The sequence below is a fragment of the Gopherus evgoodei genome, chromosome 1 (genome assembly GCF_007399415.2).
Source record: "Gopherus evgoodei ecotype Sinaloan lineage chromosome 1, rGopEvg1_v1.p, whole genome shotgun sequence".
NCBI lineage: Eukaryota > Metazoa > Chordata > Testudines > Testudinidae > Gopherus > Gopherus evgoodei.
Genome location: NC_044322.1, coordinates 253,300,924 through 253,528,029, shown reverse-complemented (window position 1 = coordinate 253,528,029; position 227,106 = coordinate 253,300,924). Strand labels below are relative to the sequence as shown.

Genomic DNA, 227,106 nt, shown 5'->3' with positions numbered 1-227,106 from the left:
CCCATTCTGATTCTGGACTTGTTTTTAAAAAGTTCGAAGCTGTTCATATGTTCCTTAGGCATTTCAGCTGCCACCTCTGCTAAGGGTCCATTGAGCTGAGGCCTCAGCTCTACTATGTACTGGTCTGTAGAGATGCTTTACCCAAGGCAGGCCCTTTCAAAATTTTCTAAGCAGGCCTCAGTATCATCGCCTGCCTTGTAGGTGGGGAATTTTCTGGGATGGGAAGTGGTACCTGGAGAGGGGTTGCTAGGGTTGTCTGGTGTATTTTGCATAGCCCTTACCCTCTCTAACTCCAGTTCATGCTTCCTCTCTCTTTCTTTCTCCTTCATTGCTGTCTTGTGGGCAGCCTCGTTGGCTCTCTCTGCTCTTTCAGCAGCTTCTTTCTCGAGTTGTTTTAATTCGAGCAGTCTCTTATGATTCTTTTCATTCTCTTGTGCTTCCAGTCTGGCCAGCTGTAGTTTGTTAGCAGTGTCAATGGTTCTCATTTTCCTGCTTTCTTGTGTTTGGTCACACCCCCTCTGCAGTTCACCGAAACTTGGATGCACTCAGCTCAGGGGCCGCTTAGTTAACAGAGACTTTCACAACATTCAATGTTTAGCCTTTTTGTGTTTAACCTAGCTATACAGGAGACCTAGAAAGAAAAAAAAACAATCCAGCCTGTGAATTCCTTTGCTACTGTAACTTGATCCCCCTGCCTTCAGGCAGATTAAAAAAAACTCTTAACAAGAAAAAATTGTTCTTTTAAAATCCTGCTGTACTTTTGGTTCAAAAATCATCCCACTGATCTGCCACAATGTCAGGGTTCCTTCCCCACTCTGAACTCTAGGGTACAGATGTGGGGACCCGCATGAAAGCCCCCTAAGCTTATTTCTACCAGCTTAGGTTAAAACCCGGTACTCTGACACCACCAAGTGCTTTAACAAGAAATAGAGAAAGGATCACTTGGAGTTCCTCTTCCCCCAAAATATCCCCCCCAAGCCCTTACACCCCTTTTCCTGGGGAGGTTTGAGAATAATATCCTAACCAATTGGTTACAAAAGTGATCAATGACCCAAACCCCTGGATCTTTGGACAATAGAAAAATCAGTCCGGTTCTTAAAAGAAGGGTTTTATTAAAAAGAAACGGTAAAAATCATCTCTGTAAAATCAGGATGGAAAATAACTTTACAGGATAATCAGATTCAAAGAGCTCAGAGGAACCCCCTCTAGCCTTCGTTTCAAAGTTACAGCAAAACAGGGATACCTCCCTCTAGCAAAGGAACATTCACAAGTTGAGAAAAACCAAAGATAAACTAATACGCCTTGCCTGGCGGTTACTTACAAATTGAAATATGAAAGACTTGTTCAGAAAGATTTGGAGAGCATGGATTGATGTCCAGTCCTTCTTAGTCCCAAGAGCGAACACACCCAAAAACAAAGAGCACACAACCAAAAGCCTTCTCCCCGAGCCCCCAAGATTTGAAAGTACTTGTCCCCTTATTGGTTCTTTGGGACAAGTGTCAGCCAGGTTACCTAAGCTTCTTAACCCTTTATATTTAAAAGGATTTTGGTGCCTCTGGCCAGGAGGGATTTGATAGTATTGTATACAGGAGGGTTGTTACCCTTCCCTTTATAGTTATGACAGCTCCAATTTCCTCTTTAGAGCAACTTCTCTGTATCTATATTTGTATCTCGCTCTGTAGTGATTTCGGCAGAGATACTCACATGATCAGTAGCAGGACCTAGGGTGCCAGTGCCTCCAGTTTTCTCATTAGAATTCAGTATCTTCCCCTCTCCTAGGCCCCCATCCTGCAGACACAGACCCACGTGCTAAAGCTAAGTGTTTGCAGGATCAGGGCCTATACATTCACACAGGGATCTAGAACATTTCCTGATCCATTTATCCGGGTTGGACAATACTCGGTGCTGAGCACCCTCAATTGCCATCAGTAGTAGCCCATCAGGTGGAAATTGAGGGCACTTGGGAAGCAGCAGGAAGCACCCAGCCCCTGGCCATGCTGGGCCTTCTGAGAGACTCTATAGGTTCTTTTATATCCTTTACCAACAAAATCCTGCTTAGACTCTAAAAGGGAGCTGGCAAGATCATATCTACAAATACTCAATGACTCCTGATGGAGGCGGGGAGCCCAGAGAAGTCTGGGCAATGTTTAAATGGCCAACTGTGAATGGTAGTTCCATCGGCCTAAGCCATAATACAGGAAGTCAGGACTGTATTTTATAAAGCAGGGGGAAAGAGCTGATGTTCTATTTTGGAGTGCATTTTTCTCCATACAACCACTGACCCGTAGGGCCAGAGCCTGATCCATTATACCAGTCCCTTGGGCTGCCAGTGCCACATAAAGGGACTTTAAAGCTGCTCTAATTGGGCTGCTGGGAATTTCTCCAGCTTGGGGAAAAGCTGTGTGCTGCCCCTTCCCAGCCCCAGTACTCCCAGTACAGGGGACAGATCCAGGCTGGGACCAGAGGGCTACTGTGTTCTGTTGATCTCTGGCTGGTAGAACAATCCTTTGGAGCTATTACAGCCAGTATAAGTTAAAGAAGTTACCCTGGGAACCAAACTGGCCTACAGCACCCTTGGGACTTGGGGGAGCATGAAGTAGGGTTGCCACTGAGGCCCCACCTTCTGCCCTGCCTCTTGCCCCCAATGTTCCACCTCTGCTCTGCCTCTTCCTCCCAAGGCCCCACCCCTGCCCCACCTTTTCCTCCCAAGGTCCCACTTCTGCACCCTGCCAACTGCACAGGCAACCTGGCCCCGAAGGCAGCTGCTGCTGCACTGCCTCTTTCCCTCTGCTTAGGGTTGCCACAGATTAAAAAGGAATGGACATCGGGGCTTGTCAAATGGCACCCAGACACACAAGCTGAAATCCAGACTGTTCGGGTGAAAACCAGACAGGTGGCAACCCTAGCATGAAGGTGTCCCTGTGGCCAAACAAAGCATGGCCAGATCTAAGGATCAGAGACCTAGTTCCAGTATTAAACATGAGCATGCTAGCCACGGTCAAAGCACTTGGCTTTAATCAAGAGATGGGCTGATGCAGCAGTAAGGTCCCACCTGGGCACAGAAATAAGCCTATTCTTGTCTCACTTATGACAGGAGAGTCCAGCTCTATGTCTCTAGTGGGGCTAGATTTAAGATATAAGAGGGATAAGTCTGACCATCAAGGGCTTCTCTTAAAGATGTACTGCTTTAAGCCATAGCACTAAAGTTCAAGTGGTACAACCCACACTAGCATGAGTGCAGTTATACTGGGATAAAATGGCTTATATTGGCATCACTTATTTCTAGATGGGAAAGGGAATATACTGACATTTGTGGAGCTGGTAGAAAATACTAATTAGAAAACGCCTAAACATTTTGAGGAAACATATTGATTTCACTACATTTTTCAAATGGAAATGATCAGCATGTTTAAAACTTTTATGTACTGTAAAATCAAAACAGGTAAATAAGGGCCAAACAAAATATTTTGGAATATTTCATTTTACGAAAAATTCAGAGATTTCTACTTTTCATCTTGATTCGGGACAAAATGAAAACTCAACATCTCAGAATTTCCCAAGGGATGGGAATTCCATTTTTTACCTAGTTATACTAGTATGAGGCACCTTTGTACTGTTATAACTGCATGCACACTTGGAGTGATGCAGGTACAACTATTTTGATTTAAAAAAAAAAAATCTCTTCGCCCAAAATAGCTATAGTAGTACAAACTCTGTGCATAGACCAGGCCTGAGAAAGGCCTATCAAAGCTGGAATACACTCACTGCTCTCTAGCAGCTCCCTGGGGATGAGGGAGGCAGTCCCAGATCAGATAGCGCATGGATGCACTGGTTGTGGTGATAACCAGAGGCATTTTGAGGCACACCATATGCAGACTCCTAACTAGCATACCTGCAAACAATAAGTACATGAGAGCAAACAGATCTCTGCATTTCAGGATTTCTTTTCTGGAGTTCCTAAAATGCAAAGGCAACTCTAGGGAATAAACAGCATGTACATGAAGTTCACAGCAGCTACTAAATTGGGGAAGTCAGAGAAATAATAAAAAAGGGACCTACGAACATAGAGGTAAGAAACATGGGCAGGAAACAATAAAATGAGATTCAAGCTGGAAAATAAAGCCAAGCCTCTGAGATAATATCTTGAAGCACAGCTACGCACAGGGAGAAACCTAGAAAACAGTAATTCTGAAAGTGGGGCTCAGGTTGGGGGTTCAAAGGGTAGGAGGTGGTATTTTACAAGCTTCACCCACAAAATAAACTCCACCCACTTGAGCCACCAAAATGAGGTGCCACTCACAGTAGACTACAGATACTCAATATATGATCATGTGAGTCACTTTGCTCCAATGAGCTCACATCCCCCTCAGTACAACTTCAGTATGCCCATTGGCTCACTACAGGGATTCTCAAACTGAGAGTCGTGACCTCTCAGGAGGTCATGAGATTATTATGAGGGGGGGTTGCGAATTGTCAGCCTCCACCCCCAGACCCCACGTCCCCTCCAGCAGTTATAACAGTGTTAAATATAAAAAATATGTGGTTTTAATTTATAAGGATGGTCACACTCAGGCTTGCTGTGTGAAAGGAGTCACTAGTACAAAAGTTTGAGAACCACTGTCTTACTACATCATTGGGCTTTGCTCATCTGTGATTGTAGGGGGGAATGCTCGTGGTATCTCCCAAATGCCACCCATTTGTGACATCAAAATGAGGCATCATTTGCAGGGAATTGTGCAGATCTGTGATCCTCCCTCTCCTTTCCTACATGAGTAATGAAATAGTTAAGGATGTTGAAATTTAAATTCTCATCACTGGGCATCTTACATTATCACCTCTCTGACATGAATGAGAAAATTCTCACCTCTCAGAGCTGTTGTTCCAGGCTCTGTTGCAGAATGATTTGTATATTGGTAACACTCGATTCTCATTTTCGAGTTTAGAGGTGCCAGTAGGGTGTATATGGGCATACTGGTTGTTTCCGAGCCCTAGCTGGAAGCACCTAGCAACTATAATGGAAAGTAAATCAGACACGAGTTTGCAAACAGACTTGTTAGCAAACTAAACCCAATGCAGTTTTGAGCTGTGTACACAAAAATATTATGTCCTGGACTGGGGAGGAATAGTCCTTCTTCAGATGGCTCTGCTACAACCACATGTAGAACATTAAATTCAGTTCTAGTCACCTCATCAGGGTGTATTATCTTTTCCTCAGCATGTCCATGGGGCAGAGGGAACCAGTGTATGGTTTGATCCCACTCTGCCCATTCTAAAGGTTCGGCTGCCTTTGAGATTCATAGTGCTGTTTCCAGTGATAATTTACAAGTTGCTTTAGATGGGAGGACCCCATCCTTGGGGAAGGATTTTCCTGCACCATTTGATGTCAGAAAGCACCACCATGTCCCCTTGTAGGCTGTCTCAACAAAGAGGCCGAGAACAGACTGGGCCACATTAGAAGTGATCCCTCCTGGTCCAGCATGAAGCAAATGGAAAGAGAGCAGTTTGAGAAGCCCAAAGCACTGTTACGCATGCTTCACCTATTCTATGGAGTGGGGCCTCGGTTTCCAAGGGTGCCACCCAGTGCCTATCACACTGAGGTGCTGTCCTCTGGAGGATCACTCATCTATTTGGAGCCCATTCTCAGCTTGCCAGGCACACTACGTGCCTGCCAGACATGGGCCATGAACTCCAACACCCCTAAGGGACTGATGCTGAGCTTGACAGGCTAGTATTTACTCTGCCCCTTCAGCCCATGGAGGCCTTTGTTGTTTTCCATTGGCTGACAATGGGAACAAGTTGTATCACAGCAGTTTTCTTCTAATCTCCACTCTCTATTCACCTCTTGCCAAATGGCAGGGCTCCTCTGCCTCCAATTCTCCCTGCTCCTTTCTTCTTCAAGCAGGTGCAGGTTTTAGTCAAACTCTTTGGATCTATTTTTCACTCTTTCACCTGTCTGTTTATTCATGACATGTCTTCTAAACAATCAATCAGCTTGGGGCCTGGGAACTCCCTTCCTGGCATACAAGAGACACACTGTGGGTGTGGAAGGGAGGGGCTGCCTATAGGAGGCATGCAAACCTTTCCCAGGGGCAATATCAGTTCCCTGGATCTCGTTTGTGGAAAAGCAGAGCCATCCCAACAAGCCCACAGAGATACAGCAGCCCATCCCAGTGCTCAAGTTCCTGGGAACCACTCTCTGCCCTCAGCAGGTGCCAACAGTTTCATGGCTGCATAGATACAGTGCTGCCATCTCTTGTGATTTTATCACAAGTCTCATTGTCACGTTTTTCTGGAACCCCCCAGCTCCTAGAATTAGTCCTAAGGGCATTCTGTGCCAAAAAATTAAAAGTTCTGTGCCCTAAAATTAAAAATTCTGCAAATTTTATTTATCAAAATAACACTACATAAACACGCCACTTTCAATTATTTTGGTAATTTATTTCAAAATAAATATCAGCATGCATGTCTGGAACAATACTGACACAATAAATCCCCCAGGAACGGAGAGTTAAAGAAACCTCTATGACAGCCCAGTTCCTGTTTCTCTGCCCCCTTACCCTCCCCCACAGGGCCCAGCCAGGTGGGGCCTGACACCCACAACCCCTCCTCCCAGAGCCCAGCCATGGCCCCCATCCCCCCAGCCAATACACCTAAATCCCTTCCTCCCTAGATCCCAGCCATGGCACCCAACAGTCCAGATACCCACCCTCTTTCCTCCCTCAGAACCCAGTGATCCAGAGGGAGAAATAGCCTGATGCTCATTCCCAGGCTTGCACAGAGTTTCTTGTGCACCGTTCTCTCCTTCCCTGAGGGCATGCTGGGAACTTCAGATGCCAGGAACCCTCTAGCTCCCTCGCACACCCCCAGCTGCATCTTCTATGTGTGAGCTGGGCTCTGCTAGGTCCAGCAGCCCCTAGTGATGACTAGCAGCTCTGCAGCCCATTTCTGGGGAGATGGGGAAGCAAATTCTGCGCAGTGTTAATTTCTGCAAAATTCTGCATTGTGCAGTGGCGCAGAATTCCCCCAAGAGTATAGAATCATAGGATTAGGGGAGACTCAGAGCATTCATTTAAAAAGTTTCTAATTCCACGGGTTGCAGAGAAAAGCTTGGCAACGTCACCTGAGTGCACTCGAAATGTTCAGAAACCAGAAGGCAAAGAAAAAGAACCCACACTTAAAGTGTTGTGATTCTGGGGGCCCGGCTCATGATTTCTGAAGGCTTGTGGCATGGCATATTAATAATGCACTGACCGCGGCTATTCGTCCCACTGGGACCACAGGGACTTCACAATTATTAGCAGGGGTAGAACCCAGATCCTTTTGCTGCAAAGGCCCCTCTAAAGATATGTCTACACGTCACACGGGAGGTATAAATTCCAGCTTGAGGAGACATATCCAAACCAGTTCCCATCGAGCTATCACGCTAAATATGGAGTGTAGCCACAGTGGCACACGGTGGGGTGCTAGCTGCCCCGGATACAGGCCTAGTGTCTTGGATGGTCACACATTGACCCGGCTAGCCTCTCCCATGGCTTGCACTGCTGTGGCTACTCTGCTATATTTAGCATGCTAGCTGACTCAGAGCTGGCTCGGGGTTTGTGCCCTTGAGCTGGATTTACACCTCCAGCTCCACATGTAGGCAATACCCTAACCTGAGGTAAAGACAACTCTGGTAACTGTGCTAGCGTTAGGGCTTATAGCCACCGTGGGCCTCAAGGACAACACACGCACACACACGCACGAGCAGGCCCAATGCTCTAGCTAACAGAGGGCACACAGCAAGCAGTACATCCAGCCGTGCCCATAGACACCCTGCAGCACTGTCCTAGCAATAACAGCAATTCCTAGGAGCCTCTCCTGGCCTGGCGGGCACAGCTCTCTCCCCATCAGCCAAGCTGCCTCCAGAGGTAGTAGAGTAGCTGCAGAAGTCCTGGAAATGAGGTCAATTTCAGACAGCACCCTTTACCCCATAGTTAATGTCCCTCTTGATCCACCAGCAAAGCAAACACTGGGGACGCAAACAGTGGCTCTCAAATACCATTGATGCAATCTAGGAAATTACTGCATTCAAACAGCCAGTGCTGACATAAGGGTATATTTCTCCCAAGTGTTCTTTAGCACATGTACTGCCTCCTCCACAATCAAGTGGGGCTATCAAGGGACAACTCTAATGTCTTCCCCTCCCCCACCAATCTTTGCACCACTGGATGGCTGGGCACAGCGCACAAGATTCTCTGCTGGTGGTCTAAACTTCCTGCCTCACCTGCACCTAGACTTCAGCCAACCTCTGGGAAAAAGTGCTCCATGAGTGAGGCGCACTCGTGTACCTGTGTGGAGCTAGATATGCAAGCATGCATGCACATAGCCACATGCACACAGACATGCATGTTCACACACAGGAAGTCATACAAAGACCTATGCAAACACAAGCACACTCATATACAGATGCAGCAGAACCTGGGGATTAAGAGGGGCATTCTGATTTTCTACAGTGCAGCGAGGAGATAGGTCAATAATCAGCAAATGCTTACACTACACCAAAATAAAGTCCATAGTGGAGCAAGAGACATCTGAAATTGTGACCGCTCCACACAGTTGTGTTGTAACCCTTTGTTATGTGCATCATGGTGCCTTTAAGCAAAAGCTGGGAACAAATTCAGCTTCCTTTCCAGAAGGAAGGGGGCAGTTCTCTTGGGAGTCAAGCCACAGTCAAAACCAGCCAGATGTTGCTGGCAGCTGATGTTCACTAATGGGGAGCACAGGAGGTTGTTCTGGAGCACTAGGAACCCTAATGGGGAGAATCAGAGCCAAATGTTCACCATCCAAGGAGAGGCCTGTTTCACAGAATACACTGCTTGACAGACATTCCCCAGCTAAACAATCACCTGCTAAGAACCAAAATGCAGCTTGTAGTGAGGCGGAGCTAGGGAGCTCCAAGCCCGCCCCTCAGAGGGTCAGGCGATGACACGGAAGTATAAAGGTTCGCCTTCAGAGCTCACTAGTGGCCCAGCAGCTGGGGAGGCCAGACATCTCCAGTCTAGCCTGTGCCTGGGAAATCCCTGCAGCCCAAGGTGCAGGCCAGGACTGGCCTGACCTGCGCTCGCTATCTGGAGGAGTTGCCAGACCTGCCACTTGCCCACTACCCCGACAAACCCATGGTGCTGGACCTCCCAGACGATAATACCCTGACCCAGATATTACCCAAGGGAGAGTTTGGAAGTAGCCCAGGGGCAGCTGACCCTAGTCTGGCTGCAGCACTGCCAGAGCCCATGTCAGAGTGTGTTGCAGCCAGGATCCCCACTGACACAGCAATGGGTCTTCTGCCGCTGCTAGGGCCCTGGGCTGGGACGCAGTGGAGTGGGAGAGGCACATCCCCCCTTCTGCCCAATTCGTAGGTGGCAGCCTCCCCCTTCTCCTAGGCCCTTTGGGGGCTTAGGCCTACTGTCATTGCTCAGCTCTGCCTGAGCTCCTGACTCATTACTGCTTATACCATATACGGTCACGGCTCAGCCCTGCCTGAGGGCCTGAGCTCCTGACTCATTGTTGCCCCGCCCTGATCTAGTGCCTAGGCTTATTGCTACTGTTTATACTGCCCCTGCTCAGCTTCTGCCGCAGGGGCTTGAGTGTCTGATTCATTGCTGCCCAGCCCTGACCCTGGGCCGGGGTTTATTCCTATTGAACTGCGGTTGCTCTGCCCTGCCTGAGGGCCTGAGCACCTGACTCATTGTTGCCCCGCCCTGACCCAGGGCCTGGGTTTACGGTGCTTATTCCAGTTGCTGCAAGGGCTGCTGAGGGAGACCCCCGCGGACAGACTAATTCCCCCGAACATCAACTGTGTGTAGTGAGCCTGTGTGGCTCCCCGCCGCCCCGAAGAGGGTCGAGCCCTGGCTAACCCTTGTACACAGCTGTATCATTTCCCCTGCATATGATCTCTACCCCTGAAGCCAATACACCCACACACACACGTCCCCTACCACAGTTCCCTCCTTCAAGAAAAGCTGTCATTGCAATCGATTAGCAAGACTCCTGCATTCATGCTTTTGCTAATAAAGCTGGGGAAATAATGGTTCACCTGAGGAGCAACACAGCTGGTCGCCCAATTGCTTTGATCCACAAGGCAAGAGATATTGGGATCATACATGATATTTCCCAGGAATTTGTTTTTTTCCATAATATCTTATCTGCTAGCAATTCTGACAGTGCCACAAAGCACAGAAGCTTATTTTTGAATATGCTGCATTTTCTTCCCCTCCTGCAAGACTCAGACCCTTAATAGAAACCTTCTAGATTTTGAGATCAAGTGGTAACACGCACACACACAGGGCTTCCAAAGCCATGACGGCTCTAGAATTGAGTGTTTCTGGTATTTCTTTCCAGCCTGAATCAAGGGAAGCAACAAGTAGTGAAATCTCAGTCAGAGAACACAGTGCACGTCTTCCGTAGAACATGCTACATCTACTCTGCTTCGCAAAACGACAGCTGTGCACACAGATAGACTGATGTCTTAGAAGTTCAGCAGCGCAGTACGAGTTACACAGATATATCTGTCACGGAGTGTGGGGGGGTCCGGCCCTGCACCCCTCTTCCTGGGACCCACAGTGACACTTAGCCAGCCAGTAAAACAGAAGGTTTATTGGACAACAGGAACACAGGTTACAGCAGAGCTTGCAGGCACAGTCAGGACCCCTCCACCGAGTCCTTCTGGGCTTTCAGGGTGCTTGGATCCTAGCTAGGATCCCCTGAATTCCGCCCACACAGCCCCAAGCCCAAACTCCAACTGCTTCCCTCCTGCCACTCCCTTCTTTTGTCCCCTTGCCGGGTAAAGGTGTTGACCTTTCCCCTCCCTTACCTAGCTCAGGTTACAGGCTCTGGCATCGTCCATCCCCTAAAGTCCTCCCCTGCTCTCCCACTCCCCACACAGACAGTCCCTAATGCATCACATCTCTCCCCCCTTCGAGACTGAACTGAGCAGGGTCACTCTGCCCAGTGACCTGGGGAAGTTCAGGGTCCCCTCTCCGGGACAATGCATCTGCTGTCAGGTTGGCACTTCCCTTCACATGGACCACGTCCATGTCATAGTCCTGCAGGAGCAGGCTCCACCTCAGGAGCTTGGCGTTGGCTCCTTTCATCTGGAGCAGCCAGGTCAGGCGAGAGTGGTCGGTGTACACGGTGAAGTGTCGCCCAAAGAGATATGGCTCTAGCTTCTTAAGGGCCCATACCATGGCCAGGCATTCCTTCTCGATGGCCGCGTAGCTTTGTTCCCGGGGTAGCAGCTTCTTACTCAGGTACACGATGGGGTGTCTCTCCCCCTTTTCATCTTCTTGCATTAACACCGCCCCCAGTCCCGTGTCTGAGGCATCAGTGAACACCATAAAGGGTTTGTCAAAATCTGGGTTTGCCAGAACTGGGCCACTAACCAGAGCCTCCTTCAGCGCCCGGAAAGCCTCCTGGCACTGCTCAGTCCAGATCACCTTGTCTGGCTTCCCCTTTTTGCACAGTTCAGTGATGGGGCCGGCTATGGCACTAAAGTGGGGCACGAACCTTCGATAGTACCCCGCCATCCCAATAAAGGCCTGGACCTGCTTTTTGGTTTGGGGGGCAGGCCAGTCTCTGATTACCTCCACCTTGGCTGGTTCTGGCTTCAGGCAGCCGCTCCCCACCTGATGGCCCAGGTAAGATACTTCAGCCATCCCCACCTTGCACTTCTCAGCCTTTACTGTTAACCCAGCCTTTCGGAGTCGGTCCAGGACTTGTTTAACCTGGGACACGTGGTCCTCCCAGGTCTGGCTGAAGACGCAGATGTCGTCAATATACGCCACGGCAAAACTCTCCATCCCCCTCAGTAGCTGATCCACCAGGCACTGGAAGGTGGCCGGTGCTCCCTTGAGGCCGAAGGGCAGGGTCAGAAACTCATAGAGCCCCAGAGGGGCGATAAAGGCTGATTTCAGCCTGGCATCTGCGTCCAGCGGCACTTGCCAGTAGCCTTTGGTAAGATCCATGGTGGTGAGGTACCGAGCACCTCCCAGCTTGTCTAGGAGCTCGTCAGGCCTGGGCATAGGGTAGGCATCAGATACGGTGATGGCATTGAGCTTTCGATAGTCCACACAGAACCGGATTGACCCATCCTTCTTGGGAACCAGCACCACTGGCGAGGCCCAAGGGCTGGAAGATGGCTGGATCACCCCCAAAGCCAGCATGTCCCTGACCTCTCTTTCAAGATCCTGGGCAGTTTTACCAGTGACCCGAAAAGGGGAGCATCTTATAGGGGGATGTGACCCGGTCTCCACCCGGTGGACAGTCAAATTAGTGCATCCAGGCTGGTTGGAAAACAGCTGTCGGTATAGATGCAGCACCCCCCTGATCTCAGCGTGCTGGCCCGGGGTCAGCTGATCAGAGAGGGGAATCGCCTCCAGGGGGGAACCCGCTTTGGTCCCAGGGAATAGATCTACTAAGGGGTCATCTCCCTGCCCCTCCCAATGTCCACACACGGCCAACACCACATTCCTCCTGTCATAGTATGGTTTCATCATGTTCACATGGTACACCCGACGGTGATGTGCCCGGTTTGACAGCTCCACCACATAGTTTACCTCATTCAGTTGCTTGATAACCTTGAAGGGCCCTTCCCAGGCGGCCTGGAGTTTGTTTCTCCTCACGGGGATGAGAACCATCACCTGATCTCCGGTGGCGAAGGCACGGGCCCATGCCGTGCGGTTATACCAGACCTTCTGCCTCCTCTGGGCTCGGGCCAGATTCTCCCTGGCCAGGCCCATGAGCTCGGCCAGTCTTTCCCGGAAGGTCAGGACTGACTCTCCCTCAGGAGAGGCCTTCCCCTCCCATTCGTCCCTCATCAGGCCTAGGGGCCCCCTTACCCGCCTTCCATACAACAGTTTGAAAGGTGAAAACCCGGTAGATTCCTGGGGCACCTCCCTGTACGCGAACAGCAGGTGAGGTAAGTACTTGTCCCAATCCTGCGGGTGCTGGTTCATAAATGTTTTTAGCATCATCTTCAGTGTCCCGTTGAACCTTTCTACCAGCCCGTTGGACTGGGGGTGATACGCTGAGGCCCAGTTGTGCTGGACCCCACATTTCTGCCATAAGGACCGGAGCAGGGCCAACATGAAGTTGGACCCCTGGTCCGTTAAGACCTCCTTAGGGAACCCCACCCGACTGAAAATTGTCAGCAGTGCATCTGCCACTGTGTCTGCTTCGATAGAGGACAAGGCCACCGCCTCGGGGTAGCGAGTGGCAAAATCCACCACCACCAGGATGTATTTCTTCCCTGACCGGGTCATCTTGCTGAGGGGTCCCACTATGTCCATGGCCACCTTCTGGAAAGGTTCTTCTATGATGGGTAAAGGCCTCAAAGCCGCTTTCCCCTTGTCCCGGGCCTTCCCCACCCTCTGGCAGGGGTCACAGGATTGACAGTACTGTCGGACATGGGTAAAGACCCCAGGCCAGTAAAAGTTCTGTAGCAGCCTCTGCCTGGTGCATCGGATTCCCTGGTGCCCTGCGAGAGGGATGTCATGGGCCAGGTACAGCAGCTTGTGACGAAACTTCTGGGGAACCACCAGCTGCCTCCTGATCCCCCATGACTCTACTTCCCCTGGGGGAGCCCATTCTCGGTACAGGAACCCTTTCTCCCACAGGAACCTCTCCTTGCAACCTCTCCTCATGGTCTGTACCGCACTAAGGTCAGCCCGGTCCCAGCGCTTCCGCAGCTCGGCCTGGAACTCAGCAGCTGGGACAGGGATGGGGACCGGCTCTTTCTTGCTGGCTGGGTCTGAGGCCGCAGCCTCTCTGCACCGTGCCCCTGGGCGTTCCCCGCTCCCTGGGTTAGGGTCCTGCACCTTGGGTCGAGTACCTTCCCCGTTGTCGGGGTGCAGTGCCCTTTGCCGACTGACTACGAGTCACGACCAGGGCACTCTGGGTGTTACTAGGCCAGTCCTCGAGGTCCCCTCCCATTAACACATCAGTGGGCAAATATCGGTGTACCCCCACATTCTTGGGGCCCTCCTTGGCCCCCCATTTCAGGTGTACCCTTGCCACGGGCACCTTGAATGGGGTCCCGCCCACGCCCATCAGGGTCAGGTAGGCGTCAGGCACCATCCGATCTGAGGCCACTTCCTCGGGTCGGGCCAGCGTCACTTCTGCGCCCGTGTCCCAGTACCCAGTGACCTTCCTCCCATCTACCTCCAGGGAAACAATGCACTCCTTCCGGAGGGGCAGCCCCGCGCCCACCCGGTAAACCAAAAACCCGGAGCCTGGAGCATCCACAGGCGGTACGTTGCCAGCCCCCCTTTCCTGGGAATGTAGCCCCTCCTCCGATTGGGTTTTTACCCAGTCCACCCTATGCGGGTTGGGTCTGCTTGGTCTGTCCCTGAGCTTGGGGCACTGGGCCCGTATGTGACCTCGTTGGCCACAGCGATAGCAGCCCATGTCTCGTGGGTCCCCTTGAGTGGGTCGGAGGGACCTGCCACTGGATGTTCCCATTTTGGGGAGGTTCTCCATAGGACCCCGCTGGGAGGTCCCATGATGACTCTCTCTCTGCGTTGAGGCAGGCTTGCTCCTTCGAGACTCCTCCCTGCCATCCCCTGCCCGACTGTCCACAAATTGGTCGGCCAGCTGGCCTGCGTGCTGTGGGTTCTCCGGCTTCTGGTCCATCAACCACAGCCTCAAGTCGGACGGGCACTTCTCGTACAGGTGCTCCAGTATGAATAGGTCAAGCAGGTCCTCTTTAGTTTGGGCCCCAGCTGTCCACTTGCGGGCATACCCCTGCGCCCGGTTGACCAGTTGTAGGTATGTGACCTCACGGGTTTTACGCTGGCTCCGGAACTTTTTCCGGTACATCTCAGGAGTCAGCCCAAACTCACGGAGCAGGGCCTGTTTGAACAGTTTGTAGTCCCCTGCCTCTGCCCCTTTCAGTCGGCTGTACACCTCCACGGCTGTGGAGTCCAGTAAGGGGGTGAGAACTGCGATCCTGTCTGCAGGGTCAACCCTGTGCAGCTCGCAGGCATTCTCAAAGGCCGTCAGGAAGGTATCTATGTCCTCCCCCTCCTTACGCCGGGGCAGCAAGTGCTTATCAAAGCTCTTTGTAGGCTTGGGCCCCCCCCTCACTCACCGCAGCCAGGGCCCCACTGCTCGCCAGCCGGGCCAGCTCCAGCTCATGTTTACGCTGTTTCTCCTTCTCCTCCCGCTCATGTTCACGCTGTTTCGCCTTCTCCTCCAGCTCTTTCCTCTTTAACTCGAATTCCTCCCGTTTCAGCTCCCTTTCATATTCCAGCCGCGTCCGCTCCACGGATGCCGAGCGTTGCCGGGAGGATCCCCTGCTGGGGGGTGAGCTTCGCTGGGCGGATCCCCTGCTGGCCGGGGGTGTCACGGTGCCCTCGGTATACACTGGGCTCCTCCCCGCCCTTCCCCTAGGCCTAGGAAGGGGGGGTCTCGGGAAGCCCTCGTCCGCCGGCTGACCACTCCCAGCGGGGACAGACACTGGTGCCTGTGCTGCATCTGCCCGGCTGCTTCCCTCAGAGACAGGGCTCCGTTCATTCATGTGGTCTCCCTGCTCCAGCTGGGCAATCAGCTGGTCCTTCCTGAGCCTCCCTGGGTGCAGCCCCCTCTGCTTGCACAGCTCCACCAGGTCACACTTGCGCCGCTTGGCATACATCTTCCTGCTGGGCACTCACAGGCCGGGGTGCTCGCCGCTCCCCACGGTTTCCAGGGGGACCTCTAGTGCACCAGCCCTTCTTGAGGTCACCACCTCTCTGCCAGGGTCGAGCTGCAGACTCCTTCGCCCCTGGGACCGCTCGCTGCAATCCCCCGGGGGACCCTGTTACTGCACAGTCCTTCTCACTGGGCACACACTCCCAGGGGTTAACCACCCCTTCGTTTTACTGCTCCCCAGTCACTTACTGCAGGAAGTGCCGTCCACGGGGTGCAGTATCTCCTGCCGCTGCCACCAGTTGTCACGGAGTGTGGGGGGGTCCGGCCCTGCACCCCTCTTCCTGGGACCCACAGTGACACTTAGCCAGCCAGTAAAACAGAAGGTTTATTGGACAACAGGAACACAGGTTACAGCAGAGCTTGCAGGCACAGTCAGGACCCCTCCACCGAGTCCATCTGGGCTTTCAGGGTGCTTAGATCCTAGCTAGGATCCCCTGAATTCCGCCCACACAGCCCCAAGCCCAAACTCCAACTGCTTCCCTCCTGCCACTCCCTTCTTTTGTCCCCTTCCCGGGTAAAGGTGTTGACCTTTCCCCTCCCTTACCTAGCTCAGGTTACAGGCTCTGGCATCGTCCATCCCCTAAAGTCCTCCCCTGCTCTCCCACTCCCCACACAGACAGTCCCTAATGCATCACAATATCCCCAAGAATTCCACACAGCTCAGTGCAGTTCTTTCGGTTCCTTTCCCCAAGATGTCCAACATCCCATTAGATGAGGATGAATTCTGTCTGATCTCACCTCCCTGGGGCTCCTGTCTTCCTGTAACGCCACGTCTGTCCTGAATTCTTCAGCAGGGAAAGGAGACTAATGACATCATCTATCACCCCAATGCACTAATTAAGTTAGATCAAAAAATCCTAGCCAAAAATCTTGGCAATGTCCTTCCAACCTCAGTTCCTACCAAAATTGTAACTAAGTCCGCAATGTTGCTACTTGGGCTTCCACTGAACTGAAAACAGGCTTGGTCTTTCCTTACACAGTGAAAACTATAATTGGATGTACTCGCCATGCCTTGTTGAAGTGATAAACATATTTGTAGTAGATCCACATTTCTTATCCTAAACCAGGGGTCAGCAACCTTTCAGAAGTGGTGTGCCAAGTCTTCATTTATTCACTCTAACTTAAGGTTTCGCCTGCCGGTAATACATTTTAATGTTTTTAGAAGGTCTCTTTCTCTAAGTCTATAATATATAACTAAACTATTGTTATATGTAAAGTAAATAAGGTTTTTAAAATGTTTAAGTAGCTTCATTTAAAATTAAAATAAAATGCAGAGCCCCCCGAACTTGTGGCCAGGACCTAGGCAGTGTGAGTGCCACTGAAAATTAGCTTGCATGTCAACTTCGGCACCCGTGCCATAGGTTGCCTGCCCCTGTCCTAAACTCTCCATCCCTCCTAGGAAGCTTTGGTTTTGGTTTTGTTTGTTTGGCGGGCGGGGGGGGGGCGGTGCCCATGTATTGCTCACCATATCCCAGAAACTAGCTGAGTGACTGGCTCACATCTTCCATGCATCCATCAACCATCATCCTGAATACTGGCCAGGAGATGTCACAAAGTCAACAAAAGATTCACAAGCTGGGATTCCATGCCGGTGCTTTCCCCTATGGGAGCACATCATTCACAGCCTTTTGCACTAGTTTGGGTGGAGAAGGGCTGTCAAGTTCTCTCTGCTTCAGGATGGATGTGATGAGGTGAATCATCTATTGCACTGCACCAAAAAGTAGGGACACAGCCTGAGATGGAGAGAAGGCAGAAGGAGCCTCAAAGATCTCAGTGATAGCAGTAGAAGAGGTGTCTGTATGCAGGGGCATGTAGATAATGGAGACATCTGCTGACAGTTGGCCTGTGTGATTCTGTCACAGAGACATTTGCTCTGCTAGGGACACTGGAAGAGAGGGCCCCAGAAGAAAGAGTACAGAGAAGTCTGGGGCATCTATTCTCTCCATGCTTGGGTGGCTGACTGAACAGGAGATGAACCTGTTGGAACAAGGCATAGATTCAGGAGACCAGCAGATACCTGGACTACACAGGCTGTGAGGGTGCAAAGAGCAATGTGGATCTGGGAGGACAGTCAAATTGGGGTTGCTTGTGGTACCTACTGGCAAAGTGGTGAGACTGTGAACAGCTAAGATGGAACAAGGGATGGGCGGAGACTCTGAATCACCTGGTACAGTCCCTTCACAAGTAGTTATACCATAACTCCCCCAGATACACTCCCCCGTACCACGGCTGTGCCTGGTGCTCCAAAAGGAGGCTGGTATAGAGACTCCCTGGACTGCAGGTCAATGACACATTGTCTTGGTTGTCAAACACCCATCATTTTCTCCACTGAAATGCTCATTCACACAAGCATCTAGGCGAGAGTCTTAACAACATGGCAGTGGATCTCTGTCAGGCAGGATCCTGCAATGTTGCCAAGCAGTTCATCCTTACCCCTGTACTCAGGACTCTGCATTTTTTAAATTTCTTCTTAGTGCTGCCTAAGAAGATGCCCTGCCTAATGCTGGCTGGGGAGTACCCCCCCAGCATTCACCTCTCTCACTATCTGAAGTCACAGAGATGTCACATGATCCTTTCTACAACCTAAGAAACCATTGGGGAAATTGCATCATATTTAGAATAGCCAAAAGAGCGGTCAGTTTTGGAAAAATCTCCCTCCTTGGGCCCAGAAGCAGATCTAGCACAAACAGCAGAACTCCAGTCAACAAAAAAAACAACAGACGGGGAAGCACTGGAGGTAGGGTGATGTTCTCGTTTATTTTCCATATTGTATCACCATCATCGCCTCTTCTTCTGGTTAAAGGAACTCCAGATTTTTCCCCAGGAATCACTGATGCAAGTGCTGATGGGAGGGGGAGGAGAAAAAGAGGATAGATTTCTTTTTAAGATCAGATGGAAAAGAAGGGTCTGACCTCTTTCCAGGGATTGCTAAGGCAATTCACAATTTTATTAGTCTCAATTTTTTATGCAAACCTCTAATTTTAAAGAACCTGTAACAGAAGAGACAAGGCTCTCTATATTCGCCCCATCTTCCCAAACTATTAAATTCACTTTTCAGGGTAAGTGGCCGATTAGGGACTTCATGAGTGGGGTATTCAAAGTCTTTGCATGCCTATGAGCTAATGTAACATACACGTCTCCCCAGGTGGAGCAGGCAGGCGTAATGGTAAAGTTTCTGTTGATTTCAATGGCAGCAGAGTTGAGCCAAAGTGAGTGCTTGAAAATTGCATATGCTAAATTCTGGTGCATATTCCTACCCTGCTCAGGCTGGGAGACTCAAGTTGCCTTAGAGAAGAGCAATGCAAAGACTTTTGGAACTGGAGGTCTGGAGAGAGAATTTCAAATATAATCAGTTCAAACTCAATCCCCTGCCTTAGACTTGGTATATAGCGTAGATCCCAGCTGGGCTTCTTGATTTTCAAGAGTTATGCTAAATTCACGTGCCTTGTTTTACTGGTTCTTTTATAATGACCCTGTAGATTGATTTCAGTTCCAAGAGTCTTTATCAAGAGCATTCACATTTAACTTACCTGCTGCATCATCACTTTGCCTTTTGGGGGAATGTAGAACAGCTAGGACATTTCACCCCGGCAATGAGCTGGCTTTGTCCATGTGTCCTAGTCACTGGAAAAAAAGACTATTTTGATTAAGCAGACTGAACTAGAACCCTTTCCATGGACCTCTGGACTCCCTCTTTGATTAAATACAACTCACTGGACATTACACAGCAGTAATATTTATATTAATAATAACTTGCACAGGAAAACCCTACAGAGATCAATGGAAAATGAAAATCTCTATAGATTTTTTTTTTGAACAATCCTATAAAATTCAGTGGAGAATAGTATCCCTGCTACTGCATTCTTCAGCAGATTGAAAAACAAAAAAATCTAAGAACCCTACGGAAAGGATTTCATTCTCTATTAAATCCCATTGGTTTTCAGTGTCATTTTTATAGGTCTGTACTAACTTCATATGGAATCCTATTGGTAACATCTCTATTAAATTCTATGGGACTTTTCCATAAGGGCCTTTCCATAGATTTCAAAGTACTTCAAGATATTGACTCTCATACCACCACTGCATTGTAGGGAAGTATTACTCCCTCTAACACAAATGGGGGAAGCTGAGGGACAGTAAGGTTACAAGACTTGCTCGAGGCTGCACAAAACCTGTGCCAAAGTCAGGAACTGAACACAGATCACCTGCCTCCCAGTCCTATGCTTGAACAACCAGACCAGCCCTTCACCCAGGAACAGTCTTTTCAGAAATCCAAGTCATCGGTTGGGGCTTTAAATGGCAACTTGCTGGGGATTACAACAGAGTATGGCCACAGGTCCCACATGCAAATAAAATCCTATAAATGAATCAGAATGCTTCATGGTCCCGTGAGCAATTCTGGGAAACGGAAAATTGGTGCTTTTGCTCTGGGTGCCAGAAATCAGGCTTCCCAGGCCCACCTGTTGCAACCCGCCACTCTGAAAGAGGGTGAATGCTGCCACACGTGCTGATAAATTATGTGCCTTTTCCTTGCACACTATCCACCCCAGGGACTGAAGTCAGAGGGCCCTGACCCTGTTGTTGAACTGCTCTCATATTGACGACTCATAAGAATCCTTCTGAAGAAAAGATTTGTTCAGCCCTTTGGAATTTACCAGAGTTTCAGGCAAGAAAGGACCACCCAGTCTGAGCTCCCATATATAACAGGCCACTATACTTCACTCAGATTCCCCTACGTTGAGCCCAATGACTTTAGTTCAACCAAAGCATTTCAGTCCTCAGGAGAGCACACTGTTGTGTGTCACAGGCAGAGAACAGCAGATACAGAGACGCTACCAATTCCTGAGGCCCCTGTGAGGGCAGGGAATTGATTAGAGGAGAAGACATGCCCAGATGATGCTACTAGGTGTTCCATGCCCCATGTTGCAGAGGAAGACAAAACCCCTCAAGGGTCCCTGCCAGTCTGACCTGGGGAGAAATTCCTTCCCAACTCCAATTCTGGTGATCAGTGTGACCCTGAGTATGTGAGCAAGAACCAGCCATGCACCTAAGTAGATCTCTACACTGCAGGTGGAGGTGATATTGCAGCTTGGACAGACATATCCATGCTAGCTGTAATCCACCAGTACCTAGCACAGCTAAAACTAGCCAAGAAGCCATGGCAGTACAGGCTCCAGTGCGGGCTAGGAACATGTGGAACAACCCATTCCACTGCATCCTCACTGCTATTTTTAGCTGTGCTAGGTAGATTACAGCTCATGCAGTTATGTTTGCCAGAGCAGCAATCACACCTCTGCGTGCACACAGACATAGCTAACAAAAGAGGCTTCTGCGCACCTCCTCAACGCACCAGTCCACCCTGTCTGGTGTCCTGTCTCCAGCTGTGACCAATTGCTGATGCCTCAATTGTGTAAAAATCCTTCTTGTCCCCTGTAGGCAACCATAGATAGCACCTTGCATAAAGTCACAGCTGACACTGTTCCGGGGAAAGGGATTTTAATTACCATTCTGCCCACTTCTTATGGCACCAGCTCTGACCACAACAGACCCAAGTTAACGTCTAAGTCCCCCCATGGGGATGAGGATCCTACTGCCTGGGGAGGCTGGCAATGAGAAGCTGAACACTAGCTATGCTAGGCTGTAGCTCTTCCTTGCACCAGGAATGTGATTTCTGGAATGTGAATCTGGCTGCCTTCACAAATTGGGAACTTCCCAAGCCTCTGGCAGGCTTAGCTGTAAATTCACCCAAATGACATATTTTTGCAATGGTTGCTAATATATTAGCAGGATCTAAAGTAGCGAGGCCACCTTGTGACTACCAGCGGCAATTGCGCCTTTTCTGTTTTGTTTTTGATTAAACACACAATTGGGATATCGGAGGAGTCCCAGTGAGAGCTCACAGTAAGGGCTCAGGGGACTGAAATCATGCAGTAACATATACAAGGATTCGGCTGCAACCCAGAAATTGCTGGGAGACTTGGCTCAATTCCTTTTGCTCTCCTGTTTTGGAACACATTACATGAGTGTAAAAAGAGCATCTGAGCTCGGGAGTCAGGGAGACATTATGGACTTCACCCACCCTGAATATTTACATGGTAATTTACTGCTGAAAGATACTATCTCAATAATATTCACAAATAAGTATTACATTTAAATTGCGCTGCACAGCTCTGCCTGAGCTCCTTAATTCTGACCTTCCAATACACCAGTCACTAGCTGCCATTCCAGTTCTAGGGGCGTAATGCAGATCTGCTAATGCACCTCCATGCTGGCCTGCAGCATCCCCTGCTATTCCAGTTCTCCCTTCCCTCTGCCCTGCAAAGCACCTGAGCTGCACAAACCTCCAGACCTGCCCTAATACCATAGTCCTGACCTGCAAAGACTTCCTTAGTCCTAAAATCAAGCCTCTCCTCTGGAAAAAACAGAAACCCTCTGCCAATGCATTACTCTACGCCTGCTCTTACTGTATCTTCTGCCGTTTCAGTCCTGCATCCCCACACAGCTTGGCCAGCACACCTCACTCCTGCCTTGCAGCAGCCTGTACTCTTGGATTTCAGAGTCACGGATCTGAGCTGCTACATTCCTTTGGGTTTATCAGCTCTGTTCAGGGCCTGATGAAGGAAGAGGCATTCGTGTGGCCTTCCTTGGGATGGTTGTTATAGGTTGGATGTAAGTGCCGCCCTTCATTTAAGATAATTGTAAAATACATTTAAGCTCCTATATGGAGCCAAGTACCTGAAACAACAGAGGCCTCCATCCCATAACATGGGGTGGAGAGGCATGGGTGGAGAGGTTTTGCTGGATATTGGCATGGGTGGAGAAGTTTTGCTGGATATTGTTTTGAGAAGGTTTGTGTGTCTGTGGAAGAGAGAGGCCAAAAGGCAGAGAAGAAGGGAGAATCACAGCAAGGACAGAGTCAGGATAATCACTGGGAATGTGGTCCTGAACAAAAGCTGAGAGAGAGTTTGGGGCTAAGTGCTGACTAGAGGCTTGGAACTGTGAATAAAGACACAATCTCTTATTTAATTCCTACTTTGGTCAGAGAAATGGGACTTTATACATTCCTTGTAAATAAACAGGAATGCCTGAGTCCATCATCAGTTTCTTCTAATAACCACTTGGGTCAAAAAGAGTAACAGTATATAATATTTCTCCAATTCTGGGAGATGAGTGAGGGGAAGTCACATGTAATTTGGTATGGATGCACACCCCATCACCGCCTTGAACCTGGCTTCTTGGGCCACCAAAATACCCATCACCCCTGCCCAGAGAGGTTGTCCTGGCAGACTGGACTCTGTATAGTTCTGGAAACAAACAGCACCTCTAGGAGCAATGACTCCTGGTGTGGAGGGGAGAGTTTCCTTGAAAAAAAGCACAAGAGACAAAACTGAGGCAGAGCCACTCAGACGTGATAAGATAAAGGATTTAATGGAATGAATGAAGAGGTCCTCAAAGTCCGTGTCGGAGAAGAGCCTCTGTGACCCTCCACTCCAGGGCTGAGTCTCTCCTGTCCCACCCACTGGAGCGATGGGGACTCTCAGCTGTTTGAATCAGCTCCTGTGTGTGCTCCCCAGGAGATGAATAAGGTGCATCACTGACTCCACACTGTTCCTGGAGACCCTTCTATGGCAGGCCCTGCTGAGCCCATCAAATCCTCCAACGGAAGAGAGATCAGCTCACAAGTCCTCCTCCCCTCAGCAAGTGGAGAATCCTTGAGTCATCTGACAGCTGGAAGGAGTGTATCAAACAATCCAGGGGGCCAGAGTGGCCCTAACAATGGGACTCTAGCTCTGTCAGCATCAGGAGGCCGGGTCTGGTGGAAGGAAGGGGCTGCCCCATACGCAGACTGAAAGGTAAGTCCTCATCTGGGCAGACCAACTGGCGGAATCTCTGAAAGACAAAGTCGGATGTTGAACAAGGGTGTAGAGGTGGATCCGGCTCAACTACAGCCTCCTCCCCCAAACTGCACCCCCAGCAAACAGCCTCTTTCTAAGTAGCCTTCCAGCAAAGGCAGCACGGAGGGGAGAGGCAGGGAGGAATTTGGTAATCACGTCTGGATCTCAGGCTGAATGATTCCCAGTTCATACACGTAGGCCCTCCCCCTACTGGGACACCAGCCCCTTAAGTCCGGAGATGCCCTAGAATAGCCCCAGTTCCCACATTCAGATATGACACTTTAAACAACAGTTGAAAACCACCTTGGCTGTTTGACCAGCAGCTGGGAATTCCCAGGACTTGTGTGGGACCCAGGGAAAATTCCCTTCCATGTCCCTGACTAGCGCAGTGATGCTACCAAAACAAAGTCAGCCTCCCACATTATTGACCCCAGCTTTTACACCTGAGCCATCTGGCATGTTTCATATGCAGACCAACCCCACAATGCTTGAGAGCAGCAGCACCCAGCCATTGCTTCCTCATAATCAGGGCGGTACACATCCAAAGGCCACTCCTAGGGTGTGCAGAACGGCACTAACCCAGCCTCTGTGGACATCAACAGGTGCTCTGCTGATGGAAATGTCAGCAAAAAGCAGAGGCTTTTCTCCACAGACAGGGAGACAACAGAGGTTACGGACCCAGTTCTTCCTTACAGTCCATTCCCATGCACTGCTCTAGGGAGTGAAAGTTGGTGAAGAAAGCTCGGGGATCCCCAAGTCCAGAAGGTCTCTAAAGCCAGCTTAGAGGAGCCTCATGTCAGGTAGAGGACATTCTGGAGGGAGGTGCATGGTCACAGCACGCTGTGTTCTGGCCCAGGAGAAAAACAGTGCAAGAGCAGCCCTGAGGCTGCTCTAAATTACACCAAATGCTGTGTAGGCACCTGGCTGCCTCACAACACAGGCAGTGTAAAGGTGGCTTCAAGCCTCCATTGATGCCCCCACCACTCTCCATTCCAACAATGAGATGGTGGTGACTCAGCGGAGGACCTAGAGGTCCCAGCATTCGGCCTAGCCTGCATCATACACTGGGATCCATAGTCCCCACGGGCCAGAGCTCCACACCTGAGATGAGGGCAGCCCACAGGCTATCTGTAGACCCCAGTGGACTGCGTTTGGCCTCAGGCCTGCACTTGGTCTCCTATCAGCACTTCCCACAAAGCTGTTTTCCTATGGCATTTGACAAGTGATGGAGAGCCAATAACTGCGAGGCACAGCTAGTTCTGTGTAGCCCTCCAGCCAGCTTGAATTCAATAAAGCCACTAATTCTTTACAGTAATAGACTGAGCTCCAGTAATTTAATTCTACACTCCTGTTATTAACCCACAACACACCAATCACACCTCAACAGGCTGTCACTTTAATATGCCAGTGACCTGTAAAGTCCCCCATCACCCCTCTGTGGCCCAGACCCCACACCCGAAGCAGCAGTCTCACCTCTCTCAGGGAACCCTTGATCATGGAGAGTTTGTAGACAATCCAGAGAGGGATGCAGACCATAGATGAGAGAGCCAGCAGCCAGCCCAGGGTGTCTCCCCACCAGGGGTACACATACTTCTTGTTGTAGGTCAGAGGGGTATATTTAATCAGAGAAAACAGGAAGGTCGCCTGGGGAGGTGGAAGAAGCCAAGAAGAGAGGAAGGGGGGAAGCAATGCCATTAGCCAACATGATTTCCCTTCTGACTTCACACCCACAGCAGGACTTCCTTGGGACAGACAGTCCCTGAGGGGCAACAATCAGAGCATCCATCAGACCAAGTTGGGTGCTGCTGCCCCTTCAATTAGTGTTTATCATCTCAGCCAAGAGTTCATCCTAGCAGCAGTCCCAGACAATCTGTTCCCCACCCCAGTTACTCCATCCCCACTCACGGATGTCCATGGTGATCAGGTAGACCACACAGCAGCAGCTGGGTTAGAACCTTTGGCTTCCAAACCACAGGCTGCTTCAGCTAAAGTGGGAGTCTGCTCGCTAGGGGTATGTCTACACGGCCAGCAGAAACCTGCTGCAGCAAGTCTCACAGCCTGGGTCTACAGATTCAGGCTCATTCTATAGCACTAGAAATAGTTGTGCAGACATTCAGTATCGGACTGGAGCTCAGGTTCTGAAGCAGAGCCTGAGCTCCACCCCAGATGTCTACACAGCTTTCTTTTAGTGGCATAGCATGAGCCTGAATCTGCTGACTCTGGCTCTGAGACTTGCTGCCGTGGGTTTCTGCTGGCCGTGTAGATGTACCGTAGGTGTCAGTAGCAGTAGGGTTCTTACCTTTTACGGATCAGTTGCTGGAGGACAACGTGATGGCCACACTGAGCCAGTGAGCCATTACAACCTGGCCTGCTCCATGGGAAAGTGCTTACTACCTACTCAATATGTCCCCAATACAGGGGTCCCAGAGTGATCCATTTCCCCACTCCAACAACAACCTAAACCAGCCCCACTCCTCTCTCCAGCCCCCAGACCAATGGTCTCCAAGCTCTCACCATGCAGACAGCTGGTGTGATGAAGAGCCAGCAATATTTTGCAATAGGCCATGGCCTGTAACCAATCATGTCTTCAATGTTATCATAGAAATGATCAGCACCTGAGAAAGACAAGGAACGAGACCCTGTTAACAAAAAGGAACAAGAGTAGTGGCCTGCATGGCCCAGAGAAGATACTGACTGACAGGAAGACCCATGTGGAGAGGAGGGAGCTCAGAAATGGAGCATTATGGGTAATACAGATAAGCGCAAATGGGAAATTTGTTAAGGTCGTGGACTTCCTTGCTGGCATGAGGCAGCTTCTCCAGCCAGCTCCCCCAGGGCTCTGCTGTCAGGGAGCTCCCACCATCTAAGTCCCTGGGCATTGAAGTGAGGACACTTTGTGCTACTGTCTGTAAAGGGTTCCAATGTGCCAGGTTTACTAAGGGGATCTGTGGCCTGGTGCTCTCGGGGAGAACAGAGAGACCAGCCCCAGTGACAGGACAAGAGTCCACTCAGGGATTCAGAGTCAGTGAATACTCACCATACACCCAGCCAATACAAAGCGTCTCAAAGATGGCAACAAAGAGCAGGCACATGCCGCTGGCAGCGTAGTAATCGAAGAGCTGGAAGATGTACATCCCACCCTGGGAGGGGCCAAGCAGGGAGAAGAGAGTGAGAAGAAATCTAACTAAGGGATAGGTCAAGCCATTCAGCAGGAGAAAGAACCAACTCAGGTCTTTGGCACCTTCCTGCCCTGCCAAGTGTTCCCCTTATAAGCCCAACCTGGCCAAAACCAGATCTGCACTGGGGACCTCTGTGGAAATCCTGTTTTCCCCAGATCCCATCCCTGCTCTCTCTGCAGCCTCTCGTTTCCAGGAGAGGATAAGTCACTGTCCAGGAGTTTAGAGTTATTTTTAGGATAGTCTGAAAAAAATAAACCTGGTAGTGGGAAATGGGAAGAGAGACCCACAGGTCAATATCTCTAATGTTCAAAAATCAACTCAGACTCCAAATTTGCACCCAGATATAACTGTGAGTGCAATTTTGCAGGCACAAATCATTAAGGGCCCAAATTTTAGCTGGCTTAGTTGCCTAATTCTACAGGCACTGCTACAACACGGGCCTGCAATTAATTCCAGGTGAAAAATTGCAGGTGAAAAATCAGGGGCAGCTTTTCAAAAATCAGGCCCAAAGAGAGACAGAAGGAGCCAGAGAGAGAGAAAAACCCACACACAGGAATCACCCCCTCTCACTGCCAGAAGGGAACCTGGGCCCAATTCTGATCTCACACCAGTTTTTACTCCAGCAGAATTCTATTCACTTCCATGGGGCTAATCCCAGTTTACACAAATAGACATGAGGTCAGAACCAGACCCAGCAGTTTACTGTACACATAGTGCTCATGAGGGTCCCATCAAGTAACGAAGAAGGGGATAAAGATGCTCCAATAGCCTTCAAATGAGATGGGGTAGGGCTTGGTTTGCATGAAACTCTGAAAAGTCCTGACCTTCAAAACACACTCTCACAGGCCAGCACAGAGCAACGGTCCACGAGAGTTTAGGACAAGCAATGAAAGCTGCACTATCCAGTTGAAAGAATATTTAGCGAGGCAGCATGTAAAACCCTGTGCTGGAATTGGGCCACATCATCGCAGAGCAGCTCTTGTAAAATACACCCCGGAATCCTTACTGACCACTCGGGTCAGGACTCCCCTTTAAACTCCGCCCCAAAGCTGCCAACTCCAGCAGCACCGTGTTCACTAGTCCCATGCTGAGATTCAGTACTGAAGTAAGAGGGCAAAGCACCACCTACTGAATCAGTAACACCACTGTTTGCAGCACTTGGGGTGCGCCTTAGAAGTCTCCCATCTGAGCACTGACCCAGCACTGCTTATCTTAGGAGAGCACATAGACTTCAGCCCCAGGTGGAATTCTGCAGCTGGGCTCCTAATCCAGCTACAGGGTCTAAAGTCCTCTTTCTGCCCAGAGGGATTTCAGTCAGATGTGACCGGAGCACCCCACAGACTGTGAGCTACAGGAGGGATGGAGGGAGGGATTCCTGTCTCTGAGCTCTACCTCTGTGAGCATGACCAGTCCTACAAGGTAGGAGAGAATGGAGACAAGCAAGATGAGGATCTCACGGCGGTTTTGCTTCCGGAAGATGGTAGGGTACATGTCGATAACAGCTGTCACAAGGCTCTCCACACAGACGAACTAGGAAGAAGAGAATTCACACACCTATCAGCATGCTTTTACTATGCCAGCTGGCTGGGCTTCATTGTTCCATGGCCTCTTGCTCTCAGGACAGGTTTCCCTCAGCCAGGAGAGACCGCACACATTCAACATTGAGAGCTAGCCCTAGCCGTGCCATGGCTGTCCTGGGAACTTCCATTCACATCCATGCCTCAATCCCTTACTAAGGTCTCGTCCAGACTAGGGGAGGAAAATCGATCTTAGATACGCAACTTCAGCTACGTGAATAACGTAGCTGAAGTCAAATATCTAAGATCGAATTACTCACCCGTCCAGACGGCGCGGGATCGATGTCCGCGGCTCTCCGTGTCGATTCCGGAACTCCGTTCGGGTTGATGGAGTTCCGGAATCGATGTAAGCGCGCTCGGGGATCGATATATCGCGTCTAAACTAGACGCGATATATCGATCCCCGAGCAATCGATTTTAACCCGCCGATACGGCGGGGTAGTCTGGACATGGGCTAAGGGTGTGCAGCTGGAAACCAGCGCTAGGCCATTTCCCAGTCCCCCCACTCGGCGTGCTGCTGAAATCAGCTCACAGCCTTCCCTCCATGCGACAACAGCTGGGCTCTAAAATCCATACCAGTGCCATGCTGAAAGTTCCCACTAGGGGGTGCTGCTGAAACAACCAAAGCCCTGACTCCAGAAGGTATTGCTGGAAACCAGCATCATGGTTTCACAGGACATCTGCTCAGACCCCTTCCCACACAACGGGCTGCAGCTCTTCCTTATGCTGCAGGAGCTGGATGGAAGGAAGAGGCTCGCAGTGAGCATGACATTATTATTATCATAGCACACAGACACTCCAGCTGAGATTAGGGCCCCATTGTACCAAGCACTAGACAAACGCATAGCGGGACAGCTCCTGTGCCAGAGAGTTTACGCTCTAGACAGACCGGACAGGCAATTGAGGTGAAGTTAGTGGCCTAAGGTCACACAGCAGGTCAGTAGCAGAACTGGGAATAGAACTCAAGTCGCCTGAATCCCCGTCAAGGGTCCTGTCCACTGGGCCCGTCCATGTGTGTCTGAGCCTATACTAGATTAAGTGAGAGCTGACTGGGGCGTTCTACTCTGTCTGGACAGGGGAATGTGCTTTGCTACCTCAGAACTTGAACCCAGAACTTTCCCTCACCACCTGGCCATTTATCAAGTGGAATGTGTTGGCTGTCAGTTTGAAGGGAAGCTGGCCAGGCAAGAAGGAAGCACTCGTGTCCTGTCTGTGCATCTGTACCTGGCTGTCCAGTCCCAGCAGAACAACCATCAGGAAGAAGCAGCAGGCCCAGAGTGGGGAGAAAGGCAGCATGACGACAGCTCGAGGGTATGCAATAAATGCCAGGCCAGGCCCTGTGAGAAGAGGGTCATTTATAGTAGATGGCAGGGACCAAATCTAGAAGTCATCAGCTGCACCATCGCCCTGCCAGGCAGTGAGGAAGAGGTCACTAAAGCAGAATCAGGGAGATTAGCAGCTCAGAACTGGTCTATGGCACCCACCCATCTGCAAAACACACTCCACCTTCCCCAATGAATTCACTCCTGGCACTAGGAAGCACCATTCAAGAAACAGTGCCTCCATTGCTGGCTGAAGAAGATCAGAGGAACCAGAGCAGGCTACAGCTCTACTGCCAGGAGTGAGGGCAGACGAGCCACAGCAGGCTTTAGGCTCCACCTCTATGGCTGGGGCTCCCAGATGGTGGATTCCTAATATCCGTGCAGAGCAAACAGGAACTCAGATCTTAATGTTTCATGCCAAAGATTCACACGCCGTAACCACCTTGGGACTCAGTTTATTTAGCTCAGAAAAGCTGAGTTGACCCTTCTGGGATTTGAACCTGGGGTTGCAATTAATCTCGTTTCATTGTGCCTCTTAGAGGGTCAGCAGCTTTGGGACCCACCTTAATCACTATTCTCTGCTCTGCTCTCTTTACAGGAGCTCTTTTGTCAAGGACAATGCAGAAAAGGAGTCCAGGGTCAGTGTTAGGTGACCAGAGATTGTCCCACATTAGCAATGGCCCACTCTATCCTGCACACTGCTCCTCCTGTGCACCAAGCCTACTCACCTGACTCCGCTACCTCAGAAATAGGCACGCCTTGTTCCTGCGCCATGAAGCCCAAGATGGAAAAGATTGCAAAGCCAGCCACAAAACTTGTACCACTGTTCAAAAAACACAGCGCAATGCAGTCCCTGGAAGGAGAAAAGACAAGCATCAGAATGGGGGAACCAGCCAGCCAATCAGACAAGAACATCAGCATGGGATGGGAGAGGGAGAAGCCATTCAAAAAGACGTATCAGTGAGGCACAGCAGCCAATGAGATGAAAGCACCCACATAGAGACACGCACATATGTCTATATTAATCATTTCTATGCAGATGTTTAAGCAGATGTCTTGACAGTGTGCGGTTGTGGATTCATCTGTGGATAAATATAGGACATATGCATCTTCACATCATAACAGTGATGCTGCTTCTTCATCCCACATACTGACAGCCTCAATGTCACAGAGTCTAAAATAAATTCAGAACTCTTTATTTATAAGCATCAACCTGTCTATCTCTAGATCAGGTACCGCTGGCCCTCCATTACCACCAAGTCTGTGTCCCTAATGATCTTTATTTATCCTCAACACCCTTATGAGGCAGGTATTCTGTCCATTTTATACATGGGGAACAGAGGCACAAGGAGACTTGCCCAAAGTCATACAGTGGGTCTGCAACAGAACAGGGAATAGAACCCAGGTCTCCCATGTCCCAAACTAGAACCCTAACCACCATCCTACTTCTTATAGCAGTTGCCATACACAATCAGACCTGTGACCCATCTAATCCAGTATCCTCACTATGACCGTGGCCAGTACTGGATGTACCAGAAGAAGGTGCAAAAAACTGCAGATAGAGTAATTATAGGACGATCTGCCCATAAGGGAAGTTTCTTCCCACCACAACCCGATCAATTAGTGGTTGTCTGATAAGCTGAAACATAAGAGTTTGTATCCTATCTAATGTACCTGTGGATAGTCTCACTGCTTATATGAATGCCTGATTCTTTTTTGAACCCTTTTTTGAACCAGACAACTTCTGTCCCCAAGAATATCTTGCAGCAGTGAGTTCCACATGTTACTCACATTAGGATTTTTGCAATTTTGTTGTATCAATTTTAATTCATTGCTTTTCAGTGCCACTGGCTGTCCCCTGGTGATGAGACGTGATAAACAGAAGCACCCAATTCACTTTCTCTAAACTATGCATTTTGTATACCTCTACCACGTCTTCTTTTATTCACCAAATCTTTAAACTAAACAATCCCAATCTTTTCAGTTTCTCGTCATACTTGAGTCTCCCCATGCCTCTAGTCAGTCTCACTGTCTCTGAACCGCTATGTTTCTGTTCTGTCTTTTAGAGATGAAGAGACCAGAACTGAACACTACATTCCAGGAAAGGCCATACCATTGATTTCTATTAATTTATGGCATTTACTATATTCAGTATTATTACCTATATTCTGATTTAAGGTTTCACGTGCCAGTAATACATTTTAACGTTTTTAGAAAGTCTCTTTCTATAAGTCTATAATATATAACTAAACTATTGTTGTATGTAAAGTAAGTAAGATTTTTAAAATGTTTAAGAAACTTCATTTAAAATTACATTAAAATGAAGCGCTCCCGGACCGGTGGCCAGGACCCAGGCAATGAGAGTGCCACTGAAAATCAGCTCGCGTGCCACCTTCGGCACATGTGCCATAGGTTGCCTACCCAATCTATATCCTCTCTTTGTATAATTTGTAGCCAAGGATTCAAGACATTAAGTATATTTAGGATATAGAGGTGAAATGTAAGTATTAGTTAATGTTTTAACACAGGGCGTACAGGCGTTTAAGATATTCAGTTTAGTGACACAAGGCCTTAGTCCTGAAACAGGTTGACATAACTAGTTGACTGAAAGAGAAATGTGTACCAGCAAAGTGTATGATTACAGTAAAAAATGTGTTAAGAGCTGATGGTCTGGAAACTATGCATCAATAGATTGAAAAATAGGTTGCAATGAGCCAGTTAACACTGCAAGATGCCCAACAGTGACATTTTGCGGGGTTCTCTAATAACCTTAAGTTGCTATATTAATTCATTAACATAGATGTTTATGAGAATAAAGGGAACTAAGGAAATAGTCTATAGAAAATTGGGCATCCCTAAATTAGTGGGATGTGGTAGTATGAAAAAGGAGATTGAATCCCTTATGCATATATATGGGCCTTAACAGACGTAAGCAGAACTCAGGATAAATGAGTGTCAACTTGCCTGTGTGCTGGGAGGGTGATGGGTGGCGAGACATGCATGGGAAGATGGCAGGATAACACCAGGTGACTATGATAGTGATGAAGATGACAACTGACACTCCAGGATCTGCCAGCAGGAGATGTGATGCCAGTCAAAGGGCTAAACACTTTGCCCTCTCTATCTGCTATTGTATTTCAGTGTTTGTGGGACTGGTTTATCTGCAGAGTGGATTTGTTAATAAAGGGACTTGTGATAAATTGCAATTGTTTCTGGTGTGCTTCTAGAGTCTCTGATTCTAATGGAACTGATAATAATAGCCCTCTGGAGACTGAACCTATATTGACCACTACCTTCTAACAGATTAATAAATAAAATTAATGAATCCATCCATCAATAAGGCTATAAAGCTAATGCTGCATTTGCTTTTCAGACCCCCTGCACAATGAGTAGTTTTCTTCATTGATCCATCCACAATAACACCCTGCTGTTTTTCCAGAAAATTTACAGTTAATTTAGGACACACAAGGTGAGAGCAGTGCAAATTATTCATTTGTACATAAATTACTTTGCATATGTCAAAACTGAACAGCATCTGCCATTACATTGGCCAGTCACCTAGCTTGGTTAGGTCCCTCTGACATTCCTCACCATCTTTTATAGTTTTGATTGACCTAAATCATCTTGTTGCTGTCTCACTGTCCACCCCATTTTCCAAATAGTGACTATAAAGAACATCACTGGTCTTGGTGATCTATGGGGCACCCTGCTGTTATTTTTTTTTACCATGTTGCAAATTGACTGTTTATTCCTATGTAAGCCCCAGGCAGAATGTAGGACAGATCCATGAGAAATAAAGCTACCTAGGGAAGATGATGGTATGAAGGACTGGCACCAAAATAAAGAGCTGTTCATCTAGCACAGCTCAGCAGTAAAGGAATGTTGTTACTATTTAATGGCTAGATGGTTAAATGGCTTGAATGGAACACCACCACTTTCTACTTCAAAGGCACCTTCCATCTGAGGCTATCAAAGTTCTTTACAATCTTACTGTGATGTAGGTAATTGTTATCTCCATTTTGCAGGTAGGGAAATGGAGACCCAGATAGATTGCCTGTGTTACCAAGGTCACACAGTAAGTCAGCAGCAGAGCCAGCAAAATAACCCAGGTCTTCCTGTGCTATGCCTCAAACACAAATCCTTTGTTCCTTCCTCTGCCATCCTTCTTCCCCTCAAATGAGATGGGGGCTGTCAGTCCAGTTCTCACTCGACAGGTGTCCATGCCACCACAACTGGCAGTGAACCTAATCTTAAGGGGAGAAGAGACTGCGGCACCGGAGTGTAAGCTCCTCAGGGCACAGCACCACCCATGTCTTTAGCTTTTAGAGAAGCACCATGCAAACCTACAGAGGGCACAACAACAATAAACAAATTCTAATATATTTAAAGACAAGAAATCCCAGTTTAAAGAGTAGTTTAACTGACAGAATACAGGGGACTTGTCTATATATAAATGCAACACTCCAGTTTTTCCCATTTCGTACAATTCATCTGGATACTGTGCTGACAGATAAACATCACATCAAGATAAAAGATGTTCTGATTGGTGAGTGGGTAGCATTCTCGGGCTGCACGAGCCTTTCACCAATGGAGACACGGTTACGAATGCTGGAAGCATCTAATGTGAAAATGACTTGGCTCTCACATTCTTCCCCACCTGCGCACTTCACAAGACTACCAGACAACTTGGTACAATTTAATAGGATTGCCAGTTTCTGTTCAAGGATAGCCCAGTGCTAACTAGAACAGCAGGGGGAAGGCTGCATTTTAGGAGTCAGATGCACTGGCAAGACTGAATGTGGTTTCCAGGACTGGAGTGCCCATGGTTGCTGTAGGACAAGAGTGAGGTTTAGTGAGAGTTGTGTGAGGAACCAGGACTGCAATAGCAAAGAGAATTGCATGGTGAGAATTGACTGGAATGGCAGAGCTTCAGGGGGAAAGACTCAAATCAAATACTACCAGCAAATCATGTGTGTGTGTGTTCTAAATCATAGAATCGTAGACTGTTAGGGTTGGAAGAGACCTCAGGAGGTCATCTAGTCCAACCCCCTGCTCAAAGCAGGACCAAAACCAACTAAATCATCCCAGCCAAGGCTTTGTCAAGCCGAGCCTTAAAAACCTCTAAGGATGGAGATGCCACCACCTCCCTAGGTAACCCATTCCAGTGCTTCACCACCCTCCTAGTGAAAAAATCCACTCACAAGCCTTTGTAAACGGGAGAATGCTTCTGTTTAATGGCACCATAAGCAGAATTCCGCCTCAGAGCTTTTAAAGGGTTATATGTGAGCAAGCAGGAAGCTTAGGTGGGGAAGGAGGACCTCTCACCTGTGAAGCAGCTGGGAAACTACTGAAGTTCCTCCTGAGGACAAATCATGGAGGATTTGGTTTCAGAAACATAGCAGGAGAAATTGGTTTTCAAGTAAAGCAGCAACTGGCAAGAACGCTCTTCTGCCTCAAGAGGAAAGAGAGCATGAGGCACTTCCCTCAAACTTAACCTGGTCAACTGTCTCCTTTGACAGAGCCGTCTGCTATCTGCAAGGGCTCAATGGCATTCAGGGAGAAACATGGATACAGTGGGGATGGGGGTCCCTGAACAGTAGAATCTCATCCCAATTACCTGTAACAGTTGTTGTGGTACTTGTTGTAGCTACCCAAGGCTGTCAGGCACCCCAGGCAAATGGCATAAGAGAAGAAGATCTGCGTGCCTGCGTCCATCCACACCTGCAAGGAAGAGACAAACACAGCTGAGGAGGCGAAAAGGATAACATGGCGGGCAGCTACACAGATTCCAGAAAGTGAGGAGAGAGAGCTGGGTTCCAGAGGCCAAAGGGCTGACCTAACCAGCATAAACAGTGACAGTGAGAAAAATTAAACATGGGATACACAGATAAGCATGTTCTAGAATGTCTAGATACAGCTGGGTTCTAGAGCTGCCATGTACAGGATCTCTTACATTCTAGAGTATGGTCAAAGCACCTACTGGTGTTTAAAGTCACATGTGTGGGAATTCCAAGGACCTTGTAAGGATTCTGATTTTTCCCTTAGAGCTCTTATAGCTCTCCAAACAGTGACAGGAGATCAGATGCCACAGAGGAGACTCCAACTACAGGAGCTAAAGGAGGTTCTCCATTTGCCGTCAGCAGTTTAGAAGCTGACACAGAGCGTGACAGTTATGATTCCATCCACTAGAGGGCAATGTTAAACAGAGTCTGGCAATGTATTATAGTATTACTTGGCTCTGAGGCTTGATGTTAAGATTCAAACCCTTAAAAATAAACTCATGAAAAAAGTTACTTGAAACTGTTACAATAAAGAGTTACTAAACGAGGAAACAGGAGAGAGATTTTAGTCCCTGTCAGCGATCATGAGGTCCATTTGAACTACATTGCAATCACTGTCAAGGACATGTCTGAGTGTTCTAAGGAAGTCACATCATATGTCTGTCAATGCCACCTTTAATCTAAAAGCCTAGCTCTATGCAATCACTGATACCATTCACATTAATTCAAAAGACTTCATTATAGCTTCATGTAGAGACAAACTAAAGAAGAAGTTAATGAGGAAGGAAATAACATAACAATTATTAATGATAACACTGCCTATTTCATACCACCTTTCGCCTTTAGCACTCAGGGAGGCAATGAAAAACAGGATTGGAAGAAGGAAGTCAGTCTTAGCTGACAACACTGCAGAAGAGTTCACTGGGTTATTTACAAAAAGAGAGGCAATGAGGACTAGTTCAATAGGAAGAATGTAATTAGCCAAATTACAATGTAGCCAAGACACGAAGGTCAACACCCCTCCTATCTCTTGCAAGAAGTGCTATAAACTACAAGCAATCAGGGCCTTGGTTTTAGGACCTGATCCAAAGCCTATTAAAATCAATGGAAAGACTCCCATGGACTTTGAATTAGATCCTTCTCTCTCAGGCAACAAGAAAGATGGTCCCCTCCTGCATCTTCTGAGGGCACAGCTGAACCATCTCTCACAACACTTTGACTTTTGGGAAAGCCCAGCCTATATGCCCCAAATCACCTCTCTCTGTAGTTGCTCCCACAAAAGGGATAACTTTGTTCTCTCTCTTTTGTACAAGTTCTCCGATGAACAGCAAGCAAGCCCAATGTAGAATATGAGGGTAGGTATTCAGATCAAAGGTGTGGTTGAATTGTTTCTTTCCCAGAACTCTTCTGGTTCATCTGTTTGTATTTCTTTCTCCCAGGCGATTGTGTGTGTCAGTGTTGATTTGATTCAATTGTCATTGGTGGTTTGGTTGTGTCTTTTTTTAGTCTTATTCCCATGTCAATGTGCATTGTAACGGAATGCTGTGATCCCTTTCTCTGTTGTTTTCTAGAGGAAAATCTGTTCTAGCTCAGTAGGCGGCTACATTAAATGTTTTTCCTGCAATCACCATAAAGTAGCAAAATCTGTAAGGATGGTAGGAAAGGCAGAGCCCTTATGTTAAACTTTCTTTTGATTTCTTCCATAGACTGTTTCCCGTCTGTAAGGGATCCAGCCAAAATTCTCAATCCAACCTACATCAAACTCAGTGGAAAGACTCCCAGTGATTTCATTAGGTGTTATGTTGGAGGTCTATGATCTGTGAGGCCAGAGGGAGATAGCAGGCATGCAGAGGGTTAAAAATAAATCACCCTTGCTATTGTGCAGGATATTGTCTTTTGGCAATTTAAAGTGAACAGATCCCAGTTTAATCAGGTCGAGGCTTGTCTACATGGGGAAAATCAGGAAAATTCATCCAAATTCAGAATTAAAGTGCCCTTAATTCGATTTAGTTTGTGAATTAAGATAAACTGAATTAATGGGTTTTAATGTGGTTTAACTAATCCACTTTAAATTCACAACTTTAGTTAATTTGGATTAATTTTCCTGAGTGCCTCAATGTAAGCAAGACCATAGCTTTATTTTGGATGTCCAGTGTTAGAGCTTTGGGTTACCATCACAGCTCAGTTTGAATCTCATCCCACCAACTCACCATATTGGTTGTATTTTTTAAAAATCCAGCCAGCCAACAAAACTGTTGATTGCATAATAGAGATCAGTGCCACTTACATATTACACTATCCATTCACCTGTGCCCACCCAAGACAGAGCCTCATAAGCAGGAGCAATCACTGAGCCAGGGCCGGCCTTAGGATTTATGGTGCCCTAGGCGAGATTATTAAACTGGTGCCCCTGTGCCTGATCTGCTCTTAGCAACACAAACATAAGCTTACAGTATTGGAAAACTTGCCACATTCACGTTATTAAAACCAGTTTAACTTAATTAAGCACACTGTTATGCTGATGGACTAGCACTAAAGAAGCAGCACTCTAGAAAAAATTCTGATAACAGAATGATGCAAATTTTTTTTTAATTTATCAAAATTTTATTGGAAATTTATATGAAGAGGTATTGAAACAAAGATTTGTTTTTAATTAAAAGCAATCTTTCTGGCTTTTTTGGCTGCAAAATCAGTAATAATGTCATCGTATGACAAAGACAAAGTCGTGTCTTGTTTGATTGCAAGAATAGCAAGACCAGTTAAGCGTTCCTGACTCATTGTAGAGCGGAGATAGTTTTTAATGAGCTTTAGTTTTGAGAAACTCCATTCTCCTGATGCTACTGTTAAAGGAATTGTCAGTAGAATACGAGTGGCAATGTACACATTAGGATATATGTCAACAAGTTTGCGGGTATGAATAAACTGTACAATGTCCATCACCGATTTTGCATGTGGCAACATTGATGACAGTGTACTCAATTCTTCGTACAGTTCAAGTCCATTTAAATCAAAACTATCACCGTGTTTCAGGAGGCTCTCTAGGTTCTTGCACTTTGTCATTAGTTGCTCTTGTTTTCCTATTTCGTTGAATTTAGTTATGTCATACAAAAATCCAAACTGTTCATGGTGTACTTGCAAGGTATTAAACCTTTCATCAACAGCAGATACTGCTTTATCCATCACAACATTAAAAAATTCAACCTCAAATTTCTTTTCTGGATTGTCTATGGGCATGATCTGCTGTACAGATTCTTCACAAAGAAGTGTCCCTGGCCTTTTTAACTCATATTAACTATGTATTTACTTTATGAAAGTTGGAGAAAACATTGTGAAAACGTAAAACATTGGCTGCCCAACTTCTGGGCTGGCAAAAGTTATACTGACTCACAGGGAAAAAAAAAAGCAGGAGAATCTTAGTACAACATATGGTCACTCTATACCAGGGGTTGGGTCGGCAACCTTTCAGAAGTGGTGTGCCAAGTTCACTGTAATTTAAGGTTTCTCGTGCCAGTAATACATTTTAATGTTTGTAGAAGGTTTCTCTCTGTGTCTATATTATATAAATAAACTATTGTTATTATCTGAGGTCTTGGCCACCGGTCCTGCTCAGGCCACTGCCAGCTGAGTAAATGAAACCCCAAACCGGCAGTGGGCTGGTGGCTGGAACCCTAGACAAGGATCCCAGGTCCTGCTCAGCCCGCTGCTGGTCTGGGGTTCTGACCACCAACTCCTGCCAGCCAGGATCCTAGCCGCCAACCCCCACTCAGCCCGCTACCAGCCTGGGATTCTGCTCACCCAGGCTGGCAGGAGGCAGAGTGGGTCTGGTGGCTGAGCTCCTGACTGGCAAGGGGCCGGCAGCCAGAACCCTGGAGTAGCAGTAGGCTGAGTGCTGCTGGCACCCCAGACTGGCAGCAGACTGAGCCACTCAACCCCCCATCGGCCCTGCTCAGCCCGCCACCAGCCCACTCAGCCCGCTGCCGGCTGAGTGAATGGAACCCCAGGCTGACAGCAGGTTGAGTGGTTCTCAGCTGGCCTGCTCAGCCCACTGCCAACATGGGGTTCCTTGGGGGTCCCCAGGCCAGCAGCAGATGCTGAGTGGGGCTGATGGCTGGTATCCCAGCTGGCAATAGGGCAGCAGCCAGAACCCCAGAGCAGTGATGGGCTGAGCCACTCAGCCTGTTGCTGCATACCATCAAAAATCAGCTCACCTGCCACCTTTGACACGTGTGCCGTAGGTTGACGACCCCTGCTTTATACACTAGTAAGGAGATGAGCATATTACAGTTGTTGGAGGGCGCTTATCAGGAGTAACAGGCTATAGGAAAGTCAGTCAACATTTTTTGTTTCTCTGATGAAAACTGGCCCACTTCCTGCCTCAAACCAAACCTGTCACTAATAATTGTCATCAACTTAATTTTCTGTTTTTGGCCAAGATATTGATTTTTTTAAAAAAAATATATTGATATTGGATTCAGGATTGTTAGCAAGAATTTTTGGCAAACAAAGTTTTTAAATGACAATCTAAATGGCAACACAGTACTGCTTTCATGCTTGGCTCACCCCCCAGCCCTCTGGTCCAACAGCTGCAGTAGAGGAGGAGATAGGTGGAAAACTGCAGGACCCCAAAATCCACCTCTTGGGGTGCAGAGTGGCAACAGCAGCAGCAAACCCTCAGGTCCAATCACACGCCAATGGGCACCACCACCAGCCTTATGGACCATGGTGAAGTTAGCACAGCATCTGATCTCAGGGACAGGGTACCCATGGAGCCACAGCAGCTCATCCTGCCCTGTGCAGCTCCACCCAGATGAGATGGATTGCTGGCAGCTGCCAGCCTGGGGGAGAGGCGCTCCCCAGCTAGGGTGGCCAGATCCAGATGTCCTGATTTTATAGGGCCAGTCCCGATATTTGGGGCTTTGTCTTATATAGGCACCAATTACCCCCACCTAGAGTGACCAGACAGAAAGTGTGTAAAATCAGGACAGGGATGGGTGGGGGTGGGGGGATAAAAGGAGCTTATATAAGAAAAAGCCCCCAAAATTGGGACTGTCTCTATAAAATAGGGATACCTGCTCACCCTACCCCAATCCCCTATCCTGATTTTTCACACATCTGGCTAACCCCAGCCAAACCCTGTGTGACATTTCAATTCTGGCTGCCTGCTCAGGAAATGAGTTACTTTCGCTTTCATTCCTCAGCAAGCAGCCAGCCAGCTTCCCCTCCCACCCAGCACTTCACCCAACCTAGCCCTGACGGAGGGGAGGGAGGAGAGAGAGAGGGCTGCTCCTGGGGAGGAGGGAGAAAGGAGGGGGTGCTCCATGGGGCAGGGGGAGAAGAATGGATGTTATCGGAGACAACAAAGGATACTGGTTCCAGAGCCACAGAGCCTGCCTCACCTCAGCCAGGGGGAAAGAGTCACACTCACAGGTGAGCTCCTTTCCCAACCCCCACCTCCACCCCCTCCCAGAGACCCCAGCAGCCAATCCCATTCCTCAGACTGTGCTGCATTCGGCTCTCTCTAGGACCCAGCAGCCCTGCTTCTACACTGTCTGGGCTGCCTGGAGAGTGGTGCCCCCAGGCAGTGTGAGGCCCTACGCAGCTGCCTATTCTGCCTATGCCTAAGGACGGCCCTGCACTGAGCACTTGAGCAAGGGGCTTCATTTCACCTACAAACTGCCAAAGGTGAAGAGAGCAGCCCTGCCACTTCGGAGAAGTGCTTAGAGAAAGAAGTACTTGCCCTAGCAAGAGGTAATGCTTTAATCAAAACACTCTGTGTTGAAACTAAGGCAAACAAACCTTAAGCTTGGCCTATGAGCAGGAGATACATCTATTCCCCCAAGGCCCTAGCCCGGTGGTTTTCAACCTGCAATCCAGTCAACACAGAGCTGTAGCCTATTTGACCAGAGCCGGCTCCCAGTTTTTTGCCACCCCAAGCAAAAAACAAAACAATATTTAAAAAAAAGCTGGAGTGCCGCTGCCAAAGCAAAAAAAAACCAAAAACACAACAACAGAGTGCCTCCCCTTGAGAAAGGCCACCACAAGCGCATGCTTGGAACGCTGGTGCCTAGAGCCAGCCCTGCGTTTGACATCCTCAGGGCCATACGGTAGTCCACAAAAAAAATAAAAGTGTTAATATTACTCCATCCTATAAGCATCTATAAACATATGGATCTACTGTAAATCAACGTAATCAGAGTGAGCACCAACTCAGATTATAGCTACCTTTATTCTCATTGTAAAATGATAAATGTGTTTCTTGAGCCAGGGGACATTCCATTTGTGGTTTGAAAACAGGTCTTCTCGGTCTCACTGAAGCTTCCTGCTGTTGCTCAAGCAGGCTGCTTAGGCCTGGTCCACACTACACAGTTAAATCGATTTAAACAGCGTTAAATCGATTTAACGCTGTACCCGTCCACACTACAAGGCACTTTAAATCGATTTTAAGGGCTCTTAAAATCGATTTCTGTACTCCTCCCCAACGAGAGGAGTAACCCTAAAATCAATATTACTATATCGATTTAGGGTTAGTGTGGACGGAAATCGAAGTTATTGGTCTCATTCCTTTAATGTAGCTACTCAGAGTGCACCGCTCCGGAAATCGATGGTAGCCTAGGACCATGGATGCACACCACCAAATTAATGTGCCCTAGTGTGGATGCATAAAATGGATTTTATAATATCGGTTTTATAAAACTGGTTTTAGTAATTTCGATTTTATGCTGTAGTGTAGACGTAGCCCTAGTGTGTGTACGGTTCTGTGATGAGGTCCCCTCTGCCTTCCCTCCATTTGTGGTAGTCTCAAGTTCTCCAGATCTCTTCCACAGGTAAAACCACCTCTAGTTCATCATGAAAGGTGCCTCTCTACACCTGATCCAGAGCTATCCTGGGAACAATATTTCTTGCTGGATTACACAGATCAGGAGTTAATTTAAAAACAAAAACAAAACCTTCTCTCCTGCAACTGCTGAGTTCTCTCTCCCACAAGGTCTTCGGAGAAATATATTTTTTCAAACAAAAAATTCTTCTGTATGTTTGACAAAAATTCCTTGTCATTTATTAATTTTATGATAGTTGGTCATGACCTTTCACCACATCATAAAAATTAATTTTAATTAATTTTTTTTAATTTAAATTGGATTTTTTTAATTTAAATTATAAGAAATTGTTCTTTTAAAAGATAAACCTGTTTAAAATGAAATCTGAATTTAGTAGAAAAGATGCTAAAGCCTAAACATATTACAATCTATTTAATACTTAAATACAAAATAAATATGCTGAATCCATGGAACCTCTATCAAAGACTTTTAACACAAAGATGTTTTTCTAGATAAAGAAAGAATCGGGGGGAAATATCTAACTTTTGAGATCAAACTGTATAAATAGGCACAATAGGTCATGTACTATATTAAGGGTTTGATCATGTGAGGGACACAGAGGCTACTGGATTCAAGAGACTGGTAAAGCCATCACAGGTTTTGGGACCCTGCCTGTGACTCCGAGAGACATCATCCTGTATTTCATCAGGCTCTTTCACTGAACCCACGGGCTCATGCTTTTATTTCTCATAGCTTCTCCCTACCTGAACACTGATTGGCTCCGTTCTCAAATTATGAATATTTATGTATTCATCCACCATGGAAACGCACTCTCCAGCTCATGGAAGAACACTGAAGTTTATATATCCAAAATATTTAAGGTTGTTTTGCTTAATTAAAATAAATTTTATATGCTGTTTTGTGTATGTAATTAAATTCCAGTTACCATCCTAATGTAGCATGACAGAAATCATGAGCAAAAAGTGAATTAGCAAGTAAATGAGAAATACATCATTCACCATTTTCTAACATACTTAAAAATATAGAATAAGAATCTGAAAATATTAAGCTATATAATTTCTTTTAAAAATGAATATAGTTACAGTGCGCCCTCCTAGGTAGCAAAAATATGTACCAAATCTGGTTTAAAGGCTCTTAAAATATGGTGATTTACAATTAAATAATGGTTAGATCAACCAATGAGAATACACTTGTCTTTAGCAAACAACTGAAGTACAAATGCAACAGCCAATTAACATTGCTGATTTAAATTGAGGCTTCCACTTCATTTATATCAATCCACCTAAGGAACCTGACTGCTGCTAAAAGAGAGCTCTTTGCACCCAATTTAAGAGAGTACAGCTCTTCCTTGGATATCATTCCCAAGGAGAATGGTACTGTTTATGTTGGTGTTCAGAAATCTCCAGCCTCCTCCCCACCTGGATATTAATTTGATTGTTGAATGTAATTTTCTAAATTGTCAAGTTTATTTAATTCATTTTCCTTCTATGCTTTATTTACTCTTGTTCACCAAAGTAACCTCCTACTCTGTTTTCAGCTTGAGCCTCCAACACCTGAGATGCAGTTAGCCACAAAGGTTATAACCTGTTACAGGGCACTTCCTCTCTTACTTGCCCCTACATAGATTTAATTTATTATAAGTACTGGACTTTAATAATATTTTGCACTGAAATAGCACCTCCTTTTGGAATATCTCAAAGCATTTTACAAATAACAAAAGGAGCTGTCTCAAAGCAAAATGCTATTACCATCCAATGCACAGGTAACCCCCACTTGGAATTTGCCAGCTCCCGGAACTCTGGGCTGAGCCTCTAGAGCAGTGGTGGGCAACCTCCAGCCCGTTAAGGTAATCCACTGGTGGGCCGCAAGATAGTTTGTTTACATTGACTCTCCACAGGCATGGCAAACCGCGGCCACTGGGAGCTGCGGGCGGCCACGCCTGCGGACGGTCAACGTAAGCGGATTACCCTGACAGGCTGCATGTGGCCCGCAGGCCACAGGTTGCCTACCACTGCTCTAGAGGGTCCTACCACATGGACTACAACAACCATGGCTATTAGAGCCCTCTGACAGCACAGGGATGGCCATGGTTAGAGATGGGACATTGGATGAGGAGGGCTAGGTCCCTGAAATGGCACTGAACATTCTCTCTCTCTCAGGTGCTTGGCTGGCTGGTCCTCGCTCACATGCTCAGGGTCTATAACTGAAAGCCATATGTAGAGTCAGAAAGGAATTTTCCCCCAGATCAGATTGGCAGGGACCTTGGGGTGTTTTTGCCTCCCTCTGCAGCATGTGGGTGCGAGTCACTTGCCAGGATTATCTGGGTACATCTCACTTAATCATTTCCTTGCCATTGCAGGGGCCTCGGGCACTTTGGTCTCTCCTATTCTCTGCCCGTGGCACATCATAGTCTAGGCTCTTGTGGGGCTGTAAAACTTTGGTCTAATTTCAGTTGTTCAGGTGCTGGGTGGTGTTGGTGGCCTGTGATATACAGGAGATCAGACTAGGTGAGCCAGTGGTCCCGTCTGTCCTTAAACTCTATGGCTATGTCTGCACATATGGTAATGTGTAGAGTACATGCACTGCACACACACCTAGCATGAGTACAAACAGCAGAATAGACAGGGAGGCACTGCTTAGACAAGCAGAGTAAAGATATGCCAGAACCTCAGGGTATGTACCCTACATGGATCTCCACACAAACGAGCAGTGCCTCCCATGTCTACACTGCTATTTTTAGCCTGCTGCTGGAGCCTTTCCCTGCATCCACACTGCAGAATGACAGGGCTCGAACTCAAGTCACAATGGGACTCAGGCTCTGACCCACCAGGTCCTAGGACACAGGTCCTGAGTACTTGCTGACCCAAGTCAGACTGATTTGTGTGTGGACAGAAGGGGGGCTTGGGCTCAAACCTGAGTCAGAGCCTCTGGTTAGTGTGCACATATCCGTAAAGGCCAAGATCCTGGGACTAGCCAGCCCTGTGTAATTAGCCTTGTTTTGCCACATCTTTGCTGAGTGTAGGACTTAAAAAGAGAGGAATCCCAACAGTTAGGGGCTGGCTGCCGAGAGGAACAGTTGAGCTGGGTTGTAGCTGGAGCGCAGAGACACAGGAGTAGAACTAGCTGCTCTAACATGCCCCTGAAACAAGGGGCCAGGCTCCAGGGCCATGATCCATACAAGGAACAAGGAGCTGAAGAGGAGCCCAAGAGAGAGGAGAGGCTCAAGCCCTGAGAGGGTTGAGAGATGTTTTGATAGTGTTTAATTTTGTTTGTTATAGGGAGAGGCCCAGAGAGAAGCTCTGGGACCTGCTACTCTGCTAAAGAAGAATGTGCTTCTTTGGAAAGACTTTGCTGCTGGTAAAGGGACTGTGGTGATACCAGCTTTGGGTCTCACCAGCTATAGCTGGACTTGGATACCCCACAAAGGGACTGAACTTCTAAGTGACAGCTGGAGGACTAGGCCCCACAAGACCTAGTCAGAGGCGAACAGGAGGCAGTGGTGACCGAGGGAAAAGCCCAGTAAGCCTGCACCCAGCTACTCTGGGGAGGGGCATGAGAACACAATCCAAAACCACTTTCACTGGTTGCCTGAGCTGCCAACATTTCTTTTGAATTAGCAAACTTGCTTTTTTGACATAGCTGGACATATGGGGCATTCAAAGAAATTCTCCTGGGGGCAATGGGCCGTCTTAATCAGCCATCATAGCAGGATGTAAAGCCTTTAATGAAGGGGCAAGCTGGGAGCATCCTACCTCCCAAGTTGCCACCTTGAAAATGTCTGCAGAGATCTGCTCAGCTCATAGATTCCAGAGTGGGAATAGTGCCTGCACTCTTCTGCCTAGTCTCTCTAAATGCCTTGTGCAAGAGCGGCCTCCCACCCGCCCAGGACTACAATGCAAGGTTTAGACCACCAAAATGAGAGATGTAGTGATACACTGACCATCATTACCCCTCCCATACAACTATCATTTCTCTCTGTCCCCTGGCCCTACCTCCCCAGCTCGCTCTGCAGAACTGCCTTGCCCATCTGTTCCACTGAACTCTCCTCTCATAATTTCCTCTCGCCTCTTTTCCCTTGATGCTCTTTCTGTTGCAGAAAGCTGCTGACATCCAGAGGCTATCCATGCCCTGTGGTGCTGGCAATGCGGCTAGCCAAAACTTCACAGCAGCAGCAGGAGAGTAAAATGCACACCATCAGCTGCCACCTGGCCTCAGCTTGTCCTGTACATGGTAGTGGCTCGTATGCATGCTCATCAGACAGCTGAAGTGCTGAGGGCTAGAAAGACTGTACAGTGTCTATTTGGCTGCCACCATTCCACAAGACTAATTGGCCACGTGACACATCTGTCCCAACTGGATGACAAACTTTATAAAAACAGAAGAAGAGCAAACAGCATCATTTCCCCCACAAATCTCTGTTCTTCATTCACAATCAGATTTTCATCTTGCCCCAGACGTTTGTGGGAACAAAAACCTGCTTGACCCTGCAATTGTGCAGAGCAAAGGCCATGGGCAGAGAGGACAGCCCGCAGGAACTGGAGCACCAGGCTGTGCACACTGCTTTGCAGCATGGCCTGGTGGATGGAAGTTGGGCCTGGATTCTGTTCCTGACCGTCTCTGATTCAGTGAGAGACACTGAACAACTCTCCTGGGTCCAAATTTACAAGCAAGGCCTCTGATCTTTGGGAGCTGTGTTTGAGACACCTAGGGCTACAGTGCACCTTTTGGGCACAGCCTTTAGCAAAGGGTGGTGTGCAACGCAACACCCCAGAGTAGAATTGAGGGGGAAATCACACAATTCCTCCCTTGCTGCCCTCTCACTCCAAGGTGAGAGAGGAAGGCATGAAATAAGTTACAGCAGCTTCTCAAAAGGGTCCTCCCCTTTACTTTTCCCATCATGCCTGGCCAGGTTAAGGGTATGTCTACACAGGAACTAGACACCCACAGCTGGCCCATGCCAGCTGACTTGGGCTTACGGGGCTCAGACTGTGGGGCTGTTTCACTTCTGTGTAGACATACCCTTAACCTGGCCAGGAACCCAGGCTGGAATCCAGGGTCTAGGACCCTGTGAGATGGGAGGGTACCAGAGCCAGGGCTTGCCTTACCATGAGGCAAACCGAGGCAGCCACCTCAGGTGCCAGACTAGGGGAGGAGGCACCGTCACTAGGATCCAGAGTGCAGAAAATTGTGTCTGCTCTTGGAACATATGTATTCATCGTCTCTGTGCATCTAGAGCAGAGAGGAGTGCTGTGCTGGAGGAAAGAGGGCACAAGAGACAGAACAGGCAGGAGAAAAGGGGAGAGGGAATAACAGAAAGCAGCAGGAGCTGCAGGAAGAGAGAGGAGGAGGAGCCTCTTATGTACCTCTCTAGCACCCCCAGGAGCCTGGACTGATTAACACCAGCTTCTCAGGGAACTTCCTGTTCCTTGCTGCTTCCCTGAACCCACTTGAGGAGAACAGGCAGTCACCTGAAGTAGTAGGAGGCAGATAGGCCCTTAAGACGTTGATATCTTCCCTCACTCAGGCCCTGCTACCAGCCTGCTTATTTGTCCCCTTTAATTGAGTGTTGAGCACCACTATAGCTGGCACAGAACAGCAGTCATGCGTGAAAGAAGAAAATGCCCCTCTGGGGCAGCATTCAGAAAAAGAAAGCAAGCAAAGGAAGCTTTTCTATCTAAGCAGGAAGGAGCTCTCCTGAGATACATAGACACAAATGTTCACGGTGAGCCTTCCAGCCCCAGTGAGGATGTGAGTGCTGAGGAGATGCCTGATCTTCCAGTTAGTCAGAGTGCAGGTGAACTACCAGCTACTGCAGCATCCATATCTCCATCTCAAATGGATGTAACCATGCACATTCCTGAAGAAAAGTGTAGATCAGAGATGAGTGTGGTGGAGGAGCAAGAAACAGCTGCTGCTCAGTTTAGTTCCTTAAGTCTAGATGATCCAGGATTGTGAACCCACTTGAGCAGTAGCCTGAGGGACTTCCTTGTACTGCATGGGCCACAGCAAGTGAAAAACTTCATGTTCCTCAAAGACAATGAAAATAGAAGTTTCCATCCAACATATTACTGGTGTGAAATCCCCAATAGTGACAAAGTGGAGAGGCCATGGCTTATGTATTCAAAAACCCAGAACACTGCATACTGTTTTTGTTGCAAACTCTTCCAGTCTCATGTTCCAGCCACACTGGGTTCTACAGGAACAAAGGACTGGAAAAATCTGGCTAGAAATCTGGCATGCCATGAGAAGGCAGCAAATCACCAGAGATCATTCCATAGGTGGAAAGAGCTTGAGATGAGACTACGGTTAAAGGCCACCATAGATGATCAGCATCAAGAGAAGATTGCATCAGAGTCTCTTTACTGGCAAAATGTTCTGAAAAGGCTCATTGCCGTTGTGAGAACGCTTGCTTCCCAAAACCTAGCACTGCGTGGCACTTCAGATTTGCTGTATGTGCCAAACAATGGAAACTGCCTTAAAATTGTGGAGCTGATGGCTGAGTTTGATGCTGTACGCCAGGAACATTTAAGAAGAGTCACCACCCAAGAAATGTACACACACCACTACCTTAGAAAAACAATTCAAAATGAGATCATACAGTTACTGGCAACAAAAGTCAAACAGAAGATTGTGGCAGATCTGAAGTCAGCAAGATATTATTCTGTTATTCTGAACTGCATACCTGATATCAGCCATATGGAACAAATGACTTTAATGGTACGTTTTGTAACAACAGCAACAACCTAGTGAAAATGTCCCTGAAATGGTGACTGTCAGAGAGCATTTTCTAGAACTTATTGACATTGATGATACTACAGGAGCTGGTATGACAAATGTGCTTCTTAAAAAGTTGAAAGATATGGGAATTGCAATAGCTGACATGAGAGGTCAGGGCTACAATAATGGTGCCAACATGAGAGGAAAGAACAGAGGAGTGCAGATACAGATCCGAGAGTTAAAACTTCAAGCTTTTTTTGTCCCATGCAGTTCTCATTCATTGAACTTGCTGGCCAGTGATGCAGCATCAGCTTCTAGTGAGGCTGCTGAATTTTTTAATGTAATTCAAAGCATCTATGTATTTTTCTCTGCATCAGCTCATCGATGGCAAATTTTGACGCAAACATCCTGTCTGACACTGAAACCACCGAGTGCCACACGATAAGAAAGTCGAGTGGAGGCGATAAAGACTATCAAACACCAAATTGGGAAGATAGATGATGCCATAGTTCCCATTATGGAGCATAATGCTATGACAGAAATTGTTCATGGGAGAACAGTGGCAGAGGGAAGGGAATCACCAGAAACATACATAACTTCAAATTTCTATGTGGCTTAGTGTTGTGGCATGACATACTGTTTGAAATAAATGTTGTAAGCAAGAGACTCCAAGGTGTTGACCTTGATATATCTGGAGCAATGGAACAACTGGACAAAGCAAAGTCAAAGCTAGTCTTACCGGCCAGATGAGGGATTTCAAAATGTTCTGAAGAGTGCACAGAAGTTGGCAGAGGAACTTCACACTGATGCTATTTTCTCACCCATTCAAGAATACAACAGTCACCGAAGAAGACAACATTTTGATTACAAGGCATGGGATAATCCCATAAGAAACCCCAAACAACAATTCAAAGTTGAATTCTTTAACTAGGTACTAGATTGCGCAATACAGTCAGTTGAAGAATATTTCATGCAGCTCAAGGAACACAGCAGTATATGTGGGATGTTGTATGATATTCCAAAACTCCTCGTTATACCCGAAGAAGACCTACACCAGCAATACAGGGCACTAGAGACAGTGTTGACACATGATGACATGTACAATATTGATGTGAGTGATTTAGGTGATTAACTGAAAGCCCTTTCAAGATACATTTCAGTAGGATCAACCCCAAGGCTGTTCTGGAATATATGTGCACAAATAAGATGACCACTCTCTTTCCAAATGTTTTTGTTGCTCTGCGCATACTTTTAACACTTCCTCTAACAGTTGCCAGTGGAGAATATAGCTTCTCTAAGCTGAAGTTAATAAAAACACATTTACACTCCACAACGACACAGGAGAGGCTGGTTGGCCTTGCAACCATCTCAACAGAGCATGAGCTGGCCCAGACTGTGGACCTTCAGCAGGAAGGCACAGAAAGCACCACTTTGATTATTCAAACGGATAAAAATGCCAACGTTAACTTTCAAATGCCTGAACAGCAAATGTAACCTCTCTTGTCTGCATAGTAAAGTGTTACTTCAAATTTTTGAACAAGGCATTTTAAGTTGTTAGTTCTCCTTTATTGGGGTACATAGCAAAGCAGTACCATGAGAGGAGTAGAACAGGAAGAAGGCAGAATTGAGACCTTTCAAAGTTTTGGCCCAAGCGAGGGGGCATCATTTGAGCTCCCCGCCTCAGGTGCCAAAATGTTGTGGGCCGGAGCCTGGAAGTCTACATGGCATGTGCCAGCTGAGAGTTTTCTTTTGCTGTGCAGACATACCCTTAACTTGGCCAGACAGTGGCAGAGGGCATAGCCAGGGCACCATACTCCCTGCCCCTCCTTCTCTGAAAACCAGGTCGTAGGTGTCTCAAATTGTACCCCAAAATCTAAGGCAAAGCAAAGACAGGAGCAGAGCTTGGAAGCTCTTGCCTTTCAGCCCCATGCTCCATCCTCCACTCTAGCCTGTGCTGCCTCTCAGAAAGGCCTAACACAGTCACTCACTTTCTGTACGATGTTGGACCAAGAAATTGGTCCGATAATAGATATCACCTCACTCCTCTTGTCTCTCTAATATCCTGGGACCAACATAGCTCTAACAGCACTGCATTCTGTAAGATACACATTTCACGGTGTATGCAGAGCAATAAGGGCTCTTTGCCTCTGTGAACTTACCAACCACTGGGCTGAGCAAAAGAGGGGCTGGTTTCCTTTACCTACCCTTTAAACCCCACAAGAAAGCAAATATGTTTTTGTTTGAAACTGAAAAGTACAGCTGCTTGTAGACAGGAGGTGGGAGGAGGGAATCCACTCCTTGCCCTTGTTTACACAGCCCAGGAGGCAGAGTTCTAGAGCCTGTCTTTGCTCGGCCCTCTCCCACTGTTTGATGAATTAAAAACAACTAATTGTTCTTTGGATGTCAGCACTGTGGGCAAACTCAGTATGGGGGTGCAGCCACAGGCTGAGTGATCTGGCCAGCAGAACTAATTCCCAGCTCCACAAACTGGAGGGGTTCAAGAGAGATGATGGTGAGGGGGAAGCAAGATAAATACAGCTGTACATCATTCCAATAAGACAGCGCACGGAGGTCCAAAAACAAGAAGAGATGGGGAGCTGTGGAACTGGCCCTTGGAAGAGGAAAGCCAGCCCAGAGCAATCTAGACTGCAGGGCACAAAACCCTGGGAAGAGGAGCAAGTAGCATCCCTTTGCAACGTTACCCTACTGACACACACCTGACAGGTGGCAGGGAAGAACCTGGGGATGCAAAGCAAGAAAGCAAGCAGAGGCTCAGTGCAATCACGTAGCAATGCACGTACCGCTCCAGTGCAGCCACAAGCCAGGCTCATTTCACTGGATACAGATAGATATATGCCGTCCCGCAAGCCCCTACCAATGCACATGGGAGCAGAGATCAGGAGGCCACGCAGACATATGCCTGGAGATACTATTAGACATAGGCATCCACAGAAGAGAGCAGAACATCATGTAAACAAACATCATCTCTGTGCGCACACACACACACCAGCACTCTGCCCTCCTGGGTGAGGCAGGAGGCAAAACACAAACACATCCGCCAATATTCTCTCTCTTTCTCAGAAATGGAAAGTAGGCAGGGGAGGCAACAACCAAACAAGAATGTACAGAGTCAGTTCAAGGCTTGCCGGGGAAAATAAATAAGGGGAACAAATAATATTTACCTGGATCCAGTCATGCTCCTCCCAGCTGTGAAGCAGTGAGGCTCCCCAAGCAGTGACAGCAGCAGCAGAGTGGTGGGGAGGGGCCTAGCTGAAGTGAGGGGATTCAAAATCCTTCCCTTACCATGGGTACAAAGCCCCATGCTTCCCTTCTCCCTCATCCATGTAGCTCAGACAGCAAATTCCTTCACAGCCCTTTGTCCCTAGCAGTGATGCCAGCACAAGGCATGTTTTGAAACAAACCCTGCAGATTCCCACTCCCTCCTGATTGGCCACCCTCTCTGACCTCCGTCCATCCACCAGGTGATGCTTCCCCAGGGCAGCCTAACCCCTCTCCCCCAAGCCACCTTTGCTGTAACCTCCTCTGAAATCTGTCCCCTGATCTGTGCACTGCAGCTGGCAGAGAAGGGTGTGGGCAGGCTGCAAGGAAAGAGGCCAACCTCACTGTTTGGAGGGAGGATGATGCATGATGGGGCGTAGGGTAATAAATAGAGTAGCTTAAGCTAAGATTTTTGTACTAAAGATCAATGCTATTTCTAACAACCCAGAAACAGGCAAAAGTTAACAGAAGGAAGGTAGCGTTATTAACTAATAATGAGAGAGGGGAAAAATACACAGACAAGTTCTTTTTGCAAAATAAATAAATAAAAAGGAGAGAAACAAGCAGCTGTCTGACAAAATAAAATCGACTAGGCAGAGGTTATTAACAAAAATTGAAAGACAGAGGTTTAAAAAAGACAAATGCTTCAGAGCCAGCAAGTTGGGCACATAGGGCCTATACCTGCCAGGGATGGCGCTCTCTGGATCAGGGAAAGCATGGACACATATTTAACCTTATGCCCAAGCAGTCACTCTGAAGTCAGTGGAGCTCCTCAGAGAGCTAAGTGCTTCCTGGGTCAGGGCTGGAGTGCTCAGCCCCTTCCAGGCTTGAGCTCATTGCTAGCCTCTATAACCATGGGAGCTTATTACTGTTATGTTCACCCGTCTTCCTGTTTCTCACACTTTCTTGTTGCGTCTTGTGTCAAGTTAAGCCCCTGTCTTGCCTGGATCCTTGGGGAAAGACATTTTAACTGTGACGTGTCTCATCAACTTCACTGGGACTCTGGGCAGCAGTAAGTGTTCCCTGATGTGGGTGTCTCTGCAGAATCGGGGGCACAGACTGCAAGTTCTTCCTACACAATGTCCTCCTACGTGTCTGTAAATGCCTAGCAGAGAGGGGCCCCAACCACCAACGGAGACTTTTCAGCACTACTGAGCATAATTAATTAGTTTTTATACAAGCAGAATGAGTTCCTGCTAGCCAGAGGGTCAGAGAGAATAGGGAGAATAGAAAGGTCAGTAGTAAACCAACAGTAGATCACAGGTTCTCAGACTGCAGTCTCTGGAACCCTTGCTGTTGGTCCAGAGAGCTAACTGGTCTCTCCCTCCTATCTTCACCTGCTAAGTCACGTGAGAGAGCGCTAGAATAGATTCATGGGCACTGAGGCTAGAAAGATCAACTATCATAATCTAGACTGGGGGTTCTCAACCTTTTTCTTTGTGAGGCCCCCCCCAACATGCTATAAAAACTCCACCGTCTACCTGTGCCTCAACAACTGATTTTCTGCATATTAAAGCCAGGACCAGCATTAGGGGGTAGCAATCAGGGCAATTTCCCAAGGTCCCCCACCATAGGGGGCCCCACAAAGCTTAGCTGATCAGGCTTTGGCATCAGCCCTGGGTGGTGGGGCTTGGGCCCCCGGCTTCAGCCCCATACAGTGGGGCTTCGTCTTTTTGCCCAGGGTCCCAGCAAGTCTAATGCCGCCCCTGCTTGCCGGACCCCCTGAAACCAGCTCACAGCCCTCCAGTGGGCCCCAGGTCCCTGGTTGAGAACCACTGATCTAGACTGTCCTCCTGCTTAACATAGTCTGAATTTTCTAGTTTCAGCTTAAAGCACTGGATTTCATTATGCTTTTGGCTATTAGATTACATCAGGAATTTCCCAGTATTAATTTCCCACGTAACTACGTGGGAAATTATGTGATCAGTATGTTTTCTTGATGCACTTGTTCTATTGAAATGGGCCACCTGCTGTGAAAGCATGAGACCTCCTGGGTTAGAGAGAACATAGGATCAGTAATAAATGAGAAGAGGTTAGATTAATGCTGCCCCAAAAATGGCTGGGATACTCAACTCCTTTTTTAAAAAAGGAAATTATCATTAGAGCTAGTCAAATCATTCCAAATGAATCTTTTGTTTGGTGAATTTTACTTCGTCCTGTTTGCATATTGTCCATGAACAGATCAAGATTTTCTCAGAATTCTTTATTACTCATAATTCTTTGTGGAATTATTTCAGTGACTAGTTCTTGGTCGCTGGCTTGCCTACAAGGAGTCAGTTATATTTGGTTTTTAAATGTAAGCATTTTACAGAGGGAGGACTGAGGTACAGAAAGGTTTTAGGGACTTTCATAGATCCCAAACATGTAAGCCGAGCAGGACCATCAGATCATTTAGTTTGGCCTCCTGTATAATACAGGCTGGAGAATTTCAAAACCTTGCCCAAGATTACCCAGTACAGTCAGTCACAGACCCAAGGTCTTCTAAATACCAATCCGATGCCCTGGCTACTGTACCATGCCTCAACTGTATGTCCTCCTTGGTATCACCCAAAATAATTCCCCTGCCTCCTCGGCAATGACACCTTTCAAATACTTGTAAGTGGTTATCATCTGCCCCTCTTCTGATGTATCATTTGCCCATCAGTGAGGCATCTTGTTTTATTTTCTATAATGATTTGCCACCAACAGTCTGAAGGTCAAAAATAGTTACAGCTTGCAAGAGTGCCCTCTAGAGCCAATTAGAGCCTGCTCAACCTGACTGGGTATCAGAATGGCTAGCAGGAGTCTCACTGTCCTTGCAAAGTGGAGGCTTTTCTACCACACACAGCAGAGATTGGGGTGCTGACCATTCCTTCCCTCATGTGAAAGTCTTATAGAATTTAATTAAAACTTACAGCCTTGCTGTTAAATTCTACAGGATGATTAAAACAGTTATAGAAAGGTGATCATTTTCTGTTGAATTCTATAGACATTTTTCATATAGGAGAAGTATCAGGCATGAAATGAGGAGCTTCCCAAATCCAACATATGGATGGAAACAACCTCTCCACCTGCTGAATTTCATCCCTAGTAAGTTGTATGGGACGTTCCCATACATGGGTTTCCATAGTACTTTCCATCAGGGAGCTTCAAAGTGCTATATTAAAAGGGCAATTAATAAATGTATGTAAATGAGTTGGGAGTCACTGACTTTCACTGGCAGTTGTGCTTCTAGTATACACCAGAAAGAGTTGGCCTGTATAGCTGTATAGTGTAGATGCAGCTTATTCCAGCCAAAAAAAAGCTTTTCCTGGTATAGCTTATACCAGTTCCCTAAGCAAACAAACTTTTCTGCCAGGGTAAGTGGGCCTACACTCTGGCTTTTGCCAGGGTAAAAGTGTCAAAATAAAATCACCCCCTAGCCGACATTACTGTGCTGGCACAAGTTTCTAGTGTGAACCTGGCCTAAGTCACTTGCGGGAGGGAGTTCAAAAGAGCCTAAGTCTTGTAACGTCCTTACCACAAGGGAGGTCACCTCCTTTTAACTGATGCTTAAACAGAGAGCAAAAGGCCACCATTTTCACACGTGGGTGCCTGACTTTAGGCTTCTAAATCATTGTTTAGGCCCATAGTTAAAAGTGGCCTGATGTTCAGAGGTGCAGAGCTCTGGCTGTCACTGATTTGTGCGGGATTTGAGTGTGTTCACTGACTCAGAAAATCAGGCCAGCTTTTACTTAACTGCATGATTCCACGTTTATGCACCCAGATTTGAAAATGTTGGCCTAAATGACCTGTGCAAGGTCATAGAGAATCAATGGTAGAACCAAGCACAGAACCCAGGAGGTCCTGACTCCAACTCCCCAACTGGAAACACTAGAGAATGCCACCTCGCATCCAAAGAAATCCATTCTCCATGCTCAGAGCTGTGCATCAGGGGCTTGCTATAGCATGGCCTCCCTCAGTCATCCCCCTCCCTGCACACTGTACATTCACGCACCTATATTCAACATAAAAAATGCTTAGCCTGGATCGGAAAGAGTTAAAGGGGTTACGAAGGGTTTCGCTGACCTATTTTCCAGGCAGGCACCCTTTAATCTCCTTTGGAGACACCTTCGCACAAAGGCTGGTACAGCAGCTCAGCTGGAGCCAGGATTTAACGTGGAGGAACTTGTCCTGAAGAGATTAAAAACGGCAATCGGGCACTGAACCTTCAGTCAAACTGGCAGGAATTTCTAATCAAGGGAAAGGGGAGAGAGGAAAACAAGGGAGATGGGGAGCAAGATGTTTAGTGGATTGACACCACAGCAGCATTCAGAAGTACTTTCCGCCCATACTCTAGGATGGGGTAGGAAGGGCTGATGACCTCTGCTTTGCCTCCAATGATATTAAATATCACACCATGCCATCAAAAAATGAAGATTGCTAAATCTTTGTGGCTCTGGGGCCTCCATACCCCCTTGATCTGGCTCAGGAGAGGAGAGGAGTTTTACAATGAGTGTCTCCAGAAGACAGAGTTGATTGACTGGTGTCACCAAGCAGCTAAGAAGCTTAGTGGCCCCATCAGTAGTGTCTGAAGCCTACATCATTTACCAATAGCATCAGTCGAGAAACGTCATGGAGAGAAACGGCTTTGGGATTTTAGGAACTCTGCTGGTGAAAACTGAACAGTGAAGTTAGCTTAGTTGGGGGACCCTGATGGTGTCAGCTGAATGCTTGTGAATGTCAAAGTGCATTACATTCACAGGGGCGAAGAGGAGAAGAAGAGAATGAAAAAGGAAAAGGCAAAGAGTAAGTGATGGAGTGGAGAGAAAGAGAGAAAAGGAGAAAGAACAGGGGGGAAATTAAAAAGGGGGGCAAAGAAGGGAACTGGATGGAAGAGAAAGAGAGAGAATTACAAACACATGCACACACCCAAGCAGAGCTCAGCCAATCAGTCCTCCTTCCATCTTACCTGAGGGTCCATGAGACGAGTGAGGTCTGGGTAAAGGTAGAACAGGACGCCCTGCATCGCCCCCGGCAGAGAGATTCCTCTGATCAGCAGAACTACCAGCATGAGGTACGGGAATGTGGCAGTGAAATACACCACCTGGCAGGAGAACACAACAGAGCAAATGTGAGAGGGCAGCCTGGGGAAATGGCCAGAAACCTAGGACACCAATGAAATCTTGCCACAAGGGAAGCAAGTACAGTGCAAGAGCAAGTTAGAAAGGCCAGGATGAGACAGGATCAGCAAGATAAGGGCAGGGAGGGGGCAGGATTACTATGTTTCAGGTCTTCTTTAAAGCAGAATAGAAAGCAATTAACTTTTATTGATTGGTTAGAAAAGTCACAATGTGGCCATTATATCTAGCTGCTCCCCCGTCGACTCTACCTGTGCCTCTCGCAGTGCTGGATTACAGCTGTCGACAGGAGAGGGCTCAGGGGTCGACTAGACTAGACGCGATAAATTGATCCCCCCTAGATTGATTTCTGCCCACTGATCCAATGGGTAGTGTAGACATACCCTTGGTAGTGATCTAAGCACCAGGCCTGGTCTTAGCTGGCATAAGTCAGGCTAGCTCCATTGAACTCAATGTAGTTCCATCAATCTACACCAGCTGAGAATCTGGGCCCTTATTTCTATCTGCTCATTCTGACAGGAAAGCAAAGGAAGGATTCATACCAAGCAAGTCTCTCCCTAGCTAGGAGTAGGCCAGGAGAACGCAATCTAAAACTAACCAGATGGATGCAAACAACAGCAGCTCGTCCTGGTACATCTCCCTTCATGATGAGACAGTCCTTAGGATATCATCAAGGAATCGTCAGTAGTAATAAGAATTAGTCTTATTGTTTGAGGTGAATGTAACCTAGCAACAAATAGCCATTTCAATTCTTTATTGAAGTAATACAGACATGCACTGGGCGCCTGGATGTTGTAAGACAAAAGCCCATTTAAACTGTGATGTCACATCCAAAACCTTGCAAGGCTAAACTTTCCCTTGGCTCTGCTGATCAGACAGACCTGGTAACAAATGGGTTTGTAGGTAGGGGCACTTGTGCCATTCCAGAGGGTGCTATTGTTCCTGCCACTACTACAGTAGTTCACAAGTTGTGATTACAGGTGGAGAAACAGTATGTGGAAATGACGGGTGTGTCTATATCAGTTTCTGGACTGCTGAGTTCCATACTTATGTTAGAGCCAGGATACAGTCAGCAAGTTCAGAGAATGTGATGGTTTTCTGGTGTCTAAAACAAACAACGGTTGTCTTAACATTCACATGCATTCAGGGTGTGAACCTGATACGTTTTTTCAATATTTGCCAGAGCAAGAGGTTTCCAGTGGCCACCATCCTGTCTCCCTTGTACTGAAGCATCATCATTGAGCACTGGGACTAGCAGCTGGCATTTGGCTGAGACAGGGCCACCCAGAGGATTCAGGGGGCCTGGGGTCTTCAGCGGCAGGGCCTGGGGCGGAAGGACCACCCCCGCCACCAAATTGCCGCCGAAGACCCATCCCAGGACCCACTGCCGAAGTGCCGGAAGGACCCACACACACACAGGTCTTTGGGGCACTTTGGCGGCAGGTCCTGGGGCAGAAGGACCCCCTGCCACTGAATTGCCGAGGACAACCCGGAGCGGAAGAAGCTCCGGGGGCCCAGGCCTCACAAGAGTTTTCTGGGGCCCTCGGAGTGAGTGAAGAATCCCGCTCCAGGAGCCCCGAAAAACTCTCCTGGGGCCTGGGGCAAATTCATGTTTCAGCTGTTCCTACATAAAGAGCAATGCTGAACACAGACATCCCATCAACATCAGGACCGAGTGACTTCGAGCTGTTGCAAGGCGTGTTCTAATACTCAGGTAGTACAAAATAAGGGTCTTTACCATTAGGCTTTGTTTTATGCATCATGTGTTCTACTGCTTAGCCTACTTCCCTTATGAATAAGATGGACTTAGATATGTTGGAAAGCCTTTACTTTGGCAGAGTAGTTGCATTCCTTTGAGGAATACTGAAGTCCAATGTCAGTGCTAATCCTTTCTGGGATTTTATGTCTTGCAACTATAACTTGGGTTATTGTGGTACACTGGGGATTGTTCAAACTAATTGCTACAGTAATCCACAACAATGACATACTGTAGTCTTCATTGTTCAACATAAACAAATCAGTGCCCATGGGTTGACATGGTTTTGTTGGCATTTCTTGCAGTATCACTGATGCACTTGCATTTACTATATACTTTTTAAGGCATATCAGACACCTTAAGACATGATGGTTAACATGTATTAGGCCAAAAGAATACATCAAAGTCTCTGTTTGGACTTTTCCATGGCCATGTGCCTAGTGATGTTTATCTCTGCATATTTAGTCTGAATGCAATAGGATAACTGTTTTTTCATCTTCAAAGGTTATTCCACACAAGAGTGAAAGTTCATCTATATGGTGCCTGTATTGCATGATGTGAAATCATTTTCTTTCTAATTTCTCCCCATCCATTCAGTATTACTTGTTTCATTTATTCATCCTTCCATCAGTTACCTCTAATCTTAGCCTGTATGTTGGAAGATTTTATGCACTTGCATACTAACTCCAACATTTGTCTTGACCCAAGTACCAGTCAGCATTAGCATTGGGGGGGAAGGGGTGTATTTTCCTGGGGAATACACAATTTGGCCATTATCCCTCTGCAACTGAAGACCCTGTCTATAACCTGGGTGGTGATGCGATGAGTGGTTTTTTCTGGACTGATCTAAGCAGTTAGTGGTCAGATTCAACTGTGACATATGCTTACATATGCTGACAAAAGGGATTGTACTCAAATACAATTACATGCATGCATGCATGTACATACATTTTCCCATTTGTGCATGCTGTTCTTCTAGTGGCATGAAGGACTTCGATATACAAAATAGTTATTAGCCTTCCTAGAGCAGTGCTGCACCAATTCCCTTCCCAGACCTGTCTGCCGATAGTTGTTATGATCAAAGTAGGAAAACTACTGCATCCGTTTCTTTTATTAGGATCATCAATCATTGGTATTGCAGTGGTGCCTAGAGGCTCCCATCAGGAACTGGGTCCCCATCATGCAAGGCATTCTACACACACATAATGAAGATGATTCCCTGCCCCAAAAAGCTCACAATAGAACTATGTTCTTTATATTTTGCCATATTTCTTATATAAGAATTGCCCCCTCTTCTGCAGGATTAGGTGGTAGTTCCATGTCCTCTACCACAGTGACGTTTGTGGATCTGGATTCATTCGATCTGCCGTAAAGCAATCTCCAACCCATCTTCTGCTGGAATGCAAATCATGCTTTTTCCTAGGTCAGGAGCCCATCTTTTTCTGTCACCTCCAGTGGTGCTGAAACTAGCGGTGCTGGGGCTGCTGCTGCACCCCCTGGCTTGAAGTAGTAACAACAACCCAAATACATGGTTTCTGTCATCAGCACCCCACTATAAAAATCGTTCCAGCACCTTTGGTCAGCTCTGAAGTAGGGAAGGGGAGAAAGGTGTGCATGATGTCCTCCCTTTGAATAAGGAAATACTAGAATGTCATTGATGATGGCTACAGCTCCAATAAATCCTTCACATATTTCATCAGCCTTGCACTGTATTTTATCTCAGGCTCAGATTGTGTCAAAAAGGTAGGTGAAGGAATCCATAGCCACAAAATATGTGGTCTTTTGGATTGACGGTTCAGGACGTTTACTTGACTGATGCTCTGACCTTGCATCCAGGACACTGAAGTAGAGGTAATGACATTAGAAGTAATGTCTTCAAATATTGGCAAAGGTTTTGCAACTCATTTAAGGTCTCAAGGATTGATGCAGGCTCCAAATTTGCCTGTTGAGGGCTTCTGTACAGTAGCTAGCAAGTAAGTCCAGCCTGCAGGTTGTCAATTTAATAATTATCCCTATATTTACTATGTGATCTACTACCTGATTCCAGTGATCAGAGTATGCAGGTGAGGTCTTTCCTGGCCCACAGATGAGTGGGGTGAGAACTGGGGTAAGATAAAAGGAAATGTTTGATGGTAATAGCCCATCTGCTTTGAAGCTTTCTGTGGGAATATCAGGCTTTGCATTCGCATTTGGATCTAGAAATTGCACCAGTTTTAGAAGTTCAAGATCCAAACATGATTCCAGGCTCATAAAATGGTGCTGCCCAAGTGCCCACAACAGATAATTCAGGCTTCATTGTGGTAGTTGTATATCTGCTTTTTAGCTTACATGGGCTCTCTCTTCTAAGTTTTTCATTTAATGCCTGCGAGTAGCTGCTGTTAAACAGGCAGTCTCAATTTGGAGGATGTTTTCTCCGGTTTAAGAATGTATCCAGCAATGTGAACATCTGGGTCTAATGAGAGATTACTCGATGCTTGGCTCAGGCACAATCTTTTTATTTCTTGAACATTATTAGCACTAACCATATTGCTAGAAACCTTGCTGGGATCAGAAACATTGTTCTGTCACACGCTGGTCAATAACATACATGGTCATGTTGAGTCAGAGCCACGTGCTTCTGCAAAGTGATTCCATCTGTGACAATCTTCTCCAGGAAAATGTCCATACTCATGTGTCTTCCTGGATATCCATGCAGAGTTTTTTGTGCCTTGGGATGCATGAGGTCACTCCTGCTGCTTTTAGTGGGGGGTGATTTCAGGTCACTCTTTATCCCTTTCTTTTGGCAACAGGTAACTCCTAAATACTGGCAAAGCATTTTCTCCTTGGATAGGCTTGCGTTCCAGCAGCCACTGTTTCATGCTGGGTTTCTGTACATTGATCAGCCCTAGTTTGCAGTGCCTTAGCATCATGCATGCTAGCAGTAAGGTGTTATAGGCACCTCTGCCTTGTTTCACCAGGCCACAGCAGTAAGTAACTGACTTTTTCTTCTTTATATTTTGCTCCATAGGAACCAGAGAGGATTATCTTCACAAGCTGATTTCCTTTACTCCACCCCTCCCACAAATTCTTAATAGATTTGCCAGCTTCTGAGGCCATAGTGAACTCAGGAAAGCCACTGATATCCATGCTATCGCTCACGGCAAGTGGATTTGGTCAGCTCTACCACCACGTAATGGTTCTGCTTTGGCTAAAGTGCATGAAGAGGACACCATTTGTTATTAAAATCTTTTTATGTCCCTCTGCTCTTGCTGACTCCAAGCATAAAGCCGGCTGGGAATGGTTCAAGAGGGGGAGCAGAAACTAACTAATGATCTTACAAAACATACTACTGTCATTTGAATTAACAAAGATCAAGGAAGCAGGGATGGATGGAGTCAGGCCAGAGTTACACAGCTCTGTTCCAGAAGAGAATGAGTAAGAGAGAATGCAGGCAACCAAGGAAGTACAGGTAAGGTGAGCAGGACAATTAACCGAGACACCTTTATGGTCACAGGGGGGAAAGGGGTGCAGGCAGGAGAGTATTAGTCTCATTACCAAGGGTAAGGGAGGGCTTAGTAGCTGAGCAGATTAGGTCGGGGTGCTTGTCATGGAGCAGAGGAGTTATTCTCTCTTTCCTTGTTAATTCCAGTTTCCCTCCATCCACTGCCCATTATTGCATTCATTATCATTTGCATTTCCACTGTGCCTTTTATTTGAAGATAAGTTGCTTTACAAACACGAGTGAATTATGCCCCATCTTCTGTCAGGTAGGCAATATCTCCCTGCAACACCCGTCTCCTCCCTCTTCCTCCCCCCCGCCCACCCTTGACCTTTGTTAAAGGACCCTGGGGTATGGCTGCCTCTTTTCTGGGCCCTGGTCATGCTAGTTCATCTGCCTGTCCACTTCCCAAACCAGTCATTTGCAGGCACTGCAGACCAGGACACGCCACACTTCAAAGCACTGAGATACAACACTTAGGTGTATAGAGTCCAAGGCCAGAAGGGACCACTGTGATCAACTAGCCTGACCTCACGTGTAACACCAGCCATAGAACTGCCCCAAAATAATTCCTAGAGCCGATCTTTTACAAAAACATCCAGTCTTTACTTAAAAATTATCCATGATTGAGACTCCATCACGACCCTTGGTAAATTGTTCCAGTGACTGATTACCCTCATTGTCAAATATTGACCCCTTAATTCCAGCCTGAATGTAATCTAGTGTCAGCTTCCAACCATTACATCATATTATGCCCTTCTCTGAGAAACTGAGGGGCCCATTATCAAATATCTGTTCCCCAGTAGGTACGTACCTAGATAGACTAATCAAGATAACCCTTAACCTTCTCTTTGTTAAGCTAAATAGACCAAGTTCTTTGAGTCTATCACTATAAGGCTTGTTTTCTAATCCTCTAGTCTTGTGGTTCTTCTCTGTATCCTCTCCAATTTATTAACATCTTTTTTGAACTGTGGACACCAGAGCTGGATACAGTATTACAACAATGGTCGCACCAGTGCCAAATACAGAGGTAAAATAACCTTTCTGCTCCTACTCATGATTCCCCTGTTCTACATCCAAGAATCGCATTAACCCTTTTGGCCACAGTATTGCACTGGAAGCTCACGTTCAGCTGATTATCCACCACAACCCCAAAATCTTTTTCAGAGTCTCTGCTTCCTAGGATAACGTTCCCATCTTGGAAATACAGCCTACAGTCCGTGTTCCATTGTATACATTTAAATCACATTGTTTGCTTGTGCCTAGTTTACCAAGCAATCCAGATGACTCTGTATCCATGACCTGTCCTCTTCATTTACTATGCCCCCAATTTGTGTGTCATCTGCAAACTTTATCAGTAGTGATTTTATGTTTTTTTCCAGTTCATTGATATATATGTTAAATAACAGAGGGTTAAGAACTGACTCCTGCAGGACACCACTAGAAACACACCCACTCAACGATGATTCTCCATTTACAGTTACATTTTGAGACTCATCAGCTAGCCAGCTTTTAATCCACTGAATTTGTGCCATGTTAATTTTATAAAAACAAGATGGGTGAGGTAATATCTTCTATTGGACCAACCTCTGTTGTTGAGCGAGACAAACTTTAGAGCCAGACCAAGCGAGAAGGAGAAGGAAAAGGAGAACAACTCTGTATGGCTTGAAAAATTGTCTCTCTCACTAACAGAAGTTGGTCCAATAAAAGATACTACCTCATTCACTTTGTGTCTCTAATATCCTGGGACTGACACAGCTACAACTACCTGCATGTTAATTTTATATCGTTCTAGGTTTTTTGTAATCAAAATGTCATGCAAAAAATGAAACACCTTGGACATTCTTGGATTAGTGATCTCAGATTGGCAAATAACTCACAAATAATTCAGTCAGGAAGTGGGTGAGCAAGCAGGATGGAAAGGAGTAAGCTGGAGCTGTGTTACCCCAGGAGTAAATTAACTGGCAATCCCCAGTTCTATAACTTGTGCTAGGGTACAGTTCTCTTTGGGGCCAAGGGCAGGAGATGGAAAATTCCTTTGGCCCTGAGGCAGAGGGGGCCCTTTGGTCCTTCAGGGTTTCCTTAGCTATCACCTGAAAGATTTGGAGACTACTCTGAACCCCAGCTGCCAACTGGAGAAGGAATGTTCTCCCTAATCTTTCTGTATAAGTGGGGGACAGGTGGCTGGCACATCACACATGCCCCCAACTAAAAAAGATCCTTTAAGGACATGGGAGAAGCACCAGCCCATGCCAGGTAGCCTCTCCTGAAGACCCCAATGGAGGGAAGATGGCAACTCCTTGAGGACCTGGCCTGAAGGAGTGGGAACATAAAGGGAGAGCACTGGGCCTCCCCAGCAGACATTTATTATAAGAATGGGTCCCAGTGTTTTCTGGAGTGATGAGGTAGCTGGGGGTGGTAAAAGGGAGTCCTCTTTGGGGGCGGGGTCCAAAGACAAGTTTTCTTCTTGGAGGTTCTAATTCAAAGAAACCCATCTGTGCCCATCCTCTGCAGATTCCAGTTCACAAGCCCCTCTGGGAGGTGAACCCTGCTGGGCTTGCCCAGCGCTAGAGGGAGTTGCCAGCTCTCATTGGGTCTGGGAGAGCTGGGTTTCAGCTCAGGAGCTGCAGCACCTTGGACTGCAATGAAGGCGGAGGCCAGTCCTGAGCCAGGCACTCACCTTGCCTGTGGACTTGACTCCTTTCCAAATACAGAAGTAGCAGATGACCCAGGCGAGCAGGAGGCAAAGAGCCAGTTCCCAGCGCAGGCTCCCCAGGTGCTGTATACCAGCAGAAATCTTCAACACTCTCCTCCTGGAAAGGCAAACAGGCATTGAATCTTGCTAAGTTCAGCCGTTAGATCCTCAATGACCAGCCAGTCCTCAAAAGCCCCTGGTGATGCCTTGCAGTTTAGGGAGATCAAGCCCTACCCCTCAACTGTGCACCTCAGGAAAATACAAAGGACATTCCTCAACTGTTTCCCTCTCAGAAATGAAAGGCTCAGTGGGCAGGGTCCCAGCCTAGGGGGCAGGAGACCTGAGCTCTATTCCCAGCTCTGTCACTGACCTGCTTGTGCAGGACACTTCACCTCCATTCCCTCTCCCTCCCTTTGTCTTGTCTATTTAGACTGCTGGGTCTTTGGGTCAGGAAATCTCTTACTACGTGAATGTACAGCACCTAACACAACATGGCCTCTGATCACAGCTGCTGCATACTGCATAACAAATAATAAGATTTCCCTACCCCTCGGAAGTGCTTTAAACCAGCTGGTGTTCTGACATAGATCACAAGGGATCCTACACAAGGACCACCCTCAGCTAATTCCTTCCAACCCCGTTAGGTAGGATGAAAAAGGGTTGGGATCACACAGTATAAAGGTATTCACCTTTAGGAGCCAAAGCCACAAGGCAGCATGTGCCATGCCCAGGACTGTAGAACACCATGTGACAAAGCAAGAGAATAATGGAGATCACTGAGGACCAGGGCTGGCACTTCCATTTAGGCAGCCTAGGCAATCGCCTAGGGCGCCAGGATTATTGAGGGGCACCATTTTGCCGGCAGGCGGCTCCGGTGGACCTGCCACAGTCATGCCTGCAGAAGGTCCCCTGGTCCCGCGGCTCCAGTGGAGCTGCCGCAGGCATTCCTGCAGATGGTCCGCTGCTCCCGCGGCTCCGGTGGACCTCCCGTAGGCACGGCCGTGGCAGCTCCACCAGAGCCGCGGACCAGTGGACCCTCTCCGCAGGAATGCCTGCGGCAGTTCCACTGGAGCCGCGGACCAGTGCGCGGGGCGGCGAAATGGCCGTGCGCCTGGGGCGCTAAAAACACCAGCGCCGGTCCTGCTGAGGACTCTAACTACATAGCAGCTTCCCATGCTGTAGCTTCTGCTACTCTTTCCCAGCTGTGCTGCCCCAGCTGCTGGAGAATGGAAGCTGCTGGCCTCTCCCACAACATCGCTCACACCTAGAGATCAGAAGACGAACCCCTCATCTGTTCTGCAGTCCCAGCCTGCAAAGGTTGGGCCAAGCAACACTCTAGAGCCTCAGCAATTAGAGGCAGGTGAAGCACATGTGCCCTCTCCTGCTGCATTATCCAAAAACTAAAAGATGCACCTCATGGAATGCCAACAATCCAAGATGGGTGATGCACTTGCACCCTTTCCTGCTCCACAGCCCCATCAGCCAAGGACCAAGAAAATACCGGCTCTCCCCATCAACAGCCCCACACAAAGACGGGATCTCACAGAGCCCAAGGGAAATCCCCCTTCGCTTTCTGGCATTTCCCCATCTTACTTATTTTCCTAGTGCCAGCTAAATGGAGGCCTCCTGCATGCATGCAGCAGTGGACAACACAAGGGCATACAGCATGAAAGGACTCTCCTGTACCCTGTCAGGGTAACAGTAACAGAGCATGGGATTATAGATGAAGCGCGCACCAAGTGCAGCTCAAGGGAGTCCCAGAAGGGCACACAGTACAATGCAGATTTGCATCTTTCAAGCAAACATCTATCCTCTTCCCCTGGCCTCTACCCTCCATTTCCCAGCGACTGAGAGCAGAGCCTGCTTCTCCCCTGTATCAGAGGCTGTGACTGAGGAGCTGGAACAATGAAAATTTCCACTCCCATGTGCTGTTGTCCCAATACTACAGAACTGTTCAAAACATTGATTTTAACCTCAGTCTCTTAGCTGCCAGCCACAGGCACAGCAGGGCAAGAAATGCCAGCGCTGCAGCTCACGCTGTACACGTGACAGTCCGAGAGAAGCCACGGGAGAGAGAAGAGAGGAGAGTTAGTGAAAGGCAGCATGAGAGAGGAGAGAAGCTGACTATGGCCAGAACTGTTTGCTTATTAACAAACACATTGACACAGCTCCTCCCTCCCAAAAGGAACCCCCCCTGGCTCCAATGTGGATTACAGAGGTCAGAATCACATCCTGTGCTCAACTGGAGCTGCCACAGGTTGCTGCTCAACAGCACACAGCAGCTCTGCACAACAGTTTGGGACACGCAGGGAGGAACACTGCAGCCATTTACATCTGCAAGGGGGATTTAGGGTCGCCGAAGGGAGTTTACTCCGACTGAAATGAAGCCAAGACACTGTTCTTAGCAATTCCCCTCTTCCCACCACAGGCTATGGAATCTTCAGCGATCACAAGCTCTTGTTTTTACATCTTATACAAACGTCCCCATCCTCCAGCCCACGGTCAACATGCTGGGCTGAGTACTGATGCCAAGGGATAGTCCCACCAGCTGAGTCACCAGCACTGAGTCCTGCAGCACTAGTGTTTCTTGAGGGCCCCCCCAAATTCACACACTGAGAAGGCCCAACCTTGCAAGATACGAGAGGTGTGGCTGCTACCCTATGGATGTCCACTGATCTCACCCCATTCCCAGCTGTAGAATCATAAAATCATAGGATAGGAAGGGACCTCAGGAGGTCATCTAGTCCAACCCCCTGCTCAAAGCAGGACCTAATCCCCAACTAAATCATCCCAGCCAGGGCTTTGTCAAGCTGGACCTTAAAAACCTCTAAGAAAGGAGATTCCACCACCTCCCTAGGTAACCCATTCCAGTGCTTCACTACCCTCCTGGTGAAAAAGTTTTTTCTACTATCCAACCTAAATCTGCCCCACTGCAACTTGAGACCATTACTCCTTGTTCTGTCATCAGGTACCACTGAGAACAATCTAGATCTATCCTCTTTGGAAGCCCCTTTCAAGTAGTTGAAAGCAGCTATCAAATCCCCTCCTCATTCTTCTCTTCTGCAGACTAAATAATCCCAGTTCCCTCAGTCTCTCCTCATAAGTCATGTGCTCCAGCCCCCTAATCATTTTTGTTGCCCTTCATTGAACTCTTGCCAATTTTTCCACATCCTTCTTGTAGCGTGGAGCCCAAAACTAGACAATACTCCAGATGAGGCTTCACCAGTGCCAAACACAGGGGAATGATCACGTCCCTTGATCTGCTGGCAATTCTCCTACTTATACAGCTTAAAATGCCATTAGCCTTCTTGGCAACAAGGGCACACTGTCAACTCATATCCAGCTTCTCGTCCACTGTAACCCTAGGTTCTTTTCTGCAGAATTGCTGCCTAGCCACTTGGTCCCTAGTCTGTAGCAGTGCATTGGATTCTTCCTTCCTAAGTGCAGGACTCCGCACTTTTCCTTGTTGAACCCCATCAGATTTCTTTTGGCCCAATCCTCTAATTTGTCTAGGTCTCTCTGTATCCTATCCCTACCCTCCAGTGTATCTACCAATCCTCCCAGTTTAGCATCATCTGCAAATTTGCTGAGAGTGCAATCCACGCCATCCTCCAGATCATTAATAAAGATATTGAAGAAAACTGGCCCCACGACCAACCCTTGGGGCATTCTGCTTGATACTGGCTGCCAACTAGACATGGAGTATTGATCACTACCCGTTGAGCCCGACAATCTAGCCAGCTTTCTATCCACCTTATAGTCCAATCATCTAGCCCATACTACTTTAACTTGCTGGCAAGATACTGTGGGAGACTGTATCAAAAGCTTTGCTAAAGTCAAGGAATAACACATCCACTGCTTTCCCCTCATCCACAGAGCCATGTACTGTCAGTGTTTTCCACATTACACTAGCCCAGGATGAAATTACAAAGATAACCCATAGAGTAACTACCAGGCCACTTCAGCTTCTCTCTAGAGCGGAAACAAGGGCCAAGTTCATCCCTGGTGCAACTCCATTGATATCCTACTTTAACTCCACTGTGTCAGTGGAGTTTATACCCAGGATGAACTTGACCCGATGAGACAAGAAGAGATTTGGACCGAAAATCTGCGAACCCGTTGTGCTACGCTGAGAAGGGATATGATCGTATAAAGAGTGACCATGAGCAGGTTGAAGAGAAAAAGGATATGGGAGAAAAGAGCAGAAAGAGAAGAGCAGTTGTGCTGTGACCAAAAGGAGAGAGAGAGAGAGAGATAAGACAACAAACAGGTAGATGTGAGAAGAGAATGATCAGAGAATGAGTAGCACAAGAGGCAGGAGAAAGAGCAGTGAAGATGAGGTCTGTTGGCAGAGAGCCAATTCTAACCTCATTTACCCCTCTGGATCCCTCACTGAAGTCAGTGAGACTACATAGGTGTGGGGACAACATTTGGGTGAGAGAGCAGGAAAGACAGGGAGGATCTAAATAAGACAGGATGCCAGAGTATCTTCTCAGGCACACCTGTGTGAATCCAGAGCAACTCCACTGATCTCAGTGAAGTTACTCTAAATTAACAGAACAGTAATCAAGAGCAGAATCTGGCCCATGTTGTTCTCCTGGGTGCTGTCCCGTTTGAAGTGTTGTGAAAACCCTGAGGTGTATAAACTAGGAAGTGCCTGGAGGGGCTGAGAATCGTTGTTGGGGATTGTAACTCCCAGAGGAGTCAGAGAAACACAAGCCTTTCACTTACTCCCAGAACTCGATGACAGGGGAGGTGGCATTTTCAGTCGTCACATTTAGAGAGGCGTTTGCCTTCTGGAATTCCACGCAGTTCTCTGCAGGACAGGCCCAGGGAGAGAGAACATAAACAGATACAGCTGGAATAGCAGAGCCTCTGGGAAACACTCAGGGGTGAAAGTAACTTAAAGGACTTACTGGTATGCAGGGCGGCCGGCCTCTTGGGCAAGGTGTGGGGGCAGCTCTGGGCCCCCATAAGTAACAGGGCCTCAGGCAGAAGGGGTGGGGCTGAGGCCAGACTCCCCCAGCCAGCCCTTCAGCACTGCACAGCCTGCACCACCCCGGGCTCTGGCAGCGATTTAAAGGGCCCAGGGCTCTGGCAGCCCCAGGCCCTTTTAAATTGCCAGGCCCGGGGACAGCTTCCCCTTTTGCTCGCCTTCCCTCCGCCCCCCATCAGCGGCCCTGTCGGTACAGTGCTTAAAGTGCTGATGCAGCAGCACTTTAACATTAGCTGTGTACCAGCGTCCGCTTTCTTATCAGTATGCCAAACCAGTCCACCTTCACCTCTGGAAATGCTACAGATCCCCTTTCCATCCAGCAGCATAATGTTCAAAGGGAGAAAATATTCTAAAATCCCTATTCTTGCTCAGAACAAGAGGTCCTTCCAGGGCAGGGTTGTGGTCCCATTGGCAAAGCAGTGCTGGGGAGAAACCAAGGACTGTATGATGATAAAGGTTAAGTTCCCCTTTTCCCTCCAAGGGGAGGGGTGGGCCTCCCGGGTAGGAACGGGCTCCTATTATTGAAGCAGAGCACAAGAAGCAGAGGGCTGAATTTAAACTGAATTTCTCTCCCGTCCCCACAGCTGCCAGGAGAGGGGAGCCTGGATCTGTTGTTGGAGCAGCATGGGGGAGCCTGCATAACACACCAACTGGTTTGCTGCTCTTATCAGGCATAGTGAAAGGCTGAAGTCAATGGGAGCTGGGGGCGGCTGGCACGTTAGGACATTTTCTTGAAGAGATCCAGCTTATCAAATGAAATTGAGCCTCTTCTCCTCTACCATCAGCAGGACTGATGTTGTGTCAGGTAGTATGGCAATAAACCAGGCCTCTTCGCCACTCGCACTGGCCTCGGTCCCTCCCCCACAGCAGGCTGGCTCTTGCTTTTTCAGGTTAGATGGTATTTGCTGGTGGAAGATTTTCCCGAGCAAACTAATGGGGAGTTGGAGGAGGAGATGAGATAGAGGGGAATTCAGTGTTACCTGTGTTCCATTCGTGGTCACAGCTGCCCCAGGGAAGGTCTATGGTGAACGAACTGAAGAGGTAAAACAAGGCCCAGGCCAGGACAATAATGTAATAGAAATTCAGGAGTACGACGATCACCTGGGAAGCATAACCAATTCCTGCAGAGAGAAGGGCCTCAGTGTTGATAAACAAAGAGAGAAACATGAGCTGGAACAGCCTCAGGACCAGAGCCTGCCACAGCACCCTGCTTCTCCCAGCACTCCAAACCCACCTCTGTCTGTACCGCCCACTGCTCTGGTTCTCTCCCCCTTTCGCCCACCTCCTCAACTCTTATTTTGGGATTTCCATGCTGCAATGTGAATATTGGCATGGCGACCGATCCATCCATCACCATCTTCCCAGTGATATCCAGACTACCTTCCACTGCCTCACATTATCGTGGCAGCCAGTGGAAGCTTCCCTGGAAGACAGACATCCACGTAAAGAAAGCGTTTGTGATCTACTGCACCTGGGGGCTGCAACTTTCAGGGCAGTTGCCAAAAGGTGTCAGGGTTTCCTCATGACCACTGCCCTACCCACATTGCTAAGTGGCAGGAGAATTCTGGCTAGAGTCTGTAGAGACTAATGAGTACAGCAAGGTCAGAATTACACTTTAATGTCACTGGAACCAAAATTTTACCAGCAGAGAAAAGAAAAAAAAAAAGTCAAAGCTATGGAATAATGTTTAAAACTGTCCTGGATGTCAACAACCTCCAAAGGCAAAGCACTGCACACATTGGGGTCCTCTATAGGCCAGAGTCTCCTACACCATCAATTCAGACACAGCTGCTGTGATGTCCGTGGTTCAAGTAAACCACAGTCTATTATGAACTACTCCACATAGGTCTCACTTTAGGGAATGATGCAGGAGCATTTGCAGAGCGGGGCGGAGCAGTGCGGGAGAAGGGTGTTGCTTACAGGTACCCCGAGCAACATCTGTCAGCAGGCATCTCTGTAAGGAGCTCACAATAGGAGAATGGCTGCAGAGTTGTAGCTGTATAAGTTCTCCAAGCCATAGCAGTTCCAGCCTCTGCAGTGTTTTCCTGAAATACTGCCCCTTGTTAGTAAGGGATGATTCCTCTGGGAAAGGGTTAAGCAGGCTTTTCAGGTAACTCATTACTTCATCTCGAGGTAATGGAGAACGGGAGGTTTCCTGGTGCGTGAGCATCTACGAGTGGACTGAGCAGTCCTCAGGGAGGCACTCTAGGAGCAGCCATGCCTGAGGAGATGTGAGCTGCTCTTTGTGTTTTCACTTAATGTAGTAGTTTGTTAATAAAGCCATGGCCCAGGATGGGATGGGATGGGAGTTTGAACTTTGCACAGTATGTGGATTGTACTTCCACAGCAGAGTGAGCAGCCACCTACTAACATAAAGAAATAGAAATTTATCCCACTGGTCCATCTAGCCAAGTGGCCTCATGTACTCTGGTAAACCTCAATTAATTCTGTAGCTATCTCCCTGGCTTTCCACGCCACCTGGTGTTATGGACAGAATATCTTGCAACCGTTTCAGGGAAGTTGGAACATGAAGGTTTTTTACTGAATTAAATATGGAAGTGAGAAATGTCTCTCCTGACATTCAGTTCAATATTACACTCAGTTTTGATTTTGCTCAACCTCACATTTTTAGTTTTCAATGTGCTAAAGTTTTTATTTGAGCAGCAAACTACCAGGTCTGTAGAAGTCATCAGGGGAGAAGCTGGAGGGCTTTAGCAGATGGATAGGAGACGGTTAAGACTTTTGGTAACTAAGAAAGCATTGGAAGTGTTTGGGATACAGGGATAAAAACCCCATTGGATAGTTATGCTAAAATGATGTCATAATTGGGTTTGAGAATTAACACCACATTAAGAAGACACCTCTCAGAGCTATTGTTTCAGGCTGTCTGCAAACTCAGGAAGATGACACGGCATCAATTTAAATGTGAGTTCATAGATTTTAGATTTTCTTTGCGATTATAAGAGTTACAGCAGTTTTAATTATTTAAATAAAGTTTAGATCCAGGAGCACAATTCTGCCTGTGGGCAAATTCCATGGCCAGAGCTCACACCTCAGAGCAGGAAGTGAAGAGGGCCGGTGATGTCATTTGACAAGGAGAGTGAACGTGACCAGAGTTATGGGAAAGGCAAGAGATTTCTTTTCAGCACCATTTTGGATGAACAATAGGGGAGTGAGGGGAAAGTCAAGGAGACTTCTATGGCAATCCTCTAAAGCATCATCACATATTGATGGTGAGAGAGAGGCAGCAGAATACCAGATGAGGTACATCATGAACTGATCTGAGAGGGTAAACACAATTCTTCATGGTAACATCACAGGCACTTCCAAAGAATTTTGCAGAGAACAGCATGGGTATAGTGGGAGGGTCTCTTTTAAGAGGGATAGATGTCCCAACTGTAGTTCCTGACCCTTGCACTACATGTCCCCTCATTCCCCCAACCAAAAAAGGGTTGCGCTCTGAGATCTACTCACCTTCAAAGAGAGGGCAGAGCTTCCGCCAGGCGGTGACCCCTCCCTGGCTGGTGTACTGCCCTAGCGCTGTCTCCAGGAAGAACACTGGGATCCCACAGGTGAAGAGGAAGATGAGATAGGGGATAAAGAAAGCACCTGGAAGATTTAAGCATTGTACATGGAAAAGAAATCATGTTAGACCATTGCCCAACTTAGGCCTGGACTGAAAAATTCCCTCAGGACAAAGAATGCTCCAAGAAGGGTCCCTGAGAAAGGAGACACAGATGGCAATATGGGCTGTAGAGAACACAGGAGGGAAGGGCTAGGATGCAAGAGGCCTGGGAAACATGGCAAAGAAAAAAATCCCTATCAATTTATCAAGGAAATGGTGCTAGCAATATCCCAGTTCACACACAATTACTGCTTGCACAGCCTCAACCATAGTGTGAATGAGGCATTGAAACCTGATGGGGTATAAAGACAAACCTACCAGTTGCCTCAGAAGATTAAAATCTGCATCTGTGGTGAAGAGACCAGATCGCATTACACAAGTCTTGTTACTACTTCAACTGCAAGCTCTCCTGGGCAGGGTCTATGTCTTTACATATATTTGCACAGGCCTACGTGGCCTATGTTCTTGCAAATTTTAGCATGAGTCTCTTGATAGTTTCTTAAAGCCTCAGCTCCTGGAGTCATGCAATTCCATGAGAATCTCAGATTCATCTTTTTATAAATGTTTCTAGCTCTTAGGGTGGGGACAAAAGCTTAAACATGAACCCTAAAGGCTCAAAAGCCAGAAGGCAAATACAAAGAAATTCCAGACACACACACACACGCACACACACACACACACACACGCACTTCTTTAAGAAATCTCAGCATTTTTTTGGAAGCTGATTTATGATTTTTGAATGCTTGGAGTTGGTAATACTCAGGATGCTAACATACAAATATTGGATAAACTCAGCCTGCTCCCACCATTCCACCCAATTTGAGTTTTTGTTCATCTTGCTCCCTGACAGTTAAAAAGCAGAAGCACAACTGAAAGGACAGTAGTACAGAAAGGTATTTCACTCACATTGGGAGCCCAGTCCTGCTGCTACTGGAGTCCATGGAAAAATTTCCCATTAACTACAGTAGGAGTGAGAGGCCCAGGGACCATCAGAACAGTAAGAAATGAATCAGGTCTGTGATTACTCCATGCTGGGGTAATACTTGCCATTGATTCTCCCACTACACAACTGAAGGGAAAGGTCCCAGAGCTAGTCTATCCTCCCTGCTTTATTAATGCATCACCAAAGTTGCTCAATTAATATTACAAAAATAACGGGAAAGATAAACTTTACGATGCCTGCATCAACAACCAGCCACATTGCACAGCTTGTCTATTTCATGGACACATTTAATAGTGAACCCAGAAATGCCTTCTTCCTTTTGCCTCCTTTCCCTCTTCTTGAGGAGTTTTTGAACCATGGCCCATTACAGTGCATGCTTGTAGGCCAGTCTAGAGTTTAACATATGTAGCAGAAATAAATGGGAGATGAGTAGACTCGTGTGGATCAGATGCTAGCAAGTCACCTGGCAGACTCTGAGGGGTCTGCAGAGTCCAACATGACAGTGTACAGTTGAGAAATTCCATACTTTTCCAACAATACAATGAAAATCTCACAGTAATTACTGAGCAAAACCATGACTGGACCAGGCCCAGGGTCTGCAGAGATTAGAACTAATGGGTCAGCCAGACGTCAATGTGCTAGGAAGGCCCTGAAACTGCAAATATTTACCTACATGTGTAGCTTTACTTATGTGAATAGTCCCAGGGACTTCAATAGGGACTATTCACATAAGTAAAGTTAGGCACATCATAAATCTTCGCAGGATTAGAGCCTAAGTCTGTAAGGGGAGATGGGAATATTATGCAGAGCTGCTCCAAAATTTTCTAATGAAAACTTGTCCAAAGATGCCCAATATTGAAAATTTTAACAAAATATTTTAAATAAAAAATTTTCATTAATCAGTTATTGTTTTCAGTTTTCAAAGGAATTGTTATTTAAATACTGTATTTTGATTTAAAACACTCACGTCTTGTGTCTAAGGTGACCAAAAACCTTTTTGAAAAAATATTCCAAAAATTGAAAACATGGGAAATAAAACTTGATTCACATTTTCAATTAAAATGTCACCAAAAAAATGAAACCAGTTATAATTGGTGTATTAATTAATTTTTATTTGTCAATGAGCTCTAATCTTGAATGGTTTTATTTTATTTTAACAGCTTTTCACTTGTTAGTGCAACTTGCAGTGCCAGAATGCTGGGGAGGAATGTGGGGGATGAGAGAGTTACTTTTGCCTAGACACAAATGTTGTACCACTTTAACTATGCCGGTATAGTTATACCAGTACATCTGCCTAGTGTGGACAGAGTTATACCAGTATAAAGGTGCTTATATTGATATAGTTCATTCCTGTATATAGTTTATTCCCCTTCTCTCATAGGAATAGTCTATGGGGGACCTCATTTGTGCTGATACAACTGTGTCCATGCTAGGCTTGTACTTGTATAACCAGATTGGTACAAAAAAAATCACACCCAACCACCTGTGTGTAGACCAGGCCTTAATCATGTCCCCAGAGTTACTAGGTAACAGCATCCTCCTCACTCACAGTAAGTTGATCCACCAAAAGTTCTGAGGATGCAATACTTCTATCTTGCATTTTATTGGCTCAGGCAGTCATCACTCAGTGTCCTGTTGGGGGAATTGGGGAGGTGGAGTTCTGGAACAAGCCTAGACTCTTTCCTTCTCTCTCCTATCTATATAGTTGAATTAAGCTCCTTAACGAAATTTCTTGTTTTTCAAATCTGCTGCTACTTCAGTACAGTTATTCTCACACCACTATATACCCTACCTCCGAGCCAGCTGGCATCCTGCTGACACGGGAGTGGGAACGGTTTTAGGGAAATTAATTTTTTGGCCAGAAAAGTTTTCTAAAGATGTCTTTGGGTGAGCTGCAGGAGCACCACAGTTCCTCAGTGTGTATCCAAGTGGTTCTGGAGTGATCCCATGGCATACACAGAAGGTGCTCCAGTTTACATCACATCAGCATTGGCTTGAGAATGGATCTGGCTGACATCCATTTTATCTAAAGGAGTAATTTGTGCTGAATGAAAAGGGTGAACTTGCTCAGAAACACTCAAGAGCTGTTTCTCTGCCTGGTTCTCCTACTCTAACGGGCTCTTTCAAGGTTTAACACTGTCCCTGTGCACTAATTGCTGCTGTTATTAAACGCCTTCCTCTATCCCCAGGCCAGACCAATATTGTAACTGTGAGAAATTGCAAATTATAATGAATTTCATTCAGCCCTGAATTAGCAAAGCTCCTGCATCTGCTTTTCTACTTGGTCCTGACACTCTGCCATTGAAGTCTGCCCAGGCTAGTGCGGAAGTAGACTGGTCCTTCTGTAGAGGCACTGGGCTATGACACAGAAAGGGGCCACTTTACTGACTGAATGGGAGCCCATAGGTGATGCTTTCGCCTCCTCCAACAGAAAGGAGTTCAGCCAGTCAGATGCTTTTGCTTCAGAATTGCTCTCTCGTGTTTTTTAAAATTCAGTGCTGAGCTAAAGCTGGCCTCTTCGGGTTGGGTTGCTATCCTCCCACACAAAGTTTGAAATATAATCCACATGAATGTAATGTTAGTAAAAGGGGCTGGCTTGACAGCTCTGGAGGCAAACATCCTCTCCTCATGCACAGAACAGGCTCACCAGGGGACAGCAACACCAGCCTCCTCACACTGTCCCCATCCTCAGGAAGGTTCAGCCCTGAGACAGAGAGACCACCTCCAGGAACAAGAGGGGAAACCAGTCTTCATGGCCTTCTCACAGTCCTTGACCTCTCTTGAGAATGCCCTCAAGGCTATTGGTGCCATGTGGAGGATGGTGTCTTTTTGAGGGGGACCTCTGTCCAGTAAGAAAAGTACTGCAGGCTCCTTCACTATTTCACACAGGCTACCAAATGACTCCCTTACCTAGTAACAATAGTTGTCTTGGGCTTCATCCACTTGGACCCTGAGCTCTGGCACTCCCTCTTCTTTAGGATCTCTGGCTATATCTAGTTCAGGGGTTCTCAAACTTTATTGCACCGTGACCCCCTTTTGACAACAAAAATTACTTCCTGGCCCCCGGAGGGGGGACCAAAGCCTGACCCCATGTGAGTCCTGCTGCCCCTGGCTGGGGGACCAAAGCCAAAGCCCCACCACCCTGGATGTAGGAGGCGGGAGGGCAAAGCCGAAGCCCAAGGGCTTCAGCCTCAGGTGACTGGCCTGTAAACTGAGCCTTGCCATCCAGGGCTGAAGCCCTCAGCCCTGGGTGGTGGGACTCAGGCTACAGCTTCGGCCCCAGGCAGTGGGAGTCCAGCTTTGGGCCTGGGCCCAGAAAATCTAATGTCATCCCTCACATTAAAACAGAATTGCAACCCACTTTGCTGTCCCGAGCCACAGTTTGAGAAATGCTTCTCTAGTTTGTCCATTAGTACGATGGCTTCCAATAAACCTAAAGGTTTGCGCATTTTGGTATCCTACCTCAGACTCCCCTTCTACTGCATGGATCATAAAATGACTCACAATCAAGTCTGCACATGTGTGAATGTCAAGTGGCTAATTTCCTGAAGCGTACAACCCAAAGCTCGGCAGACTCGCCTCTGCCTGACCTCCAGCTGACACATCTTCACTTTGCCTTTGTAAAAGCAGCAAAGAATCCTGTGGCACCTTATATAACTAACGTTTTGGAGCATGAGCTTTTGTGGGTGAATACCCACTTCTTCAGATGCATGTGGTGGAAATTTCCAGGGGCAGGTATATATATGCTAGCAAGCAAGCTAAAGATAAAGAGGTCAGTTCAATCAGGGACGATGAGGCCCTGTTCTAGCAGTTGAAGTGTGAAAACCAAGAGAGGAGAAACTGGTTCTGTAGTTGGCAAGCCATTCACAGTCTTTATTCAATCCTGAGCTGATGGTGTCGAATTTGCAGATGAACTGAAGCTCAGCAGTTTCTCTTTGAAGTCTGGTCCTGAAGTTTTTTTGCTGCAGGATGGCCACCTTAAGATCTGCAATAGTGTGGCCAGGGAGGTTGAAGTGCTCTCCTACAGGTTTTTGTATATTGCCATTCCTAATGTCTGATTTGTGTCCATTTATCCTTTTCCATAGAGACTGTCCAGTTTGGCCGATGTACATAGCAGAGGGGCATTGCTGGCATATGATGGCGTATATTACATTGGTGGATGTGCAGGTGAATGAACCAGTGATGGTGTGGCTGATCTGGTTAGGTCCTGTGATGGTGTCGCTGGTGTAGATATGTGGGCAGAGTTGGCATCGAGGTTTGTTGCATGGATTGGTTCCTGAGCTAGAGTTATTATGGTGCGGTGTGCAGTTACTGGTGAGAGTATGTTTCAGGTTGGCAGGTTGTCTTGGGCCTGCCACCCAAGGCCTGTGAAAGTGTGGGATCATTGTCCAGGATGGGTTGTAGATCCTTGATGATGCGTTGGAGGGGTTTTAGCTGGGGACTGTATGTGATGGCCAGTGGAGTCCTGTTGGTTTCTTTCTTGGGTTTGTCTTGCAGTAGGAGGCTTCTGGGTACACGTCTGGCTCTGTTGATCTGTTTCCTTATTTCCTCATGCGGGTATTGTAGTTTTGAGAATGCTTGGTGGAGATTTTGTAGGTGTTGGTCTCTGTCTGAGGGGTTAGAGCAGATTCGGTTGTACCTCAGTGCTTGGCTGTAGACAATGGATCATGTGATGTGGAAGCTGGAGGCATGAAGGTAGGCATAGTGGTCGGTAGGTTTTTGATATAGGGTTGTGTTAATGTGACCATCACTTATTTGCACCGTGGTGTCAAGAAAGTGGACCTCCCATGTAGATTGGTCCAGGCTGAGGTTGATGGTGGGGTGGAAGCTGTTGAAATCATGGTGGAATTTTTCCAGAGTCTCCTTCCCATGGGTCCAGATGATGAAGATGTCATCAATGTAGCGTAGGTAGAGAAGGGGTGTGAGTGGACGAGAGCTGAGGAAGCGTTGTTCCAGGTCGGCCGTAAAGATATTGGCATATTGTGGGGCCATGCGGGTGCCCATAGCAGTGCCACTGATCTGGAGATATATATTGTCATCAAATTTGAAATAGTTGTGTGTAAGTATAAAGGCACAGAGCTCAGCGGCCAGTTGTGCTGTGGCATCGTCAGGGATAGTGTTCCTGACAGCTTGTATTCCATCTGTGTGTGGGATGTTTGTGTAGAGAGCCTCTACATCCATGGTGGCTAGGATGGTGTTTTCTGGGAGGTGACCAATGCATTGTAATTTCCTCAGGAAATCAGTGGTGTCACGGAGATAGCTGCGAGTGCTGGTGGCATAGGGTCTGAGTAGAGAGTCCATATATCCAGACAGTCCTTCAGTGAGAGTGCCAATGCCCGAGATGATGGGGCGTCCAGGATTTCCGGGTTTGTGGATCTTGGGTAGTAGATAGAATAACCCTGGTCGGGGCTCTAGGGGTATGTTGATTTCTTCTGGTGTTAATGTAGGGAGTGTCCTGAGTAGATGCTGTAGTTTCTTAGTGTATTCCTCAGTGGGATCTGAGGGAAGTGGCCTGTAGAATTTGGTATTGGAGAGTTGTCTGGTGGCCTCCTTTTGGTAGTCAGACATGTTCATGATGACAACGGCACCTCCTTTATCAGCCTCTTTGATGATAATGTCTGGGTGGTTTCTGAGGCTGTGGATGGCGTTGCGTTCTGCACGACTTAGGTTATGAGGCAAGCGATGTTGTTTTTCCACAATTTCTGCCTGTGCACGTCGGCGGAAGCATTCAATGTAGAGGTCCAGACTGTCATTTTGACCCTCAGGAGGAGTCCATGTGGAGTTCTTCTTCTTGTGCTGTTGGTGGGAGGGCACCTGTGTATCAGTGCACTGTTCAGTGTTGTCCTGGAAGTATTCTTTGAGTCGGAGACGGTGAAAGTAGGCTTCCAGATTGCCACAGAACTGCATCATGTTGGTGGGGGTGGCAGGGCAGAAAGAGAGTCCCCGAGATAGGACAGACTTTTCTTCTGGGTTGAGTGTGTAGTTGGATAGATTGATGATATTGCTGGGTGGGTTAGGGGTACCACGGTTGTGGCCCCATGTGGCAGGTAGGAGTTTAGACAGCTTACAGTCCTTTGCCTTTGTGTGAGGCATAGGGGCCTTCAATGCCAGTCAGTTACAGGGCTTCCTGCTTTGAGACTAGGGGCGCTGGAACAATTTGTATAGTGAGGGTTCGGAGAGCCATTGAACAAAACTGTAAACCCTGAATATGATGGAAACCACTTCAAACCAGGGGGTGCAACATCATCTGTGCTTGAGACACCACTCCATTGCACACCTCAGGCATGAGGATGCAAGGGTAGGTCATCACACACATGTACCTGGGACACCTCTTCTATCACTTCCCTGTCTCACTTCCAAGCAAAGCCTAGTCCCACCCTTAGCACTTTCCCACACTGATTACCTGTGGCATTGTCACACTTGACTGGCCAAACAGCTTTCACCATTCTTTTCTCTTGGAACCTCCATGTGTTCCTTGTGCCTTGCAGGGGGTTATGGTGAAAGTGCAGTACACTGGACCCCTTCAGATATCTGGTAGCACACTATTTGTATCACGCTCACAGGAAAGACACGCAAAGAGTCTGAAAATGAAGCCCTATAGGCCCCTTCATAGGCTCCCAGACATCTAGTAGTAAAGGAGGATGCTTTGTTAGGTCTGGCAGTCTCTTAGCCTCCTTGTGGCCCAGCCAGCAGTTGGCATCACACACACAAAATCATTACATGACCATTTTTTCTTGCCTGAACAGACTGGAAAATACATGTCACAACCATGATAAGGAACTATGATACAGACTGGTTACGTACCAGGTGTAAAACACAAGGATCTCTGATGTAGTTACAGCAGTGGGGGATGGGGGTAGGATTGCCTCTACACAGGCAGTCGAAGAGTGGTATAATGTAGTAGAGCAAGGACATTTCACAACTGCTCAGGCCTGAGGCCCTACAGACAGGACAACAGTCAGAGGGAGCAGTTACAACAGAGCCAACCTGGTTACATGTTTCCGTTTTGTACTTCAAGAGATTCCTCTTAATTGCATCTCCGAAACAGGCTCAAGTCTCGGTTCAATTTCCCCAATTTGAATCTCATTTTATCCTGCCCCAGGCACAGGCTAGGTCAAATCCTGAAGCCCTTACAGAGTTTTTAATCTAGTGAAGCCGGGGGAATTTGACCCCAATAAAGGACTCTGAGGTCTTACTTTGTAATTCTAGCCTCCCTCTGTTCCTTTGTGTTATTGCTTTGTTCTCACAAATAAGATTCCAGCCAAGCACAAGACCAGAGATGGTGTGTACGTGGGGGTGACACATAGGGAGAGAGGACAGAGGCACACCCCTGCACACCCACACAGACAAGCTTCCCCAATATTTCTCAATCAGAGAGGCCAACGTCCATAGAGAGGGTTTAACCACTTCCAAGGAGCACAACCTAAGCCCAATCAGAGTGAAAAAGGAGGAAGAGTTATTTTTTCATGTTGGACTTGGGTATTGGATACTGAACTCTAAATATTCAAAAGATGATTCTTTGTTTGCAAAGTGGAAATGAGCCAAAAAGAAAGGATAAGTAACAAGCTGCCCTGTTTCACCTAATTCAAATAGATAATTTCTCAGCTATTCTGCATTTCACTTTCCTCTTTCCCAATAAAGGCTGTTTGGCAACCACTTCCTTACTTTATAAAAAGAGTCACCATATGAAATCATTCTTGTTCTAACCTTGGGGGAAGACAGCTGAAGGTCCCAAGTGCAAAATATCCAGTTCAAGTGCAGGTCCAAATTTTTTTTTTTGAAAAATAAAATATTAATTTCTGGTCAACGCAAAAGAAAAATATTTCAAACATGTTTAGTGAACCAAAATGTCAAAAAAGTTTCATTTTGATTTTGACGTTCTTAAATGTTTAATTTTTTTCAGTATAATTGAAGGATGCTATGAAACAAAATGTCCTTCCAAAATGAAACATTTTGTTTTGGAAATGCTGAAACAAACCATTTTGACATTTCCAGGGTTTTTTCCCCCGACTGAAACAATTTATGAAAATCAACCTGAATTCACAAATTGTTTTGGTCAAACTGAATCTGCATTTTCTGTTGAAAAATATTGCACAAATAATTTCACACAGTTTCTGTCCCCAGATGCCAGATTCTGATACAGATTTCAACCTCACCCCAGCCTGTGAGTGTTTGGATCCATAGTTCTGGGTCGGGCTCACCTCTAGCGCTGACAAAATTTGGGAAGTCCACCTCTCTATATCCTGAACTATCCGACCAAACTGGGTTCTCTCTGATAAGGCAGCTTCACAAAGGTTCTACATCACCCACAGCCGTCCCTTTCCTCACAGGACTCTAGCACTTGATAACCAAACTAACAAACACCAGCAACAGGGCCAGGAAGGTGGCTCTGTGAGCTGCTTTTCCCATTCCAGCAGTGACCAGTCTTCACATTATCCCTAAGTACTTCCAGAGGCTGTGCAGGGAGCCCATGGGAACAGTACAGTGAATGAAAGCAGAAACCATGCAGCTAGTGACCTAGATACGTTCCAGATTAAAAATGAAAAACAAGAAAAATCCTCCCTTCCAATCCCCCCTCAAAAATAAAACAACATTCTCAAGTACCAGGTGAAAAGCAGCAAATACCAAGTGAAAGCCAGTGTGAAAGTAGCTAACTGGCTAATCCTCTTCGTGCCAATGGCATGAGAAAGTGGTTTAGTTAGACTCAAGAGACTTTTCCAAGTGAAATCCAGGAGATTTCAGTGCAAGGTCCCCAGGCCACTCACTTTGCCAACTGAGAACTTCCGGACAGTCTGATTAGCAATAAATCACTAAACACAAACGGGGGAAATTCCTTCTCCACAACTTGGAGAAGTTCTCCACAGAAAACACAGAAATCTCTGATCTCTAGCAGGACTTGGGGGAAGAGGAGAGGATTTCAATTTTTCTTTAAGAAAAAAGTCTAACAGCAAAACCTAAAACCAACAATCCACCCACAAAGTGAATTTGCTGCACTGGGGAATTCCCCATAGGGAAGATGCATGAAAATACCCCCCCACAGGCTCATGTATCCGTTACTAATTATCACCTGCAAAGCCCCAAGGTGCTTGGAAGGCAGGTATCTCGCACACACAAAGATGCACACTCCATCTCCCACCTACATCACACTGTGTCAGACACGTTACACATACACATGAGTGTGCACGCATCTCATGTACACACCATCACAGTCAAGCAAGATGATTTTGCAGGGAAAGCAAGCAACGCTGGGGTTCTTCTCAGATGCCAGAGGAGACTCTGAATACTACCTCAGCTTTTTTCCCCATAAAGCCCACCTCACAGACTCTGCTGTCTCTGCACTTGCACTCACCCCAATGTCTCTCCTAGAGACAGTGTACCACTCACGCTGGCACCCATTGACTAGCAATACACACCAGAAGAGAGGCAGATGATAGGATAGAGAAACTAGGCCTGAATCCCCTCAGTAATGCTGCATGCCTGGCACCTCTAGAAAACTGGTGCCCTCAGGGTGCACAGGCATTTGGTTATTAAATGTTCACCTTCATGGCAGACAGGTCCTTTGCTTACAATGGTTTAATACATAAGTGTTACAGGATCTCATCACTGCCACACACACGAGTACATGACAGGCATCCTTGCAAGGCCAGACGGTGATGCTGGGTACCCTCCAGGATGTATACTGCACCAGTGGTTCTCAAGCAGGGGTCTGGGCCCCCTGAGGGGCCGCAAGCAGGTTTCAGGGGGTCCACCAAGCATGACCGGCATTAGACTTGCTAGGGCCCAAGGTAGAAAGCCAAAGCCCCACCCCACAGAACTGCAGCCCAGGGCCCCAAGCCTTGCCAGACGGGGCTGAAGCCTGAGCAATTTAGCTTTGTGGGGCCCCCTATGATGTAGCACTGGGCCTGGTTTTACATGCAGAAAAAGTTGTTGTGGCACTGGTGGGCCATGGAGTTTTTACAGCGTATTGGGGGGGGAAGGGGCTCAGAAAGAAAAAGGTTGAGAACCCCTGTGCTACACCAGGAGTCCTTAACTCAGCAGCAGCTTCCAAGAAATATGCAGATATGCCAGGCCTGCATGTGAAAAACTCCAGCCTGGTCACTGCTGGGAAATTGGCTCTTGGGCATGGACAGCCAGGCCCCAGGCATTTCAGGGAGTAGGTCCCTGGGACAGAGATGTGGACTCTGGAAACCTCTAGGAAACAAGCTTCCTACGTGGACAAACACACTGAGCACTTGCGGGAAATTGGGCACAGACTGATACTCTGAAAAACTGCAAGATGTATGGTGCCAACCGAATACGGCTGCCTCTGCCCCCCAAGGAAATGCATTTCTTGGGAAAGGATAGCACCTCTAGGAATCAGGCCCTCTGTACACACAGGTGTATACCCCTGAAGTGCAAACAAGTTCACTGACCACCTCTTGGAAACAAAGCTCTCAGGTGTGGATAGACACAGAGCAATTCAAAGTGCAAGAGGCCAATGGAGCTTTAAGGCCAGTGGAGAACAACAGAGGGAAATCAGCGGCTAGATGGGGTAGCTAATGTAAGTGGTTAGAGCTAGGGCTGTACTTACCTCCACCATTCTTGTAACAGAGGTAAGGGAACCTCCAGACGTTACCAAGGCCAATAATCTCCCCAGCCACCGATAGCACATATTCCAGCTTGTTGTTCCAATGGCCTCGTTCCAGTGTTTGATTCTTCTCTTCTTCCTTCTGTTTTTCCATGCCTGGATGAGCAGGTATCGTCTCTCCATTGCTAACTGCCCCAGGGACTCTGTAATCCATCCCACCTTCAAAGGATTGGTACCATTTTTCAGCATTATGTTTACAAGTCATTCAACAAGTCAGATTTATAACATCATACTGGATCAAACCAGTGGTCCATTTAACCAAGTAGCCTGTCTTCCGACAGTGGCCAATGCCAGATGCTCCAGAGATAATGAACGGAACAGGGCAATCATCAAGTGATCCATCTCCCATCATCCAGGGTCAGCTTCTGGACATCAGAGACTTGAGGACACCCAGAGCATGGGATTGCATCCCTGACCATCTTGGCTAATAACCACTGATGGACCTATCCTCCATGAACTGATCTAGTCCTTATTTGAACATAGTTATACTTTTGGCCTTCACAGCACCCTCTGGCAATGAGTTCCACAGGTTAACTGTGTTGTGTGGAGAAGTACTTCCTTATGTTTGTTTTAAACCTGCTGCCTATCAATTTCATCAAGTGACCCCTAGCTCTTGTGTTATGTCAAGGATTAAATAAAATTTCCTTAGTCACCTGCTCAGTACCATTCTTAATTTTATAAACCTCTCATCTTATCCCCCTTCAGTCATCTCTTGTTTAAGATAAGCAGTCCTAGTCTTTTTAATCTCTCCTTCTATGCAAGCTGTTCCATACCCCTAATCATTTTTGTTACCCTTCTCTGTACCTTTTCCCATTCTAATAAGTTTTTTAAGATGAGGCAACCAGAAAGCATGCAGTATTCATGGTGCGAGTGTACCATGGATTTATATAGTGACATTGTGATATTTTCTGTCTTATTATCTACCCCTTTCCTAATGGTTCCTAACATTATCTTTTCTGATTACACACTGAACAGCTCTTTCACAATGGCTCCAAGATCTCATCATTTTGTATGTATAGTTGAGATTGTTTTCTCCAAGGTGCACTTACCGACATGGAATTTCACCTGCCATTTTGTTGGCCAGTCACCTAGTTTCGTGACTCTTTGCAGGCAGCTTTGGACCTAACTAACTATCTTGAGTAAAATTCTGTATCATCAGCAAATTTTGTCACCTCATCATTTACCCCTTTTTTTCTGATCGTTTATGAATGTGTTGAACAGAACTGGTCCCATTACCGATTCTTGGGGGACCCCACTATTTACCTCTCTCTCAGGCTAGAGCAGCTGAGGGACACAGACACACACACAGCCCTAGTTACTCTTGTATCATTCCTTACAATTTCTGATAGGGGATGTTATGGGTTTTTCCCCATATACTAAAAGCACCTACATACCTTCAATCTAATGGATTTATTTTGGCTTAAAGGGGTGCTACCTTCTTTATCATCATTTAAAACTGATTAATTTCAAAACACTCCAGTTCTGAAAGTACATCCTTTAAATAGTATACATATTACTCATATTATTAGCTGTGTATATTAATCTAGCACCCAAAGGCCCCAATCTGGACTGAGGTCACACTGTCCCAGGAGCTGTACCAATGTAGGAGACAAGCCTTAACTAATTTTTTTAAAACGTCTTGAAGATATTTTATAAGGGTTTTTCTACTCCCCTATGGTAGTTTATAAGGGTTTTTTCAGCGAGGAAGGTGATTAACTAAATTCGCAGGGAAGTCATGAGATTAACTATACCCAGTTATGTCACATGCACCAGCCACACCACATGCACAAACTAAACAAACTGACAGAGGGAAAAGTGTTTGTTTGTTTTTTTTAGTGTCAGGTGAAGAGATCTTACCAGTGTTAATTGTAAGTAGAGAAGATACAAGTTTTTCAGAGAGAAATGGGATTTTTTTCCACGCTGACAGCGTCCCTTTGGGAGAACAAGAACGATCAGTAAAGTAGGGCTTCGATGAGGGCACAGTGCGAGTTTCCTCTGCGACAGGCTCCAGCAGCTCTGCCTCTCAGAATAGCTGCCTCTCTGCAGAGAGCTGAGTTCTCAGGGATTTAAAGGTGCAGCTTACAGGGGAGGAAAAGGCAGAGCAGTTATGAAATTTATGTGTAACTCAGGAAGGGCAACAGCTGTGAATTCCTCCCGGGCCAGTGCCCCTGCTCCATTCCCTAAAGCCATTGCCCTACAATGTCTGCTAGGTGAGGCTAGAAATGAATAGCTGTGAGCAGCCCAAAGCCAAAGCTTCTATGCTTCTCCCTACAGTGACTCCTGCTAGCAGAGGCTGGGACTGCAGTAGCTGTGGATTCCTTATATGTAATAAAGTGCTTCTGCAGGCAGGAAAGCTCACCGCTGCTTTAATCCTATTTGCTCACTGTCCTGCAAAGTTCCCTAGAGAAAAAGTCTTTACTGAGAAAGACTGGGACTGAATTAAGTGCAAATTCCTACACTGCCAGTGTTTTCAGAATACTGCAGGGAAACATCGACTTGGGGTGCAGATTGTACCATGATTTTGCTGCAGCAATTCATAGGATATTTGTGCCTATTCATTCCCTACAAGAAGTACTAATGGCAGCAAAACGTATCAGCAGAGGAGGAGGAGGATGGCTTCAGGTATTTTGGTACCTTGGTGCATAAGCAAGGATTGCTGAGAACTATTTGAGCAATGGAAGCACATTCCTGCACACAGCATCTGCCATTGATCTCTCCTGTGTCCCACTGAAGGGGCTTGTCAAAGCCCCGTCTAATTCTCTCCTGTACAGCCATTTCTCACAAAGAGCAGAAAAACACAATGACAACAAGTGATATTGCCCCCGGAAGAGTGGGGGTTCTACCCCAGCATGCTCCAGAAGGTGTGCTTGTGTAGACACACACACACACACACACACACACACACACACACACGTAACGAACACTCCCAAGCATCTGACAGCAATTCCTCAGAAGAATAAGGGGAAAAAAAAATTACACACCAGAAAATTATTCAACAAATAGCCAACCACACAGTAACTAAAGGAGTGGGGGGAAGGAAAGCAGAAGAAAACAGTGAGCCAGTTACCTTAAGGGAGGAGCTGTCAAGGATCTGGTTGGAGGGAAATGTGAAGGCAGTCGTGAAAGGTACTGGCTATTTAAAGTGTGGAAGAAAAATTCTGCAGTGGTGCAATTCTACACTTTGCCCAACCCACATTCCTTCCCCCACTCCTCCAGGGCTGGACAACAACCTACACATGACTGATTTCATGGCCATTGCAAAAGGGGCTCTCTCCCCAGTCCATGTGAGTGTCTTACTTTCTCCTTGTGTGGGTGGGTGGGTGCGTGGACGGACTGGCTCCATGTGTACCTCTACCTTGCTTTGTTTGTCAGTCTCTCACCCTGTGTCTACTTCTGTCCCTCTGTCTCTCATTGTTTGTTTCTCCCCCTCTCTATCTACTTCTCTCTCTCTTTCCCTCTGTTACTCATTCTGTGTCTCTCTTCCCCCAGTTCAAGGGACAATAAATGAAAAATTCACACATGCCTGTCAAGGCCATACCAGAGGCAAGTTCTCGTTCCAGGTTGCATCAGAAACAGGTAAGACCAGAACCTAACTTGCAGTGAAAATTCACTGCAGTCTCTATAACACAGATTTAAACCTTCCCTTGGAATGCTAGTGAATGAGCACAGCACTTGGGCAAACCCCAGTGACTTCTCTGCATGGATTTTCCTCCTTATGATGGGGGAAAGTGTAGGGCAATTTTTAAAATCTCCATTATGAATTATTACACCATAATTATTTCACAAGCAGGATATTAAGATGGCAGGGGAAGGCAGCAGGCTCCAATGGTGGGAGTACATTCCACTAATCAATGGTGGGAGTACATTCCACTAATCTCTGCCCCACCCCTTTCTCAGGCCAATGAGCTCTTAACTAGGTGTGTCTTCCAATAACAGAAGATATGTCTCCTTGGTGTCTCACAAGAGAAAGAGCAAGGCATAGCTACAGAACTAGTGAACTGCCACAGATCTCACTCTTAATGGGTGAGACATTAGGGAATATCCCAGTGAAAAATACAATCTAACAATGAAGAGTGTAGTAGTTAAGTAATTTGGACAATGATACAGTGGATTAAAAGGGGGCAAAACTATAGGTTGCATCTGTTACAGACCCACCCAGGACAAAAAAAAGATGGATTATGGAAAATTTCCTGGAAGTTCTTGAAACCACTGTATATTGTACTCACAAGAGACTTAGCTACCCAGACATGTATTGGATAATCAGCGTAAATATGCAAAGATGTTCCCAAGTTACAAAGACAACAACTTTATGATCTAGAAAGCAGAGCTCCAGGCAGAAGAGAAGCCAGTTGGGAGGAACAATGGAGGACAACTGGGAAGTCCATTACCAGTCATAACAAATTATTCAACTTGAGCCAAGTCAGGTAAGAATGCACAGAATGCAGCAGAATAAAGGAAAGCACATTTTCAGGAATTAAAGTATTGAATGAGCACAATGCAATGGAAAGAGGTATTAAAATCCACAAGCACAGAGGAAGGCTTGAGAAGACTAAAACATAACATAATTGAGGCACACCACAGAGTTCTTTTGGGAAAAGAATAAGCAGTCAGTATAATTTGGGTACTAATTCAATAGATCTGAGGATTAAAAACAAAAAAAAAATAGCTCATTGTTGGAAATGGAAGAAAAGAACAAATACCTTTTCCTCATAAGCCTTAACTGATTCTGTGAGTTCAACAACATATTTAAATGAGTTATACCAGCCAAAGGAGTTATGGGAATGAGAAGGGCTTTGAAACAATATGTTGGGATGAAAAAGGTCTGTAGGGAAAAAAGTGGAAAGGGATGAACTCAGAATGGCTGAGATACAGAATGTTTAAAAATGTCTTCAATAAGAAGAATGAATAAAAGAGGTTCAAACAATCAGAAATATGATGGAAATAACATCATAAAAAGCAAGTAAAGGAATACTGGAAAATATACAAACATAGAATAGGTGTGTTTGGACAATATGCGTCCCAGCTTAAGAGACTTATTTAGTTATCAAATTTACCAAGATACTGATACATTTTAAAATAAAGGAAAAGTGGGGAGATACCAGAGGACCAGGGAAAAGCAAACGCGGTACCAATCCACAGAGAAAGGAAAGAGAAGGGATCCTGCAGCTTTGACATACCAGCTCTCATTGTGGTATCTCCCAAGATCATTTTGGTTGAGCCAGGTTATTATATATAAATTATAGTAGACTCACGTCCAATGGGCACATAGGTGCTGTAGTGACAATTCAGTGGGCAGTGCTCTCCCATCTGAGTAACTATTAAACCAATGCTCCATCACGGTGTTAGGGGGACTGTGTTACTTGTGATATTGCCTATCAAAGTCTGACCACATATAGCTATTAAATATCCCATAGTACTCTCTGTAGGATTAAGGGTGTTTGCCTTGATGTCTTAGCAATTTCCATCTCAAATAATTATTCTATTTAAATTCCTCCTGCCATTTCAAGTGGACCTGGTATCTTCTGCTTCAGCCATGCAGAATTGCTGTGTGCTTTTAAACAGCTACCCCACTTCATCTCAGAAGTAACTCATTTCAATGGTGAGTGAAACTGACTACCTCACAGGACTATTGTGAAGCTTAATTATTCAGTGGCTTTTATTCTATACAGGTTCTTATATCATAGTATCTGAGCAACTTCCAGAGGTGCATTAAGTGACATGACTAAAACCTATCACACGTGGTTCATTCGCTTTCATCCTCTCCCCAGGGGGAGAATTGTGTGCACAGCAGAGAATTTTGGTTCAATAAGGGGGTTGTTTTGGGGGCAAAAAGATGTTGTAGGGTTTTTTATTCTTCTCTACAGTCACAGATCAAGTCTGATCCAGGAGTAGAGCTGAGATACCTGTCTGCCATGCACCTGCTTTAGGCCTAAGACTAATGTCCCCTCTTTATAAACTTAGGTTGATTTTATTACTCCTCATTCCATTTACCTGAAGGTGTTTACAAAGATTTTCTCTTAAATCTGTTCCATTAGCAATTGAAGTTACATTGATTGGGTGGTAACTGTCAGCATAACAACAAACAATAGGTTGCACATCTATAGTAAGGTTCAGAGTGGGGGGAGTCAAAGTGCTTCATAAACACTAAGGGCCGGGTTTGCAGAAGGGCTGCGCACCCACCACTCAAAGTGAAATCTATAGGACAAGCATACACGAGCACAGGGCACCCGGCTTGCTAACTGTGTGCAAAGAAAGAAAGAAAGTCTTCATAACTAGTTTCAGGGAAGTCTCTAGCAGGGTGTCACAGGAATCACAGTTAGGTCTGGCCTAATGTCACATTTTCATTAAATGGATAAGAGAAAGGGAACAGTTTATTCATTTGTTTTCTAAAGGACCCATCCATCTCCAGACATCTAAGGTGCTGTATAAAATTAAAGTATAGGTGAATCAAAGCCAGTTATTCAAATGAAACTGCAAAAGGAAAAGAAACCTTAGAGTTGTTTTCTGGGCAAGGCACAGTGACATGAGTTCCCCTCAGCGTCTGCTAGATGAACCTTTGTGTAGGAGAGTGGGATTTTCAAAAGTGCCTCAGAAACACAAGTCCCAGCTACTTTCAGCAGCTCTTATTCTCCTTTATCACTAAGACATTTTCAAAAAGTTTAACCTGTGTTGCCAGAAAAGTGGTTGACACAATCTGTTGTTGGTTAGAAATTCCTGGAATAAAGAAATTGTTCGCTGTATTTTGCATTTGCTCTGTCCTAATTACAATCTATAACATTTGGACAAGGAAGGTTGCTACTCTCCCATTCCCACCTCTCCCTGCAGTTCTGTCCCACTAATTATCAATGTTTTTCATGTGTTTCAGAATTATATATTCATGCAGTTACTGCAGGAGACTTCCCAGATGCCAGGACCAAAACTTGCATTAAAATGATTTGGGTACTGAAAGCCAGGGTAAACGTTATCCATTTCCACTTACCTGAAAACCAACAGAATATTGGTCATTTCAGTTTTTCAAACTCTGCTAGGCCTTAATTTAATGTGTTTGTAGAAAGTAGTAGTAGAAATGTTGCCTATATGTACAGATGGGGGATAATATACTGACCGATATCCTGCCAGGTTATAGGAACTTGCTTAAAATCAGAAAGGCTAAGACAAAATGAATTATACCTAGACAAGGGCATAAAAGGCAAAAAGAAGTAGTTCTATAAATACATTAGGCGCAAGAGAAAGACGAAAGAAAGTGTAGGTCCTCTACTTAAGCGGGGAAGGAAAGCCAATAATGGACAACATCAACATGAGAGATATTTAATGCCTATTTTGCTTTAGTCTTCACTAAAAAGGTTAATTGTGACCAGGTGTTTAACACAATTAATATTAACAAGAGGGAAGGAACACAAGCCAGAAAAAGAAAAGAACAAGCTACAGAATATTTAGATAAGATAGATGTATTCAAGTCATCAGGGCCTCAGAAAATTTACCCTGTGGTACTTAAGAAAGCAATCTCAGAACCATAAGCAATTATCTTCAAGAACTCATGGAGAATATGCTAGGTCCCAGAGGACTGGAGAAGAGCAAACACAATACTTAACTTTTTTAAAATGAGAACAAAGAGGACCCAGGGAATTGTAGACCAATCAGCCTATCTTTAACTGGAAAGATACTGGAACAAATTATTAAACAATCAATTTGTAAGCACCTAGAGGATAATGGAGTGATAAGTAATGGATCTGTCAAGAACAAAGCATGCCAAACCAACCTAATTTCCTACTTTGACAGGGTTACTGGCCTAGTGAATGGGGGGGAGGGGGGGAAGAAGTTGACATGATGTATTTTAGTAAGACTTTTGACAGTCCTGCATGATGTTCTCATAAGCAAACTATGGAAAATGTGATCTACATGAAGTAGCTATAAAGATGGGGGTTGGACTAGATGGCCTCCTGAGATCCCTTCCAATCCTGCTAGTCTATGATTCTATGGATGCACAACCGGTTAAAAACAGTACTCAGAGTAGTTATCCATAGTTCACCGTCAAAGTGGGAGGTCATATCTGTTGGGGTCTCACAGGGGTCTCTGTCCTGGGTCCAGTACTATTCAATATTTTCATTAAATTATTTGGATAATGGAGAGGAGAATATTCTTATAAAATTAGCAGATAACTGCAAGCTGGGAGGGACTGCAAGCACTTTGGAGAACAGGATTAGAATTCAATGTGTCCTTGATGAGTTAATCGGAAATCAGTAAGACACAATTTAATAAAGTCAAGTGCAAAGTATTCCACTTAGGAAGGACAAATCAAATGAGGAATAACTGGCTAGACAGTCTACCACTGAAAACAATTTGGGAGTTATAGTGGACCACAAACTAACTATGAGTCAACAACGTGATGCAGTTGCGACAAATCTCAATCTGGGCTATATTAACAGTAGTGTCATATCTAAGGTACAGGAGGTAATTGCCTCAACTCTAGTTGGCACTGGTGAGGTCTCAGAATATTTTGTCTAATTTTGGGTGCCTGACTTTAAGAAAGATGCAGACAAATTGGAGAGAACTGAGTGGAGCGCAACAAAAATGATAAAAGGTTTAGAAACCCTGACCTATACAAAAAAAGTTGAAAAAAACTGGGCATGTTTCGTCTTGAAAAGACTGAAGAGAAACTTGATAAGTCTTCAAATATGGTAAGGGCTGTTAAAGAGAGGACAGTCATCAATTGTTCTGTGTGTCTAATGAAGGTAAAACAGGAAATAGTGGGCTTAAACTGCAGCAAGGGAGATTTCGATTAGTTATTAGGAAAAACTTTATAACTACAAGGATAAAGTACTGGAACAGGCTTCCAAGGGAGTTTGTGGAATCCCCATCACAGGGAGATTTTAAGAACGGGATAGACAAAGACACTTGTCAGAAATGATCTAGGTGTACTTGGTCCTGCCTCAGTTCAGGGGGCTGGACTAGACGATCTCTGGAGGTCTCTTCCAATCCTAAATTTCTATGATTCTATGTCAGACTTGGGACCAACTGATGGAGGAAGCAGCCATAACAAGCAAATGCGAGTGATTCCTGCCTGAACCAGGACTAAAAACTTACAGAAAGGCATCCTTATTGCTAGCCAGATTTGAGTTTACCATGGCAGAGGCTTAATTGCTCAGGAGCATACAGACCAGGTAGAGGCAGTTAATTCTGTAGGAGTTACTAGTGTAAAAGATCAAAGGATCAAATGGAAGGAGCTGCCTTCCTTGTGAGCATTTGTCTTTATAATTATGTGAACTACCAGAATTCTGAGCCAAAGAGAAACAGAATTTCCACACTGGAGTGCTGCAAAAACCTGGGGCCTTGCCCCACACTTTTGGTCTGGAGACCATGCTGTGTGTACAGGAGATCAACAGCGATAGCCAGAGCTCACTGGCCAATATGAACCCAGACCAGAACACATCGCAGGGAAATTGCGTATTCTATCCGTGGTGAGTACAGAACCAGACAGCCTGCTGCTGAGAATATTCCTGATGGATCAGGTGATTTCTGTGTGTTCTGAGCTGGGTGAATATATCCCCATTGTCTCTAGTCTGAGCCCAGAATTACAGCACACTGGTGAGAATATTCTGTGTGTGAGCAGCGTGACCTTAAAATCAACGTTCATGTTGTAGCCAGTGTGGGCACAGACCCAGAGTCAACTGCTGAGAATAACTGCTCTATCCCATTTGGGAACCAGACCAAGAACACAGTGATCTTTGTGTACATGCTCATGTGAGTGCAGCATCAAAACTGGGTTTTAAAAGAGTGCGCAAGTCTGTATTGTACATGGAAGTAGCAGTTCATGACAGCGTGCATGTGAGAGAACAGGACTCACCAGAGCTTGCATGTGGGCAGGAAGTAAACAGAGTGCACATACACGATTGTAATACTCTATATTCTACCTTTGCTTTGATTTCCACTTCGTATTGTGTTGATTCCCCACTAGAACACCAGCCTTGTCCTCACACCAGCTCCTCCCTACCCCTGCCTTTTCCTTCCATCAGCTAGATACCCCTAGAATCCTTGCTAGTCCCACTTCTACACAAACTGGTAACCTGAATCAACAAGGCTCCATGGCAAGATGTGTGAGCAGTAGCCAGTGTAAGCCTCCCATTCCTCCTGCGGTCAGACACCTCACCACAGGAACATGGACAGGGCAATGTTTGTAAAGTTTCCATAAAAGACAATGAACTCAAGATAATGAACAGTTAACTATTGATGGTGAACCAGAGAGTATGCCTCACACCAAATGTGGGGATTGCGTGCCATGGAAGGAGGTCACTGTTTGGGGTGAGTGGTGGTACACCTACAGTGTAAAGGCCTTCCCCCCAGTGCTGGTTAAGCTGAGCATATGCAAAAATCACCTGATCAATATTTTTTTTTTAAAGGTAAGAAATGTGACCATCTATTGCAATAGGGACACTCCTTTCTTCTGATGTTCTGTTCCTCTACTCTTCTAGACATCAGGATTAAACAAAGGCAAAGACTACAAATGAGAACTGGGCTGTTTACAATAAGAACTAGAGAACAACCACGAACTGGGGTGTTCATCTTCCCACCTGTGAAAGGGAACTGAAGAGTTCTAGGATGACCATATCTCAGACAATTGGGTTTCCACCTATTCTCCTGCTTCTTCCACACAAAGTCTGCAATCAAGTCCCAAAAGACTGTAGCAAAGATGCACAGACAGGGCAGGAAGTAGTGAATTATTTTAAAATGTTTGTTCAGACTCATTTACAGATGCTTGAAAAATGTTCATCGTTAAGTCAGAGGATTTACTGAATGAACAGAAAACTGCCCCAACTACAGCTGTTAGAAACACAGAATTCCCATCCCACCAGACAATCCAATACTTTGACGTGTTTTCTTGCTGAAACTAAATAAAAAGTCAAAATATGAAAAGTTTTCATGGAAAGAAACATTCCAGCATTGTGGAAATGTCAAAATGAAAAAAAAAAAAAGACATTTCAAAATTTGAATTTGAAAGTCAAGTTTCCAATATCCCCTCAAAAAATTATTTTCATCAAAACATTTTCCTGTGAAAATTTTTTAATTTTCACAAACCCCACTAGTTAGTTGGGCAAAATTGTAGATAAAAATCAGACAAAAAACTTTGACCGAACTGGCACTGAAAAGATGACAACAGGATCCTGAGGCTGCCAGCGGAACACAGATAGGAGCACAGTGATCCATGCTTGGTGCAGTATCAGCAGAGATTTCAAAGAGGAGTTACTGAGCTTGGTCTTATCACATCCATCCCTGTCAGGTTCATCAGCGCTTCAGTGCAACCCCTGCATACATCAACTTCCAGCTGCTTCTTGTCAGGAACATTTTGTCTCTGTTATTTTGATCTGACATTTGATTCCAGCTCAAGGCACAGAGATGGGAGGATGGAATAAAAGGGGAGCCGGATACATCTCCTTTAACGCACAGTTTGTCTGGTCTCTTGTGCATGGGAATACTGCAATAAGTGCAGAAAGTAAAAACTCCCCTCACATGTAAAGTGTGTGCTGCCAATGTTGAACGCTCTGTACGGGTTCAATATTTGATAAAGACAAAGCACACAAGTGTTACCAACGCACAAGAGAAACACAGATTCCTAAGGGATCATCAGAGGTAGGATGGATCTGTCCAGGACCAAGTGGTGCACTATGTCTTGGGTTTGATGCCACACCCATTTGTAATTCCAATCCATTCCTGAGCCTTGCTACATAGTGTTGTGCCATCTCTCTTTTTTCTCCCAGGGTTAGGCAGTGTTTCCTCAACACTTTTAGGTGAAAAGTCTTTTATGGTATCTGATAATTTCAGGAAGTCTTTCTCTTCCACCTGCCTGTATATCATCCAGAAAGTGATAAGTACAGGGTGTACAGGAAGTACAGGGCCTGAGAGAGAGGAGCCTCAGCAGGGATCAGGATGGTGTCATAAGGAAGACAAAATAATCCACTCCAAATTTACAGGGGAGATGGCAGTGAAATTCTGGGACCAGCATGTGCAATAGACAGAACTGTCATCAGAAAACCATGCGCAGCATAGCACGTGTGGTTGGAGAGACACTGATATTTCAATTATACATTAAAATACTTGCCTTCAGTCAGATGGTGCCGCGATGCCACTAAATATTACTGTGGAGGAGACTCAGTCTTTGAATTTCCGGCAAGCGAGGGCTGGAGCTCTGAGTCAAAAGACAGTGTTAGTCTCTAGACACTGCTGGAGGTGCAGCTTGACTCAGTTTGCCACCGACAGGAGGTGCAATTTGCACAGTAGCTGTGGAAGATACTGCTGCTTGTTTTCCTCAGCCACATAGCAAACCGCAATCATGCACCCATTATCATACTCAGACACACGGAGGTAAAGGACAGAGGTGTAAAAAAAACCACTGAGCCAGCCAAGCCTTTGAGTATTGGCATTCACCCTAACAGGGATCAAGGGAGACAGAAGAGACTTTGATTGTTATTTACCTGTGACCCCTGCAGTAACATTATCTTTGATGAATCGCAAAAGAGCAAACGACACACCTCTACATCCCAGAATGTGCTGTTGCAGCAGGGACTCTGCTGACAACCCAGAGACTGCACCTGTATCTATCAGTTCCTCTCTTACGAAGGGCAAGATGCCAGTTTCACTTAAGGAAGCTGCTGCATGGTCTTCGCTCATGAAACTAACACAACGCTATTTGGCTAACTCTTGTCCAGTATTCAATCTTACATTCCTGGTTAAAAGTTATTGAGAAGGCTATGCTGAGACAATTCCCAGAGTACCCTAAGTGCCTCAGATCTCCTCAATCCTTGTCAGTCTGGATATAGGATAGCAATTGCACAGATGCCACTGGTTGATGATCACCTCCTGGCAGTGGATGAAGATCATGTGTTCACCCTGACATTTGAGCTATCAGCTGCCATGATACCAATGACCATGAGGTATCACTGAATCACCTGTGGACTGCACCAGCAATTGATACAGCTGCTCTTGGGAAGCTCCATTCCTCCCCAACCAAGTGTTCCCAGAAGTTGGCAAGAGCCACTTGTCCTGAATCAATGTTCTTTCCCCCTTAGAGTGCTGTTATTTGGAGTTTAGCAGGGTTCCATCTCATCCCCACTCCACTCCTGTTTAATGTGTATATATGGCCTTTAAAAGGGTTAGTATGGAAGTATGAGATGCAGAATGATCAGTGTGCTGATAACACTCAGCTCTTGTTCTCTACCATGCCTGATTCTGCCAGTGCTGTTGAACACCCGGTCGTGCTTGGAGATTGGGGCTTGGAAAAAAAGGCAAGCTGTTTAAAACTCAATCTGGATAAGGCTGAAGTGAAGTTCATAGGCAAAGGGAAGTAGTGAGTAGATGTAACACTGATTTCTCACACCCCACTTGAAGGACGTGTCTACCATCAGTCACTCTCATTCACGTTCTGGGACTAGCGTTGGAGCTCCAGCTACCATCAGTTGACTATGGAACAGCTGTGCCTCATAATGCTTTATTCATGTGTCTGGGAACAGGATACTACTCTATTTACTGTGATTTGTGCCTTTCTCCAGTGCAGATGGGTGACCATTGATGTCCTATCAAGGCACACCACTTACCAAGCAGGCCACTACCTTCTACATCAGTTTTAGTTTCCAAGTTGAGTTAAAATGCAGCTCCATGTACAGGGCATTGCACTAATCTAATCTTGATGAGACAAGTATTGCTTTGCTCTATGAAGTCCTAAGATGCTGGGGGGGGGGTCCTATCCTCTTCAGAAGTAGCCTCCCCCCGACCTTTACAGGAAATATTGCCACAGCTGCAGACCAGTGGAGGCACTCAACTTGGCGCTCCCACCACTTATGGTACGCATTCCCTGAGAGTCCTTCCGTTTCAGAACCACTTCTCCACCTGGCACTGAAACAAGTAAGTGTTGATTTTCAGGGCATGCTGCAAGGCCTGCCTTTTTACTCAAGCCTTTAAGAGACGAAAGGAACATTTTAGAATTGGGATTGAATTTTTATTGGAGATTGCTGGTGGCTCTCACTGAAATAGCCCTCATTTCAAAGGCACCCAGAGTAACAGACATCTTTTTATATGTCTCATTAGATATACAGATAGCTGTTTCCTCATTTGTATGTCTGCTGTTCATTTCTTTGCCTTTGGCATGTGACTTTACATTCATTTGTACTGAAACATCTCTCTGCATGAGACTCACTGTTCTGAATCTCTCAAGTCATTGTGCAGTTTGCAGCTGCCATAGTACATTTGTTATCCTCCTGCTCTGGCGTGATTAGAGTTTGATAAGGGTTGAATTTATTCTCTCCCCGTGATGACTGTGCTTGCACCAAGCAGGGATCATGTTGGGCTGGGGTGGGTGGTCTGAGTATGTTCCTATGATTGTAGGAAAGTAGGTATTGAGGGAGCTTGCAATCTTCCCATTTTCATTTTCTTTTCTAAATAAAGGAGCCTCAACTCTTCATAACAAAACAGCCAAAGCTTCTCAGCCTATTTTCCCCCAAACACGTTATAAAACTGATGATTTTAAAAATTGCTTCATTTTCTCAATTAGAACACGGAAGATGAGTGAACTTGTCTGCAAGAGCTGAAGACCAGGAACACCCAAATCACTACACACATGGAAGGAGAAACCAGCAACTCTTGGGTTTCTTTGGTCTTCCTACTGTGTCCATTTTTTAGCAGCCTTTGTTTTATTAACTTATCTGGTGACAAGAGATCGTTCTACCATAGCCGTAATTGGCAAACTAGACCCTTACTCTAGGGCAGAAAACTACTTGTGTCAGACAAAAGGTTTGGACATTTTCTAGTTCAATAGAGCAGGGGAAAAACCTAAGGCAAGAGCTGACTAAGATGACTCTGTCCAGGTTAATTTTTAACAACTTCTCTGTGTAAACAGCTGTGTACGCAAGGATTACCCACCATTAAGGCTGCACCAGCTAGAGCAAGTTGGTACATGCAGTATGTCTTATCATCTGGGTCAAGTGTTCGTGTTTACTAGTCCACATTGGCTGAAGGTGCAGCAGCATCTTTTGGACCTTGAATCTGCCATTTGGAGTTTCCTATACTCCTCGCTGCATTCTAGCAGCCATTTTATCTTATCTGCCCCAGGGTACCATAATGGGGAACGCCGGCCAGGAAATAGCTTTTTGCAGCATCAGTTCTATTAACCCTTCAGGGTCCATCATTTTCCTGTTCACCTAATGTCCCAGGTTCTTTTGTGAATGCTAGAAACACCTATGCAGTCTTCACTGTAATCTTGTGGTTAGACAGGAGAATGAGAGATCAGTCCTCATTTCTATTCCCTGTCACTTTGAGACCATAATCAAGCCAACTTAACTTCACTCTGCATCAGTGCTCCTATCCATAATAATGGGCGTAATAGACAACTATCTCAGAAAGCTGTTGAGAGCCATGGCAACTCAGGCTGGGCCCCCATAACTAAGCAGATTTGGGCTGTCAACATTTAGGTGAGACCTCTGAAGACGACTTAACTGTTGCAAGAAACTGTACTTGTAGTTCAACAGATGGCTCTCTCTTTGTTGGTGCAGAACCAATGCCTAGCATTAGGGGGCTACACAGTGCTGGAGGTACAGCCTTTGGACGAGAGCTACAACCAAAGCCCTGCCCATTTTTGATTTCTAAAGATTCCATGGCAATTTTCATAAAATATTAAGCCCTACTGACCTAAGGAAATTCCTGTTTGGGTGACTGCATTCTAGATACATAAATACTTGCTACAGTTTCAATAGGATTACATATTCTTCACTTTCTGAGCTGAACAGCTGCATAGGGTTGAAATGCACTATTAAGCAGCTGTTTTATTTGAGCCCAGATGTGGTCACATTTCAGCGATGGACAAAGCAATCCCTGTCTTCTGCAATCAGTAGTTAGTATAGAGGAAAGGGCAAGAATCTCTAATGAACAATTCCGGAATAACCTGCAGAGAGAACTTCCTAATATGTCAGTTACGTGATCTGCACCCTGAAGCATAAAGGGCTTAGATTTTCCGAGTCAAATTATTATATATACACATACACACACATATATTGATATATATCAATCATATCACACATACACACAACCTATTTAACTTAACTGTGGGTATTCTCATTAACCACATAAATGCCTAATCCTTCTTTAAACCCTGGTCTCAGTATGGTAATTGTGCAATGGATGTTCAGGTTCAATGCAAAAATTATCCTCATTAAGAGACGCTCCCTCAGTAACAGTTAACTACTTTACTAAACTATTATGGTGTCATCTGTATGTACCAGAACACACAATTTTAGTCATGGCTATTGCAGGTGAGGTTGTTTACTACGTCTGAAAAAAAAAATGTAGACATTTAAGGAAAGTGTATTCCACAGGTTCTCTTTAGATTATGTGTTTTTTTGTTGTTGGTTTTTTGTGGTCTCATAAAGACAAAATCCAAATTACTAAACAATTAGGGATTTGTGAATGTAATTCTAAGCATAATTTTATGGCGCTGAATAGTGCTATCTTCAACTGCTCCTAGTTTCTTCATAAACTTTCCAAGAGAGTTATTGGATCAGGGTAGTTTATACTATCGCCTACCTTCTGAGAGCCATTTTGCCCCGCCCCCCCCCTTTAAAAAAAAAAACAACAAAGTTACACATATAATGTAGGGTAGCTATGGCCTTTTGTCTTGGGTCTGAAAACTTGAAAGCACATCAAATACATTAGGCACACTCCCTCATTCATGAGAAAGTAAGTACATCTAGCATTTCAAAGGGAGTGTTAACCCAAAAAAGCAGCAATCAATAGTATGCCTAATTCCAATAGTTACCCATTGGCTTTTTGTTTACAGTACTCTAAGCCTGCAAGGAACCAGCAGAGCAACTGAACACTCCATCCTCTGGCTGGTGATTCTTCCCCCGTTGGCTCACTTATCCTTTGGAAGGCACTAGGATGAAGATTCTCCATATCCTGGCTCAGAGGAACACGAACATTCACCCTGTTTGCTAGGGGAAACTCTTCAGGGGTCTCTTTGCAGTATAATCACACGCAGTATTGCCTCCACCAAGACAACATATGTTCAAATCATTGGTCTAAAGGAGATGTAGCCATATTTTCCCCACTGTCATGGATTTTAGGAATTATGAAAATGTAAGAGACCTTGGATTTTTATTTTTTTTTTAAGATTTCTTAAACTGAATAATTCTACTTACTGAAATGTTCACTCACTGGTGACAGGTCCTTCTATACGGAGACACTAATTCAGTCCTGATTAAAAGAAGGCAAAGTACCAATCTTTTTAGAATGTAAGGGAAAGTGAGACTTGCCTTAACTGATTTACCAAAATAGTGGGTTAACAAGAGGGATGTTTTTAAAATTTGGAGTTTCTGGTTATGATGGGATGCAAAGAAAGGATATAAACAGGAATGGGAGTTCCTGTTCAGTTTGTGATGCATCACTCACCACTCTTTTGCCCCAATTTAACTGATGCAGTTACTGTACTACCATGGTAGCATTGTCTGAAATGCTTCCAGTTCCACGCGCAGGGCCAGTTATGCAGAACTGCAGGGCCTCAATGCATGGACCAGACGATGGTGTAGGGAGGAGGGGTTTAGATTTATTAGGAACTAGGGAACCCTTTGGAAAACAGGGAGCTTGTACAGGAAGCATGGGCTCCACCAAAACCAAAATGAAACCAGATTGCTGGCACTTAAAATTAAAAAGGCCATAGAGCTGTTTTTAAACGAAGGGCTGGGGGAAAGCCAACAGGTGCAGAGAAGCACATGGTTCGGACAGATACATCCCATAGGGCAAGATCTATTAATGGAGATTCTCTATGCCCTAGTAAGGAGGAGAGGATGGATGATGATAAAATATGAGTAGGATTTGATAAACAGTCAAATGAAAAAAGAGTCCTATTCAATTACATCATGTAATGGCAGACAGCTAAAAAGTGACTAGTTCTTAAAGTGCTTATATACAAATGCTAAAAGTCTAAATAATAAGATGAGTGAACTAGAGTGCCTCGTATTAAATGAGAATATTGATATAATAGGCATCACAGAAAGTTGATGGAATGAGAATAATCAATGGGACACAATAATACCAGGCTACAAAATATATCAGAAGGACAGAACAGGTCATGCTGGTGGGGAAGTGGCACTATATGTGAAAGACAGCATAGTATTAAATGAAGTAAAAATCTTAAATGAACCAAACTATCATAGAATCTCTATGGACAGTAATTCCATGCGCTAATAATAAGAATATAGCAGTAGGGATATATTACCGACCACCTGACCAAGATGGTGATAGAGACTGAAAGGCTCAGGGAGATTAGAGATGCTATAAAAATAAAAAAACTCAGTAATAATGGGGGATTGCAACTATCCCCTGGTTGAGTGGGTACATGTCACTTCAGGACAGGATGAAGAAAAAGTTTCTTGATACCTTAATTGACTGCTTTTTGGAGCAGCTAGTCCTGCAACCCATGAGAGGAGAGGTGATTCCTGATTTAGTCCTAAGTGAAGCACAGGATCTGGTCCAAGAGGTGAATACAGCTGGACCGCTTGGTAATAGTGACCATAATATAATTAAATTTAACATTCCTGTGGCAGGGAAAACAACACAACAGCCCAACATGGTAGCATTTAATTTCAGAAACAAACTGCACAAAGATGAACTAAAAGGTACAGTGCCAAAAGTGAAATCCCTGCAAGCTGCATGGAAACATTTTAAAGACACCGTAAGAGAGGCTCAACTTAAATGTTGACCCCAAATTAAAAAACATAGTAAGAGAACCAAAAAAGTACCACCATGGCTAAACAAAAGAAGCAGTGAGAGGCAAAAAGTCATCCTTTAAAAAGTGGAAGTTAAATCCTAGTGAGGAAAACAGAAAGGGGCATAAACTCTGGCAAGTGAAGTGTAAAAATATAATTAGGAAGGCCAAATATTTTTGAAGAACAGCTTGCCAAAGACCTAAAAAGTAATAGCAAAAAAATTCTGAGTACTCAAGGATGATAAGAGAATGTGAAGAAACTAAATTAATTCTTTTCTTCGGTCTTCATGGAGATTCCGAAACCTGAGCCATTCTTTTTAGGTGACAAATCTGAGGAACTGTCCCAGATTGAGGTGTCATTAGAGGTGGTTTTGGAACCAATTTATAAACTAAACAGTAATAAGTCACCAGGACCAGACAGTATTCACCCATGAGTTCTGAAGGAACTCACATGTGAAACTGCAGAACTACTAACTGTGGTTTGTAACCTATCATTTAAATCAGCTTCTGTACCAAATAACTGGAGGATAGCTAATATGATGCTAATTTTTAAAAAGGGCTCTAGAGCTGATCCTGGCAATTACAGGCTGGTAAGACTGACTTCAGTACCAGGCAAACTGGTTGAAATTATAGTAAAGAACAAAATTGTCACACATAGATGAACATAATTTGTTGGGGAAGAGTCAACATGGTTTTGTAAAGGGAAATCAAGGCTCACAACCTCCTAGAATTTTTTGAGGAGGTCAACAAGCATGTGAACAAGGGGGATCCAGTGGATATAGTGTACTTAGATTTTCAGAAAGCCTTTGACAAGGTCCCTCACGAAAGACTCTTAAGCAAAGTAAGCTGTCACGGGATAAGAGGAAAGGTCCTCTCAAAGATTGGTAAGAAGGTCTCACCTTTTAACCTTTGTTGGTTAAAAAAAAGGGGTAAACAGTGATGTGGCAAAATTTGCAACAATACAAAACTATTCATGATAGTTAAGCCCAATGCAGACTGCAAAGAGCTACAAAGGGATCTTACAAAACTGGGTGACTAAATTTCATCTGCCATTTTGTTGCCCAATGTTGATAAATGCAAAATAATGCACATTGGAAAACAAATCTCAACTATATAAAATGACAGGGTCTAAATTAGCTGTTGCCACTCAAGAGACAGATCATGGAGTCATTGTGGGTAGTTCTTTGAAAACATCCACTCAATGTGCAGCAGCAGTCAAAAAAGCGAATAGAAAGTTGGGAATCATTAAGAAAGGGCTAGATAATAAGACAGAAAATATCATATTGCCTCTACATAAATCCATGGTATGCCCATATCTTGAATACTGCATGCAAATCTGATCGCCACATCTCAAAAAAGATATTGGAACTGGAAAAGGTTCAGAAAAGGGCAACAAAAATGATTAGGGGTATGGAACAGCTTCATGAGGAGAGATTAATAAAACTGGGACTTTCAGCTTGGAAAAGAGAAGACTATGGGGAGATATGATAGTGGTCTATAAAAACATGACTAGTGTGGAGAAAGTAAATAAGGACATGTTAGTTACTCCTCATAACACAAGAACTAGAGATCACTAAATGAAAGGAGGCAGCAAGTTTAAAATCAAGCAAAAGGAAGTATTGCTTCACACCACGCAGTCAACCTGTGGAACTCTTTGCCAGAGGATGTTGTGAAGTCCAAGACTAACACAGTTCAAAAAAGAACTGGATAAATTCATGGAGGATAGGTCCATCAATGACTATTAGCCAGGATGGGCAGGGATGGTGTCCCCAGCCTCTGTTTGCCAGAAGGTGGGAATGGGCGACAGGATGGGTCACTTGATGTTCTATTCATTCCATCTGGGGCACCTGGGATTGGCCACTGTTGGAAGACAGGATACTGGGCTAGATGAACCTTTGGCTATGACCACATCAATTTAAATAAATAATAATTGGAGATATATCTATCTCCTAGAACTGGAAGGGACCTTGAAAGGTCATCAAGTCCAGCCCTCTGCCTTCACTAGCAGGACCAAGTATGATTTCTGCCCCAGATCCCTAACTGGCCCCTCAAGGATTGAACTCACAACCCTGGGTTTAGCAGGCCAATGCTCAAACCACTGAGCTATCCCTCCCCGCAATTTCTCACCCCAAGGCACTCAATGTCCTAAAATGTCTGCCTTATCCTTCTGTGTCTAAACTCATTATTTCATCTGCCAAAGGCCCAGGCCTCCCCCTTTAAATCAGTCACTACCGCCACCACCACTTCCCAGGTATCAGGAACAGACAAGCAGTTGGGTGAAGTTAATCTAGATGAAGCAGACTGAGTTGAATTACTAGTTACTTTTTTGCCTGGAAAATGTTGGCTGGTATCTCAAACAACTAAAGAACCCTCCAAAAACTGAAGTACAAAAAAAGGGACACAGAACAGTCAAGACAGAACACTTGTTTTTGTCAATTTTTTTTTAAATCCCAGCCCAGCTTCTACTAAGCCTGGACACTACTTACAACACTCCTAGAACTGTAGAAGAATGGAAACACAACAGGGAAAGGGGGGCAAGACAGCACAGTGGCCAGCTTCAGACACTCACATACATTAAGCCAGCAAAGACTGGAGTCAGCAAGGCCCAAGTGCCCCACTAACAGGAACAATCCCAAACATGAAGGTAGCACGTGAAATGTATTTACCTATTTAAACACAGGCAGCTGGTTAGGCTAGGATGGGGAAGATAACTGCTAATTCCTTGTACTACAAGGAAGGAATGAAGTAAAAAAAACCAAGCCCGTGGGCAGGTTTTTTGTTTTGTGAACCTCTGTCTCTGTGCTGCTGGTAACAGTGGTAAGTATAAAAAAATCAAAGAAAAATAATCTATTTATAGAACAAGTCAGTAGTCTGAGACATTTAGAAAAAAGTAAAAACAAGTCCTTTTTAAAAAATGGATTTACTAAAACAACTGTCACCCAGGATTACTCCACGCCCTCTGTCCACCGGCAAAGCCAGGGGCAACTTCCAACAGGATCTGCTGCTGATTGTAGGCAAAGCCAGCAGGGAGGGGATCTGCGCTGTGATCAGTATCTGCAGACTGCTTGTTGGTATCGCTCAAGGCCATGCCTGTAGCCTCGTGATACTGGAAATACTTGTGAATGGAAGTTTTCATAGAAGCACATGTCAAGGTAACCCGTGAGGTAAGTGGGCTGTCCTCGTTCCTCCCCATCCCTAGGCACAGATCACCCTGCTATATCTCTCCACCAGCTCCAGCCTGTGTCAAACAACTGTAATATACAGGAGCAGGGAACATTAACAATGCCTAGAACAGGAGAGATGACCCCTGTAGAGAGGGAAAGTGCTCTTTGCTTTCCAAGCTCTGGCACAGATTTACATCTTAACTGATGCTTTGTGGCCCTCCTCAGGATGGGGAGATTGACTTTCCCCGTCAGGGAAATATACATGGTTGGGAAGGGCGGGGCGGGGCTGGGTGTCTTTTTGGTAAACAGAACCAGTGCTGACTTCTGAGACCTTGAGCTCCTTTGTCCTCTAACTACAAAACAGACACTAAGAGCTATTCAGCCACCCCCTTCCATCCCTATAATGTAGTGTGAGCTGCCTGGCCATTGAGGCAGGTTCATTATTCCCATACATTTCCCTGTTGGCTCAGTTGGTATGGAGAGACCACTGGGCTAAAGATAACTTCCAAATCTCTGCATGGACAATACGACTCCATGGGACAACCTGGTAGGGCTGAGAGCTCCAGCTAATGGCCACCAATTCCAGGCCAACCCCACTTCCCGTTTCACAGATGCTCTTTTAACACACCCAAGTGTCTAATCTAACAGCTCCAAGTCTGCTCAGTCTCTGAAGGCAGCATCCACACTCAGCTGGGAACACTTTCATTTAAAATATTGGCTGGAACTCCCACAGAGATGGCGTCTGCATTGATGGTTTGGAACCACTGTGCCTCTGACATCCCCGTTGTACAGAGGAAGCCAGCAACAGGGGACCATCTCTGCTGCAGGGCTGTACATCCTTGGTAATGAGGCTGAGTGGCTACATTAACTTCAAACACCCTCTTTCAATAGGGTCTCGGTGGTCCGTTTTCCCCAAGTCCCAGAGAAACTGAGTAGCTGCTAACTTGTCTCCTTGAGATCTTCCATTGGTAACTTGTAGCTCAGTAAGAACGGGGGAGGTGGTACATGAGCTGGGCTACTTGGGCCCTGCATTGGTTTCTTTGCGCAGTTCATACAGATGTAATCCTCATTCTCTGCCATTTCTGGAGAGACGCCAACACAAACTTGATGAAACCACTCGTCACAGCCACCATCACACTGCACCCAATCTACCTGCAAGAGACAAGATCAACAATACATGAAGAACACAAGAGGGAGAAAGATGTCAGATTCAACTCTCCAGACCAGTGTCAGAAAATAAGCCTGGGACTCTGCTTGGGTAAACAGTCAATGGCAGCTAAAGTCATTACAGTTCTTTGCTAGGACCAAACCAAGGAAGATAGTTAGACAAACTTGGCATTGCCTTCTACAGCTGCATCACTTCACACTCAACCAGTTCTGAAGATGCAGAAGCTGCACGGTTTCAGTGTGGCCTATAGTTTAGGTATGATTTCAGTACAGTTGAGTAGTATCAATAGACCCTGATAAAGGATCACATCCTATAACGTGATGACTCTCTTCTTAGTCAGATGTGGGGAATTTTATAAATTCAACTTGTCCAAAGCTACTTGCACAATACCCAGCCTAAACATTCAGGAATGTTCCTCCAAGATAATCTGTTGTATTTATGTCAATATCTCCTTAAGTACCCAAGAAAGCAGAAACACACAAGTTTAGTCAGTTGCACAGGGCAAACAAAGAGCACTAGTAACACACGCAAAGGGAATGAATTAGCACTATCCTGATTCCTAAGGATCAATTACAATGAAAATGTTGGGGTGAAAACGCCTTTTGAAATCCAGGAAAGCCTAGAATACATGTTACCAGAGGGCAAGGACATGTGACCAGCCCTTGGGAAAGAGCAACGACAGTGCCTATATGGTGACCACTTTTCAGACATAAATAATGTATTATTTTCTTTTTTTGCTGTAAGTATTCTCCCTCCCAGCAGAATCCAACACAGATTACTGACAGTTTCTCATTTAAAACATACTAATTTACCCATTACTCTACTCTCCCCTTCTTCAATCCCACCCCCCTTCTCTCCCCTCCAGGTCACCTCCATGAATTTCAGTCCAGCTGCCTTCATCTAAATAGACAGAGAGGATGGTACCAACTGGGACTCAATGTGCCTCCTGAGAAATGCATAAATCATAACTTATTATCTACCAAACCTCTGTCTACTACAAAGACCCAGTTCTTCTCCTATCCTAGGCCAGGATACTATCAGTGCCATTCCAGACTCCCTACTTCAACTACCTGATCACTTTACACCATGAGGTGTTTTCTGATTTTTATTTTGAAAAATGGAAATTAAGCTCCACTTCTGTCTCCCCTGGTGAATCTTCAGCATAACACACGCTCAAACATAATTTGTCAAAGCCACTATTTGCCTCAACTTTTCTGAACAAAAGCACCTCCTTGCTTTACCTGATCCTCCCTCACTCGTGACCATGCTCCCTAGCCTCCGCAATACTCTGGAATAAGAGGGTTTCACTTACCTCTTTACCTAGACCATCCTCCCTTTGATTTTCCAAGTACTAAAACTGTTCGGTTTGTCTCCTCGACTATGTAAGTTTTCAGAACTATCAGTCACTCTTCCCTGAGGACCTTCAGCAAGGAGCCAATGACATTCACTTGGTACAAAAAGAAACTAACGGCTTTGCTGTTCCCTCATCCTTTCGCTAGAGCTCATTTCGAAGTATTTCTTTTCTCCCTCCTAGACTTTTCATTGCTGGATTCAACCATTAATAATTTTGATCCAGCTGATCAAGCAAAATGTACCATCTACCAGTTAAGTTTGACATTAAAGCTTAACTCCAAATAATGAAGCCCTTTCCTAGGGGAAAAACCTTTGTCCCATGACTATCTTCTATCATTCCCGCTAACATAGTCCTACCTTCGCTTCCAGGCCCAAGCTGGACAACCAATCCTCTTTGACTTGATCTAAGTTTTCTTTGTTCTCACACTGCACAGGCAGTAATAGGCAGACTTGCAATCTGAGGAACCCTGCCAGAATTCATCCCCCCTTCCTTTGACCCTGTCTCAGGTGACATCCTTACTCACTACCAATTGCAATCTTCTCCTTACCGTTTTCTTAAATTTTTACTCTTAGACCCGGGAGGGCAGGGGTCTCGAATGTGGCTGTTAGGCTAGTCTCACTCCAGGAAACAGAAGAACATTACTCCCCTCTTCCTGGTTCCACCAACTTACTCTGCATATCAGGATCTATTTCGAACTGCTCCTTAGTATTCCAAACACTTCATGGAGTTGGTCTACCCTAACTGAGCTCAGATCTATTTATCTGGCTACTTTCTCACTCTGGACTTTCTGATCTCCCTCAATTTCTGTCCACAATTAGGGAGCTTATTCACTGGTGCTATCTTATTTAGCTGAAATTCTTCCCTGCCTCCCCTCAGCTACCAAGTCACTTATTTAATTTTGCCTTAAATCCTTCCCTTATTCTTTTATCTCATGTTCTTCCTCCCCCAACACCTAATGCAAGTAGAAAACTGCAATAGCACATGAAGGAGGCTGTTAGAAGTGGGTATATACTTCAACAGCCTCATGGAGTCTTTTGACACACTGAACCTAAATTCTACAACAAATCCCTCAATTTCTGCAGCACACTGAATTTTTTGCAGCAGCTTCATGTAAATGCCAAAATAGACATTTTAATTCAATTAAATACAAAAATGAATAATACAACATTGCAGAGATTTACATCAGGAAGATGATTTTTGCAACCATAAAGACTAAAGTCTTAAATGAAAGTTTAGATTCTGTGGCCAAATTCTGTAGCTGTGTGGATTCTGCAGCAGAAGAATTTCAGAAAACAAAGGAACCTAATTATTGCATTTGGCCAAGACAGGCCCATCTAAACTTAGCTGCACTACTGCTTCCAATAACCTTAGACCATGTAACAGTCCAAAACTACTGAACTGGTAGCCAGTGGCTGACAAAGTTACCTGACATACTTACAACTCTGATGTTGCCGTACATTTAAGGGAAAAACACCCTCAACTTTTAGAGGAATTTGCTGTAGAACAAAAACAAATCTGTTCAAGAGAAACAAAAGTAAATCAAAACTATTTTAAAAGCCCTTAGGCACCAGCAGGTCAACCATTTTCTGAGTAAAAGCAGATTTTAATTTGAATGTGATAAGAAGAAACTGGAATCAGAAGATTAAGGAACTGCTGTATTAATAAAAAACAACTTACTGGTACATTTATCAAAGCTATTAACTGCTGGAACTCTGCTTATAGGATCACATGAAACTGAACTCAAGATATACTAGAAAATAATTGAAATTGTAATGTTTTTGAAGCAAAGCAACAATTAACTATCAAAACTAACTGAAGGTTTTACTTAAGTTCATAATCAAACTATAGCTTTATCAGTTGAGAAGTTAATGCCTGCAGTTCCAGGAATTTACTCCCGGGGGAATTCTGTGCCGAAAAAAACGGTGACCCACCTTTTAGCAACTGTTGTTCTTCGAGATGTGTTGTTCATGTCCATTCAAAGTAGGTGTGCACGCGCTGCGTGCACGCCAGCCGGAAGATTTTCCCTAGCAGCATCCGTAGAGTCGGCCCGGGAGCCCCCTGGAGTGGCGCCACCACGGCACCCTATAAAGGGGCTCGCTGAGCCTCCACCCCCTCAGTTCCTTCTTGCCAGCACTCCGACAGAGGGGCAGGAGGGTGCGTGTTGGAATGGACATGAACAACACATCTTGAAGAACAACAGTTACTAAAAGGTGGGTAACCGTTTTTTCTTCGAGTGGTTGTTCATGTCCATTCAAAGTAGGTCGCTCACAAGCCTAACCTTAGGAGGTGGGATCAGAGATCACTGCTGACTGGAGAACTGCACTCCCGAAGGCTGCGTCATCCCTTGCCTGGTGTGTGATGGCGTAGTGAGACAAGAACGTGTGGATGGAGGACCACGTGGCTGCTCTACAAATCTCCTGAGTCGGAACCTGAGCCAGGAACGCCACAGAGGAGGCCTGCGCCCTAGTGGAGTGGGCCGTGACCGGAGGGACTGGGGTCTTAGCTATATGGTAGCATTCCCGGATGCAGGTCGCGATCCACAAAGAGATTCGCTGAGAGGAGATCGGGATCCCCTTCATCCTTTCCGCCACTGCGACGAAGAGCTGGGTCGAGTGTCTGAACGGCTTGGTACGCTCTATGTAAAAAGCCAAGGCCCTGCGGACATCCAGGGAACGTAGCCTCCGTTCTTCACTGGACGAGTGTGGTTTCGGATAAAACACCGGGAGAAAGATATCTTGGCCCATGTGGAACTGTGAAACAACCTTGGGTAGGAAAGCCAGATGAGGTCTAAGTTGGACCTTGTCCTTGTAGAAGACTGTGTATGGGGGCACAGATGTTAACGCTCGAAGCTCTGACACCCTTCTGGCCGAGGTGATCGCCACAAGGAAGGCGGTCTTGTACGACAGGTACAGCAGGGAGCACGAAGCCAGAGGCTCAAAGGGAGGCCCTGAAAGGGCAGAGAGGACCAGGTTCAGGTCCCAAGCAGGGGTCGGCTGACACACATGTGGGAAGAGCCTGTCCATACCCTTCAGGAAATGCCCAACCAGCGGGTTCACAAACACCGAGGCACCCCCCTCTCCCGGATGAAAAGCAGATATGGTCACCAAATGAACCAAATGCCCCTGAGCTCCCGCGGGACTTCCTCCACCGCCCCTGCCTCTGTGAGGGACTTCACTTCTTGAATTAGAAGTTGCTCGTGAGATGGGTCCCTGAAGAGGGACAGGGAAGGGGGTTGGTGGAGTGGAAGGGAGGAGAACTGGATGGAATATCCCCTCTCTATCGTGCAGAGGAACCATCTGTCCGACGTGATTCGGGACCAGGTACGGTAGAAGTGGGACAGACATGACCCAAAGGTAAGGGTGGAAGGATCCAGAGTCTCGACTGGTAGGTCGCCCTCGACTGTACCATGGTCTAGGCCCTGATGGTGGTCTCGACTGACCAGACGCCTGGCCGGAGGGGTGGCGTTGGTGACACCTCCTACCATTTCTGCTCCGCCTGCACCCCAGCTCCTGGTGAGTCTTTGGCTGGTATGGGTGAGGGGTTGCCTGTGGCCTAAATTGTCTGTGCTGGGTCACAGGGGTATGCAAGCCCAGCAAGCAAAGCGTGGCCCTCGAGTCCTTTAAGCTATGCAGACGTTTGTCCGTTTTCTCCGAAAGGAGGAGGTCTTGAATTGTCTGCTGGACCTCATAGGGCAGGCCCAAGACCTGGAGCCAGGCTCCCCGCCACATAACCAGGCCCATGGCCAGGGTGCGCAAGGCTGAGTCTGCCGCATCTAGGACGGCCTGGAGAGAGGCTCGGGAGATCAGTTTGTCCTCCTCCACTAGGGCCGAGAATTCTGACCTTGAGTCCTGGGGGAGGAGCTCCGCAAACTTCAATATGGCCGAACATGTGTTGTGACCATATCAGCTTACTATTGCCTGCTGGTTGGCAATGTGGAGTTGTAGACCTCCCGTGGAGTACACCTGTCTACCAAAGAGCTCAAGTCTTTTCGTGTCCCTGCTCTTTGGAATTGACCCCTGAAGCCCTTGACGCTCCTGCTGGTTGGCCGAGCCTACTACCAGGGAGTCCAGGGAAGGATGGGTGTATAAGTGTTCATGCCTTTTAGAGGGGATGAAGTGGCGCCGCTCCGTCCTCTTGGGAGTAGGGGCCAGTGAGGCTGCTGTTTTCCATAGGGTGCGGGACAGCCACCCTGGATGGCCCTGAGGGAGCCAGGATGTCCACTACAGGGTCCGCATCCACCTCAATTTCCTCTGCTTGGATTGCAAGGCTCTGACCCGCTCGCCGAAGCAATTGTTGGAGGATTCGAGTGTCCTCTAGGGCCAGCGCCGCAGCCATGTCCGAGACTGCCTTGTCCGGGGAGGATGACAAGGAGATTACATGGAGAGGCCCTTCCTCCGGTGCATGCTGCCCCTTAGGGTCCTGCAGCACACGGTATTGAGGTTGCAGTGCCGGTTCCAAGTCTAAATGCGGCACCGTGACCAGTACCGGGGTTGCCAATGAGCGGCTTGGCGTATCATGCGGTGCTGGCGGAGCTGCCGGTGCCGCTGCCCAGCTAGGGGGTGCTGAACTTGACAATGGCACAACTCTGCCCAGCGACGGTGCCGGTGGAGGAGGCAGCTGTGCTGGGGCCACCAACGTCGAGGACACCGAGGCCAACCGTGATCGAGGACCAAACACCTGGCCTACCAACTGATGGTAGGCCCAGGCAGTCCAAAACGGCCACTGCGAGGGCAGCTGCCATTGTTGCTGCCACTACAGGTAACGTTGGTGGCTTGCCCCCAAAACCGATCTTCTGCTCCGCGACCGGATGGAGCGATAGGAGTCTGCCTCTCAGTCTGAGGTCTCTGGGTATGAGGACCTGGGGGGAGCAGCACCCGGTGCCAATGGAGAGTGGTGCGGAGGCGGCAGGGAGCCTCTCATCTGGCCTGGTGCCGCCTTCACGGTGCAGTGCGGGGAGGGAGGCGACAGCATGACCGGCTTGCCCCTAGATTGCACTGGGGGACGGACCACAGTAGGCAACTCCCTATAATGTGGGGAGGCCGGCGCCAGGAGACCCATTAGATCTGAGGCCGCCTTGAACGCCTCCGGCGTCGACGGGGAGCGTATGTCTCCGCTCAGGTCCGGGGACTTAGGCTAGTCTGGACTCAACCGCCCTCTCCACGGTGCGGGAGTCAACAGAACCGCCGAGGGCTGTAGCCCAGCCTGTCCGCTTGCAGCCACGGATGGCGTCGGCCTCAGATCCTGGTGGGGTGACGGATCCCTCACCGGCTTCCTTCTCTTGGCGGGCACCGGCGAAGGTTAGTGGTGCCGCACTGAGGCCGACTTCCTGTGACCCGACTCCGTCCAGTGCCGGGTTTTTGACGACTTGGGCTGGGCCCTAAGTCCTGATGCCAGTGCTGGGACGCTCCACACCGAGGATGACGTGCTGGGCACCGCCTCAGCCGGTTCCAGGTCCGAAGGGCCGCCTCTATCAGGAGGACTCTAAGTCTTTGAGCCCTGTCCTTAAGAGTTCGCGGGCGGAAGCCTCTACAGATAGAGCACCAGTCTTTTTGGTGGCTCTCTCTGAGGCACCTTAAACAAGCAGGTCACTCTTGGGCATGAATTTCCCGCAGTCCTTGCAGAGTTTGAACCCGGGGGACCCGGGCATGCCCGACGAGAACAAAGACTCGGGTGGGGGGGGGACCCCCCAACTACAAAGAACTATATACAAAGATCTACTTAACTAACTATAATGTAACTGAATACACGGACTAAACAGTAAGGATAGGACATTGCCAACTTGCTATGCGCAAGAGAAGTTCCAGCTAGCTGTCACCGGCAGTAAGAAGGAACTGAGGGGGTGGAGGGTCGGCGGGCCCCTTTATATGGCATCATGGTGACACCACTCCAGGGGGCGCCCGGGCCGACCTTATGGACGCTGCTAGGAAAAATCTTGCGGCTGGCGTGCACCCAGCGCGCGCACTCCTACTCTGAATGGACATGAACAACCACTCGAGGAATTTAAAATTCTGCAAATTTTATTTGTCAAAATAATGCAATATAATCAAGCTGGTTTCAATTATTTAGGTAATTTATTTAAACTACAATACAATGGATGGAGAATGGGAGTGGGGAGCACTAGAGGAAATCACCAAATCCCCTTGCCTAATAGTAATGTATCTAGGTTTGACTCTATTTCTAGTTATTAATCAACAAATATGTGCAGCCACATGCTCAGTGTTACATCATAGGCAACCGGAGAGCAAATGTTGGCTGGGGAATCAAACTCAGAATTTATATTGGCTACTGACCATATCCAGAAAGGTCAGTAGCAAATAGTTCATGGTGCACATTTTGTTAAGAAATTTTTTCAGTCCAAAAATATAGACCAGTTCTAATCACTGAAGCACTGTACTGTTCTTTAAACCACTCTGGCAATGTAAAGGAGCCTTAAAATTTTTACACCTGTTTTATACTCTTGGGGGAATTCACTAAGACAATGGGAACAATTCACTAAGTGGGCAGGCTGCTACATTCTGCCCTTCCTGAAGAGACAGCCTGCACCACACCTATTTCCTCAGATACACCCTGAAGCCCTGCCCCTCCAGGCCGACCATGTTGCAATAGTGAGCTAGAGGGACAGAGTGTTTCTCTCTCTCTCTCACACACCGCTGGTAGTGATTTACATATTTATTGGCTACTCTGGGCACCTGAACAGACCTGTCTGTGCTGCTGGGAAGGGACATGTAACTGCTCTTGTGGCTTCCCTTTGCTGCCCTGTCAGAAGTAATTTTTCTGCACGAAAGCAAAGTAATCTGTGGAGAACATGAATTCTGCACACATGCAGTGACACCAAATTCCCCCAAGAGTAAGGAATTATAGTCCAGTGTTGGTCATCTTCTATGCATAGGGCTAAAACACTTTTTTAAGTTTTATTTTGTATACATACATATACAAAAACATGTCTGTCTATCCTCCAGAAAATAACAATTCTAAGGAATGTTCGGACTAGCTTAAGAATGCTACACATAATGCTAAGAATATGCTTGTTAGTATAGCTTATATCAAGTTGATTTAAATGAATACGTACTTTATCAGAACGTAAACTCAGAGACACTACTCCTTTGCTAGGAACCTCACTTCCAGTCAAAATGTACTAATTCTGCAATATCATTTATAAGATAGATGGGAAAGAATTAGATATCATCAGTGGAGGATTTTTCTCTACAGTATACTATTTTCTAGCATTTTGTTCAGTTTATAGTTTTGTTTTGTTTTTTAAAGTTCCAAGTAATTAGCTTTTACCACTTCAATCAGGACACTAACTCCACAACCCCTGTCTCAAAATCATATTCATGCAGTCGCGTGTACCCTTACTGAATTCCACAACAACAATTTCACAGCTTCTATTAGGGTTTTCTTGTGGAAAAATTCATTTTATCTAAAAAAAATAGTTTGAATGAAGTTTGATCACCTCCATCAGTTACTCTGAGCCAAAATCAGCTGCTTAGGAGAGCCAAGACCACAACTGGAAATGACCACGGAAGGTAATCCGATCAGTTCCCAAACCACTGTAGATTTACCTTGGACAAGAAAATGGGGCAGTACAGCCTGCATTTCATTCAACCCACTGCCTCATGGCTCACAGGATTTATTTAAGAGCTTTGGACAATTAATTTTCATTTATGGGACTGCATGTCCTTTTTAGACTTTCGTTCAGAAACAGACCAGGACCAGGAAACAATTCTAGCTAAAACACAGAACTAACTCCTGGGGGTCAAGTCAGCATGTCTTCCACATTATCAGCAACAAAGGATCTAGAACAATAGTGGGCAACCTGCGGCTTGTGGGTGGCATAAACTTTTCCATTCAGATGGAAGAATTACTCACCAATTCTATCTCCCCACTCACCCTACTCAAACAGCTTGAGGCAATATAGAGAATGTTGGGTTTAGTTCATAGTCGCTATGCAGCATGCTGATGCTCAGAATTCAATTCCTCGGGCTTGGAGCAGATGGCAGGTTCGTATTCTATGAGCTTCTTTGGCCTGACTGCTCAATATTCTAGAAGTCACACTTGCCTACTAGCCTTCATTATGTTTAGCATATTAACTACATCCCTCACTGCTGCTCAAAGTTTGTTAACCTTAAATAACTCTTAAAGGGGTTTTCATTACCCTCCACCAGTTGCTTAAGGCAAAACTAAATTAGGACTCACCTTATCCTTGCAGGGCCTTTGGCAGTTCTGTGCAGCGCACACAGCATTCTCATCATCAGACTCCTCAGCTCCTGACCAATCATACTTAGACGGGATATCCAGCACCTTTTTCTCTCTTTTTTTCTCTGTGCTCTCCTTTGCCAGCTCCACTTTTGCTGCAGCTGCCTTCTCTCTCTTTTTCTTCCGCTCCTCTTCTTTGGCCAGCTTCTTGGCCAACTTATTCAACTCCTTTGTCTTGTCCAAGGTCAGTTTCAACTTTTTCTTTTTGGGTTTCTCTAGTTTCTTCAGCTCTTTAGATTTCTGCTTCACTTCTCCAAAGAACTGCTCTACTCTCTCCAGTTTCCGCTTCCGTTTCCGCTCAGAAGAATCTCTCGCTCTCATTTTGAATGGTTTCTCATCCAGGCTGTCATCCTTCGTAAAAAGGAGGAGAGATTTTATATATATATCTCAAGAGAATTCCACATGCTACATTCCCATGGTCTGCTGGAGACATCCTCCCACCTTCACCTCCCATTATCCACGTTTTGGGTGCAGAAAGGACCCTGCCTGACCACCTGGCAGGACAGCAGAGTCTGAACAAAGGGGATTCTTTCCTAGCTTTCAGCTTGCCAGAGTAAAGTAATGAATGAAATCAGATTCAACTGTGTAAGAAGAGAAAGTGTTAAGAATCAATGATGGCCTATGGAAAAGCAAAACAAACTAAGAGAAAGGATTTTGAATAAGCAGTTGCTATACTTTGTTGACTTACATAAAAGATATTTGTAGGAAGATGAATCATTTATTCCTTAAGCGTTTGTCTGTTCTTGCTTATTCCCAATCCTAGCTGATCTTGCTTCTGATAATTATTTGTACCAAAACTCTTATTACATAATCACATACTGTTTTTCTTCCTCACAACGCCAGCCTCATTCATTTCACACGTTGGACAAAGAATGAGTCACAGTTGTGTGAAATGGTCTTAGGTCCACTCCAGAGCCCCTTGCCTCATTCATTCCAGAAGTTGCATAGTGTGTATGAATAAGTTATGCATCTTCTGGGAGAGAAAGCAAGCACTCGTGGTTAAACTGAATTGGAACTCAGGATACCTATAGGCTTTCTAAGGGACCTCAGGCAGGTCACTTAATCTTTCTGCCTTTTCTGCATCTGTAAAATGGGGAATAATGAGGATTTCTGACTTCATGTAGATGTGGAGGATAAAATTATTTAAGGTGCATTGATGAGCTCCAGACAACTTTATAGAATAGAGAATTCCTTATTCACTTCAAGTTTTCAATAGTATGCATTAAATGAGGAATGGGGTTACATACTGAACAACGAGGATAGAAATAAATATTGAATAGCTGCCTCATTCCCTGAGCACATCTATCTTATATGCTAAGTAAGGTATGGTTCTTGAAGGAAAACATAGTATGTCATCTAATAAGAATGTAGTGTAATGCCTGCACACAAAAGGGCAGAGTTAAGGTTGTGTGTGCAGCCATAAATTTATTACCATTTGTATTATCATAGCACCCAGGAAGCTGTCATGGATGAAGTCCCCATTGAGCTAGGTGCTGTACAAGGAGAAAGAGTCCGTGCTCCCAAAGAGCTTCCTTAATCATTTTCTGACTTGAGTGCTTTGCTCTGTAACCTTAATATTCCTTTAATATTGTTTTAATGTGGAATGATTTTGAAAAAATGGCCTGAGTGCCAGGAAATGGCTGCCATTGCACCTCCAAGCAAAGTAATTTGTTCGGCAGACACAGCCTATAGCTGTCTAAAGCAGATGAGTTTTAGGTTAACCTTTGGGAAAGCTTGTTTTGGCCAAAACAACTAATTTTAAATGGAAAATCTTTATATGCTCATTTAGTTTGCATAGGTTCTAGCTGAAGGAGTTTTAAAATGGAAATTTGTAGTGAATTTGTTTTAGGCTCAATAACTGCATGGGAAGTTTGATAATAAATAAAGGCACTCTCGCTTTACAAATGATTTGAGGCATGCAGTTAGTCTCTGTCAACATAACTAGGTTTTTAGTACATGGTTTGACTGCAAATGCAAGGCTCCTGTACTCATGCAAAGGAAATGGTTTATTTTGTGACTCCTTTGGATGTAAATAAAGGGCTTGGTGCTAAAGATGTTAACTGTAATGGCAATGGTTGCCTGTTTTTTCCCCCCACCAACCCTTACCTCTGATCTGAATCAGACCTTTACATTGTTCTAAAGAGACACTGGTGCCACCTGTGGCACTTAGAATGTATTTCAATTTAGAATCAGTTCTAGATATGCATCCTGTATTTCTCTCTACCCTTAAGGCATCTTCTTGAAAAAAAGACCTGTTTTTAGAATTCATCACTTGTTGTTTTGTATTTCTCACCTTAAGTAACAATTGGTTCTGCAATACATATGCAAATAGGAGCAGGAGTTTAAGTTGCACAGTTTTTTCTTCTCGTTTCCCCCCCCCCAAAAAAAATTTTTTAATGTGAAAAAGCATGTGTATATACACAATTTCCTTTCCAACCAGTAAAATATTGCACACCTGTAATAAGTGGATACAAAGCTAGACAGTAGGGGCAAGAGTTACTTATTTTGAAATAATTGTCTTCCCACTGTCCTTTTCAGCTGAACCATTCATTCATGACTTCTGAATGCTTTGCTCTGCAATTTTAATTTTATGGTTCGGTGTATGGAATTCCCTAGTTTTTTAGGCAGGTTTTTTTAATAAAAGAAATTCCACTAACTTCTAGACAGAAGTGGAATGTTTTTTACTGTACATTAAGCACAATCAATGAGGCAGGAGTTCTTGCTATAGCATATGGAAAATGACAAGGTGTCTCTGAAAAGACCTGCTGTCAGATGCCCCCCTCGAAGGAATGCTGAGCTGAAAAGAATGATGGAAGAACTTACAAGGGCTAATTAATTATTTAGAGCAAGTTAAACATAGTGGTGAGTGAGGTCTGAGGGTTCTTTGGATCTGAGGCTATTCCTTTGCAAAAAGATGCAAGATGCCAGGGGAAAATCCACTGAAAAATTATCTGAAATTCCATTTAAAAAAAAAAAGTACAACATTGACCCAATTTCATTCTATGCTACAATTTTTCTTCACATCTATACCTCCATGATGTGAAGAAATCTGTCTTCACAGGGTGGATGTGTGGCCTGTAAAATCCGCCAAATATGTTGGGTCTCATCCAAAGATACCTCCAGTAGATCTCCTATCATCATTAGATCTTCTAGTTGACATTTGGCACCAGGTGACAGCTCTAGCACCGGCGGTTCCAAACTGCGAGGTACCAAGGGGCTTTTCCGAGGCTGCTTCCTTGGGGTGCTAGGACCTTTCAAACAGAAGGCAAATCACATAGACCAGACAGGAAGGTGGTCCGAAACAAGACAATAGTGCATTATTTTTCAGTAACAGTTTGAGGGTGGAGAAGGCTCAAACAGACGCTTTGGGCATTGACACAGCCACTAAGCATGAGCAAACAAGAATTTCGTCATATTTCTACTGTATATTCCTTGACCACTAGTTGCCTTTCCCACATAAAGACATGATGCCCTCTGAGCTTACCTGAGGTGATTAGCATTATCATTCACTGGCTGGGGTTCCCAACCACAAGCTCAGAGCCCTCTCAATGGCTAACGCATAGAAAAGGCAATACCTTGAGGACAGCTTTTGGAAGCAGATGAATATGCATGTTCAGCACAGAATGAGGGAGCTGTCCACATGTGTGTCACCACTTCCTCTGATTTGATGGGGATCTCCTCATCACAGAACAAGTTGGGTTCCAGGCTGCTTGAAGATTTCACACTAGCATTATCCTAAAGAAGTCACACAGCAAGAAAAACACAGCTGGAATTTATCTACTGCTACAGCTGGAATTTATCTACTTCGGAGCAGATCCGAATCCTCAACAGCCCAAAGCTTCTAGAACCTGCTTAGAACTACCCTGCCACAGAAATTGATAGTGCCAGCATATTGTGCAATTAACTTAGCTATTTAAGTAATGAGATGGCAGCAGCTCTAGAGAGAGATCATGTTCTATATACACTGAGTGCAGTGGAAGAATGAGTGATTTCCCAACTTTCCCCACAGATTAGTCCCCAGGTGTGAACTCCATTGTCAACAGAATGATATTCCATGGAGGTCCCTGCTTTTGAGGTCTAGGAACTAGGGGTTTATAGACACATGCACAGGTACTCTTTGCACTTCTGGAAGAATTTCAGGTCAGGTTGCGTCCCTGGCAAAGGCTGTCAAATTTGGCATCTGTCTATGGATAAAGAGAAATTCATCAGACAATAGGATCCTAAGGCAAATTTGAAATCAGAAATGCCATGAATTTCTTGTCATCAAGCCCAGGATTTTGAAAAAACAAATATTCAGTGCCTAAATTAGGGCTATTACACTTATTAGTGTGGAACCAAGGACTTTTATTTGCAGTTGAAATCTTCTATACAAAGTTTGACTCCAGATTAAATGACAAATTAGTGGACTGTTTTGTTCATGCTTTTAATTAGGGCTCATTAGGCATTCATGACTCCACATAATGTGTGAAGAAACCAACATGAAACAGGTGACAGAGAATCAGCTACTATATGCCTACTTAGACACAGGTAGTTTGTGGAGTAGCATCTAAAGGCTTTGGTCCACTAGGCACTATACACACAAACAAAAATCCATGGTCCCAGCCCCAAAATGCTTACAGTTTAAGAAGAGGATGAGAAACAACAAATGGATAAAAAGATGTGGGGAGCATAAGGTAACTATGATCAGGGCAATAAGCAGGAGTCACAAAACACCAGCTGCCTGGCTAATATCAAGCATTTTATTAGAATCATGGCATACGTGAATTTTAAGGAGATATTTAGAGAATAATGTAGCTGATTGCAGATTTTTAACAGGGAGTAAATCCCATGCCATCCTTTATGCAAGGAGATGCTTGTGGGAAAATACAACTAGTGAACACCAAAAGTTGGCATCTTTGGCAGAGCAGGGGTGTATAGTTCTATATGAGAGAATGGATAAAAGGTATTGCACAGAGAAGTCATGAAGGAATTTAGAAATGAAGAAAAAATAGGTTTGTGCTTGCTGCGGTGAAAAGGGGGAAGGACTGGTAGGAAAACGTAAACAGGAGGGGGCGACATGGTCTAAGCAATAATTTAAGATATTTGCAGTAGCTTTAATGACAGATTTTAAAGTGGTGGGATGGCATTTATTAAGACCAAAGAGGAGAAAGCTGGAGACAAAATAAACAGATACACTGAGGGTTAGAAGCAGGGACACAGGAAAGGCCAGATCTTAGAGAGACATTATGCAGGAATAAGTGGCAAGATTTAGATATGGGTTGGTTGTGAGAGTCTAGAAAGGACAGAATTGAAGAGGACACAGATTATAGTGCTGAGTGACAAAGAATTGTGTTGCCCATAGTGACTGGGAAAAAAAAAAAAGAAGGGATCAAGAGCTCAAATATCAGTCTTAAAACTGAGTTTTTCATTCCACGTAAGCATTTAAGAGGGAGTAAACTACGCATTAGTGCAACCTGCAGAAAACTCTAGAGTTGAGAAGCAGGAACATCAGAAGAAAAGTACAAATAGCCCTAGAAAAGTGAGAAACACGAGAAGAAGTTGTGATCTTCAGCTTGGGGACAACATCAATATGTCTGGGTAAAAACTCTGAAACATTCAGTGGGAGAGAGAAAGCTGGAAGACTAATGCTCAAAGAGGAGAAAGTGGAGATTAAATCAAATACGAGTTTGCATTACAGGACAAACAAGTCAAAGCAATTTTGGGCCCATCAAAGCTGAAGGCAAGAGTCCACCTCCATCTACAAATCTGATGAAACTGCAATGGGAATACTGTGTCCTGTCCTGGACACCACATTATCAAGGTTGCAGGAAGTCCAGAAAAGAATAATTAAGGGCCTCTTGTGATTACAGTAATCAAATATTTATCGAGTTAACTTCTTTTTGATTACAGTCTTCCAGCCAATTGTGGTTCATCCCATCACATCTAGTTTGACACTTTTAACTGCAACTTTGGTGGTTATCAATATTTGCTGTCAAACTGGGAGGAAATATCTTGAGGGGTGCTGTAAGGATCTGTGCTGGGTCCAGTACCATTCAACATTTCAATTATAAAATTAACAATGACCCCAAGATGGCAGGGGTATGGAGAACAGGATTAAAACTCAAAATGACTGTAATAAATTGGAGAATTGGTCTGTTTATCTAGCTGTGAAATAGTCTCAGTCCCATTGCCCAGGGCATGTAGACAAGACTGATTACAATACAAGTTCAGTATTTTGATGGCAATAATCCTGCATTAACAAGAGGAAGTACCAGATTATCTAACAGGCCTTCCCATATCTAATTTTATGATTCTACAAAGATTTCATTGCCTTTTAAAGTAATCTAATGGAACCTCAAATTCTCAGCATTATGTCTCCTGAAGGAAATACAATGCTGTATCACTAAGGTGACCACCTGCACTAGGAGAACACTGTCTCACATTCTTCACTGAAAACAGTGAGCAGCATCTCAGAGAACAGTTTTACTTTTCATCTCAATATAGTCTCACTGAAAAAACACATAACTACCTACGGTAGTTGACTAATCTCTGCAGTTTTCTCATGAAAATTCTTCTGCAGTAAAACTATTTCTGAAGCCTAAGGATAAAAGCAGTTTTAGTTTCTGAGTCTGTTCCAAGAGCTTAAGTTTACATATAGAACCAGAGCTGTATCCTGACCTCCTCCGCATGCACATATGGGGCAGAGAACAGATGGATAGCAAAATGCCGAAAAGAGATGGAGCACCAGAAAACTTCTTATAGAACAAGGAGTTTTCAAATCCCACTTTCTGCTACACTGTAGCTTGGTGAAAAGCTCCTGTTTTGGGCACTAATTTAATCTGTGACAAGTATATAACGTCTGTGAAAAAGTACAAAATCAGAACATGGCCCCAATCCTGATCTACACAGCATAAAATACAATTCCTCATCTTCTTGTGGCTCCAAATCCCTGAAAACTGCAAGTATCTAGAATTTAGTACTAGAGAAGTGTTGTTTTAAAACTAGTCACACAATACGTTACGGAGTTTTAAGCAAGAAGGCTATGACCAAAAAGGTTCAGCACTCTAAATCTATTATGTACAGAAGAAACCCATCAAACACCTCTAATGACAGGCACAAGGCCACACTATGTATCTTAAGTCTTGTCTACAAATAGAAATTATTCTGGAATAAGGTAGTGTCTGATTTTTAAATGAAACGGCTGCTCTGGGTAAACTGCATGTATGGACACTTGTTTTGGAATAAGAATGCTTTTTCCTGGTTTAGCTTAATCCCCTTCCAAAGGAGACTAAACTAACTTGGAAAAAGGTACTATTATTCCAAAAGGGCAACGTTCACACGTGGAAATAAATCCATGTACAGACAAGCCCTTAGTACCAATGCTGGGTTATTACCTTTATATCATAGCCATATGTCTCCCTGATGTCTTCATCAGAATCTGTTTCTTCATCATCATAGTCCATGGTCTGCCGGGGGGATGACGACACACTCCCTATCACACGGTTAAAAGCTGATTGCTGGAAACTAGTTAGGTGACCCTAAGTGACAAAGGAAAATACAAATGAAGCAGCAAACAAATGGATACAGTAAGAAGCTGCAGCAAAAATCACTGCTGGAAAGAATGATTATACGAAGGCTAGTTGCCCTCCTTTGGCTTCAGAAATAGTCTGTACGTGCATAGCAGAACCCAGGTAAAACTGTCACCATATCTTAAGGTATGGGCAAAAACCTGGGATGATGTCTAAGAAATAAGCCTCAGGGGATTTATTTTTTATCTTCTCCAATCCTTTTGAGAAATACTGGCTTACAGCCCTACTGACTCCTCATTTTATCCAGAGCTGTCAAAGCACAGTCAGTTATAGCACAAGCTTCTTCCTCATCACTACATCATCTCAGTAAGCCTCCATCTTGATATGGAGAAAACATCTTTAGCAGTTGTAGTAGAACACTTGCAGTTCTCCCTGAAACTGCCAAAAAGGCATCAACTGCTTTATGGACAACTATCTACTGGGAACAGTACTAAGGCCAACATTTCATACAGGCCACTCAACTTGCCAGATAGTACTGGCATTTAGATGGCTCAAGTGTCTTATAAATACCTAAGCCTACTGGTAACTTTTGTCATTACCTGGGAGCTACAATAAAATCAGTAACCTAAATGACTGACACCTAATGCTCAACACATAACTTCTTTCTCAACGTGCCCATAGAAGACTGGCGAATCATAGTGAAGAGGTAAAGAGTAAGATACCCCGGCACTCCCTACCTGTAGGTCAGGGTTAGCTGCTGCTTTCTGTAGTTCTGCACTGATTATCTTTTCTGTTTTCTCCCTAGCTGCCTGCTCCACCATGCGCTGGCTGAGAACAGAAAGCTTGGCCAAAGCAGAGGACAGTTCATCAGTGGCCAGAGCCTGCCGTGCTCGGTCCTGCCAGCTCATAGCACGTTCTGTCAGGCACTGCAATGCCTCCCCCTCAGGCAGCCGTACAGGTAGCTTCTGCAGGGATACCAGCAGAGACAAGATGGTTTCAAGTCGAGGCCTTCGAGAACGCATGCAGAGTGGACACAGGAATTTGACTTCTTTGGCCTGCCAGCTAGAGCCCTTCTTCTGGGAACTGGTTTTGGGGAGAGGCACACAACTGCTATGAAACCAGTCTTTGCAGAGTTCACATTGTAGCATGAACCCACTAGCCGTTTTGCGACAGATGCAGAACTTGACTTCCTCTATATGGTCCACCATGGTCATCTTAGCCAGGTTAGCTGCCCTGAGGGCGTGCATAGCTTCGATCTCCTTCTGCTCCCGGTCCTTGAATACAGCCACCTGCACAGCACAAAGAGCGATAGCCGATAACCCTTCACAGCAAATGAACACAAGGTTTTGCTACCAGAGTAACCACCACTGAAAGGCAAGGACATATCAAGAATCTCCTAAGCATAGTGACTCAAAAACCAGATGAAAATGAAATTCTAGTTACAATTTCCTCCCCAGAACCCTGCTATTCCCTGACTTTCTGACGTATGATCAGCACCTAACATTTATACAGTACCGGTCTTCCCAAAAGCTTACACAGCACTCTGCAAACTTAAACAGAGACCCAAGCTGTACCAGGAAACACTTTCCACTGAAATTTAGCCACCTCTTAAGTGAAGCACTGGTCTAAGAGTTACTGCAATGCTGTGTTTTCCAATTTAAATTGCAGGGGGAAATGTACTTACTCAAATTGGAGTCTGGATCAGAAACCCATACTAATGTCCCCTACACCCATTATTCCTGGGGGAATTCTGCGCATCTGCAGATGCACAGAATTCATCTGTCTCACATAATTTTGTATTTCCCCTCATAAAAAACATTTTGCCTAAGAAGTGCTGCAGTTCTGCCTTTTGCCCACCACAGGCCACTGTGGCTCCAGAACAGCCAGCTGCATTCATGCTACGTTCTAGTGCCACAGTGGCCTCTGGTGTGCAAAGGGGGAACTGCAGCATGTAGGCAAAATGCATTTTATGCCGGAAAATACAAAATTCTATGCCCAGTGCTGCAGAATTCCCCCAGGAGCTGAGTTCATAACAGCACCCTGCCTGCAAACCCAGGTCAGGACAGAGTGGGGCACACAGAGCTGCTGGGGGGAAGCAGGGGTCACAGACTGGGGCTGGAGCACAGTCTCAGAAGTTAGTGAGGTGACAGCATAGAGCGGGGGGAGGGCTAGGAAGGGGGGCTGCAGAGACTCATATGGATGAGGGGTGTGGGGACAGGGCAGACGTGCCTGATTAAAGGGAGAGGCTTGGGGTCAGCCAGGATCTGCATGGGGGAAGCATCCCAACACCCTACCAATCCCCTCCCGCGACTCTTCCCCACCCCCCAAGGAAAACCTCCCATCTACACCCAACACCCTCCAGGTTCACTCCTAGGCTCCTTCCCTCTCGAGCTCCTCCGTTATCACTGACTCCTCGAAGCCTTTGCACTGTTTCTGACAGGTACAGGAAACAGTTCTGTACTGTAATTTAAATGAATTACACAAAGTTCTGTATTAATATCCCTCTTGTCAAAAAAAAATAACCAGAATCTTTTTTGGTCTGTATTGTTACAGACATACTTGCTGATAGATATTTTGAAATAAATTGCCAAAATAATTGTAACTGGCATGATTATATTGTGTTATTTGACAAATAAAATATGCAGAATTTTGAAATATTGTGTGGAGAACTTAATTTTTGGGCGCTGAATTTCCCTAGGAGTATCCCACGTGAAAGACAATGGGCTCTTTAATGACCACAAGGAGACAGGGGCTTGGATCTAAGACAAGTCACCAACAGCACAGTGCCCCACTTCACCCTCCCTATGCAATATAATTAGGCATAGGTTTAACACCAATTCAGAAAGAAGAGCATCACCTACTGAATCACCACCACCCCTTCCAGTAGCACCTGGGTATTCCCTAGTGTCTCTCATCAAAGTAAAGACATGGTCTAACCATACTGAATTTGAGATTTGATGGATAATCACTAAGGCTGCAAGTCTGTCATGGAGGACACAGATTCCGTGACCACAGTGACTTCTGCAGCCAGCAGGTGCGACTGACCCAAGGGCTGCTGGAGCAGCTCGGGCAGCCCGGGGCCAGCTACACTGCCCTGCCCCACAGTGGCAGTCTTGGGCCGCCCCACTCCCCCATAGCACCACTGGGCACCCCAGAGTTCCCACTCCAAAGCAGCAGCTGCACCCCTGGAGCCCCACAGAACTCTCAAGATTTAGTCAGGGGAATATAGTACAAGTCATGGACAGGTCATATGGCCGTGGATTTTTGTTTATTGGCCATGACCAGTCAATGACTTTCACTAAAATTACCCATGATTAAATCTTAGCCTTAATGATCACACACAAAGTGGCATAACTGCAGGCTCTCAGCCTGCACCAATTTTCCTCACTCTTTTAGGAAGGAAATCTAGATGATGTCTATTGGGCCCTTACTTTAATTTCTGGTATCATCCAGTCACTATGCAGTAGTCTTATGCAACATTTTTCTTGATTGAAAAATTAAACAAATAAAACACCCCATCAACCCTCCCCCCACCCCCCCAAAAAAAAAGACTAGTACCAGGCAACAAGTGATTCAATCCTATTTTTGCAGTTTGTGTGGGAGGGGGATGGAATAGCTTCACACATATGTAAGAGGGTTTTTAGAACATAACAGCTGCTGTCTTCATTAAAGATCTGGGAGAAACCATAACAGTCTCCTTATATCAATAATCTGATGACCTCATCTACTGGTAAGTGGCTACACAGCCCTTAGTAGGGAAAATTTTGCACACCCCTACCAAAAGGTGGGGGAAAACCTCTCAAATACTTCATCTGCTTGCACCAACATTTTGCTTTAAACAGGTCTGTTTCTTTAACTGTAAAATTCTGAAGGCTACATTATCTGGGTAGAACTTAGTTCAGCTTGGCGCATGGCAGGGTGAAATCTAATCACATCTTTCACACACTGCTTTTTGTGGATGGTGGCAGCCTCATTCTTTTCAAGTATTTCGAAAGGGTTTCAGTTTATGTACATAAATGGTGAATATAGGAGTGCACATTTATTAACGCTTGTTCAGTTCAGGCTTTCCTCAGCAAACTCCCATTCTACCCCAATGCATTCTCTTTCTGAATTGTACTTCTCTCATCTCTCACCGTCCAAATGTGTTTAAAACATCCCTAAAAACACCTGAACTGCTTTTATCAGGCCTAATACTGAGATATTCATTTTAGTGGGATGTATTCAATGGTCCTCAAGATTTCCACAAGGACAAGAACACTTAGCAGGCTGTGAGCTAGTAGTGGTTAAGAGAGACAGGATCTCTCAAAACAGACAGGATACCCCAAGCTGCAGAAGACACCAGCCCTTCTATAGCTTCTCACCACAGACGCAGTGTCCCTGGCTTCCTCCAGACCATCCTCCAGTTCACTCAGGGATTCCAGATCAAGGTCTTTGTCCTTCTCCATTAACTCCTTCACCCTCTTCCGTCTATTCTTACTGCTTCCATAAATCCCAATATCATTCCGGGGGCTCAGAACCTTTAAACACAAAGGCAACAATGTAAAATCCAAGGACACTAGTCAGATGAACTCGCACAAGGCATCAAGCACAAATGAGAACAAATATACTATGGAATGATTACACATCATAGTAGAAACTCTTCTTCCTTCTTCCCACAAAGCACAATTTCTACTCCACCTCCTTAATAGGAATAGCAGAAACCCTCAGTACACAAACTCACCCAAAGGAGACTGTACATGACCATGTCCCTCCTTGACACAGAACTGAAATTTATGTTTGACCCTGCCATCATATGGAGGAGTAACCTATAACTTGTATGCCCTCTTCCAAGGTTGCAGAGGGACATCAACGCCAATTTCCTGGCTCTGATACATAACTGGCTGCTGCTCACCTGTAACAGGGTATAGCTTGAGTTCTTCTTCAAGAAAGTCCTTGCCGTCCGCTCCCTCCAGGCACGGGCTGCTGCTACCTGTGACTCCACCTGTGGCAGGGCATCAAGACGTACTGGTATTGGACGGCCTTTTGCAGACAAGCTCTCCAGCTGTTCCAGATAGGCGTAGTTGCTACAGTTCTGGGGTAGAACACAACACTCTGAACTCCAGCACTGAACTTAATCATTGACCAAACATTGCCCTGAAACCCACCCCCCATCTGACTGATATTTGGATAGCTATTCCTGTGTAATATAAACTTACCATTTAATGGACAATCTCTCATGGAACTGGCTGGCTTAGGGAACTAGTAATCAGATAGCATTTCACCTTGGTTGCTTGTTCAAATCCAACCAGGTTAACAGTAACCCAAAGTTACTAGCTGATGGTTGCTCAGAAGCCCATGTGAAATGAGTTGATAGTTCTCAGTCTACCACCCAGTAAACATGTGACTGCATCAAAAACACAGCACCACTACCAATGGCAGACTCAGCCCAGATGTCAAGAACTGCATGGACCATGGAGCCAACTCCTCTCTCTTCCCTAAAGGTGACCCTCTTAGCCAAGGCTGAGGTACATAGGTAGGGTAGTGCCAAGGGGACACTTGGACTACTGTTGCTCATGTTGTACCTATTCTGTAGATAGAAGACATCTGTCTCCAGGGCAGACAAATCTGGCACTTAATGAAAGCACTAAATACATGTGGAATAATCAAAATTACAAAAAAAAATCCTTTGCACAGTCAGTTCAATGACTTGGACACCTGGATGTACTGAGTCTTGCATCACAGCTATGCATTTCCAGTGGCAATTTGTAGACCAAACAGTATTAAGACCAAATAACGACCTTTACTGAGTTGCATTTGGGGCAATGGAGAAAATTGATGGCCTTTGTGGTTCATGGTGGGGCCCATAAGAAAGGGAAAAAGAAAGGAATAGGTTTCCCATGGGGGAACAAATGGCAGCCCAGAATGAAGAGCAAAGAGTTAAAACATGAAAAGAATAAGGTAAGCAAGTTTAAAAGTTAAAATAAGCTTCCCTTCCCCTCTGACCTCCTTCAAGGACAGAACTGTTAAGAGAAAGGAGCACATGCCAACAGATTTCACTGCCTGCTATTGGCCCTACCTGAATGGCCTCCACTTTGGCTGTCCAGTCTCTAGCTCGTTGCAGGGCTTCTCTCAGTGCCAATATATTGGGCAGGTAAGCTGGGATGTTCTTTGCTTCATTCACAATGCTTTCCAGGGCCATCATACTTTGTCGTGGTCTAGCATGAGAAAAACCTGATTCCAGCCTCATCTCAACAAAGTGTCAGTGAAGTGAAGTCAGGTGGCAGGGCTGCTGTATCACTGCACTGCAGTGCAAGATACCACAGCACTGGTCTTGGAGGGAGCTCTTCACTACTAGATGCCAGCAGAGATGAGAAAGTTGATGGCCTATTCACCACCAAGGTCAGAGGACACTGCATCAGCAACTGACCTCAAATTCAATCTTATGACCTTGACAAGAAGCTGGTGGTGGTGACAATTTCATGAGAGTAAAGAAACAACAGGAAAGTCATTCTGGGAATGCTTAGGTCTCCTCCCCGGGCCACTGCCAACCCCAACAGGGCATAATCTCCACTACAACAGTTCACTACTCGCAGTTTAAAAACTTAGTGAGACAGACAGCATCAAACAGTGAAGAAATTGGCTAGATTTTCACAGGCCCGCTCACCGCTATGTTCTTAAGACAGACAGGATATTTACTTAAGGGGACATTCTCCTTCAAACTAAAGAGGACTTCTATGACATAGCATAGCTACCAATGGAACGCTCACCTTGCCTGCAGGCAGACTTTGGCCTTCTCTTCCCATCTCTCGGACACTGTAAGCAGCTCCTGCAGCTCAGCCATGGCCTTTTCTACAGCATGATGTGGTGCCAGCCCCACACCTGAGTCAATCAGCTTCTTCATCACATCCAGAGTGACCCTCTGAGAGTCTGAGAGGGTCAACCTCACCTCATCCAGCCAACGTGCCTGCTGCAGCTCTTGCTTCAACCGGGGCAGTTCTGGAAGTTCCACATAGAGGCCAGAGCCCATGTCTATCAACATTTGCAGCTTGGAAGAGTCTGGGATCTCATCCATCATGGCTTCTTGAGCACGCTCATGAAACTCCTCCACATCATCCAAAAGGTTCTGAAACAGATGTACAGCAAGCATAGGCAGCCATTAAGCTACAAATATGCACAGTAGAATCAAAGCAAGAGCTGTCCAGCTGGTCAACCAGCTGTTTCAACTTAAAATGACCAGCCACGTACAGGTTCAGAGCTATTCCAGCTATATGCCATCTGGACTATTAAACCATCAACACTCATAGCTGCAGGTAACAGATGATCTAAACTAAACATATACCAGTGTTTGCTAACCAACTCAGGATGGTGGAAAAAGAACCAATAGATGGAAGCTGAAGCCAGACACAAGTCAAATTAGAAAGTTAGAAATCAGGCGTATATTCTTAATAATGAGGGTGATTTACCATTGTAACAAAATAGCAAGGGAAGAGGTGGATTCTCTATCCCTTGGGCTCTTCATATTAAGACTGGATGCCTTTAAGGAAGATATGTTTTAGCCAAACACTAGCACAAGTTATTGGCTTCAGCACAGGAGTAACTGGGTGAAATGTAAGGGGTAGTGATAGATCATCAAGTCAGACCTCCTGTGTAATAGTCTCTTCCAGCTTTAAACTATTCATCTAGTGGAAAATACAGGGGAGGAGGGGGAAATTTGCTTATTTTGCAAATCCATTGGTGGTGGGATTGCGTGGATAGGTGATCACTGTCCCTTTCATCCAATACCTAACAATGAGTAACATTAATGCCAATGTCCACCACCTACTTAAGGGGAACACCTTCAGTTGCAAATAATCTCACTGTTTCAGAGCCCTCTAATTTTCAGAGCGTCAACAAGCTTCTGCTATGTGACACCCCAAATTTGCAAGTTAATGACTTTATATCATGAGCTTTATTGAATGGGACACTTAGGCCTGGCCTATAACAGTTTTGTACTGTTACAACTATTTTGATGAAAAATTAACCCTCTAAGTGAAATAGCTATATCGGTACAACACTGAAGGTGGACATAGTTATGCCAGTATAAATGTGTTTGTTTTGGTATAGCTTACTCCTCTACTCATACAGGAGGAAGCTCTACCAGTCAAGCACATTTATACTGGTATAACTGCATCTATTCTAGGAAGGTTCATAGATTCATAGAGTCCAAAGCCAAAAGGACCACTGTGATCATCTAGTCTGACCTCCTTTATAACACAGGCCATAGTATTTCCCCAAAACATTTCATAGGGCATCCATCTTTTAGAAAAACATCCAATCTTGATTTAAAATTTGCCAGTAATGAGAGAATCCACAACACTTGGTTAATTGTTCCAATGGTTAATTACCCTCACTGTTAAAAATTTAAGGCAACCTCCTGGTTGTCATCTGGCAAGGCTTTTTCTCAATAGAACTGTCACAGATGCAATCAAATACCTAAATATAGAAGTACCAAGAAATATTAAGAACTAGTAAAGGTAAATTTAAATCCTGTACCCTCTCAAGTAACTAATGATACAAATTGGTGGCATCCTCTTTCCCTGAGTCTCTGGAGGAGGGTAAATACAATAAAAAATAATATTCTGCCAAGGCTACTCTGTATTCTAAGTGGCCCACTTGTATATACCCTCCATCTTATTTTAGAAAAGTTAACAACAACATTATTGGAGCCTTTCTGTGGGGTCCTGGTCAATGTCCACTACTAACACTTAAATTCCAACTCCCTATAGCTAAGGGGATGGGGGGATTGGGTTCCCAACACCCCAAATTATTACGATGCTTCTATCGTGTTACAGGTGTAAGCTAGTTCCAAGATACAGACACTCTTATACCCACATGGGTGGGTACTGATGCATCCAATTCCATTGCAGGTCTGCTGGGTTCTTCTTTTTATCTGATGGAGAAAAACAAGGTGCCTACACTGGCAACCGTGAGAAGAGTCTGGGCTATTCTAACTAAGAGATACCAATTTCATCCTCACCATCATACAACAGCATATATCTGGGGTAACCCAGTGTTGCAAATTTGGGGGAAAAAATACAATTTGGAAGAACTAGCTGAGTATGGGAATTATAAGGATTTCCTTTCCTGCAGGACCTCACTAAAAACACCCAATCGATGATTCCCCTTTACTATTACTTCTTGAGATTTATCAGTTAGCTATCTTTTAATCTGTTTCCTGTGTGTTCATTTTATATAGTTCTGGGGTCACAGCTTTTTTTTTTTTTTTTTTAAATCAAATCATGTGAAACCAAGTCCAATGTCTTGCAGAAATATAAAATTATTACAGCAACATTTATTTTTAGTAAATGTAATCTTATCAAAAAAAGTATCAAGTTAGCCTGAAAGGATCTATTTTCTGTAAACACATGTTGGTTGGCACTACTTACATTACTCTCTTTTAATTCTTTATTAATAGAGTCCCATATTAGCTGCTTCATTATCTTGCCCTGGATCGGTATCAGACTGACAAGCCTATAATTATCCAGATCATCCCGTTTACCCTTTTCAGTATTTCAAACATTTATAAATTACCCTTTTTAAAGCGGTACAATTTGTGTATGTAGACAAGGCCTTAGCAGTTTCAGATGCACGTGCAAATGAGCAGGACACAGAAATTAGCAGACTGTTCATATGAGGTAGTTTCTAATGTGTCTGTGAGGCAAAACTGCATTTAAAACAATGCAGATTACCTGGTAAAGTGGGGGGAAATGGTTACTACCTTTTTGTAACTCTTGTTCTTCGAGATGTGCTGTTCATGTCCATTCCATTCTAGGCATGCACATGCCCATGTGCACAGCTCTCAAATTTTTTGGCCTTAGCAGTATCTGCAGGGCCAGCTGTGGCGCCCTCCCTTAGTGCTGAGATCATGCATTGGTATATCAGGAGCCACTATCCCTACGCCCTCTCAGTTCCTTCTTGCTGACAATTCCGACAGAGGGGCAAGAAGGCGGATAATGGAATGGACATGAGCAACACATCTCAAAGGAACAACCATTATGAAAAGGTAGATAACCTTCGAGTGCTTGCTCATGTTGATTCCATTCTAGATGACCACAAGCAGCGTCCATGAAGGTGGGCTCGGAGTTCAGAGTCTTCCAGCAGTGCTCTGCCAAAGCCAGCGCCATCTCAAGCTTGCTAGATAAGTGCATAATGAGAGACAAACGTGTGGATAGACGACCAGGTAGCAGCTCTACAGATCTCTTGAATGGGTACCTGTGCCCGATTCGAGTGTGACATGATTGCCAGCGGAGGCACTTTTCGCAGCTCATCACTCTAGTGAATGCAGGCCTTAATCCAAGATAAAATCCTCTGAGCAGACAGTGGGCGATCTTTCATTCTGCCTGCCACCGCAACTAACAGCTGCATAGACTTCCAGAATGGCTTCATTCTATTTATGTAGAATGCCGGCACTCTCCTGACGTCCCAGGTGTGTAGCCTGCGCTCCACATCTGACGTATGAGGTTTCGGAAGGAAGAAAGGTAAGTATATGTTCTGGCTTGGTAAGTATATGACCTTGGGCCGCAACGCTGGACGTGGTTGTAACAGGACCTTATCCTTGTAGAGGGCCGTATAAAGGTGGTTTTGAAGCAAGCACCCTGATTTCAGATACCCTGCAGGCCGACATTATTGCAACCAGGAACACAACCTTCCATGAGAGAGCAGGAAGCCAAAGGTTCAAAGGGGGGCCCCCCCATGAGTCTCGACAGCACAAGATTCATGTCTCAGGGAGGGATGGGATCACAGACATGTGGCAGAGATGCTCCAGGCCTTTCAAAAACCAGGCCATCATATCATGAGTGAAAAAATCAACCTGCCTTGGAACAAAGGATGGGAAAGCAGAGATAGTGGCCAGGTGGACCTTGACTGACAACATGGACAAGTCTTGGGAGTTTGAGGTGCAGCAGATAATCCGGGATCTCCTGCAGTGGGGCCTGCTTGGCTTGTACATGCCACTCCAAAGCCCAGCGTGTAAATGTTTTCCATTTGGCCAGGTAAGTCGCTCTGGTGGAGGCTTTCCTGTTACCCAGCAAGACCTGCTGAACATGGGCCAAGCAGGCCTGTTCATCCGCACTTAGATATGCAGCAGCCAAGCCATCAAGTGCAGCACTGCCAGGTTCAGGTGCACAAGGCTGCCATGGTTCTAGGACAGTAAATCCAGCCAGAGGGGTAGCTATAGCAGGACCGCTACCAAAAGGTTTGACAATGTGCCAAACTTGTGCTGGCAAGGCCACGCGGATGCTATTAGGATAATCTTTATCCTGTCCTGCTTGATCTTCAAAAGGACCTTGTGAATCAATGGCACTGGCGCGAAGGCATACACCAGTGCCCCCGAGCATGGAATGAGCAAAGCATCTGATAGGGAACCCCTGTCCTTCCCCCAGACTGAACAGAACACGTGGCATTTCCTGTTCTGCCTGGCCGCAAACAGGTTCACCTAGAGAGTTCCCCACCTCTGGGTGAATATTGCTGACCATCTCTAGATGGAGCAACCACTTGTGGCGAGACAAGAAGGTTCTGCTGAGGTGTGCTGCTAAAACACTCCTGGTTCCGGGCAGGCGCGCGAGTACCAGATGAATGGCATGTCATTCACAATATCCTAAAGGCGGAGCGCTTCTTGGCAAAGGACCGATGACCTCACTACACCGAGCTGATGTAATATGTTGTGGTACTATCCATCAGGATCTGCACCACCTTGCCCTTCAGGAGGGGCAAGAAAGCCACGCAGGCGAGGCAATCTGCTCTGAGCTCCCTGATGTTGATATGGAGCGTCAGTTAATCCCACAACCAGCGGCCCTGAGTGCTTATTTCTCCCAGGTGGGCTCCCCAGCCCAGGTCCAAAGCATTGGAGACCAGGGTCAACAACGGGGACACAGAGAACTTCTTCCAACACTGACCCCGGGTTCAACCACCAATCCTAATGTGATCTGGCACACTCACTGCCTGGTGCAGGTCATGCCTGTTGGGGCTATAGACCAACGCCAGCCATGACTGTAGGGAACGGAGATGGAGCCAAGCATGACTGACCACATAACTACACGTGGCCATGACAACCGCAGGCAGGTGTGAGTCGTGGTGAGCTGGTGATTCTTGACATGAGAGATCGCATCCAACGCAGCCTGAAAACAAGCTTCTGGAAGAAAGGCTCTGGCTCGGGTGGAGTCGAGAACTGCCCCAATGAACTCTATTCGCTGGACTGGCATTAAAGGTGGCTGTCATGGTCCTTCAAATGTGATCGTCCCAGGCACTTGAGGCAACTGCTGTGAGGGTCATTTACAGGCATAGGTCTGTTACAATCCATGCAGGGATTAAACCTCAGAGACTAAAGGCATGCCCCACCTGAGGCGAAGTCCCCACTGAAACTAACTTCTAACTACAATTAACTACTATAAACAAACTATTTACAAGACCCTAAGGCTCGAAGTTAGAAGAAATGAAACAGCTAGTCCTTGCTATGCAAGAAAAGGCACTCTGACTAACCACCACGGGCGGCAGGAAGGAACTGGCAAGGTGTAGGGGCGGCAGCGCCCAATATGCCAATGCAGGAGATGGCCCTACAGATACTGCTAAGGCAAAAACTCCATGACTGCGCACGTGCACACACCTAGAAGAACTTCTGCTACAAATGCTGAAGTTGCTTGTGCTCTTGTAGAATGTGCTGTCAGAACAGGCAAACAGGATCCTTTGCCAGGTTGTAATATATGGGGATGCAGGACATGATCCATGACAAAATTCGCTGGGATGAGACAGGAAGACCTTTCATCCTGTCTACAATGGCCATGAATTATTGATCAGTTTTCTGAAACAGCTTAACCCTTTCTATGTAATAGGCCAGTGCAGCTTTAACATTTACCGAGTGGAGCCTTTGCTCTTCCCTGGTTGGCATGTGATTTTGGATAGAAGAACATTAGAGAAAGATAGCCTGATTGCTATAGAACTGTGAAACCACTTTTGGAAGGAAAGCTGGATGAAGACACAATTGGACCTTGCCCTTGAAGGATACAGTGTATGCTTGTTCTAATCTGAGGACACGGATCTCCAAGACTCTTCTGGAAGAACTGGCCACTAAGATGGTCACCTTCCTGGATAGGTAGAGCAGGGAGCAAGTCACCAGTGGCTCAAATGGGGGTCCTGTCAGTTTTAATAACACCAGGTTGAGGTCCCAGGGAGAGATTGGTTCTTCCACCTGGGGTACAACCTCTCAAGGCCCTTAAGAAACAGATTACAGATGTTGTTTGAGAACACAGATTGGCCATTTACCCGGGGATGAAAGGCTGAAATCATGGCAAGATGGACTCTTAACAGATGCCATGGTTAGACCTTGTCTTTCAAGAGCAGTAAGAATAAATGGTACCGATGAGTGTATAGGTGAGACACCCTTCTGTGCAGATGAGACAGAGAATCTCTTCCACTTTGCCAGGTAAGTGACTGTAGTGGATGGCTTCCTGCTCCCTATTAGGACTTTGCGGTCATGCTCAGAGCATGATAGAGCTGAAGGGCTCAGCCATGGAGCTTCCAGGCCAAAGCTGGAGTGACTCAAGATTCAGGTGATGCAAGTGGCCGAGGTCCTGAGAGTTCAATCCTTCTATCGCTGTACCTAGACCTGGTGTTCCCACCGAGAGATTGAGGAGAACGGTGAACCAATGCTAGCAGGGCCAGCCAGGGGCTATCAAGGTGACTCGTTTCTCTCGGTTTATCCTCAGCAGGACCTTGTGTATGAGAGGAATAGGAGGAAAACGTGTAGAAGAGATGAGCTGTCCAAGGAAGGAGAAACCAGGACTATGCCTACAAGAGAGAAGAACTGGAGACACTTCCTGTTGTGCTTTGTGGTGAACAGCTCTATATGGGAAGTTCTCCTCCTCTGGAAAATGGCTTTCACGACATCTGGGAGAATGGACCACTCGTGGTGGTCAGAGAAGGATCTGCTGAGGTGATCCAATAGTTCATTCTGTGACCCCAGAAGATAGGAGGTCCTGAGGTGGATCGAGTGTGCTATGAAAAATTCCCACAAGTGAAGCACTTCCCGACACAGGGGAAAGGAGCGAGTGCCTCCCTGCCTGTTAATATAAAACAACGCCATCGTGTTGTCTGTGAGAACTGACACTTTCTTGCTGCAACATCTGGCAAGCCAAGAGAACTGCCTGAGCTCCCTTACGTTTGATGTGTAGAGCACGCTCTTCCGGAGACCAGAAGCCCTAAATTCTAAGGGAACCCAAGTGAGCACCCCAGCCCATCACTGAAGCATCCATAACAACAGATATAGATGGTTGGGATCGCGAGAATGGGACTCCCAAGTGCATAGTCAATAAGTCTAACCACTAGCTGAAGGAGACTACCACTGACAGGGGAGCTGCGATGACTGTGTCCAAATAGTGTGTGCTTGGTGAGTATATGGACACCAGCCATGCTTGTAGAGGTCCAAGTCAAAGTCTTGCATGCTGCACCACGTAAGTGCACGAGGACATGTAGCCCATGCATGTCAAGCAATTGCTTGCTGTCATGATGGGGTGAACACTGAGGCTCTCTATAAGCATCACTATTAACTGGAACTGTCCTTCTTGGAGGAAGGCTCTGTCTTGAACAGAATTGAGGATAGCCCTGATAAACTCTATCCTCTGAACCGGGAAAGAGGGTAGATTTCTGCATATTCATCAACAGACCTAAATCCTGGAATGTTGAATGGATTAACTTTATATTGGACTCCACCTGGACCCTGGTCCAATGCACTTGGTAAACACTTTCAGGACCACCAACAGGCCAAATGGGAAAACTCTGAATTGGTAGTGCACGTGATTCATAACAAACTTGAGGAACTTTCTGTGTCCCAGAAAAAAAAAATCAAAATGTGGAAGCAAGCATGCTTCAAATCAAGGGTGGCATACCAGTCCCCTGGATCCAAGGAGGGGACGATGGAAGCCAAGGAGACCATCTGCAACTTTATCTTATTCATGTACCTGCTGAGCTTTTGAAGGTCCAGCATTAATCTGAGACCACCGTTAGCTCTTGGGATTAGGAAATAGCTGGGGCCCCTTAATTCCAGAGGAATATCTTCCATGGCTCCCACCCTAAGGAGCCACTGCAACTCTTGGGCTAGAAGTTGCTCATGAGAATAGTGCCTGAATAGAGAGAGGGAAAAAATGAACTGAAGGGTATATTCTATTTCTATCTTGCTTAGCACCCAAAAGTCTGTCTTGATATAGTCCCATGCCCAACAGAAACGGGATAAACAGTCCACAAATAAAGGGGAGCTTGGATCCAGGTTCTGTGCTGGTATGTGGTGGGTGCATAATTGGCTGGATAACCGTACTCAGAGAGTAGTTATTAATGGCTCCCAATCCTGCTGGAAAGGTATAACAAGTGGGGTTCCGCAGGGGTCTGTTTTGGGACCGGCTCTGTTCAATATCTTCATCAACGATTTAGATGTTGGCATAGAAAGTACGCTTATTAAGTTTGTGGACGATACCAAACTGGGAGGGATTGCAACTGCTTTGGAGGACAGGGTCAAAATTCAAAATGATCTGGACAAATTGCAGAAATGATCTGAGGTAAACAGGATGAAATTCAATAAAGATAAATGCAAAGTGCTCCACTTAGGAAGTTTCACATATACAGAATGGGAAGAGACTGTCTAGGAAGGAGTATGGCAGAAAGAGATCTAGGGGTCATAGTGGACCACAAGCTTAATATGAGTCAACAGTGTGATACTGTTGCAAAAAAAAGCAAACGTGATTCTGGGATGCATTAACAGGTGTGTTGTAGACAAGACACGAGAAGTCATTTACTCAGCGCTGGTTAGGCCTCAACTGGAGTATTGTATCCAGTTCTGGGCACCGCATTTCAAGAAAGATGTGGAGAAATTGGAGAGGGTCCAGAGAAGAGCAACAAGAATGATTAAAAGTCTTGAGAACATGACCTATGAAGGAAGGCTGAAGGAATTGGGTTTGTTTAGTTTGGAAAAGAGAAGACTGAGAGGTGACATGATAGCAGTTTTCAGGTATCTAAAAGGGTGTCATCAGGAGGAGGGAGAAAACTTGTTCACCTTAGCCTCCAATGATAGAACAAGAAGCAATGGGCTTAAACTGCAGAAAGGGAGATTTAGGTTGGACATTAGGAAAAAGTTCCTAACTGTCAGGGTAGTTAAACACTGGAATAGATTGCCTAGGGAAGTTGTGGAATCTCCATCTCTGGAGGTATTTAACAGTAGGTTAGATAAATGTCTATTAGGGATGGTCTAGACAGTATTTGGTCCTGCCATGAGGGCAGGGGACTGGACTCGATGACCTCTCGAGGTCCCTTCCAGTCCTAGAGTCTATGAGTCTATGTTGTCCCCGAGCATTCCATCAAAAGGCCTGCTTGGAACTCCCAGAGTGTCGGGGAGAGGAGGAGCATGGACTCAGACAAAGATTGGGGAGGCCTTCATTTCAAGTCTCTGCTCCTCTTCCTGTGAGAGTTCTGTCAGACAGCTGGCAGAAAGATTCGAGAGGCTAGATGAGGTTTATAATGCTTCTTCATGGGTGTCTGGGTATAAAGACCTAGGAACTTCAAGTTAGCCCTGGAATCATTTAGGCCATGTTGCTTGGAAAAGACTCCAAACTGACAGAGCGAAGTGCTCTCAAAGGGAAGGTCCTGCAGAGTCTGCTGGGCCTCATGAGGCAGGCCGAAAGATTGAAGCCATGACCTCACTGATGTCGAGGTATTTGGTGCAGAGTCTCAATGTCTCAACGCCAAGGGAGGTCTTAGCGCTGCCTCCATTAAGATGGACTTCAGCCTAACATCCCAATCTTTTTTAGTGGAGGGTTTAAAGTCCCTACAGATCTTACAGCACTCCTGCATGTGAGCTTCCCCGAGGCACTAAAGGCAGCTGGAATGAGGAGTTGCTCAAAGGCATAGCCTTGTTACAAGAGGCACAAGCCTTGAAGCCCAGTGACCAAGTCATACCCTGGGGTGGAGAATAAAATGGAGAAATGTTAACTACTACCAGAAACTTAACTATATACAATAATAGACAGAAAAGTCCACTGAGAAAAGTACTTGTAAAGCAAGAAAAGTAGTTCCAGCGACCATCATGGGTAGTAAGAAGGAACAGAGCGCGTGGGTCAGCAGGGGGCTTCATAGAGGTGCTCTGAGCATGCGACTCCAGAGCATATCAGAGCTGACCCGACAGATGCCACTGAGGGGGGGAAAAATTCAGCAGCTGTGCACCCTATACTGGAATGGACATGTGCAAGCACTTGAAGAATCCCAAGTTTGAGTCAGCACTTTTGAGTCTACTCCTCAGGCCCAGGAGTGTCATGGCAAATATCTACTTGTCTTAAATTAGAAATTAAACGATGAAAAATCCCATTCAGTCCATCACCCTGCCACTGAAGAACTGTTAATGCACTTTACTGTTTTGTCTGATCTAGTTTTAAATCATCTCAGATGATGAGATTTCCATCATTTCTGTTGAGAGACTATTCCACAACCTTCTGGGAGTAAGTCTTCCCTGCAATTCAATTTAAGTTTCCCTTTAATATCTTCTCTTTACTCTTAGCTACGTCCCCTCAAACCATTCTAAATAGTTCTCCTCCTTTTCTTGGTGTTTACACCCTTCAAATATTTGTAGATTTTTGTTCACCATTATCTCTTAACCAAGCTCAGCACAGTTGGCAGTTTCAACCTTTCCTCAAACCAATGCTCTCTAGCCCTTGACATTTTTCTCTCTCAACCTCTTCCACTTAAGTCAGAGTTTTCCTGGTAATGTGGTGCCTAGAACTGAAAACGGTACAGGCAAGTACTGTAACTCTATTTGTACCCCATACCAGGTGATGCATACATACAAAAGTGCCAGACGGCTTCCCATCCCCTTGGGATTAAATGGGATGATATCACATTCCAAGTGATAAAACAGGAGATTGCAAAATGAATAAGTTTTTGCTCTTTTTTCCATCTGAGTTAAGATCATTTTTCATGATCTTTGTCACCTAGTCAGCCAAAGCACAGTAACAATGCCCATACTCTGCTCAATTGCACCAAAGCAGATTGATGGAAGTCAGAAAACCTTCTTATTAGCTAAGAAAGAAGAAGCTTGGAGAATAGTATACTTCTGGGACAGAAGTGAGGGGAAAAGGGACAGCAAAGAAAAATCAGAAAGGGCAAAATTACAGGAGGGGTAAAATTACCCTGCACTCTATACTGGGAAACTTCACCTGGTGTCACAAAACCCAGTCCCCAAACAATGGATGAAAAACCTACCTTTACTTGTCGGGCCTGGCTAATGACACATGGAAGGCTGAATAGCTGCTGGACAAATGCTTTCAGCTCCTCCACCGTCAGCTTGGTCCGAGTTCTCCCACTATCTGGGCTCAGCCTGCTGTATGAGCAAAGAGATGCAAAGTTACAAACAAGATTAGATGAAACGGGGCAACATTCACTTGAGTGAGCTCCAATCAGTAGAGAATTTCATGACTATCAAGAAGTTTAAGTCTCATCACTTCAGTGTTCATGGGACCGTACATTGAATCTCCAGTCAATTCTATTCACAGGCACCACAGAGCTCCCAAATGTTATTAACAAGGAGCCAGTAAAATCACCGTCATCTTCGCCAACATGCTCGCTGTAATTCAATGACAGTTTCTACTGAAGCGAACACAATGTACCATTACATCAGGAACATACCTAGGAGGAGACACTACTGGCAATAGGTTAGGAGAAGCGGATGTGGCAAACAGAAGTTACTTATCTTACAGAATTTGGAGCTTTTTGAGATGCTTTTGTTCACACAGATCCCACATGCAAGCCTAGCAACTTTTAGCCAGAAGTGTGTCCTTTGGGGCGGCGTATGTGCCCTGTGCACCCTCGTGCCCCCACAGTGAGAGGTTAAGAGGAAGCTGTCACAAACAGCACTCAATTCCTTCACTAATACAGAAATCCAGAGAAGGGCTCCTTATCAGTGGTGAAGAAGGGTGGGTCCTAGGATGTGTGTGGACAAAAGCATCTTGAAGAACTTTGGTAATTGTAAGGTAAAGAACTGCTTTTCTTTACAAGGTAGGTGATTGGAATCCTATTTAAATAATGACTGTAGAACTGCCCTGCCAAGCTGCACATGCAGTCAAGAAGCTATCACAGTGGAGTTGTGATTAATAAATGCTGCTCTACAATTTAAGAAATAAGGACCCCCTGTGAAACGAGGCATAGATGTCAACTTTGAAGAGCACACCCTAACTCGTGAGGGACCAGGTAGTTTACTCAACTAGTGAATTTTCATGCAGTCTGCATCTCATTTAGAAAGTCAGAGGATACAGCCTGCCCCTTATACTTATTACCAAAAGGTACAAGAAGTCAAACTGATTTTAAAAAATGCTTTGTTCTGGAAACTTAAAAAATCGTAGTCCTGAGACCGTCCAGTGTGTGGAGCTTAGTTTCTGCAGGAGAATCATGAAGCTTAGACAAAAACACTGTTATTTGGTTTAAAATAAATTCAAACGACTTCTGGTAAAAATTGTGGACATAGCCTGAGCATAACTCTGCCCTTGTGAATCACATTATACGGAGGGCCAGACAAATCATGAATTTTGTTCACCCTGCTGACTAGTGTGGCAAGAAGGAACAGAGTGGCGGTTGGGACGGCTCTGCCTTTTATATCCTCTCTCTTTAGGGGGTGTGAGGGTGCACAGGAAGCACATGCAGCCTCAATGGACACTGCCAGCTAAAAGATTCTGGGCTTGCGTGCATGAACCTAAAGCAGGATCTGTGTAGATAAATGCTTGAAGAATTCTACTCTATGTTAGTTCCAGCCTCTCACGGCCCAATGGTCCCAGCAAAGATTGGGCTGCCACTATGTCAGATGCTACACAAATATATAAGATAGTCCCTGCCCTAAGAACTTATAGTCTTTTATTAAAAAAAGGACACCTTACAAGAAAATGAACAGAGCAAAGGGCACACATCTGGTTAGTAGTTCATTTGTTTTTAAATAAACTGATTCCTCTCCATCTGTTCAAACAGATGCCATCAAGACAGACAAATTTTGGCACTGTGATTCCATGTGCTCTGGGAATGCTCCTTAACCTGTATGCTTTGAGCAGAACTTAATTGCAGTTTTATTTTTTCTTATCAAATAAAATTGTGCTACAAGATAAACATGCAATTTTAAATCTAATGGATGTTAACTGGAAGCTGAATAAATCTGAAGACTTTGGCTAAGCAGAGTACTAATAATTACTAAATGATTGGAACCTCCAAAACCGAAATCCAAAAAGAAAACCAACAATTGAAGACTGGAGTACTGATTTTGTAAGCCTGGCCACCATGGGAAAGAGGAAGTTACTCTCCTTGTGCAGTAAAGATGGTGCTTTGAGATGTGTCCTTCTATGGGTCCTCCACTATAGGTGTATCTATGTGCCTGCAACTCTGACTGGAGATTTTAGATATCAGCGTCCGTTTGGCCCACACAAGCACTCTCCCTCCAGGCTAACTAGCGCTGCATAGGTGAATCACGTTCAGTTTCTTCTCCACTGCAGAGCCCCTATTGAGCATCCAAAGTAGAGGGGAGAAGGGTGGGCCGCAGAGCACCCGCAGGGACATACATTTGAAAGGGGAGGGACAAAGCTATCGGGGCTATGTTTGGAATTACACCAGACCCGGAATCGTCTCCATTTTTGCAGGTAAGTGCGATGAGTAGCCAATTTTCTACTGTGTAATAAAACTTCTTTCACCTCCTCAGAGAAGCAGATCTATATGTTGGAACGATGAAGCCATGCCTTGAGCCAGAAGATCTGTAGGCTGGGATAGAGGATTTGCCTGTCATACTGGGAGAGGAAGAGGAGTGAGTTGGAAAGGGATTGGTAGATACATTACTAGCTATGCCAGATATAGGTACCACGTTTGTCTCCGCCAGGTGGAAGTAGTCAGTATAACTTTTGCTTTTTCTCTCTTCATTTTTATCAGGACCTTCATCAGCAGAAGGAATGGAGGTAAGGTATATAGAAGGACTTTATCCCATGGGAGAAGGAGAGCATCTCCTAAGGAGCATTTCCCGAAACTGGCTCTGGAGCAATAGAGTGGGCATTTCCTGTTCAGGTAAATGGCAAACCAGTCAACTCCTGGAGCTCCCCAGTGAGAGAATATGCGGTGGAGCACAACTGGGTTCATTTTCCATTCATGGTCCTGTAAGAACTTGCAGCTGAGACTGCCGGCTGTTATCTTCCTGGCAGGTAAGCAGCTGATATGACAACATTATGGCAAATGCACCAATTCCATAGTTATAGTGCTTCCGTGCACAGGGAGACTGATCTGGTGCCCCACTGTGAATTTATATAGAGCACGCACACACGTTATGTTGTCTGTCGTGATTTTGTGTGGTGTCTTTGATTAGTGGAAAAAAGTGTGTGCGAGTATTTCTAACCACTCTTAGTCCTAAGCAGTTGATACGGAGAGTCAATTTTGGGGTGACCATTTGCACTCAACCTTGCAGTTGTTCAGGTGGGCTCCCCAACCTATTAGGAGTACATCCATTTTTAGAAAAAATGTTTGGGGTTGTGCGAATGGGACCTCTGCACAGACGTTCACTGGGTCTTTCCAACATTCCAGGGAGTGCTTGACCTTGGAGGATATTCATATTGATTTATCTAGCCTGTTCTTGATTGGTATGTAGACAGACCTGAGCCATGCCTGTAGACATGTCATGTGAAGTCTGGCACGAGAGATCAAAATGTGCATGCCGCCATGTGTCCGAAAAGCTGGAGACAATGTCAGGCTGTCATCTGTGGGATGGCTTTAACTGTCTCTATTAGTGTGGGCAGGGTGTGAAATCTGTCACAGGAGGAACGCTCTCGCTGCATCAAGATAGACCCCTATAAACTTCAAGCACTGTACTGGACTCAAGGTCAATTTCTGAGTGTTGATTTGTAAGCCCAGTTGTGTGAATGTTTATCATCTTGTGGGTGGCCTGTAGGGCATCGTTCAAGGAGCAGGCTCTGAGGAGATAGTCATTCAAATATGGATAAATCACGTTCCTCAAGGTGCACAGATGGGCCGCTACTATGGAGGAGACCTTGGAGAATACTTTGGGTGCGGATAAGAAGCTGAAGAGAAGCATCCCGTATTGGTAATGATCCAGATGGAAGATAAACCTGAGGAATGATCTGTGGAATGGTTGGATTGATACACTGAAGTAGACATTCTGTAGGTTGATGGCCGAGAACCAATCTCCCTGTTCCAAAGATGGTATAATCCAGGGGTTCTCAAACTGGGGGTCAGGACCCCTCAGGGGTCGCAAGATTATGGGGGGGTCATGAGTGGTCAGCCTTCACCCCCAAGCCCCACTTTGCATCCAGCATTTGTAATGGTGTTAAATATATTAAAAAGTGTTTTTAATTTATAAGGGGGCTCACACTCAGAGGTTTGCTATGTGAAAGGGGTTACCAGTACAAAAGTTTGAGAACCACTGGTATAATCACTGCTGGTGCAACCATCTCGAATCTTTGTGCCTTCACGTATTCGTTTAGTGCTCTTAGATCTAGTATGGGTCACCAATCTCCATTTTTCTTGGGAATCAGGATATATTGGGAATAAAAGCATTTGCCCCTGAGGTGCAAAGGAACTGGTTCTATGGCCCCGAGGCAGAGCAGGTAATCTACAGTAGAACCTTAGAGTTACGAACACCTCGGGAATGGAAGTTGTTTTGTAACTCTAAAATGTTTGTAACTCTGAACAAAAAGCTTTGGTTTACAACTGAACATTGACTTAATACAGCTTTGAAACTTTACTATGCAGAAGACAAATGCTTCTCTTGACCACCTTAATTTAAATGAAACAAGCACAGAAACAGTTTCCTTACTTTGTCAAACCGTTTTTTAAACTTTCCATTTTTTTTTTTTTTAGTAGTTTACTTTTAACACAGTACTGTACTTGCTTCAGTCTCTGCCGCTGTTTGACTGTGTACTTTTGATTCCAGATGAGGTTCGTGGTTGATTGGTCAGTTTGTAACTCTGATGTTCTACTGTATTTCCTGTCTTAGCAGTCTCTTGTGATAAGGGTCTCTGAAGGAGAACAGGGAGGGAGGCAAAGTGGATAGAGTACCCAATGGAAATGATTGCCAAGACCCATCATTCACAAGTTACGTCTTCCCAATTTCAGAGGAAAAGAGCAAGGTGACATCCAAAGAACATGGGAGGTCTGCAGGTCGCAGCTGATGTTGCGGGGAGTGGTCTCCCAAGGCCTTGACCAAGGCGTCAAAACTGATGTTTTGAAGTTGAAGACTGAGATGTTGAGGATTGAAGAGCTGACAGTTTGCATTTCTGAATCCTAAGGCCTCTCTCTATGGCTCATAGCCACATTCTGGTGTTGGGCACTGGAGCGGTTGGGATGGCTGGGAACTGAATTTCCTCTTCTGTCCCAGCGTGTAGATCCCTAGTGAGCATAGGGTGGCTCTGGAGTCCATTAGAGTATGGAGTAATAAATCAATCTTATCCGCAAAAAGTTTGACGCCCTCAAACAAGAAGTCCTCAACTGTGATGTGTACCTCCTTCAGCAGTCCTGAGAGGTGTAACCACAACACCCGTAGCATCATGACCATTGTCGACACTGAGCAGGCTGCTGTATCCACAGCATCTAGCACAGTCTGGAGTGCCATTCTCAGTACCAACTGCCCTTCATTTTTGATGGCCTGAAACTAGTCCCGCTGTGCTTCGGCAGGTGGTCAATAAATGCATTCAGTTTAGCAAAATTCATGTGGTCATATTTCACCATTAAGGCTTGGTAATTCGCAATTCTGAATTGTAAAGACACCGAGGAATAAGCATTCCTACCAAATAAATCAAGTATTTTTCAGTCTCTGTCATGAGAGGTGATGCTGGCCACAGGAATTTACCACATCCACAACAGAGTTGGATTGAGGGTGAGAAAAAAGGAGGGCACATAGTACTTTTTAATCAGTCCTTTTGCATGTTGGTGCAATAGAGGCTGGCATGTACCAAATGACCTTAACAAGAGCTAAAAGCACTTTGTTGACTGGGAATGTGATTCTCAAGGAGGAAGAGGAGGTATGCAATACGCTCAGTAGCTTATGGTGGGTATCTTTCACCTCCTCGAGAGGAATTTGAAGTGTGTATGCCAATCTTTTTGTTAGATCCAGAAATAGCTTTAAACCGTTCAGAATGCATGGTGGAGGGGGCATCACTGCCTTATCTGGGGCAAAAGAAGTAGCTATTCGTCATTGGTGTAACCTCCTCTTCAAGTCTGTCCTTTGGCTCCTCAAGTAGCCTCCTGAGATTCTGGGGCTCTGGATACAGAGGCTGATGGAGACCATCTTGATTTCTGGTGGGAGACATCAGACACCCGAGAAGTATGGTGCCTGTAGGTTGCCCATGTATCCTACTGTGGCCACTGGGGAAAAGGGCATGGGTGGTGGTACCCAAGGTAGCCATATCAAGGGTGTTGAAGCTCGGACCGAGGGTGCAACTGGGAGGGCTCTGGTGTGAGGCTAGTGAGTGGATATCCTCCTGGTCACTGAGTCCTTGCTGGATAGCAGTGGAGCCAACAAAAAGATTGGAAGTGAATGACCAGATGCTGGTGATGATTCCAGGGATCGAGAGGTGCTCGTTATCAGAGCCCTGGTACCAAGAAGCAGGACTCCAGAATCTTTGCTTTTTCAGCACATACTTTTAAAAATTAATAAAAAGTGAATAGAAAAAAAACCTGGTGCCTGACTCCACATTTTCCTTGAAAGTATTAAAAATAGCAGATTTGCTCTGCTTTAACTATTTTTATCTCTGTCTCTTACTTTTTTAAACTATTTTAAAATGTGAGAGAGAGAGAGAGAGAGAGAACTGGTAGTGACCACTATGTTTAGGTTGCCATTAGAAAGGATTCTTGAGAGTCTCTCACACCTGAATTGTTTGCAGGAAACCTGTGATATGGAGGATGTCAGTCCTCAAGCTACAGAAGCTGTTTTCTTTTTCCTTGAAACTCCTTTCAGCTTTGGCTAAGATATAAACTGCTGAAAGTTAACATTTCCCTTCCCTCCCTTGCATTCCTCAGAAAAATTCAGTGGCCTGCCAAATTAATAACTCCGGCTGATACCATCATTGCATCACTAGCAAGGTCGGAACATACAGGGAACACCTGGGTACTGCCGGAAGAGGTAGGCATCTCGGGGGCAGGACAGGGCAATATAGTATCTCTGATGCTGCAAATAAGCAGAGGACTGTTTCCCATTTCCACTGGTGTACTTGACTCACAATAATTTGCACTTACACTTTTATTTTGTTTAACCTTAAATTTTCATTACTTTTACATTTTTGTTGATCTGTCTCTTTCCCTGCAACCTCTTCCATGGTTAAGGTTGCGAATCATTCACAGAGGTCACGTAAGTCACGGCTTCTATGACTTTGTGACCTCCGTGAATTTTGCAGTGCTAGTGCGGCTGACCCAAGGACCACCCCAGCAGCTGGGGAAACCCAGGGGCCAGGCGCACCAGCTGCTGCTCTGGCAGCCCCAGGCAGCTGGTCGCCAGCGCTGCCCTGGAGCAGCAGTCTGGGACCAACAGTGATGGGGCCACAGGCCACCCCCAGCCTGCATCAGAAGCGTCCAGGGGGCCCTGGCTACCCTCTTCCCAGATAGGCGTTGGGAACACATGCCACCGCCTCCCGCTCCCCACCAATGGCAGGGGGCCCTGGACCGCCCCCAGCTGCAGCGGGGCCCCAGGCTGTCCCCCCGCACCCAGCAGCAGTCTTCAAGAGCGCCCCCTCCCAGCAGATAAGATTTAGTCACAGGTATTTTTAGTAAAAGTCATGGACAGGTAACGGGCAATAACAGTCATGACCTGTCCATGTGTGGCCTTATCCATGGTCATTGAATCCCTAATCAGCACCTGCATCCTCACCCCCACCTCCCTCATGCTTCCATAGTTCAGTACAAAGTTCAGCAGCTTGTTTGTCAGCAGAAAACATCTCAGATCTGTGAAAGTATGGTCCTCTACCACAGCATTCCTGCCAGTAACCTGCCACCCCACCATCGGAGAAAGAAGATGGTGGGTTTCTATCCAGCCATGCTGGAAGCCTCAGGGGCCTTCCACTTCAGCATCTGAGTGGCAGGAAAAGGGTATAAGATGACATACATTGAAAAGCTCCTGGCCTTACCTGTGTTTTTGCTTTTTGCTCAGAAGCAGCTGTGCCACCGAAGCACAGGTCTCTGCCTCTTTCACAGCATCTCTGAGCCTGCGGAAGAGATCATTCTCTGGATACTTCCTATCTTCAGCATCCTCCAACATCACTCTCAACTCAATCACATCTGCAATAATAGGATACAAGTAGTCTGTGAGCAAAAATTAACGCCATCTTAGTCTGTTTCACTAGTCCCCAAACAAGTTCCCAACATGCTACCTAGATCTGAAATGCACAGCAGCAATGAAAAGCATCTACCTAATATTTGTGCGTCTTTCAATTAGATCCATCTCTCCACTTCCACTAAGAACATCCCTCCTTTCACATAGCTGGAATATCCCACCTCAATCCAAAACCTGTGTCACTCACTGGAAAAATGGGCTCAACAAAGGGGGGATTCCCCCAAACAAACTACTACAGTGTGCAATTATGGAAGTCTGACCTTTCTTGTGGTTGAGGTTGGCAGCCAGTGCCTCTGTAACTCTACTGACCCAAGTGTCGTAGGACTGTGCTCTAACTTTCACTCCATACAGAAGAGAAGGGAGATCCTCTAATGGATACCGGTACCTGTAGATAAACAGGGGAAAAGTGCAACAGCATTAAACTTCCTGTAGTACATAGTATCAGAGGGGTAGCCGTGTTAGTCTGGATCTGTGAAAGCAGCAAAGAATCCTGTGGCACCTTATAGACTAACAGACGTTTTGGAGCATGAGCTTTCGTGGGTGAATACCCACTTCCTCAGATGCATCTGAGGAAGTGGGTATTCACCCACGAAAGCTCATGCTCCAAAACGTCTGTTAGTCTATAAGGTGCCACAGGATTCTTTGCTGCTGTAATACATAGAACATCAGTTTCTATTCAGAGAGATCAACAGATGAGGGTTAAGAAGCTCTATATTACACCAAGATTTCTTGGCCTCATGGGAAATGAGGCGGCTATCCCTGCTGGTTAGAAAGAGGTAGATAAAAACAACTGCTATATTTCACCATAAGTTTCTGGGTAACAAGACAGACTGCACATGGGAAAGGAAAGACAGGGAAACTTGTGTACCTGAGACACTTTTTCTGCATGGGACAGGGACACAAGTCAGTCGGATGATACAGGCATACAAGCCGCTCAGGATTACAAGAGCAAGTAAGAGCAGACAAGAAGCATGTGGTCCTGCAGGCTGCACACTGACGCTCATCATCTGGAACCAGTTCAAACACCTCCTCTTCCGACATCAGCACTCCCTGACAAAAATTTGACACTTGATAAGGACATGAATCAGAGAAACAGCACACTTTCTTTCAAGAAGTCTTCTATTAACCCTGCACCGCACCAACAGGATGAAAAGCAGGAGCTGCACTCATGGTACTCACCATCTGCACAACTGATTCCCTTAAGCGTGTTTCCTCCTCTGTCATGAGAGTCATTTCCTTGCAGACCATGGCAGCAAGCCCCACATCCAAACACTCTGGATCTGCGGCCATCTTGAAGATCAGCTCCTCATGGGAGAAGACGCAATGACGTCTTAGACGCCGGTAATGATTCACACACTGACGTCCAATGGGAAGCTAGGAAATGCCAAGCAATAACAAGGTCATTATTTGGGTGCATGTTCCAAGGGGCTGTCCCACATCTCCCCATTCTGCCTCCCTCAACAAGAGTTGGAAAAAGGCATACTTAGAAATACATCAACTAAGGAACAGTGTCTTTATGGACGTAACCAATTATAATGGACAAATTGCATCAGTTATTAAAGACAACGTCTCCAGAACCTACAGAATGAGAGCCATGCTTTGCATCTTTTTTTAAATATACAAAAAGCTAATGGACGTAGGTATATGGATTACTGAAGCCCAATGGGTTCATAGACTAAGCAAAAGGAATCTTATATAGCTAGTTACCAAAGTGAGCCCCGCATCTGTATCTAGCTATGCAGTGTCATGAAACAATAGGGGTTTAGAGCTAAAGCTTATAGCACTAAGAACTGCATTAACTGGCCAAACCAAGGGAAAGGGAGAACACAGCTGCAAGCATTTCTCTCTGGGGTTTAGCACAGTGGGCTATCTATTCTACACAAGGGCAGAAAGGACATCTGCATCAGAGAGCACCTCAGAAGCCCTAGCAGTTAACTGAAGTGTGAATTGTAAGGATGAGTTCAGACACATGCTTAAAAGAAAGCCAATATTCATAGTTGTCAATTAGAAGCTATTTAGAATTGATTTGTAAGCCCGTCAAAATGCATTTTCTGTGATGGAAACTCGAATGACTTAACCATAGCAGTGCCAGGTACTGCTGTAACATGTGAAATTACTATCCAGATAAACAAGTTACTAACATTCTCTTAATAAAGGCCAGCTAGCAGAGACATGGACAGATATGTGCAACAGAACGCACCCAGTCTGCAGTGCAGAAGTTCACGGCCTCAGCAAAGTTGTAGCCCTGGTTAAATCCGGAGTGATAAGCACGAGGAAAAGTCACAACAAACTCACCAGCGCACTGATTGGTCCTGTACACCTAAATACAAATCAGGGTGGGGGACAGGAAGAAGAAAACTGAGATCGGCAGCAGAAAGTTAAAATAATTCATAAAAAAGGACACCGTGAAACCATCTCCTTTCACCTGTAGGAGACAACAGGGAATTTAGCTAAGGCAGGATAGATTAGCAGGGTGTTTAACCTTTTGAAAATTAAATCCTCTTTGACAGCCTTATTACAAAAGGTTGAATAAATCCATCAGCAGTTAAGGCCCATCACAGGGCTTGTCCCTTTTGGGATTCAGGTAGGTAGTTTCTCTACTATCAGTTAGTGGATTGTCACTTAACCCTTCATACCACGAAGTTTAAAAGCCTCTGGGAAAAAGAGTACACTTTGCTTTGTTTGGACATCTGCCAGAGATGTAATTTAGCCTACTGAAAGTGAATGGTAGTAACTTAAAGGGACAATTCATATTTTACAAAAAAGTAGATTTTACTAAACCTGAGAAATAGAAATGTTTTCATTATATTTTTAAATTCCAAAGGAATTTAACTACCTTGTACCCCATTGCTACAATTTTGCATTGTAGAGAACCTGAAAATGAAAATGTTTAAAACAAAAGTGAATCTATGAATCCGACTTCACTGATTTTCACTGGCCAAGCTAACTAAGAAGCAAACAGCAAAAGCAGTGTCCAAGACTTTTGAAAATATTTTAGTTTTAATAAGCTACAACATCAATAGTAATGAAGGAAACGAAATCTGTTTACACAAGATTTTAAATTGACAATGTTCCATTAATTTAGTTCGTATTACAATATTTTCTTAATTCCAGATTAAAAAGGGAATGGACATATATATTGCTATCAAGAATAGCCACAGTTATAATTCATGCTAACAAAAATTTTCCAAGAGATACTAAACCTCAAGCTTCAAGACTTAAATCAAACTTAAACTGTTAGAGATCATGATGAGTCCTAATGTGGGCGTTGATTACCTCACATCTGCCTATAACAGGGTTTTTTACACTTCCCTCTGAAGCATCTGTTGCCGGCCACCCTCAAATACTGGACTAGTTAATGGTGACATTTAACCAAAGCCTAGTGGTTAATTACTATTTATTTATTGAATTTAGATATCTGGTTCTTCAACAGCTGATAACACAGGAACAAAAATCAAATAATTATGATGTAAGAACATAAGAACGGCCGAACCAGGTCAGACCAAAGGTCCATCTAGCCCAGTATCCTGTCTACCGACAGTGGCCAATGCCAGGTGCCTCAGAGGGAGTGAACCTAACAGGCAATGATCAAGCGATCTCTCTCCTGTCATCCATCTCCACCCTCTGACAAACAGAGGCTAGGGACACCATTCCTAACCCATCCTGGCTAATAGCCATTAATGGACTTAACCATCATGAATTTATCCAGTTCTCTTTTAAATGCTGTTATAGTCCTAGCCTTCACAACCTCCTCAGGCAAGGAGTTCCACAAGTTGACTGCGTGCTGTGTGAAGAACAACTTCCTTTTATTTGTTTTAAACCTGCTGCCCATTAATTTCATTTGGTGACACCTAGTTCTTGTGTTATGGGAATAAGTAAATAACTTTTCCTTATCCACTTTCTCCACATCACTCATGATTTTATATACCTCTATCATATCCCCACTTAGTCTTCTCTTTTCCAAGATGAAAAGTCCTAGCCTCTTTAATCTCTCCTCATATGGGACCTGTTCCAAACTACTAAATCATTTTAGTTGCCCTTCTCTGAACCTTTTCTAGTGCCAGTATTTTTTTTATTTTTATTTTTTTTTTTTTTTGAGATGAGCAGACCACATCTGTAAGCAGTATTCAAGATGTGGGTGTTCGATCAATTTATATAAGGGCAATAATATATTCTCAGCCTTATTCTCTATCCCCTTTTTAATGATTCCTAACATCCTGTTTGCTTTTTTGACCGCCTCTGCACACTGCATGGACATCTTCAGAGAACTATCAACGATGACTCCAAGATCTCTTTCCTGATTCGTTGTAGCTAAATTAGCCCCATCATATTGTATGTATAGCTGGGGTTATTTTTTCCAATGTGCATTACTTTACATTTATCCACATTAAATTTCATTTGCCATTTTGTTGCCCAATCACTTCGTTCTGTGAGATCTTTTTGAAGTTCTACGCAGTCTGCTTTGGTCTTAACTAGCTTGAGCAGTTTAGTATCATCTGCAAACTTTGCCACCTCACTGTTTCTCTAGATCATTTATGAATAAGTTGAATAGGACTGGTCCTAGGACTGACCCTTGGGGAACACCACTAGTTATTCTTCTCCATTCTGAGAATTTACCATTAATTCCTACCCTCTGTTCCCTGTCTTTTAACCAGTTCTCAATCCATGAAAGGACCTTCCCTCTTATCCCATGACAACTTAAATTTACATAAGAGCCTTTGGTGAGGGAGCTTGTCAAAGGCTTTCTAGATATGCAGTGAATACATTTGTTCTATATTACATTTTATTTACAGCTTTTTGAGGGTCTTTTTGCAAGAGGTTTCTCTCTTGATCGGATGAGCCACTTAAGATCATTTAATAGTGAGAACTCACTAGGGGAAACCTAACTGAATTCTGCTACATCTACACTCACTTCAAATTTCACACTGAAGTCCTTCAGCAGAACATTACCTCCTTCTACTGCAGCATGCTACAGAATTAGATGAAAGACCACCCCTTATTGATTAACTGGATCCGAGGGATCACCATAAGAGTTCTTAAAGCTATTCCAACACCTCATAAGGAAAATCTGTCACAAAGTGAAAGGTATATAAAACAGGCAGTGAGTTACATAGGTATGGAAGAAATTCTCATGTACTACTCACAGGCACACCATGTTCCATCAGCACATTGGGGTTCATGATGGTGACAAGCTGATGCAGGAGATCAGGCTGTGACTCAAACAGTTCAGGAGCCAACTCTCTCATCACCTCCTCTAGTTGTTCTGCTGCATGAGAGGGCACTCCATACCAGGTCTTCGGCTCTCCCCTGACAGAAAACATAGCCCACAATACACATTACCTAAAGGAAACTGAGGATGTCATCCTAACGCAAGGTGTGTCAGCTAAGGACAACTGCACCTGTATTTCCCCTCAGCAATGGCACCTACTCTCAGGCTTCCAGCTCCCCAGACGTTGCCTTTCTTGGGCGCAGATGTGCGTCTCACTCCATTTTGATCAGGGTATTTTCAGGTAGCACAGTTCCCTGCCACACTTTCCTGTGTTATTCCAAGCCAAGACAGGCTATTTAAGCACACCTGCTCACTTTCTCTTCAGAGATTTATAACAGTGATTGGAAACACTTATAAGTTACCACACAGTTCTTTCTATGCAAGCCTATTTTATTCTAAAGGTGGAAGCACTACAGAGAACACATTAAAAACAATAAAAGAGCCTATACACATGCTAATATGCTTACCAGAGATCACCTCAACCCTAATATGGGCTCTGGCTGGAGCAGTCCTTCCAGACTCCACCCAAGGGGTTTCTTTTGTGTTCACAAGTTTATCACAGCTTCAGCTCAGAATAAGCACATTCATAATGTTTAGCCCACTCTTTATACATCTCATGGGGTCTCAGATCTGGAGTTTCCAGAAGCAGGTAATTAGAAGACAATGGGTTTTCTTCCCCAGAGCATAGCTTCAAAAGGATGGATTTAAGTGGATCACATTTGCATCCCCCTTCCCCAGGTACTTCCTAGGAAATCCACTTCACAGGGATTGTTCCAAAAAGCCTTCTGAAGTTCCTAATACCTTCCAGCGATTTCATTAGTCAGTCTCCTAGAGAAGTTATATACATATAATTCCATAACACACACAATTGCATTTTTAATACAAAGGATCCCAAAAGGTATTAAACCTAATTCAATAAAGTCCATTTAGGATTCTGTCAGTGTTACACAAGATATGCTCCAGTGATTTTACCGAGCCTCCCACCGCTCTCCCTTTTCACGTGGCAAGAAACAACATTCTCAAACTCACTTTCTTCTTGGGCTAAAACAAACACAGTGTTCTAACTTGACAATTAAGTGAATTACCTCCAGAACACAATTCATGGCTGCATTTTCTACCATTATCTGACAGAGTACCAGCAGGCACTTTGCCACGAGAAGCCTAGGTGAGAAGACAGATGCCAAATATCATGTTCTTCAAGGAAAGGGTTCCTATTTTTTCCTCCAGACAACTGACTGGGTTTTATCAGACTAAGATCTTAACTGCAAAGCTACTTCCTAACACCACGCACTTACCCAGAACAGAGTTTAGGATGGGTGTGGAACAGCCCAAACTCTGACACTAGCAGAAGATTGCACAACTGCATCAGAAGTGATGACAACAGCACACAAACCTAAGCATTCCAGCAAGGAGATGCAGCCACCACTTTGTTACACATAACCAATTACTGGAAACCACTGTTCTGAACTAGAGAAAGACAGCTGACTTGGATACCTGTGGCGAGATTTATACACCTAGTGACAGGTAATGTGCCTAACATGTTAAATATGAAGGGGGGTTGGGACAAACAGAGTGAAATCCACTGATAAAAACTAGTAACTGCAAAACAAATTACTTGTCTTTCAAGTCTTAGCACCACAATGCTCTATACTGGCCTGAAAGCCCAAGAATTTGTCAATGGTTTTCTGCCACTCAAAATATTATCCACTAATTCAGAAGTGCAAACAACTCTGTCTAAATACCTCAATGTCTGTCTAGCATTCACTGTCTCAATACATTGCAAAATTATTCAGAAGCCAGCCAAAAAGCTAAGAAAAATAATGATTCCTGAAGTCTTCAGTGACACCTGCTAGTAGGACAGAACCAGTCCAACCCCACTAAGCAAACCTTCCCCTTACATCTGCCTGGGCTCTTGAAACTCATCAGCTGGCACCAAAGCGCAGCACAATGATCTGGCTCATGGTATGCTAAAGCCAATAACCGAACTCTAAACAAAACATATTCTGGGCTGTTGGTTACTAACAAACCTACTTCTCCAGAAAACTAAAATCACAGTTCAAAGGCAAGTTGACTGTTACAAGATGTACACACAAGCACACACTTTTCATTTAGAATAGGGGTGCTTCCCACAGCTTACCTCTGAAAACTGCTCCATTATTACTGAGCCTGGACATGGGGAAATTGCAGTATGAGTGGTCTGTTTGCAGTGAATCTGGTGGTTGTTTTTTAAATTAAAATCCAAACACCAAAACATTTTGGGAGAGCCTAACATCAAGTTAACATCATTGTGAGATTCTTATTTGGAAGCAGTGTGAGCACCACTACATCAATATAGAGCTGCTCAGCTATTTGCTCTCATGTAATATACCGTACATACTCGTTCGTTTAGAAGTCAACGCGCCAACATGGTTAGGTAAAAATAGCAAAAACTGTATGACCGATTAATAAGCTGACCTTACATTTCAGGGGTTGGCAAACTTTGGCTCCTGGCCTGTCAGGGTAAGCCGCTAGCGGGCCTGGACGTTTTGTTTACCTGGAGCATTCACAGGTACAGAGCCCCTCAGCTCCCTGTGTCCGCAGTTTGCTGTTCTCAACCACTTCCCACAGCTCCTGTTGACTGGGAACGGCAAACTGCGGACACTGGGAGCTGAGGGCTCTATGCCTGCAGACGCTCCAGCTAAACAAAACGACGAAGTATTAGATATTCAATCTGATGATTCCATAGAGTTTAAAATCATCAAATTTTGGTGTAGACTCATTTATAAGCCAACCCCCGTTCTTTGATGCGTCACTTTTTTACCAAAAATATTTGGCTTATGAACAAGTACTAACTTCTAACCTGCATTATAAAGTAGTTTATCATTCAGCCAATAGGATTGCTTGATTAGATGAGTGCACCACGACTTGCTAAGAAAGGATGTCTGTAGAACAGAATTTTCATTGTTACTGGTGATGGTGTTTAAACATCTACATGTAACCAAAGGGTTAACACTGAGGTGCCTTATACAGTGATATCTGCATCCATCTTTCCTATTAGTGTCAGTCTCATTCTAAGGAAATGAGCTGCTTATCTCTCTTATGGGCCTTTGGTCTCACACAAACAAACATAAGAATGGTTATCACCAGGTACGGGTATTAAATGAAGAACTGCATCAGTTAAGAGCAATCAGGGCAGTGCAAGGAAAGAGGGTGACAGGAAGAGAGATCATACCAGTGCAGGTAATTGATGGAATAGCTCCAGTGGTCCTCAATGTGCCAGCAGAAAGAGGAGAAGCACATCCCTACATACAGCCAGGGCACCTTCATGCCAGAGATATCTGCATTGATATGAGCGAGGACTGACTGTTCCAACACTGGCATGTTATTCAGGTTCCAACCAGAAAGTGCATACTCCTGCCAAAGAAAGAGAGAAAGCTGTGAAGTCAGAAGACCATTCAAAAAATTCTAACAAGCCTAAGGAGAAGGTAGCCCTCAGGATAAATGGAGCAGCCTATTAATTTATACATTAACCTTTGATTGGTATTCTGCCGTGCTGAAGCTTCAGAAGTGGGAAGTATTTCTTTATATCAGGCACTTAATCAAGTCTTCCAACTACTCCTTAGACCTTAATCTAGCAGGACTGCATTGAAGTAATTCTCTCATTAGATACTGGTTTAGATAGAAACCTAAACACGCTTAAGGTACTTTCACTTTTCCCTGTTCTTTTGCTCTAAGTAAAGCACTGGATTCTGCAAAGTGGGTGGCAAATGACATCTGCATGATATCCTGAAGACAAAATTAAAGCCTGGAACACACTTCAAAGAAATCATGAAACCCAAGCCTTACTACATCTTTATGAACCATGTTCTGGGAAATCAGTTACTCAAAGGCCCATTTTACTGCAGAATGATTTATCTTAACCTTCTTTACAAAAAACTGTTTGAAGGGTACATAAATAAAACAGGAGAACTCCCTCACTGTCCTTGCTAAGATCATAAAAACTGCCATACCCAGTCAGACCAGCGGTCCATCTAGCCCAGTATCCTGTCTCTGACATTGGTCAATGCCAGAACTACAGAGGGAGTGTACAGAATAGGGCAGTTGGAGTGATACAACCATCATTCCCTTCCAGCTTCTGGCAGCCAGTGGTTTAGTAACCCTGAGCTTGGGGTTGCCTCCCTGAACATCTTGGCTAACCGTCACTGATGGTCCTATCCTCCGTGAACTTAACTAACTAGTTTTTTAACCCAGTTATACTTTTGGCCACCACAACACCCCATGGCAATGAGTTCCACAGATTAACTGTACATTGTATGGAAAAATTATTTCCTGTGGTTTGAATTAAGCCTACTGCCTATTAATTTTATCAGGCAACACTAGTTTTTGCATTATGGGATAGAGTAAATAACACTTGCAGTGGTAAAAAAGTATAGAGGCAAAAGAACAAGTCACCACTCAGATGATCCCAAATTCACCTCTAACTACAGACATCTCAACATGCCTCCACCAGAAAGACAAAGTTAAGAACTGTGTTCATATATAACATGCCTCAAATGCTCATCATAGTTCCTTCACACTGGACCACATTTCAGGATGGCAGATGTACTGCAGGCTGTCATCAGCAACTCATATTGGCTAAAATTAATTTAAACAGAGCAGAAGCCATGAAAGGGTACTGGGATAACTTGAGTCCTAGTGGTTCTTTTCCCTTTGTTCTACTTATGATAGCATGGCATATGCTGTATGCTGTGAGTATGAGAAGATACAGATAAGAAAAACAACTGAAAACCAATCCGTTTAACTTATCCTCAATAGATTCTAAATATAGAACATCTGGATGAGAAGGCTGAGGTTCTGGTAGTTAACAGAAGATTGAACAGTTCATGAAAAAATCTTGTCAGACTCCTTATGCTGAGAACGGTTCAGAAATGCATGCAGAATACTGCCTTAATACTTTGCATTTCTATCACAACTTTCACCTGAAGATCTAAGCACTTTACAAAGATTAACCCTTGCAACAACCACGCAAAACAGGTGCAGACTGCAGCAAGGAAAAATAATTTGTCAGTCATAGTAAATCAGTGACTGTGCCAGGAATGAAACCTAGGTCTCTTGACTCTAATCCCCCTGCTTTAGCCTCCAGATCACATTTGCCTTAAAGAAATGTTGGTACATTGTAAAAGCTATCACTATTTTCCTTCACAAAACTGCAAAAATCCACATCAATTTCAGTCCTAAATGAAGTGCAACTTCCTGTTCTGCAAAGTTTGGGTCAGTTAACATTTCCCTGTTCACACCTCCTCTTCTGGCATCATCTTTCGACGGCCATCCTTCACAGGGAAACCACTTCCAAAGTCCTTGGATGAGATATCAGCCCCATATTCCACAATGACATCCTCCTCAATGCTGCTCACCAGTCGCCAGAACTCCTTCTCCACCAGCTCAGTGGGAACCATCTGTAAAGACAAAGGCATTCCAGGGCATACAGCATTATCCCAGGGTTAACAAAACAAAACAAAACACCCAAAACTGATAATGTACCTTTCCCAACACCTCACAGATCAGACATTAAATCCAGTCTCCTCCCACACCACACGAGAATCAAATTCCATGGAAATCATATGATTTTTTTTTTTTTTTTGGCCATTTCTTACACCTTATCTACACAAAATTAAATTGACCTAACTTGGGTCAACATACAGCTACCACAGTAATTACTGGGGTTTTTCATGTCCACACTACCCTCCTTCTGTAGGTGGTGCGTGCCTGCACTGACTTAAGTGGGATAGTGTGGGGGACTGACAGTTGTCACCCCCAGGAGGGCAAGGAGAGCTCCAGCTGTCAGCCCTGGAGGCTGACAATCAACAGGCAATGTAAATAATGCAGTCTACATGGACACTGCGTCATCCTAACTACATCGACCTAAGATCTATTCCTCTTGCTGAGGTGGAGTTGTTAGGTCCATGTAGTGTGCCACTCATATCAGCAGCAGCAACATTGTAGTGTAGATGCTTACAGGGTTAGGACAAGGTAAGGAGCCTTACAGGCTTACCAGGTTTTAGAAGCAGTATGTCACATTGTGTAGGAAGGAGTAGGTGGAAAAAAAGGTAGGATGATAAAGTGCAAAGTGCCCAGATATATAGTTCTAGTTAGAAAAATAAACAAATAGCCCCATAATTCTGTAAGAATAAAAGAGTGAGCAAAATGCCCTGCACTCCAGATGTGTCCATTAAGGACTACTACGTCATGCTATGGGGTAATTTTTCACATAACACAGAGTCAACCTGAAGAACTCCTTGCCAGAAGGAAGGTTATAACAGGGTTTTTAAAAGAATTAGATAAGTTCACGGAGAATAGATCCAACAATGGCTATTAGCCAGGATAGACAGGGATGGTGTCCTTAGCCTCTGTTTTGCCAGAAGCTGGAAGTGGGCAACAAGAGATGATTACCTGTTCTGTTCAGTCCCTCTGGGGCACCTGGCACTGGCCACTGTTGGAAGACAGGAACCTGGACTAGGTGGACCTTTGGTCTGACCCAGTATGGCCGTTTTTAAGTAATTTTATCGCCAGGCCAGGTTATGCACATACCCATCAGAAAGGAAGACAGCAACCACAACATATCCAATAATTCAACTGGGTCTTCAGAACAGACTGATACTCGCTGAACAAAGAACCAGACTGTGCATCTATCACAACAAATTGGATAACAGTTGCCCATTTGGCTCAAGCTGACCAATGTCCTTTTCCTCCAACCCCTAAGCTCTCAGCCACCCACAGATTTATAAGAAATACAAGAGGCACAAAGATTCTTTGTTTCTGCTTCATCAAGGGTGCTCCTTTCCAAAAAGGAAACTATTCACTAATTCTGGAGTGTTAATGGGATACCATAAACTTAATCACATTTGTCAGAAACTTTTTTTAATCTATCATTGCTGAAAGTAACACTGACATTATTTTTTAATATTGGCTTTTCTACGTGCTTATCACCACAGTATTTCACAAACATTAATTTAGCTGCACATACCCTATCAGCTAAGGAAGTACTATCTCCATTTTACAGATGGAAGAAACAAAGCAGAGAGATTGTGTGTCCTGCTCAAAGTGTTATGCTACAAGAAATCTACAGCAGAAGCAGTAACAGAACCTAGAGTTTCCATTTCAGTCCTGTGACTGAATCACAACTCCATCCCTAGATTATTACAGCAAAAAAGATTACTGGGGAAACACCTCTCTCATTTGAGGGCTCATATATTGTGTATTACACATTTGACAGATCTTTCGGTATAATCAGACCACAGTCCGTTTCTCCAGTTTGTATGGCTCTCACACACAACATAGGAGACATTTTTATAAACAAGAAAAAGTAGTTTTTAAAAATAAAACTTGATAAGAAGCTGAGGGCAGAGGTATCTGAAACTTGTTAAACCGGCTAGGGTAACAGAGTATACTGGGCCCTTTAAGACCAAGTGCTACTAATACAAATCTTATAGAGCTCAGCTCTTTAAAGATCATCATGCTGGGCGACAGTCCCCAGGAGCGACTGACAAGCAATGTAGTCCCAGAGGCTCATGTGATCATGAGGGTGGGCAGTCAAATGACTGAACTATACAAGAAGCCTATGGGTCAGTTAAGAAGAGGGAGGGTAGGACTTAGAAGAAGGCTATCCAGAGTACAAATATCTGCAAGGAGCAGAAGGTGACTGCAGAGACCAGGAAGTGAAAATTGAAGGGCTCTCCATCAAGAGAACATCAAGTCCAGAAAGTGGGCTGTAAACAAGAACAGAGTTCATAGAATGGTCTCAGGATGAGGTGAAATAAGGAGGAAAGGCTTGAGGCAGCACATCACTAATAGGAGCTCAAGACCCAGTGGGATTGGTTTTGCTTGGGGGCTTCCAGCAAGGGACAAAGTCCTCCTTTCAGCCCTGCATCAGCTGGTTAATCCTAGTGAAGACCACTGATTGAACTCAATAAAGGTGTGAACTCCATTTGATTTATGAACTCTATTTATGACTAATCTGTTCCATTTTACAGTAGAAGATAGACTAGGTCTGAGAATCTGAAACAGGACCATCAACAGCTGAAGAGCCATTCCCAGATGGTACCATGGGGGCAACAGTCTGTGACACTGATTTTATTGACCCTCTCTCAGCAACCCTACCTGAAAGCAGGGAGAAGGGAAAATCTCAGTATGACAAAAGCAGCAGGAAGAAGCATCAGACCTTGCTTTTAAAAGGGACACACACACACTGACAAGAGGAGGGAAGCCCTTCACCAGAACCAGAAGACTGAGCAGAAGGAGTGGAGGGTCAGAATGACCTGGTTCCCCTGAAGGAGGCAGACTAAACCCTAAAAGGGTCTCAGAAGTAGAGGACGGAAGGAAGGAAATGCATTCAGCTCTTTGTTGTTTACGCATAGAGATGTATATTCCCTGTACTGTCTAAGAGTAAAGTTGTGTGTGCGCACATACACACATGTGCATGCGTGTGTGGTTAAAAAGTTCCTTTACAAAACTGGTGCACCTTACTTTATCTGTCATGCATCCCCAAAGAGCTGAATTGAATACCAGAATGTCCATGAGAGCTGATCACTAGGGAAAACGTGCACTAGCTGGTGGGGAGACTTAAGTGGGAGGATGGGGGTAGGGGAGAAAGAGGGTGTCAACACTTGACTTTGAACCCGAGGCAGCTCGACTACAGGATTCCACATCCTAAAGGGGAGGACGCCGGATAGGAAGTCTGCACCCCTGGAGTGTGCCTGAGAAGCAAGAACTAGAGTGAGTGTCTGGATGCTGCTCAAACCCAATGGATATGGAAGCATGTGCAATTCAAATATTGGTTCCAATACAGCAGTCTGGTGACCGTCCATGGAGGGGGTGAGGACGACACTTGGTCAGGTTTGTAACAGGGGACGAAAGACTTGAACCATGCCTGAGTCAAAAGGATTATACAAGGTAAAGGGCTGGAGGAAGAACCCTGTGCCAACAAGGAAGAATAAAATACATTATTTGGACTGCCTGGTTTGCTGAACCCTGAAAAGGGAAGGAATTTAATAGTTTGACCAAAGTACTTTGCTGGAGTATAGGCCTAAGTCACCCATCCATCAGAAGGAAACAGCGGACCACCAGCAGAAAGAGGGGAAACTGAAGGAGACGTGACCAGATGCCAGAAAGCTAAATCATTTGTTTATATATTTCAAACTGATATTGTCCCTTTAAATCAATCATGAGATGCCCACCAAAAACTGTGTCAGCTTCACTTCAGTGCCTTCCCCAATAACAAATCCTGACAAACAGGGATACTTACATGGACTGGCATGTTGAAATAATCAGATTTGAAGTTATCTGCCATCTCTCCAAAGCTCTGGAGGGTGTACTCCCTGACAGCCTGCTCAAATCCAAAGGCCTCACGTGGTTTGTTACATTCCTAGGAGAGGCAATACAAATATTACTCCTGCAACTGATGACAAGCAGCCAGGCTCTTACTGGAGGAGACCAGTGTCTAAGTCAATTTCCTTGGCTAATACAAACACAAAATATTGGTTTCAATTGCTTTCTCCAGATGGGGCAGTTCCTACCACACAACTACCAGTTGGGCAGTCAAACTAACTGCCATGCAGCTTCACCTGCACTACCAAAGGCACTGTCTCAGCACTTGCTGAAGTAGGCAGAACGACAAGGGACAGCAAAGATACTGAGGCAGCCTTAAGCTAAAAGGGGATTATGTGAGATTCAGGCACTAAGACAAGCAGCTGTAGAAGAACTGTCCTACAGCAAAACTTACAACTGCCTTAGTCTTAGTAATGCAGTTAATTGTAGCCATGTCGGTCCCAGGATGTTAGAGTGACAAGGCGGGAGAGGTAACCAACAGAAGTTGGTCCAATAAAAGATATTATCTCACCCACCGTGTCTTAGTAAGTCAGTAGCTGGTTTAGCTGTTGAGAAGATAAGCGTATGTGGAGAGAGGGAGAGAAGGGTAAGAGGGTTTATTCGGATAACTGCTTTGGTATAATAGTTTTATGCTAATTGGTTAGTAACTTGAATCATCTGACATGCATAGATTCAGAGGAGTTTCTTTCACTGTCTTATCCACAGAGAGGGGGCAAATAGCAGCCTCGGTCACATGACAGGCTATTCCACCTTGCCTATTTCCGCAATGCCCCTTTCAACATCAATAGAGCCCTCTGACAGTGTATCTGAACACGCAAACATGCCAGACAGCTGATGGCTAGTTACTTTTTTATTAACACCCTCTAATAACTCAAATCCAATCCCAGCTCTTAACACACAGACTTTGGCTGCCCAGAGAGTTTTAGGCTTCCTCTGGCAGACGCTCTTCTTTATTATGCTACCCAACAGCTTCATTTGCTGAACAAGGGGCTTCTGGAGACTCAGTCACAGCAGCAGTCACAGATCATATCTTGACAATATCTCCAACTATATATAAAACTACACATTCTGCTCCAATGACAAGAGGAAGAAGACAGAGCTTAAAGGGCTGAGCAACCATTGTAAATGGCTCTTCCTAATAGCATGAATAGATGCAGAGAGCTTGAGTAGTTCTCTGTACCTCAGCAACACATTTCGGGCATCTCCAGTCACCCTTTGGCACATCAGGCAAAGGGGGAATCAAGCAAAAAGTGTGGTAGCTATCATCACATCCATCACACAGTAGCAGTTTGTCCTCATTGTTTCCCCGGCCACAAAACAAGCAAACATACAGATCAACCTGTGGAGGAAAAAAAAAAAAAATGGTCAGTGTAATGTTATGATCAGTCTTCATTACCCAGATGCTGCCTTCCATAAGCTGCCTTGCTAGAGTCTTACTAGCTATATAACAGTACACAGTGCTGAAATATGATACTTTGACATTAGGTAACCCTCTCCCTCCCACCCCCTTAGCCCACAAGAGAAGCACTGATAAACCTCCACTGAGCTCCTGCTTCCCAAGGAAGCCATACATCTGAGAATCTGAATAAACAAGATGGTAGGGAGCTAGGGAATATCCATCCAACTGAGCTACAGGGGGAGGAAGGGCATGATCAAGTATCTTCCAGACAGACAACTTGAAGAACTCATTTACTTTAACTAGAAGAACTCATTTACATTAATTTTAATTTGAGAAGATGAGGATCCATCCTAGCTATATGCACAGTGTGAATGCTTTCTCCACTCTCTGCACACCAATGACGGTTAATTCAAATTAGATCTCTGCACAGTGCAGTCTGCAAGAGTCCCCGTGGCTAGATCAAAAATAGGCACTGCATCAGTATCCATGATACAAGTGTAATTATATCTGAAGCTGTTCTCAAATGCAGGGATGAAAAACAGACCAGGCCAGGAACAGAGAAACATTGCAAATTACAAGCTGAGAATCCAAAGGCAAAAGCTACATGCATTGATGCTAACAATCCTTCCCCTTGATCTTTACTCTTCTCTGATTACACCAAGGTAAGATTCCAAGTATTAAAGTAAAAGTGTAAGAATTCATGCTCCAGCACACCACTTCCTCATTTACGGTCTGCTCAACCAGAAAAGCATTGATTTGAAGAACTGTCTCAAAAACCAAGGAGATAACTGCACAATCAAGGTCACAAATTCCCTCCTGCTAGAGCAAGGGGTGGGAAAACTACAGCCTAGAGGCCACATCCGGCCCTTCAGACATTTTAATCCAGTTCTCAAGTTCTTGCTGGGGAGCAGGGTCCAGGGCTTGCCCCGCTTCGGCACTCCAGCCGGGAGCTTGCCCTGCTCTGCACGTGCTATGGCGCCGCATGGATCCCGGAAGCAAAAGCACGTCCGCCCTCCGGCTCCTATGCATAAGGTCAACCAAGGGGCTCCACAGCTCCCATTGGCCAGAAACCATGGCCAAGGAGAGCTACAGCGGTGGCGCCTGCAGATTGAACAGCACACCAAGCCGCCAGGCTGCACCTCCACGCAAGAGCTGGAGGAGGAACATGCTGCTGCTTCCGGAAGCTGCCTGACCTAGAGTGTCGTCTGGAGCCTGCACCCCGATGCCCTCCCATGCCAGAACCCTCTAACCCCACCCTGATCCCCCTCCCACCCTCCAAACCCCTTGGTCTCAGCTCACAGCAACCCCCAACCCACAGCCTGTACCCCCCATCAGAGCCCTCACCCCCCCTTCACACTCCAACCCCCTGACCCAGCCCGGAGCCCCCTCTCACACCCTGAACTCCTAATTTCTGGCCCCATTCCAGACCCCACACCCCCAGCCAGAGCCTTTAACACCCCCCACACACATACCCCAACTCCCAATTTCATGAGCATTCATGGCCCGCCACACAATTTCTATATCCAGATGTGGCCCTTGGGCCAAAAAGTTTGCCCACTGCTGTTCTAGAGCTTGTCACAGAAGTATAGCTTCAGTATCAGTAAAAATCAGCTATTTTTCTACCTAAAATATACTCAAGCCCCTAAAATGTTTTAGAAAACTACCAAGCTGTGATACAATCTAAATACGTTAGTCAGTTACTCACTTACTGTATCTGAAGAATGATTTTTTGTTGAATCATTTATTGGAAGCACTCAAATTTAATGCATTACTTGATCCAAATTCCCCCATTATTCCCATCAGATGAGAGACAACTCAGCTTGTATCTTTTTATTATGTAGCCCAAAAAGCAAGACAGGATGACACTAGTTTTAACTAAGTCACTACAATATTAAGTCTTAAGAAACTGAAACACAATAGGAATGCATCACGTAAGACAAAGCCCTACTGTTATTTTACCTTGTTTAGGAGAGTATGTACACCCTAGGTGTGCAAGCATACAATGCTCCTTAAAATCTCACCATTTTCAATTACACATGCTTGACAGGAAATTTTCAAAGGGTCAAAATTCTGCAAAAGTCCACCATTTTCCAGACTTAGTGAAAACACAAGCCCTCCTCATGGAAGATCACATCCAGGCCAAGTTTCAAACTTAAGCTATTTGTGTTTTAACAATGTCTAAAAGTGTGGTGGTGTAGTGAGGCGGTGGGATACCCCATAACCCCGCTGAGGGACGAACCACCCCTAACATCAAGATGGGTGGAGCCACTGGGTCCTGTGCCCACCCCTCAGAGGTCACAGCGCCGACCCGGAAGTATAAAAGTTCACCGGCAGAGCTCAGTGGAGAACCAGCCACTGGAGAGATCAGAAGTCTGCAACCGAGCTCCCTCTTGGGAGACAACAGCAGGCCCCGGCCGGCCGGAGGTCGCACCAGGCCAGCCGAGCCTGCCCCTTCCCAGCTACCCCGAGGAACCGATGGTGTTCGAGACCGCCGAGGACGCTAGCACAACCCAGGTAACCTATGAGGGGGAGAGTGGAAGTAGCCCGAGGGCAGCTGACCCCAGTCTGGCTGCAGCACTGCCTGAACCTATGTCAGTGTGTTGCGGCCAGGATCCCCACTGACAGCAGCGAGTCTTTGCCGCTGCTAGGGCCCCGGACTGGGAAGCAGTGGAGAGGGAGGGCCTGTGTCCCCCCTGCCACCCACTCCTTGGGTGACTGGCTCCCCCTTGTCCTTTTCCTGGCCTGGGGAGGCTAGGACAACTTGACTATTGACTCAGCACCCACTTAAGGGCCTGAGTCCCTGACTGTTTGCTTGCTGCCCCACCCTGACCTAGGGCCTGGGCTGCTTTTGAACTACTGACTCAACCCCTGCTTAAAGGACTGAGTCCTTGACTGTTTGGCAGCTGCCCCGCCCTGACCTAGGGCTGGGGCTGCTTTTGAACCACTGACTCAGCCCCAGCTTAAAGGTCTGAGCCCCTAACCGTGTGCTTGTCATCCCACACAGCCGCAGAGCGTGGACTGACAGCGACTTAGAGCGAGGCAGTGGGATACTGCACAGCCCCGCTGAGGGATCAACCTCAGCAACTCTACAGGTGGGATTTTTGTTTTGGAGTTTTATTTATTTTATAAACACAGAGAAGGGAGAGGGGGAGGAAAAATACACCCTCATCTCAAACAAACTCAAGAAAACAGGTATGGCAGAGGCTCTAGATGGAAGGAATCACCCAGACAGGTTACTTTCAGAAACACAGTGTGTAGAAATAGGGGATTACAATTGAAACTGTTTTGCAACATTTACTATAGCAACTGCCACCAAGCAATCACTATGATCCTAAGGTACTGCCCTTTTTCATAAAAATGTGCAACAGCACAGTTTGTGTGATTAAATATCAAAGCCATACCGTAAAGCAAACATATAAAAGCAGATTTATGGTTGCTGTGGGAATCTCAAATCGTGAGACTTTTTTGCAATTAAATCCTGAAGGTTTTTGCATTTGTGCATTTTTTGCACAGAATTACCATTTTACACAAAGGTAAAATAATAAATGGGTGGGGAAGGACAACCAGAACTACAGTAGTATATTCTTCAGATGACAACTGTAGACTGACGTACAAGATGTGTACACTTCAGAGACTCATTTCCTTGAAGGTCTCTCATTCAACTACTATCTATGCTCAACAGGCATTCATTTATAGAGGTTCTACAAGATCACAGCCAAGGCAATATAGCTGCAAGGTCTGGTTTTATTGCTACCTTATTATTTGAACCCCTGCCACAAGTGAGAGAGAACACAAACAGGAATCAAACTCAGGTGTCCTGATGCGTGAAAACTGACTAGGTCAGAAAATTTTTCCAATAAAATCTTATTTAAAAAATGAAAACCACTAACAGCAGCCATTCCTGTCATGGAGAAACAGCAAGCCTAGAAATACCATGTACTCTCACCAAGTAACTCATCTAAGTACTAAAAGGGATCCAATGCTTTTAGTTTTGAAAATGAGAATCTCAGGCCTATTCACACTGGTAACACCGTCTGCTTCAAATTGCAGTTTATAACCCCCATACTTTAAATCAGAAGCCATTTCTTCCTCTAAAAGATTTCATTTGAGTTTTTGTTCAAGTCCCATGGCCCCTCCTGGTACCGGGAATAACTAACATTTCAAATAACCACAACAAGTTTTGGGAAGACTTTCTGAAGCTAAGGAAAAATAATGCATTCTGTATGCTCAATATGCTGTTTTTGAAGTGCACAGAACTTAATTTCTTCAAACATATTAGAAGACTCTTATTCAGGACTCTACATGTACCAAGTATGACAGTTTAAATAAAAGCAGCAAAGAATCCTGTGGCACCTTATAGACTAACAGACGTTTTGGAGCATGAGCTTTCGTGGGTGAATACCCATTCCGAAGTGGGTATTCACCCACGAAAGCTCATGCTCCAAAACGTCTGTTAGTCTATAAGGTGCCACAGGATTCTTTGCTGCTTTTACAGATCCAGACTAACACGGCTACCCTCTGATAGTTTAAATAAAGTCATTTGAGTTATCCAATAAAATAAAAGAAACTATACCCTGTTTTTCCATACTGAAGTATCAAACAGCTACACAGATTTTATTTCTTCCCCTTATTTTTCTCCCTGGTAGACTAATAAACTAGACATTTCAACTCAAGACAGCTGTTTGAGACAAAAAATTAGTCCTGTTTTTTGTAGCTTAAACGAGTGTTTCTCAACGACCAGTCCGTGGATTGGCACTGGTTCCAGAGATTTCCTTGACACAGCCTAGGATGGCAGCAATCCAGGCCCTTGTATCAAAAAGTTTAGACTATCTTAGATACTTATATGGCCTCCATTACTGTAGTATATGAGCACTCATAATCTAATGTATTTTTCTTTATAATACCACTAAGGAAGGGAAGTACTACTATTTCCATTTTACAGATGGAGAACTGAAGCACAGAGAGACTAAGCAATTTGTCCAAGATCATACAGAACGTCTATGGCAGAACAGAGAATTGAACCCAGATCTCTCGAGTCTCAGGCCAGTCTTCAGGTTTTATCAGCCTTTTCTGATAATCTAAGGTGGAATCACAACTTAGAATGGAACATTTTTACTGTGATTAATTCAAATTCTCACTTTACAGCAGATAATGTTATCTGTTACAGTGCCCTATTTTCCCAATGACACAAATACATCAAAAAGTAACCCAAGCTGACAGCTTCATTTCCTATGCTCATGTGGGCCAGAGCAAAGAAATCACACTTACAAAGTTGACCGAAATTGTCCCTTTGCGCTGCCTCATCTGCATGCCAAATCCTTCTGACTTGGTGCTTTTGCGTCTTCGAGAGACCTCGTCTTGAAGCAAAATAAAGTTACATACATTTCATTAATCTAGCATAAAGAAAGATCCCACATACAAGGACCATGTAGAGATCAGCCTGCTACCCTGCCTTTGGCAGCAACTAGTACTTAATGCTGTAGAAAAAGCCAGAACTCTTTGGTGTACCTGACCAGTTTACTCCTGGGGGAATTCTGCACCACTGCAGAATGCAGAATTTCGCAGAATTCCCTGTTTCCGGCCACCACTAAGGGGTCACTGGACTCTGCAGAGCCCAGCTCGCAGTGAGTGGAGTGCCCAGCCTGGCATGCCTTGAGGTTGCACGCTCTTGGATCCTCATTCTCCTGGGACAGGAGAGGCTTGGGAGACCCAGCCAGCTCCGACAAAGGGTGAGGAAGGGCAGGGCTAAACCACACCATGTCCCCTGGCGGGACAGTAAAGAAGTTGAGGGGAATAAAGGAGGTGCTGGTGTGTGAGTTGGGGCTGCCTCACAGCTGAACTGGGGTGGCAGGGGGGGAAATGGTGTCTGGGCCAGGGACTGCCCTGTGGCTGGGCTCCATCAGGAGAGGTGTATCTGGGCCAGAGGGTGCCCTATGGCTGGGCTCTGTAGGGGAGGTGGGATGCTGGTGTCAGTGGGGGAGAGATGCCCTGTGGCTGAGTTCTGGGAGGAAGAGGGTGTGGGTGTCTGGGCCGGGGGGTGCCCCACAGCTGGGCTCTGAGCGAATGAGAGCGCAGGTCTCTAGGCTCTGGAGGCCCCACACAGCCTCCCTCCAGCACCTCCCAACTGGAACTGGGCTGTTGTAGGCATTTCTTTAACTCTTTACTCATGGGAGAATCTTTTTTACTGTTGTCTGTATTGACGACATACTTGTTAACAGGTATTTTGAAATAAATTTAAACTGGAGTGATTATATTGTGTAATTTTGAAAAATAAAATATGCAGAATTTTAAAATATTGTGCACAAAATTTTTTATTTTCTGGCACAGAATCCCCCCAGAAGTAAACTGCCAGTTGTATCAAGCTGTATATGACTGGGGAAAGAGTAAACCCTCCCCTGCTGATCTTCACAGGAGATCCAGGAACATCATGAAGCAAAGTGAATTATCCTCATAATCTGGGTGCTTATCTAACATGACTGGTGTCAACATTTATCAACTCTTTTTTCAAGTCCAGTAATTTTCAACTGGTACATTTCCTAAATAATAAAGAAATGACTATCAAATTAAAAGAGTCCAGTCAATGTGGTTAGCCACCATGAGTTCTGTCAACCTCCACATGAATTAAATCCTCAAATGTTTAACTTTTTCACATCATAGTGGCTCCCTTTTACCTCTTCCCATTTGTCTCCAGAGAGAGCAGCGAGGTTTGGTTCAAAAGACTGTTTCAGAGTCTAGAGACAGGCTACTGAGTCCTTACCACCCTTAATCACAGGATAAGCCAGAGGCTTATTTACCTTCTTTATCCTTTGCTCCCAAAGCCAGTCCCACCATCTTGGGTCCAGCTCCGAAGATCTGCAGCTTCTTCAACTCAGTATTTCTACTCATCTCTCCTGCCTCTGCCTGAAAACAAAATCATATCAACACAACACCATCAGCATTTACCTTCCAGGTCTCCACTACTCACTGTACACTTGTATCTCTACTCTCTTCCTTTCATTGCCCCATTCACAATCACAACATCCGCTTTACCCATTAGAAGATGGAAGGCCTGATTTTTCATCCCCAAACCCAGTATCCAGATGCAAAAAAGGGATGCAATGAAACAGACTGGAACTTCTCTTCCAATTCTCCAAACAGATGTCTCCACATTAAGCATTAAAGAGTTTTGTTACAAAGGTTGATCTATACATCAAGTGATCACAGAACTAGGTTTGATTTCTGCCAAAAACAATCACCAATGCAACACTTTCCAAGTTACTATGGATCAGGAAAAGTTTGATATTAACAAATACATTATTTATGTGGCACCTTTCATCAGCTCCCTTGAGGTGGTGGATATATCCACAAACTATTAATGATGTTCACAGTTTATAGGTCTTCTTGAATCCTTGGCTGGGCTTGGATTTTTGGATGCAATGGCAGAATTACTATTCCTCACAGCCCCTACCTACACATGCTGTGCTTCAACTCATGTGAATTAAGCAATGAAAAATACTTATTAGGTCATCCAGGCCATCCCCCTGACAATGCAGGGTTGTTCTCCTTTAATGTTCTGTCCCTTCCTGTCCATTCATTCACAGTCCTACATAACTCTGAGCCTCTCATTATTTTTGTATTACCATAGTGCTTAGGAGTCCTAGTCATGAACCCAGATTCCATTGTACTGGGTGCTATAGGCTTATCAACCTTGTTTTATTCCATCATTGCCTCCACTCCACCAGAGATGGGAACCTCAATACATCTTTTGTCCACTTGCTTCTCAAAAACTCTCACACTTGATCCACAAACTTTCTTTTATGCTACCTCCTACTTTTGGAATGGCCTGGTGTACCAGCTCAGGAAGGAAACTACCTTTTCTTCATTCAAGTCTCTCCTAAAGACCTGCTGCTCCTACAAAGCCTTCAAGCCAGTCAACTAAAACATTTTTAATCCATCACGCTGCCCACTAAGAAACTACAGTATCTTACTGATGTTACTGTGCCCTTCCTTCTCCTGCTCCCCTTTACAAACTTATTACTCTTATTGTATTACACTTGAGATAAATTTGCTAGCTCCTTGGGGGCATGAATCAGGTCTCTGCTGGTACTGCAAAGTACCTATCACAATTTGCGGTGACGTCAACAACAGAAACAACAAAAAAAGCTTTCTGGTAAGTGGTGCTCAAAACTGAATGAGAAACTTCATGTGCAGTGACAATAATGCTATAGACAGAGAATATAATTTTCATATACTCATGTCAAATTTTCATGTTTGTTCTTTTAGTTGGCTGCCAAAATGGACTGAAATGCAAGTCTCATTTGCGAGCCACCATAGGTTTTTTTTGTTTGTTTGTTTGTTTTAAGCACTACTGCTGTCCAGATATTTCCCTCTGACTGGATTCTGTGTTTGGGCTTGTTTTCTCACCCAGTATATTAACTTGTAACTTTCCATTCTGAATATCAGTTATTTTCTATTCATGTTCAAATATCTGTAAATCATGTGCGTTATGCCTCTGTTCTCACTAGTAATGGCAATGCCTTATAATTTAAATGGACACTATCAACCTGAATTTTTAAAAATTGACTTTAAAATCCAGTTTGATACAGCACTCTAAGTAATACGTCCTGATTTTTTTTAATTGCTTACATTTTAAAGAGTTTTTCTGTTCACCTCTTTATTTTTATAGAAAACTTTCTAGCAAGTGAAAAACTGCTTGACATTGGACAATGGTGTAACTGATCTTGATGTCCATGAGAATGTACAAAGCATATAAACCAAAAACATAGCAACAAAATATTTTAGTATAGAGGCACACCATTCAGACAAATGTGATTTTTCAAGTTGGCGTCCCTTTAATTTTATGGGAACACTGTTTTCCCACTACTCCATATGATTAATGAAAACAGATCAAATGGGATTTATGAGATCCCAGTGGTATCAGATTATTTCCTTCTCCCAAACAACAGAATGTGCTCATTAAATCCTCACTCTTTATTTACAGATTTTCAGGCGATTTTTAGTCTATTTGCCTATCATAATCCCAATCCTTACTTTCATTTAAAAAATTAAACTTGAATATCATTCTTTATTAAAATCTTGAAATTACATCTATCAAGTTCTCTTCTCATAGTGCTTTTTGATAGAATTATAAAATTAAATCAAGCTTATCTGCCTAGTTTATTTTTTAATATAAACCATGTTTCTCAATTCTTATTCCTTCTAATTCCATTATACTTCTAAGTGAACACAATTTTAAAAGGTAATGATGAGTTCGTCTATAACCACTAATTCTTCTCATTGATAAAGGGAACACCATATGTATCAAAAGTACAAGTTAGGTGACCAGAAGGAAACATATTTAAAAAAAAAAAAAATCTAATAAATGCCTTTAGAACAAATATCAAAAACATTCAAGATTATTAAAACCCACACTTCATTTGGTGACACTTAAGGTTGCATCAAGACACCTCCAAACTCAAAATTGTGAGAGCATGGAATTAAAGGGATAGGAGAGGAAAAGTCTCATGACACTTTTACAGCAGAACGTACTCCAACTTTCCATGAGGCTTTTCACTTCCATCTCCAACAGATACCAAAAAGCCATATATATCACAATGTCAAACTTGCACTCTAACAAAAAAAAAAAAAAAAAAAAAAAAAATTAACAATCTCAGACACACTTCTATCAACAGTCACACAATACAAGTTTGACATTAATCTGCCTTAACATTGTGATTTAATAAGCACACAATGTTATTATTCCTAACTAGGGTTTGTGACTGAGCATGCAATGAAGTAGACTAGTCATCACCATCTTTTTCCTCTATTTTAACAGATTTCTCTATTTACTCCATCATCTCACAGTTGCTAAACTGAAAAATCAAGTATTTTTCCTCCACATCAGAAAACACTAACAGGATCCAATTATGGGTTTAAGTACTTTCTCCTTTCAAGAGCCACCATCAACTTCAAAAGTCACTTCTATGAGATATACCTCTTCCCCAATATCATGCTGTCCTCGAGAGCCAAAAAATCTTACCACGTTATAGGTAAAACCGTATTATATCGAACTTGCTTTGATCTGCTGGAGTGCGCAGCCTCACGCCTCCCCCGCACCCCACCCCGACCACTGCTCTACTAAGTTATATCCGAATTCGTATTATATCAGATCGCATTATATCGGGGTAGAGGTGTATTTTTAAACTTCTATTATTACAAGTAGTACCTAAGATTACTATAATTGACAATATAACTTCTTTTTTTTAGTACTTTGTGCATTTCCCAGCACTTTTTATATAGCACGTTAAATTGTTTTTTGAGCAGTTTCCACTGCAATTATCTCCCACACTAACACAGAAATGTTTTCAAAATATTAAAGTGTGATTGTCAAACCACAAAAATGGGTATGGTAACTCAGGGCAGAAGTGTTGCCTGCAACTTAACTCTTCTAAAAACTTGAAGCTGTTCATGTCACTTTAATAGTATCACCTTTTAAAAGATTAGAGCAACATTGTTTTTTCTTTCCTTCCAGTTCAATGATTTTTTAGAATAAATTATCAGCAGTTCAGTAAACTCATTAGTCAAATCCCTTAACAGCCCAGGATGTATCCTTATGGCTTATCTGTCTTTACTCCATATTTTCCAGTATTCCCAATTCGCTCTTTGTTTTTAAACAGGATTTCCCTTAAAACTTTGTTAAATTAAGTAGTAAAACAAATGTACCTAAGCCATTTTTCAGTTATTAATATCACTCCTCATCTAGTAAGTGACCTGCTTTCCAACATTTGTAAAGTCATCCTTATTTTCTAGAGTTAATCTTTTTCACTTCTCTTACTTTCCTTGCACACCTTTACTAAATTATTGCTTGCCTTCCCCACCATTCCCATTTACAAGAGTTTTATTCTGGGGTAATGGGAAAAAGAATAAGACTGGTTAGAATAGATCTTTGAGAAGTCTTTCCAAAACCAATCTTCCTCCTCTTGTTCCTTCAGTTATTTTTCAGAGGGTTTGTAGCCAGTTCTGGTTTAATTATAGTATCTAAAGATTCCCAGCCTTCTTTTACAATGGAGAATTTTAAAATATCCTTCTCTCACATTCTATTACATTTCTTAATCTAGCTTTCCTGAAATCTAGCACCTTTGTTTCATAAATGCAGCAGCACCATACTTTGCATACTTAATTCAAGTAACTTGCAATCACTAGATCCAAACTGTTGCTATTCTCATTCTTAGCTAATTGATCTGTAAGGAAAATGCTTTCTCTGCTTTTTAGAATGTAATATTGCCTCTCACTTAGAAACTTCTCAGATAAAGAGATCACCAGTTAGCCATAACTGTTACCGGCAGTTGGATTACTGACTACAAACTCTACATAGGTCATCTTCATCTGATGCAGAATACAGAAGCATGTTTATCTGATAGATATTCACATCTGAGGCATATTAAACATGAGCATTCTGGAGGCTCCCCAGCTGGTTTAGATACAAATCAAGGTGTTCACTTTAATCTACAAAGGGCTAGGTGATCTGGATTACTGCCTACAGTAGAGACTGCTTCTCTCCATAAGCACTTGCCCTGCACCTAAAACCTGGAACATTTTGCAAACAGTCCGTAGATTTGCAGTCATGCTATTTGCAGGTGGCAGCAGGGAGTTCTCAACAGGAGAATAAGGGACAGGTCTCTGCTTTGAGTTCAGTTCCCCAGTTAGTCCAACAAGTTTATTAGACCTTCTAAATGCATCATAAAAAATATTTGGACTTTTGCTGATTAGGTGAAGTGAGTGAGCTGAGTTTCTCACAGGCTGGAAAATTCACTTCTTTCATTTCTTTTATTAAGTGCTAAAATAATTAAAAGCATGCTTAGATTTTATAAATCATTTTTGTATAAGTCAACAATAAAGAGCTCTGCAGACTATATGTGTAAAGATAACTCACCCACCAATGAAATGCAGCAGCTGTTCTGTGCCAGGAACACTACGAACAGTTTTTAGAAGGGACAGTGAGGAATACCATTGTTTTACTGAAACTACTGAAAGCAGTCTTGTAAAAAGAGCGATGAGATCTTAATGATGTAGTGTCTCTTTTATATCTCATCTGAAAAAGACACAACAGCATAGTGCCCCCTAGACAATGGCTCAATACCAACTCAGAAGAGTTCCACATACTTAGTGAAGAGCAGCAGTTTCTGTAACATGCTGGATTTTTCTTGGGTGAGTATCTCTCATCCATGTACTGACCACACCCAAGACAACATAGTTTGAGATATGTCACATCATCACAGCCTAGGACTATTGATGTTTTTGAATATGGTTACATTATACAAATAAATGTAGCAAGTCTGCCAGAAAGTGAGGAAATCAGATAAAAGACAACCCTGTCTAAATGAACCAGAACCTAAGAGAAACAAAACACACTATTTACTAAAGCTGACGGATACTCAGCAAAAGTGAGATGACTGAGTGGCATGAGATGTGCACTTTGGAAAAAGACATGTTTTTGATAGCATTAGATATGGAAAAGAAATTTCAGTGTGCTTAAAATATGTCCAGAATGGCATGGTGCAAATAGTAAAAAGGATTAAATTAAAACCCAGCTTTCAGCCACGTCCCACTGACTGGCCAGCAAGAAGCCACTAGAACGTGCCGCATGGACCCAGTCCAAAAAACTTTCAGAGATTCTCTTTTTACAAGCATGTTATTTTATAAGAAACAGAGATGGCCTGCTTAAACAAGACTGCAGGGAAAGAAACAAAGAGGAAAAACAGGCCAAGACTGCAAGGTCTTTTTTGATGTACTGACATGTAAAGTGATGCTGTTTCAGTCTGAAGGGAAAGTTACTGGCCATCTTTGCGGAATTTCGATATTGCCTAGTAAAATATCAGATGTTACTGTAGCAATAGCAGCCTTAACCCACACAAAACAGACTGCTTATTTTCAGGAGAAAAGCTGTGGAACTGGAAAAGATTTCCCAGCCATCACTCCGCATTTTCTTTCCCAGCTGCAAGCTCTTCACAAAAAACTGTCAGTCAATCTTGGGATAATTTGTCCCATTTCCATAGTTTTCCACTGACTGCAAAACCTTGTCTGCACACGAGCTTACATCTATTTAAATAAAGATGTGTCTAAAATAAAAAAATTTAGTTAAATGGATGCAAGCCCCATGTCGACACACTTCTGCATCAATTTACAACTACCTTATATCCATTTAGCTTGCACTGATGCATTCACGGATGCATATCAACACAATATAAGCCAGTTGAAAATATGAAAATAGTTTAACTATATCTGTTTATAAAAGCAAACTTTGACATGATTTCTGTGAATAGACCAGGTCAAAGAGATACACATCTCTGGAGTTTAACAAAAGGACTCCTTCCTCGTGGCACGTTTGAGTGGGCTCCCATGGCCAGACAAAGGCTGTTGCACTCTCAGTGCTATTGCACTCGTGCAAAAAATAAATGCACTCTGTCTGTAGTGGCCAAGTAATGTGGGTACCTGGGATTTGATGCGTCTGGTTCTCTTCAGCACAACGTTCATTCTTGTGCCCTGCTTTGGGGAAGCCTGGGCATCAGAGCCGAGGTCCTCTGCCTCCACTTTTTCCTTAAGGTCCAAGTTTGGCTTTTGGATGCCCTAAAGGATCAGAGCACAGAAGGACACTGGGTTGATTGATCAGGGGATCAGACTCTATGGTCTGTGAATCATCCTGTTTATTGAGGAATAGGGCTACCAGTGAAGTCATACTGCAGTACACATGCCATTTGGACCAGACAGAAATCACTGCATGCAGTCTGAAATAAGAAGATTGAATCTTGACAGCTGCCTAACAAAGAGTAAAAGACACCTTCCCAAACAGGTACATCAGTCTTTGCCCTGTATCCCATTCCCAACAAAACTGATCTTACACCTATAAAAGAAACCTAAAAGTACAATCACTACCCCAGATCACAATGTAACTTCTAACTCTATTCTTCCAAATGTGAAGAGGTGCTGCTTTGATGAAAGTAGTTGCTGCTTTCAGGAGCACAGAACCACATGTGACAGTTTAGTATATAGCCACAAACAGATGCCGTTTGATCTTTCTATCATGAAAGGGAACAAGTCTCTCACCATAAGGCTAACCCCAGACTGGAAGAGTTCATAGGGATACAGTATCCGTTCATAGTGAGATTTCAGCAATGATCCAGTGCCTTTTCCTGGCAGGTAGCCTAGCCGACTAGCTACTTTGGACCATTTCTTCTCTTTAGTGACCACCTCAAAGCCTCCTTTGCTGGCAACAATCTGAAACAAAACACATTTTATTTTTTTAGAAACTTTTTAAAGGAAGATTGGGTTCCTTTAACCATTGTGTATGAACCATACATGACTATACAGATCAAACCTTCAGAGGTTCTGTGAAACTCAGAGACCCATAGTTATGATATGGGGAATTTTCCTGCTGGGGCAGTACTTTAACAAACGCATATCTGTCTCTGTCACCTGATGCATTTATTAGAGCCCCGTTGCTCAGAAATGAATAAAAAGTGTATATACTCTGCCACGCAGAAAGAGACAAACAAGTAGCACTTCTAAGACATGTTGGAAAGAATACAAACCCACTGTCAGATCAAAATAAAAAAAGTCAGCTCTCATCAGATGTGCAGTCTGATGAAAAACACAGGAGTCTGGCCAGAAGCAGAGTCAATTCTAACAGACCCAATATAGAAGGAAGCGCTGAAGCTCAGGACTCCAGAATTACAAAATTCTCAACAGAGAACCCTGGATGAAACAGAAACTATTGTCAAAAGTGGAGACACTGACTTCACCTTCCAGTTAGATCAGTACTGCCGCAGCAACACTATTTCAATAGCCATCGAGTCTATCAGTTCACATATAAAGTCCTCTTTGGCTACATATGACTAATTTATTTAACCTAAAAAACAGTCCATTTGTCTCCAAATGGAGGTCACACTGGCACAGGGAATGCTTCCTCTGAACACTGACCACATTTCTATACTCTCTACCCCTTTTAAGGGTCACTGAGAAACAGTTTAAAACCAAAATATACCAATCCTGGTTTCATTTAAATTTTGTAAAGATTCTAAGCATTTCTACACATCTAAAGTTTGGTGGTAAACTTTTTCCCTGCTCAAAGAGCCCAAATTATATGCCTAACACTGCAGGGACTGATTGAAACCCAGACACCAAAGCATTATTACTGCAGTGGAACTAAAAAGTGAAAACCTTATCAATTTAGCTTCTAAACTGAGTGCAAAAGTGTAACAGCCTAAGTGAAAAGTAATTTAGATTTTAAGTAATCAGTTTTTATAATCACTTAACACACGTAAAAATTAAAATCATACTTTCCTCTATTTCCTTTGGTTTTTCACATTACAAGGTATTCTCCAGTTCAGTTTTAAAAAGTAATTAGAGAATCCATTATGTAAAGCTATGATGATACCTTAGTTTAGAATAACCAAGCTTCATGGAGTGCTTATAATGAGTTAATGCAGCTGTTACTCACTCTATAAGATGAGCAACATAGTGAAATCAACCAAAGTTTATACCCACTCATTCTGAACAATAATGGCCAATTACCTAGATACTGACATAATAAAAACAATCTTTGCAATCACAGGGCCGTGAGTTTCCACTAAACAACACAAGTAATTTGTGCCATCAACTAGACAGACAACTAAAGTTTTAACTTATACAGAACTGAGGTCCCTGCTCTAACTCATGCCAGTGTCCCAAATATCACTCTCATTGGCATTATGCAAAGACTATTGTATCATTTCCTAACAAATCATGGCAGACATGGAAATAAACCTTCAGTTCTTTCCAAAGACAGCTAAGCAAAGTTAACCATACACATTGCCCATAAAGCTGTCTATGAAAAACAAATTCTTCTAAAGCATAAACTTTTAAAACAATGTACCCAACCCAAGGGTGCCAGAGCTAGGAATGCAGCAGCACCCGCAGCTTGAAGTAGTTTCCATCATATACAGGGTTTACAAGTTTTATTCAATGGCTTCCAGCACCCTCACTCTACAAATTGTTCAATGCCACTTACTCTACTGCACACCCCACATATTTCCACTCACTTGAGAGAAGTACATTTTGATAATTAAGTGGAAACTGGATCTTTGATCTAGCAGTGCTAGTACTACCACACATTCACAGGCCTAAAATACACTAAAAAAGGTTTGTTGCTACAGCTATATAGACAAAACCTTTCTTGTGTGGATGCAGTTTATATTGGCAAAATACTGCTTTTTTTTTTTTTTTTTTGGAAAAAAGCACTCTTATTCCAACTTATACCAACATAGTGGTTCTAAGCTCTCCTTCCAATTTGGGGCTGGCACCTATTATGCTGGCACACGTTGCCCCCTACAAAATAATTATTCCAGAGTAGCTATTTTGGTAAATTTCCAAATATAGAAATGCCCTTAACCTTGCAAAGAGCTCTACACTCCTATAGCTCTGCCTTACAATGTGTAGAGAGCAACTAAGAGAAGAGCTGGCCAATAAAGCTACTGGTTAATTCTGCAGGACTTTCATATTGCATATTGAGCCACCAACACAACAACTGTAATTGTCATCTGTACTTGTAATTGTCTGCCATTTCCTTATAATCATTCTGGTTACAAATATTTTAAGTATCTCCTTGTTTTCACGGTATATCCAGCACACAATCTGCACAGAACCGCTACCATCATCCCAGGTAATCCCCTACTTCCCCAAATCCCGAAGAATCTTACTCACCTTGCTCAGAGAATAGAGATCCAAGATTTTTCTCTCCACCACAGGAATTTTTAAAGTGGAACCTTGAAGTTCCCAAAATTTTGCTAACTGATCCAAAAAGTCGAGTTTCACTCTGGTCATTGCCTATAATCACAACAAGAACACACATGGGTCTGAACCTAGTCAGACATGAAAGAAATGCCTAGAATCTAGACAGAAAGGAATCAAAGGACAACAGTATTTACATGTTCATAATATAACTATGGATGTGACACTTTACTATTCATTTGCCATGTAAAACAACTGGAGGCAGAAATGTCAATAATGGAGAAAATCTTTATAAACTTTTGTTTTAAACTTTGCACTCTTGTTGATATCTTACGAGACAATTTCCTACTCAGAACATTTTTTCTTTTTAAAGCCAAGATGTAAAGTCGTGAAAAAACTAACATTCTAGGCAGGATTGTAAGATCATCTATTAAATTATCTGTTAATATTTTTAACAAATTAGGAACAGCAGACCTACTACATGCCTTGGACTGGGCAAGGTGGTCTCCTGGAGCATTTCTGGAGCACTCAGCGTTCTTGTTGCACAAGGAGACTCACTCACAAGCCAAGAGACAAATAAGGCTTGATTCACAAAAGAACTTAAGCATGGTGATGCTCAGCATCACCTTGCCTGACTTTTAGGTGTCTAGAAAATCACTGGGATTCACAAAGGCTGGGTTAGGTACTCAGATTTCCCATACAACAAAGAAGTACATAAGAATGCCATCCTGGGTCAGACCAGTGGTCCACTTACCCCCCAGAACCGTCTTCCAATAATGGCCAATGCCAGATGCTTCAAAGGGAATGAACAGAACAGGGAAATTATCAAGTGATCCATCCTGTCAAGCAGTCCCAGCATCCAGCAGTGAGAGGTTTAAATATGGAGGGAGATAGGCACGTCAGAACAGGATTCACAAAAGCGAACATTCTGAGTGGCTCCTTGCCTAAGCTAGCCAACGGGAGATGCCCAGCTGAGGGATGTGTCCTCAGCCCTGCCACTCTCCAGGAGCTCAGCACCTAATTCCAGTTACAGGGAGGCACCCTATTTTGTTTGGGATTCTCAGCCGCAAACACTCTTTTGGCATTAGGCACCTACATTTTTTTTTGGTTTGGTTGGTATTTTTTTTGCAAGAAGCTGGGGGGGGGGGGGAAATAGGCTTGACGGAGGGCGTAAGGGAGACAGGACCTACCTTAACTTTTAGCCCAGATACTGAGGGAGCCCCACATCATAATATCCTATAGGCCAGTGGTTAGGGCACACATCTGAGAGGTGGCAGATCCCTGCTCAAATCCCTTCTCCCACTCAGGTGGTGGGAGGACTTGAACTAGGGGTATCCCACATCCCAAGTGAATACCCTAACTATCAGGCTCAAAATTGTGAGGGAGGTTCTTTTCTACCTTGATATGGCCCTGCAAGCATGTTAGGCAGAGGAATGCCTGTCTTCCCCTGATTCATATATCACTCTGGGGCTTAGACATCCAGACGCCTAGAGTGAGGCTGCAGTGCACGTACACAGAGGCAAAAACATAGGCATCTAGGGAACTTTTACTGCAAAAGCATAGGCACCAAACCAGTTTACGAACCTATAAGGTTTGGTGGTAGCTGAGCAGGGATTTTGTGAATGCCAGTGGGGCCTGACTCTGGAACTCAGGCGACTAAAGTGGCAATAAGGCCCTTATGTCCTTTTGTGAACCTAGCTCATGGTGGTTTGGTATCTGAAAAGAACGGGAATTTAAAAACTAGTATGGGGAAAACAGAGATACCTTTGAAAAAATCTGGACAGAAAGGGACTTGTACTAATTTTTAAAAAGCCTTCCATTAATATTTAGTCCTAAAAATTAACCTGGCTAGACCTATAAAAGGAACTATTAGTGGTGGTGTTTTTGTTGATTGTTTTAAAGATTTAAGAGATATTATCAAAGTGGTTAAATATTAGGCAATTTGGGGATTAAGAACAGCAGTAAATACCTTATGAAAAAACAGTGGGGTGTTCTGAGGGCTGAACACTGGCTACTCTTACTACACAACACGGTCCTTGGCATTCATTTTAGACATTTCCAGCTAGGATAAAAAACTTCTTGCGGTTATTTTGAATAATAAAATAAAAACCAGCCTTCTCAAAGTCTTTGAGGGTTACTTTATCCAAACTCTGCTAGTGCCAATTGTAACTACTCTGCGATCTGTGGGATATTGAAGTCTACCAATCCAGAAAGCAGTCAAGATGCAAAACTCAATCAAGGAGACCTATTGCTTTGTGTGTGAATACAGAATTATGTTAATGGTGCAAAAGCTCACCTCCAATTCATTCAAGCGCTGGACTCGTGGGGTAAAACGAAAACTTTGTACTTCACATGCAAATGGAGGCTGCCAGTCCTAAACACAGAGAGAGAGAGAGATAGATTTTACTGCTTCAAAGATATAAGGACTGTGCCATAACTTCTCCCACAAATGCAAAAAAGTCTCCTGAGAATTTCAAAACAATGCAAATCAGCTGACCACAGAAAGAGCAAATCAAGGACTTTTAGTATTCTAATCTGTCTGAGAATTTTCCATTTTAGAAAAGCACAACAATTTTATAATTAATAAGCTTCTCCCACTATTTGAATTAGGAGTAAGGAAAAGTTATTGAGTTGCTTATGAAAGTAGAAATATAAACTATATCATAGCTTAGAATATTTAGATTGATATTACCTTAGACTTGTGGTTCCCAAACTGTAACAGAGCGTGAACCCCTTTCACTAAAATGTCAAGTCTCGCAAACCCCCTCCTAAAAATGAATATTTCCAGGGATTTTCTCCTTTACCCGAATGTAAATTATAAAAGCAGTGATCTTGGAAATATAAATTGGGGTTTATGACATGCTTGTTCCACGCTACTTATTTATCATTACAGTATTTTTATTACATTATGAAAACAGCAACACTACTAAGATCTCACTTTTGTAGCTTGCATCACTTTGAATAAGCCTGTTATAAGACAAGGCTCCTATGTTTCATCAAGGAGTATCAGAGAGAAAGCAGCATGAAGGTATTTAAGAAGCCAACTCAAAGAGTTGCTTCTACACAAGCATTCAGGTCTTGAGCAGTCCAGGCAAACAATGCACATTACAACAAAGCTTGAACTTGTTCTTCATAACAATTTTAAAAACAACACTAGCTGCCTATTTAATTTTAAAAACAGCAAAAAATATCCACCTCCCTTTCCATTTCTTAAATCTCCACAGATTGATAGATATGCTTGCTTTGATCTGCTTAGCTCTTGGAAGTCCGGGGCTCCGGGCTGCTGGCCCCATGCTGCTTGGGGTTCCTAGGGACAGCTCTATTCACCATTACGGATTCTCCCCTCCCCCCCCCAAGAACCTCCTGTAACTTTCTGTGAACCCCCAGGGGCTCACGAACCCGAGTCTGGGAACCACTGCCTTAGACTGAGTTAGAACATAGGGAAGGCTTTCTAGGACAGAACCATATGGTAGGGCTACCACTTTGTAGGATTTTTTAAAAAGGTCTGTAAACCCTGGATATTTTAAAGTCTAATAAAAGCAATTAACTTCAAATTAACTATAGCGCTTGAGGCACAGATGTTGGCACATACAGATGTGAAGGGAGCTAGACGTGTAATAAAGATGAGAAATTTAACCCTCATAAATGGGATCTTACAGCATCACAGGCCAAAAAAGTCAAACAGGCAGAAAAAACTCAGTGCAACCCAACTTTGTTATTCAAATTTGGTGTCAACTTCCAAGGAAGCAAAATACGTTTTCTAGTACTTTAAGAAACATTTAAGAAATTATACAGCATATCTACAATAAAATGAGAATACGATATTCCAGCTGACAAACTACAAATTGTTCATTATTTGTAGTACAGTAGCACTTAAAGGTCCTGATCAGGGCTATAAAATATGTGCAACTTCAAACAACAGAGAGGAATAATGAATAAGTAAGATTAGTGTAAAGTGTTTCATCTAGTTATTACTGCAGATTTTAAACTGAACCCAACTGTTCAACTTGAAGATCACTGCAATGCAACCTGATAATCAATCATACAAAGCCAAAACCAAGAGTTCAGCTGCAAAAGAAATAATAATAATCACCACAAGCTGTTTTACTGGACAGAATCTTGAATGGTTTCTTCAGATCGCCTGGATTCCACAATCAAGCCAAAGGAGTCTGCTTAGTTTAGAAAGAGTAACTCCTTGAAAGTCTAGCTTTCACCATGTCACAAAGCCAACTAAGCAGATTCCAGGAAATCAGAGAGAACAGAAGGAAAAAAACCTGAAGAACACAAAATGTAAGCAATAGCTTCTGCCACTATTACCTTCGCTGCTACACCAGCTCTGTGGGTTCCTCTCCTTCCTCCTTCAACCACTTTAATCTTTTTATTTTTGCTACTTTATTTTAAAGTTGATTTATTCTTGTCTGCACCTAAGAATTGTATTGTAAGGTGAAATCGTTTCAAGTGCAGTCCACTGAAAGGCTGCTGGACTTACCAGAACCCTCTGCAGGGCTTGTTGTCATAAAATAATGCTGCAGATATTATCTGGCTACTCTGACCTAGTTTTTAGGCTTATATTTTTTAAACTACAATACACAAATACCAATTTTCCTGTTTGAAAACAGATCACTGACCGTTCTAATGATAATTACAGAAATATGTTTATACACAGTAGTATGTTAAAATGGAAAATCCTTCTCCCCCTAAAGAATCAAGTACAGTTTTCATGTGAGCCACCTTTGCAAGTTTAAGATCTATAACAAATGTTGTTTTGAAGAGTAACAGATCAGTGAAGTCTCAGACATCAGCAGTGAGTACAATTATTCACCAGTATTAATGTGTCCAGGGGCTTATCACAATTCTGTTTCTGCGGCTCCAAAAATACATAGAAACTGCGTGTCCCTGACACAGACACCATGGTTTACTGCTCTGCTACCCGAAAGGCAACACAAGCGGAAGGGCTTTAAATCTCAGCCATGTTTTTTTTTCCGGGCGAGGGGGGCAGAGAGAACAGTTTTGCATCATTATCAGACATATTACTTCAGCTGCTTTTTACATCGCACACAGCGGCGAAAGGCTCTCCCACGTATCAGCTGCGGGGTTGTCGGGCACCCAAAGGCCAGCTTCGCCCCGGCCGCAGTGCAAATGCCAGAGCGTCCGTGGCTGCTCCCGGCCTCACGAAGCCGGAGAGCCGGGAGCCGCCTCCCGAGGCTGAGCAAAGCCCCGGGGCGGCGGGGAGATGCCCTCGGGGCCTCTCACACCCACTAGGGAGAGATCATAGGAACCGGGACCCCTGGGGGCCCGGCTCCCCCCAGAGTCACCTCAAGCCCCTTCTGCTCGTGGGCGTGACCAGTCCCCCCTCCGCACGGTACCTTGGGGGGCCGGATCTTGCAGATACCGGTTTTCTCGGCCAGGCCGCGGATCCGGCCGATGAAGCCGAGCGGGTCGCTGAACTCCTCCCAGCTGGGCTCGAACACGGGACACTCGGGCGGGGGCACGAACTCCGCCGCGTAGCGCGACCCGCCGCCCCCCGACATGGCGGCGCGGGGGGCACCGGCTCCGCAGGAACAGCCGGGGACGGGGGCTACGGGCTCCTTCTCCTCTGCTAGCGGGGACGGGTCACAGCCAGGACCAGCCGGGCCGGGGGCTGAGGCGCATCCTACGGGCCCCGGCTGCAGCCGGGCAGGAAGCTGGGGAGGGGCGCGGGCTCGCTGGCCAGGCCGGGGTCCCAGGTGCCCGCCGCGGCGGCTCCTCCCGTTTGTTTTTGTTTCCTCTTCGGGGTTTTTTTTTTCCTCCTCCTCTCTGACTCTGGCTCGGCCGGAAGTTACGTGTACCGAGAAAATCCCTCCGCCGGAAGCGAAGGACACGGTGCCCCTCCGCCTCCAACTCGGAAAAGAGTCCCTGACCCCAGCAGGACGGTCGGAACCTTATGCCTCACACCCTTTCCGGGGCGCAGAGATCCGGACAAAGCCACTCTGGAGCCAGCTCTCTGCCCTTCAGACCGGCCACGGCGGCAGCCGCATCCACTTCCGGCGCGGAGGAATGTGTGAAGAGGCTGGACGGATTCAGTTCCGGTGGCGACATTCCATTTCCCCCATTGTCTGGACGACTGCAAGGGAGCGACTGACCTCTCCCCTCCCCCACAGAGCCCCTCCCTCTAGTACCGCCCACAGCCCCGCCCCGTCGATCCCTCACCCTAGGCTGGAGCCTGTTCTCGCTGCCGGCAGAGTGTGACTGGCCGGGCAGACGGAGGGTCGGCGCTGTCCAGGCTGGTTGAAAACAGTTGCCTCTATGGTTGCTAACCCTCCAGGATTGTCCTGGAGTCTCCAGGAATTAAATAATACTCTTTAATTAAAGATTATACTACGTGATGGAATCTCCAGGAAAACGGCCAACCAAAATTGGCAACTCTAGTTGTCTCCTGCCCCCAAGAGTAATTGCTCGGACTTTTTCCTCCGCTTGCTCCATGGGATTATCCCACGATGATTGTACTGATCCAAAATGGGGCCTGAAGTCTCACTGGTGTTTTAGGCACCTTTCAGTTTTGCAAGGTGGGGAGTGAGGTCCACTTGGTGCTGCTTGACTCTTGAGTGTCTGATACTGTGCGTCTTACCAAAGGTATCCAAGTAGCTCCCACTCATACTTCATTCATTCATTAGCTATAAGCTAAAGAGTGTTAGCTAAGGGGACGAGAGTCTAGGGGGAGGGGATTCTAGTTCCAGCTTTGCCCAGGGTGACAGGGAGCTAGCAGCAGGTCACCCTCTCAGTGGCTCAGTGTACCATCTATAAAATGGGTATAAACCAATTCAATAAAAAAGTAAAAGTTGCAAAGGTAGCTAGTAGTCAAAGAAAAACAAAAGTTAGAAACCTTTATAAACAGCAAAGTGTAATTAACAGACTAACTGGAAACATGCAGCACCACCATCAGCAGCATCTCCCACTGAAGACAACAGGAGCTACATCTGCCTGCATCAAGCTGCAATTTGGGCCTACAGGTGTAATCTGAACAATCTTAAATTCCTAGAAGAACTTTTTCATTTCATAACCTTTTAGTGACTTTAGTTACCTAATTTTGTAGATACACCTCTACCTCAATACAATGCTGTCCTTGGGAGCCAAAAAAATCTTATCACCTTATAGGTGAAACTGTGTTATATTGAACTTGTTTTGATCCACCAGAGTGTGCAGCCCCAACCCTCCGGAGCACTCCTTTACCACATTATATCCAAATTTGTATTATATTGGGTGGTGTTATATCAAAGTAGCAGTGTACTTAAGAAAAACAAAAGGCAACAATTACTCCTCTTTCTCTACTGATTTCTCATATGCTTTCAAAAAGTACATTAAGCACATGCAGCTATTAAATTATGCAGTAAAACATCAAAAAGTGCATATATGTCATTATCCAACAATCCTATTGTAGTGGTTGTATATATAAATGGATGTCATTCCCAGGCGCCCATTCGTGGCCTTGAGTGGTGTTACATCAGTTTCCCTCTGTGGTCCCCAGAAATAACTTACTTGTAGCAAGAAGTATTTAGGGTAATATGCCCATTCTCCCAGGGTCTAATTTATTAAGAAGAACATAAGAATGGCCATACTGGGTCACACCAAAGGTCCCTATAGCTCAGAATCCTGTCTTCCGGCAGTGGCCAATGCTAGGTGCCCCAGAGGGAATGGACAGAATAGGTAATCATCAAGTGATTCATTCCCTGTTGCTTATTCCCAGCTTCCGGCAAAAAGCACCATCCACCTCTCTAAAGAGCCGCTGTTCGCACCTCTCGAAGTCCAGGATTTCACAGCCCTCCCTCAAGGGACTGTGTCCTTTAAGTCCTGTCCTTCCTAGCTTCCAACTCTTGTCCCCTTAAGTTCAGAGGCTTTCACAACCTCCCCCTCTTCCTGATGCTAGGTGTTTTGCTTTCAACCCTAGCTTTCCCTTCTGCAGTTCTCCTCCAGGGTAGGCACTGAGGCTGAGCTTTTTCCTTAGCAACTAGCTTAAATGGCTCTTTCCCTGACTGGGCTTGGGCCCTCTTTTTTTAGTCACCTGCACCCCCAATCACCTGACCACTCCTTGACCCTTCCCAGGTTATCCCAAACACCTGTGCCAATTGGAAGAAAGAGAAGCCTTGTCTCCCCACTCTACAAGACTCCTGGTCCAACGACTGTTAAAGGAACAGTAATCTGGACTTTTTTCCTATATCTTCCCTCTCTCAGAAAGTGACTTCCCCAGAACAAACTTCCTCTCTCCAAATGATGACTTCAAGGCCTCCCTGGACACATGGAACAAGATAACTACCTCCTCTGGCCTTAAAAGGCCAGTATCCCGTTACAATGTGTCAGTTATTTAAATAATAAAATATCCCTTAAATTAGAAGTTCTGTACTGCACACAGCAGAAGGAATTCTTCAGTAGTTTATAATTTTTTTAATGTAGTCCATATTTCCATTAAAAATGTCAGGAAACTAGTCTTCAGAAGTGAGTAACCACAGAGAAAGTTTCAGATTTTAAAGTTCAGGTATTCGAGTTTGCCATGCACAGATAAGCCTTGTTATTTTTAAAGCTGAAAAAGTAAATGTGTGCAACTCTGAACATTCAAAAACTGGTGAAGAGATTCTAATCAACTAACACTAACTCTGCAGTCCTCACAAGTGACAAGAACTGATCTGAAACTCTGTGACTCTCTTTAAAATATGTATAAACATAGCTGTTTCTCATTTTCACTCTATCCCCAAATACTACACCAGCAACAGTATGTATAGGCCTTTATAACAACTAGTGTTCCTTCTCTTCTCTATATATTCTTAATCTATTTTCCTGCTTTATACTTTCTGTGTCGCTTCTAAGATATTTGTTAGGTTGTAAGGATGCTTCTGGGCTACTAAGCGCATATGTACACTACAGCTTATGTTAACATGATATGTTGCTCAGGGGTGTGAATAAACCACCCCCCTCAGCTACATAAGTTACACTGACATAAGCATTGGTGTGGACAGCTCTTCACTCACGTGGCCTGGAGTAGTTAAACCGATGGGGAGTTCTCTCCCATCATCTTAGAGCAGCTACATTAGAGAGCTAACAGCAGCCTAGCTGCATTGGTGAAGCTGCACCACTGTAAACTCTCTAATGTAGCCATAGCCTCAGTCTTTTCTGTCTGGAATTCAGGACATCAGCCATTAGGTGCCACTGCCTGCCCAACACAGGCCACCAGTCCCTACTACATGCATCCATATTAAATAACTTGTGTTTTATATATTCAAAGTACTGTACAAACATTTACTAAATGTCACAGCAGTACTGCGAGAGAAGGAAAAATTATACAGAAGAGGAAACAAAGGCACAGAGATGTTAAATGGCTTGCCAAGGCCACACAAGTTCATGGCAAAGCAAGGAATAGAATCAGGATTTCCTGGGGCTATGGCTACAATAGAGAGTTTACAGCATCACAGATGAACTGATGCAGCTGCGCTGCTGTAAACTATCTCAAGCAGCTGCTCAAAGCCAATGGGAGAGAGCTCTCCCCTCAATTTCATTAATCCACCCCCCAACAAGCGGCAGCAGCTATTTCAGCGAGAGAGCTTCTCCCGCTGACATAACATTGTTCACACCAGCACTTAGGTCGGTGTAACTTATGCTGCTCAGGGAGGTGGCTTATTCATACCCCTTAGCGACATAACTTACACTGACATAAGTGGTAGTGTAGACATGTCCTGGATCTGCAACTCCAACTCATTCCTCTAGGCTATGCCCACTGCCTGCACAACCCAATGGACAATTATTCCACATTTGCAATACCCAGAGGATCTTTCTAATGCCAAAGAACAGTGGTTGTCAGGGCCAACTGCCCTGCTTTGGCCAGCATAGTCTTGGATTTTTTAAACCTATATCAGGTAACTGATGTTTCAGTCAATATGCCAGGTCCATTGGCAGCTATACCAACCTAGGCCCTGAATGCTGAGCTCCCTACCCTTCCCACTACTTCCTGTCTGAGCCACCACAGCCCGCTGCACTCCCCTTCTGGTTGCCCTTTGATCTTGAGAGTAGAGGGGACAAATCCTTTGAGTGTTCCCACCCCCAAGTCCTCTCCCAGAGTAAGATCAGTCTAGAAGAGAGAGAGGTTCTGGCAGATAAGGGGACACTCACAGGCCCCATCTCCTCTCTCCTTTCCTTCAGTGTAGATCAAAGGATGCCAAGTAGGGAGCAAAGTAGGACTGCTAGCAGCTCTCAATCCAACAAGCAAGTAGAGACCTCAAGAGTTCTAGTAGATGACTAACCATCTGAGCTCACCTGCAGCACGTCACACATAGTCCCTTGTCCTCTATCCCATTACACACAAAAAGCTACATAAGAGAACGATAAGGTTGCTAAATCAATCACTTGAGCGTTATGTTTTTTGCAAATGTGACATAAAATGAAAGAGAACTCATAAAAGGAAAACTCATACTACAACTGTGGCTCCTATCGCTCCTGTCCTACAGGGCTGCAGGGTGAGTGTAGGGTGAATCCCCCTGCAGATCCCTCTCCTCCCAGCCCAGGCCTCCCACTAGGGTGACCAGATGTCCCAATTGTATAAGGACAGTCCCAATATTCGGGGCTTTGTCTTAGAATCATAGAATATTAGGGTTAGAAGAGACCTCAGGAGGATCAACACCAACTAAATCATCCCAACCTGGGCTTTGTCAAGCTGGGCCTTAAAAACCTCTAAGGATGGAGATTCCACCACCTCCCTAGGTAACCCATTCTCATGCTTCACCACCCTCCTAGTGAAACAGTGTTTCCTAATATCCAACCTATACCTCCCCCACTGCAATTTGAGACCATTGCTTCTTGTTCTGTCATCTGCCACCACTGAGAACAGCCTAACTCCATTCTCTTTGGAACCCCCCTTCAGGTAATTGAAGGCTGCTATCAAATCCCCCCTCACTCTTCTCTTCTGCAGACTAAATAACCCCAATTCCCTCAGCCTCTCCTCGTAAGTCATGTGCCCCAGCCACCTAATCATTTTCACTGCCCTCTGCTGGACTCTCTCCAATTTGTTCACATCCCTTCTGTAGTGGGGGGGACCAAAACTGGACGCAATACTCCAGGTGTGGCCTCACCAGTGCCAAATAGAGGGGAATAATCACTTCCCTCTACTGCTGGCAATGCTTCTACTAGTATAGTCCAATATGCCATTAGCCTTCTTGGCAACAAGGACACACTGCTGACTCATATGCAGCTTCTCGTCCATTGTAATACCCAGGTCCTTTTCTGCAGAACTGCTGTTTAGCCAGTCAGTCCCCAGTCTGTAGCGGTGCATGGGATTCTTTCTTCCTAAGTGCAGAACTCTGCACTTGTCCTTGTTGAACCTCGTCAGATTTATTTTGGCCCAGTCCTCCAATTTGTCTAGGTCACTCTGGACCCTATCCCTACCCTCAATCTTATCTACCTCTCCCCCGAGCTCAGTGTCATCTGCGAACTTGCTGAGGGTGCAATTAATCCCACCATCCAGATCATTAATAAAGATGTTGAACAAAACTGGCCCCAGGACTGACCCCTGGGACACTTCGCTTGATACCGGCTGCCACCTAGACATCAAGCCGTTGATCACTACCCATTGAGCCCAACAATCTAGCCAGCTTTCTATCCACCTTATAGTCCATTCATCCAATCCATACTTTTTAACTTGCTGGCACTTATATAGGCACCTATTACCCCCCAATGCCCTCTGCTAATTTTTCAGACTTGCTATCTGGTCACCCTACCTCCCACACAACTCCCAGGGGCAGGACCCTACCCTCCACCCCCAGAGCCACCTAGCCCCCATGGGCAGGGTAAAACAAAATAATATGAAATTCAAAAATAAATGAAAAAATATTTTTATAATAACAAAAATTTCATGGGATTCTATCAATTGCTCAAAAGCTAGGATGTGCCAGAATTAAGGTTGCCTTTGCAACTTTAATTTGGCTCCCTTATGCAAATGCATGATAAAGAATTTAATTGTGTGATCACATACTATTTTTTCCACCAATCAGTCCCCTTCCTCGTTTAGAGCACAGGACTGAGAGTGCCCATTGAATGAGCAGTTGTTCAGTATTTTGTTTTATTCTCATGGTTCAACATATGGCCCCAGATATATGCCTACTGACTTCTGCAACACAGGAGGCAGGGTCCTATAGACAACAACTTTCTTCGCTACACAATCCTGATTCCTACCCAGAGCACCATCCATCCTGTGCACTGAATAAGGCAGGGGTCCTCACCTAGCCAGTCCCAGTCTCCCCCACAACACTACTCCAGCTCTTCATCCAATCTCTGTCTCCCCACACTGGGTCCCAGTCACCTTGCAGCCAGGAACAGCAATTTAAGACGTAGTCCTACTCAGCCTCTTATATCCTGGGCTAGAGCCAGGGCCGGCGCTTCCATTTAGGCAACCTAGGCGGTCGCCTAGGACACCAGGATTTGGGGGGGCGGCATTTTGCCACCCTTAGCGGTAATTTGGCGGCGGGGGGTCCTTCCGTGCTCCGGGTCTTTGGTGGCAATTCTGCTGCGGGTCGTTCACTCGCTCCGGGACCGGCTGCTGAAGTGCCCTGAAGACCAGGAGCGTGGAAGGCCCCCCCACCGCCGCCGAATTGCCACCGACCAGGAGTGCAGAAGGACCCCTGCCTAGGGTGCCAAAAACCCTGGAGCCGCTCCTGGCTGGAGCATGCTCAGTACAGATGGAATTCTCTGAGACAGAATCTTCACAGAATTTAGCTGCCAAATTCTAACAAATCTCTACTGAATATGTCCATATGGAGACTTTTTTGAAAGGCTTATACCTTGGTCAAATATAGGTGTTATTTCACAGGGCAGCAAAAAACACATTCCTGACACAAAGGTCACCCCTGCCAATGTCAATTCCCTGCTCCAATGTATGGAGACACTTACAAAACAGTTGTAAGAAAAAAAATTTAAATGAGCAAAACAATATATTTTTCTCCTAGTCTGAACCATTTAACCATTTATACTGAAACTGTCCCTAAACATTCAGCCTGAAGCAGACACCTGACAGAAAATTTAAGTCCAAGCAGTAAAACTTGATAAAGATCTTATAATAGAAAATGTTAGGCAATCTTAACTACAGGCATTGCTACCTACCTATAATATTTTTGCAGAAAGTTGTTTTCCCCCCCATTTGCAAGGCTGCCCTAACTTCTGATGAGTTTGGCTGCGAATATGACACCCAACACCAGCTGTTTCTCTCAAGGGAGAGAAACAACCCCATCCCACCCCAGTAAACCATTCCATGTTCCATGAGGAGGGGGATGCAAGTGCTTCTGTGGAGCTTCTTAGTTGTCCCTCAGGAGCTACACCAGGCGCTTTCTTGGAGGTGGGTGTATAGATGAATCATTCTCTACTCCCACAAGGTCTGTTATGTCAATGGACCAATCAACATGGCTAACCTCACAGAGAGAGAATATAATAGATGAAAGTGTGGTGTTTAGATGTGCTTGTAATGATTAGAACTGGGAGCACTGGCTGTTGGGAGTCTGAAAGAACAGGAAACAGGAAGGGGGGGAAGGAGTTAAGGAGGCTGAGTGAGAGTTACAGAGGGTGCAGCAGCAGCTTGGTAAAGAGGTTTCCACTGTAAAAATGAAGTCCTGTTGAAGCTTGTTAGTACCTTGCCTGCTTGACACAACATTTTGGTGACGAGGATGGATCTCCTGCCTCTGAACCCACCTGCACCCTTTCTGCAAAGCCCAGGTTAGCCTCCAACTGCTTTTATTGCCTGGATCCATATGTTTGAGACTTATCTGCTTGCAATCAGTGCTACAGAGATTTCTGAAGTAAGAAAGTGTGCTCTGCTAATCCACTGCCTTGGAGCAGAAGGGCAGCATATATTTTACACTTTTCCACTTGCAGATGATAAATATGGGACTGCACTCACTGCATTAAAGAACTTTTTTGTGCCAAAAGTGAATGTAGTAGCTAATCGCTACAGATTTCACCAGTGTGAACAGAAACCAGGGGAGACTATAATGCAGGATATTGCTTCCCTGAGGAGTCTGATTGTAACTTGTGACTTTGGCAATATAGCAGATGAGATGATCAGAGACCAGCTCATTGAGAAAACAACCATGCTTTGTGTAAGAGAACACTTACTTCTAGAACCACAGCTTAAACTAGAAAAAGCAATAACCATTGCTACTCAGCTTGAGTCAGCTACAGCTGAAGCCAAAATAATGAACAGAGATACAGGAGGCACAATCCATGTATGACTCCTTTGCAGAAAAGTTCACTATCGCTGCAGACAAACAATTGCAAGAGGAAAACTATTAAAAAGCCACTGAATCAGCAAATGCAAAATACAATAAAAGCATGTTTTTCTTGTGGATCCCCACAACATCTTGCAAGCTACACAGGATGTCCAGCAAAAGTAGCTCAGTGCAATCATTGCAAAAAGATTGGGCATTTTTCTAAAGTATGTCGCAGTAGCCAGTTCAATCAACAGGTGTATGCAGTTACAATACCAGATGCTACTGTGCTGAGTGTGGACAAAATCACTACTGCATATATTCCAGAACAGACAAAGTGCACTATAAACGTTTCCGCCATACCCTCAGGCAAATCACACTCTATTCAGCTAATGTTGGACCCTGGCTCAGCAGTATCTATTCTACCTGATTCCATTTATTTGCATTACTTTAAAGATGTGCCTCTTACTGAACCCAAACTTCAGTTGGTGTGCTATTTGAAAAAACATATTCCAGTACATGGCTGTCTGCCAGCAATAGTTACTTTTGGTGATTGCTGTGTAACTGCAGAGTTCTACATTGTTCACAAAGGCATTCCTATCCTTGGCAGAGATTTATTGGCTGCTTTAAATCTCAGGGTAGTTAATGGACGAATTGATCTTCCTCAGCAAAGAACTCCTGCGGTACACACACCAGTTTCAGCTGGGACTCAACACAAGGTTGAGGAGAAACTCGGCTGTGCTTATGGGTTTCTGCATAAAGTTAAAATGCGGAATAACATGATGCCTGTACAACAGAAACTACAGTTCTTACCATTTTCAGTCGGGAAGCTGTTTCAGAGGAACTTAGAAAACTTGTTAAAAATGACATTATTGAAGCGATTAACTCCTCGCAACGGGTTTCACCTATAGTGGTGACGCAGAAGAAGGGTGGAGACATTCGCCTTTGTGTGGACTTAAGGGAGCCAAATAAAGCTATTGTGATTGACAGACATCCTCTTCCTCACATAGAACAAGTATTTGCAGAACTCTGTGGAGCAAAGATGTTTTCTACTCTTGATTTTCAGAGCGCATACCACCAGGTTATGTTGCATGAAGACAGCAGAGACCTCACAGCATTTATTACACATGAGGGACTATTTCATTTTAAACATGTTCCATACGGTCTCGCATCAGCCCCAAGTGCCTTCCAAACATGGTGTCACTGATTCTGAAGAATCAACACGGAGTTCAGTGCTATTTGGATGATATTATCGTGTTTGGAAATACTACTGAGAAGCATGACAATAACCTGCAGTCTGTACCAAACTGCATCAGCAAAGCAGTCCTCAAGCTCAATAGGTCCAAATGCAAATTTAGACAAACTGAACTCTCCTTTCTGGGGCATACAATTTCACAGGCTGGACTAAAACCTGATCCAGATCATATCCTGGCAATTTCAAATGCTCCTCCTCCAACAGATTTGCAAACCTTACGTTCCTTCTTGGGTCTTATCTCCTGGTATGCAAAATTCATTCCCAATTATGCTTCTGTCATTGAACTGTTATGAGAATTACTACAGAGAAGTTCAACCTTAGTGTGGACACTGGATGCACAAACTAGTTTCGAAACGGTGAAAAACTTGATTGTACGTAGTCCAGTACTTGCCCTATTCAGTCCTGCATTGTCCACAATTGTAACTACAGATGCTTCTGATTATGGACTTGGGGCTGTCCTCACACAACTTCGTGAGGACAACACAGAGAGGACTGTTGCATTTGCTTCTAGGACACTGAGTAATGCTGAGAGAAAATATTCTACAATCGAAAAAGAAGCACTTGCTTGTGTCTGGGCTACTGAAAAATGGAGAACTTACCTGTGGGGTCGCACGTTCAAGTTGCGTACAGACCACAGCCCTTTGACGACGTTGCTCAGCATGAAAGGACTGGGAAGAGCAGGATATCATATTGCTAGATGGTCTGCAAGACTACTGTCTTTCAATTATGACCTGGAATATAAGCCTGGAAACAAAAATTTGGTAGCTGATTGCCTTTCTTGCCTGCCTTTGCCTTCACCAGATGGTCCACCGGAGGATGAGGATGTAGTAATTGCACTTATTACAAGCACTGTTACTGCAGTTACAAGAGAACAATTTCAAGCTGCTTGTTCAGCATGTCCAATTCAACAAAAACTATGGGAATTTCTGACAAAGAGATGGCCCAGTAACCCTAAAAACCTTGACCCAGTTTGCTGCCTTATTTGAGAGTTCGGGATGAACTTTCTTTACTCGATGGCTGTGTGCTACGAGGTACACGCTGGCTACTTGTTTCAGAAGAATTACAGTCAAAACTCATACACCTGGCACACGATACTCATCAAGGAATTGTCAGAACCAAACAACGACTATGGGACCTCTATTGGTGGCAAGAGATGGACTCTCAGACTGAAGCACTCATAAAATCCTGTGTCACTTGCCAAATGCATGATAAGACAGCAGTGACATGTACCCCTCCATTACAGCCTGTTCCTCTTCCTGAATCTTCATGGGGAAAAGTGGTGATTGACATTGTAGGACCCTTTGATACTGCTCCAATTGACTGTCATTATGCCATCACTTTAATAGACCATTTCAGTAAATGGCCTGAGGTAGCATTTACTTCGCAAATCTCTTCTGCTACAGTAATAGACTCATAGACTCTAGGACTGGAAGGGACCTCGAGAGGTCATCGAGTCCAGTCCCCTGCCCTCATGGCAGGACCAAATACTGTCTAGACCATCCCTAATAGACATTTATCTAACCTACTCTTAAATATCTCCAGAGATGGAGATTCCACAACTTCCCTAGGCAATCTATTCCAATGTTTAACTACCGTGACAGTTAGGAACTTTTTCCTAATGTCCAACCTAAATCTCCCTTGCTGCAGTTTAAGCCCATTGCTTCTTGTTCTATCATTGGAGGCAAAGGTGAACAAGTTTTCTCCCTCCTCCTGATGACACCCTTTTAGATACCTGAAAACTGCTATCAGGTCCCCTCTCAGTCTTCTCTTTTCCAAACTAAACAAACCCAATTCCTTCAGCCTTCCTTCATAGGTCATGTTCTCAAGACCTTTAATCATTCCTGTTGCTCTTCTCTGGACCCTCTCCAATTTCTCCACATCTTTCTTGAAATGCGGTGCCCAGAACTGGACACAATACTCCAGTTGAGGCCTCACCAGCGCAGAGTAAAGCGGAAGAATGACTTCTCGTGTCTTGTTTACAACACACCTGTTAATGCATCCCAGAATCACGTTTGCTTTTTTTGCAACAGTATAACACTGTTGACTCATATTAAGCTTGTGGTCTACTATGACCCCTAGATCTCTTTCTGCCATACTCCTTCCTAGACAGTCTCCTCCCATTCTGTATGTGTGAAACTGATTGTTCCTTCCTAGGTGGAGCACTTTGCATTTATCTTTATTGAACTTCATCCTGTTTACCTCAAACCATTTCTCCAATTTGTCCAGATCATTTTGAATTTTGACCCTGTCCTCCAAAGCAGTTGCAATCCCTCCCAGTTTGGTATAGTCCGCAAACTTAATAAGCGTACTTTCTATGTCAACATCTAAATCGTTGATGAAGATATTGAACAGAACCGGTCCCAAAACAGACCCCTGCGGAACCCCACTTGTTATACCTTTCCAGCAGGATTGGGAGCCATTAACAACTACTCTCTGAGTATGGTTATCCAGCCAGTTATGCACCCACCTTATAGTAGCCCCATCTAAATTGTACTTTCCTAGTTTATCTATAAGAATATCATGCGAGACTGTATCAAATGCCTTACTAAAGTCTAGGTATATCACATCCACCGCTTCTCCCTTATCCACAAGGCTCGTTATCCTATCAAAGAACGCTATCAGATTAGTTTGACACGATTTGTTATTTACAAATCCATGCTGGCTATTCCCTATCACCTTACCACCTTCCAAGTGTTTGCAGATGATTTCTTTGATTACCTGCTCCATTATCTTCCCTGGCACAGAAGTTAAACTAACTGGTCTGTAGTTTCCTGGGTTGTTTTTATTTCCCTTTTTATAGATGGGCACTATATTTGCCCCCCTTCCAGTCTTCTGGAATCTCCCCCATCTCCCATGATTTCCCAAAGATAATAGCTAGAGGCTCAGATACCTCTTCTATTAACTCCTTGAGTATTCCAGGATGCATTTCATCAGGCCCTGGTGACTTGCAGGCATCTAACTTTTCTAAGTGATTTTTTACTTGCTCTTTTCTTATTTTCTCTTCTAAACCTACCCTCTTCCCGTAAGCATTCACTATACTAGACATTCCTTCAGACTTCTCAGTGAAGACCAAAACAAAGAAGTCATTAAGCATCTCTGCCATTTCCAAGTCTCCCGTTACTGTTTCCCCCTCCTCATTGAGCAGTGGGCCTACCCTGTCCTTAGTCTTCCTCTTGCTTCTAATGTATTGATAAAAAGTCTTCGTTTCCCTTTATTCCCATAGCTAGTTTGAGTTCATTTCGTGCCTTTGCTTTTCTAATCTTGCCTCTGCATTCCTGTGTTATTTGCCTATATTCATCCTTCATGATCTGACCTAGTTTCCATTTTTTATATGACGCCTTTTTATTTTGTAGGTCACACAAGATCTCAAGGGTAAGCCAAGGTGGTCTTTTGCCACATTTTCTATCTTTCCTAACCATCGGAATAACTTGCTTTTGGGCCCTTAATAGCGTCCCTTTGAAAAACTGCCAACTTTCCTCAGTTGTTTTTCCCCTCAGTCTTAATTCCCATGGGACCTTACCTATCAGCTCTCTGAGCTTACCAGAATCCGCCTTCCTGAAATCCATTGTCTCTATTCTGCTGTACTCCCTTCTACCCTTCCTTAGAATTGCAAATTCTATGATTTCATGATCACTTTCACCCAAGCTTCCTTCTACTTTCAAATTCTCAACAAGTTCCTCCCTATTTGTTAAAATCAAGTCTAGAACAGCTTCCCCCCTAGTAGCTTTTTCAACTTTCTGAAATAAAAAGTTGTCTGCAATGCAGTCCAGGAAGTTCCTCTCTTCAGTTTTTAGCGGGGAAGGTAACCCCAAAGAACTGGTTTCCGATAATGGTAGTCAATTTACTTCCCTGGAGCTTGAAACCTTTCTAGCAGAGAGGAACATTTTACACAGAAGGTCATCCCTATATTACCCTCAAGCCAATAGGGAAATCGAACGGTTTAACAGAAGTTTGAAAGAGTTTGCAAATAGCTAAACTGTAAGGGTGATTGTGGATACCCTTCACTACTGATTTCTTGCAAGCATACCAGGCTACACGACATGCCACAATGCAAAGATCACCCACAGTTACTGCATGGGAAACAGATGAATACTAAACTGAACATTGCTGAATTGTTAAATGCACGACCTGATGCCCCAAACGAGGATGATGTGAGAAAAACAGTTGAACAGAACCAAGCAAAGTATAAGGCTTTCACAGACAAGTGGCAGAGTGCTAAGGAACCAAAGTTTGAGTGTGGTTCCTTCATTAGAATTAGGGTGACCAAAGAGCAAGTGTGAAAAATGGGGCTGGGAGTACGGGGTAATAGGAGCCTATATAAGGAAAAGACCCAAAAATCAGGACTGTCCCTATAAAATTGGGACATCTGGTCACCCTAGTTAGAATACAAAAACCTGGAATTTTACGCAAAGGGGACCATAATTTCCCAGCTCCTCTTAAAATCATAGAGAAGAAGAGACCTTACATCTATCAACTTTCTGATGGATGGGTATGGAATGCTTCTTATCTTGCACCTGCCTATGCACCAAGAGGAAGTTATGCCAACACCCAGTCTGCATTGGATGACTTCACCATAGAACCAACACAACAAGACATTGCACTGCAACCGGGGCTTGAGAGACAGCCTGTCAGACCCAGATGACCACCTGTCTGGACTCAAGACTATGTTACGTAGTATCTACAGTGTTTCCAGTGTAATATTTCTGCTAATAGTATAGTGTCTTGTTTCCTATTTGTTCCTGTGGTTAGAACGTTTATTTTAATTGGGAGAGTTTCTTAAGAGAGGAGGGAATGTGGTGTTTAGATGTTGCTTGTAATGATTAGAACTGGGAGCACTGGCTGTTGGGAGTCTGAAAGGACAGGAAACAGGAAGGAGCGGGGAGGAGCTGAGGAGGCAGTGTGAGTGTTACAGAGGGTGCAGCAGCAGCTTGGTAAAGAGGTTTCCACTTTAAAAATAAAGTCCCGTTGAAGCTTGTTAGTACCTTGCCTGCTTGATACAACAGAAAGGCCCTTGGAACACTTGGGAAAAGTCTAAAATCATTTAACTAAAAATCATGCTAGAAAGGGCCCGATATGTTTGAGAACCTTGTTTTGAGAGCTGGTTTCTAGTTGATAAGTTCTGAGACTGCTCAAGGTTGTTTTGGTTTTGATTTTAAATGTTTGGGTTAAAAGACTAGCGGAGCTCTCTGGAAAAGACTGCTGTGAGCAGCATAGTAGTTCTAAATTGATGGACTGAGAAGTATAAACAGGGTCGGCTCCAGGCCCCAGCACGCCAAGCGCGTGCTTGGGGCGGCATGCCGCGGGGGGCACTCTGCCGGTTGCCAGGAGGGCGGCAGGGACCTCCCGCAGGCGTGCCTGCAGAGGGTCCGCTGGTCCCGCGACTCTGGTTGACCTCCTGCAGAGCGCCCCCCCGTGGCATGTCGCCATGCTTGGGGTGGCGAAATGTCTAGAGTTGCCCCTGACTATAAACCCCAGAATAACTTGGAAAGGGCAGTTTGTCTTGTATTCTCTCTGTGTTTGTGTGTGTCTTTTTTTTTTTTTTTTAATTTTGCTTCCCCTAACTTTCTGCTCCAATTTAGGGTGCTTAACTTATTGAACCTTAGGCTATGGTGTTTATCAAATATTATCAATGAACACAAGCCAATCATACATTTGTGGGGTTCTTTGTTTGTTTTTGCTCATGTGAGGCTACCTGCATTGTCTCCTTCCCCTGGGAAAGAAGAGGAAACTGTCATGCTGTAGGATTTCGTCTCTGATCTAGCCTTTCCAACCTGACCTCCGATGAGCTAGAGAACTCTGCATATCCAAGGAGACAGCCACAACTCCAGCCTGCAGCTGGCAACAATCACCAGCCAGCTAATAGTGGACCGTTAAAAAAAGCATCTGTTCTTTCTTCCTCTTCCACTTTCCTGTCTTCTTGTTGTTTATGTTTGTCAGTCTGGGTTTTGTTGGGGAAAGTGACCTGACAAAACTCACAGCTTTATAAGTATATTAAGAAAGGGGTTAAGAAACAAAGCTGGTTTGGAAACTTGCAATTTTTCCTGCATACTTACACTACACTTTCATTAGAACGGGGTAGGCAACCTATGGCACATGTGCCAAAGGCGGCACGCAAGTTGATTTTCAGTGGCACTCACACTGCCTGGGTCCTGGCCACCGGTCCAGGGGGCTCTGCATTTTAATTTAATTTTAAAAGAAGCTGCTTAAACATTTTAAAAACCTTATTTACTTTACATACAACAATAGTTTAGTTGTATATTATAGACTTATAGAAAGAGACCTTCTAAAAATATTAAAATGTATTACTGGCATGCGAAACCTTAAATTAGAGGGAATAAATGAAGACTCGGCACACCACTTCTGAAAGGTTGCCGACCCCTGCATTAGAAGTTTAAATATTTTACATGAGAAGTGAGCCTCAGACTGAGAAAATAACACTAAGCACTGGTTGTGGGATGCAAGAGTAACACCTAATTCAGAAGTTCTCAAACTGGGGGTTGGAACCCCTCAGGGGTTCACAAGGGTATTATGTGGGGTGTCACAAGCTGTCAGACTCCACCCCAAACCGTGCTTTACCTCTAGCATTTATAATGGTGTTAAATATATAAAAAAGTGTTTTTAATTTATAAGGGGTGGGTTGCACTCAGAGGCTTGCTATGTGAAAGAGGTCACCAGTACAAAAGTTGAGAACTACGGACCTAAACAATCCATAAACCGTGACATTTGAATTTGGGATCTCTGACAATGAAATCATGAACCTTTTGAGCTGAATTTAAATCATATCACTTGTTTGCTATTGGTTGGGTGATGATTTTCCATCATGGTGCTTGTATTAATTCATTCCCCTTAGAAGGCTGAGCCTTGCTACCATGTAAAACCCTCTCCTCATGACAGGCCACTGTGGTCCTGCCTCTACTCAGAAGGAGAGGTTAACTCTTTCCCTGTCAGTCTCTATCCTAAGTTTATATTCCATCATAGGAGCATCCAGCACCTCAGATTTCCTCCTAGCAAAATGGATCAGGGCCTCCAACTGACAACAAGATTGATTTTAGAAAACTACATGTAGAATGTGTGGGAGGCTTTCAGAAGAAACTTCCAAAATCTCCAGAGTCTGGGGCCTCTAATACACAGAAAGTTTAAAATACACTGGGTTTTGCTAGTGCATACAGGCATGCATCATTCAGACAAATGTTGCCAGGATATTACAATCTTCTTTTTTCTTTTACCAACTGACCATAGGTGCTGGAACTAGGGGTGCTGCTGCACCTCCTGGCCTGAAATGATTTCCATTATACACAGAGATTACAGTTTGGTACATTGGCTTCCAGCACCCCCACTATACAAATTGTTACAGTGCCCATGCAACTGACCAACTTTTTCTGTCAAGAGACAGCAATGATCCAATTCTGCAGGCTTAATAATTAATAAACTTGTCACTTTGAAAGAAATCGTAGGTGAGATACAGTATGCTACAGTAAGTGTACATTGTGATTTATGCTACGAATGTACACAAGTCATATTTTCTATTATTTAACAACTGATGGCTTTGTTAGAAACATAGGAATTGCCATACTGGATCAGACCCATGGAAGTATAAAAGGAAAGAGAAAAGTATAAAAAAAGCCCCCAATAGGTAAAGGTGGGATAATCTGCTCTTCATGAAGGTCTTATCCTAAACCCTAATATTTACAGAGACAACTCTGCACTCACATATGGTATTAATAATAATGTACTTAATAGTATAGTGTATATGGCACTGAATCAATGTATATTAAAGCTAGGATGTATTTTGTGCAAGGCTGGCTGGTAACTAGTTCTAAACATGGAACTACCCCAGTTCAGGAAATAAAGTGAGTGTGTGCAGAGGAGAGAGAGAGATCATCATCACAACACAGCCTACATAGACCAGGACATGGTAACATTTTAACATAAATTAGAGATGATCAGGAAATTTGGAAAAGTTCAAAATTTCTACACACTAATGGGAACAGAAATTCCAGGGTTTTTTCTTTTCACCTACAGGGTTTTTTCATTTCCAACTTTGCCTGTCAGTTCCAACACATTCAAATAGCAAATAGAGATAAGGTTCACACGCAGCCCCAACATAAGACTCCTAAGCACGCACACAGCGCCCAGTTCCGCCTTGTGGAGACCGGCCTCCTGCACGCAGCCGGGGAGGGCTCTGAGAACTACGCTTCCCAGAGGGCCTTGCGCAGAGCTGGCGCCGCCACGCGGCGCGCGGCACGAAGCGGAGCCGAACGCGGGAGCGGCTTGTGGTTGGCTGGCGCTGCCGCGCTGTTTGGTTGGGCTCGTTTCCGTTGAGCAGCAGCTGGCGCTTGGGTTCGCGCTTCGGTAGGCGAGGGCGCCGCTCCGGGATCGTTGCTGGGAGGCGGCAAAGGGTGGGGGAAGCGGGGGCCTGCCCGGGCTGGTGGGGCAGCGGGAGGCGCTGCTGGGGGCGCAGGGTAGGGACCGGCTGGCCAGGCAGCACGAGGCAATTTGAAACATAGGAAAATTCAGAACTCTAGAAAGTGCAGGGTGTTTGCTCTCAATAGCTATAGGGATGGGGTTTTTTGAGTGAAAATCCTAAGTGTTTCACAGGTGTTTGGGTTTCTCCCTCCCTCCCCCCAGGAATCTAGGGACCAGTTTCATGCAATTGAGAAGGGACTGCAAAAATCCTGCCCAGTCAGTGGTTTTTGAACATCACTGGGCATGTTTGGCACAGTCTTAGTCATTGTTCTACCAGGGACCCCGATTCAATACCCGTCACTAGAGAGGTGTTAATATATTTTTCCGGTCTAGCTGGCCATATGCTCTTTGCTCCTAGAATGTACATTGTTGTCATTTTTGTAGGTGGTGGAGTGAATACCATGGATTCCTCTCCAGGAATGTCCCCCACCTCCAAAAGGTGAGTATGACTGCTGCTATCCTCAAACAGCTCCTCTGCCTCCCCATTCATTTAGCTTCTTAATTGCTCTCCTGGGACTTGCTCTAACCTCTGTCATATTGCATAGCTCCAATCTTCCTTTTCCACTCATTACACTGGTCTAACACCAGCATCCAATCTCTCCTATCCCATAGTGTTATCACTGTTGCTGTGAGTCTTCTCCTCTGCAACTCCTCAATAGTACTCTAAGTCAAATCATTTAAAACCATTTTTTTTACTCATAATTATATTTTTTCCCCTTTGCTATTGTCTGTCTATAACTGTATTATTTAACTCTAAAGCAATTTCATATACAGTTGGTGTGAAAGCTGCTATATAAAATGGTTGTATTAATGTATCTTCAGCACTCACCTAAGAAGTCTGGAGATTAAAGGTCTTGAATTCCTCAGGTTTCTAATATATCAAAAATCTGATGTGAGCAGCAATATTGATAACAGGTCTCTAGATAGGTCTCTAATGGGAACATCACTTTGATCTCATGCATTCATGAGGCATCTGGCTGGCTCTTGAGGTCTAAGTGTCCAGCCAGGTTCTGGCAATGGATTTGTTTAGCAAATAATTACTTGAGCTGCTTTCTTAGGCCTGGTCTAGACTTGGGGCGGGGGGTCCAATCTAAGATACACAACTTCAGCTATGAGAATAGCGTAGCTGAAGTCGACATATCTTAGATTGACTTATCTCCCGTCCTCACGGCGCAGGATCGACGGCCGTGGCTCCCCTGTTGACTTCGCTTCTGCCTCTCACCCTGGTGGAGTTCCCGAGTTGACAGGGAGCGCGTTTGGGGATTGATTTATTGCGTCTTCAAATCGATCCCTGATTGATCGATCGCTACCCACCGATCTGGCGGGTACTGTGGGCGTACCCTTATTCTTAGTGCTTTTAGAGTTGACATCTGAAAACTCAGGCAGTCTACTCAACATGGCTACTAAGGGCCAAGTTTTCAGAGCAAAGCCCGAGGTCTGTGTACAGATGCACATCTACACTTGCACTTGCTCAAACACATTCCAAATTTACAAATGAATGATTCACAAAGCTCAGTTTTTGTGTCAAAATTTAGAATCCAGTTGCATGTGGATTTTGCATGCCGACATATATATGTGATATTACTGTATCCCTAAATATCCTATTTAGGTACCAAATACACACACTTAAAAGTTTCTCTCTATCCCTCACTGTCAGAGTGTGAGAGTTTGATTTCAGCTTAAAAGAAAGGGTTCAGTCTCCTGTTGAACCAGAACTTGTAAAGCCATTTCTAGCTGCTGTTGCGTCAAGGAGCAGAGATAATCCAGTGGGACCCTGAGAATGTACATTAGACTCAGCAGTCAGAAATCTTTTCTGATTGAATGGAGTTTTCTTCTCTCCCTCCTCCTCCTCCTTCACTTCAGTGCTCTGATACTGTCATCTCTGACATCTTTCCCTAGACTGACCTGGCTTACTGGTACCTCACATCTTTTTCCTCTGTGTGTTTATCCTCTATCTAGTGTCTATTTTTTGTGTGTTTTGTCTAGCAGCAGACTTTTTTACTACCGCAGTAACCCTTATTCTTTCTCTGCCCCTGCTTTTTCTCAGATTCCCCCTCCCCATCAACCTTGTCCCATCCCCCTTGACCCTTCTCCCACAAAAACCACCACCCACCCTTTTCCTCCAATAGGCACCCCCTTTCCCATCACGCTTGGATGGGCAAAAAGTTCCACACTAAAGAGACAGGGTGGGTGAGGTAATATAGTTTACTGACCGTTGTTTTTGCTGATACAGACTAACACTGCTACCACTCTGAAACCTAATTTTGTGTGTGTGTTCCACCATTCTGTCCAGATTGCCAGCACCCCCTATCTCCTCCAGATATACCAATTCTCCAGCTCCAAGTCAGGGGGATTCTACTCCTCTTCCTTCCATCAGTGAGCGCCTGGCCTTCCTCCGTCCCTCCCGGGAGCTGCTGGAATATTATCGCAAGAAGATCGCTGAGTTTGATGAAGAATACGAGGACCTTTTGAAAAGGCTAGAGAGATACAAAGGATCGTATGATGAGCAGGTAAATAGCTTACTGGTGATGGACTATATATATACACCAATGGTTGTCAGAGAAAGTTTTAATACCCTCCCTTAGTTGAAGACTTAACATAGGTGACATAATTCATGAAGGGAATTGCTGGGGAATGTGGCAGGACTGAGCTGAAGGAGAATCACTATGTCTTGAGCTACTAGAAGTGAGTGAATTCTTGCCATCTGGTCTCCCAATTTAGGAGCCAGTGGAGGAGAAATGCTGACTGAGAGAAGTCTTTTTGTTTTAGTTTATTGGGCTCTACTTTTGGGAAGCCTTTACACTGTTTGGGCTTTTCTTAACCTTTGAACACTGGGTTAGATGTTCACCTGGTCTGTTGCGCTCCCCTTTTTCTTTGCCCTGCACTCCACAGTGGACCTGTGAACAGTGAATGGTCATTTGGCCAAAATTAATGAGCATTTTATTGGGACAGACTTTATTTATATTGCAGTAGCACCTAGAAGCCCCTGTCATGGACCATAACCTCATTGTGCTAGGTGCTTTACAAACACAGTAAAAGTGGTTTCTGGCCCAAAGAGCTTATAATCTAAGTAAAAACTATCCTACAAAATGGAGCTTCTTCTAACAAGCAGGATGATCTCCTAATGCCTCACTACATCAGTCAGAGTGGTTATGTAGCTGTATCCTGTAAAATTGGCACTTTTTCTACTGAGAAGGTAGCTGGCAGAAGAGTAACCACCTTTGAAAACATTATGCACTGAGCTGCTCGTGAATCAGCCATCTCTGAAACAGACTGAGAACCCTCAGTAGATGTAGGAAATATCTCAGCTGCACATCTGGGTCAAAGTGGGGAAAGGCGCCAAACGTTGCAGGTCTCCCAGGTCCCTTTCCTACAGGAATGCTCTTCTGATGAATTAGTTACTTCTCCCCCATGAAAACCATGATCGCTGAGACAATTTTGTAATTAGTCAGAATGCTTATTGTTAAAGCCCACAGTACCCCAACCTTAACCCAGGAGAGGTTTAATAGTTTGTGATCACTTGGATCAAGGCAGAGGATTGCATGGTGGGAGTTGCTCATTGTTGAAAAATCTTCTCCAGACAAACTGCCAATACTGCCCTCTGCTGGTTAAAGTTTGGTGGTCCAATTTAAGACAGTCATTTGTGAGCTTGGAAGAATTGGGTTTTTATCAGTAAATATTGATAAATCTATTTCAGGGTACACACACAAACCAATGAAAAAGGTATTTCCGTCAATGATCAAAATTTACAGACAGGCAAAGTAAGAAAAATGCCACATGAGAACTTGTTAGAGTTTGATTTAAGTCTGTTTACTTTGTATGTTTTGACATACGATAATTAATGTTTTAATGGTTATAAAGCTTTAATATTTTGTATCTCAATGTCTGCTGTCATCAAATTATTGGCTGACCTGCCCCATCCCCATAAGCTCCCACAACTGTGAAAATTTAAGTGATAAAAATTGAAAAAAATGCTTTAAAACATACTTTTCCTCAACCGTGAAAACTTAAATTGATAAAAATAAAATTCAGTAGCATTAATCAATTATAAAAAAAATAAAAAGCAAATTCTGCCAATCCTAGTCATTTGACACACTAACAGCTGCTAGTTTTAGATGCAGACTAGGGTCATCTGAAGCAAAAGATGTTCTTTGTCTTTGTTGTCAGATGCTCAGTATCATTTCACGTGCCCTGTTTTCTCTCCATAGCACAAACTACAGTGGGAAATGCGTCAACGGGAACAGGAGATTGCAGAGTTACAGAAGGCTTTGAGTGACATGCAAGTTTACCTCTTCCAGGAGAGGGAACATGTGCTGCGCCTCTATGCTGAGAATGACCGGCTGAAAATCAGGTGCAGAGCTGGGAGGGGATAGGGATGGAGATGGTGGGGGGAAGAGTTTTCTTAGCTGTTTCTCATGGGCGGGTAGTGTTTCTGGAAGCCACATGAATTAGTAGAGCCATCTTGAAAGCTTTTTATTCTGTGTCTGTACAGCACATTGCAGTGTCCTGCTCTGTAACTGGAGTACTTAGGCACTGTAATACAAGTTGTTATTAATCTCACTATGGGTCTAAAGTCAGTGGAAGTTGCAGGTGTGCCACACTTCTGAGGATCAGGCCCTATGCAATCTTCCCAAATGCTGAACTGGACAAAAGAAATGTTGCTATTGCTCCTCCCTTCTATGCAGATCTACTGTACTGACTATTATTCAATTATTCCAAACTTCCTTTTTTTTAAAAAGTGAGATGACTGTGCTGCAGGACTCCTAGTCTGCCCTACCAGAGAAACCGAAGCTCCAAGGATCTTGCTTCAGAATATAGGCCCACAAAACAGGGCCGGGGTATAACAAAGAGCAAAAGTTTACCGAAGGGTCAGGTTGGATCACAAAATCACCTACGTCAGCTTGGAGGTTCTGCTTTAACTCAACTTGGCATGAGCTTGGCATAATTCTTTAGCTGCATTTCCTCTCTGCAGTTTTAGAAGCAGGAAACTCATAGAAAACACAGACCAAAGAGGGTAACTCCTCTGTTTTCCCCAGAGCTACCTGTTTTGTCTTCTGGTCAACACCCCCTGTTGGTCTTTCTTAAGGTAATGAGCCTGAATAGGCACAGCTGCACCAAATTAGCTCTCAGTAGCACATGTCTCCCTAAGATGCTTCTGAACTTTGGCTGAGAATTAATCTCAGCGATTTTTGGTTGGCTTGATGGGGTCTCCTTTTATGTGTGTTGGGTAGTGTTCTTGTGTACCCTCAAAGGGGTGCCTAAAACCTTGTATATCCATCACATTCCAGATTGTGGTGGAATACATGGGCTTCTAAGGCAAAGGAGGTTCTCTGTCTTCTGAAAAGTAGAACATCTACAGGATTGAAATCTTCCTAACTAGGTCATATTCCCCCTGGACTATGAGCTCTTACTAATAAATTCACAGACCCTGTCCTTTCAGCATCCGCCTTCTCTATATAAGCTCATGTACCACTATCAGGCTGTACTAAAAGGGGAATTCCTCACTGCACCAGCAGAAATGGAAACTCCTCCCATGCATCTTCAGTGTTAACAGGATCTCTAGCAGTCTGGCTTAAGGACAACATTGTCTCATGGGCTGTGACAATCTGAAGAACAGGTTAGAGCTGCTCCTTTAACTACAATAACAACCTCTAGAGAGATTACAGGCTTAATGCATTTTGGAATAGAAATGTGCTGATGCTTCTCCATGAATTCCAGGGAGCTGGAAGACAGAAAAAAGATTCAGCATCTTTTGGCTTTGGTGGGAACAGACACAGGAGAAGTTACTTATTTTCATAAGGAGCCTCCACACAAGGTAAGACCATTCATTGGGAATAGCTTGTTTCTCTGGCAAACTTTGCTTTGGGTTCAGCCCCTAGAAGCTCTACACCAGGGGTAGGCAACCTATGGCACATGTGCTGAAGGCAGCACACAAGCTGATTTTCAGTGGCTCTCACGCTGCCCCGGTCCTGGCCACCAGTCCGGGAGGCTCTGCATTTTAATTTAATTTTAAATGAAGCTTCTTAAACATTTTAAAAACCTTATTTACTTTACATACAACAGTAGTTTAGTTATATATTATAGATGTATAGAAAGAGACCTTCTAAAAATGTTAAAATGTATTACTGGCATGTGAAACCTTAAATCAGAGTGAATAAATGAAGACTTGGCACACCACTTCTGAAAGGTTGCTGACCCGTGCTCTACACAGTGAGTTGCCACTGTGGAGCCAAAGAGACAAAACAGAACTATGGAGAGGGTTGCCAGAAAACGTGGATGTTTGAAATTCAGCTGGCTCTGTGTTGGTCTGATATGTGCTGTAATAAACTAGTGATGGGACTCGAGACAAAGAGTGAGGCCTTCCCTCTGTCTTGGTAGTTAGTGCTGGGAAATCCGGGTTTCATTTCCAGTGCAGGAGAGCTGCAAAGGAAGTATGTTTTCCTCCAGGAGAGTAAGTGTGACAGGTTTCAAGAGTGGTGACTCTCAGCAGCAGTGTGTATATGGATCTGAAGTCCCATACACAACTCCTGTTTGACCAGAAAGGTCATGACTGTGATTCAGGGCATGAAGAGGGGGCAAAACCAGGGCATTCCGTGATGCGAGAGTGCAGTGTGAGACTTGAAATAATGGGCCACATTCTCTACTGTTGTCAGGTCCCTCCTGCAGGCTGCCAAGTGGTGCCCAGCAAGCCTATATAGACTTCTTTTGTGTATGTAATTGCCTATTCATTTCTTTAAGTAGTGTGTTGTGTTGCTTGTTTCGGGGCTTGCCCATGAGGGCTGGGCTTCTGCTTTTTTTGTTTGTTTGTTTTAATTTTCCGCCGGAGAGCATGATTGGCTCCCAGTTGTGTAATCTGCTTAAAACAAAACAAAAAAAAGCTTTAAAAGGTTGCTTGCTGCCCTCTGCACTGTTCAGGTTGTGCAAAAGTCCCTGAAAGCAGCCCTGAATTTTCTTTGGTATGTGGGAGCTCTCAATTGGTTCGGATAGTTTAACTGGCCCTGGCAGAGGGAGTGGGGAAGGAACATGTCCAGAGCCAATTCCTTACTGGCATACTGTGTCTTGGGGACTGTGGCCAGCTGGTGTAAACGCTGGAGCCATTGCAGAAGTGCCATGAGAACAAGGGTACTGTATCAGCTCCCTGATGGCTGCTTTTTCTTATTGCATTGAGTGGATTCATAGAGTATGTCTACACTATGGGATTATTCCAGTTTTACATAAACTGTTTTTTAAAAACAGATTGTATAAAGTCGAATGCACGCGGCCACACTAAGCACATTAATTCGGCAGTGTGCATCCATGTACTGAGGCTAGCGTTGATTTCCAGAGCGTTGCATTGTGGGTAGCTATTCCATAGCTATCCCATAGTTTCCGCAGTCTCCCCTACCCATTGGAATTCTGGGTTGAGATCACAATGCATGATGGTGCAAAAACAGTGTCGTGGGTGATTCTGGGTAAATGTCGTCGCTCAAGCCTTCCTCCGTGAAAGCAACGGCAGACAATCATTTCATGCCCTTTTTCTCTGGATTGCCTTGGCAGACGCCATAGCATGGTAACCATGGAGCCCGTTTAGCCTTTTTTCACTGTCACCGTATGTGTACTGGATGCTGCTGACAGACGCGGTACTGCAGTGCTACACAGCAGCATTCATTTGCCTTTGCAAGGTAGCAGAGACAGTTACCATCCTGTTGCACTGTCTGCTGCTTTAGAAATTGATGATGACGGGGTTACTAGTCATATTGTACCGTCTGCTGCTGTCATGGGTGCTCCTGGCTGGCCTCACTGAGGTCGGCCGGGGGCACATGGACAAAAATGGGAATGACTTCCCAGGTCATTCCCTTCTTTATGTTTTGTCTAAAAATAGAGTCAGTCCTGCCTAGAATAGTGGGCAAGTCTACTAGAGAGCCAGAGAGCACAGCCATTCCAGGTCAGAGCCCCAGAGATCCCGCAGAAATGATGAGCTGCATGCCATTCTAGGGGGTGTCCCTGCAACAACCCCACCCATTGCTTCCCTCCTGCCACACCCCTCCTGGGCTACCGTGGCAGTTATCCCCCCATTTGTGTGAAGTAATAAAGAATGCAGGAATAAGAAACACTGACTTTTTAGTAAGATAAAATGAGGGGGAGGCAGCCTCCAGCTGCTATGATACTCCAGGCAGGACATCTCCATTACTCATTAAAGGGTGTGAGGGGAGAGGAGCACAGCCTCCCACTGCTATGATAGTCAAGAATCTCCATTAGACATGAAAGGGGGCGGCGGGAAGAGGAGCTCAGCCTCCAGCTGCTATGATGAGGACGGTTACCAGCCCTATTGCACCATCTGCCAGGACTGAATCTCCAGGACACAGAGCTTAAAGAAGGGAATGACCAGGAGTCATTCCCATTTTTGCCCAGGCGCCCCCGGCCGACCTCACTGAGGCCAGCTAGGAGCACTCACAGGATGATGACGAGGACGGCTATCAGTCATTTTGTACCGTACTGTCTGCCACCGGGGAGGGGAGGGGAGAGGATGGTGCTGTTTAGCACTGCAGCACCCAGTCTACCAGCAGCATCCAGTAGACATACGGTGACACTGAAAAGAGGCGAGAAACTATTTTTTTCCCTTTTCTTTGGGGGGGGATGGGGGGTAAATTGACAAGATATTCCCTGAACCACTGGCGACAATCTTTTTGGCCCTTCAGGCATTGGGAGCTCAGCCAAGAATGCAAATGCTTTTCGGAGACTGCAGGAACTATGGGATAGGGCGAGTCTTCAGTCCTCCTTCCCTCCCTCCCTCCATGAGCGTCCATTTGATTCTTTGGCTTTCCGTTACGGTTGTCACACAGCACTGTGTTGAGTCCCTGCTGTGGCCTCTGTCTATCATAGCCTGGAGATTTTTTCAAATGCTTTGGCATTTCGTCTTCTGGAACGGAGCTCTAATAGAACAGATTTGTCTCCCCATACAGCGATCAGATCCAGTATCTCCCATACGGTCCATGCTGGAACTCTTTTTGGATTTGGGACTGCATGGCCACCCATGCTGATCAGCGCTCCACGCTGGGCAAGCAGGAAATTAAATTGAAAAGTTTACGGGGCTTTTCCTGTCTACCTGGCCAGTGCATCCGAGTTCAGATTAGTTTCCAGAGCGGTCACAACGGTGCACTGTGGGATACCCCCTGAAGGCCAATACCGTCGAATTGCGGCCACACTAACCCTAATCCGACACAGCAATACCGATTTCAGCGCTACTCCCCTCATCGGGGAGGAGTACAGAAATTGGTTTTAAGAGCCCTTTATATCGATATAAAGGGCTTCATTGTGTGGACAGGTGCAGGGTTAAATCGGATTAACATTGCTAAATTTGGTATAAACGCATAGTGTAGACCAGGCCATAGATTGATAGATTTAAGCTCAGAAGGGAGCATTATGATCATCTAGTCTGACCTCCTGCAAAATGCAGGCCACAGAATCTCACCCACCCACTCCTGTTACAAACCCCTAACCTATGTCTGAGTTGTTGAAGTCCTCAAATCATGGCTTAAAGACCTCAAGGTGCAGGGAATCCTCCAGCAAGTGACCCGTGCCCCATGCTGCAGAGGAAGGCGGATGTCCGAGAACAATTCTATGGGGAAGGTGAATGCAGAGCAATGACACTGGAGATGCCCAGACCTCCAATGCGGGGGGTGGTGTGGTAATTAATAATGGGAAAATCATTTGCGAAATTAGTCGTCACTGACAAGATTTGTCTCTGTTCCTATTTCATTCTATGGTGTTAGTTAGAGGAATCAGCACACAAGTTAGATGAGGATCAATAGATGCACCGAGCAGTTAGTTCTTGCCTTTGATTTCTTCCTGGGTTTAAGTGGATGGGTATACGTAGATTTGTTGTATATGTGTTTCTCAGTGCGCCAGCTGGCAAGAGGGTAAGTGGAGAAGAAAGCACATTGTTGCTCCTCCTTTCCCTCCCACATCTGAATGCTGGATATTCTGCTAACGGCCTAATCCTGTTCCCATTGAAGTCACCAATCCCCAATCATTGAGAACTATACAATGGTGTAAGAGGTGGAAAATGTAACGTTCAAGCACCCCATCGTAGCGGGCATCTGCTCTCAATGCTGGTATTTCTTTTGCAAATGTCTTTACCTTGCTCCTGCTGCACCGATGGACATGGTGCTCTTTTAAGTCTTTTTCCACACACTCTAGTGTTCATTCTTGATGACTGGGCTCAGAGAACAGAATGCAGAACGTTCAGGTAACAACTCTGTTTTTGCTCCTCTAGGCCACCATTCCTCAAAAACCAATCCAATCCAGGGATCCACATGAACGGAGTGATACTTATACTTCCAGAACAGGTACCCCGAAAGTGACTTTCCATACCAGCCAAGAAGACAAGTACTTGGAGGGTGGCTAAATAGCACGATAGTGCTGGATGTGTAAAAAGCATGCAGTCGCCATGAGCTCCCCAAAGCCAGTGCTAGAATGTTTTCTGCAGTGACTCCTGCCGGAAGATGCTGTGGTGCAGTAGCTGCAAGCTCTTCCTTTCCTTTGCCTTCAGGCCAGCCAGCACACCTACAATATTCCCTGCTGGGCAAAGTCTCACACATAGGCTAGGCTAGGAGAATGGAGTAGAGTAGTTATCTCAATTAATCTTGTTCTCTGCAGCTGGCTCTAAAAGAAGCACATCAAAGCCCCCAGCAAAAGGAGAGAGACCTGAAAGTCCAGAGAGATATCACAGAGACAATCAAACACTCTTACTGCAGGTAAAAGAGCATTTACTGATCAACAGATGCAACTTCTGCATGTGCATGGTGTGACCTGTGGTGACACAGGGGTGCCTTCACTGGAAATGGCAAGGTCAGGGCACGCTGCAAAAGGGAGAGCAGATTCTCCCATAGGCTGGTGGTTAACACTCACCAACCAGTCAGAAACTGTGCTTCTGATCCCCCCACATTAGTTATCAAGGTGGGGGGTAGGGGGGAATCACACAGCCCTCTTAGTGCATTCCAGTTCTGTGGCCCCTAGTCAGCACTTCGGTCCAGTACAATGAGGAGTTATTTCAAAACTCTGCTCACATATACAAAATGTTCTTCTGACCCAAAGTGACAGCCACCTTACTAGGTCATAAAAAAAAACAAAAAAAAAACAGGAGTCCTTGTGGCACCTTAGAGACACCACAAGGACTCCTCTCTTTTTTTTTTGCACTGATACAGACTAACACGGCTACCACTGAAACCTCTCACCTTACTAGGTCAGTATAGGTTTGGCTCTTACCCAAAATACCACACTGCTAGAGAATCCTTTAGTGTCTAAAACTAAAGATTTATTATAGGAGAAAGAACAAGATGAGTTGTTAAATGGTAAAGCAATTTGGTACATACATCAGACTACAAAGTCCATGATGTATCAGGTTCTTAGCAGTGTTGGTGAGTTTCATGGCTTGAAAGTCACTCTGGAACACATCCACAGCTTGGATGGATCATTCAGTCCTTTGTTCAGAGCTTCAGTTATAGAAAAGTCACTCCAGAGGTAGGAAGCAGGATTGAAGGCAAAATGGAGAAGATGCAGCTGCCTTTTATATTCTTTTGCCATAAGGCTTGCACTTCCTGTGTTCCAAACACAAGCTTCATAGCACATGAAAAAACCTTAGAGTTCTCTTTCCATAGGCATGCCCATACATGGCTTGCTGACTCATCAGGTGTGGTCCCTGATCTTTTAATTGGTTTATTGTACAGCTGATGTCCCTTGATGGGCCATCAAGCGGGCTAGGTGGTGCTGATGCCAATCTGTCATATCGGTGCCCACATATGGTGTTCCACATATTCCATACAATGTAACACATAGGTTTATACGACAGCCAAACATGCTGCTTGCCTATCCCTTCATTGGGCATGCCCATCTCCCCTCTATGTTACCTTGGCAGTGCCTCCCACTTAATCCCAATCTATTTAGCTCTCTCTGCAGTGGACTTACAAGGGGGGTAAGGTTGGCATGAAACAAGAAAAGCATTTGGGTGATGAGAGCCCTCGGGCTGCTCTAAATTACAACAGTGGCCAGAATTAGTGATGCACAAAAGGCACTTGAATTCATCTTTGCCCCTCCACTTTCCTTCCTGTGCCCAATGCAGGAAATGAGTGAAGAATCTGACCCACCTTCTGTAAAATGTCTCTCACACCAGGTAGGGATCTATTACAGGAAACTTCTAGAGTGCCAAAGCAGATTGCTTCTAACTTCAAGGCCTGCAGAGAAGTTAGACCTATATAATAAAGCATTACAGGGCAAGGGGGTGTTTTCTCACTGTGTCTGTGCCTAACCTGGAATTTAAACAGGACTCTCAAGCAGGGCAGCATGCCTGGTTTAGGATCTCACTCTATGCCTTCCCTGTGGGCCAATCCAGGTGGAGGCCCTGCAGGCTCAGATGGAAGAGCAGACGCGGTTATCCAAAGAGCAGCTTGATGCACTGCTAGAGGACAGGCGGATTCACATAGAAGAAGTGCAGGTCCAGCATCAGAGGGACCAGGACAGGATCAAAACCCTAACAGATAAGTGAGTGCAAGAGAATGGTTCTGGTTTAATCATGGCAGGAAACGCAGAATATAAAAATCACCTATGGGTTTACAACCTAATAGGCAGAAAAGCAGAGTATTTGGTCAGTTGCTTGGTATGTAATTGGAGATTGATTGAATAAATTACAAACTAAAAATCCTTTTTCATCCCTGGAGAACTTGGCCCTTGAAAATATGTGAGGGAAGCTCCTGGCCTCTCTTATCCCATGCCCACCCCAGCTCCCAGTGAGAATACAGGTGAATGATGAAGGGAATTGAGGAAGGCAGTGATATTATTACTTTAGTGCAATCCCTGTCTTCAGGCTCCATCAGACTCAAAACCTGCTGTATGAGAGCACACGTGACTTCCTTCAGCTGAAGTTCGATGCACGAGCCAATGAGAAATCATGGATGGCAGAGAAGGACTGTCTGTTGAGGAAGCTTGATGTAAGCAGGGATCAACTTATCAGCAGGGAGCCAGAGAGAGAGAAGAAGGAGAAGGAGAGAGACATCAAGCCAATTTCTCAAGCAGAGAGTGAAATTTGGAAAGCACAGAGTGGAGAACTCAAGGTAATTGCTGTTCCCTTGGAAAAGAAATCCACCTGTTTATGGATGGATGTTTGAGAGAGTCTAGGATTGGATCTCACCCTGGTGCTTTACTGAGAAACTGGTGTTCCCTGTTTTAGAGAGGGAATTCTCCATACCGGGATACATTTGTTATGCTGTCTGAGGCATAGAAAGATTCACTTTACAGGGGATGTTGTTGCTTATTGACTTTAAAGATAAAATGCTGTGTAGCTAGAACTCTTGTTAGTTTATAATGGCACTCCAGGGATTTTGTCTCAGAAGACTAATATCCCCCGCTCCTTCTGCACCCAAAACAAGCATGTAGCTCCTCAGCTTGTTCCCTCTGCCAAGTGGCATATCGTTGCACAGGTCTCAAGCTCTTTATTAGGACTCGGTATTTCCAGACATGAAATGGGCAACCATCCTTTGGAATAAATTCTGTTGACTGCTGGCAGGAAGAACACACACTGTGTTTTGCCTGCTGTTATGAGAACACTGCTTTTTTGGGAATAACATTGCTCACAATTCTGCTGCTCCCGTCCAGCAGTCTGTTTTGTTTTTGTTCTTCATCAACTAATGTACTTGCAGGGAAAACCATGGGAACTTGTACTACCCTCGTATTACATGTACCCATAATAGTTTACTAACCACAGTATATACCAGGGGTAGGCAACCTATGGTACGCGTGCCGAAGGCAGCACACAAGCTGATTTTCAGTGGCACTCACACTGCCTGGGTCTTGGCCACCGGTTGGGGGGGGCTCTGCATTTTAATTTAATTTTAAAAGAAGCTTCTTAAACATTTAAAAAAACATATTTACTTTACATACAACAATAGTTTAGTTATATATTATAGACATATAGAAAGAGACCTTCTAAAAACGTTAAAATGTATGACTGGCACGCAAAACCTTAAATTAGAGTGAATAAATGAAGACTCGGCACACCACTTCTGAAAGGTTGCCGACCCTGGTATATACCTAAAGTAATTGCTTTATCCACCACTGAAATGTAACCACCTCTGAGATGGAGAGCAGCAACCAAACAGATGTGAGATGGGGAATTTTTGACTGAGGACAATGGGACCAACTCTTGGTATTTTTTTAAAAAAGTGTTGTGGGTTCTAATGACTACATGGTGGATAGAACCAGGTTTGTTTTGTACTTTTAATGTCTCATCTGAACAGAGTTGCTCCTGTAATTTGAATCTTGTCTGGCTACCTGCACCAACTCCAATTTCTAAGGCTACTCATTTGGTTATTTTCTGCCATATCTCCACCAAAGAGCACTCTCAGAGCTGTGACAATTGCCTTGCGTCCCACTTTGTTCTTTAGGGAGGGAGGTGCTGTGAGTACTGGCTACCTGCCTCCAGCATCTGTTAATCCTAATTATTTCTCTTGGGCTCCCGTCCTTACAGGAGCAGCTAACACAGGCACACCGATTGGCAGATATGTACCGAGAGCAGTGTGTTGCTCTGGAGGGTGAGCTGGCTAGAATTCGTGAGGAAGGAGATGTTGGCCGAGAGCTTTTCAAGGTAACTCCTCTGTCTGCTGCTGCAGGTCGGGTTTGCAGCCTCTTGGGGTTGTCTGATTTCCCCTTCTCCATATTTGTGTTGTCGATGGTGCCCTTCCCTACAAGTTCTGTTGTGCTTTCCTATCCCCAGGAGCGCTCAGAGAAGATGGGGAAGCGTTTGCAGCTAATGACCCAACGATATGAGGCCCTGGAGAAACGGCGTAGCATGGAGGTGGAGGGCTTCAAGAATGACATCAAGCAACTTCGGCAGAGGTTGAAGGACATAGAGAAACAGCTCTTCAAGGTAATAATTAATCATTTTTGGGGCAAGGGCTGAGATGGAATTGGCTTGTGGGAGGGTCAGGGAAGGGTTGAATATTCGAATCCTTGGAGCCTAAGTTATTGGAAATCCCTGTGTTTCCTCACTTGGGCCTTTAGATATTTGTAACATATGGTACCTTTCAGTGTTAAGGAAAGTTACAGGTTATATGTATATTGTGAAGAGAAAAATACTCATAGCTGTTAATTGAGTAGGCATCCAGATTACTAGGGATTGGTGTGATTATACAGTGGATGTAGTTAGGGCACCGAGTTATGCTACTTCTTTAACGCTTTCCATCTGATATCTCCAAGCACTTTACAAAATCTGATTCTTCCAACACCACTGTGAGGCAAGTATTAACTGCAGAAGTATATTCTGTATGGAGTGTTGCAGACCTGTTTGGCTTTTCTCCTGACGGTTCTAGATACTGCTTCTGCTCTCAGTGAAGTCAATGACAGCTTTGTCATCAACTTCAGTGTGAGCAGACGTGAGTGCTTGGCGCAAAGAATTAAGGCTCAAAGTGCAGAAGTAAGTTCAGGTGGTCATGTATAGAATACAATGATTTCTGGAATATCCTGCATAGGAAGGGTTATTCACATGATACCACAAGGAATGGTTAACTTGCAGAAATTAAGAAAAGAAAAGGAAATGGTTAATCAAATCCATGTCACTACCTAGGTAATTATTTCAACCTAATTGTATTGTCCTGTTCTTATTACATACTTGATCAGAAGGGGGTGCATGAGTAAAATACAACATACAAGCGAGACATAACAACCATGATCCTAAATCATTCTGGTTATTCTAGGTCAAAAAGAACTATTTGATAACCAAATGCAGTTTTCTGCCAAGTCAAGATATGATCCTCACTACCACCTGTAGAGGATGTCTCCTGAGACTACAATTGAGACTTAAGTACAAAAAAGCTGGGTAATAAGAAATATATAAAAGCAGCAAAGAATCCTGTGGCACCTTATAGACTAACAGACGTTTTGGAGCATGAGCTTTCGTGGGTGAATACCCACTTCCTCAGATGCAACATATATATAGAATATATAATTTGTCACATTTTAATGAGTCTTTTTAAATCATACTGGAAATGATTTGTTAAACAACTGACCATTTACTGATACATTTGCTGTTACACTTTAGAGATCCCTCTTCCACTGCACTTGCAGGACACACCCACATGGTACTAACAAGACACCTACATTATCTACAATCCATCTTGGGACTCCTTTCCATGTATGATGTCAGGGCAGCTCAGACACACTGTGGTTGTAGTTCCCCCTTGCTAGGCACAGTGAATCCTTGGACAGGATTGCTCTTCTTCATAACTTTTCTCCAGATCATACACCATAAACCAGGTCTTTCTGGTTTTATTTTCTCTCTCTCTCTCTCTCTCTAGGTGACCATGAACATTGGACCAGACCAGGACCTTGCAGTTCTGCATGAGGTCCGCCAAGGGAACAGACGAACCCGGAAAATTCAAGGGGAGCTAAGAAACCTGAAGGCAAAAATCTATGGCTTGGAGAATGAGCTACGGATTTGCTGACACAGATGCATCACCCAGCAGAATGGTGCACGAAACATGACCAGTGCTAGGCTAGGATGGTCACGTTCTCAAGAAAAACTTTCATAAATCTGCTTTCCGGCATCCTGTGACAGAAACTTAAGAACACATAACCTGCTGTGAATCAAGGGTATATCAGTGTGCTGTAGGGCTTGGATAGTTTGTGGAAATTAATGCTAGGTTGTGGGGAAGGAGGGAGGGATTCCTTTCATCTTAGCATGCCTTGCTGTACTGCCCTTTCCTAGTAGATGGGATCATTTGTAGACTGTATCGAAGTCATCTTGTAACTTCTGTAATGTTTCCATAGGACATATTTACAGCCTCTAGGCACCTTCACCTACTATTAGCACAGGGCAAAATGTACTGCTGTCCAGAATGCAGCCAAACACAACAAAAGCTACATGTGTAACTGATAATCATGGAGAGGAAGTAATCCTCCAGGACTGAAATATTCTCTCCTGACTCTGTTCAAGAAGTGAGGGACTGTATAAGGCCCTGTTCTACAGTCATGGAACTGTATTAAGAGAAGAGTTTTTAAACAAAGACTGAACATTATTATGATGTCTAATGCACCCAGGACGTAATTTGCATTTTCTAAACTAGATACCTACTTCAGCTGGAAAGTGTCTATTTCATTCTGCCTAAACACTCTGAAATCCTATATATCCTGGGCAGCATAAGCATGTTTTCAAATTGCTTCTCTTCACATAATTCTCTGCCAGCCTGGACAGGCCAAAATGTGCAACATCCACCTTATAAAGCTCCTTTTCTGATATTTCATCTCAAACCTCCACAACCTTCTCTTACCGCCCCACTCCAAAGCTATGTTCCCTCTAACAGTTTTTTCACTAAAAGGTCCCACTGTAGGCACCATCAATTCATCTCCACCGGTGACGGAAGTCCTGATATAGACCAGCCATTGCCTTTTTAACTGCCGATGTTGTCTAACCCTACAGCTCTGAACAACACGGTGGTTAAACTACTAGCAGCCACTGGCACCTCTGACTGCTGCTGGATATAAATGGGCAGTAACAATGGTGGAAAACTTTTGAAGGAGCATAAAGGCTAGAGCTGATGAGGCCAAAGAGCTTGTCTATACTATAAATACAATCCTGGTTGCATTACCCTTGTTCCCAAACCAGGTGGTAAGATGATTTCATTTGGAGCATAGGCTAGACCTTAGCAGTGGTTTGTAACTAGTCTAAAGCCTAGTTATATTTGCAGGGTGTACAGTCCTTTACTTGTAATGCAGCATATTGCAACTTGAACTCCCCACCTTACCTCCTACGCACAAACTAAGGGAAGAAGATGTGTTTATAGAGATGTCTCAGTGCCCTGATGGAGTTTCTTGCTGTAACTCTATACCATTCTTCCCAAATGTGATGTCAGAAAGCTGATCCCTTTCTGGGATCTCTGGCATACCCCACCAGGGCCTTCTGATTTTTTTTTAATTAATTTATTTTTTTACTGGTCAAAAAATCAATTTTTGTGATTTTTTTTTTGTAAATTTTTGTAATCCAGACTTCTAAAATTAAAAAATGAAGTTGAAAGTTTCCTTGTCAAGTGGTTCCCTTTCTTCTCTCTTTGAAGGGTGTGGCTAACACAGGTGCCCTCTCCCCATTCCAATCAGATCTACTGCTAGCGCTGCTTCTTGCTGAACGTCCCACAAGAGGGATAAGTGTAGCCAACCTCAGGCTGGTGGGTGGTAGCCAAAGTGGATCCCGGCTCATACTGTGTGTGAGAGGAGGGTGAAGCAAAGGGTCCTCTTGCACTGGTGCATTCTCTTTGTAACAGACTTGCTGCTTCTGACAATCTCTGCAAATTAGCCAGGTGGGTGGGGAATATTTATGTGGC

General features: G+C 44.9%; 3 protein-coding genes and 1 long non-coding RNA gene across 8 annotated transcripts; 2 read left to right on the top strand and 2 right to left on the bottom strand.

Moving 5' to 3' along the window:
• Nucleotides 1-23,125: 23,125 nt before the first annotated feature.
• Nucleotides 23,126-88,658, bottom strand: SLC6A13 (solute carrier family 6 member 13). Of its 4 annotated transcripts, XM_030543151.1 has the most exons (16): nucleotides 88,592-88,608; nucleotides 87,382-87,456; nucleotides 85,468-85,683; nucleotides 73,804-73,938; nucleotides 71,310-71,450; nucleotides 70,065-70,149; nucleotides 65,319-65,451; nucleotides 57,236-57,370; nucleotides 35,311-35,414; nucleotides 30,422-30,546; nucleotides 29,596-29,708; nucleotides 28,187-28,324; nucleotides 26,653-26,755; nucleotides 26,130-26,230; nucleotides 25,089-25,259; nucleotides 23,126-23,610 (listed from the first exon to the last, which is right to left on the bottom strand). In XM_030543151.1, the coding sequence occupies exons 3-16, from the start codon at nucleotides 85,676-85,678 to the stop codon at nucleotides 23,491-23,493; spliced, it is 1,815 nt and encodes a 604-aa protein (XP_030399011.1). In that variant the 5' UTR covers nucleotides 85,679-85,683; nucleotides 87,382-87,456; nucleotides 88,592-88,608; the 3' UTR covers nucleotides 23,126-23,490. The 4 variants fall into 4 exon arrangements, with proteins under 4 accessions (XP_030399011.1, XP_030399004.1, XP_030399023.1 ...); XM_030543144.1 differs by lacking the exon at nucleotides 87,382-87,456 and having other exon boundaries at nucleotides 88,592-88,658; XM_030543163.1 differs by lacking the exons at nucleotides 87,382-87,456; nucleotides 88,592-88,608 and having other exon boundaries at nucleotides 85,468-85,518; nucleotides 85,551-85,647.
• Nucleotides 88,659-88,867: 209 nt separating this feature from the next.
• On the top strand, nucleotides 88,868-96,322 carry LOC115640393. Its single transcript, XR_003997879.1, has 3 exons — nucleotides 88,868-89,100; nucleotides 89,843-89,948; nucleotides 95,994-96,322. It is a non-coding gene; the product is annotated as an uncharacterized LOC115640393 (long non-coding RNA).
• A 10,367-nt stretch (nucleotides 96,323-106,689) lies between these two features.
• KDM5A (lysine demethylase 5A) lies at nucleotides 106,690-190,925 on the bottom strand. Of its 2 annotated transcripts, XM_030543122.1 has the most exons (28): nucleotides 190,198-190,924; nucleotides 187,128-187,205; nucleotides 184,805-184,927; nucleotides 182,171-182,341; nucleotides 181,559-181,693; nucleotides 174,883-174,988; nucleotides 173,357-173,445; nucleotides 167,870-168,028; nucleotides 166,607-166,726; nucleotides 162,603-162,761; nucleotides 160,538-160,719; nucleotides 157,202-157,364; nucleotides 154,258-154,377; nucleotides 153,237-153,431; nucleotides 152,926-153,107; nucleotides 152,318-152,442; nucleotides 151,852-152,002; nucleotides 143,966-144,083; nucleotides 132,463-132,818; nucleotides 131,772-131,910; nucleotides 130,608-130,787; nucleotides 130,078-130,233; nucleotides 126,454-127,005; nucleotides 125,582-125,725; nucleotides 121,784-121,943; nucleotides 121,239-121,459; nucleotides 118,149-118,559; nucleotides 106,690-108,582 (listed from the first exon to the last, which is right to left on the bottom strand). In XM_030543122.1, the coding sequence occupies exons 1-28, from the start codon at nucleotides 190,360-190,362 to the stop codon at nucleotides 108,370-108,372; spliced, it is 5,073 nt and encodes a 1,690-aa protein (XP_030398982.1). In that variant the 5' UTR covers nucleotides 190,363-190,924; the 3' UTR covers nucleotides 106,690-108,369. The 2 variants fall into 2 exon arrangements, with proteins under 2 accessions (XP_030398982.1, XP_030398988.1); XM_030543128.1 differs by lacking the exon at nucleotides 181,559-181,693 and having other exon boundaries at nucleotides 190,198-190,925.
• A 17,637-nt stretch (nucleotides 190,926-208,562) lies between these two features.
• CCDC77 (coiled-coil domain containing 77) lies at nucleotides 208,563-226,759 on the top strand. Its single transcript, XM_030543107.1, has 12 exons — nucleotides 208,563-208,648; nucleotides 209,147-209,201; nucleotides 211,056-211,272; nucleotides 212,971-213,113; nucleotides 214,481-214,577; nucleotides 219,018-219,090; nucleotides 219,401-219,498; nucleotides 221,133-221,281; nucleotides 221,604-221,850; nucleotides 223,263-223,379; nucleotides 223,509-223,661; nucleotides 225,088-226,759. The coding sequence occupies exons 2-12, from the start codon at nucleotides 209,164-209,166 to the stop codon at nucleotides 225,232-225,234; spliced, it is 1,479 nt and encodes a 492-aa protein (XP_030398967.1). The 5' UTR covers nucleotides 208,563-208,648; nucleotides 209,147-209,163; the 3' UTR covers nucleotides 225,235-226,759.
• The last annotated feature ends 347 nt before the right edge of the window (nucleotides 226,760-227,106 follow it).

What these genes read in the sequence shown, in the direction of transcription:
- SLC6A13 (XM_030543144.1), bottom strand. Translation starts at nt 85,678, where the DNA reads ATGGATTACAGAGTCCCTGGGGCAGTTAGCAATGGAGAGACGATACCT. An exon ending in CTCGTCTCATGGACCCTCAG is followed by an intron (nt 35,415 to 57,235) that starts GTAAGATGGAAG and finishes TCTTCCTTGCAG; the next exon opens with GTGTGGATGGACGCAGGCAC. An exon ending in TCAAGGGTTCCCTGAGAGAG is followed by an intron (nt 23,611 to 25,088) that starts GTGAGACTGCTG and finishes TTTGTCTTTCAG; the next exon opens with AGATTCCGCCAGTTGGTCTG.
- KDM5A (XM_030543122.1), bottom strand. Translation starts at nt 190,362, where the DNA reads ATGTCGGGGGGCGGCGGGTCGCGCTACGCGGCGGAGTTCGTGCCCCCG. An exon ending in GGGAGCAAAGGATAAAGAAG is followed by an intron (nt 173,446 to 174,882) that starts GTAAATAAGCCT and finishes TTTTGCTTCAAG; the next exon opens with ACGAGGTCTCTCGAAGACGC. An exon ending in AGCAAAAAGCAAAAACACAG is followed by an intron (nt 144,084 to 151,851) that starts GTAAGGCCAGGA and finishes TTGCTCATACAG; the next exon opens with CAGGCTGAGCCCAGATAGTG.
- CCDC77 (XM_030543107.1), top strand. Translation starts at nt 209,164, where the DNA reads ATGGATTCCTCTCCAGGAATGTCCCCCACCTCCAAAAG. An exon ending in ATAAGGAGCCTCCACACAAG is followed by an intron (nt 214,578 to 219,017) that starts GTAAGACCATTC and finishes TTGCTCCTCTAG; the next exon opens with GCCACCATTCCTCAAAAACC. An exon ending in TACTTATACTTCCAGAACAG is followed by an intron (nt 219,091 to 219,400) that starts GTACCCCGAAAG and finishes TGTTCTCTGCAG; the next exon opens with CTGGCTCTAAAAGAAGCACA.